This window comes from Rhinopithecus roxellana, chromosome 3, assembly GCF_007565055.1.
Source record: "Rhinopithecus roxellana isolate Shanxi Qingling chromosome 3, ASM756505v1, whole genome shotgun sequence".
Classification (NCBI taxonomy): domain Eukaryota; kingdom Metazoa; phylum Chordata; class Mammalia; order Primates; family Cercopithecidae; genus Rhinopithecus; species Rhinopithecus roxellana.
The window spans coordinates 115944453-116225260 of NC_044551.1; the positions used below are offsets into that span (position 1 = coordinate 115944453).

General features: G+C 39.2%; 2 protein-coding genes and 1 long non-coding RNA gene across 9 annotated transcripts in view; 2 read left to right on the forward strand and 1 right to left on the reverse strand.

Moving 5' to 3' along the window:
• The window catches only part of RAPGEF6 (Rap guanine nucleotide exchange factor 6), a 234450-nt gene extending 137464 nt beyond the window's left edge, over positions 1-96986 (forward strand). For 2 of the 3 annotated variants that reach the window (XM_030926750.1, XM_010381559.2), the window contains 19 exons: positions 709-867; positions 1455-1607; positions 7637-7801; positions 11793-11900; positions 14349-14552; positions 17508-17616; positions 33847-34087; positions 40892-41049; positions 55267-55507; positions 57764-58147; positions 64335-64546; positions 67211-67334; positions 73310-73530; positions 77296-77484; positions 80593-80727; positions 86651-86879; positions 88627-89117; positions 91680-91994; positions 93619-96986. In XM_030926750.1, the coding sequence (XP_030782610.1) occupies positions 709-867; positions 1455-1607; positions 7637-7801; positions 11793-11900; positions 14349-14552; positions 17508-17616; positions 33847-34087; positions 40892-41049; positions 55267-55507; positions 57764-58147; positions 64335-64546; positions 67211-67334; positions 73310-73530; positions 77296-77484; positions 80593-80727; positions 86651-86879; positions 88627-89117; positions 91680-91994; positions 93619-93644 (3864 nt within the window). In that variant the 3' untranslated portion in view covers positions 93645-96986. Of the gene's footprint in view, positions 1-708; positions 868-1454; positions 1608-7636; positions 7802-11792; positions 11901-14348; positions 14553-17507; positions 17617-33846; positions 34088-40891; positions 41050-55266; positions 55508-57763; positions 58148-64334; positions 64547-67210; positions 67335-73309; positions 73531-77295; positions 77485-80592; positions 80728-83923; positions 84474-86650; positions 86880-88626; positions 89118-91679; positions 91995-93618 lie in introns of those variants that run through there. The other variant, XM_010381558.2, reaches the window with a different exon arrangement.
• Positions 96987-103375: 6389 nt separating this feature from the next.
• Positions 103376-126308, forward strand: LOC115896411. Of its 2 annotated transcripts, XR_004056281.1 has the most exons (7): positions 103376-103506; positions 103679-103892; positions 105963-106046; positions 123626-123781; positions 123969-124656; positions 124763-125009; positions 125433-126308. It is a non-coding gene; the product is annotated as an uncharacterized LOC115896411 (long non-coding RNA). The 2 variants fall into 2 exon arrangements; XR_004056282.1 differs by lacking the exons at positions 103376-103506; positions 103679-103892; positions 105963-106046 and adding an exon at positions 112620-112757.
• A 125-nt stretch (positions 126309-126433) lies between these two features.
• On the reverse strand, positions 126434-243287 carry CDC42SE2 (CDC42 small effector 2). Of its 4 annotated transcripts, none has more exons than XM_030926866.1 (6): positions 243185-243287; positions 184410-184580; positions 158731-159071; positions 135785-135886; positions 129938-130053; positions 126434-129138 (listed from the first exon to the last, which is right to left on the reverse strand). In XM_030926866.1, exons 3-5 carry the CDS (start codon positions 158782-158784, stop codon positions 129955-129957), a joined length of 255 nt encoding a protein of 84 aa, XP_030782726.1. In that variant the 5' UTR covers positions 158785-159071; positions 184410-184580; positions 243185-243287; the 3' UTR covers positions 126434-129138; positions 129938-129954. The 4 variants fall into 4 exon arrangements, with proteins under 4 accessions (XP_030782726.1, XP_030782727.1, XP_010379863.1 ...); XM_030926867.1 differs by lacking the exon at positions 243185-243287 and adding an exon at positions 231168-231339 and having other exon boundaries at positions 126434-129096; XM_010381561.2 differs by lacking the exon at positions 243185-243287 and adding an exon at positions 231168-231339.
• Positions 243288-280808: the final 37521 nt, after the last annotated feature.

Below are 280808 nucleotides of genomic sequence, written 5' to 3' on the forward strand. Positions count from 1 at the left end.
CATACCACTGCACTCCAACCTGGACAACAGAGCAAGATCCCATCTCTAAAATAAATAAATAAATAAATAAATAAATAAATAAATAAATAAATAACTTCTTAGAGCATTAAATATTTCCATATAAATGAAGGCATTATTTTCTTAACAGCAGAAATTTTGAATCTTTTGTTAGATATGCCTTAAAATTCAGGCTTTTAACTAGTCTTCCTGAAATAATCATTAGCTATCTATTTTTTTTCTTAAATGTTTGCTTTTTGCCAGGCACTATTCTAAGCACAGTGGATGTATTAACTCATTTAACGTAATAGTTCTGTGATAATTTCCTTACGACCATTGTAGCAGTAGAGAAACTGAGGCCCAGAGAGGTTAAATAATTTACCCAAAGTCATTCAGCTAGTTAGTGGCATGGTATGGATTAATATCCCAAGAGTTTGTGCTTTTGAACATTATGCTATTTTGTCTCAGAGAATCTGGTCAATTATGACAGTTCTTGTTTGGTGACTAAAAGAAGAAAGAGTAAAAATAAACTTTTAGTAGTTTGCATAGACTCAAAGCATAGGGTGTTACAGAGTATTTAGTAATATAACCAGATCCTCGTTTTTCCTTTTTAAATTATTCAAGTTATATATATTGTTAGATTCTTTTTCAAAGTTAATATGTAACTACCTTTTTAAAAAAGATTCATAAAATCTTTGTTTTTCTCTATAGCTTGACTCATGGTATGTTATTTTAAATGGCACTGTGGAAATCAGTCATCCAGATGGAAAAGTTGAAAATTTGTTTATGGGAAATAGTTTTGGAATTACTCCCACTCTGGATAAGCAGTACATGCATGGAATTGTCAGGACTAAAGTAGATGATTGTCAGGTAAGATTGGGATCTCCTTGGTCAAGTCTTCTTGCTTGTCTGTTGGTTTAAAGTAGCTCAGCCTGTTTTGTCTTCCTCAAAAGAAAATAGCTTTATTTGAGAATTAGGAGTTTCAATAGCTCACAGTTAATAAAGGAAACTAGATTTTGTATCTGCCTCACATATTTGTGGCATTTAACAAGCTATAAATTTTCAAAAGAGATACACCAAATAAGTGCTGGTTTGTTACATTTCTATTTGATATTAGCCAGCTCAGAGTCCTTTATTTAAAAAAATAGAGGAAAGAAATAGGAACTTCTGAGTTGTTTGTTTCTAACTTACTCCTGCTTCATGTTTTCTTTACATAGTGTCAGTTTTAAGAGAAGTAGTTCACTTCTCCTTTTAAAGAGCAAAATTCAAACAGATTAGACTTCTTTAGTCTCTTCATATGTGAATTGTTTCACCTTGATTTTTGTTAAAGATTAAAGGAATTAAGTGAAAAAGAACTAATGCCCCTAGATTTCTTACCTTTATGCTCTGCTTTGGTACATAGTGATATATTTATGTACTGTAGGTTCATTAATTGTCCCCATGTTGTTCTTGGACAGTTTGTCTGCATAGCCCAACAAGATTATTGGAGAATTTTAAACCATGTGGAAAAAAATACCCATAAAGTTGAGGAAGAGGGAGAAATTGTTATGGTACATGAGCATCGAGAACTAGACCGGAGTGGAACCAGGAAAGGACACATTGTAATCAAGGTGGGTGTTTTTACTTATTATTCTAGTCACTGATAGAATAAAGCTTTCGTCTTGTTTTAAACTATTTTTTAAGTAGTGCAAGATAATTCATTAACACTTTGGAATCTAACTTAAATGTTGACTCTCTGTCTTTTTCTAAATTTTTTTTTTTTTTTTTTTTTGAGATGGAGTCTCGCTCTGTCACCCAGGCTGGAGTGCAGTGGCACAATCTCAGCTCACTACAACCTCCGCCTCCCAGGTTCAAGCGATTCTTCTGTCTCAGCCTCCTGAGTAGCTGAGATTACAGGCATGCACCACCACGCCTGGCTAATTTTAGTAGAATGGGGTTTCACCATCTTGGCCAGGCTGGTCTTGAACTCCTGACCCTGTGATCCTCCCACCTCGGCCTCCCAAAATGCTGGGATTACAGGTTTGAGCCACCATGCCTGACCTCTAAGATGGTTTTTACACATTTTAATGATGAAAGATGACTTATTACCATTTAATATCAGAGTAGGTAGGGTATTATTTTAGAATATAGTGGTCAGAGTTTTCCTTTTGAAACTTAATATTGTATGCCACTGCGAGTGGGAGTCAGTTTCATCAAAGCCCGCAATATTTAGAAACAAAACAGAAAATCTAAGGACCAGCTATAAAAGTGGAAGTAATCCTAGGTTAAGATGCAGAGTGCTTCTGGATCTCTGTGGCACTGAAATATGCATTAACTTCTCTGTACCTCACTTTTCTTATCTGAATATGGAGGTAATTCAAGACTTTATTAGGGCTAAATGAGGTAAATCAAAAGCCTTAGCACAATTGTAGAGTCTGAGTATTAACCCCCATACTGTTTTCTCCTCTGTAAGTTCTGCCCTCTCTTAATGTTTGCCTTCTCTCCTCCTTGTCTCTTTAAAGACTTGGATATAAACTGAACAATTATAGTTGAAAGAGGAGAAAGAAACACATAACTGTTTCTCTTTTCAAGCTAGTCTTGGCAAAATTACTGCCACTATTAATTGCAGATGAAGCAGTTTGCTTAATAATATGAGGGAGTTAAGTCAGAGAGATAATTTGAAATCTGATGTCATACTACTTCCCTTAGAGTCAGGCTGTTCCTCAGAGATCTTTCTTTTCCTAAACGGATGAGTGTAAGCTTTGTATGTAGAAATGATTAACATATTGGTGGAATGCCGTAGGCTTACACATACACTTTTTCATTTTAATTCATTTTTATCTTTTTGTAAGGACTCATGTGTTTCAGTAACTTGTTTCTAAACAATTTCAAACTTACAGAAAAGTTTCTAGAACAGTAGAGAGATCTGTCATTGATTCCTCAACTGTTAATATTTTCACCGCATTTGCTCCATTATCAGTCTTTTTCTGAACCATTTGAGAGCAGTCTGCAAATGTGATGCCTCATCACTCCTAAATATCTTGTTTATTTCCTAAAAACAAGGACACTTTCTGACATAAACACCATAGAATCCTTCAGTTAGGAAGTAAACATTGCTAAAATAAAACCATTCAGGGCCGGGCATGGTGGCTCACGCCTGTAATCCCAGCACTTTGGGAGGCCGAGGTAGACGGATCACTTGAGGTCAGGAATTCAAGATCAGCCTGGCCAACATGGTGAAACCCCATTTCTACTAAAAATAACAAAATTAGCCAGGCATGGTGGTGGCCGCTTGTAATCCCAGCTACTTGGGAGGCTGAAGCAGGAGAATTGCTTGGACCCAGGAGGCGGAGGTTGGAGTGAGCCGAGATCACACCATTGCACTCTAGCCTGGGTGACAGAGGGAAACTGTCTCAAAAACAAACAAACAAACAAACTAACTAACAAAAAACAGACTCAGTCCAGAAACCCTATTTAGATTTTCACCAACTATCCCAATAATAACTTATTTCTGGTCTGGAATGTTGTCCAAGAACACAGTTGCATTTAGTTGTCATGTCACTTCAGTCTATACAAGTTCCTCAATCCTTCACTGTTGTTAATATCCTTAGCAGTTTTAAAGAATACGGATCTTACATCCTGTAGTATTACCCTCCACCTGGATCTTTCCAGTATTTCCTCATGACCAGATAGATTCAAGTCGTGCTTTCCTGGCAGGAGTTCACAAAACTCAGAGGGCACACAATGTCAACCCGTTGTCCTACCAGTGGTGAAGTTAGCCATGATTACCTGATCAAGTTGGTGTCTGTCTGCCCGGTTTCTTCAGTGTGAAGTCATCATTTTACCCTTTGTAACTGATAAATATTTGGTGGAGAGATGTTCTGACAGTATCAAAATACTAACCTCAGACTTTTAGCTTATGTATAGTATGCACTGAGTACAAACTTCTGTTCACCACTTTTTACTTCCATTACTATTCTTGTCTGAAATGGTGATTTTAAAAATAATTTCTCGTGCATTAACTCATTTTATTGTAGGAATGAACTGTCTATTCTTCATTAATTTATTTGTATTGTTATAAACTTATGTTACCATTATTATTATTCTAATCCTCAAATTGTCCCAGATTTTAGGTAGTGGGACTCTTAAACCGACTCCTGTATTTTTTGACGTATCCCCATCATTTGAGCACGTCTGTATAATCTGGCAAATAATAAGGCTCATCGTTAACTTAACTGTACCAGCTCTGTAATTAGCCATGTCTCAAGAAGACCCTGGATCTTTCTAATCAAATGTAGTATTTATAAACCAGGATCTGGGCATTCACTGTATTAATTGCTACTGAGGTGTCATTGCTTTTATTAGAGTCTTTCATCAGAGCTAAAAAATATATGTATGTATTTGTTATAAACACATACACATCTATAATTTTATATATATATTAAACAACCATGAGTTACAATTCCACTACTACCTGTACTTCCAGTTCCAGTACCAGCACCACAGTTTTCTGTGGTCTTTTCCCTTCTATATTTGTAAATACCTTCTTCAACAGTGCCTCTTGTTATACCCTGTATATTATTTGCTCATTGTAAGCAGTTTCTACCATGCCAGTGTAACACCACCAGCCGTCTCTTCTGCTTGCTACCTCTGTGCACCCTGTCTCCCAGCATCCTACCTTCTAATATGTTTTACAATAGATTTTGAACACTGTGTTGATTTTTTTAAATGAAAGTTCAGAACATTGAAAATATTTGAACATAAATTTGCCATGAGTTTATACACACCTTAAAATAAATGTTTCCAGATTCTGATTGCATGATGATGGGTTGCTTTTGTGACAAAAATATTGAAAATGTATTATTTTTACTGTACCACAATCTTCACACTCAGATTTAATTGCAAATCATAACCATCTTTTGCTCATAGAAGGATTGATCATTTGGGGTTTTTTTTGTTTTTTTGTTTTTTGTTTTTTGAGACAAAGTCTCGCTCTATCACCCAGGCTGGAGTGCAGTGGCACGATCTTGGCTCACTGCAATCTTTGCCTCCCAGGTTCAGGCAACTCTTGTGCCTCAGTCTCCCAGGTAGCTGTGACCACAGGCGCATGCCATCACTCACAGCTGTTTTTGTTTGTTTGTTTGTTTTTGTATTTTTAGTAGAGGTGGGGTTTTGCCATTTTGGCCAGACTGATCTCTGACTCCTGACCTCCAGTGATCCTCAGGTCAAGGCCAGGCATGGTGCCTCAGACATGTAATCCCAGCACTTGGGGAGGCCAAGGTGGGCTCCCAAAGTGCTGGGATTACAGGTGTAAGCCACCGCACTTGGCCTTGACTTTCTGTTTACACATAATCACCCAGAAAGCAGTTATTACTTTTCATTTCATTCTTTTCTTCATTCAGTTCATTTCTTCATTCATTCAGCAACACTGACTTTATGGTACTCTATGCCAGGCCCTGTGTGAGATCTGGGAGATACTAATATATACTTAGATTCTGCCATCAGTGAACTCACAGTCTTTCGAGAAAGACAGGCGATAGTTTCAGCATAACTTGATAAATCTCAAGATGGAAGAGCAAGAGAGACATAAAAAGAGGGATCTAAATTATGCTAAAAGAAATAGCAAGGAGCAGGTATAGGGAGGAAGGGTGGCCCAGACAGAGAAATATGCATGTGCTATATAAAACTGCATAATATATTTAAGAAAAAGCAGGAAATTTGAATGGCTGGGATCAAGGGCATTTTGAGGTAAGATAGATTTTAGTCTAAAGAGATAAGGGCTCATCTTTAAATAAAATTTAGAATGTGTGACCTAGTCTCTATAGGGACCCTGCCTCTGTGATTTTGCCTTCAGAGTAATGGCCTCTTTAACATGTTGATCAGTTTCCATCCCTCACTCAGCTATTCTAGGAAATGGAATTAAGTGACCCTAAACCAGAATTGGCCTAAATAATAAAACAATTTGGTACTCTTAGGCTTAGGATGTTTTGGAGGATAGGAGAATAGGAATGACTTATGATTTTCTTATCACTTGAGGAGGTTGTTTCTGACTTCCTTCTAGAGAAACAATTTTCATACCTTATTTTTAATAAATAAAATAGGGGCAGGCACAGTGGCTCACGCCTGTAATCCCAGCACTTTGGGAGGCCATGGAGGGTGGATCACGAGGTCAGGAGTTCAAGACCAGCCTGACCAACATGGTGAAACCCTGTCTCTACTAAAAACACAAAAATTAGCCAGGCATGGTGGTGCACGCCTGTAATCACAGCTACTCAGGAGGCTGAGGCAGGAGAACTGCTTGAACCCAGAAGGCAGAGGTTGCAGTGAGCTGAGATCACGCAGCTGCACTCCAGCCTGGGCAACAGAGCCAGAGAATGTCTCAAAAATAAATAAATAAAAATAAACTACCTTTTAATAAATAAGGTACCTTTTTATTTTTAATAAATTCTTAAAGAACATTGTTAGTATTAATGTATGTTTACCATACAGTTATTCTAATGGATGAATGCAACAAATCGAAGGTTGGGTGTTATGGGTAATGGTTTTTATATCAGACTTAACATCTTGTTTGTTTCTGTATTTGTTCTTGTGCCAACCTTTGAAAAAACTACAAAGGGTAGTAAACATTGGTTCAGAAGCTCAAAGAAGAGCAGTATGGAAATGTTGGTTTATATTCTTTCTTTTTGAGACAAAGTCTCGCTCTTGTGGCCCAAGCTGGAGTGCAATGGCACGATCTCAGCTCGCTGCAACCTCCACCTCCCAGGTTCAAGCAATTCTCCTGCCTCACCCTCCTGAGTAGCTGGGATTACAGGTGCCCACCACCACACCCAGCCAATTTTTGTATTTTTAGTAGAGACGGGATTTCACCAGGTTGGCCAGGCTGGTCTTGAACTCTGGATCTCAGGTGATCCACCTGCCTCTGCCTCCCAAAGTGCTAGGATTACAGGCATCAGCCACACTGCACCTGACCTGTTTATATTCTTTTATAAGGTTGGAAATAAGCATTTAAAACTCCGAATTAATTTCAAAAGTGTCTGTAGAACTTCTGGTTCCTCTCAATATGGTGACCTAGCATGGAGAGGAAAGTGTATGAGAGGAACTGTAGAAAAGGAAACATTTATTCTGGGAAGTACCAATAATAATACAGGCTCTCTTGAACTGGTGTGTTCTTCCTACAGCCTGGTCAGAAAAGATTTTTGAGGTGGATTAAATTTGGAGAAAAGCTTTCTTTTTTCTTTCTTTCTTCCCTTTCATTCCTTTCTTTTTTCTTTCTTTCTTTAGTTTAACTTTCACCTCTTTTGTTGCCTTGAGACAGTAAGTGCATGCCCTGGTTGTAGGAGAAGTGGCAGTAACAGCCCACACCAGGGCTAAGTTAGTGAAGTTCAGAGGTCCTGCTATGATGAAATACCAGTGAAAATAGCTTCAGCTGAGTGAGTGATGTTGGCTATCTATTTCTCTGCCTTTTCTGTCTCTCAGCCTCTGGATGCTGGTGGATTACAATTAAGTTTGGATTCCAGTTCTCCCAGTGCTAAGGCTTTAAGGGCGAAACTCTACTTTGACGATTTGTCTAATGAAGTAGCTACAAAGGGGAGTAATCAATAGTAGTTCTTTGGTTCTTGGGTCATTTATTTTCTAATCCTTCCTATCCTTGGATTTTTAGGCAACACCTGAGCGTCTCATAATGCATTTAATAGAAGAACATTCTATCGTGGATCCAACTTATATAGAAGATTTTCTATTAACTTATAGGACATTTCTTGAAAGTCCTTTGGATGTTGGGATCAAACTATTGGAATGGTTTAAGATCGACAGCTTAAGAGATAAGGTTGGTTTTATAAAGGGAATGAAAGTGATTTTAACCTGAAATTTTATTCATGAAACTTTTATAGTTGATAGATTACGTTTATTATATTAAGATTCAGCACACCTAAAAAAATTAGTGAACCTGAAAGACATTCTCTGCTTACTTTTATGACAGAATAGCATGTTAAAAGTGGACGAGAGCCTTAAAAGGCAAAAAGTGAAATAAAGCTCTGGTATAGCTATAAGTTCGGGAAACATAATAGTTACATGAGAGTATTTTAGAATTTTACCGAAATATTTGATTGTTTCCGGAGATCAATAAAACAAGCGGATTTAATATTTTAAAAAGAATATTCATCAAATACATTTTTTCAAGAGGGCAGATTGCTTTTAAGTTTCAAAATGGGAATATATTTATTTTCTTGAGTTAATTTATAATTATTTGAAAACAATTTATCAAACCTTAATATATCTTGTGACTTATTTAAATCTACCTTTTGAATTTTTTATATTAAATATTGTTCATTATTTTAAATTATCTTCATGGGATATGTTTGTACATTTAATTAAAAGACTAGTGATACCTCCACAAATTGGTAAGAAATAAGTTATTTCAAGAAAATAAAAGTAGGATCATAATTGCCTGGTGTGTCTTTTTGAGTTATATTTTAAAGGAAGTAAACTGGTTGCAGGTAGACTGCAGAATTATGTAGGAGACTAATAGCTAAAACTACAGGCTTGCACACCTCTCACACTTTTTCTTAGAATTAAATATATTTACTTTGGTTGCCAAAAAAATAAAGGTGTGCTTTGGGAATGAACAAAAATATGATTTAGTAATAATTATCCATATGCAAAAGAGTGAAAATGGATTGTTACTTTATACTGTAAACAAAAATGTACTCAAAATGGATCAGAGACAGAAGAGCTAAAACTATAATGCCTTAAAAGAGAAGATACGGGTAGATTATCATGGTCTTGGATTTGGTGATCGTTTCTCAAATATGAAAACACGACACCCAAGCACAAGCAACAAAAGAAAAAATAGATAATTGGACTTTGTCAAAATTAAAATTATTTTTGCATCAAAGGACACTGTCAAGAAAGATAAGACATTGCACAGAATAAGAGAAAATTATATATCTGATAAAGGTTTAATATCCAAAATATTTTACAACTCAACAACGAAAAGACAGCACAGTTTAAACATGGAGCAAGGACTTGCACAGACATTTCTCCAAAGAAGATATGTAAATGGCCAATAGGCACATGTCAAAGATGTTCAATATCTTTTGTTTGTTTGTTTATGTTATCACTTACCAGAAACAAGTTTCACGCATTAATGTAGTCAAATCTGTTAGTCTTTTCCTTTTTGGTTTCTTCTTTTTTTTTTTTTTTGTTATACTATTAAGTTCTAGGGTACATGTGCACAACGTGCAGGTTTGTTACATATGTATACATGTGCCATGTTGGTGTGCTGCACCCATTAACTCGTCATTTACATTAGGTATATCTCCTAATGCTATCCCTCCCCACTCCCTCCACCCCAAAACAGGCCCCGGTGTGTGATGTTCCCGTTCCTGTGTCCAAGTGTTCTCATTGTTCAATTCCCACCAATGAGTGAGAACATGCGGCGTTTGGTTTTCTGTTCTTGCGATAGTTTGCTGAGAATGATGGTTTCCAGCTGCATCCATGTCCCTACAAAGGACATGAACTCATCCTTTTTTATGGCTGCATAGTATTCCATGGTGTATATGTGCCACATTTTCTTAATCCAGTCTGTCACAGATGGACATTTGGGTTGATTCCAAGTCTTTGCTATTGTGAATAATGCTGCAATAAATATACGTGTATATGTGTCTTTATAGCAGCATGATTTATAATCCTTTGGGTATATCCCCAGTAATGGGATGGCTGGGTCAAATGGTATTTCTAGTTCTAGATCCTTGAGGAATCGCCACACTGTCTTCCACAATGGTTGAACTAGTTTACAGTCCCACCAACAGTGTAAAAATGTTCCTATTTCTCCACATCCTCTCCAGCACCTGTTGCTTCCTGACTTTTTAATGATCGCCTTTCTAACTGGTGTGAGATGGTATCTCATTGTGGTTTTGATTTGCATTTCTCTATGGCTAGTGATGATGAGCATTTTTTCATATGTCTGTTGGCTGCATAAATGTCTTCTTTTGAGATGTGTCTGTTCATATCCTTTGCCCACTTTTTGATGGGGTTGTGTTTTTCTTGGAAATTTGTTTGAGTTCTTTGTAGGTTCTGGATATTAGCCCTTTGTCAGATGAGTAGATTGCAAAAATTTTCTCCCATTCTGTAGATTGCCTGTTCACTCTGATGATAGTTTGTTTTGCTATGCAGAAGCTCTTTAGTTTAATTAGATCCCATTTGTCAATTGTGGCTTTTGTTGCCATTGCTTTTGGTGTTTTAGACATGAAGTCCTTGCCCATGCCTGTGTCCTGAATGGTATTGCCTAGTTTTTCTTCTAGGGTTTTTATGGTTTTAGGTCTAACATTTAAGTCTTGAATCCATTTTGAATCAACATCATTAATCATAGAGAAATGCAGTCATAACCTCAATGAGATACTACTTTACACCCGCTAGGATGGCTTTTAAAAAGGGGGAAGAAAGAAAAAGTAACAGATGTTGCCTATGGTATGGAGACATTGAACCCGCCTCCCCACCCCCACCGTACACACATTGATGATAGGAATATAAAATGGTATTACCTCTGCGGAAAAACAGTTTGAGCAGTTCTTCAAAAAGTTAAACATAGAGTTACCATATAGCCCAGCAATTCTAATCCTAGGTATATACCCAAAGAATCAAAAACAGGTGTGCAAATGAAAACTTGTACATAAATATTTGTAGCAGCACTATTGACAATAGCCAAATGACCCAAATGCCCATCGTGGATAAACAAAATGTGGTATAGCCATACAATAAAATATTATTCAGCCATAAGAAGAAAAGAAGTACTAATACTTTACTATACCATGATGAACCTTGAAAACATTAAGCTAAGTAAAAGAAGCCAGTCACAAAAGACTAGGTATTGTATGATTCTATTTATGTGGAATAGCCAGAACAGACAAATAGACAGAAAAGCAGACTAATAGCTGCCAGGGGCTGGAGAGAGGGCAGAATGGTAAGCGAATGCTTAATGAGTTTGAGGTTTTCTTTTGGAGTGATGAAAATGTTCCAGAACTCAGAAGTAGATAGTGGTGATGATTACACAATATTGTTAAGGTACTAAATACTACTGGATTATGAACTCTAAAATCATTAAAATAGTGAATTTTATGTGGAATCTACCACAATTTAAAAAAATATGGCTCATTCCTTACATCGTTAGGCACATTATTCAAATCAGCTTAATTTTTAACTTTTCTTGAGCAAAGTAAACGATTCTGCAGTTTGAAAATTTACAGTGTTTATAATGAAAGAAGTTTCAGATTTGTAAGAGTTTTTGTTTTGTTTTTTAATTTTTATAGAGACAGGGTTTTGCTATGCCCAGGCTGGTCTCAAACTCCTGGACTCAAGGGATCCTCCTTGCTTCAGCCACCTAAGTTGCTGGGATGGCAGGTGTGAGCCACCGCACCAGACTCAGATTTGTTTTTGTTACAATTTTGGTTAAACATGTTCTTGACCATGGAAACGCTTTTGATATGGATTTTTGATTGATAGGATTGCCTGCTTTATGACATGAAGTTTGCATTTTAAGGTGCTACCTGAAATAGATATTCTATGTACTTCTTTTATCTTAACAAACAGCCTTGTGTCTTCTCACTGAGTGGAGAGAATCCTGACTCTGTTACTTCTGTACACAGGGAAGCAAAAGCTCAAACTAAGCCATGCCTTTCTATTAGAATGAGCCTTTTTTACACAAGGGAGGGATCAAGAGGGTTGTCAGTTCTTCATGAGTTTTAGACATGCTTTTAGAATCTAGTTTTGCAGAAGGAATGCCTCTTATAACCGTATGCTGCCTATTTATGTTTCCACAGGTGACACGGATTGTATTATTATGGGTAAATAATCATTTTAATGATTTTGAAGGTGACCCTGCTATGACTCGATTTCTAGAGGAATTTGAAAAAAATCTGGAAGATACAGTAAGGCTAAAAATAATTTATACTCTTCAGAGTGTCGTGGTTTCCCCACCCCCAACACCAGCAAACTCAGAACAGCAGTAGCTTTCATCTCCTTTGTCTTAAATGTCCATTCTTAGAACTTCCATATCTATATTTTAGACTTTTGTTCATTTATTCTTTGCCACCCCAATTAAAACAACATTTACACTCCTTCCTGACTCTTCCATTTCTTTTTTTTTTTTTTTTTTTTTTTTTGGAGACGGAGTCTCGCTCTGTTGCCCAGGCTGGAGTGCAGTGGCACAGTCTTGGCTCACTGCAACCTCCACCTTCTGGGTTCAAGCAATTCTCCTGCCTCAGCCTCCTGAGTAGATGGGACTTCAGGCGCGTGCCACCATGCCCAGCTAGTTTTTGTATTTTTAGCAGAGACAGGGTTTCACCATATGGCCCAGGCTGGTCTTGAACTCCTGACCTTGTGATCTGCCCGCCTCAGCCTTCCAGAGTGCTGAGATTATAGGCGTGAGCCACCGCACCCCGCCCAACTCTTCCATTTCTGTATTAAGACTAATGACATTCTTATCTCTTAGTCACTCAGGCTTATAAACCTGGTGTTATATGTGTACCCTCACTCTCTTGAATTCCCTGGCCAGGATTTCCAGTCAGTTGCTAAAGTCACCTAGGTCACTGATTTAGTCATATACCTGTATGTTCACGTATTTTCTTATGGTCTCTCTCAGCCATTTCTTTTTTACTGCCTAGTTTAGGACTTAATTATTTCATTATATCTGATCTGTTATAATAACCTGCTAACTGATCCTAGTTCTAGTTGCTCTTCTAGTTCATTCTGTGTGGCCAAAAGATTGCTTTTAAAACACACGTGTGATGACTGTTATTCTCTTTGTCGGTAAACTATTCTTCCTACCAAAGCAGTTCCTCCCCCATATATTCAGGTCCCTTGCCTACCTTTTTGCCCTTTTTCCTGTGTACCCTAGATTATAGCCAAATCAAACTATTTTATTTTATTTTCCAGTTCTGCATCCAGACCATGCTAGAATTTTCTTTTCCTCGCCTATTGAAACTCCGTTTCATTTTCCAGTGCATATCCTAAATATCAAATCTATATTAAGACTTTCTAGGTTTCTTTTCTACATGGGATTCACCTTTTCTAAATGTACAGCACCTAAGATAATTCCCTCAAAGTCCACAGTAGCTATTCATAAATTCATTTTATTCTCCCTGTCAGATGTAAAACTTTGAGCTGTGACTTGGTTACCTGCTCCAAGTAACTTGAAATTTTAGGAAGTAAATAGTAATGTAGCATAGTGTTTTAGGAGTACAGTTCAAGCTCCACCATTTGCTAGATTTGTAAACTCAGACAGATTGCCTGATCTTATGCCTGAGTTGTGTTATTTGTAAAGATAGTAGTTCCTAGTTCATTGAGATTGTTGTAAGGATTATAATGAGCTGATAAGCATAACAGTCTGTACACAAAACCTGTCACATAGCAAATGCTCAAGAGCTGTAATTATTAGTTACAGAGCATAAGTGGATTGAGTTGAATGAAGTGGGAAAAATTGACAAATCTGGTCCCTTTCGTTACCCCTTGGTTCCTGTTGACTTGTCAGCAGCATATGTGCTCTATACAAAATGGGGAGAGTGAACAACACTGGGAACTTGATTAAAGGGTTATAGAGTCACTCCACTATCATTTGACTCATCCTGTGTTGGCTGTGTAAATATTCAAGGGACATCAGAGTGTGGAAAAAAAAGTTATGGGATTTTTTTTCCACTAGTCAGTTAGCCATCAGGTATTCATTGCATTCTACTTTATACTCAAAGGCATTAATGTAGGATCAGAACAAATATTAAGACTTGGTGTCTGCTTTAAAAAAAAAAAAAAAACTTTAGCTTTTTGTTATCGACATAAGATTTGCACATATTAACACTATTTGAGATAATTGAAACTGGAATTAGAACTGGAAGTCAGACTCTTACTGAGTTTAAGGAAGAGCTAAAATAATACAAGAAGGAAGTCTTTTCTGGACGAGGTGAAAACTTGAATGTTTCTTTGAACATTGGACAGTATTTGAAAAGGTGGTTCAAGTCGTTCAAGGTTTTGAATAAAGGTTTTAAAGATTCTGGTTTTATATAACAGCTAGGAGATAAGCAAGGTGGGAGAAGAGTGTGTATTAGGAAAAGTTTAAGGAATGATAAGTAATTTTTTGTCATCTCTCTGTAATTGAGACATCACTTGGAAATCTTTTTTAACTTATGATAATTTAAAGGTCTTATAGTCATATTAAGAAATCTCGTTGAGAGTGCTTTGGAGTGGGAGTGCCCCCTTCTTCAGTTTTGTTTGCCTCAGCTTATACATGTATATTTATAACTCTAATTCTAATAATTTTAGGTGACTTTTTAAAAACCCGTAGGAATAGATACATTTATATACATGTACCCTTTTCTGCTTTACAGAAGATGAATGGTCATCTCCGGTTATTGAATATTGCCTGTGCTGCAAAGGCTAAGTGGAGACAGGTTGTGCTGCAGAAGGCTTCCCGCGAGTCCCCTCTACAATTCAGCCTTAATGGAGGAAGTGAGAAGGGATTTGGTATTTTTGTTGAAGTAGTAGAACCTGGTAGCAAAGCTGCCGATTCAGGACTGAAACGTGGTGATCAGGTAAGTAGATAACCAACCACTTATATTCAAGCCTTCTTAAAAGTATTGTGCCTGCTGCTTTTGTTCTCATCTTCCAGAAAGCATGATCAGTTTAAGGAAATATTTTTCTGAGCCTTTTTTTAGAGGTAGTATCTGCATATGGTTTATTTTTAAAATGTATTTGTCATATATTTATTACTTTTAATGGAAAATTTGGTGTAGTGTGACCAGAAATAACATGGTCTGCTGAGCTCTGTCAACATGACCTCCTTTGAATGGGCCTGCCTATCCTTCATGGATTAGGGAACTGTATAAGCTGGCAACTTGAGAATACTCCAGAACGATCAATATATGAATTAGCACCCTTGCAAGTTTTGAAGGAGACAGCACTTCTACCTCATAGCACTCTCAAATGTAAGTGGCTGCAGATTACTGAAGGTTATGGTAATCATTAAATTATGTTCATATGGTGACATAACTATATCCATAAGCAAAGTGAGCCAAATGGGGGACTAGGAAAAAAGACACTCCTAGGAATTTGTTGGTGATTTATTTTTTTAGTGTAGGCATTAGGAAAGTATAGAGCAGCCTATTCCAAATGTGACCTGCTGGCAACTTTGTTACATAAAAAATGCAATTCCCAGTCTTCTCTCAATCCTGTTAATTATATTGACCACATTCTTGAGCAGTGATGTCTGAACATCTGTATTTTTAACAAAACTCTCTAGATCAGTGGTCCCCAACCTTTTTGGCATCAGGGACCAGTTTTGTGGAAGACAGTTTTTCCATGGACCAGGGAGTTGGAGCTGGGGGGATGGAGATGGTTTTTGGATGAAACTGATCCACCTCAGGTCATCACGCAGTCAGACGTTAAATTTTCATAAGGAGTGCCCTAGATCCCTTGCATTTGCAGTTCTCATCAGGGTTCACACTCCTATGAGAATCTAATGTCACTGCTGATTTAACAGGAGGCGGAGCTCAGGCGGTAATGCTCACTGGCGCACTGGTCACCTCCTGCTGTGTGGCCCAGTTCCTAAAAGGCCATGGGGTTTGTGTCCTGGCGGTTGGGGACCTCTGCTCTAGATGATTCTCATGTACTTCAAAGGGTGGTCTCCCAAATCTGCCTGATCATCAGAATCATTTAGGAAACTTGCTTTTTCCCCATTTAAAATTTTGTTCTTTATTTTAGAATGTGGCTTTACTTTAACTGAACCATGCTATAATTTTTTTTAAATTATGAGCTCATTCATATTATGAAAGGTTCTACACTCGAGAACAGTGGTTCTCAACTAGTGGCAATGTCTGCAGATATTTTTTATTATTATGACTTGGGGATTACTACTGGCATGTTGGTGGACAGAGGCTGAGGATGCTGCTAAACAGCCTACAATTCCCAGGATAGCTTCCACAGTAGAGTTTTCTGGGCCTTACCCCAGACTACTCATTAGGAATGTCTAACAGCTAGGATCCTGGAGTCAGTATATTTATTGTTCAGTTATTTGTATCACAGACACATTTAATAATCTAATTCTTCACACACACACACACACACACACACGCACGCACTAGTGAAATCATCCCTGAGAATGAAATTTATCATGCTTTTACTTCTTCCTTCAATATTCACAACTACTGCTGAAATGATCTGAGATTTTAGATCTACATTATTATTGTTATTTTTTTAACATTATGTATCTTCTGTTTCAAGAAGGCTTTTGACATTTGCATTAAGTTTCATAAGCTTTTAAACAAGCATTTAGAAATTTACACCTGTTTAACTGATTTCATTGATCACTTCCATTTCATTTGCACTGTATATCCCCATTATTTCAATTCATTTATCTTTGGTACTTCTTCTAGTACTTTTTTAAGGAACAGATGGGTGATATAGTATTACATGTTCTAGCCTTCCTGAAGATACTTGTGTTCAATGGAGTATAACATCTTTTTCCAACAGTGACTTTTCCCTCAGAACGCTAAAGTCACAGAAAGTTATCACATCAACTTAACATTGCCCAAGAGAAGTCCAAACTCTTTGCAAGAGTTTTTTGTAGGTACCTTTGGGTTATCTTCCCACAATGATGTTTATAGATACTTTATTGTTTCTCCTTGGAACACAGAAATTTCATTGGGATATGTTTTTAAAAATAGATATCTTTTTATTATTTTTGCATGGTACTAGATAAGACATTTTAGTGCTTAGATGCAAGTCTTTTTTCAACTCTGGGAATTTTACTTCTATGGAATTTTTTTTTCCTTTCCCTAATATTTTTTTCACTCTTTTTCTTATCCTTTTGAAATTTTTATGTTGATCCCCTAGATCCGCTGTCTGTTCTGACTAGTTTTTGACTAGTTTTTGCTAATTTTTTTTATCCTTTTCCCTTAGAATCAGTACTTCTTAAAATAAACTGCTTCTGTGATTCTGAGGTATAGCCAAATTGGGGAAGCCGTGTTGTGAAGGGTCAGCAGTGTTTACCTGGAAGAAGAACCCATTTCAGTTGTGCTTCTTGCTATTTGGCTGCCTGATTCAATCTGTGGCAGAAAATCATATTAAATATATTTAAAGTACTCCTTTTAAAAGATTCACCTCTCTCTGAAATGCAGTAAATTTACATTGAGAATATTTGACAAATTTGTATGTACATTTGCAGGCAATAATTTTTATGAGCTGATCTGCCATGATTAAATTTTTTCCTTCATAAACCATCTGGTGTGTGTATTTTTAAAATTTCCTCAGTATGATCCCAGAGGCCATTAATTTTAAAAAATGTTTATAGTAAAGAATTTGGAAAATACAACAATGTAGAGAAAAAGAAATACAGTAGTCCAGCTTCTCACAGAGATAACTGTTGTTCACATAGGAGTACATTTTATTCAAGTTTCATTTTATTTATTCACTAACAAACTTTTAAGGTTGTAGGAGTAACTAATACTGTTCTGTACTAATTGGTATTTTTTAAATACTTTTCTCTTGAGATTATGGAAGTAAATGGACAAAACTTTGAGAATATTACATTTATGAAAGCCCTTGAAATTTTGAGGAATAATACTCATCTTGCACTTACTGTGAAGACCAACATTTTTGGTGAGTTTTGTTGTAAAAATTGCCTGAACTCTTTCTTCTTAATTTGGTAATAGAAAAGTCATTACAGTGGAAAAAAGATAGTAAAATGTATACATGTTTTTGTCTAAGGTCTTAATCTAGTTTCAGAATCTTTTGTGTTGAACTGTTGTGTATTCTAGAATTTTCATTTTTCATTATGTTTTTATTTTGATAAAAAGTAAGTTTTAAAATAGGTGTATAGCTACAGTTAGTCATTTATGAAATTCCTACTGAGCATGTATTATATACTCTGCTGGAGGGATACTGAATGAAACGTAGAATAACCTGAATAAAACTAAGAAGTTATAAGCAGGCATGTTTTCCCCCAGCTAGTGTGCAAATCAGTCTACTTCTAATCTTTAAGCTAGCTTTCTGAAGTAATATGAATGCCAGATTAGCTGTTTTATGGAAATAAACTGAGTAAAGCATTGACTTGAGTACTGAGTAAATTACAGATTTCTAATAAAAGCATATTCTACCTTTGTGTGGAAAAATGATTAAAGTGCCTCTGTTGTGTTTTTATCATGTTTATATTTAAATCAGTGACTAAGCTCATACTTTTAACCAAATCTACTGTTTGTTTTTTTTAACGTGTAGGAAAGATATACTGTCATTTGATTGCCTTAGACACTTTAGGATTTTTGCAGAAATTCTGAAAAGAGTAACAGTAAAATCATATAGCAATTGAAATATCAAAGAAAATTTAAGAGTTCTTATGAAGTAGGGAGGAAAACAATCTCTCTAGGTTGTTTAGGTTACAATTTGAGAAGTAAGAGTTGGCTTTAAAAGCTATGCCTATGGAAAGAAAGTGTGAGTTTTATTTTTTTCACTTTGGCTTTTTTATATTGTGCTTAGTCATAACGAAAAATGAAACGTGGGTTTTTTCCTCTTTTTGAGTCCCTTTGACTGAATTACATCATGTTAAATCTGGTATATAACTGTCAATTGGCCATTTAGTATTATGGTACTTTAGCATAGAATAAGTAAGTAAGCCTTCAGAATTTTTTGATTTCCTGGAGTTTGTACTAGTATCTAGAAATGCCAACTTTTAGGTTAAACGAAAGAGATTTCCAGTTTTGAAAAATATGAAAGCAGGACTTGCTGTCTTTGAGCAAATTATTTAGTCTTTCCAAGCTTCAGTTTCTCTAGCACTATTTCCTAGGTTTCTTCTAAGCATCTAATACCTTTAAACCTTTTGTACCAGTCACATAAAGATTACTAACTGGTATTAAATATTCAGAATAAAAATAATAAAAATACAGAGATAGTGTGAACCCCTATGAACTCTGGGATACAGAAAAAGTAGATCTAAAGGATGCAAAAGACAGAAGCCATACCCTCAGAACCCTTTGAGTAGCAGGAAAGCAGTTGGCCAACAGAACCCTGGGTTGGATATGGCAGAGGATAGAAGTTACATGGTGCCACAAAGGGGGAACATAGCAGTCAGCTCTTTCTTCCGTACCCTAGGTGGAAAGCAAAACACCAAGGAGAAAGCTAAACACCTCATGTTTAGATTTAGCAAATGCACCCAGAGAAGAAAACAGCTGGCAATCGCAGTTTACTCTCTTTCTATTCTGGAATTTTAATTTATCTATTAAATTGCAGCAGAATATTTGTAAAATATTTGTAGAAATGGAACATTTTACTCTAGATATGGGGATGCCCATAATAAATCCCTAATAACTCTGGCATTACCATGAAATAGAGTTGAGCAGTTAGGTCATCCTATATCAAACTTGCAGTCTGGATAGCTACAAAAAGGAAAGCTGTGACCAGAAGACATTTGTTCAGTGATACTGACAGGTGAAGCCAGCTGGACTTCCTGGGTCAAGTGGAGACTTGGAGAACTTTTCTGTCTAGCTACAGATTGTAAATGCACCAATCAGCACTCTGTAAAAACGCACCAGTCAGCGCTCTGTGTCTAGCTAAAGGATTGTAAATACACAACCAGCACTCTGTAAAAACGCACCAATCGGTACTTTGTGTCTAGCTAAAGGATTGTAAATGCACCAGTCAGCACTCTGTAAAATGGACCAATTGGCACTCTGTAAAATGGACCAATCAGCAGGATGTGGGCAGGGACAAATAAGGGAGTAAAAGCTGGCCACCCCAGCCTGCAGCGCCAACCTGTGGGTCCCCTTCCATGCTGTGGAAGCTTTGTTCTTTTGCTCTTCACAATAAATCTTGCTGCTGCTCACTCTTTGGGTCTATACCACCTTTAAGAGCTGTAGCACTGGCCACAAAGGTCCACGGCTTCATTCTTGAAGTCAGTGAGACCACGAACCCACCGGAAGGAAGAAACTCCAGACACATCTGAAGGAACAAACTTCAGACACACCATCTTTCAGAGCTGTAACACTCACCATGAAGGTCCACGACTTCATTCTTGGAAGTCAGCGAGACCAAGAACCCACCGGAAGGAACCAACTCCAGACACAATACCAGAGCAAACCATTCTCGGTCCTTTTATATTACTTAAAACCGATGTTCAGGGATCACCAAGCATAAGGAGAATCAGGATCATTGAGAGGGTGTGGTAGAGACCTAGTGAGTGATCTTACACATTCTGGAGAAAATATTTAAAGAAGAGAAGAAAAACATTTCTAGAACGCTGCACAGAGCAATTTAAAAATTTATCCCTTGAGAGGCAGAGCTTGCAGTGAGCTGAGATTGCGCCACTGCACTCCAGCCTGGGGGACAGAGCAAGACTCCGTCTCAAAACAAAAAAAAAAAAATTTATTCGTTGAAACAAGAACAGGATATTAGGAAAGAATAAACAACAATCATTGAGAAAGAAATAACTTACAGACAAAAACATTCATTTGAAAGAATAGATAATAAAGTTGAGAAAAATCTCCCAGACTGTGGAACAAAAAGACAAAGTAAAATTAAGCTCTATTCCAGGATATCCAAAAGAAAACGTGAGGAAGAAGATATGTAGGAAATAATAGCGGAGAATATCCCAGAGTAAAAGAAAGATGTGACTCATATTTCAAAGGCCTTACTATGAGCTGAGGAAAACGTATTAAACAAAACTTGTGTCAACTTTCTACTTCCAGTATTGACTGAAGACAACTTAAAAGAGCTAGACTAAATATGAAAAACTATAAACAAACATAACAATCCAAAAAGATAGTGAAAAACTCTGGATGTGTCAAAGCCTTTTCCCACTCCTGGGACCGTACCCCAAAGTGACGTCTTTTTTTCCAGGGCCATTTTCCCATCCATAGAATACAACTGAGAGGATCTCCTTGATAAACTTGCAGGTTTGTAGTTCAGTGCCCAAAACTATAGCATTACAACCCTCGCTAGGATTGAGACTTTGAAAAGCTCTGTCTGAGGTGGATGTGTGCTGTACCTAACTGACCATCTAGGTGACCCAGAGAAACTTACAGTTTTGGCCCTGGACTTAGATGACAGGTGCCTGACAAAAGAAAATAAATATCTTCTTTAGAGGATACCAACAGCAACTTGTTATTTCTAAAAATAGTTTTTTTTAAAAACAGAGTCAAGTAAAGATTATGAGGTACTCTTAAAAGTCAGTATGAGCCAGAACCAACAGAAACAGAAGCACAGGTGCTCCAGAATATCAGACACAGATTGTAAGTTTGCTATCTTATGTCCATGAAGATAAAAATCAAATTAAGTGTTCCATTTCCGGATAAGATGGAGTAAACACACACCACCCTTCATCTCCCACTGAGCTTAATAGTAAACCTGGACAGAATCATGACCCACTTATTTAAGAACTCTGAACAGCAAATAACAACAGGCAATTCACAAAAGAATACCGTAATTCAAAGTACCGCCACCAGCAATAAATTCACTATTATTTTAATTCTAGTATGCCCTAGGTTGGACTCAAGGCAACCTGAAACCTGGATGTGAGTACTGTGGTACAGTACTCGGGAGAGGCCTGGCTTGAGGAGTGAGACAAGGGAAGTCCTACTAATAGCAGTTGTCCTGTGGAGAAAAGTGACACTGCTTTTAGGCTTCATTGTATTCTAGTTTCCATGCAAGTGCTCACAGCCATCTGAAGTTCTCTTTCTCCTCCAAGAGTTCCTCTACCTGACCCACACCTCATGTTTAGATTAAGCAAATGCACCCAGAGAAGAAAACAGCTGGCAATCTCAGTTTACTCTCTTCCTATTCTGGAATTTTAATTAATCTGTTCCTCTTGGCTTCCACAGCTTTCTAACATCTTCAAAAATCCCACTTCTAGGCCAGGCGGGGTGGCTCATGCCTGTAATCCCAGCACTTTGGGAGGCCAAGGCGGGCGGATCACAAGGTCAGGAGATCAAGACCATCCTGGCTAACACGCTGAAACCCCATCTCTACTAAAAAATACAAAAAATTAGCCAGGCGTCGTGGTGGGCGCCTGTAGTCCCAGCTACTCAGGAGGCTGAGGCAGGAGAATGGTGTGAACCCGGGAGGCGGAGCATGCAGTGAGCCGAGATCGCGCCACTGCACTCCAGCCTGGTGACAGAGCAAGACTCCGTCTCAAAAAAAATAATAAAATAAAAATCCCACTTCTAGCCAAGCATGGTGGCTCATGCCTGTAATCCTAGCATTTTAGGAGGCTGAGGCGGGAGGATCGCTTGAGGCTAGGAGTTCCAGGACCAGCCTGGGCAACATAGTGAGACCTGGTCTCTGCATAACACTAAAATTTAGCTAGGCATGGTAGCGTGCACCTGTAGTCCCAGCTACTTGGGAGGCTGAGGCAGGAAGATTACTTGAGCCCAGGAATTCAAGACTATAATGAGCTGTGATTGTGTCCCTGCATTCCAGCCTGGGCAACAGAGCGCAAGACTCTGTCTCTAAATCTCAAAATCCCATTTCTCAGGTAACTTGTTTTTTTCAGTTTTAATAAAAGTAATACGTGCATGTATTTTGAAAACTAAAATACTAAAAATAGACATACAGTGGAACCATACTGTGTACAATATTCTGTGCCATTTCACATCAGTTCATACAGACCTACTTGTTACATAATTTTTATTATTACATAGAATTCTATTATCACCATAATCTGTTGAGTTAATGTCATATTGCTAGATATTTTAGATTGTTTATAGCTTTTGCTATTAACAGAGATACAATCAAAATTCTTTATACTTTTATGTTCATATAATCCATCTATATGATAAATTTCTCAAAGTGGAATTACTTTTGACAGACAGTACAAGGTTTTACTTTCTGAAAGTTTTATTGCAATCTATGCTTCATTCATCAGTGTATAAGAGTGTCTTGGCCGGGTATAGTGGCTCACGCCTGTAATCCCAGCACTTTGGGAGGCCCAGGCGGGCAGATCACGAGGTCAAGAGATCGAGACCATCCTGGCCAACCCTGTCTTTACTAAAAATACAAAAATTAGCTGGGTGTGGTGTGAGGCACCTGTAGTCCCAGCTGCTCGGGGGGCTGAGGCAGGAGAATTGCTTGAACCTGGGAGGCGGAGGTTGCAGTGAGCCGAGATCGCACCACTGCACTCCAGCCTGACAACAGAGCAAGACTCTGTGTCAAAAAAAAAGCCTCTGCCGTGGGTGTAATCAGCCTTTGAAATTTCAATATACGTTATTTAATAACAAGTAAGGTTGAGCACCTTTTTTGTGTGTTTTGGCATTTCTTTTCTATAAAGTCTTTTTTTTCTTTGAGATGGAGTCTCGCTCTGTCACCCAGGCTGGAGTGCAGTGGCACAATCTCCACTCACTGCAAGCTCCGCCTCCCAGGTTCACACCATTCTCCTGCCTCAGCATCCTGAGTAGCTGGGACTACAGGTGCCCACCACCACACCCTGCAAATTTTTTGTATTCTTTAATAGATACGGGGTTTCACCGTGATAGCCAGGATGATCTCAATGTCCTGACTTCGTGATCCACCCACCTTGGCCTCCCAAAGTGCTGGGATTACAGGCGTGAGCCACCACACCCGGCCTCTATAAAGTCTTTTAATTTCGTCTGCCCCTTTTTATAGTTACTCATCTTTTATTGACTTGTTTGAGCACTTTATAAATTAAAATAGTATCTTTCAACTCTTTTTAAAGAGTTGAAAAGTTGAAAGTATTTTCCGCAAGTGGTTTGTGTTTTGACTTTTGTTCCTTGTGTTTGTGAACTCAAATACATGTATGTAAGAAGAGAGACATTTTTAGTTTTTATGTAGTCAAATTTAAGCTTTTATAGATTGGCACTTTTACTTTTGGTTTATGTACAATGTCTGATATTGCTGTTTAATAGCATTGTAACTGTGTGTGCTCGTTATCCTTTCATTTTTGTCCCTATTTTTTTAAATTTACACAATCATTTCTCTTCTTTAAAACAAACTACAAGCTCCACACATTTTTACTTACAATTACATACTTAGGTCCAGTGGAGAAAATTAACAGTTTTTGTTTTGTTTTGTTTTGTTTGTTTTTTTTTTCTTTTATTATACTTTAAGTTCTAGGTTACATGTGCATAACGTGCAGGTTTGTTACATATGTATACTTGTGCCATGTTGGTGTGCTGCACCCATCAACTCTTCAGCACCCATCAATTCATCATTTATATCATGTATAACTCCCCGATGCAATCCCTCCCCCCTCCCCCCTCCCCATGATAGGCCCCAGTGTGTGATGTTCCCCTTCCCGAGTCCAAGTGATCTCATTATTCAGTTCCCACCTATGAGTGAGAACATGCAGTGTTTGCTTTTCTCTTCTTGTGATAGTTTGCTAAGAATGATGGTTTCCAGCTGCATCCATGTCCCTACAAAGGACGCAAACTCATCCTTTTTTATGGCTGCATAGTATTCCATGGTGTATATGTGCCACATTTTCTTAATCCAGTCTGTCACAGATGGACATTTGGGTTGATTCCAAGTCTTTGCTATTGTGAATAGTGCTGCAATAAACATACGTGTGCATGTGTCTTTGTAGTAGAATAATTTATAATCCTTTGGGTATATACCCAGTAGTGGGATGGCTGGGTCATATGGTACATCTAGTTCTAGATCCTTGAGGAATTGCCATACTGTTTTCCATAATGGTTGAACTAGTTTACAATCCCACCAACAGTGTAAAAGTGTTCCTATTTCTCCACATCCTCTCCAACAACTGTTGTTTCCTGATTTTTTAATGATTGCCATTCTAACTGGTGTGAGATGGTATCTCATTGTGGTTTTGATTTGCATTTCTCTGATGGCGAGTGATGATGAGCATTTTTTCATGTGTCTGTTGGCTGTATGAATGTCTTCTTTTGAGAAATGTCTGTTCATATCCTTTGCCCACTTTTTGATGGGGTTGTTTGTTTTTTTCTTGTATGTTTGAGTTCTTTGTAGATTCTGGATATTAGCCCTTTGTCAGATGAGTAGATTGCAAAAATGTTCTCCCATTCTGTAGGTTGCCTGTTCACTCTGATGGTAGTTTCTTTTGCTGTGCAGAAGCTCTTTAGTTTAATGAGATCCCATTTGTCAATTTTGGCTTTTGCTGCCGTTGCTTTTGGTGTTTTAGACATGAAGTCCTTGCCCATGCCTATGTCCTGAATGGTACTACCTAGATTTTCTTCTAGGGTTTTTATGGTATTAGGTCTAACATTTAAGTCTCTAATCCATCTTGAATTAATCTTCGTATAAGGAGTAAGGAAAGGATCCAGTTTCAGCTTTCTACTTATGGCTAGCCAATTTTCCCAGCACCATTTATTAAATAGGGAATCCTTTCCCCATTTCTTGTTTCTCTCAGGTTTGTCAAAGATCAGATGGCTGTAGATGTGTGGTATTATTTCTGAGGACTCTGTTCTGTTCCATTGGTCTATAGCTCTGTTTTGGTACCAGTACCATGCTGTTTTGGTTACTGTAGCCTTGTAGTATAGTTTGAAGTCAGGTAGCGTGACGCCTCCAGCTTTGTCCTTTTGACTTAGGATTGTCTTGGCAATGCAGGCTCTTTTTTGGTTCCATATGAACTTTAAAGCAGTCTTTTCCATTTCTGTGAAGAAACTCACTGGTAGCTTGATGGGGATGGCATTGAATCTATAAATAACCTTGGGCAGTATGGCCATTTTCACAATACTGATTCTTCCTATCCATGAGCATGGTATGTTCTTCCATTTCTTTAATGTGTCCTCTTTGATTTCACTGAGCAGTGGTTTGTAGTTCTCCTTGAAGAGGTCCTTGACATCCCTTGTAAGTTGGATTCCTAGGTATTTGATTCTCTTTGAAGCAAGTGTGAATGGAAGTTCATTCCTGATTTGGCTCTCTGCTTGTCTGTTACTGGTGTATAAGAATGCTTGTGATTTTTGCACATTAATTTTGTATCCTGAGACTTTGCTGAAGTTGCTTATCAGCTTAAGGAGATTTTGGGCTGAGACGATGGGGTTTTCTAAATATACAATCATGTCATCTGCAAACAGGGACAATTTGACTTTTTCTTTTCCTAACTGAATACCCTTGATTTCTTTCTCTTGCCTGATTGCCCTAGCCAGAACTTCCAACACTATGTTGAATAGGAATGGTGAGAGAGGGCATCCCTGTCTTGTACCAGTTTTCAAAGGGAATTTTTCCAGTTTTTGCCCATTCAGTGTGATATTAGCTGTGGGTTTGTCATAAATAGCTCTTATTATTTTGAGGTACGTTCCATCAATACCGAATTTATTGAGCGTTTTTAGCATGAAGGGGTGTTGAATTTTGTCAAAAGCCTTTTCTGCATCTATTGAGATAATCATGTGGTTCTTGACTTTGGTTCTGTCTATATGCTGGATTACGTTTATTGATTTGCGAATGTTCAACCAGCCTTGCATCCCAGGGATGAAGCCCGCTTGATCATGGTGGATAAGCTTTTTGATGTGCTGCTGAATCCGGTTTGCCAGTATTTTATTGAGGATTTTTGCATCGATGTTCATCAGGGATATTGGTCTAAAATTCTCTTTTTTTGTTGTGTCTCTGCCAGGCTTTGGTATCAGGATGATGTTGGCCTCATAAAATGAGTTAGGGAGGATTCCCTCTTTTTCAATTGATTGGAATAGTTTCAGAAGGAATGGTACCAGCTCCTCCTTGTACCTCTGGTAGAATTCAGCTGTGAATCCATCTGGTCCTGGACTTTTTTTGGTGGGTAGGCTATTAATTGTTGCCTCAATTTCAGAGCCTGCTATTGGTCTATTCAGGGATTCAACTTCTTCCTGGTTTAGTCTTGGGAGAGTGTAAGTGTCCAGGAAATTATCCATTTCTTCTAGATTTTCTAGTTGATTTGCGTAGAGGTGTTTATAGTATTCTCTGATGGTAGTTTGTATTTCTATGGGGTCGGTGGTGATATCCCCTTTATCATTTTTTATTGCATCTATTTGATTCCTCTCTCTTTTCTTCTTTATTAGTCTTGCTAGCGGTCTGTCAATTTTGTTGATCTTTTCAAAAAACCAACTCCTGGATTCATTGATTTTTTGGAGGGTTTTTTGTGTCTCTATCTCCTTCAGTTCTGCTCTGATCTTAGTTATTTCTTGCCTTCTGCTAGCTTTTGAATGTGTTTGCTCTTGCCTCTCTAGTTCTTTTAATTGTGATGTTAGAGTGTCAATTTTAGATCTTTCCTGCTTTCTCTTGTGGGCATTTAGTGCTATAAATTTCCCTCTACACACTGCTTTCAATGTGTCCCAGAGATTCTGGTATGTTGTATCTTTGTTCTCATTGGTTTCAAAGAACATCTTTATTTCTGCCTTCATTTCGTTATGTACCCAGTAGTCATTCAGGAGCAGGTTGTTCAGTTTCCATGTAGTTGAGCAGTTTTGATTGAGTTTCTTAGTCCTGAGTTCTAGTTAGATTGCACTGTGGTCTGAGAGACAGTTTGTTATAATTTCTGTTCTTTTACATTTGCTGAGGAGTGCTTTACTTCCAATTATGTGGTCAATTTTGGAATAAGTGCGATGTGGTGCTGAGAAGAATGTATATTCTGTTGATTTGGGGTGGAGAGTTCTATAGATGTCTATTAGGTCCGCTTGCTGCAGAGATGAGTTCAATTCCTGGATATCCTTGTTAACTTTCTGTCTCGTTGATCTGTCTAATGTTGACAGTGGAGTGTTGAAGTCTCCCATTATTACTGTATGGGAGTCTAAGTCTCTTTGTAAGTCTCTAAGGACTTGCTTTATGAATCTGGGTGTTCCTGTATTGGGTGCATATATATTTAGGAGAGTTAGCTCTTCCTGTTGAATTGATCCCTTTACCATTATGTAATGGCCTTCTTTGTCTCTTTTGATCTTTGATGGTTTAAAGTCTGTTTTATCAGAGACTAGGATTGCAACCCCTGCTTTTTTTTGTTCTCCATTTGCTTGGTAGATCTTCCTCCATCCCTTTATTTTGAGCCTATGTATGTCTCTGCATGTGAGATGGGTCTCCTGAATACAGCAGACTGATGGGTCTTGACTCTTTATCCAGTTTGCCAGTCTGTGTCTTTTAATTGGAGCATTTAGTCCATTTACATTTCAGGTTAATATTGTTATGTGTGAACTTGATCCTGCCATTATGATATTAACTGGTTATTTTGCTCATTAGTTGATGCAGTTTCTTCCTAGCCTCGATGGTCTTTACATTTGGCATGTTTTTGCAATGGCTGATACCGGTTGTTCCTTTCCATGTTTAGGGCTTCCTTCAGGGTCTCTTGTAAGGCAGGCCTGGTGGTGACAAAATCTCTAAGCATTTGCTTGTCTGTAAAGGATTTTATTTCTCCTTCACTTATGAAACTTAGTTTGGCTGGATATGAAATTCTGGGTTTAAAATTCTTTTCTTTAAGAACGTTGAATATTGGCCCCCACTCTCTTCTGGCTTGTAGAGTTTCTGCCGAGAGATCTGCCGTTAGTGTGATGGGCTTCCCTTTGTGGGTAACCCGACCTTTCTCTCTGGCTGCCCTTAAGATTTTTTCCTTCATTTCAACTTTGGTGAATCTGGCAATTATGTGTCTTGGAGTTGCTCTTCTCGAGGAGTATCTTTGTGGTGTTCTCTGTATTTCCTGAATTTGAATGTTGGCCTGCCCTACTAGGTTGGGGAAGTTCTCCTGGATGATATCCTGAAGAGTGTTTTCCAACTTGGTTCCATTTTCCCCCTCACTTTCAGGCACCCCAATCAGACGTAGATTTGGTCTTTTTACATAATCCCATACTTCTTGCAGGCTTTGTTCATTTCTTTTTCTTCTTTTTTCTTTTGGTTTCTCTTCTCGCTTCATTTCATTCATTTGATCCTCAATCGCTGATACTCTTTCTTCCAATTGATCGAGTCAGTTACTGAAGCTTGTGCATTTGTCACGTATTTCTCATGTCATGGTGTTCCTCTCTGTCATTTCGTTTATGACCTTCTCTGCATTAATTAGTCTAGCTGTCAATTCTTCCACTCTTTTTTCAAGATTTTTAGTTTCTTTGCGCTGGGTACGTAATTCCTCCTTTAACTCTGAGAAGTTTGATGGACTGAAGCTTTCTTCTCTCATCTCGTCAAAGTCATTCTCTGACCAGCTTCGATCCGTTGCTGGCGATGGGCTGCGCTCCTTTGCAGGGGGAGATGCGCTCTTATTTTTTGAATTTCCAGCTTTTCTGCCCTGCTTTTTCCCCATCTTTGTGGTTTTATCTGTCTCTGGTCTTTGATGATGGTGACGTACTGATGGAGTTTTGGTATAGGTGTCCTTCCTGTTTGATAGTTTTCCTTCTGACAGTCAGGACCCTCAGCTATAGGTCTGTTGGAGATTGCTTGAGGTCCACTCCAGACCCTGTTTGCCTGGGTATCAGCAGCAGAGGTTGCAGAAGATAGAATATTGCTGAACAGCGAGTGTACCTGTCTGATTCTTACTTTGGAAGCTTCCTCTCAGGGGTGTACTCCACCCTGTGAGGTGTGGGGTGTCAGACTGCCCCTAGTGGGGGATGTCTCCCAGTTAGGCTACTCAGGGGTCAGGGACCCACTTGAGCAGGCAGTCTGTCCGTTCTCAGATCTCAACCTCCGTGTTGGGAGATCCACTGCTCTCTTCAAAGCTGTCAGACAGAGTCGTTCGCGTCTGCTCAGGCCTCTGCTGCTTCCCCTGTTGTTTTTTAGCTGAGCCCTGCTCCCAGAGGTGGAGTCTATAGAGACAGGCAGGTTTCGTTGAGCTGCTGTGAGCTCCGCCCAGTTCGAGCTTCCCAGTGGCTTTGTTTACCTACTTAAGCCTCAGGAATGGCGGGCGCCCCTCCCCCAGCCTCGCTGCTGCCTTGGGGTTAGATCACCGCAGACTGCTGTGTTAACAATGAGGGAGGCTCCGTGGGCGTGGGACCCTCCCGGCCAGGTGAGGGATATATTCTTCTGGTGTGACCGTTTGCTTAAAGCGCAGTATTGGGGTGGGAGTTACCCAATTTTCCAGGTGTTGTGTGTCTCAGTTCCCCTGGCTAGGAAAAGGGATTCCCTTCCCCCTTGCGCTTCCCAGGTGAGGCGATGCCTCGCCCTACCTCAGCTCTCACTGGTCAGGCTGCAGCAGCTGACCAGCACCGATTGTCCGGCACTCCCTAGTGAGATGACCCCAGTACCTCAGTTGAAAATGCAGAAATCACCGGTCTTGTGTGTCGCTCACGCTGGGAGTTGGAGACTGGAGCTGTTCCTATTTGGCTGTCTTGCTCCGCCCCCCCAGTTTTTTTTTTTTTTTTTTTGAGGCAGAGTCTTGCTTTGTTGCCCAGGTTGGAGTGCAGTGGCTCTATCTCTGCTCACTGCAACCTCCGCCTCCCAGGTTCAAGCGATTCTCCTGTCTCAGCCTCTGGAGTAGCTGGGATTGCAGGCATTTGCCACCATGCCCAGCTAATTATTGTATTTTTAGTAGAGGTGGAGTTTCACCATGTTGACCAAGCTGGTCCCGAACTCCTGACCTCCGGTGATCCACCCTCCTCAGCCTCCCAAAGTGCTGGGATTACAGGCATGAGCCACCACACCCAGACAAATTTAACAATTTTTAAAAATGATTCGGTTACCTTATATACACAACTAAGGAAATCTGCCCCCTCAAAGTTTTCCTGTTACTCCAACAGAAAATTTGAATACTTTAGCATAGCATTATCTGGCCTCTACCTTGTTCTCTAGTCATTTTCATTTTCTTGAACTTTCCTTCTACCACACGGACTTTGAACTTGGGATTTTCTCTACCTAGGATTACTCATCCTCCTTCTTTGCCTAGTTAAAATCTCATCTTTTTTATTTCTTTTTCCAAGGTGACTGACTTGCTTAAGGAAGATTGCCCTTTCCTGCTGTTTTAAGTAGTTCCTCTGGTTATGTTTTATGTGTCTTAGACTGACTATAAGTTCCACAACAGGAGTATTATACAAACATCAAGTGAAGTACCTGACCTATATTTATAGGTTAATAAATTTTGAATGAGTGAATGTCTGAATTTTAAATTTAAAAAGTATTGGCTGGTCGTGGTGGCTCACCCCTATAATCCCATCACTTTGGGAGGGCGATGCAGAAGGATTTTTTGAGCCCAGGAGTTCAAGACTAGCCTAGGAAACATAGTGATACCGCATCTCTACAAAAATAGAAAAAATGAGCTGGGCGCAGTAGCACATGCCTATAGTCCCAGCTACCCAGGAGGCAAAAGTAGGAGGATCACATGAGTCCATAATGTCAAGGCTGCAGTGAGCTGTGATCTCCAGCCTGGACGACAGAGTGACACCTGACCCGGTTTCCAAAAAATACATATATAAATGTACATATATACATACTCACACATGCATACCACATGTGCGTGTGTGTGTGTGTGTGTGTATATATATTATTACCATATGGCTTAAAATAAAGTGAAATTTTAAAAATATTTTAATCATGCAGACTTTATGGAAGGTAACTTCTAAAAAGTCTCCATCATTTTGAAAGCAGAAAAATGTACTTTTCATAAACTTGCACTGTGCTTTGGTAATGTGGTATCGTCCTTCTGTTGAAACCTTCAAATCAGTCCAGATTTTACAAGTGAATACCAAGTTGTAAATGTTTTAATCCATTCTTAAGGCTTTATCCATTTCTGTCTTACTTGTAAGTTCTTTGATTTTGTGGGAAACTCTTGCTTTTCTTTTCTGTTGTTTTCCAGAAAAATTCTCTGTGATTGGATTTTTCAGTGGGCATGTTTACATAATTTATAGCTTAAAAAATAAAAAAGGTGCCGCATATACTGCTCAAAGCTATATCTAATGATAAGCTGAGTGTTTGCTTCCACAGCTCATGCAGCTGAAGACATTTAACTCTATTCTAAGAATACACAACCACTATTTCTCTGTAATTCAGACTTCCTCAGCGCCATGACTCATCGCTGCTAGATATTTACCTTATACAGATTTATCTTTGCTTTATCCCAAGGAGATGTAGCCATCCTCACAAGGCAAAAATTTGGTGTAGGCAAATAGATTGCTAAAAAAGTAATTTCCCAAATGTACCTGCACCCTCATTAAGGATGAAGTAATTCACCAGACTTAGTTAGACTTGATAGAAAGATATCAGAGGCCAGGCACAGTGGCTTATGCCTATAATCCCAGCACTTTGGAAGGCTGAAACAGGCAGATCTCTTGAGCCTAGAAGTTCGAGGTCATTCTTGGCAACATGTCAAAACCCCATCTCTACAAAAAAATACAGAAATTAACCTGGCATGGAGGCACACTCCTGCAATCCCCAGCTGCTCAAGAGGCTGAGGTGGGAGGATCACCTGAGCCCAGGAAGGCCAAGGATGCAGTGAGCTGTAATCATGCCACTGAACTCCAGCCTGGGCAACAGAGTGAGACCCTTTCTCAAAAAAAGAAAAAAAAAAGGGCCAGACATGGTGGCTCACGCCTGTAATCCCAGCACTTTGGGAGGCCGAGGCGGGCAGATCACCTGAGGTCAGGAGTTTGAGACCAGCCTGACCAACATGGAGGAACCCCATCTGTGCTAAAAATACAAAATTAGCCAGGTATGGTGGTGTCATGTCTGTAATCCCAGCTATTCGGGAGGCCAAGGCAGGAGAACCACTTGAACCCAGGAGGCAAAGGTTGTGGTGAGCCAAGATTGCACCATTGCACTCCAGCATGGACAACTAGAGCAAGACTCTGTCTCAAAAAAAAAAAACAAAAAACAAAAAAAAAGCAGTATCTAAGATATGATTGGTTGTTTACTTGTTTAGTTCAGACCACTGAAATGGATATTTTTTAGCAGCTTTACCGAATGACATAGCCTCATAAATGTGACTGTGAGGAATCGTTATATATTACCAAATTTAAATTACCAAAATTAGGCTGGGCATGGTGGCTCATGCCTGTAATCCCAGCACTTTGGGGGGCCGAAGTGGGTGAATCACCTGAGGTCAGGAGTTCGAGACCAGCCTGGCCAAGATGGGGAAACCCCACCTCTACTAAAATACAAAACTTAGCCGGGTGTGGTGATACATGCCTGTAATCCTAGCTACTCTGGAAGCTGAGGCAGTAGAATCGCTTGAACCCGGAAGGTGGAGGTTGCAGTGAGCTGCGATTGCGCCACTGTACTCCATCCTGGGCGACAGAGTGAGACTCCGTCTCAAAATCAATCAATCAATAAATAAACAAAGTTACTGTTTTTTGGTAAAAGTAAAAATAAAGACCAACAAAGCTTTTCTCATCTAAATTTTACATCTGAACCTGACTATAGTAGCGAGGTCTCATCTCAAGTGACATATGTAGTTATCCCTCGGTATATGCATAGGGTTGTTTACAGGACCTCCACCCCATGTATAACAAAATTTGTTCATATTCCAGACTCACAGTTGGTTCTTCAGAGCCATATGCAGGTTTTTGCATCCCAAGAATACTGTATTTTCAGTCCATGTTTGGTTGAAAAAAATCCAAGTATAAATGGACCCACCTGATGTTGCTCAAGGGTCAGCTGTATTATAAGGAATAACATACAATAGAACCTAAATATCTGTTTCTGTAAAATTAGTGGATTTGTGTTATATTACTTACTACCTCAATAGGAATCTGTTTTTTTTCAAACTTGCCTGTAGTCTGCCTTCTTCCTTTCCCTTTCCCCCCACTGACTTTCCTTGTATTAGTGTTGGGCAACATCAGAAGTATAATCAGGTATAAAAACTAAAGAAAGAAGTAGATATAGCTGCTAAAGGACGGGTAAATACTTGACAATGTTTAGTTGAATGAGACTGCGAAAGTTCAAATAATGGAAAATCACTGTGTTTATCCTTAAAATTTGTTGTTGGTATAAAAATTTTCTAAAGAGAAGAAAAGAAATGACACATTTGTTTTATTTCCACAGTGTTCAAAGAGTTACTTTTTAGGACTGAACAAGAGAAATCTGGTGTTCCTCATATTCCCAAAATTGCTGAAAAAAAAAGTAATCGCCATTCTATCCAGCATGTGCCAGGAGATACTGAACAGACATCACAGGAGAAAGGAAGTAAGAAAGTTAAAGCAAATACTGTTTCAGGTGGAAGAAACAAAATCAGGAAGATTTTGGATAAAACACGATTTAGTATCTTGCCTCCAAAGCTATTTAGGTAGGTAATGCCAATCTTAACCATGCAGGAATTTTCATCTTCACTATAAAGTTTTTATTTGGGGTGGGGGGAGACTTGGGTAAGTTTTGCTTTATTATATAACTAGTGTATCATAAAGTCTTCAAACAGTACTTAAATAAGAATACATTTGAACTTCTCCCTATCACTTTCATGAAGTTACAACTTTCAGATTATATAATAGCATTATTTTGAATTTTGGAAAAGACTGCTCATTTTATTTTGTGAAATCTATTTTTAAATATTTTTGGTCCAATTTTAGTCTCCTGATCTGTACAAATTGTACACCTTAAATCTTGGGACTCATTCACCAGTTTTTGTTTTTGTTTTTTTTTTAATCATTTTTCCTTTGCAGCAGCATTTATTCCTTCTTGAATTCTAAAGTTGAACTTTTTAATCAGACCTATTTCTATTTCCAAAATGGGATATCACCAAAACTTAGTAATACTTGAAGATTTTAAATGTAAATTAAGGTCTGTAAAATACTGATGGAATTAGACCACTAAATTGTCATGATTGGGGGATGACTCTGGTACATATTACATTAGCAACTTTCTGAAGCAGTTACCAAAGTTCTAATCAAGAGCAGTCGAATAACTTAGCACATACTGGGCACTCAGTTCCTATTTATTGAATAAGTTAAGACAGTGAATAATCAGTGAACGAAATAAAGCAAGTTCAAAAAAATACATTAAAAGAAAATACTTATTTGCCTCCTGAAAGTTCCTGGTAATTTGCCAGATGATAGTTACAGAAACAAAAAGAGATAGTCCTTACCTCTGAGAAATTCACATCAGGAACCCTTATCCTCCACACATTTATTATATACTAAGCCAGAGACAGGAAGATAAATAGACCAAGGTTCTTATCCTCCAAGAGTTGATAATCTAAGCAAATTGCAAAGTTCTCACATTACAGGTTGATAAGCGGAGGCAGGAACAAACTTGTTAGGTTTGAATAGATTGTGTTTCTGTGTATATAACTAGAGCCGGAGCAAGAGAAGTAGGCTATGAGGGACCTTGAATATTATGCTAAAGATAATAAACTTCATCATGTCATGACTGGGAGCCGTAAGAAGACGTGATTTGATAAAATTTGTTCTTTTAGGAAGACCTCTCTGATGGCCATGTTAGTGATTTGGGGTTGTGGATACAGCACAATATAGCAGTGATAGCAGAGTGAACAATTGGGAGGCAACTTGGAATTGTGTCAGCTCTCATCTTTAGTGATAGCTATTTTTAAATATTTTTTCAATAATTAAAAAATCTCAGAGATTTTCCAGTCAGAAATGCTCATCTTCCTGAGTTCTTATTTCCAGCCAGGGAAACACATTTGCTTCTCATTTAATTTGGAACTCAGAGGATTAAAATACCCTGAACTTTTTCTAAAAGTTCATTACTCATTCTATCCTTGAGGTTGAGTGGCTTATAGAAATCATTACTTTAAAATACCAAAATTTTTGAATGTTGAGTGTACTGTAGCGAACACTATAAAAAAATGCATGGTCTCACAAATGGGGATTGAGTAAGGAGAATGTTAGAGGGGCCAGCCTACACTGAAGAGGTCGGGGACAGTTGGGGATGACTGGAAGTCACTGTGGAAAAGGGACAAGACCGAGGATCCAGAAGGCAGAAAAGAATGCATGAGGAGAATTCCTCAGGGGGTAATGCCCTGAGTTCCACTTCTAGAAACCTTAATGGGTTTTGTCTGGAATACATCTTTCTCCCATTAACTGCATCTCATTTTGACCAGTGACACAGTTGTGACATGTATCATCTAAAGACAGACAACACTTAATTACAACTGTCTTCAACTTGTTACTATCACATTCTAACCAGCTGTACTCAAGTTTTAGGCAGCTAATCAGTATCTCAACTCCATATTATCCTTTGGTGAGAGGTGTGGGAATTAGTTACTATACCTGAATTCTGTCTTTGGTTGCAGCAAGAGGTGTAGAACTGAGGTCACCAGGAACAGTCAGTTGAATATTTTCAAGCATTATAACTTTATATTGGTACCCAAAAAAGAGGACTCTCTGGTAAAAAATAGTTTTACTTAAACTCAGAAGGGATTATTGGATCTCTTGCTTTGTGTCAACAAGAAAACGCTTGGTTATGAATATAAATATGAATAAAATGCTGCACTGCAGAAGTTTATATTAACCTGTCTGTCCCTTCCAAACATGTTTCCAAGGAGTAAAATGCAAAGTATTTCAGCCACATAAATACAGAAAAAATAAGTTATCTTGGAAGTCAAAGGTTTCTGGAGGCTGTTTTGTTGGGAGAGCTGTCTTACCTTTCAGACTAGCCATTTTGCATTTTTGAGAATGTATCTTATATTTCTTGACAGTCACTTGAAGTGAATTCAGACAATTCCTTCTGCTACACAAAAGTATACTATTCTTTATATATAAAGAGCTGTCAGAAATCAAATAGGAAAAAAAATCACTAAAACTTCAATGGAAAAATAGGCAGAAAACATGACTCAGATGTTCTCTATTGATACTGATCCAGGATATACAGTTTAATCCTTGATACCATTTGTTTCATCACAGACTGACAAAAAGAATGATCAGGGACAGAATTGATAATGTAATAAGTTTATAAAAGTTTAAACTGGTGTGCTAATATAAAGTGATGCCTTTTTATTAAAAGCTTTAAAAGTGGCAAAATTCTGGCTGGACTCGCTATCTCACACCTGTTATCCCAGCACTTTGGGAAGCCAACATGGAGGGATCACTTGAGGCCAGGAGATTGAGACCAGCCCAACCAACATTGTGAAAGTCCATCTCTTATCAAAAATACAAAAAACTAGCTGGACATAGTGGCGCACACTTGTAATCCCAGCTGCTTGGGAGGCTGAGGCAAGAGAACTACAAAAATTAGCTAGGCGTGGTATGGCACATGCCTGTAATCCCAGCTACTCAGGAGGCTGTGGCAGGGAAATCACTTGAACCCGGGGAGGCGGAGGTTGTGGCAAGCCAAGGTCATGCCACTGCACTTAAGCCTGGGCGACAGAGTGAAACTCCAACTGAAAAATAAAAATATAAATAAATAAATAAATACATACATAAATTTTAATTTTAGTAGAGACAGGGTTTCACCGTGTTGGCCAGGCTGGTCTGGAACTCCTGACCTCAAGTGATCCACCTGCCTTAGCCTCCCAGAGTGCTGGGATTACAGGTTTGAGCCACCGCGCCCGGCCAGTAAATATTTTAAAATGACAAAATTCTTTGATTCAGTAGTTCTGTTTCTAATAGTAATTAGATGAAGATTTATATATAGATGCTGTAAGTTGTTTTATCTATACTAAAACAAAATTGGAACACCCTAAATGTCCAACTGCAAGGATTGATTAAATAAATTGTACTATACATCAGAAAAATGACTAGAAGGAAAAATATCATAATGTTGATTGTGGTTTTTGGAAGGCATGGTTTCATAGGTAATTTTTCCCTTCTGTGCTTTCTTTTTGTGTTTTACAAGTTTTCTTCTTGAACATTTGTTATTTTTTAATTGAAAAAAATGTTTAATGAGTTCAGTTTCACAATTTCTGAGCATCTCCTGTGTGCCAGACCTCTTTGGAAGAGGCACCAAGAACAGAAACTTGTTCTCTGCGTTTAGCAGCACTCAATTCTGTAAGAGTAGAGGATGAGTTGTCACAGAAAAGGAAGAATGTAAGGAAAGAACAAATACTTGAGATAAGAATAGATAATTCCAAAATCCCAAAGAAATCATGATATAATTTTAAAAGAATGTTCCTAAAAATTAAAGTGAAAAATGTTACTAGTTTGAATTACATCTGTAAGTTAAGACAGAAGTATGGTTTTTATTGACCTAAGAATTCTTCACATTTCAGGAAATCTGTTTTTCTTTTTTAAAAATTATGCAGCTTTTATTTTGTTTTTAAAATCACAGTTGCCTAAGTAACATCTCTGTATTATTCATTGTAACAATCCCAGAAATAAACTGCCTTGCTTGCTTAACAGGAATTGTATTTTTCCTCCCCATTTCTTGTCAACATATTTTTTGTTTGCTTTTTAAATATTGGGATTCTTTTTTATTTACATATTGCTGATATTTGTGTGGCCTTTTTAGTTTCATAATATGAAACCAAATACTTTTATCCTAAGTAAATTTAATGTTGGGAAAGTATTGAGAAATTTTTTTAAACAATTTTGCTTCTGTTACTGCATCACCTTCTCAGGAGACTGTTTTGGTAAGAATGATACAATTACTTGCCAAATGGGCTTTATCAACTCAGCTTTCAAATAAGCATGGAAATTTTGCCAACTAAATACTGTTTCATTCATGGCATAGCATGAATTGTACATAGCAGTATAGTTTTCATTTATGCACCTCACACTTTACTACAATTTTGTAACCAGCTTTACATATTTATAGCTACACAATGTTATCTCTATTGAGCATTCAAAAGCAGAAGCGATGTTAAATAGCATCAGTAAGAGATACAAGGACTTTTTGTATTTTCTGTACGTCTTAATCTGTATAGTGATTCCAGCTTGCTGCAATCACTGATGCGATTAATTCCCTTTAATAGAAAATTGTAACTTTTTAATGTTGCTAAAGTTGCTTCTACTTTATTAGTAGTAGGACTGGACAGCCTCTTTAATGGTTTGCTTCCTTGGATTGTTATCACACCCTCTGTGTCCAAAAATTGATGTGTTTGTTTTCAAAAGTCAATTAAAGAAAGACTTTTAAAAAAAAATCTTTATTTTCTATATAATTTAAATACCTTTGAAAGTGCTTTTTCCTCTTATTTTCTCTTACCTAACCTTAGAACATTTAACTCTGATCTTTAGGAATGCAAACCAAATTATAAGCAGCCTATTTAGGGTAAATGCAAATTATTTATCAAATGAGATATCTCCTTAGCTTTATCTGTCAAATTCTCGCCACAGGAAAGCACTTCCTGTTTCTATAGTACCTTTACTCGGACCTACCTCTACTTTTTAATATAAATTGAATAAAATAAATAATTCTCCCTTCTGGGTTTGTACTATTCTTATTTTATTCTATTTTATTATTATTATTATTTTTTTTTTTTTTTTTTTGATATGGAGTCTTGCTCTGTCGCCCAGGCTGGAGTGGAATGGCGTGATCTCAGCTCTCTGCAACCTCTGCCTCCCGGGTTCAAGCAATTCTTCTGCCTCAGCCTCCCGAGTAGCTGGGATTACAGGCACGCGCCACCCCACTCCTGGCTAATTTTAGTATTTTTAGTAGAGATGGGGTTTTGCCATGTTGGCCAGGCTGGTCTTAAACTCCTGACTCAGGTGATTCACCCACTTCCGCCACCCAAAGTGCTGGGATTAAAGGTGTGAGCCAACGTGCCCAGCCCTGTTCTCATTTTAATTTTTGTAAAAGTAAGTACATTCTTAAAGTCCTGTTTTCCTTTGCACCAAAACATTCGCCTATATTACCTAATTTTTCAGTATTCCTGGGGGAGATAGTATTGCTCACATTAACGGATGAGAAAACCAAAGTTTAGAAAGAGAACGAAATTTGGCTGAGTCAGGCAGCTAGTAGCTCAGGTCTGCCTGACATCAAAACTTGCCCTTGAAACACTAATCTTTGCTTTCTTCCATGTCTCTTTGCTTTTCTCTGACTCTTCAGCTCTGTCATATCCTGGCCCTCTCTTTCATGTCTGACTATTAACAGTCCTTTAGCAGTTTAATAGTCTTAACTCTCCATCTTGCATAGTTTTCTAATCTACCTAAGATCCTATATTTTACATCTAACATAATTTAAATGTATTCCATAGTATTCATTTATAATACTCTACCTTAATCTTTTTCATGATAATAGGTAAGTATTCTGTGATACTTCTGTTTGTATGCAAGCAAGTACTAGGCAGAATGCTGCATTTGATAAAATATAGACAAGAATTAATAGTAACAGCATTGGTTTTAACATAAGTACAACCCTTAGAAGTAGTTTTTGGTTATTGATGTTGATGGAAATTTTTTTCACTGCTATCTTACGTTTTTGTAGGACTGTTTTGCTTAAAAGTAAGCTAAAATCTGGGGGTGTCTAAAACCTAAGTGACCGTGTTTGTTTCTTTGTTTTTATTTTTTCTCTTAGGTAGATTTAGAAGTTGTCTGTGTCACATTTCTAAAATATTTAAAAGGAAGAATATTTTGTTTGCTTAAATAATTAGACTTGAGAGATTAAATAAGAAATAATGTACCCTTAGAATGAACTTTAGAGACTGTAATTTTCATAATTCTTTTTTTTTTCTGGTCCAGTGTTTAAAGACCACTCTTACTTTGTCACTTGACCTTGGCCCCATTATTATCTACTACCTGCCATATTTTTTGGTTCGAATGTAGACTCCCTCTTTTTCCTAGAGGATCACGGAGATTTTCTGGACAAAGGGAAAGAGAAAGAGAACACCTTGCTATGGTGTGGCTGTGCATTTTTGGATACATATATTAGTGTCCACTGAAAGTGGCAAATTTGAAGGGTTGCCTAAATACTCAGGTTCCGTTTCTTCACCCAAACTGGGAGACACTAAATAAGACAATTTAATTAGGATGTAATAGAATTACTTAGATGTATAAGTTAGATTTTATTTTAATGTAATTGTTAAAAATATTAGTGCCATTTTTATCATTACAATTGTCTTTTAAAAATTGCTGTAGTATTTCAATTGTTTAAATCACCTCTTTGATTTGGTTCTGTGATGCCTTAGTGCACAGGGAACAGAAATGTTTACTACTTAAGTACTCTCAAATACTTTAAAGTGATATATGACATTCTTTTGAAGTGATGGAGGCCTAAGCCAATCACAAGATGACAGCATTGTGGGAACAAGGCACTGTAGGCATAGTCTGGCTATAATGCCCATCCCTGGAACACTCTCATCCAGCAGCCCTGATCTCCTGCAGCCTACCACCAGTATGTTGGATTTTTCCAATCCTTCAGGTAATTTTCATATGTGATTTTATATTGCCATATTGGTACCAAATGAACAAATAGATGGTTAAGCCTTGTACAGCAAATACTAGAGTTACTTGCAGCCCTCTTAACTCTAGATTATGACTTGATGCAAAAGCTAAAGGGAGATTGTCTTGTTCTATTAATTTGAATGGTACATCCTCTAAAATAGAACAGAAGTACATGAAAAAGAGACTGCCTCTGGCCAGGCGCGGTGGCTCACGCCTGTAATCCCAGCACTTTTAGGAGGCTGAGGCGGGCGGATCACGAGGTCAGTAGATTGAGACCATCCTGGCTAATACGGTGAAACACCATCTCTACTAGAAATTCAAAAAATTAGCCAGGCGTGGTGGCAGGTGACTGTAGTCCCAGCTACTCGGGAGGCTGAGGCAGGAGAATGGTGTGAATCTGGGATGCAGAGCTTGCAGTGAGCCGAGATCGCGCCACTGTACTCCAGCCTGGGTGACAGAGCGAGACTCCGTCTCAAAAAAAAAAAAAAAAAAGAGACTACCTCTAACCACAGAATTAGGTATCTTTTAGTAATCCTAATCTAAGCAGTAGAGTGAAAACAGAGACCCTTCTCAGCCAAGATATGTCTTACCCAGGGTGTGGGAAAGAATAAGGCAGATTATTTTAATCTAAGTGGCCTCACCTTTTTCTATCAGAAAAGTGTTCGTAATTTTCTAAGAGCAGATTTTTTCTCAAACACCTGAAGCTAAAGTTGTTGTATTTGTCATGTATTGTTATCAGAGCATTATAGCATAATTTTCATTGTTGTTTGTACTTTCAGTGTGGAATGTCAAGTTCTTATTTTTGCATCTATTCATGTCGTGAGGCAAAAATTGTCACAATTATATAATCTAAAATTTTGTTACAAAGAAGAAAACCTTCAACTTTGAATAATTATATATCCATCACTTAAAGGATTTGAGATGGTTTTCAATAGAAAGCACATACAATTAAGCACTGAAACATATAATTGAGTCCAAGGAAAGGTGGGAGAAAAAAATGCTTCTACCAAAAGAAGCATAGTTCTGATTCACCTTCAGTTCTGACTCTAAAGTTCCTAGCAACTAGTGTAAAAAGGGAGGAAACTCAGTTCCATCTTGGTATTAGATGGAAATATAAGTGCCGTAGTAAAATTCATGTTTTATTATAGCAACTTCAGTAAAAACCTCAGGACATAACATAGTAACAGTTTAGTGAAAGTCATTCTGCACATGGTTTCTTCCTTTATATTTCAGTTGCCACTTAACCACTAGAGAGATTATTAAACCCAATAACGTGTTCTGACACATCACACTCTCTTACATGGCTACCAGTGTTCTTTTTAGAACAAAGATTTAATGAGTCATTACATTCCTAAGACATTTGTAGTGATTTTTATATTAGGGAAGTGTCATTCATGAGACAGAAAATACTCCAGTTATTTGATCCGAAGTTACTGTGAAGATTGTTACCAAGGTATAAAGTTAATTAAACTATTTACCGGAAAGGGTAAAGCAAGCACTAAGTTATCACAGAGGTAAGAAAACTGCAAACTGGATTCAGTTCTTGGTACATAAAAGAAATGTCACCACCAGGGTGAAGAAGTGTTGCTGACCTGAACCCCCTTTCTAGCCTCCTGTTCTGTCATTCTCTCCCCAATATTACTTCATCCCTCCTGAGTATGGCATGAACTTTCAGAATGCCCTTTCTTTGCCCGTGTTTGCCACCCATGGCCCTCTCCTTGCATGTCCAGTGAACCTTTTTATTTGTCAGTGCTGAACTCAAGTGTTACTTCACCTGGGAAACCGACCTCCTTCTGCCACAGAGTCAGTCTCCTACTGTTTGCTATGTGGCAGGATGGGAATTTATTTCTATGTCTCTCTGTGTGTTCTACAGCAGTGCTTTTCACACGACATAGAATATCCAAAAATAAAGTGTTTTCACACTTCCAAAGCACAAATTAAATATATGCTTTCATAAAACAAGTATTAGGGATCTTACGATTTGTAGTTGTAATAGTTTATATGGCTGTATGTTTGCCATAGGTATATGTAGGATGTGGGGCTGAGGGAATAAGGGATAGGGTTGTAGAAAGAGGCGAGAGAGAAGTTAGAGATTTAGCTGGGGGAACAAAGAGAAGAGGTTGAAATTATTATGTTTTAGAAAGTAAGTCCCCATGGAGCTGAAATTCAGACCTCTAAAGAGAAGGTGTGTTACTCAACTTGATTTCAGGTTGATTACATAATTCTCTCCTTGAGAACATGTTAAAAGGACTAAAAATGAAGATGCCTTTTTAAAACCTGTTCAGAGAACATCTGATATGTCTCAGTCTGCAGCATGTGCTTGTACCAGTAATGTGAACACATATATGATAGGTATTTAACTTATATTTTTAAACCCCCAAATATGTAATTTTGTGAAAAGTTTTTTATCTAGTGATGGATATTATTTATATTTGGATTGAAGAAAACATCAATTCCCAGTTAATTCCAAATTCAGCTTCTTATGTAATTTGTACAACACAAAAATTTAAATGAGCCATGTACGTCACATATGTATATTATAAGACATATGTAACAGCCAAGTTTGATTAATGTTTATCAGTCTTGAACTTACCTATATTTATCCTGCATTTTCAAAGTTATTACTAGATCAGAATGAAAGTGGGGGCAAAGCTACAGAACTGTAAGTTTGTTTCTGATTGCTTACTTTGATTTTGCTTTATTTTTGCTGCATACAGCTGTTGGTTTTTATTGTAAGTATCTTAAAGACTATGGTATTCTGTTGCCCTTGTTTGTATGTATTATTTTGCTATTTTTTAAAAGTCCAATGATACAGAATTGAATGAAGTAGTAAGGAGAACTTTTCTTTCCACTTAGAAGATAGCCAGTATTAACTGGCATATGTCCTTTTAGTCATTTTTTTAAATATATGTATGTTTTTATGTTTGGATAGAATCGGTATACATGCTATTCTGTAACTTCTGAAATGTTCTTTGGGATTTCTGACTCAATACAAGATGAGTCGTAAAAAAAATTAGGAGTGTGTGGCTAAAAGGAATTCAAAAAGGAATTTTTTTTTCTAGATCTGCGTGTAGAACTTACAGCTTACTTCTTTTCACTTAATAGCATGAACCCTTATTTGATTTATTTCATATAGTAAACTTTTCTTCATTGAAAATTTCTTTTTTTCTTTTATTATAGTTTAAGTTCTAGGGTACATGTGCATAACGTGCAGGTTTGTTACATATGTATATTTGTGCCATGTTGGTGTGCTGCACCCATCAACTCGTCAGCACCCATCAATTCATCATTTATATCATGTATAACTCCCCAATGCAATCCCTCCCCCCTCCGACCTCCCCATGATAGGCCCCAGTGTGTGATGTTCCCCTTCCCGAGTCCAAGTGATCTCATTGTTCAGTTCCCACCTATGAGTGAGAACATGCGGGGTTTGTTTTTTTCTTCTTGTGATAGTTTGCTAAGAATGATGGTTTCCAGCTGCATCCATGTCCCTACAAAGGACGCAAACTCATCCTTTTTTATGGCTGCATAGTATTCCATGGTGTATATGTGCCACATTTTCTTAATCCAGTCTGTCACAGATGGACATTTGGGTTGATTCCAAGTCTTTGCTATTGTGAATAGTGCCACAATAAACATACGTGTACATGTGTCTTTGTAGTAGAATAATTTATAATCCTTTGGTTATATACCCAGTAGTGGGATGGCTGGGTCATATGGTACATCTAGTTCTAGATCCTTGAGGAATTGCCATACTGTTTTCCATAATGGTTGAACTAGTTTACAATCCCACCAACAGTGTAAAAGTGTTCCTATTTCTCCACATCCTCTCCAACAACTGTTGTTTCCTGATTTTTTAATGATTGCCATTCTAACTGGTGTGAGATGGTATCTCATTGTGGTTTTGATTTGCATTTCTCTGATGGCGAGTGATGATGAGCATTTTTTCATGTGTCTGTTGGCTGTATGAATGTCTTCTTTTGAGAAATGTCTGTTCATATCCTTTGCCCACTTTTTGATGGGGTTGTTTATTTTTTTCTTGTATATTTGTTTGAGTTCTTTGTAGATTCTGGATATTAGCCCTTTGTCAGATGAGTAGATTGCAAAAATGTTCTCCCATTCTGTAGGTTGCCTGTTCACTCTGATGGTAGTTTCTTTTGCTGTGCAGAAGCTCTTTAGTTTAATGAGATCCCATTTGTCAATTTTGGCTTTTGCTGCCGTTGCTTTTGGTGTTTTAGACATGAAGTCCTTGCCCATGCCTATGTCCTGAATGGTACTACCTAGATTTTCTTCTAGGGTTTTTATGGTATTAGGTCTAACATTTAAGTCTCTAATCCATCTTGAATTAATCTTCGTATAAGGAGTAAGGAAAGGATCCAGTTTCAGCTTTCTACTTATGGCTAGCCAATTTTCCCAGCACCATTTATTAAATAGGGAATCCTTTCCCCATTTCTTGTTTCTCTCAGGTTTGTCAAAGATCAGATGGCTGTAGATGTGTGGTATTATTTCTGAGGACTCTGTTCTGTTCCATTGGTCTATATCTCTGTTTTGGTACCAGTACCATGCTGTTTTGGTTACTGTAGCCTTGTAGTATAGTTTGAAGTCAGGTAGCGTGACGCCTCCAGCTTTGTCCTTTTGACTTAGGATTGTCTTGGCAATGCGGGCTCTTTTTTGGTTCCATATGAACTTTAAAGCAGTTTTTTCCAATTCTGTGAAGAATCTCATTGGTAGCTTGATGGGGATGGCATTGAATCTTATAAATTACCTTAGGCAGTATGGCCATTTTCACGATATTGATTCTTCCTATCCATGAGCATGGTATGTTCTTCCATTTCTTTAATGTGTCCTCTTTGATTTCACTGAGCAGTGGTTTGTAGTTCTCCTTGAAGAGGTCCTTGACATCCCTTGTAAGTTGGATTCCTAGGTATTTGATTCTCTTTGAAGCAAGTGTGAATGGAAGTTCATTCCTGATTTGGCTCTCTGCTTGTCTGTTACTGGTGTATAAGAATGCTTGTGATTTTTGCACATTAATTTTGTATCCTGAGACTTTGCTGAAGTTGCTTATCAGCTTAAGGAGATTTTGGGCTGAGACGATGGGGTTTTCTAAATATACAATCATGTCATCTGCAAACAGGGACAATTTGACTTCTTTTCCTAACTGAATACCCTTGATTTCTTTCTCTTGCCTGATTGCCCTAGCCAGAACTTCCAACACTATGTTGAATAGGAGTGGTGAGAGAGGGCATCCCTGTCTTGTACCAGTTTTCAAAGGGAATTTTTCCAGTTTTTGCCCATTCAGTATGATATTAGCTGTGGGTTTGTCATAAATAGCTCTTATTATTTTGAGGTACGTTCCATCAATACCGAATTTATTGAGCGTTTTTAGCATGAAGGGGTGTTGAATTTTGTCAAAAGCCTTTTCTGCATCTATTGAGATAATCATGTGGTTCTTGACTTTGGTTCTGTCTATATGCTGGATTACGTTTATTGATTTGCGAATGTTCAACCAGCCTTGCATCCCAGGGATGAAGCCCGCTTGATCATGGTGGATAAGCTTTTTGATGTGCTGCTGAATCCGGTTTGCCAGTATTTTATTGAGGATTTTTGCATCGATGTTCATCAGGGATATTGGTCTAAAATTCTCTTTTTTTGTTGTGTCTCTGCCAGGCTTTGGTATCAGGATGATGTTGGCCTCATAAAATGAGTTAGGGAGGATTCCCTCTTTTTCAATTGATTGGAATAGTTTCAGAAGGAATGGTACCAGCTCCTCCTTGTACCTCTGGTAGAATTCAGCTGTGAATCCATCTGGTCCTGGACTTTTTTTGGTGGGTAGGCTATTAATTGTTGCCTCAATTTCAGAGCCTGCTATTGGTCTATTCAGGGATTCAACTTCTTCCTGGTTTAGTCTTGGGAGAGTGTAAGTGTCCAGGAAATTATCCATTTCTTCTAGATTTTCTAGTTGATTTGCGTAGAGGTGTTTATAGTATTCTCTGATGGTAGTTTGTATTTCTATGGGGTCGGTGGTGATATCCCCTTTATCATTTTTTATTGCATCTATTTGATTCCTCTCTCTTTTCTTCTTTATTAGTCTTGCTAGCGGTCTGTCAATTTTGTTGATCTTTTCAAAAAACCAACTCCTGGATTCATTGATTTTTTGGAGGGTTTTTTGTGTCTCTATCTCCTTCAGTTCTGCTCTGATCTTAGTTATTTCTTGCCTTCTGCTAGCTTTTGAATGTGTTTGCTCTTGCCTCTCTAGTTCTTTTAATTGTGATGTTAGAGTGTCAGTTTTAGATCTTTCCTGCTTTCTCTTGTGGGCATTTAGTGCTATAAATTTCCCTCTACACACTGCTTTAAATGTGTCCCAGAGATTCTGGTATGTCGTATCTTTGTTCTCATTGGTTTCAAAGAACATCTTTATTTCTGCCTGCATTTCATTATGTACCCAGTAGTCATTCAGGAGCAGGTTGTTCAGTTTCCATGTAGTTGAGCAGTTTTGATTGAGTTTCTTAGTCCTGAGTTCTAGTTAGATTGCACTGTGGTCTGAGAGACAGTTTGTTATAATTTCTGTTCTTTTACATTTGCTGAGGAGTGCTTTACTTCCAATTATGTGGTCAATTTTGGAGTAAGTGCAATGTGGTGCTGAGAAGAATGTATATTCTGTTGATTTGGGGTGGAGAGTTCTATAGATGTCTATTAGGTCCGCTTGGTACAGAGATGAGTTCAATTCCTGGATATCCTTGTTAACTTTCTGTCTCGTTGATCTGTCTAATTTTGACAGTGGAGTGTTGGAAGTCTCCCATTATTATTGTATGGGTGTCTAAGTCTCTTTGTAAGTCTCTAAGGACTTGCTTTATGAATCTGGGTGTTCCTGTATTGGGTGCATATATATTTAGGAGAGTTAGCTCTTCCTGTTGAATTGATCCCTTTACCATTATGTAATGGCCTTCTTTGTCTCTTTTGATCTTTGATGGTTTAAAGTCTGTTTTATCAGAGACTAGGATTGCAACCCCTGCTTTTTTTTGTTCTCCATTTGCTTGGTAGATCTTCCTCCATCCCTTTATTTTGAGCCTATGTATGTCTCTGCATGTGAGATGGGTCTCCTGAATACAGCAGACTGATGGGTCTTGACTCTTTATCCAGTTTGCCAGTCTGTGTCTTTTAATTGGAGCATTTAGTCCATTTACATTTAAGGTTAATATTGTTATGTGTGAACTTGATCCTACCATTATGATATTGACTAGTTATTTTGCTCGTTAGTTGATGCAGTTTCTTCCTAGCCTCGATGGTCTTTACATTTGGCATGTTTTTGCAATGGCTGGTACCGGTTGTTCCTTTCCATGTTTAGGGCTTCCTTCAGGGTCTCTTGTAAGGCAGGCCTGGTGGTGACAAAATCTCTAAGCATTTGCTTATCTGTAAAGGATTTAATTTCTCCTTCACTGATGAAATTTAGTTTGGCTGGATATGAAATTCTGGGTTTAAAATTCTTTTCTTTAAGAACGTTGAATATTGGCCCCCACTGTCTTCTGGCTTGTAGAGTTTCTGCCGAGAGATCTGCTGTTAGTGTGATGGGCTTCCCTTTGTGGGTAACCCGACCTTTCTCTCTGGCTGCCCTTAAGATTTTTTCCTTCATTTCAACTTTGGTGAATCTGGCAATTATGTGTCTTGGAGTTGCTCTTCTCGAGGAGTATCTTTGTGGCGTTCTCTGTATTTCCTGAGTTTGAATGTTGGCCTGCCCTACTAGGTTGGGGAAGTTCTCCTGGATGATATCTTGAAGAGTGTTTTCCAACTTGGTTCCATTTTCCCCCTCACTTTCAGGCACCCCAATCAGACGTAGATTTGGTCTTTTTACATAATCCCATACTTCTTGTAGGCTTTGTTCATTTCTTTTTCTTCTTTTTTCTTTTGGTTTCTCTTCTCGCTTCATTTCATTCATTTGATCCTCAATCGCTGATACTCTTTCTTCCAATTGATCAAGTCAGTTACTGAAGCTTGTGCATTTGTCACGTATTTCTCGTGTCATGGTTTTCATCTCTGTCATTTCGTTTATGACCTTCTCTGCATTAATTAGTCTAGCTGTCAATTCTTCCACTCTTTTTTCAAGATTTTTAGTTTCTTTGCGCTGGGTACGTAATTCCTCCTTTAGCTCTGAGAAGTTTGATGGACTGAAGCCTTCTTCTCTCATCTCGTCAAAGTCATTCTCTGACCAGCTTCGATCCGTTGCTGGCGATGGGCTGCGCTCCTTTGCAGGGGGAGATGCGCTCTTATTTTTTGAATTTCCAGCTTTTCTGCCCTGCTTTTTCCCCATCTTTGTGGTTTTATCTGTCTCTGGTCTTTGATGATGGTGACGTACTGATGGAGTTTTGGTATAGGTGTCCTTCCTGTTTGATAGTTTTCCTTCTGACAATCAGGACCCTCAGCTATAGGTCTGTTGGAGATTGCTTGAGGTCCACTCGGTATAGGTGTCCTTCCTGTTTGATAGTTTTCCTTCTGACAATCAGGACCCTCAGCTATAGGTCTGTTGGAGATTGCTTGAGGTCCACTCCAGACTCTGTTTGCCTGGGTATCAGCAACAGAGGTTGCAGAAGATAGAATATTGCTGAACAGCGAGTGTACCTGTCTGATTCTTACTTTGTAAGCTTCCTCTCAGGGGTGTACTCCACCCTGTGAGATGTGGGGTGTCAGACTGCCCCTAGTGGGGGATGTCTCCCAGTTAGGCTACTCAGGGGTCAGGGACCCACTTGAGCAGGCAGTCTGTCCGTTCTCAGATCTCAACCTCCGTGTTGGGAGATCCACTGCTCTCTTCAAAGCTGTCAGACAGAGTCGTTCGCGTCTGCTCAGGCCTCTGCTGCTTCCCCTGTTGTTTTTTAGCTGAGCCCTGCTCCCAGAGGTGGAGTCTATAGAGACAGGCAGGTTTCGTTGAGCTGCTGTGAGCTCCGCCCAGTTCGAGCTTCCCAGTGGCTTTGTTTACCTACTTAAGCCTCAGGAATGGCGGGCGCCCCTCCCCCAGCCTCGCTGCTGCCTTGAGGTTAGATCACCGCAGACTGCTGTGTTAACAATGAGGGAGGCTCCGTGGGCGTGGGACCCTCCCGGCCAGGTGAGGGATATATTCTTCTGGTGTGCCCGTTTGCTTAAAGCGCAGTATTGGGGTGGGAGTTACCCAATTTTCCAGGTGTTGTGTGTCTCAGTTCCCCTGGCTAGGAAAAGGGATTCCCTTCCTCCTTGCGCTTTCTAGGTAAGGCGATGCCTCGCCCTGCTTCAGCTCTCGCTGGTCTGGTTGGGCTGCAGCAGCTGACCAGCACCGATTGTCCGGCACTCCCTAGTGAGATGACCCCAGTACCTCAGTTGAAAATGCAGAAATCACTGGTCTTCTGTGTCGCTCGTGCTGGGAGTTGCGAGACTGGAGCTGTTCCTATTCGGCCATCTTGCTCCGCCTGAAAATTTCTTATTTTTATTAGTTTTTTATTATAAAGGAACACAATCATAGCTTTTAAAAAATTAAACTGCCAGGATAAGATAGAATGTAAAAGTCACCACTCCCCCAGAATTTAGTTCTTAATTTACTTATATATCCTTCCAGAAATTTCATTGCACATAAAATGTGTGTGCCATTGCTTGCACCCCAAATGAGATGTTTTACTTTTCTTCCACTTAACTGTTTCACTTTAGCAATATGCCTTTGAACACTTTTCTGTTTCAAGATGTGTTATTCTACCACAAATTTTTAAACAGCTAACAGAATTTTTTTGACCAGTCCCTGTTAGTAGACACTTATAGTATTGCCTAATCTTTGTGTTCACGTATCTTTACCTGTTTTATGTATGCATTATTATATGTTGAGTTTTGAAAAACTAGTTTGTGGGCATGTGTTTTCTTTCTCATTAAATAAGTGCCTAAAAAATACGTGTTTTGCCCCTTGACCTGCAAAACTTAAAATGTTTACTATCTGGCTCCTTACAGAACAATTTTTTCAATCCTTAGTATACCACTACCCTTTGTTTTTCTGTGTGATGCTTTTCACTATATGAATTTTCTTCCTTACTTGATGTCTTGTCTGTCCTTGAGCTCATGTTTACTTACTTGAATGTAAGTAAATTCCCTGAGAGTAGAGGCTTTATGTGTCTCACTTACCACTGTATCTTCATCACCTGGAACCCTGTTGACACTTAACAGGCACTTCATAAATATTTATTCATCAATTAACAATTTAAAGCAGAATGAAAAGTCAGTCTTTTTTTTTTTTGAGATCATCTTAAATACCTAAAAGTTCTCCCATTTTTGGTGTAATCTCAGAGTCAGTACGTACATCCTTCAAGTATTCATTTTTTAATTTTACTGCTATAAGATTTATAAGTTAGCTCTCTAGAAAGTTCATCTATGGCTGAAAGTCTAGATATCTGAGGTTTCTATTAAATTTATTTACCTATTACATAAGATTTCTAAACATGAAATATGAATCTTGATCCTCCAGGATTTTTTTTTTTTTTTTTGACAGAGTCTCTCTCTGTCACCCAGGCTGGACTGCAGTAGTGTGATCTCGGCTCCCTGCAACCTCTACCTCCTGGGCTCAAGTGATCCTCCCACCTCAGACTCCCGAGTAGCTGGGCCTATAGGCACACACCACCACGCCCAGATAACATTTGTAATTTTTGTGGAGGCAGGGCTTCTCCATGTTCCCCAGGCTGGTTTTGATCTCCTGGGCTCAAGTGGTCTGCTCACCTCAGCCCCGCAAAGTGCTAGAATTATAAGCATGAACCACCGCCCCTGGCTTCCAAGATTCTTTTTAAATGTCTGTTTTGCTTTTAAAATTGTACTGTATTTTTGTGTGCATTTTAGCTTTGTGCCTAAAATTTGAAATGATTGGATCATTTTTTTCCCTTTTGATTCAACTTTATTGGAACATATTGACCATCTAAGCGATTAACATTTGAGTGCTGCATGCCAAGTACTGTACTTGGCATGTATGTTGTTTTCCAACTAACAAAAAACATGTTTGTAAAGTATATTATATAATATATATGTAACAATTCTAAAATACAGGTTTACACTGTCATTAATATTAACGCAGAGAAAGTTTTTCCTCTGATGGCTCTCCATCACTTTTCCAAGTTGATATTTGTTACCTTGGCAGTTTCATCAGAGTTTGGATTAAGGGATACCCTTTAAATAATCCCATTTATGAATCTGTTCTAAAGGTATCCATTTGTGATACCTGAATCACTCTTATGTGATCATACAACAATTTGTCCTTCACATGGACAAATCACTTTAACAAAGTATGACTTTTTAACACTATGCAGCAAGATACACAGTTGTGTGCTCCTTCCCAGAAGATGTCACAATGTATTAGCAGCAAGGGAAGAGAACATGAAATGTGTACAAATTCCCACCCTGTCTTTGTGAATAAGTTTCTCTGAAGAAAATAATAAAAGGTATCAGAACATCTCCCCATTCCCTCAAGGTCAGTCAGTACCACTGGCTAAGGCTCAGCCCCCAAAGATCTAGTAAAATGATTCAATTCTGGAGCCCAGGATGGCTGGGACCTACTTTTATGAAGAGGGTAGCAACAGTACCGGTAATAACACAGTATATTGTTTGTTCCTTTTTCATGGACTTAAAAAGATAGTGGAAACCCATTTGTTTAGTATATTTCTCTTGGCAAATTGAAATGTCCATTTGTTTGCAATAATCTTCTAGCACAGGGTAGAGAAGTTATTAGTCCGTTTTCACGCTGCTGATAAAGACCTACCCACGACGGGGCAATTTACAAAGGAAAGAGGTTTAATGCACTTAACGGTTCCACGTGGCTGGGGAAGCCTCACAATCCTGGCAGAAAGCAAGGAGGAGCAAGTCACATCTTGGATGACAGCAGGGAAAGACAGTTTGTGCAGGGGAACTCCTCTTTTTAAAACCATCAGATCTCATGAGACTTACTATTGTGAGAACAGCATGAGAAAGACTCGCCCCCATGATTCAGTTACCTCCCACTGGCTCCCTCCCATGACATGTGGGAATTGTGGGAGTTAACAATTCAAGATGAGATTTGGTTGGGGACACAGCCAAACCATTTCAAGAAGTATCTCTGATTTTGGTGAATCTTGAAACAGTCCCACCTTGTAGGTTTAAAAACCTGATGATGTCAGCAGCCTACTAAGGATTGGCTCATCAGAATGAAATCTGAACAAGGTGCATTTGATAACTCAGATTTCTTAATACATTGAGGAAAGAGAGTTTGATGCATCCTTGTTACACAAGGAACCTGAGTGGATGAAGTATTCTACTTTTAACTTGACAGGACCCAGAACATTCAACATATGTTGGCTAAGACCGCTTGTCCCTGGAATTATATTCATGTATATTCAGTTGAATCTTTCAGTCCTCAGAGCAAGTCTTTTTTTTTTTTTGGTCCTCAGTCTCAAGAGGACCAAAAAAATTATTTTATGAAAATATTTCCTGCCATATCTGTATCTGTTCTATTTCTCCCTTTTATACCAGGGATTATACCTCAGGACATTCTGAGATAAATTTGTAATTTTTTTTTTCCTCTAAAGGTTAACAGTGTCCATGATGCTAAGAAGGTGATGTTGGACAAACTGTATAATTACTTGAGCCCCCAAAATCTTCCACCCTGCCCCCACTGCAGTCATCACACACATACAAAAAAGCCACAGTAATATATATTCCCTAATTTTTTTTTCTCTTTTGAGACTGGGTCTTGCTCTGTTACTCAGAGTGGAGTGCAGTGGCATGATCTCAGTTCACTGCAGCTTCAACCTCCCAGGCTCAAGTGATTCTCCCACTTCCGCCTCCCGAGTAGCTGGAACTACAAGAATGTGCCACCACAGCCAGCTAATTTTTAAAAAGTTTTTATAGAGACAAAGTCTTGCTATATATCCAGGCTGGTCTCAAAATCCTGGGTTCAAGTGATCCTCCAGTCTCAGCTTCCCAAAGGCCTGGGATTATAGGTGTGAGTCATGCCCAGCCTGTATTCCTAATTTTTAAAAAAGGAAACTTTTGCAACAGTAATTTATTGTCATTGGGAAAATTTTTAGCATTTGTTCATGCTATAAAGTCACTTTTCACTTACATTTAATTATATTAAATATTAACTTATCATGTTGAACGTTGGTCCAGAGTTCTATAATGACAAAAAGAAATAAGATAGAACAAGGGGGGGTGGAATATTATTTTTTACATGTGCTTATCATATAAACATCGTCTCAAATTTTTCTACTAAGAGCAGAAGTTACAAGGGCAAAGACTAAGATTTCACCAGGTGAGCATTTAAAATTTTCCTGTGTTAAAAATAAATAAAATATAGAAACTAAGCATTTTCCACTTCATAGTTGACTAAGTGTTGTTATTTACTACAGTACATTAGGAAAAAAACATAAAGGATACCAAAAAGTATTTTTAAAAATAAATAATGGTTCATTAAACCATTATCAGTTACTGAGTCTTACCAGTAACCAAAGAAATGAAAAAATAACGATATTATTTTTAGAGGGAGGAAAAGAATAAGGTTTATGAAATGGGAAAGCAAAACAAAACATTAATACACAGTTTTTTTAAGGATGTGACCAAATTTGTTCCCTTACACTCTAGGATTATAAAATATTATAACCTCTGTGGAGAACAGTTTGGCAGTATATTTCAGAAACCTTAAAACTATGTATACCTTCTAACTCAGGAGTTCTGTTTTTGAGAATTTTCACTGAGGAAGTAATTAGATTGCCTGCAGAGGCTTACTTACTTTTGACAGGGGGTAACGGGCATATCATGTCATTTATAATAATAGAAAGTGGTAAGCAATCTAAATGTCATTAAGGATTTGGATAATTGAAATATATAAAATATATATTATGGAGTACTATGTCTTCATTAAAAATAGTTTTGTAGAAGAATATAATGACATTAAAATGTTTTATAAACTATTAAATGAAAAAAATTCTGGCTTCCAAATCATATATATAGTATGAGCCCAAGGTTTGTCTTTGGGTTTTTCTATCAATGATTTGTTATCTGAAAAAAAAAATAGATATATTTATCAATAAATGCAACAGTGACTTCTGTTAATATTGTGAAATAGAAATGTATATTTCAGTGTTCAGAGGGATCATTGTGATTCACATTGTTTTTTGAAGGGTTTAAAAGTAATTAAAAAAAAATAACAAGGCATATCTTTCTATTTATGTAGATATTCCTGATCAAGTTATAAGAGTTTTCAAAGTGGATCAGCAAAGTTGCTACATTATCATCAGTAAAGACACTACAGCTAAAGAAGTAGTTTGTCATGCCGTTCATGAATTTGGTTTGACCGGTGCATCCGACACATACTCTCTCTGTGAAGTTTCTGTTACTCCTGAGGGTGTCATAAAACAGAGAAGACTTCCAGATCAGTTCTCCAAATTAGCTGATAGAATTCAACTCAATGGAAGGTGAATAAGCTTATTAGTGGATGTGCTTATTTGTAGATGTGCTTTTGACGATTTCCTGTTAAAACAGATGTTGTAAGTAGAAACATCATCATGTTTTAGTGCTGCTAAATTCACTGTAGAAGACAGCTTGATAAAATATCTTATCACTCCTGCTAAAATAAACTCTTAGAACCACTGATATAATCTAGTTCCTGTTTTTTATAGAGGGAACTGAATGATACAGATCTTCATATATATCTGAATGAATGTATTTTTAATGTGGCCGGTATGTACTTTGGCGAAAGAAGCCATGGTTTTCACAGTTCTTTTTCTAAGTAGTTTTCCTTTTATGAATATGCAGGAAAATTTTAAAGTTTTTAAAATGTGTTCTGAAAATTATTTAATAAACTAGATTATTTCTGTAGTACATTTGTTCCTTACTCTGGTAATTTTCTCTGAGAATAATCTTTTTTTTTTTTTTTTGAGATGGAGTCTCCCTCTGTCGCCCAGGCTGGAGTGCAGTGGCATGATATCAGCTCACTGCAACCTCCACCTCCCAGGTTCAAGCGGTTCTCCTGCCTCAGCCTTCTGAGTACCTGGGACTACAGGCACATGCCACCATGCCTGGCTAATTTTGTGTTTTTAGTAGAGACGAGGTTTCACCATGTTGGCCAGGCTGGTCTCAACTTACCTCAAGTGATCTGCCTGCCTCGCCTCCCAAAGTGCTGGCATTACAAGCGTGATCCACTGCGCCCAACCACTCTGAGAATAATCTTTTTGGTAACCCAGTTTCATATGTAGAACAAGATCCTTAGAAAGCTCACAGTGACTGCATGCCATGGTTGCTGTGAAATGAGAATGAGTTAACTCTGTTTTGCTGGCTATACGTAGTGGTTAAGAACATAGACCCTGGATTCAGACTGCCCACATTCAAATCCCAGCTCTGGCTATGTGACCTTGAGCAAGTTATGTAGCTTCTCTGCCTGAATTTCCTCATCCATAAAATGAGGATAATAATAATAGTATATACCTCATGGGAATGTTGTAAGGATTAAGTGAGTTACTAAGTCTACCATACCTTATCAACATTATTACATATAGCATAATGAGTTTCAACACTATTTTTTATGGCATTATCTTAGGCGTTTGAACAGTCTAAAAGCAGAAAAAAGAGTTTCTTGACAGTAAAAAATAGATGGATAGATGGATACAAACTTAGGCTTAAATCAAGTTGGATTATTAGAAAAGAGTGAAGTAAAAGCATGTGATACATTACCTCTTTTCCTTAGTAACATCCCTTCACAAGATGTTTCCTGTCTCTTAGCTTTTAAGTGCTGTAGAATTGTTGATCTAAAGAGAAGAAAGGAAAATATAGGTCTTAGTGTATGGTTACTGATCAGTGCCACTTGCTGGAATGAGGTTTTGTATTTAACAAGGGAGAAACCATTAGTGGAAGTGTTTCCCCTCCTTTGTAGATTTCATTCTTCTTGCTTCACTTGGAAATTTATTTAAAAGGAAATGAATGCAGTAACTTCTGAATAGAGATTTTTAACCATCTTGATTCAGGAATTTATTTTGCCTTAATTAGAATTCATGCTGTTCATAAACAAATACTTACATAGTACCAACCATCTGTCAGATAAAACAGTAAAATAAAAGCTTTACGAGGTCAAGGCCAGTACCTAAAATAGTGTCTCATAGATAGTTTCTAAAATGATTAAGTTCATGACATAACATTATATTTACTCTTTAATAGATGCCGGTTGGTGGAATAAGAGACAGACTTCTCAAAAATTCTTCTCATTTAAAATGTTAATTTTTCATTTTATCTGTAAATGAATATTTTTGGCTAAAAGTTTTTTTTTTTTTTTTTTTTTTATTTTGAGACAAAGTCTGGCTCTGTCGCCCAGGCTGGAGTGCGGTGGCCGGATCTCAGCTCACTGCAAGCTCCGCCTCCCGGGTTTACGCCATTCTCCTGCCTCAGCCTCCCAAGTAGCTGGGACTACAGGCGCCCGCCTCGTCGCCCGGCTAGTTTTTTGTATTCTTTAGTAGAGACGGGGTTTCACCGTATTAGCCAGGGTGGTCTCGATCTCCTGACCTTGTGATCCGCCTGTCTCGGCCTCCCAAAGTGCTGGGATTACAGGCTTGAGCCACCGCTCCCGGCCGGCTAAAAGTTATTAACAATAAAATGATATTTACAACAACAAAAAAGAGGAAAAGTGCTCACTCTTAATCATATTTACGAATACATTTATTTTAAAAAATTTTTCCATTTAGGTATTATTTAAAAAATAACATGGAAACAGAAACCTTATGTTCAGATGAAGATGCTCAAGAACTGGTTAAAGAAAGCCAGCTATCCATGCTGCAGCTCAGTACCATTGAGGTGGCCACCCAGCTGTCAATGAGGGACTTTGATTTGTTTCGTAATATTGAGCCGACTGAGTACATCGATGACCTTTTTAAGTTAAATTCCAAAACAGGAAATACTCACTTGAAGAGGTTTGAGGACATTGTAAACCAAGAGACATTCTGGGTTGCCTCAGAAATTTTAACTGAAGCAAATCAGCTCAAACGAATGAAGATTATTAAGCATTTTATTAAAATTGCACTTCACTGTCGAGAATGTAAGAACTTCAATTCCATGTTTGCAATAATAAGGTAAGTTGGTACAAATAGGTACAAATGTCTGTATGGTTTTGTCATTACATGAAGCTGATTTTCTGCTTAGGTATTAAATGCCTATGAAAAGAAATGTTCAGTTAATATGCCTGTATTGAAGTGTTGTTAGATTTAATGTCTTTTCCATTCTGGTGGTATTGGCTTTTTCTATTTTTACTTTTTATTTATTTATTTATTTATTTATTTTTTGAGACAGAGTCTGGCTCTGTCGCCCAGGCTGGAGTGCAGTGGCTCGATCTTGGCTCACTGCAAGCTCCACCTGCCGGGTTCACGCCTTTCTCCTGCCTCAGCCTGCAGGGTAGCTGGAACTACAGGCACCCGCCACCACGCCCGGCTAATTTTTTTGTATTTTTAGTAGAGACAGGTTTTCACTGTGTTAGCCAGGATGGTCTCAATCTCCTGACCTCGTGATCTGCCCGCGTGGGCCTCCCAAAGTGCTGGGATTACAGGCGTGAGCCACCGCGCCCGGCCTCTATTTTTATTTCTTCCATCTTTCTCTTCTTTTTTGTAAATGAAAGTGGGTGATTGCCTTCTAATTTTTCTCTCTCCCCTAACCCCCAAGCCCCCGCCTTGAGTGATTATATCGTCTTCAGATATGTGCCCAGTGGCTGGTCTTTGTCATTAGACTTCTGTACTGTGGTTTTTTTAAGTACCTGCCTCACTATGATTTGATGCTGAAAAATCACAGTATGGTATCAGTACTTTGACCTAAAGTTGCTATTTTGAAACAACAACATCGATAATAGTAATAGCAACCATTTGGTAAGCTCTTCCTGTTTTCCAGGCACTACTTGAGGTATCACTGGATGTGGTATTCCTCAAGCAAGTTAGGCCATTAGAATAATAAACATATTTTGACATTCATAAGCCCAGGAAGTGTAGATAATTACGTGAGCTGTCCCACTCCTTCTCCCCACTTATTATGAGAAGTTAATTGTAGGTAATTTATTTTCTGACCTTTATTTAGCACACTGTAGATCGACAAAGGGATTCTTCTTAAAACAAGTTTAATTTTAAAAGGGAGAGGAGTTGTAGTTAGGTCTATGATGTACTTATAAATAGCAGCATAATTCCACTTGAACTAATCTTACCTATACACATCCCCCACAGAATTTATGATTATTTGTTTCTACTCCTCATGTAAGATTAAAAAGTAGAATCTTTATAGGGACTCTTTAGTCATGACTCTGTCATGGAAATAGGATGTGCCTTTATTAAGTTAACCAGTGGCTACAATTGAACTGAACACTCTAGGAGTATTGAATAGAGATTAACAGAGTGATCTTTAGAATCAGCTGCACCGGTATTTGAATCCTGCCTCTCCCGTATAGTAGCGGTGTGTCAGTGGAAAACTGAAGATAGGTTTTCTTATCTGTAAAATGCAAGGATTACGTCACCTATATCACAGTTTTTAAACAGCTAGGTCTAAAACAGGGGAATAAAGATGCCACTGATAAACACTTGGAAGGCTAGAAATTGAACCTGTTTGTAAAGGAAGCATCAAGTAAAGAATTTGAAAATTACGAACTGAGTTTTAGAGTCCACTATGAAGAAAATTGATTGACACTGAGAGAACAGATCTCTGTATAGAAGAGAGGATAGAAAGGAAGTGTTAGAGGTCTAAAAACCATACCTTAGTATGATGACTCAGTGTGAGGGTAAAGAAAAAGAGTCTAGCCAAAGAGATAGATAATCAATACAAGAAATAGGGTAGCACAGTTATGATAATGTCATCAAAGCCAACGAAATTGAGTGATTTGAGAGAAGATGTGATGAACAGTAGCCCAAAGAAGGGGGTGGATAGGAAAGGGCTGAGATTTAGTTAAGAGGCTTTGTTTGGTTAAGAGATTTGTTTTGTTACAAAGAATATTTGTTCTGCACATTTTCATAGCTCATGTAAAGATAATTGCTTTGTTTCTTTTGTATTCTTTTTAAGATAATTGCTTTGTATTCTTGTACTTCCTATTCAGGCAGATCAAAGAATATACTCTTTGCAGCAGAGATGGCAAAGGTGAATCATTCTGCTCTGGCTATAATTAATAACTTTTTATAATTATAATATAATTTTAACTTTTTGAATAGACATGACATGTACATGGGAAAAACTTTAAAGATACTAAAAGAGTACGCAGTGAAAGTAACTCTCTCACTCAGTCCCTAATCCACCCAAATTCCTCTCCCCAGAGATACTGTTACCTTTTTTCATTCAAGAAATACTCTATGCATATAGCAAGCATATAAATGTATATTTAGAACTACCTTGGCTTATTTTGTTTAATTTATCTTGGAGATTATTTTACATCAGTACTTATAAAGTTGTCTCATTTTTTTTTTTTTAAACAACTACAAAGTACTCCTTTGTATTGTGGAGTACACGTTATGGATATTTCTAAATTTCCAGCCTCTGGCTATTTAAAACAGTGTGTGGTGTTTACTTTTGCCATGTAGAAATTGTTTTATTTTTATGTAGATGTATTATTTTTTTTTTCCTCCTGGAGTTTCTGCTTTTTGTGGTTAGTGAAGAACACAGAATTGCCTAGGTCTGAATCCAGTGTTGGCACTTGTTGACTGTGTGAACTGAGTTTCCTCATTTGTCAGATGGGAAATCCTGGTAGTTCATACCTCATAGGATTAAGAATATTCAATGAGCTAATACATTGAGAGCTCTTAGAACACCCTAAATGACATTTTTTTATTAATCTTGAATTCATTTTTCTGTAAACAGTGAGATAAGGAAATATATCTTTGTTCCAAATGACTTCTTCACCCAACATCATTAATCTTTTTTTCTAAAATATACAATGCCATCTATTATGTATTGAAATCTAATACATATTTGGGTTTATGTCTCCACTCTTTGCTTCATTGATTTGTCTATTTATTTACTGTTTTGATTGCTGAAGTGGTAAAGTAGGTTTTAAGGTCTGGTAGGGCTAGTCAAACCTCTCATGACTCTCTTCCTACTTTTCTTTGGCTATTTCTGGCATGTTTATTTGTTTCATATCAACTTTAGAATCAATTTATGTAGTTCTTTTAAAAAGTTTTGTTGATGTCTGGGCGCAGTGGCTCACACCTGTAATCCCACTTTGGGCAGCCAACGCAGGCAGATCACAAGTTGAGGAGTTCTAGACCAGCCTGACCAACATGGTGAAACCTCGTCTCTACTAAAAATACAAAAAAATGAGCCGGGTGTGGTGGCACATGCCTGTAATCCCAGCTACTCAGGAGGCTGAGGCAGAAGAATCGCTTGAACCCAGGAGGTGGAGGTTGCAGTGAGCCAAGATCATGCCACTGCACTCCAGCCTGGGTGACAGAGCAAGACTCCGTCTCAAAAATAAATAAATAAAAATAAAAAATAAAAGTTTCGTTGATGTTTTCATTGAGATTACATTAAATACCTAGATTAATTTAGTGGACATTTGATAGCTTTGTACAATGGCTTTTGCCATCCAAGAACACTTATTCCACTTGTTTCAATTTTCTTTTATTTCCTCTGTGGAGTTGTTTTGTTAGTCTGTTTTCACACTGCTATATAGAAATACATGAGACTGGTAATTTATAAAGAAAAGAGGTTTAATTGACTCACAGTTCCCCATGTCTGGGGAGGCCTCAGGAAGCATACTACCATGGTGGAAGGCAAAGGGCAAACATGGCATGTCTTACGCAGCAGCAGAGAGAGCGAGCGAGGGGGAAAGTGCCACACTTTTAAACCATCGGATCTCTTGAGAACTCACTGATTATCATGAGAACAGTATAGGGGAAATCTGTCCCCATGACCCAGTCACCTCCCACTGTGTCCTTCCCCTGACATGTGGGGATTAAAATTCCACATGAAATTTGGGTGGGGACACAGAACCAAACCATATCAATTTTATAATGGTGTTCATGTAAATCTTGAACATTTGTTTGAATGTTTAATATCTTTTATTGCTGTTGTGAATGGGATCCTTATATTATGAATGGGATCCTTAAGTTTTCTAACTGTTTCTGCCTGAGTACTCTAATGCTTATAAATATCAATGTTGTACCTAGTACCTTACTGCATTCTTCATGCTTCTAATACTTTTCAGTTAATATTTTTGGAGTTTTGAGTTAAACAATTTAATTTTCTTTGACGAATGATAGCTTTACGTCTCTCATTCCATTTATTAATAGCTATTTCTCTATTTTGTCTATTTTCATCTGCTGGTGCTTCATATTAAATGATGCCATTGTCCCTCAGTGTCTGTGGGGCATTCATTCCATGGTTTCTCACAGATAGCACAATCCTCACATACTCAAGTCCTGCAGTTGACCCTGAGGAACTTGAGGATACAAAAAGTTAGCCCCCTGTATTATCAGGTTTCACATCCAAGGAAACTGTATGTTTGATCCACATTTGGTTGTGAATGTGGAACACTCAGATATGGAGGGGTGACTGAATTTACTGAAAAAAATCTGCATGTAAGTGGATCTGTGCAGCAGTATTCCACGGTAGCAGGAGTTAGCCTTGTATGTTAATTGTTTTATCCTTTACTTTTTCTTAGTAAATGGAGATTGTGGTAGCATTAGGGCTGCTTATAACTCAGAGTTTCTCTGCCTTCTCGCCTGTCTCAAACAGATTTGTACCAAAGTGTATCACTGTGTGCTATGCCAAATAAAGGATTGTTGGCTGGGCATGGTGGCTCATGCCTGTAATCTCAGCACTTTGGGAGGCCAAGGCAGGCAGATTACTTGAGCTCAGGAGTTCAAGACCAGCCTGGCCAACATGGTGAAACCCTGTCTGTACTAAAAATATAAAAAATTAGCCAGGCATTGTGGCGCACACCTGTAATTCCTGTAATTCCAGCTACTCAGGAGGCTGATGCGCAAGGATCACTTGAGCCTGGGAGGCAGAGGTAGCAGTGAGCTGAGATCGCACCACCGCACTCCAGCCTGGGCAACAGAGCAAGACTGTGTCTCAAATAAATAAATAAAATAAAGGATTGTTGTTTTTACCCTCGGGGCAGAAAGAGTTCTGCTCTGGAGAACTGTTTGTCAGCTTTCGTTGATATCTTCAGCTGCAGACGTTATTTTTCATCAGCTTTGCTTACTCCTGTTTGACCTCGACTATTTTTTGGCAACCTTTCTAGTGTGTTTAGGAGTTTGGTATCTCTTAGTTTTGTTGGATATGAAATTTGTCTTGATTGCTCAACGTTCTTATAGTGGTTTGGGGTGATTTCTGAGAAGCAAAAGGAAACAAAGATGCCTAACTCCGTGCCTTAAAGTCAGAAATCGGGAGAACATTTTAAACACAGTGGTGTGGGTAAAAGTCAGATGGGGAGAAGCAGGATTTGCTGATAAGAAAATTGAGGCACTGTATATACACTATTCATTTGGCAACCTACCTATGTGATGGTACTGTAGAGGTAAAGAATTCACAAAGACTTGCAGCCTAATTGGCATGAATTATGTTTTCAAGTTAGGGAATATCTGAGCTTATTTAAAATCCTATGGAAGGGAGACATTGAATATCTGGAGGCTTAGTGAACAGAATTAGAACCTAGGAATATGGATGTATTGGAACAAAATCACAGGGGAAAAAAAGGCTTCCTAAGGTGCAGAATTAGCCCCCATTATAATTTAACGGTTGCTCTCAGCATTACTTAAACTGCTTTAAAATAGTTAATGTCTCCATAAAGTTATTTCTAAGTAAAAGAAGCAACATTGGCCGGGCGCGGTGGCTCAAGCCTGTAATCCCAGCACTTTGGGAGGCCGAGACGGGCGGATCACGAGGTCAGGAGATCGAGACCATCCTGGCTAACACGGTGAAACCCCGTCTCTACTAAAAAAAATACAAAAAAAAAAAAAAAAAAAAAAGAAGCAACATTGTGTTGCTTGAAGTTTTTTTTTAAGTTGAATGTCTATTTTGTGGTATTATTCTGTCACTTAAATGAAACTGTAAAATAAATGCTATGTAGGTGTACAACTATAGGCAAACATTATAGTTCCTCCGAAAGAAGTTCTTGTTGTAAGATCAAGGAGTCTCTTATTTATTTTTTTCATAGTTTTTCTCTGTTTATTTCAATATATTAAAATATGTCCCTTGTTATTTTTAGTTTTATTAGAGAAAATGGTGTGTATACTGACCTGAGTCCACCTCTGCTCCCAAGTTTCTTTTTAATGTTTCTTTTCTCGTCTTTGGCAGTGGCTTGAACCTGGCATCTGTAGCACGACTCAGAGGCACTTGGGAAAAGTTACCAAGCAAATATGAGAAACATCTTCAAGATCTACAAGACATTTTTGATCCATCTAGAAACATGGCCAAGTATAGAAATATTCTTAGTAGTCAAAGTATGCAGCCTCCAATTATTCCACTCTTCCCTGTTGTCAAGAAAGATATGACATTTCTACATGAAGGTATGAAAACATTATTTATTGATGTTTTACCGTATGGTTTATCTAAAGTCTACCTGAATTGATTATTGTGTATGATATTTTTCCTCTTCTATTAACTTGGTAACTATACACTATTTTACCATTTTTCTAGTGTTGAATTAGATGTCATTCCATACATATGTGTTAATTAGTTTAATATTTATTAGTACTTTTTTCTGTATCAGATAATGCAAGGAACTTAGACCACTTAAATTCCATTTGCTCGGCCGGACACAGTGGCTTACACCTGTAATCCCAGCACTTTGAGAGACCAGAGCAGGTGGATCACGAGGTCAGGAGATCAAGACCATCCTGGCTAACACAGTGAAACCCTGTCTATACTAAAAATACAAAAAATTAGCTGGGCCTGGTGGAAGGTGCCTGTAGTCCCAGCTACTTGGGAGGCTGAGGCGGGAGAATGGCAGGAGCCTGGAAGGCAGAACTTGCAGTGAACTGAGGTGGCACCACTACCCTCCAGCCTGGGCAACAGAGCGAGACTCCATCTCCAAAAAAAAAAAAAACAGTTCCATTTGTTCATCTCCTGATGTTGTTGCAGTTGTTGCTGTGCTCTTAACTCTCAGAAGATATTGTTGCTTAATAAAGTATTTAACCTTGCCTGTATATTTACTTTTGTTGTTGTTACTATTATTTTTTATTCATTCTTGCATTTCAGAGCTTCCATATTGCTGGGCATAGTTTTTTGGCCTTATAGAACACTGTTTAGTATTCTTCTTAAGTGCTGGTTTGCTGGTGATGAATATCTCTTAATGTTTGTTTATCTGAAAATGCCTTTACTTCATTTTCAGAGAATTTTTGGTTGTCAGCTATCTTCTTTGAAGGCTTTGAAATGACATTCAATTGTTCTGTGCCTTCCACTATTAATGTTGAGAAGTTAGCTTGCAGTTTTATTTGCTGTTGGTTTAACTGGTATCTGCCTTTGTTTGATATTGGCTGTTATGATTTTGTTTTTTCTTAAGTTTTTCCTAGTTTTGCCTAATATGACTTAAGTGTGGGGTTTTGTTTTTGTTTCTTATTCTGATTGGTGTTTATAGGACAACTTGAAATCTATGGTTTTATATTTTCCATCAATTTTGGAAAATTCTCAGTAATTGTATATTTTATTCTCTCTTCAACTGTCTCATCTTCTGGTAAATTCATTACTGATGTCCTAATTCCAGTTATTATGTATTTTTTTGTTTTATTTTACAGCTTCCTTTTTCTTTTTTTAGTTTCATGTTCTTTTCCAAAGTTCTCATTCTTTTTTCATATCTTTGAACATATTCAGCATAGTTATTTTAAAGTCTGCCTCTAATAATTCCATAATCTGGATCCGCTTTGGGTCTTATTCTGTTTCCTCTTTTTTTCTTTTTCATTTCTGTCATGTTATGTTTTCTCCTAATGTATCTGGTTATTATTGAAAAGTGAGATTACAGAAATAATCTCTCTTTTTGAATGATGTTCCATATCTCCAGAGAGGATTAAAGCTTGCTTCTGGCAGGCAGTTAGGGGTGCTAGAATTCCAAAATCACTTTAATCCGTTTTGATGTAACTTAACAACAGACTTTTATCCCAGTCTACATTCAGTTTATCCTTGGTCTCAGTATATGGCTCCTCAGAGTTTCAACCAAGCATTGGAGGATTACATGGACTTAAGTTGCTTTTCCTTTTACCTCAAAAGGCAGGGTGTCTGTACTTGGTTTTTCAGCTCATTATCCCTTTCTGAAATCAGATATACCTAGGGGCAAGCACGGGGAAATGCAAAACTTGCTTCTCTGCATTTTTTTGTACTTTTGTCCAGCTTTTCTGATCTCACCAGAAGTGTTGTTCTAATTATGTAGTCTTACTGCCTCTTCTTTCATTATCACTCAGTTTTCATAAGGAAATGTTACGGGCTTCAAATATGTTTTTCTGACATGTTCCTTGAAATATGTTTATGTAACTTGAGAGTATTCGTCATGATTACTTTGTTTCCAGCTTGTGTTGAGACTCTGAACAATTCAAGTGTCCAGTGTATACGTGCTATTTACAATGTATATGTGTGTTCAATTTTTACCATATATTCCTCAGTCTTGCCTTCAGGGCCTTAGACTCTGACAGACCTCAGGGTCTACCTCAGGAGATAAATGGGGTCATGCTGTGTTATAGACAAGTGTGAAAAAACAGTGCTATAGACGTCTGGTTGCCGTCTGTTTGGGATTTTTGTTTTGTTTCGTTTTTTGTGGACTTTTTTGAGTTGAGATCTCACTCTGTTGCCCCGGCTGAAGTGTAGTGACACAGTCATGGCTCACTGCAGCCTCAAACTCCTGAGCTCAGGCGGTCCTCCTGCCTCAGCCTTCCAAAGTGCTGGGATTACTGGTGGGAGCCATTGTGCCCTCAGCCCATGAAACTGGTTTTAGAAGCCATGCACAGTTTATCACTTGACTTTATTCATAACCATCACTCCTATATGGAACACAGTATCTCCTAGTGGCTCATCCCCTAAGAGCAGGGTTGAACCATGTATGGGTATATCAGTTCTTAAAAGCAGAATTGGCACTGTGATAAAGAAGGTCCTTCTGTGTGCCCCTCAAGATTACCAGCTTGACTTTTGCTACTTTTATGTAGATAATTTAATTGTGAACTTAAACATTTATTTTCATTCTATAGGAAATGACTCCAAAGTGGATGGTTTAGTAAACTTTGAGAAGTTAAGAATGATTTCCAAGGAAATCCGCCAAGTTGTTCGAATGACTTCTGCTAACATGGACCCAGCTATGATGTTTCGACAGAGGTAGGACGTTGAAATATGTAGAAGTGTTAGAGTGGTGTCAAGGGCGATGTAATAATAATTAACATATTTATCATTTATTGATCATATTTATTCTACCTTGTGTTATATGCTGTACAAAGTGCTTTATATATGTCAGTTTCATGTAATCATTTATCATAATAACCATAACAGGTAGGTGGTATTAGCCTTCCTTTTACATATTAAGAAACTGAATGAGGCTCAGAGTAGTTTTTATATAATTTGCAAATATTTGTATGTGGATAGTTCTGTATTACTGTTCTTTAAAACATCAGCAAGCCGGGTGCAGTGGCTCACGCCTGTAATCCTAGCACTTTGGGAGGCCGAGGTGGGCAGATTACGAGATCAGGAGATCGAGACCATCCTGGCTAACAAGGCGAAACCCATCTCTACTAAAAATACAAAAAAAAAAAAAAAAAAAGATTAGCAAACAAATACAAGAAAATTGCTGGTATTCGTCTTGTTTTCATCTCGTTTCTAACCTAGTTTGTAAAGTATTAGTCTGACTGGGTCTTTTATTTTTACTGAATATTTTAAATATTCTGTTTCTGTTTAATTCATACTTCATTCCTGTAAACCATTTTTCTTTTTTTCTTTTCCTCAAATTACACTGTGTTTCATTTGTATATAAGTTTTTATTACATACAAATGAACAGAATGTAGAAAGTGGAAATTTAATCATCCTTTACTAAAAATGAAAAATTTTATTGTGTTCTGTATTGACCTGATATTTTAAGAATGCTTTTTAAGGTTCATTTTTAATGTAATAACAAAAGGCTTCCTCGACTTACATAAAATTGAAACAAAGTATGTTGTTAAAACTATTCCTAGTAATTTTTGTAATTTTCAGGGTGTAAATAAGACATTGTGGTTTTAATTTTTGATCTGATTTCCTTTGGGGCCTATAGCTTCAGTTCACAGGGACGTTAAAAATGAAATAATGTACAGAGGCCAACACAATTTCTGTGGCTTAAAAAAATATACTGTGCTAAGGAAACAAAAATACTTGATATTAGGTTGGTGCAAAAGTATTTGTGATTTTTGCCATTACTTTTAATGGCAAAAATTGCAGTTACTTTTACCCCAACACAATACTTTAAAAACCAGAGTTGAAATTTTCATAACCCAGTAGAACCAGTGATACACTGGGGTTTTTTTGTTGTTTGTTTTGTTTAAATTGTTGTTTAGGGGTCTTTGTTTGTTTTTGAGACAGGGTCTCTTACTCTGGTTGCCCAGGCTGAAGTACAGTGGCACTGTCTCGGCTCACTGCAGCCTCAACCTCCCGGGTTCAGATGATCCTCCCACCTCAGCCTCCCAAGTAGCTGGGGCTACAGGTGCATGCCACCATGTCCAGCTAATTTTTTTTTTTTTTTGGTAGAGACAGGGTTTCATCATGTTGCAAGTAATTTATCTGATGGTTTCTCTGATTTAGAGATCCACAAAGTATGGAAGGAAGGAGGGGGTGTGCCAGATCTCCTCTTTCCTACACATCCCACTTCTGCACCTTGAGAATCACTACATTTATTGAAAGATTTCATTGCTTAACAGTGTGGGGAAGCAGAAAACAGTAAGAACTAGGTACCAAAGCAAAGAAGGGTTTTTTTTTGTTGTTGTTGCATGTCCTTGTACAGTGACCCTAACACTCCCTGTTGTCTTATATGGACCTCTTTTTTACTCATGCATGTTAACATCCTGGTTCCTGAAGACATGATGAATTTGTGACCCTGCCAGACCAGTTTATAATGTACTAAGTACTAGCCATACTTCAGTAATGAGCCAAGGAGAAAAACTGATGAGGAAATTAATAAACATGGCTGTTTTCTTGGGAATGGCCTGGATTGAATAGAATAAGGTGTTGGGGGAATATAAAAAACATCTGTATTAAAGATTGGACTGAATTTTTCCTGAATCAGTTTTGTCAGCCAGTGCTAAAATGTAATACCTTTCTTTAAGCAAACAGTGTCCATTTTGGTGGTATATGAGTATCTAGTTTGGACGAAGTAACCCCTTTTAACAGTAATCAATTTGCAGACCCTAAAAAATAGAATCTTTAGTCAATCAAACAGGAATGTGAAGATATATAGTATTATGAAGATTTTAATGATGTATTTTTACCTACATTTTAAGTTGGATTTGCTGGTCAACATTTCTTACAAGACATCTTGTCAGAGAAATTTCTGCACTTAAAAGTGAAATGTTGTGTTTTTATGTCCCTTGTAATTTCATTCTGTCATTTAAATGAGTGGCCCAAAAATCTTGCCAGAAATATGTTCAAAAATTCTATTCCTTTAAGGTCTTTTCCCTTAAAAACTTTGAATTCAAAATTTATATTATAGTAAGCAAATATTTTTCCTTAAGCTTATTTATATAAGCTTCCTGATAAATTGGTAAATTAAAGCTTCCTGATAATTGGTCTAAAGCATATTTTTATAAAGTATTTTGGAGATTTTTTGACCTTCTGTATATATTCATATTACCCTCCTGCCTTCCATTAAAGTCATTTTACTGTTAAGCTATAATTTTTTCCTGATAAAATTTTTCTGTTCTTTTCTGTCTGCATAGTTCCTCTGACTCTCAACTGTTGTCTTTTTTCTGTGCTTTCCTATTCAAACACATGCTTCAATGTTTGTGGCTCTTGCTTACAGGAAGAAGAGGTGGCGGAGTCTGGGGTAAGTGTAGAGATGAACGCAACTGGAATGAAGGTTGTGCGACTCTTAACATATACTGCATCCTTTTCATTAATGCACGCACATAAAGTAGCATGAATTCTATTAACCCTGTCAGCCTACATTCCTGACAAATGCCTTCTGCTAACAAGGTGAAAGTAGTGATAGAACTAGCTATTTTTCATTTATTTTTCCACTGTTGATGTCCTGTAAGTCCTTTTTAGATTTTAATTTAGCTAGGTCATTTAGATGATGATAATGAATTTGTTGTGTGCTTGCTATGTGCCATACATTGTTCTAAGCACTCTAAACGAATTATCTTACTTAATTCTACTACTACCCTATAAGGAAATACTGTTCTTTCCATGGTATGAATGGGAAAGGTTGAGTTGCCCAAAGTTTTAGAGTTCATTAATGGTGGATCCAAACCTAGGTAGTCTAATTCTAGAGTTCACACCACTTTCTTTTATTCAAATGCCACATTTTATTAAAGTAAATATGTCATATGAATGTATAAAAATGAATGAAAGATGTGTTTATGAAGGTTGCATTTTCCATCCGTTTTCCAAAAAGAGGCAGCCCTTATCCAAGCTGTACTATAAAATTGAAGTAGAAGATGATTTTATTTCCTCAGACCCACTAATGCCACTTACTTGTAGCATTGATTGAATTTTACTTGAAATTTTTACCAGCTTTAATTGAAGACTCCCTTATCTTTAAAGTTGTGATAGAATCAGCAACTGCCACTGTTTGTTATAGATTTAGGTCTCTACTTCTACATAGCTAACATAGAATGTTAAAGATCTTATAAATCATCTATCTAGTCCTTTCATTTTTAGATGAAGAAAGAGATGACTTTTGTGGATGAAGGGATTGCATAAGAAGAATTTTGTTATTTTAAGACTTGTAGTGAACCATGAAGTTAGAAGCTTTTATTACATGTAAGAAGAATTTTTTTGTGAGCCACCTTCTTTACTCGAGTCTTGTCTCATTTGTGGTCTTGTTTTCTGTCAATGCTTGATGAACTTGACTTTCCTTCTATTTTCTTTCTCCCTTTTCTGTGTGTTTCCCACGTTTTTTCTTCTGGATCATAAATTTATGTCTTGGTCTCTTTTGGCTCTTCTCACTGAAAATAGAAATTGATACCTGGCATTACTATTATAAAGAAGAATACTTGGACAATATCTTTTAGTGGGCGTTGGGTGTGTTTGAATGACTTACGTTAACATGTTTCACTGTTCATTCAGCTTTAGGGTTGCACTGTGTGATGCTTGCAAACATTAGATATATTTATTTTATATCGGAGCATTTTCTGTTTTCAGAGTAGTTTAGAAAACATTTTACTGATATTTATCACAGTGTTTTTGTTAGAATTTTGTGTCTCTCCTAGATTTGTCAACACCTACTTTTTTTATATTAACTAAGATAAAATTATTAAATATTTGTGTTAAAATTTGCTCCTAAATAGCTGCAACTTGATTTTACTGCATTTCTTTGAATTCAAGACATCGTCAATTGTTGGGCATATTGTTCTTTTATCTACTACTAAGGAAAATCACTGCAGTGTCCTGTTACCACTGAGAATTTCTACTTTATGCTTATTGAAGGAGCTCTTACGGACTTGGCTATGGGTTTTTATCACAATGTCAACACTGAATTTTTAAAAATCAATATTTTCATTCACATAAAAAGGATATAAGCAAAGTAAATTGGTTTAGATTTTCCTAAAATTTCTTCATATTCAAAATATGAATCTTCTGAAGTGTTTTCTTTTAGAGTCATTAGCTTCTGAATTTTGTTTTCCAGAACCCTCCTCCCCCATACAGTATTGCCCTCTGTGCCATCCAATGTGTTGGTAATGCACCATTTCTTTGAAGAACCACAAAAGAACTGAAAGCTGCTAGTGCTGGGCTCTCAGGATAGCTTTGGAAATAATTAGAGTTAGTTTTCTCTTGTCACTTGCTTTGGGAATGTTCTTGAACTTGTCAGATTTATTACTTCCTTATAATCATTTGGTCCGTGGAGGTTAAAAGGCTAATTCACTAATGTCATTGGATTTTCTTTCAAGCCACTCTGCAAGTTTTGAGGTTCCTGCATGTGTAAATAATGTCTTGTCATAGTTTCTGCCAGGCCAATAGCAGTTGAAAGTTGCCACTGAGTGTAAGATATACCCCTATTTGAGAGATCTTAAAATGTGAAAGAAAAAAATGCCATAACACTTTTTCAACTATATTTCACTTAATTTACAATGAAAGCATTAGGATTTTAGTATCTTTTAAAGTAGATAGATGAGCACTATGGTCTTTGTATTTAGAATATTTTTATATAAAAACGAAGCTTAATTTAGAACCTGTAGATAACCATATTATTTTGGAATGGTGAAATAAAATACCATCTAAATAAAAATTATTTAAGAATTTTGTATTTGTTAGACTTGTTGGAAAGGACAAACATCATTGCAGTTGCTGTTTTCCATTGGTTCTAGGTGCAGTCATTGTAGGATGTTTGCCAAAAAGAGTAGAGTCAGGTGAAGCTGTAGCTTGTTTGAATTGTGGTTATTTCCACCAGCTTGCAATTCTGTCACATTCACAGGCATTACAAAAGTGATGTCCCAGATCCTCAGTTGTAGAACCCAAATATTGCCTAACCATTCCATATGTGAGTAGAAGCATTGAGTTTTTCCTGCATTCTGATTTCTGACTATATTGAATTGCGTATAAATGCTGTAAATTTTCAGCTAATATGTTATTGGTAGTTCTCTTTGAGTTTTGGCCAAAGTAATGGTTACTGGTAAAATTGGTTAACATGCTCAGAGTGGGCCTGCTATAATGGTAGCGGCAATAGCATGTCGAAAGCAGAACAACAAGCAAAACTACTTTAGAACCCTCATTGCTAAAGAACCCTGGTTCAGAGATTTGGCTGAGGACGGACTTGTCCTGGTCCAGACTCTTGCCATATCTTCAATGCGTGGGTGGCCTCCAGGACCAGAGGAATGATTTTTCTTGTTACTGTTGTGCCATGGGTTGCATAGGCACAAACACAGGCCTGTTGGAATATGCCACTCAAGGGGGCATTGTTATCCTATTCTTTTGAATTCTGTACTTTGCCAAATCCTGTTCTTAATTCAGAACATCACCATATGTGCCAAATTACTTTGCATTAATGCTCTTCATCTTTTAACAAATTTACATCAGCATGCAATAGCATTAACAGAACAAAATCTTTTAATCTTCAATCTATGCTTAGTTCTCATCTCTACAGCCCCTTATTGTGATTTTCATCTTCTTACAGGTCACTGAGTCAAGGAAGCACAAATTCAAACATGCTGGATGTTCAGGGAGGTGCTCACAAAAAAAGGGCACGCCGCAGCTCTCTACTTAATGCCAAGAAGCTGTATGAGGATGCCCAAATGGCAAGAAAGGTGAAGCAGTATCTTTCCAGTCTGGATGTAGAGACAGATGAGGAGAAGTTCCAGATGATGTCATTACAGTGGGAGCCTGCGTATGGTACTTGTGAGTATGAGTTTTCATTTATGTGACACTAAAGAGTACAACAAAATAAAAATTTACTTCTCTAGAATTATGCCTAAGTCCCAAGAAAATTAACTTTCACTCACAAAAGATTACTGGCATACCTTAGGCATCATGTGATCCAATTAATCACTTACTGAATCCCATCCATTCCTGATGCCTACGCTATCCAAAAAGAGGAATAAGTAGATCTTTAAGAAGCTTTGTAAGTATTTTAAAAACTGGATCATTATAAAGGAGGCTTTCTGTTGGAGAACACTTTTACATTCATCCCTAAAGAGTAAACATAAGGGGAATTTTTACCTCTTTTTATTTCATGGATAATATGTACCAGCTAGAAAATATAAGACATTTGATTAAAACACCAGTGATAATAGGTACCTTACAGGTGCCAGTAGTAAGGTAAAACAAAAAGAATCAGACACATTCTGATATTAGGTAGTCTCCAGAAAATATGAAAAAGATCATGTTCTCAATATGAATTTTTTTAATTAAATACAAGCAAGAGAATGCATATATCTTTGGATCAAGGAAATTATGAGTTCTAAGAGCAAAAATCGAAGATAATGAAATATATACTGTTATAACAAAATAATCGTAATTCTTAAGTTGTAGATTAAGGCCAGGCATGGTATGTCACACCTGGAAACCTAGGCAGGAGGATCGCTTGAGGCCAGCTTTCACAACTCAAAGAGACCCCATCTCTACAAAAAAAAAAAAATTAAAATTAGGCGAGTGGTAGTGCTAGCAACTTGGGAGGCTGAGGCAGGCAGGTCACTTGAGCCCAAGAGTTTGAGGCTGGAGTGAGCTAGGACTGTGCCACTGCTCTCCAGCCTGGGCAACAAAGTGAGACTCAGTCTCTAAAAAATAAATAAATATAAACACACACACACACACACACACAGTGGGTTAAATTTGCCCATAAAAATTGCAATAGAATTTTATTTCAAAATTCCTAATTGACAAGGGGTAGTAATTATCATGGATTGACCCTAAGATTGATAAACGATATGGTATTTGCATAGTAATTTTTAAAAGTATGTCAAAAGAAATAATAGAAAACAGGAAGTGGAAGTAGAACCAAATACTGATTTTTAAAATTTCAGTTTTGACAATTTTTAAATAAGGGTAAGGAGCCTTTTAATAAGTGCTATAATCAAAACAATATCATGAATGCTTCTACATAGAAGAAAAGATTTGGAGTATGATGGGAAGAATACCTATGAAAGGATAAAGGCAGAATTTGAGTTTCATTTATTACCATTTAAGTAAGATTTTCTTCATCTTTGGTCCCTGTTTTCTCGAATGTAAAACTTTGGCAAGGGTTGGGAGTAGATTTTATTTCTGTGATTCTTTCTACATCAAAGTTACTAAATTTGGAAAAAGAAATTTTTAAAAGCTAACAGTTACTGACAGCATTCTACATTCTGGCTGCTACATGTTAAATAGTACATGTTAAAGGTAAAAGCTGAAAGAGTATATAGAACCTTTAACATTTATTCATGTTTTAAAGTTAAAAGCCACATACATATTTATTAAAGCCTTCTGACCCTGCTTTGAGTCATCATCAAAGTTATTTTTTCCCAAGTAATTTGATATAGACTTAATCATCTTGTGGTTATGAAACGCAGTTTATATGCACTGTCATACCTTCCTCTTCTTACACCCACCCCAGACTTGTGTCTGTCTTTTCTCATAACACTAAATGATGTCCCATGCTACATATTTAATATCTGTTTGAAATGAGAAAATCTTTAGGCCTTTCTTTCTTAAACTGGATTTGAACATTTAGTTCAATGCATGTTCCTTTAATTTGGTTTGAGTATATTTATAATGCATAATTGATTTTTAAATGTTTAAATAGTCACTCTCCCAAGCCCAAACAATAGTGGATTTCTGAGCATTATAGAATTTGGTTCTTCCTAATTAATTAGAATATATGTGGTTTTTGTCATTCATCTGTGAACTCTTTTTATTTTTAAAGTAGGCTCAGATTTTTTTTCTTTCTACTGTAGCAATTATTAAAATAAGATGTCATTGATTAGTATTGACCAATCAATGAGAGAAGGATGAAAGTATTTCATGGCTCTAAACAAAGATGATAACCTCTTGGATTCAATTAGTTGGTGAGCCACTGCATATTTTCTCCTAGGGTCCATGCATTTTGACTTTCTAAGATATTCTGTGATTCTTATCACCCCACATATTGTCTAGCTGTCTTAATAAAAGCATAATAGCTATTATAGCTGTGTTGAGACAGTTTAGATACCTGTTTTTGCTTTTATCTTGATGTTTAAAACAAATACTTCATTAAGTACTGAGGCTGCACCTGCATGGAATATATCCACCCTGGGTAACGTAAGGATTAAAAGTACTCCCTGATGGAAGAATGTCTTCCCCTTGGACTGTAGTATTGGTTTTATGTGAAGGAGGCAGCTTTTATAAGTCAGGGTTCTCAGTTTTTTATTCTCACATTCATTTTCAAGAAACCTATGGATTTATAAAAACACTATCTCTGGTTTTCTTGTGTTAGAGCTGTTGAGATAAGTTCACTTATTTATTCAACAAATACCTATTAAGCATCTGTTTTCAGTCAGTAACTAGCACATAAGGATGTAGTAACAAACAAAATGCAGAGTCTTTACTCTCTAGTAGGTTAAAGCCTAATGACAGGATAAAGCCTGGTGAGAGTATAGGACTGATGAGAGGAAAGGTAAGCGAGTCAAGTCAAGAGGGCAGGCTGATGCCAAATCATGCAGGGTCACGTAGGCCTTGTTTTAGGGATTTGGGTCTTTATTCTAAAAGCAAGGGCAAGTTAAAGTTTGTGCAGAAGGAGAAGGAAAATGATATGATCAAATACTCATTTTGGAAGAGTTACTCTTCAATGAAGAATGCCTCGAAGGCATGCTAGAATTGATACAGTGAGAAAAATATTTCAGTAGTAAAGAGAGAACGTTAACTTGACCCTCAGCAGAGTGATGATGGAGCTAATTAACATGGATTCAAGAATTATTTAGGGCTGGGTGAGATAGCTCACATCTGTAATCCCAACACTTTGGGGAGGCTGAGGCATGTGGATCACCTGAGGTCAGGAGTTCGAGACCAGCCTGGGCAACGTGGTAAAACCCCCGTCTCTATTAAAAATACAAAAATAGGCCAGGTGCAGTGGCTCACACCTGTAATCCCAGCACTTTGGGAGGCTGAGGCAGGAGAATCACTTGAACCGTTGAACCCGGGAGGCAGAGGTTACAGTCCCGGGACCATTGCACTCCAGCCTTGGCAACAAAAGCGAAGCTCCATCTTAAAAAAAAAAAAAAAAAAAAAAAAAAAAAAAAAAGCCAGCTTTTGTGGCAGGTGCCTGTGATCCCAGCTACTCGGGAGGCTGAAGCAGGAGACTTATTTGAACCTGGGAGGTGGAGGCTGCAGTAAGCCAAGATTGCACCATTGCACTTCAGCCCTAGCGACAGAGAGAAACTTCATCTCAAAAAATTTTTTTAAAAAATTATTTAGGAGATAAAATTAACAACTTATTCTACCAAAATTTTAGAGATAACATTTTTTATCTGACTCACCAAGCAATAGAGATAACATTTTATAGTATTTAACTGAAATTCCTGCTAAGAAAATTAATCTATTTTATTTTTTGTACTAAAAACAGATGGTTTTAAAGTAACCATTTATTATTGCCAGTGGTGATAACCTTGCCTAAAAACATTCAGTTACTTATTTCTTACTCTCTCCTATTAGTGACCAAGAATTTAAGTGAGAAAAGATCAGCCAAATCATCTGAAATGTCCCCAGTGCCTGTGAGGTCAGCTGGCCAAACAACTAAAGCCCACTTGCATCAACCCCACAGAGTAAGCCAGGTGCTTCAGGTGCCAGCTGTTAATTTGCACCCCATCCGGAAGAAGGGACAAACAAAAGACCCTGCATTGAGTGAGTATTCACCGTTAATATTACATCCATTTAACTGAAATTTCCAGGGGAGTTAGAATGAAAAATAATTACAGATGTTCAGGAGATAAGCTGTTGTAGGTTGTGTAATATAATCATCACTTCATGAATCAAAAAGTATTTCATTTTGACTGTAGATGTTTGCTGACAGCATACATGTTTTAAATGCCAACATTGGATTTCCTATAATACTGAAATCTGTTGATCAATAGAAAATTTATAGCAAAGCATTTTGGGTACCAGGGGCTTACTGCATTCAAAGGTGTATTTAATGAAATATCTAATACAGACACAATCTACAAAAACTGTGGAAATGAAGTTGCTTATTCCAAAAATGACTATACGTTGTTTTTTGTCTGTAATGACCCCTTTTGAAAACCTAGGTAGGAAACAAGAGAATGTAACTTTTATAAAGTGTAGACCACACTTTTTTGTTTCTGTTAGGCCTTGTGGTCATTATTCATATTATTTTTATTTGTTGTTTTAACAGTATCACTATTTTAGCCTTTTAGATGAGAAGCTAGATTAGATTTGGTTCCTAGCATGATTACTTAGACCATGAATTGTATGTAGTATATGTTTAGTAGAACTTTGTTCATTTAATCTGTTGTTGTTTGAGATACAAAGTTGAATAAGAAATTCCCCCTTCTTTGCCAGATTTTCAGCCTGGTGATGTAGACACTCACACAGATAACTTCAGTGTAATGTGTCTTCTTCTTATGCCAGGGGTATATGCAGAACATATAAAGAACAAAACAAAACAGAGGTAACTTAGAGGTAAGATAGGGCTTCAGAAGAAGGCTTTTTGGAAATAACATCTAAGCAGCCTGAAAGGCTGGTGACAAAGAAGATGATTAGGCAAAAGTTCCAGAGAAGTTGCTTCAGACCGAGGAAACAGCTTGGTATGTGCAAGAAACTACAAGCACTTTGCTGACTCTGAGTGGAAATTGCATGCAGTGTTGACAGACAATAATAATTAAAGCTAACACGTGGAGAGCACTTACTGAGTGCCAGGCATGGTTCAAATTGTGCTTTATTAATTTTATATGTCAGTCTTCATAGTAATGCCACAAGATAAGTGGTATTTTACCCTCATTCTACAAAGGAAGCGTAGAGGCTAAAGGAAGGCTGACTGGCTTTAAATCTTTGCCTTTAACCACTGTGCTAAACAGCTTCCAAGATGCAGAGAATGAAGACAAGTATGCTGAAATTACAATGTGCCATGCCAAAGGAAAGTTATCAGTGAGAAGCCATTGAAGATATTTGAACAAGGGAAGGTTATGGTTCAAATTATGTTTGAGAAGGACTGTAGTAAGGATCACAGCAGGACTGGAGATAGAGAGCTCAGATGGAAAGCTGGTCTAACAGTTAAGTGGAAGTTGCCTGGGACCCGGACTCGTTTGGTGGCTATGGAAATGAAGAGAGAATTGGGTGCAGAATTGGTAAAGTTGATGAATTTGTTGGTAGGAGTGAGAGAGGGACAAAGTTAGCTCTGGTTTTTTTTTACTTGAATATCACCACTTGAGAGGCAACATTACTTGTACTATGTAGCTTTCTTTCTTTCTTTCTTTCTTTTTTGGAGACAGTCTCCCTCTGTCGCCCAGGCTGGAGTGCAGTGGCGCGATCTTGGCTCACTGAAACCTCCATTTCCCAGGTTCAAGCAATTCTTGTGCCAGCCTCCTGAGTAGCTGGGATTACAGATGCTTGCCAGCACACCTGGCTAGTTTTTGTGTCTTTAGTAGAGATGGGGTTTCACCATGCTGGCTAGGCTGGTCTCAAACTCCTGACTTCAGGTGATCCACCCACCTCAGCCTCCCAAAGTGCTCCGATTACAGGCGTGAGCCACCACACCTGGCCCCGTATAGGTTTCTTCATTTCTTACTGTAATATGGCTGTTTATATGATAAATATGTTTGCATTACATTTAATGAAGGGTAGTGTGAGTATACTATGATCTAAATTTTTTCATTGTCCAGTGGCTGCTTGTTACTATGTCAAAATCCTCATCAAAGTTTGCTTACTTTATGTTTTGGTTCTTTGGGGGGTTTTTTGTTTTGTTTTGTTTTGTTTTGAGTCAGAGTCTCACTCTGTCACCCAGGCTGGAGTGCAGTGGTGCAATCTCAGCTCACTGCAGCCTTCACCTCCCGGGTTCAAGCGATTCTCCTGCCTTAGCCTCCTGAGTAGATGGGATTACAGGTGTGCGCCACCACCCCTAGCTAATTTTTGTATTTTTAGTAGAGATGGGATTTCACCATGTTAGTCAGGCTGGTCTCGAACTCCTGACCTCATGATGTGCCCACCTTGGCTTCCCAGAGTGCCGGGATTACAGGTGTGAGCGACCGTACCCGGCCACTTACTTTATGTTTTAAGAACAATGTCTGTAGCTCTTTGACATTTCTTAGAGAAGATAAATGTGAAAACATCAATATATTGAAACCATTGCTAGGTTTGAGGTACACTAAACAGGACCAGACGTTGGACAAGGGTAATGAGAACTTTAAGGAATCTTTCCACTGTGCTGCATACTATTTTTCTATACATTCATGATTCTTTCTGTTGTTTACTTCTCTCCTGTAGTGTGAATTTAGTGCTCTTGAAAAGGGCTGGACTGGCAGCCCTGCAGCCTCTTCTGTATACCCACAGCACAGATGCACCACAGGTAGTGACAGTGCCAAAATCCCCACACTGCCCCTGCCACATGCCTCGCCCTGACTTGGAGAGGCCACCTCTAGAGGGGAGGGAAGAGTTTGAATCCATACCTTCTTTTTGAAGATTTCAAATCACTGTTGTCAGTTGTGGGAGGTGGGGCACAGCACTCAGACTGTTAAATTTATTTCCCTTATACCACAAAGCACAGACAAACTAATATAATCTGGTCCATGCTGACCAGCTGAATTTGAATGGATAACCTAGAGGTGAGAATCTCTGTGTGCCATTACCCAGTCATTTAGTCCCTGTTTGTCATTTACACATTTCAATCGACTACACTAGCCATTGTGTATCATAGCTTTAGTTACATAGTGATTTAGGCAACTATGGACATTTTAATTGTGAAATGATGCTTATTTGCATCTTTGGTTTTGTTTTTAGATATAAGTTTACCTCAGAAAGTTTTAGGAACAACTGAAGAAGTAAGTGGTAAGAAGCATACAGAAGACACTATTTCTGTGGCGTCATCTTTACATTCTAGTCCTCCTGCCTCTCCTCAAGGTTCCCCTCACAAAGGTAAGACAAGACATTTCAAACTAGTTCTTGTTAAACTAAACAATACTTTATAGCACATACTTTGCTTTTCAATCTATAGCAGTAATTGTAAATCATTAAGAAAAGCATAACTCCTAATGCTTTTTGAACTTGGATGTTTTGTATTGCATTATTCGAATGCTTTTTGGGTATTATGCGTCATGTAACTAGGACTCCAGTATTCAAAGTGTGATCCTAAACTTCAACAGACAGCAAGCGTGGATAAGAATGAAGGCAGAAGCCGTAGTTTTGGTGCAAATTCTTGGTGTCGTCATTCCAGTTTCCTATATTTGGACATTTCTATGAAGTGTTTGCAAATAAAAGTTTCTATAAGAGATTGTTTTTAGGCCAGGCACAGTGGCTTATGCTTATAATACCAGCATTTTGGGAAGCTGAGGCGGGTGGATCACTTGAGCCCAGGAGTTGGAGACCAGCCAGGGCAACGTGATGAGACCCCATCTCTGCAAACAATGTAAAAATTGGGCATGGTGATGTGCCTGTAGTCCCAGCTACCTGAGAGGCTGAGGTGAGAGGATCGCTTGAGCCTGGGAGGCAGAGGTTGCAGTGAACTGTGATTGTGCCATTGTACTCCAGCCTGGGCAACACAGCAAGACCCCGTCTCAAAAAAAAGAAAGAAATTGTTTTTAACCAACTATAAGATTTAGGAAAACAAATGTTTAGGTTGATGGTTTTCCTTTTTTTAGTAATAGAGTATTACCTTTTTTAAAATTGGGATTTAAAGTAACCTGTACTCTTGTGGTTTTTTTACTTACACAGAATCTCATGAGGTGAAAAACTGAAATTCTTCTTGTTCATTTACATGTTTTCATAATTCAGACTGGAGCATTTCTTTTCGCGGCCAGCCTGGGCAGTGTGCACGCAGTTGCCATTTCATGTTAGCTGCACATGTAGCATTCTAAATATAGTGTGTATTTCTTATATTGACCCTTCACATTCTGTGTGTACCCTGGAGAGAAAGGGGATTTAGTCCTGGCATCTTCTTCACAGATGTAAAAGAATTACATATTTAAATAATCACACCAGAGGATGGTACATGGTCAGAGGGAAGACAGACTTATTATAATAATTCTAACAGGAGAGAGAAGCTTCTAGAGCTTGCTTCAGCTTCCAGGCTCTAAGTTTATTCTCACTCTGCAGAGCTCTTTCTTATTTTTGCCCCCTGTGTGGCAATTATGTACAGTGATGTCAGACCTGAGTTTGAACCATGCACTATAGCTGTGTTACCACAAGTAATTTATTTATACGGTCAGGTTTTCTGTCTAAGATGGGAAAAAGACCATCTAGGCCGAAGCAGGTGGATCACCTGAAGTCAGGAGTTCAAGACTAGCCTGGCCAAGATGGTGAAACCCACCTATATTAAAAATACAAAAAACTTAGCCAGATGTAGTGGCACACGCCTATAGTCCCAGCTACTCAGGAGGCCGAGGCAGGAGAATTACTTGAACCCAGGAGGCGGAGGTTGTAGTGAGCCAAGATCATGCCATTGCATCCCAACTAGTTTGGTAGCTATGGAAATCAAGAGAGAACTGGATGTAGAATTGTTGCCCAACCTGGGTGACAGGAGCAAAACTCCATCTCAAAAAAAAAAAAAAAAAAAAGAAAAAGACCATTTATTTCATCTATTTTAAGAGCCTCTTATATGGTTTAAATGAAATAATATTTATAAAGCCTGATGTGTGGTAAGTGTTTAGTGAATTGGAATGTCTCTTTTCTTTCTCTGCTGCCACCTCAGGACACCATAGCTCCATTACTTACTTGCTTTTTTCATCCTCACATAGCTGAGACTGGTTAGGTTTTTTTCATTCAGATTTTACTAAAGAAGCTTAATAAAAATGAAACAGGAGATATAAACAGTGTATATTGTAGGTGTACTTATAAAACACAGATTTTGATACCGTTGTAGCTCATATATAATTTTGTGTGGCACGCAGACCTGTGTCATCACTTTCCTTGTCTGTATGGTCCTATCCAATGCACCCCTTGCCAGATCTTGCGGTGTAGGATAAGCTGCAGTGCCTCCAGTCAGACAGATGGTCCAAATGAACAGTGTCCATATGCTCCTAATGCTCTTTCAGGAACATCTTTACACTCCTTACCCCTTTTAGAGACTGCTCAGAGGTCCATCCCATTATGGATAATTCTAACTAGTAGGATCTGATTTGGTATTTTATGCCTGAATGTGACTTCTGGCAAGAGGTATTAGGAACAGGAATTCCTCCATTGCTCTTATTCCCAATAAAATCTACACTCAACACTCGAATAGAGAAGTCTTTTCTCCATTGTCTTTCATTGTGTAGCCAACAGTTGAACACCATGTTTGTAGATTTGTGAGCTTCTCTTAGTAATGTTTGGAATTCTTAGAAGCCTGAAGAAATTCTTCTCTTCAAAACTGTTTCAGCTTGTTCTTGCATGTGTACTGTCAAAACCCCAACCAAGTATGATCCTTCTATTTGTGTAGACAGGTTTTTGCCAGTAATCTGTGATTGAACAAAACTATCATTATGCTCAGAGTAAATTATTAGGATCTGTTCCTGGTTCTTATTAAACTTTGAGATCTCTTCTTTGTTTTCTTATGATTAAGAAAATAAACCTATCTTCATGTTTTGCATGAGGATAGTTTAAACAAGTACTTTAAAAAAGAAGTCAAGACCTTAAACATTATCTACCCTAGTGTTTAAGAAAAGCAGTCTCTCCACCTTGGATCTACAACAGGATCAGAAAATGAGCTTTATAAATATACCTATTGTATGTACTATTTGTATGTCTTATTTGGTTTTTACTAAGCTTTTTCATAGTAAAATCTACCTTACAATTCTAGACCTACATAGTTACTTTACAGAAATAATTCTAGTTACCTGATATTTTTCCTTATGATTTTACCAGCTTGGCTTCCTTTCAGCAGTTTTTTTGTTTTTGTTTTTGTTTTTGTCACCAGCTTGTGCTGATAAAGGTAATCTTTCTCCTGCATTCTGTCTTGCGATAACTGATGTGTATATGTTATATATAAGTAGATTTTTTCCATGCATTAAAAAATATGTTGCTAGATTTCAATTTTTCAGATATTATCAAGATGTTAGAATTTTTAAATAGTGAAATATTATGTAAACAAGGCTAATTGTGATTGACCATGTCAGGGTTTTTGCATCTCTCCCTCCAGTTGGCAGTATCATATCTGATCACAGCAGCAAGATCAGTGGCCAGAGCTGCCCCGGAATAGGTGGGGCTTACTTGCAAAAGAAAATCCTTCAGATTACCAGGAGCACAGCCAAAAGAACAGACAGTACTGAGAAGGCCACTGAGGAGAATAGAGACAGGACAAGTTGTGAGAACACAACCAGAAAAAGAATGACATCCCCGTTTAGAAGACTTAGGGAAAGAATGCTTTCAAGGGAGAGACTAGTCAACAGCCAAAAAGAGGACACAGATCACAATCAAGCTACAGAAAGCTGTGAGAAAGTGAAGGATGTTGGAAGCAACATCAAAGATGAGAAAGGGAGTGCCATCTTCAATTCAAATAGCCAAGGCAACAGTAACACTTTAAACTGCTTCTATACGCGATTCAAGTCTAAAAGGAGGAAGACACTCTGATGAAGTTCCTTATTTTATTTTAGTGTTAAGTTTGTTTTCAGTTATTAATGTGTACATGGCTTAAACTATTTGTCAAAACTTAGGCAGATAACTTAGTAAAATACTATTTATAAGCACTTTAAAATGCCTCATTTGTACATATGTTATTTTACTAATGTATTGAGTTAGTAAAGTTTATACTCTTGTTTTCTGTAGTTGACTTTATTTTCTACTGTTAGCTGAATCTGTGAGTGAAATATGTAGAGGAGGCTTTTTTATCCTCTACTTTTTACATATCTTTGGGGGAGAAGGGACTAGTCTAACATAGCAATTTCAGAATCATCTGGAAAACTTGTTAAAAAATGCAATTACTGTGTCCCACCCCAGACTTCATAAACCTGAATTGCCAGAAATGGGATCCAGAGTGTTTATTTTAATTGACTTGCCAGGTGGTTCTTAGTATTATTATATTTGAGAAATACTGATCAAACAGACATAAGAATGAAATTATTTTTAAAACAATGAAGCAAGACGATTATGTAGAGCAATGACTGTTTCTTTTGAGGAAGAAGGTATTTATTTATTTTTAATTTACTTATTACATCCACTTTCTTGGTCCTTTTGAAAATTAACTAATCAGCTCATGGACATTGACAAATAGCAATGATCCCAAGTTCAGAGATGTTTGATAGAAGTCAGAAGACTGGCTTGTCTTGGCTTACCCTGTTCCGGGCCACATAGGCCAAGTATAAATCACACATTTTCTGGGCCTTTTTCTCTTTGAAATAGTTAACAAAATGACTTAATAAGGTTACTGTGCAACAAATTAGTCCTTAAATGACTTGAGTTATATGTGAATAACTCCAAGATCCATAAACAGAGAAGGACCTTGGAATTAAGGATGTTGTCATCCTCTTTCTGCATGAAGATGAGGCCCTGAGAATTCCAGTAACATACCCAAAGCCTGTGAGTCTTCCTAATGACATTTCTAGGTATTGTCCAAAGGCCACATATCTACTAAACCCTACTCTCCTCTGTGAACAAGAAGATATTTTTCACTTCTTTGAGACCCATCCCTCGTTGGGATTACTAGGGCATTTTCTTTTTCTTTTATTTCTAAACAAAAGTTTAGTTTCTTCCAATTATCAAAAGAGATTATTATGTACATTAGCCATTCTGTTGAAGATTTGTTTTTGGGTCCTTCACCTCAATGCATCCCTAGAATCCAGAAGAACATCTCTCTAGTTGTCTGCTGTGCAATAAGTCACAGAACAACATAGAACATGTAGATGCTGTTTTTTTCTATAACACACTATTAAAAATGTATCCACTCAGCTGTTTAATATTCTGCAAGGTTGGTGAAGAAAAAGGAAACTAAGTCTGACACTCAGTTTAAACCTAAAACAATTTTAAAAACTAAAACAGGCTGGGCACAGTGGGTCACACCTGTAATTCCAGCAATTTGGGAGGCTGAGGCAGGAGGATCGCTTGAGGCCAGGAGTTGAAGACCAGCCTGGGGAACATAATGAGACCTCATTTCTGCAAAAAATTTAAAAATAACTGGGTGTAGTGGTGCAGACTTATAGTCCCAGCTACTTGGGGCTGAGGCAAGAGGACCACTTGAGCCCAGGAGTTCAAAGCTGCAGTGAACTATGATCATGCCACTGCACTGTAGCCTGGGCAACAGAGCAGGACCCTGTGTCTAAAAAATAAAAAATAATCTAAAACGGTGGCTCTCAACTCAAGACAAGACTTCTTAGGTGGGATATCCAGAATATCTGGGGTAAGTATATATAGTTTGATAAAGCAAAAATGTAATTCTTTCCCTTGAGTCCTGGACTCTCACCCCTATCCTTACTTCAAGATGGTATTTTGGATTCAGATCAGGTCATGAAATATTCATATTAATCAAAGGAAGGAGCATTGGGTTAAAAAGAAGTTGAGAAACCCTAAAGACATGTACTTTTTAAATATTTGTAATGTTCTTATTTTATTAAATGATTATTATAGCTGTGGGAGAGCCTGAGACAGATATACCTTTAAACTAGTTTTCTTAGTAACACTGGACTTTGACTGTCTTTTTCTTGAATGTAGTTGTATTGGTGTGGATGGGTAGGTGAATGGATATGTAGGGGAATATGTAGGGGAATGTGTGGAGATATAATTGACACCATTGTATCGACGTAGATGGAAACTAAAATTGCTTCTACTTTGTCTTCTGTTATTTTTGTGGGGTTTTTTTTTCATCCTTTCCCCTACTACCCCCACCCTATGTTCCCTTTTTTTGTAGTTTGATCAATGCTCTTTTCTTGTTCAGGTTACACACCTATTCCATCAGCTAAATCTGACAACTTGTCTGACTCCAGCCATAGTGAGATTTCTTCACGGTCCAGCATCGTGAGCAATTGTTCTATTGACTCCATGTCTGCAGCTCTACAGGATGAACGGTGTTCCTCTCAGGCCCTGGCAGTCCCCGAATCCACTGGGGCATTGGAAAAGACAGAGCCCCCCTCAGGGATAGGAGATCATAGTCAACATGGCCCTGGGTAAGCATCGTTGTCTGTGTTCATAACACAAAACCCAAGCCAAGTGGCCACTGCAAGCAGTGCTCCCCAACTTGACCTTGGACCTCCCATGGGGTAATTGCAGAGTTATCCATAAAAGAATATGTGGGCCAAGCACATATTCTGTATTCTGAATATGTAAATAAGCACTATTTTGAAAGATGTATGGGTGTTCATTTTTGAAGTGTTACTAAATTCAAGTAACTTTTTATCTTTATGTATCTTTCCAATCAGAACTCAAAGTGCATCTGCTATTTATATAGGGGAGATAATTTTTGAAATTCTGGCTGTTACAGGTTAATCAAAAAGGTTGTGTATTGGAAAGTGCCTCCAGTGCTGTGCACACTGTAGACAGGTTGGGAGAGTAGGACTAGCCCTTGATCCCTTTTCTCTGAAAGTGTAATTTGGGGAGTAAGAATAATCACCTAGCAAAGGTTAATTAAAAAAAAAAAAAAAAAAAGTAACTCTAAATTTCTATTTAGAATCAAGGAACATGGAAATCTTTGAGAAAATTTATTCTAACTGATAAATATTGTGAAATCTGGTCTACTTTAATATGAAAAATTTAAGATAAAGTATTACCACATTTATAAAGGTTTCTAAACTATGATCTCTACACCAGAGGTCAACAAATGTTTTCTATAAAAGTTACATAGTAAACACTTTAGACTTCTCAGGCCATAAGGCCTCTGTCACAACTACTCTGCTATTATACCAGAACAGCCATAGACAACACATAAACAAATGCCATGACTGTGTCCCATTAAAACTTTATTTGCAAAAATGAGCAAAGGGACCACCAGATTTGGCCCTGGGCTGTAGTTTGCTACCCACTGCCCTATACTGTAAATGAGGGGTTTACAAACTCTTTGTAAAGGGCCAGGTAGTAAAATATTTTCGCCTTTGCAGGCTACATATAGTATCTGTCACAAATTCTTCTGGTTTGGTTTTGTTTTAAACTTTTAAAAAGTTTTGCTGCAGACTATACAAAAACAGGCTGTTGGCTAAATTTGGCCCATGAGCTGTCGTTTGGGGACCCCTGCTATAAATGATTCATTTCATAGGTAATTGGGGAAGTTGCTGTTTACTTGTTTACTTGGCACTGTACTGGGCTAACCTCAGAGATACATTGAAAAATAAAACATGATTCTTCAAGTTGGGAACTCTTAATTCTGTATGCATGGACAGTAGTCTAATATTGTGATGACCAAGAATGAATATGTATACTTAATGTTATTCATTTCAGATCTCATCTTTGCATTTTCATTTAAAATCAGTTCAAGAAAAATACTTTCCAGGCATACCTCTGGTCCATACCAGCTGCTGGGGAGGCTGAGGTGGAGGATCACTTGAGCCCAGGAGTTAAAGGCTACAGTGCACCATGATCGTGCCTATAAATAGCCACTGCACTCCAGTCTGGGCAACAGAGTGACACCTGTCTCAAAAAAAAAAAAAAAACTAGCATTTTAAAATTAAAAAAAAAAATTCTAAGGAAACTTTGCTAAGCATTTGAGTTTCTTTACTGTGTCTTCTGAGTGTTAACTAAATACTTATAAGGAATTTAGTGATAAATAATGATAATATTGTTTTCTTCATGATGTTATTTTGGCGTGAACACTTATGGTACATGCTCTATCGTTTCTCGTAGGCAGTAATAACTTGAAACAGAAGATAGTTTTTCTAGCAAGCCTGTAAATTACTTCTAATTGTACATTATCTCCAATTTTAGGTGGACACTCTTGAAGCCATCTCTAATCAAGTGTTTAGCTGTCTCATCGTCTGTGAGCAGTGAAGAGATTTCTCATGAGCATGTCATTATAGAAGCAGCTGACAGTGGTCGTGGAAGTTGGACTTCGTGTTCAAGCAGCTCCCATGACAACTTCCAAAGCCTTCCCAACCCAAAAAGCTGGGATTTTTTGAACTCTTACAGACATACCCATTTGGATGACCCCATTGCTGAAGTTGAACCCACTGACTGTGAGCCCTATTCCTGTCCTAAAAGCTGCTCTAGAACTTGTGGGCAGTGCAAAGGAAGCCTAGAGAGAAAGAGTTGGGCCTCCTCCAGTTCTCTGTCTGACACATATGAACCAAACTATGGGACAGTTAAACGGAGAATATTGGAGAGCACTCCAGCTGAGTCATCTGAAGGCTTGGACCCCAAGGATGCCACTGACCCAGTTTATAAAACTGTCACTTCAAGTACAGAAAAGGGCTTGATTGGTAAGTTGTGTTTTTGTTGTCTGTGGCATTTAGAGATTAAGTAGTCAAAAAATGGCATTGGGATATCTTGGCCCTGGATTTTATCATTGCAAAAATTCATTCTCTAACAACCTTTCTTTCCTTCACAAACAAATTATTTCCCAAAAATTCATGGTTTCTCAGAGACCTTGGAGCAGCTATTCAACCCGTTAAAATGAAAAGTCTGATGTGAAGGTATTTAATTAGAGGGACAAGTTTGTTTGTCTTTCGTTTTTAAGTTCTTTTTGGTTTTATTGAGGAATATCATCGCATTAGTGTGCAATGGTAAATAAAGGGATTATTCTCTTTATCACCTCATAAATTGTTCGGACCACAATTGCTATGCATATGTGGTAGAAACATTGATTCTGCTGTTGATTTTAGGTAAGTGAGAGAAAACGCGATAAGGAAGTCCAGAACATTTTTCAGTATTCTCTTTTGGTGTACATCATGAGTAGGCCAACTTCTGTTTGTGAATTCCATTCCAAGCTTTCTTAGTAAACATTTTTAGTATTTAACCATCAAATACTTTTTACAAATTTCTTTCCTGGACTATATAAATACATAGATATAAAACTCCTGCTTTTCTACTTATATGGAATGGCTCTACTTTGAATTAATATCATAATCAACTATTAAATTTATAGAACAGTCATAGTGTCACATTTAACTACTAAAAATGTGAAGGTGAAACATGTTGATCTTATAGTTACTTTTCAAGTTGCGTTATAGGCTGGGTTTTTAGCTCATTCATTTTTTTCCAACTTTTTTTTTTTTTCTTGAGACGGAGTCTTGCTATATTGCCCAGGCTGGAGTGCAGTGACACGACCTCAGTTCACTGCAACCTCTGCCTCCCAGGTTCAAGCAATTCTCCTGTCTCAGCCTCCCAAGTAGCTGGGATTACAGGTGCCCGCCACCATGCACAGCTAATTTTTGTATTTTTAGTAGACATGGGGTTTCACCATGTTGGTCAGGCTGGTCTCGAACTCCTGAGCTCAAGTGATCCGCCTGCCTCGGCCTCCCAAAGTGCTGGGATTACCAACATGAGCCACTGCGCCTGGCCCAAGATTTTTTATTGAAGCCTTTCGGGTAACCACTTTATGAGCATATGTGTATACGGAGATACAAAAAATCTTTTTCTTATCCATTGAGGAATATAGATTTTTTAATCATTTATTTCTTATTGACTGTGAGCAAATCACTTGTCTGCTTTTTCTTGTTATTCTCTTGGCAACCTCTCCACCTCTATCACCTCACCCATCCCATCCTCAAATGGGAATGGAAAGCCTTTCTGACCTTGATAGTACATGCAAATTTTACTGGTAGAATTATAGAAAATTCAGTATGGACAAACCAAATTCTCTAATGGTAAAGTTAATATTAGAATTATTTGATGGTCTTTTAAAATTTATTCAGCTTGTATACAGACAGTTTTTGTGTTTTAAAAGTCACTTGCAAAATCAAGATATTCAGAGCCATTTTTCCTGTTGGTCTTATGAACTAGTCTTAATTTCTTGGAGCTTCCGCTTTAACCTATTTGTGATGATTTTTGAAGCTTTACCTTAGTCTCAGGACTTACAAATTTAAGTAAAAGGATTTAAAGTCATCATTGTTTTTAATGTCTGCTGAAAATCTGAGAAATTTAAGATGAAATTTCAAAAATTCTGTTTTTTTATTCTCAATTACAACACAGATGTTAGAAGTAAAGTTGTTTTTTTTTTTTTTTTTTTTTGAGACAGAGTCTCACTCTGTCACCCAGGCTGGAGTGCACTGGTGCGATATCGGCTCACTGCAACCTGCACCTCCCAAGTGCAGCAATTCTCCTGCCTCAGCCTCCCGAGTTGTTGGGATTACATGTACCCGCCTTCACACCCAGCTAATTTTTGTATTTTTAGTGGAGATGGGGCTTCACCATGTTGGCCAGGCTGGTCTCAAACTTTTGACCTCAGGTAATCCACCCACTTTGGCCTCCAAAGTGCTGGGATTACAGGTGTGAGCCACCACACCTGGCCAGAAGTAAAGTTCTTGAAGGAATTAGTTCCTTCATGCCAACAAAGTTAAAGTTTATATGCTGGGACCGAGAACTAATATGCACAGGAGTGCCAGAAAACAGTGGCTCATGCCTCAGGGAGAAGGTGAAACAGCCCTTAAACAGATGGCCTAAATGTCATTTCTATGTAAGCTCTCCCAGTTTACAGAGAATAGATGTTTAGGGTGAACTTTTAAATGTTTCTGACATCTTTAGGGCTGGTGTGACTTCAGAAGTTGTCATGTACTTCTGTGATATGGGGGCTGAATTGCAGAAGGAAGCTTGTCATCAGTGTCATCTCCTTCAACTCTCTCATTCTGTTTAATGTTTACAGGACTTAATATAGTTGTTTATGTATTTTAAAAAGAGGTTTGTTTATTCAACTTTTTAAAAATGTTTTTAATCTGCCATCATTCAAGTTTATTCATTTTGTCTGTTTTTAAGTTCTATTTTGTCATTGTAATAAGTTTGTTGGTTTTTTTTATTAACATCTTCATTGCTTATTTTCATGCCAGTGTACTGTGTCACCTCACCCAAGAAGGATGATAGGTACAGGGAGCCACCGCCCACTCCTCCAGGATATTTGGGGATTTCTTTAGCCGACCTAAAGGAAGGACCCCACCCACACCTAAAACCTCCAGATTATAGTGTGGCAGTGCAGAGATCAAAGATGATGCATAACAGCCTCTCTAGACTGCCACCAGCCTCTCTCAGTAGCAACTTCGTGGCCTGTGTTCCATCGAAGATTGTAACTCAGCCTCAGAGACATAATTTGCAGCCATTCCATCCTAAACTAGCAGATGTGACTGATGCAGATAGCGAAGCGGATGGTATGTTGACAAGCTCTCTTAACGGCTCTTAAATGAATTGCTGAACACATTAAATGGTCTTTACTCTGGTATTTTATGGTAATTAGTACTTGTTTCTTTAAATGCCTTAGAAATCTCTGTTAAAAAGTAAGATGTTCCTACAGGCAGAGTGCAGTGGCTCAGGCCTGTAATCCCAGCACTTTGGGAGGCTGAGGAGGGCGAATCACCTGAGGTCGGGAGTTCATGACCAGCCTGTCCAACATGGAGAACCCCCGTCTCTACTAAAAAAAAATACAAAATCAGCCAGGCATTATGGTGCATGCCTGTAATTCCAGCTACTTGGGAGGCTGAGGCAAGAGAATCACTTGAACCTGGGAGGCGGAGTTTGTGGTGAGCCACGATCACACCATTGCACTCCAGCCTGGGCAACAAGAGCAAAACTACGTCTCAAAAAAAATAAAGTTCCTAGATATAGTATGGGGGAGTGTTTTGGGTATGTTTTGTTTTTCAAGACAGGGTCTCACTCTGTTGCCCAGGCTTAGAGTGCAGTGGCACAATCATGACTCACTATAGCCTCAAACTCCTGGGCTCAAGCAGTCCCCCCAACTCAGCCTCCCAAGTCGCTGGGACTACAGGTGTACACCACCATGCCTGGCTCATTGTTAAATTTTTCCTTTGTAGAGACTGGGTCTCACTATGTTTACCAGGCTGGTTTTGAACTCCTGGCCTGAAGCAGTCCTCCCACCCTAGCCTCCCAAAGTGTTGGGATTACAGGCCTGAGCCTGAGCCACCACACCCAACCAATGGTGTGGGTTGGTTGGTTGTTGAGACAAGGTCTTGCTGTGTCATTCAGGCTGGAGTGCATGATCATGGCTCACTGCAGCCTCAACTTCCTGGTCTCAGGTAATTCTCCCTCCTCAGCCTCCCAAGTAGCTGGGACGACAGGCACACACCACCACACCTGGCCAATTTTTTTATATTTGAGACAGCATTTTACCATGTTGCCCAGGCTGGTCTTGAACTCCTGGACTCAAGCAATCTGCCAGCCTCAGTCTCCCACAAAGTTGGGGTTACAGGTGTGAGCCACTGTACCCCGCACTGATGGTATATTTTTTAAATGAAATGTGCGAGCTGCCTATTTCTGTGTGCCTAGTACCCTGTGGCTCAAGTGGAATATTCTTATCTTTGATAAAACAGTGGCTCAATCTAATGGGATAATTTTGAGAAAAAGCAGTTAACATTAATGGAATTGTATTTTACATTAATGCATGGAAACTTGAAACTGTGTTTCAAATGCCAAATTATCTGAAATGATTCTATTGATTTACTTCCTTTTATTAGCAAAAGTCTTGACTGAATTTGTAGGTGTGCCAATAGTTTCAGAAATGATTGTTTTATTGAAAATAAATGAAAATTTATGGTTTTAAACAAGAGTAATAAAGTGATTAATAACTATGAAATTCCAGTTTGTTGTCAACCTTCAATGTGATCAGAAATCCTAGGTGTTATTTTAATAAAATCTGGTCCTCGATGCAATATTTGAGAGGATTTCTTTGTTGACTTTGATTTTCTAAATAGATAACTAGATTGTTAGGATCTCATTAATATGCTGATCTGCCAGTTAATTATTTTTTTTTATTTTCAGAAAATGAACAAGTTTCAGCAGTCTAGCCTTTGGATGACCTATTTGAAAACCACTGAAAGTTATGGAGGAATGGGCAGAACCACCTCATGATTCTGCAGGCCATTGCTAACAAACAGCTCATTGCTGTCAAAACCAGTCCAGAGGTTTTATTCCCTCTACTCCGAGCAATGAAATAGACTTGAGTTATGCTTCCTTTCATTTAATTTCTGCAGATGAATAGTTTCCTGAGCAATGGATGCTATGCCTGGATACCAGTCTCCACTTTGCACGCCAGAACTGCCTTGGGACCACAGTTACAGAAAAAGTTTAAACTCAGAGTGATCCTTCTGTATATTGCTATAGATTTTTCTTTAATAAGCTATTTTAAAGATAGTGGCATTATTATTTCCAAGCCATAGCTTGGGCTGAAGGACAGATTGAAAGTATCTGCCAATACCAAGGATATTCTTGTATATTTGAAAAATAACTTATTATTTGCATTGTTGTGGTTTTGTTTGTATTTGAGAGCTCTTGTTAGCTGATGTTCATGTTTGAGGTCATAAAATTGTCTCTGATCTGACCAAACAGAAGTCATCTTTACAGAGGTGATATGCTTGATCTACACAGAGATGTGACTTGATCTGTAGCACCAATGCAATGTAGGTCTCAGTTTGAGAGAAATAGGAAGCCCTTTGCAGTTGAGGTGTTAGGAACCTGCTGGTCATGGTGTGGAAAGCCAGATGAAGCTGCCACAGGGTTTCTTGTCAGTCCTTTGGGAAATGGGAGGGAGTAGTTTGGGGAGGAGGGTGGGAACCCTAATTTCCAAAGAATGAAATTTTGATGTTAAATGACATGTATACAAATTCTTTCTTAAGTGAAAGTTACGCTGCATCGCATTGTAACTAAAAGTATAGATCCCACAAATAGAGAATGGGTTCTAGAGAGTCCTGGTCTATAGAAATCCAAAACTAAAATCTCTCATAACTCAAGTATGGAATACTTTTTTTAAAGAAATTCTTATCATGGGTGTTGTAATCATGAGGATGAATTTGACTTTATGCAGTGTTCTGCACCATGCCACCCCCACGTCTCATAGCACCAGATTGTGTCTGACCTGACATACCCAGCAGCTCTCAGCTGCCTGCAGTAAAATTTTGTGGGAGAAAGAGGAGCTGGAGTTATAGAAATGATTGTCTCTTGGTTCTCAGTTTTTAGCCCTTGAGAGGGCATTCTTTTCCAGCCTCATGGGCATGGCACTCTTAATTAAAATTTCAGTGACTGTTTACTGGATGAGGCAGATTTTTCACATTTTTGCAAATATAATATTTTATATATATTAAGTTTTTCAATTTTTTTAGTGTAAAAGCAAGTGGAATTTTAATAACCTTCTGTAATTACCAAAAAAAAAAAAAAAAAAAAGCCAAAGCCATTAACATGCACTACCCAGATCAACTTGGAGCCAAGATAGGTTTACTTCTGAATGGCTGTCCGTATGTGTCCCACATAGGATTTAGTTGGTTTGTGGCTTCCCTTAGAGAAATGTGTTGTCTTTCCCTAGCTGTCTTCGCTCTCTGTCTTCCTGCCTATCCCCCTTCATTTTAAAATCATGTATCAGTTTTAAGTGGTAAATGGTAGTAGTTCATCTTTCCCATCAAAATGATTGTCTCTTTATTTTAGGAATAATAGCATGTCTGAAAAATTCCTGTGGTAAAAAAACGTTAATCTGAAACTGAAGCCTTAGAAGTTAATCCCAGCTATGATAAAATGAGGCTTGGTGGTTCCATAGCTTTCTTGGTCCTTTGAAATGGGAAATAACCTGAACCAAAAATCCTAGTTTGAAAGTTACACTTCAGTGATTTGGCCTATAAACAGTGGTCCTCTGATTATACTTTTTTTCCTTCACTGATTTCCTTACTGATTTACGTAATCAGTTTTCATGGCCACAGCTAAACAATGTGAAATATATTTTTTGCTATACCCACTTTTTTATCAATTCAGATGTCTACTCTCATCATTTTATATTCATTTCTCCAGAAAAATGTGTGTTTTCATAATGTCTTTATTTATCAGGTCTTTCAAACCAAATGGAAGCCTTACCTGTCTTTGTCCTTAATGGTGTAAATATCTTGCACAGAGTGTTGAGGCCTATGGTTTTGGACTTGTACCTTACAGCTGCCTTTGTTTTATCTATCTAGCTTTAACTGTGAGTGTTCAGATCAGCTGATCACATTGATCAGGAGCCAAAGCCAAATGCTTTGTAGTTTGTTATGTATGTATCCCTTAAAAAATCATGAGGTTTTGATTTTTCTATTTTAACTAAGAGTACATTCCTGCCTTCTCTTAGTTTGTCATATGACTAGAACAAGAGAAGCCTTAACCTGCGTTTACTCCAATTCCAGATCTCCATTGTTTTTGTTTTATTAATTTATAATTTTAATGAAGAGACTAGTGCCCTCTCTTCCCACTACAACTCTCAATCTGCCAAGACTGTTGAAGCAGTTAACCCTCAGTGCAAACTTTTGCCAAATAGTAAGTTTCAACAAAATACCTTTATAGTGAAAGATTTTGAGAATTAGTAAATCCAGTACATGATTCCATAAAAGCTTATTAAAGTTAATAATTCTCATTTACTCCAAATGATTACTTTCAATATGATCTTTGGGGAGAAAAAGCCTTTGGTGAATTTTCTTGAGGGTGATAACTCACATCATTGCGATCTACATCACCTCCTTGAGAATCTCTCCCAGGCTGAAAATGTGATGGTAATCATGGGTGTTTTTAAGAACAAATCTAATTTTTATCAAGTGCTCTTTCCTCTACAAAAAAGGGAGAAGGAGAAGAAGCTTCCTTAAAACAATGATTATTTTGATTCAATTTTAAGTTTCTACAAAAGGTAATGTTAAAGTATATGTATGCCTTCAGCATTACCTTAAAGGCTAGAAAAACGGCATAAATCTTCAGAAAAGTGTCACAGTGCATGTTCAAATTTAAACTTAAATCCTGGTTCATCTTTGGCTTTTGTTGTGCATTTTTAATACTTCTTTATTTTTGATATACAGAATGCAATTGAACTTGATCTTTTAAAATTGAGACATGTAAGCTAATCAGCAAAAGACAAAAACAAACTGCACATCTGTAATAATCAGGTAGCAATTCTGCTGCACAATTCATTGATTGTAAGGTATCCTGTAACAAGCAATGTTTGTCTCCTATTTTTTGATACCTCTTAAACTTATGTCTTTTAGAAAGACAGTGCCTCTGTATGCTTTTTGTATTTTTACTGAGTGTAAATATTTGTTATATTTTTGGTTAAGAGAATGTAAAAATACCATTTATTATTATCAGATACTACTAATACATTGGTGGAATCAATAAAGAATCTACATTAATCTTCTCTGTACTTGATTATAAATGTATGGAACCTCTGAAATAATTACAAACTTAGTCATTCAAGAGTGCCAATCTAGGACCTGTGTTGGTGTGAAGGCCTTATTTTTTAAGTATCCAGAAAAATTGGAGTGGTCCATTTGTTGTTGGTCATGTCAAATCTGTGAAACACCATAGCTATTGTTTAGGTTTAAAAAATGGTGTTTGATGGCAAACCAAGTAACAGTGGCATAAACTCAATTGGGGCCTGTCTTTTTGTTATTATTGTCGTCTGTTTTTCTTCTTACAGTGCAAAAGTCTACAGGCCAACTGTCCAGGGCTGATACTGTAACTCCTCCACGATGCTGTCAAGGGTGGCAGAAGTGGGGGGTGTGAAAAGGATAGGCTTAGGGGAAAAGATGCAAATATGTGTCTCTTTCTATGCAAAGAGAACAAAACGGTAGTTTCCAGAAGCTCCACTTGAATGTTTGTATTTACATCCCATTAGTTAGACCTGTGTTGCATGACTAGTAGCTCCAAGGGTGCCTTGGAAATTATCTATTTTATCTGAGCAATTGATGTTCCTAACAAATTGAGGATTCTTTTCAGTGACGAAGGAAAAGAACAGATTCCAAATGGGCAGCTAGCTGAGTTCTACGAAAGCATGCCTATTGCCCCGTCTTTTGGGCAATATATGTAAATACAGCCACTTCTTTTGTGGGATTAGATCCCAGGACCCTGGCGAAGAAGAATGAAATTCTACTTTAGCTCCTTTTTAAAAATCTCCTCACAGTTTTCCTTTGGTACCCAGAGAATTTACTCCTATTATAGCTAAGACTTCTACCTTCTTCCAGTTCACCCCCTCTTCACACACCAGGTTTTCCCAGGCCATTCTGTCCCCCTGACCATCTCTCCACAGTCTCACTAGTTTATTTCTTTATTTAGAAAATATATTTCTCCACCGGGCATGGTGGCTCACGCCTGTTATCCCAGCACTTTGGGAGGCCAAGGTGGGCGGATCAGGAGGTCAGGAGTTCAGGACCGGCCTGGTCAACATGGTGAAACCCTGTCTCTACTAAAAATACAAAAATTACAAAAAACGTGGTGGCGGGGTCATGTAATCCCAGCTACTTTGGAGGCTGAGGTAGGAGAATTGCTTGAACCCGGGAGGCGGAGGTTGCAGTGAGCTGAGACCGCACCATTGCACTCCAGCCTGGGCAACGAGCGACACGCTATCTGAAAAAAAAAAATTATATATATATATATATACACACACACACACACACACCCCAAATATCAAGCCCTAATCCCTGGAGAACTTGTAAATATTGCTTTATTTGGAAAAACGGTCTCTGCAGATGTAATTAAGCATTTAGAGATGAGATTATGAGTGGGGCCTAAATGCCATCACAAGCGCCCCTTGTAAGAGAGAGAGGAAGATACCAGAAGAAGGCAACATGAAGATGGCAGAGAGAGATGTAGCCACAAGTCAAGTAATGTTGACAGCTACCAGGAGCTAGAAGAGACAAGGAAGGGTTTCTCACCTAGAGCCTCTAGAGGAAATGGTGCCCTGCCAACACCTTGATTTTGGATTTCTGTCCTCCAGAACGGTGAGATGATGAATTTCTGTTGTCTTAAGCCACCCAACTTGTTGTAATCTGTTATAGCAACTCGAGGAAACAAATGGAAGTTACTATATATGTCTGATGTCAGAGATCCAGTCCCTGTGGTTAACAATGTGGTAGTCCAGAAATACACTTCCTTTAACCCCTTCCACCCCCAAGAAGTGCTTGATAGATGAAGAGGAGAACTGGCTCTCCCAAAGGCTGCCTCTGGAGAAGCCTAGACAGCCTATTATTCTCATTTCAGACATTCTGGTAAGTATATACTGGTATGTTGTGGTTTAAATTTTAATAGTGACTAAAAATGCTAAGCATCTTTTCAAATACTTATTGACCATTTGGACCATTTTGTGAAGTCTGTTGAGGTCTGTAATTGTTTGCTGTTTGTTGCTACAGTATTGAAATACTTTTGATTTTTATAATGACCTTATATCTAGCACCCTTGCTCAGTTCATTTATTAATGCTCACAATTGATGGATTCTCTTGGAATTTTCTGCATACTCCTGTCATCTGTTCATAATAACTTACTTATTTCTAGTCATTTTGCATTTTCTTTCTTTTCTTGTCTTATTGCACTGGCCAAAATGCCCAGTATGGTGTTGAATAGAAGTGGTCAGAATGGGCCAGATGCAGTGGCTCACACCTGTAATCCCAGCACTTTGGGAGGCCGAGGTGAGAGGACTGTTTGAGCCCAGGAGTTCGAGACCATCCTGGACAATATGGTGAAACCCCATCTCTACAAAAAATTAGCTGGGCGTGCTGGTGTGCAGCTGTGGTCCCAGCTACTTGGAAGGCTGAGGTGGTAGAAGGATCACTTGAGCCTAGGAGGTTGAGCTGTGATCACACCACTGCACTGTAGCCTGGGTGATACAGTGAGACCCTGTTTCAAAAAGTGGTCAGTATGAAATTCCTTTCTTTGTTCCTGATCTCAGCAAGAACACATTCGGATGTCACCATCAAGCATGCTGATTGCTGTAGGATTTTGGTGGTATTTATTAGTTTAAGGAGTTTAAGGAAGTTTTATTTATACCTTGCTAAGAAAGTATATGGTGTTGAATTATGTCAAATGCTTTTCTTGAATCTGTTGAGATGATCAAATTATTTTTCTTTTACCTGTTAGTCTAGTGAATTAATAATGTATTTCATAGTGTTACTCCCTCCCTGTCTACCCCTACCCTCCTACCTCACCATTCATTTTATTAGAATGAACTTCCCACTTAGTCATGTTGTTATTTCTGTGTATCTCTGGATTTATTTTGCAATATTTCTTTTCTTTTTTTTTTTTTTTTTTGAGACGGAGTCTCGCTCTGTTGCCCAGGTTGAGTGCAGTGGCACGATCTCAGCTCACTGCAAGCTCCGCCTCCCGGGTTCACACCATTCTCCTGCCTCAGCCTCCTGTGTAGCTGGGACTACAGGCGCCTGCCACTACGCCCGGTGAATTTTTTGTATTTTTAGTAGAGACGGGGTTTCACTGTGTTAGCCAGGATGGTCTCCATCTCCTGACCTTGTGATCCACCTGCCTCGGCCTCCTAAAGTGCTGGGATTACAGGCTTGAGCCACCGCGCCCAGCCGCAATATTTCATTTAGAATTTTTGCATCTGTATTCAAGAGAGAGGTGGTGTATAATTTTCCTTTCTTTTCATACCCTTGTCAGATTTTGGTGTTAATGTAAAAATGTCCTCGTGGAAAGAGCTGGAAGTTGTTTCCTCTTTGTCTGTTCCTCGGAGAGTTTGTGAAAGATTGAACTGTAGCCACTTTAGCCTCCCTGACTCTCGCCTCTGTCTCTTAAAATCTGGAAAAATTGGTGGACTCTGGCCTGGGTTTCCCCTCCCTTGCATTATGGCCTAGAAATGTTCTTCAGGAAATAAATTCTCGGGCAGTGGCAGGGCTTACCTCTTTTTGTTTCATGTTCGGTCAGCAGTTACTGTTCTTCAGTGTCTGATGGCCCATGTCTTAAGTGACATAGTTTTAGGTATGTTCAGTTTTTTTTTAGTTGCTTCAGGCAGGATAGAGTGACAGGTATTCCATCTTGACCAAGAGTAGAAATCTATATGTAATATTTTAATACAACTGTCTCAGTAAATGATAGAAGCTCACACACACACACACACACCCCTTCCCACGAAATCAGTAAGGAGACAGGAGATTGGAACAACATAGTGAACAAACTTTATCTAATGGGCCTATGTAGAACGCTGTATCAATAACTGCAAAATATATATTATTTACAGATGAACATGGATCATTTATTAAAGTTGAATAAATGTTAGGCCATAAAGAAACTTAGTATTAAATTTCAGAGGGCTTAAATCATATAGAAAAGGCAGTCTGATTACAGCAGAACTACATATAAATTATGAAATTTGGAAGAAATGTACCTCCAAATCCAGTGGAAAACAAATTATTTTGAACTGAAATGAAATGAAAATATGAATATCAGAACCTTTTGGATATGACTAAGGCCATACTTAACGGGAAGTTTCTAGCCTTAAGTGTATATATTAGAAAAGAAGAAAGGTTAAAAATTAAACACTCTTAAGAAAGTAGAATAAGGGCCGGGCGCGGTGGCTCAAGCCTGTAATCCCGGCACTTTGGGAGGCCGAGACGGGTGGATCACGAGGTCAGGAGATCGAGACCATCCGGGTCTACACGGTGAAACCCCGTCTCTACTAAAAAATACAAAAAACTAGCAGGGCGAGATGGCGGGCGCCTGTAGTCCCAGCCACTCGGGAGGCTGAGGCAGGAGAACGGCGTAAACTCGGGAGGCGGAGCTTGCAGTGAGCTGAGATCCGGCCACTGCACTCCAGCCTGGGCGACAGAGCGAAACTCCGTCTCAAAAAAAAAAAAAAAAAAAAAAGTAGAATAAGAACGGCAAGTTAAATTAATGGAACAGTAGAAATTAATAAGAATATATAACTTAAAAATATTAAACAATAAGTAGGTTCTTTGGCCAGGCATGGTGGCTCACGCCTGTAATTCCAGCACTTTGGGAGGCCGAGGCGGGCAGATCACCTGAGATCAGGAGTTCCAGACCAGCCTAGGCAATATGGTGAAACCCCATCTCTACCAAAAACTTACCGAGGCATGGTGGTGAGTGCCTGTAGTCCCAGCTACTCGGGAGGCTGAGGCACGAGAATTGCTTTTTGAAAAAATAGTTGGTAAATCCTTGGTGAAAATGATCAAAGGAAAAAGTAGCAGAACTAACCAGTGTTGGAGATGGAAAAGAATTATTTGGTTGGGGGGTGGGAACAGGATCTTGTTCTGTTGCCCAGGCTGGGGTGCAGTGGTACAGTCGTAGCTCATTGCAGTCTCAACCTCAAGTGATCCTCCCACCTCAGTCTCCTAAGTAGCTGAGATTTCAGGTGTGCCCGGCTACTTTTTTCTTTTTTTAAGAGAAATGAGATATCACTATGTTCCCGGGCTGGTCTTGATTTCATGAGCTCGAGTAATCCTTCCACCTCTGCCTCCCCAAGTGCTAGCATTACAGGCTTGAGCCACTGCACCCAACCAAAGAATTATTATAATTTTATTTATTTTTTTTTTTTGAGATGGAGTCTCGCTGTCTTGCTCAGGCTAGAGTACAGTTGTGTGATCTTGGCTCACTGCAACCTCTGCCTACCGGGTTCAAGCGATTCTCCTGCCTCAGTCTCCTGAGTAACTGGGACTACAGGCACATGCTACCATGCCCAGCTAACTTTTTGTATTTTTAGTAGAGACAGAGTTTCACTGTGTTAGCCAGGATGGTCTCAATCTCTTGACCTTGTGACCCACCCACCTCAGCCAGAATTATTATAATTACAAAGTAATTAGAGAGATATTAAGACATTTGAATAAGTAAAATGTACATGAAATATACAAATTCATAGACAACACAGCTTACCAAAACTATAACAAGATAGAAAACTTCATAGTCATCTATTAAAGAAATTAAATCTTCTTTAAAAGCTTTTCCACAAAGAAAACTTCAGTCTTGGATGACTTTACTGGTAAGTTCTACCAAACACTTACAGAAGAAATAACGAAGTTACATAACAAAATCTCAGAAGTGATAGTTTTTTTTTTTTTTTTTTTTTTGAGTCAGAGTCTCACTCCGTCACCCAGGCTGGAGTGCAGTGGCACTATCTTGGCTCACTGCAACCTCCACCTTCCAGGTTCAAGCGATTCTCCTGCCTCAGCCTTCCAAGCAGCTGGGATTACAGGTGTGTGCCACTGCGCCTGGCTGATTTTTGTATGTATTTTTTTTAGTAGAGACAGGGTTTCACCACGTTGGCCAGGCTGTTCTTAAACTCCTGACCTCGGCCTCCCAAAGTGCTGGGATTATAGGGGGCCTGGCCAGGATTTCTTAAATAAGATAAAAGAAAATGTAACTCTAAAGGAAGTGATTGATATATTTGACTATACTAGAATACTTTCACCAAAAAAACACCATTTACAAGAATAAAAAGCCTGTAGAGTTGGAAAATATATTAATTCATATAACGTTCAAAAGACAGGTGTCCAGGTATATATACCAAAGAAAAGGAACACCCAATAGAAAAATGGGCAAAAACCTTAAAGAACCACTTCATAAAAGAGAAAATGGTCTAATAAACATATGGAGAAGTGCTTTATCTCATTCCGTAAAACTCTCCATAGGTTCGGAACTGGCCATGGGGAAGTGTTAACTGTGCTGCTGTCTAATGTGGAATGTAGTGGCAGATGAACCTGGGAAGAGGAGAAACAAGGAAAGGGCTTAAAGGGGGAGAGATGGTAGAAGAAAAAAATATAGTGGATACAGTGGAACCAGCAGGTGGCACCATGCTACAACATGACTCTTGGAAGTCTCCTTTTAAAGAGAGAGCAAGGTAATTTCTTAGTCGTCATTTCAGATGTTTCTGCAGCCAATAGTGAAATATTTGGAGAGAATCTTCCTTTATAGAGGTAACAAAATGGAAGCATTTCCAAACCAGGAAATGTCATAGAATTTTAGATTCTAGTTGGATAATCTCTGGACAATAGTGAATGAGTAGTATTAGCAATACTCTAATACGCATAGTGCTTGTAAATGTGGGCGGAGGATTTGCAATACTCAGTAAGCATTGGTTTTTTTCAGGGATCACAAGAGACACCTACCAGAAGATACGAATGGTCTGACTCTGAATGGGAATGAAAAACATACCTGCATAAAATATGCACTAAAAGAAAAGCAAAAGTCTCACGATATATATTGAACAACTGTATATTCCAAAGACTCCCTGGCAAGTTCTCATCTGTTCTGAGCAGTTGGTGTTTTCAGCGTTCTTCATTCAGTTTGGCCGTTTTGGTGGGTATGTAAATGGTATTATGGTTTCATTTTGCGTTTCCCTAGTTATTAGTGGGGTTGAGCACCTTTTCATATTACTATAGGCCATTTCCTCTTTTATGAAATGCCTTTGTAAGTATTCTTTTCTAATCAGTTCCTAGGTGTTCTTCATATATTCTGGATCTGGCTTGCTTTGTCCCACTCTGACTTGCTTTGTCATACACTTAGTGGTGTCTCTTGAGAAGTTCTTAATTTTAAACTAGAGAAATATATTATTCTTTTCCTTTATAGTTAGTGCTTTTTGTGTTGTAGGGTTTTTTAAAAATCATTTTCTACGGACTTTTTTTTTTTTTTTTAAATGGAGCCTTGCACTGTAGCCTAGGCTAGAGTGCAGTGGCACGATCTCAGCTCACTGCAGCTTCTGCCTCCCGGGTTCAAGTGATTCTTCTGCCTCAGCTTCCCGAGTAGCTGGATTTATAGATGTCCACCACCACTCAAAATAATAGAGACAGGGTTTCACCATGTTGGCCAGTCTAGTCTCAAACTCCTGACCTCAAGTAATCCACCCACCTCAGCCTCCCAGAGTGCTGGGATTACAGGTGTGAGCCACTGCAACCAGCCTTTGTGTTCTGTTTAAGAAGTCCATACTCCAAGTTCATGAATATATTCTGTGTTACATTTTAAATGTTTTGCCTTTTAAATTTAGCTCTAAAAGAGATCTGGAATAGATATTTATGTGTAGTGTGAGGTGGGAGTCAGGTTTCATTCCTCTACGTACAGATTGTTCCTGCACCATTTATTGAAAAGACATTTTGTGGCCGGGCGCGGTGGCTCAAGCCTGTAATCCCAGCACTTTGGGAGGCCGAGACGGGCGGATCATGAGGTCAGGAGATCGAGACCATCCTGGCTAACACGGTGAAACCCCGTCTCTACTAAAAAATACAAAAAACTAGCCGGGCGAGGTGGCGGGCGCCTGTAGTCCCAGCTACTCAGGAGGCTGAGGCAGGAGAATAGCATCAACCCGAAAGGCAGAGCTTGCAGTGAGCTGAGATCCGGCCTCTGCACTCCAGTTTGGGAGACAGAGCGAGACTCCGTCTCAAAAAAAAAAAAAAAAAGACATTTTGTCTAGTGCATTTCACTGCCATCTTTGCTGTAAATCAGGTGTCCGTGTATATAACTGAGTTTATTTCTGGGGTTTGTATTCTGTTTTATCAGCCTGTTTGTTTCTCCATTTTCCAATACCACACTCTTAATTACTCTAGTATTATCATATATATCAGTATCTTAATGAGAAAGTTCTCTAACCCTGTTCTCCTTTTTTGATATTCCTGTATCATTGCATTTCCAAAAAATTTGAGAACCAACTTACCAACTTACACACAAGTACACTTACACATATGCACACAATTCCAATTTCGATTGTGATTTTCTTGAATTTATGTGTCATTTTGAAGGAGAGTAACATCTTGAAATTTAGTCTTCTGATCTATGAATGTAGTATATTTCTCCATTTAGATTTTCTGTTGCTCTATTCTGTTGTTTTGGTTTAAGAGTTTCATACTTTTTATGTAATATTTATTTTTAAGCAGTATGTTTGATGCTATTATAAATAGTAGCTTCTAAATTTTCAGTTGTTAATTATTCTCTCTTTTAAGAGATGGTGTCTTGCTCTGTTGCCCAGGCTGGAGTGCAGTGGTGCAATCACAGCTGACTATAGCCTCGACCTCCTTCAAGGTAGCTGGGACTACAAGTGCACACCACATGGACCCAGCTAATTTTGTAATGTTTTTGTAGAAGACGGAGTCTACTATTTTGCCCAGGCTGGTCTTGAACTCCTAGGCTCAAGTGATTCTCCTGCCTTGGCTTTCCAAAGTGTTGGGATTACACTCATGAGCCACTGTGCCCAGACTTTGATTATCTTTTGTCAAGTAGAAATAAAATTGATTTTTTTAATGTTGCTCCAGTGTCCAACAGCCTTACCAAACTCACTGAATCCTAATAATAATAATCTCAGGTTTTCTTTATAGACATGTAATCTGCCACTAAAGGCAGTTCTATTTATTATTTCTAATTCTTATTCCTTTTATTTTTTCAGTTAGCCAGAAACTTTCAATATAATGAATAGAAGTGATGCTAGAGAAAAACTGTCAACACTTCACCAATTAATACACTGTGTGCAGTAAGTTTTATGTATTAACTCTTTGTCAGATTAACAAAGTTCCCTTCGATTTTTAATTTGCTGGAATTTTTAATCATTAATAAATGTCGGACTCTATCAAGTGCTTTTTCTGCATCTATTGAGATAATTGTGGGTTCTTTCTCCTTTATTCTATTAACATGTTGTCCCAATTACCATGGCTGTGTAACAAATCAACCCAAAATTTAGTGGCATGGAACAACCATTTATTATGCTTGTTTATTGGTCAGGAATTTGCACAGGGCTTAGAAAAGCTGGCTTTTCTGTGCTCCACAATGATTAAGGCCTTAGCTGAAAGATTCAGGCTCACGACAGGAATTATTTGAAAGCTCATGGCTGAGAGTTAATGCTGGCTGTTGTTTGAGGCCTCTATTCCTGACCACGTGAACCTCTCCATGTGATCTCTCCATAAGGGCTGTTTTGGCCTGTCTCAGATCATGGAGGTTGAGTTTTAAGGGCAAGTATCCCCAAAGACAGAGCCAGGCAGGCTGTATCACAGTGTGTCACCCAGGTTCAGTGACAGGGAAGCAGAGGAAATTGTTGATAAAAAGTAACAAGGTTCTAGAAGAGCATGTCAGAGAATATTGATGTGGCTGTTTTTGAAAAATACAATCTGCCACCCTGGTGACCTAGTAGTCATGCCCTTTGCCATTTTCTACTGTATCATCCCCTTGATTATGACTGGGACCTGTGAGCTGCTTCACAGCAATAGAAAATGGCAAAGGTGATGAAATGTAGCTGCATGATTATGTTACACTATATAAGACTCCATCTTGCTAGCAAACTAGCTCTAGGCTCTCCTTGGTTTAATGAAGTGCACATGTTGAGGAGAAACATGGGGACAGGAACTACAGGAGGCCTCTAGGAGCTAAGGGAGGACTGCAGCCAATAGTCAGCAAGAAGCCCGAGCCCTCAGCTCCCCAGCCACAGGAAATAGATTGTGTTAACCGTTTGGGTAAGATCGAAAGTGACTTCTTCCCTAGTTAAGCCTAGACAAAAACAGGCTACAGTTCAGTGATCTCTGAGGGTAGTATTGAAAACTTCAGTGTCCTATTGGATAAGGTGCTCATCTTTTCTAAATTTCAGTTTCCTAATTTATAATGGCAATATTGTTATCTCTGGGTGTTCAAATAAAATCCACTCCATTCTGATTGGGAGAGCACAGTGTTTATTTTATACTGGAATACTTGAAATGCATTTTATATAACATTTAAAATACATATTTCAAAAATATTTCTTTAAAATTATTAATATTAAAAGCAATATTATTTAAATTATTATCAAATAAGATCTCCCTGTCAACAACAGAAAACCCAATTTAAAATGGGCAGAAGGTCAGGCAATGCCCGTAATCTCAACACTTTGGGAGACCAAGGCAGGAGGATATCTTGAGTTCAGGAGTTTGAGACTAGCCTGGGCAACATAGAGAGACCCCACCTCTACAAAGCATTTTAAAAATTAGCCGGGCATGGAGGCACGTGCCTGCAGTCTCAGCTACTTTGGAGGCTATTCGGGAGCATCACTTGATCCTGGGAGGTTGAGGCTGCAGTGAGCCATAATCATGCCACTGCACTTCAGCCTGGGTGACAGAGGGATACTCTGCCAAGAAGGGGTTGGCAGCCGCAAAAATGGCCAAGCACTGTGGCTCACACTATAATCCCAGCACTTTGGTAGGCTGAGGCAGGAGGATTACTTGAGCCCAGGAGTTCATGACCAGCCTGGGCAACATGGTCAGACCCCATCTCTACAAAAAATTTAAAAATTAGCCAGGCATGGTAGTGGATACCTGTAATCCCAGCTACTCAGGAGGCTGAGATAGGAGGATCGCTTCAGCCCAAGGGGATGAGACTGCAGTGAGCCCACATTGTGCCACTGCACTCCAGCCTGGGTGACAGAATGATACCCTGTCTTTAAAAAAAAAAGAGAGAGAGAGATTTGAATAGGTATTTCTCCAAAGAAGATATAGTTGGCCAGTAAACACATGAAAAGCAGTTCAATGTCACTCATCATTAGGGAAATACAAGTCAAAATCACAACAAAATACCACCTCAAACCCATGAGGATGGTTACTGTCAAAAAGATTGAAAATAACAATTGTTGGCGAGCATGTGGAGATATTAGAGGTCACGTACACTGTTGGTGGGAGTGTAAGTAATGCAACTGCTGTGGAAAATAATATGTAAGTTCCTCAAAATATCAAACATGGTATTACCATATGTTCCAGCAGTTCCACTTCTGGGTACATATATATGTGTGTGTATGTGTGTGTGTGTATATATATGTACATATATACATATATATGCAAAAGAATTGAGAGTAGGGTCTCAAAGAGGTGTTTGTACACCCTTGCTCACAGCAGTGTTATCAGCAATAGCCAAGACAGAAGCAACCCAAGTGGTCGTCAGTGGATGAATGTGGTCGTCAGTGGATAAAATGTGGGATGCACACAATGAAACATTATTAACCTTGAAAAGGAAAGAAATTCTGACATACTACAAAATGGATGAATCATTTTACAATTGTTTCAATTTTTTTTTCTTTTTTTTCTTTTTTTTTTTGAGACGGAGTTTCGCTCTTGTTGCCCAGGCTGGAGTGCAGTGGCATGATCTTGGCTCACTACAACCTCCGCCTCCTGGGTTCAAGTGATTCTCCTGAGCCTCCCGAGTAGCTGGGATTACAGGCATGCACCACCATGACTGGCTAATTTTTTTATTTTTAGTAGAGACGGAGTTTCTCCATGTTGGCCAGGCTGGTCTTGAACTCCCAACCTCAGGTGATCCACCCACCTTGGCCTCCCAAAGTGCTGGGATTACAGGTGTGAGCCACCGTGCCCATCCAATCGTTTTAATTTTTAATTTTTTTTTGAGATGTAATCTCGTCCTGTCGCCCAGGCTGGAGTGCGGTGGCATGATCTCAGCTCACTGCAACCTCCACCTCCCGGGTTCAACTGATTCTTCTGCCTCAGTCTCCCTGAGTAGCTGTAATTACAGGCACATGCCACCATGCCCGGCTAATTTTTGCATTTTTAGTAGAGAAGGAGTTTCACCATGTTGGCCAGACTGGTCTCAAACTCCTGACTTCAGGTGATCTGCCCACCTCGGCCTCCCAGAGTGCTGGGATTATAGGTGTGAGCCACTGCACCCAGCCGATTTTTTTAACTTTTAACTTTTGTGGGTACATAGGGTATATATATTTATGGGGTACATGAGATGTTTTGATACAGGCATGCAACATGAAATAATCAGGGAGAATGGAGCATCCACCCCCTCAAACATTTGTTTATCTTTTGTATTACAAACAATCCAATTACACTCTTTTATTTAAAAATGTATACTATTGACTGTAGTTACCCTATTGTGCTGTCAAATAGTAAGTCTTACTCATTCTAACTATGTTTTTGTACCCATTAATCATCCCCACCTCCCCCTAACCCCCCACTACCCTTCCCAGCCTCTGGTAACCATGCTTTTACTCTCTATATCCATAAATTCAATTGTTTTTATTTTTAGATCACATAAATAAGTGAGAACATGCGATGTTTGTCTTTCTGTGCCTGGCTTATTTCACTTAACATAATGATCTCCAGTTCCATCCATGATTTTGCAAATGACACGCAAGATCCCATTCTTTTTTATAGCTGAATAGTATTCCATTGTGTATATGTACCACATTTGTTTGTTTGTTTGTTTGTTTGTTTGTTTGAGGCAGGGTCTCTGTCACCCAGGCTGGAGTGCAGTGGCACAGTCTCGGCTCACTGCAACTTCCACCTCCTGGGCTCAAGTGATCCTCCCACTTCAGTCCCCCAAGTAGCTGGGACCACAGGTGAGCGCCACCACGCCCAACTAATTTTTGTGTTTTTAGTAGAGATGGAGTTTTTGTCATGTTGCCCAGGGTAGTCTCAAACTCCTGAGCTCAAGCAATCTGCCTGCCTCAGCCTCCCGAAGTGCTGGGATTACAGGCGTGAGCCACTGTGCCTGGCCTGTACTACGTTTTCTTTATCCATTCATCTGTTGATGGACACTTAGGTTGCTTTCAAATCTTAGCTATTATGAGCAGTGGCTGCAACAAACATGGGAGTGCAGATATCTTTCCTTTCTTTTGGATATATATACCCAGCAGTGGGATTGTTGGATCATATGGTAGCTCTATTTTTAGTTTTTTGAGGAACCTCCAATAGTTCTCCCTAGTGGTTGCACTAATTTATATTCTCACCAACAGTGTACAAGGTTTCCCTTTCCTCCACATTCTTGGCATTTGTCATAGACTGTCTTTTGGATATAAACCTAACTGAGGGTGAGATGATTTCTCATCGTAGTTTTGATTGGTTGCTATTTGTATGTCTTCTTTTGAGAAATTTCTATTCAAACCTTTTGCCCATTTTTTGATTGTATTACTAGATTTTTTCCAATGCAGTCATTTGAGCTTCTTATATGTTCTGGTTATTAATCCCTTGTCAGATGGGTAGTTTGCAAATATTTTCTCCCATTTTGTGGGTTGCCTCTTCACTTTGTTGATCGTTTCCTTTGCAGTGCAGAAGACTTTTAACTTGATGTGATTCCATTTGTCCATTTTATTTATTTATTTATTTATTTATTTATTTATTTATTTAGACAGACTCTCGTTCAGTTGCCAGAATGGAGTGCAGTGGCGCGATCTCTGCTCACTGCAAGCTCCACCTCCTCGGTTCAAGTGATCCTCCTGCCTCAGCCTCCAGAGTAGCTGGAACTACAGGTGCCTGCCACCACGCCCAGCTAGTTTTTGTGTTTTTAGTAGAGACAGGGTTTCACCACGTTGGCCAGGATGGTTTCAATCTCTTGACCTCGTGATCCACCCGCCTCGGACTCCCAAAGTGTTGGGATTGCAGGCGTGAGCCACTGTGCCCGGCCCCATTTGTCCATTTTTGCTTTGGTTGCCTGTGCTTGTGGGGTGTTGCTCATGAAATTTTTGTCTAGACCAATGTCCTGGAGATCTTCCTCAATGTTTTCTTATAGTCGTTTTCATAGTTTGAAGTCTTAGTTTTAAATCCTTAATCCATTTTGATTTGTTTTTTTATATGATGAGAGATAGGTATCTAATTTCGTTCTTCCAAATATGGAAATCCAGTTTTCCCAGCACCATTTATTGAAGAGACTGTCTTCAGTGTATGTTCTTGGCACCTTTGCTGAAAATGAGTTCACTGTAGGTACATGGACTTCTTTCTGTGTTCTCTGTTCTATTCCATTGGTCTTTGTCTGTTTTTATGCCAGTACCATGCTGTTTTGGTTACTATACCTCCACAGTGTAATCTGAAGTCAGGTAATGTGATTCCTCCAGTTTTGTTCTTTTTGCTTAGGATAGCTTTGGCTATGCAGGGTCTTTTGTGGTTCCATATAAATTTTAGGATTTTTTTTTTCTATTTCTGTGAAGAATGTCATTGGTATTTTAATAAAGACAAAATAGATGAACCTTGAGAACAAACATGCCAAGGAAAATAAGCCAGTCACTGAAAGACAACTATTGTATGATTCCACATATATGTGGATACATGAGAGCATATATATGTATTTATGAGGTACTTAGAGTAGTCAAATTCATAGATAAAGTAGAATGGTGGTTGCCAGGGGTAGGGGGAAATGGGGAGTTATTTAATTAGGTATAGTTTTGCAAGATGAAAATGTTCAACAATGTGAATGTGGTTGTACAACAATGTGAAAGTACTTAACACTACTGATATGTACTCTTAAAAATGGTTAAGACTTCTGGGCATGGTGGCTCACACCTGTAATCCCAGTACTTTGGAAGGCCATGCAGGTGAATCACTTGAGGCCAAGACCAGCCTGTGCAACATGATGAAATCCTGTCCCTACTGAAAATACAAAACTTGGCTGGGTATGGTGGCGTGTGCCTATAGTCCCAGCTACTCAGGAGGCTGAGATACGAGAATTACTTGAACGTGGGAGGCGGAGGTTACAGTGAGCCAAGATCATGCTACTGTGCTGTAGCCTGGGTGACAGAGGGAGAATCTGTCACAAAAAAAAAAAAAAAAAGAAGTTAAGACAGACCAGGCATGATGGCTTATGCCTATAATCCCAGCACTTTGGGAGGCTGAGGCAAGAGAATTGCTTGAGCCCAGGAGTTGAAGACCTGCCTGGCAACAGAGCAAGACTCCTGTCTCTACGAATAAAAACTTTTTAAATTTAACTGAGCGTGTTGACGAGCACCTGTAGTCCCAGCTACTTGGGTGGCTGAAGTGAGAGAATCGCTTGAGCCCTGAAGTTAGAGGCTGCAGTGAGCTATGATCCCATCACTGCATGCCAGCCAGGGCAGCAGAGTCTCAGAAAGGAAAAAAAAAAAAGGTTAACATGGTAAATTTTATGTTGTGTATATTTTACTTCAGTTAAAAAAATAAAGATCTCCTGATGCTTTGGCTTTGGATCAAAAAGGTTTTCGATCTCTGTAAAATTCATGTTAGTATGTGACTTGATTCACAATGATGCAGAATCGATTAGACTCTTCTGTGTTTTTACTTTATCCCTTTTGATTATTGTAGCACCTCTTCGTCTGTTTTATCCGAATACATTGCTGCATGAGTTATTTTCTTTCTTCTCTATCAGTCTATCCACAAGATCTCTGAAGAGATCAGGTGTCCAAGCTTTGGCCCAGCAAACACGTTCTAGAAACTTCTTGCCAGGGAAGCAGCCATTCTCAGCTCAGGTAAGGTTGTTCAAAGCCAACAGCAGGTGGGGAAATAGAAGGAAACATTATGGAAATCAAGTGTACACTAAGAATTACCTTATAGTAAACTTGGACACACAGCTGAAAAATGAAAATCAGACTCAATTGCCCGATATACTTTTCTCTTTTCACATTTACATGCATACTTGGGATAACCAATAATTGAGACCACCTGTGCCCAACATGCTATGCCAGCAGAAATTGTTGCCTTCAGTGAGGTCTTGTTAAAAAAGCAGGTATGTGAGAACCTGACCATAATAAGAATTGGAGATGCTAAAAGAGACCATGTTAAAAGCTCAGGTTTTTCAGCAACTACTCAAGACCTCGAGACTGGGCCATGTTTGTTCCTCAGGCAGCAGGAATTCTGCACGGCTCTATAAACCGTAACACACGGGGGGTCTTTGTTTGCTTGAGGGCACTAAGATGATGCCTGGTGTTTTATAGAGAGCATACGTGCTGTGCATCGCATATAGCAGGGACTTAGTAGTGGATGAGCAGATCATGAATGGCTCCAGAAAAGCAATTTGATGTTTTCAGTTGAAACCTCAGACACAAATCTTGATGTAGCATCGCATGTGGAAAGCACCATGTGCCAAACACTGTGACATGGACATGGGACTTTCCTAGCCTTCCAGGCGCTAAGGAAGGGGGCAACCCAGTGCAGCCAAGTCGGGAAGTCAATGAGAGGCAAACACAGCCTAGGATTAAACAAACCTCTTAGTGATCTCCTTGGCTCAGAATCTGGAACGCAGGGCAATTCTTTGTCCTGCCTTACACTGGCACCCTCGTCTTTCTGCTTGGCAGTTTGTGAACTCAGTAGAGAGTTTTCTCTCTTGTCTCCCAGTCACCTCTTGCAGCTCTCAGACATAATGAATAACCTGAGGGCAGGCAAGCACTTCAGTCTAGCTCAAGGCTGTTCTTGCGAAAGTTACTCAGGCCCTTGGTTTTCATAAAAATGGGAGATTTGCAAGGACGAGTGACAGACACAATCAGCAGCATAGGCTTCTGATGGAACAGGTGCTACAAATGCTCACATAATTACAATCTCCATTTTCCTTAAAAAAAAAATACAAAGTAGAACTTCCAGAATAGGTTCAATTATTGGTTTATTCAGTAGCCTTTTTTTATTTTTATTATTATTATTTTTTTTTTGAGAAGGAGTCTCTCACTGCCGCCCAGGCTGGAGTGCAGTGGGGCAGTCTCGGCTCACTGCAAACTCCACCTCCCGGGTTCAAGCGATTCTCCCGCCTCAGCCTCCTGACCAGCTGGGAGTACAGGCGCCGCCACCATACCTGGCTAATTTTTGTATTTTTAGTAGAGACGGGGTTTCACCATGTTGGCCAGGATGGTCCTGATCTCCTGACCTCGTGATCCACCCACCTCGGCCTCCCAAAGTGCTGGGATTACAGGTGTGAGCCCTCACACCTGACCATTAGACTTTTATTAGTTCCAGATTTCTACTTTATAGCCCCAAACTAACAGGGGAGGAGGGAAGGGAGCTCAGCAAGTTCCGGCACAGGAGGAGCTGAGTAAATGCAAGTCCTGCGATGGGCATGGGCTTTGCTTGTGTGATCTCATGCTCACAACCATCCTAGAAGAGAGCTTTTAGTCTCCCAGTTTCATAGATTATGGAACAGATGGTTGGAGAGGATAAATATCTTGCTCAAAGCCAAAGAGCTAATAACTGGGTTATTCCCTGGAACACCTAAGGGTCAGGATGCAACACCTCCAGGGCACTTGAGCTCTCCTTCCTGCTCTCCACTTGTCATTTCAGCTGTCTGTCGGCTTCATCCTTCCCCACTGCCAACAGATTTTCTTCACGTGCTGGGCTATAGTTATGTGGAATGTCTGGGGTTATACAGGAACTGACCCCGCCCTGGAAATTCCAGGGAAGACCTCACCCTGGCCTGCTCTCATGTACACACCTGTGGGGAGGAGAGAAATGGTTACTGTGACTTGCAGGCCCACCAAAACCCCACAGATTGGGGAAGCAATAGTTGCCCAAAGAAATGGATTTGGGGAGTTGTTATAAGACAGGAAAACATGGGAACTCTTGTAGGACAAAATGGTGAACTGGGATTAAGTCTGGAAGGTCACCTGCTGCCAGTGCTTATCTCTGTTGTCTCAAAGGGGACAGTCATTTACATAGGTCTCAGAGAGGCAGATGCAGAAAAGAGGCCTGGCTGGAGGGAAAAATGCCTGCAGCCTCAAATCTTTTGCTCATCAGGAACCCAGACCCCTGATTCTGTGCCCTGGAAACTTAGGAGGATGTTGTATTATTTAAACCAACGAGTGTAGGCTGGACAGGGTTCAGAATGAAAGGCTTCAAATATTTTTTAATTTGAAAATAAGTAGGCCGGGCGCGGTGGCTCAAGCCTGTAATCCCAGCACTTTGGGAGGCCGAGACGGGCGGATCACGAGGTCAGGAGATCGAGACCATCCTGGCTAACAGGGTGAAACCCCGTCTCTACTAAAAAATAACAAAAAAACTAGCCGGGTGAGGTGGCAGCGCCTGTAGTCCCAGCTACTCGGGAGGCTGAGGCAGGAGAATGGCGTAAACCCGGGAGGCGGAGCTTGCAGTGAGCTGAGATCCGGCCACTGCACTCCAGCCTGGGCGACAGAGCGAGACTCCGTCTAAAAAAAAAAAAAAAAAAAAAAAGAAAAGAAAATAAGTACTAAAAATAGGCAGTTACCAAATGCCAGTAACAATCTATCAGCACTACCTACCCCAAGGTCCAGGCCACAGCAGACACCTTGTGGGCTTTGGGGAGGTCAAGGCCAGAAAGCACGTTCAGTGTCTGCTGCAAGTAGTGAGTGAGTCCCCTCAGGCCCAGGCAGGACCACAACCCTACCTTCCCCGTCCTGTGCTTCCTGGAACAGAAAGAGCTCTTTGGCCTCATCTTGTCTGTTTGATCCTCAAGGAAGCCATGAACTCAAATAGAATTTAAAGGCAAATTGTCTATTTTTGGTAATGATAGAAAAATAACTACTTTTAAAGCTTGTTAGCTCTTCAGCATGTTATAGCTCTAGGGTTTCAGAGAAATGAACTTGACAAGCAGGAGTTCAAGCGCAAAGTCAAGTTTCTCCTTACGTTTTGCACTTGTACAATCTCAGTGCTGACTAGCAACTTGATCTTTAGTGTCCTACGAGATTTTATGGATTACACGTGAGAGATCATTTGGCATTTGGCTTTATTTGATGTGTATAAATGCCTCGAACATGCTTCTCTCATGGGAGTTGCAACCCTCCATCACTGCCCACTGGTTTTCACCACCCTCTCTGGCTGCAATCCACCACAAACGGTACATGTGTTAGTCTTTCTTGGTTTGTTTTTTGAGCTTGAGGGGTTTTTTTTTGGCATTAAAATAAATTGCTGTAAAATGCACATAACAAAATGTACTTGTCTTAACCATTTTTAAGTATACAGTTCAGTAGCATTAAGGAAATTCACGTTTTGCAACCAATCTCCAAAACATTTTTACCTTGCAAAACTGAAACTCTATACCCGTTAAACAACTCCACAACCCCACTGCCCCTCTCCCTTGGCAACCATCATTCTACTTTCTGTGTCTATGAACATGACTACTCTAAATACCTCATATAAAGGGAATCATATTTGTCTTTTTGTGGCTTATTTCACTTGAAATACTGTCCTCAAGGTTTATCCATGTTGTAGCATGTGTCAAAATTTCCTTTCTTTTTAAGGCTGAATATTTCATTGAATGTATGAACCACATTTTGTTTATTCATTCAAGAACACTGGGTTGCTTCCACTTCTTAGTTATTGAGAATAATGCTGCTGTGAACATGGGTGTACCAATATCTCTTTGAGACCCTGTGCTCAATTCTTTTGGTTATATGCCCAGAAGTGAGATTGCTAGATCATATGGTGGTACTAGCTTTCATTCTTTGAGGAAACTCCTTATTGTTTTCCATAGCAGTTACATTATTTTGCATTCCCACCAATAGTGCAAAAGGGTCCCAATTTCTCCACACCTCAACACCACTTATAATTTTATTTTGTTTGCACAGTAACCATCCTCATGGGTGTAAGGTGGTATCTCATGATTTTGATTTGCATTTTCCGAATGATTAATGATGTTGAGCCTCTTTTCATGTGCTTATTTGTCAAATATATATCTTCAAAGAAATGTCTATTCCAGTCCTTTTCCCATTTTTAAATCAGATTGTTTTTTGTTGTTGACTTATAGGAATTCCTTATGTATTCAGGATATTAACTCCTCATCAGACATATGATTTGCAAATATATTTTCACATTCCATAGGTTGCCTTTTGACTCTATTAATTGTGTTCTTTGATGCACATAAGTTTTAAATTTTGAGGTAGTCCAACTTGTGTATTTTTACTTTAGTTTCCAGTGTTTTTGGTATCATATCCAAGAAATCATTGCTACATCCAATGTCAAGAAATTGTTCCCTCTATGTTTTCTTCTAGGAGTTCTATAGTTTTCAGTCTAATCCATGGTCTTTAATCCATTTAATTTTTACATACGGTATAAAGTAAAGATTAGACTTCATTCTTTTGCATGTGGATATCTAATTCCAGCACCATTTGTTGGGGTAAAAAAACAAAACTGTCCTTTCTCCATGGAGTGGTCCTTGCACCCTTGACAAACATCATTTGACCACACATGGGAGAATTTATATCTGAACTCTCTATTTTGTGTATTAGTTTATGTTTGTCTTTATGCCAGTACCACACTGTTTTGATTACTATAGATTTGTAATAAGTTTTAAAATTAGAAAGGATGAAACTTACAACCTTTTTTCTTCCAACATTCTTCTTTAGCAAGATTATTTTCACTCTTCAGGGTCCCTTGAGATTCCATATGAATTTTAGGATGGGTTGGATTTTTCCTGCAAAAAATGCCATTAAGATTTTTAAAATATATTTTATTTTTATTTGTAGAGATGAGATCTCTATTTATTGCTGAGGCTGGTCTCAAACTGCTGATCTCATGCAATCCTCCCACCTTGGCCTCCCAAAATTCTGAAATTACAGGCATGGGCTGCTACACCCAGCCACCATTAGGATTTTGATAGCAATTGCATTAAGTCTGTAGATTGCTTTGTGCAGTATGAACAGTTTAACAATGTAAGTCTTCCAATCCAATAACACGGTATGTCTTTTCATGTACTGATGTCATCTTTAGTTTCTTTCAGTAACATTCTATAGTTTTCAGTATACATGTCTTTTGCCTCCTTGGTTAAATGTACTCCTAGGTATTTTGTTTTAATTTCTGATGCTAATGCAAACAGCTGTTTTCTTAATTTCCTTTTCAGGTTTTTTTATTGTTGTAACACAACTGATTTTTTGCCTGTTGATTTTTATACCTTACAACCTTGCTGAATTTGTTTATTAGTTCTAACAGGCTTTTGGTGTTGTCAGAACTAATGGAATAATTAGGATTTTTCTACATATAACATTGCGTTGCCTGTGAAGAGAGATCGTTTACAACTTCTTTTCTAGTCTGGATGCCTTTTATTTATTTTTTTATTTTTATTATTTTTTTATATTGCCTGATTGCTCTGGCTAAGACTTCCAGTATTTTGTTCAGTAGAAATCATGAAAGTAGACAATCATGTCTTGTTCCTGATCATAGAGGAAAAGGTCACAGTCTTTCACCATTGAGTATGATATCTGCTGTGGGTTTTTCATATATGGCATTTATTACATTGAGGTAATTTTCTTCTCCTAGTTCGTTGAGTGTTTTTATTGTGAAAGGGTGTTGAACTTTGTCAGATTTTTTTTTTTTTTTTTTTTGCATCACTGAAATGATTATGTGGGTTTTTCTGTCATTCTGCAAATATTGAATGATTTTCCTATATTGAACCATTCTTGTATTCCAGGAATAAATCCCACTTGGTCGTGCTGTATAATTCTTCTAATGTGCTGTTGAAATTGATTTGCTAGCATTTTGTTGAGGATTTCGCATTGCTTTTTACTTGCTGCTTTCAAGATTTCTTCTTTGTCTTTGCTTTTTGATTATAATGTTTCTCAGTGTAGGTCTCCTACTTGTTAATTGAGCCTCTCATATTTATATTTCAATTTCATTCCTCAAAGCTGGGAAATTTACAGACATTATATTTTTCACATAAGCTCTTTGCCACTTTCTTTCTTTCTTTTGTTTGAGAACCTCATAATGTATATATTGGTTGGCTTGATAGGAACTGTTCACTTTTCTTCATTCTTTTTGTTCCTGACTCAGTACCTTCAAATATCATGTCTTCAAGTTTGCTGATTTCTTCTGCTTCATCAAGTCTGTTGTTTCATCTTTCTAGAGAATTTTTCAATTCAGCAATTTCATTTTTCAGCTCCAGAATCTGGCTTTTAAAAAACTTTCTCAGCTGGGCGCGGTGGCTTACGCCTATAATCCCAGCACTTTGGGAGGCCAAGGTAGGGATCATGAGGTCAAGAGATCGAGACCATCCTGGGCAACATGGTGAAACCCCATCTCTACTAACAATACAAAAAAAAAAAATTAGCTGGGCATGGTGGTGCGTGCCTGTAGTCCCAGCTACTCGGGAGGCTGGGGCAGGAGAATTGATTGAACCTGGGAGGTGGAGGCCGCAGTAAACAGATCACACCACTGCACTCTAGCCTGGGCAACAGAGTGAGACTCCATCTCAGAAAAAAAACAAAAAAATTATCTGTTGATAGTTTCATTTTGTTCATACATTGTTTTCCTAATTTTATTTGGTTGTTTGGCATATTTAAGATACTTGTGGTGTTTTTGTTTTGTTTTGGGACAGAGTCTCATTCTGTCACCCAGGCCAGAGTGCAGTGGTGCAATCTTGGCTTACTGCAACCTCCACCTCCCAGGTTCAAGCGATTCTTGTGCCTCAGCCTCCTGAGTAGCTGGGACTACAGGCACGTGCCACCATGTCCAACTAATTTTTGTGTTTTTAGTAGAGACAGGATTTCACCATGTTGGCCAGGCTAGCCTTGAACTCCTGGCCTCAACTGATACACCAGCCTCGGCCTCCCAAAGTGCTGAGTTCATAGGCATGAACCACCACACCCAGCCTGACAGTTGTTTACATACTTTGTCAAGTAAGTCAGAAGTCTGTGTTCTAATTAGGATTGATTTCTGGAGATTTATTTTATACGTTTGAATAGACTATGTTTCATTGTTTCTGTGTACACCTTGTGATCTCTTTTTGAGGTGTGGTTATTTGAAGAAACATCCACCTCTCCCAGTCTTTACCAGCTGGCTTTGTGCAGGGGAATACCTTCACTAATCAGTCCAGCTTAAAGGCTCAGCGTCTTCTCAAACCGTTTCTGGGGCTGTGTCTCCCTGGAACCTTGTGTGTGTTATTTTTGTATTACTTGTGTTTACTTGTGTTGTACTTAGGTGTCACGTGCATTCCTCTTCCTGTTATCTATTGCCCCAAAGCACCGTGGATCTGAGAGCTGCCTGCTATTCTAGTGCACCAGAGCACTTCCCCTCTGCTTTACAGCCTCTAACCATGTGTCCAAAGTGTGTCACTGTTCCTCAGTGCTCTGAGTCAGGAACAACAGAAACTAGTCCCTTAAGCAGCCCTCAGACATCTAACTAGTAAGTTACAAGGCAAGCTCCACCTTTTTCCTTTAGTCCCAAGGGATAAACTGGGATTGAGGCAGTTTCCTTTGATAATGCCATGCTGCACCAGGGAAGAGGTGGAACAAAGGTGACCAAAATTTCATGAAATTTCCTATAACTTTGAGTGTGACTTGTTCTTGTTTAGACATTCACTTGGTTGCCGTGGCTTCTTAGCTGATTTCCAGAGTTTTCTAAGATACTTTGGTCTGAATAGTGTCTGTATGGTGTTTCCCTGGGGAAATGAGCTGGCGCTTCCTAATCTGCCATCTTGCTGAATGTCATCCCGCTCATCTCTCTAGTTTAAAACAGAATGTTATTTTGTCTTATATTACTGAATAAAATTAGTAGGATAAACAGAATGAAATCCAAATAGCATAGTATGGCATGAAATTAAAAATAAAAATCTCCTTATCCAGTTCCCAAACCCCATTCCCGCTTCCTAAGGATAACCACTTGTAGCCATTTGTCCTTTGAAGTCTTCTGAGGGTTACTTCATTTTAAATAACGTATACCTTCATTTCTTGATTCATCAACTTTGAATTGTACAAATGATTTTATGCACCAAAAGATGAGGCTTGTAACAGAATCCTGTCTTCCTTCCAGTTTTTGTCATATTTTTATATCTAAATATCTCATCTGTTAGACTTCAAATGATAATTTTAAACATGCACATATAGAGTTCATGAGTTCTGAATATGTATATAAAGGAGATTGACACTTATTCCCCTCCACTTCTTTAACCTCACACCATCTTCTGAATTTTGTTTTCTAAAACTTACGTTTTGTTCTGTGACTATAGTATTTTATGCTTTCACTTAAAAAGGTATTTAAATATATTTATAATTCACTGTACAAACAAGATATGTGATGAGCACTAAATGAAATGCAATATTTGTCTCTAAAGTCATCCCTGTCAGATAACATGTCCTTTCTTAAATTTTACAGAACATATTTACTGAGTGCCTCCTGCATGGCCCATCTGTTCTAGACACTTGGAGTACGCTCATTAATTGCTCAAAATCATATTGTATCTTTGGACCTGTTTTTTGGTTTAAACAAACATATGTAAAATTGCCTTTCCTTTTTGTTTGTTGATGGTAAAATGTGTGACACAGTTTGGATATTTGTCCCCACCCAAATCTCTTGAATTGTAATCCCCAGTGATGAGGTGGGGCTTGGTGGGAGGTGTTTGGGTCATAGGGGCAGATCCCTCATGGCTTAGTGCTGTCTTTGCAATAGTGAGTTCTTGTGAGATCTGGTCATTTAAAAGTGTGTGTCCAACCAGGTGCTGTGGCTCTTGCCTGTAATCCCAGCACTTTAGGAGGCCAAGGCGGGTAGATCACCTGAGGTCAGGAGTTGGAGACCAGCCTGGCCAACATGGTGAAACCCCGTCTCTACTAAAAATACAAAAGTTAGCCAGTTGTGGTGGCATGTGCCTGTAGTCGCAGCTACTCAGGTGCTGAGGCAGGAGAGTCATTTGAACTCGGGAAGCGGAGGTTGCAGTGGGCTGAGATCGCACCACTGCACTCCAGCCTGGGCAACAGAGCAAGACTCCATCTCAAAAAAGAAAGTGTGTGCCCCTCCCCTACTACTCTCTCTCTTGCTCATGCTCTGGCCGTGTGATGCCCCAGAAGCTGCGCAGGTGCTAACACCATGCTTCCTATAAAGCCTGCAGAATCGGGAGGAAATTAAACCTCTTTTCTTTATAAATTACCCAGCCTTGGGTATTTCTTTATAGCAATGCAAGAAGGCCTAATACAATGTGTTAACTGTATTACTAAAATCTCAGCTTCAATGTCGCTGTCTCAGCACGGTGATATTTTAAACTACAGTTCCTCTCCTACACCCCCAGTTGTTTATCCAGAGCACTTACCATTTTCTAATCTGTTACATAATTCACTTATTTATTTGGCTTAATATCTTTCTGCATCCCCCCAACTAGGACAAAAACTCTTGGAGGCTTAAGAAATTTGTTCACTGCTGTATCCTCAGTGTCTAAACAGTACCTGGGCACATAATGCTCAATAAAAATGTTTTGATTGCATGTTATCTTCCTGCTATTGAATGGTATCCGTTTAATCATGCTTCTTGTAAACAGTTGTTCTAAAATCTCTCATTGTTTGTTCTAATTTGGATAGAATGCCTTCTTGGTTGGCTTCAGACCTAGAAATCCTGAGATTTATTTTATTACTAGATTTGTTCTCTATCTTGCAGTGTTTTCAGGATGGGTGTGTGAAAAGTAAAGCCGTTCATTGCTAGTGTAATCATCTTTATTCTGCCATCTTACTTCATTGAGAGTATGGTTGTAGACATACTAGTTCAAAATAATGTCTTCTCCAAAGTCTAGTTCAAAATAATGTCTTCTCCAAAGTCTGAGGGGAGTGCCCCATTATATTCCAGATGACAGTATTGCTGTTGAGAAATCTGGTAATCTTCAAAAGTTGAAGGAATAATCAGAGAAATAATATTTCCCATAGCTGAATATATGAGTCTTCAGAACAAAAAGTCCTTGAGGGCTGTGAAGTGAGAAAGTATAATTGTAAAAACAATTTTTTTTGAAATTTCAAGAGACTTTTTTTTTAAATCTTTTTCCTCTGAAAAGCGTTTTCCTTGCTTTCTTTTTGTAAAACTCCCATTAATCACAGATTGGACTGCCTAACCCTCTACTGTGTCCTTCACAGTAGAATGAGTATTTCCTAGATTCTTTTGTTGTTGTTGTTGAGACGGAGTGTCACTCTGTCGCCCAGACTGGAGTGCAGTAGCGCGATCTCGGCTCATTGCAACCTCCGCCTCGTGGGTTCAAGCGATTCTCCTGCTTCAGCCTCCTGAGTACCTGGAATTACAGATGTGTGCCACCACGCCTGGCTAATCTTTGTATTTTTAGTAGAGATGGGGTTTCACCATGTTGGCCAGGCTGGTCTTGAACTCTTGATCTTGTGATCCGCCCACCATGGCCTCCCAACGTGCTGGGATGACAGGCGTAAGCCACTGTGTCTGTCCCTTAGATTCTTTTTGTAAAAGAGACAGGGTCTTGCTATGTTGCCCAGGATGGACCCAACTCCTGGGCTCAAGTGATCCCTCTGCCTCACCCTCCAAAGTAGCTGAGACTACAGACATGCATCACCATGCCCAGCTGGTATTTTTCTAAAATGTCTATTTGATCATACTAGTTTCCTATAGGAATATCAGATTGAAAAGAGGGAAGAAGGGAGAAAGGACTGCTTGTTTCTGTTTCTGGTTTTAGGAGTATCTTGAGCAGATCCTTTTATGCTATTGGCCTAGATGGTCTGTGGTCTTAATTCCATTGTGCACCGATTGGATGTGGCTGCATTTACAGAGGGACAGTCCAGTCACTTACTAGGTACACTTACTCTGTACCTATCCAAGCAACGAGAATCAGGTGAGCAAAACCTACATACACTTGTGAAAAATTATAATAGGACACAATGGACATTATGGACATTGGAAAGAGATTGAACTTAAAATGATCCCATTTGGAATCTGGGTGGTTTTGCCAAAAGACAGAAGCAGAGTGGTTTTTACCTCCTTTGCAGTATTTCTGAAAAGTCAAACGCTGTTTTTTGCAGAAACCCGGAAACAGCAGCTGAAATGATTTATATACTCCCTAAGGAGGCAGCGCCCAGTGGATGAAGCCCTACGGGAGAGCACGCCAGCAGCGGAGGCTCTAGGGGGAAAGCGTGTTGTCTAAGGCAAAGGACCTCTGCCAGCTTACACATTTATTTGAAAGACACAGACATAAAAAGGATTAATATGTTTATGTAACTAAAAGCAGTAGTAAGAAATAGGTAACTAGGTGAGGCTCCTGAAGATTTTGAAAGAAGTGTGTTACTTGCTTGCTGCTCCTTTAAGGGATAAAAACAAAACAAAACACATACCCCTAAGCCTAAGAATTCTTTCTGGGCCCCCAAGGCAGGTTCTCAGCTCGTTTAACTGTCTAAAGCTACTGAACCCATGAGTTCTAGTGAGCAGTAAAAGCTCTAATGAACTCCGTAGTCTGGATTTACAAAATAGAAAATGTGGAGGTTAGAATGAAGCACTGTCTTCACTTTTCTACTTCTAATGTGATGAAAATCAGTTTTCTTCAAAACCAAGATCACCATTCTTTGAGCATATCCTTGTAAGGTACAAGATCAAACACTTGATCTTATTCAGGGAGTTAACTGTTTTCTTTAGTAAAGACGAAGTTTTTTTTTCTTCTAGGCATCAAAGGCAAACCAGATAGAACATTAAGACGACAGGCAATAAAAAGATGAGGTAGGGGTCAAAATGAGAGGTTGCATATATCTACAAGAAAGTTTTTTTTTTTCTTCCTGCATAGATGGAGCAGAGCTCACTGAAAAACACTTTTATTTTTTCAAAGATTCAGGCTCTTGCTGTCACCCAGGCTGAAGTGCAGAGGCACCATCATAGCTCAAGCTCACGGTAACCTTCAACTCCTGGGCTCAAGGGATCCTGGGACAAAGTATCAAAGGCAAACCCTCATAGGCTGAGAAACATTATGAAAACTGAAAGTTAAAGGTGCCAGAACATAAAAAGTCAGATGAAGATGAGTCATTTAATGGTTTCATTCTTACTGGACCATTCTGGATGGAGACAATAAGTAGAAGGTAAAATTTCTATGACTTCTTTTACGTTTGCAAATAGTGTACTTTAAGCGGAGGGCACAGAATTTCCTTCGTCTTTATCAATTTTGTAGATTTTTGCATCTTCATAAACATTAGCAATTTCCAGACTCTCTGGCGCTGTATTTTATAGATTTGTCTTTTTGTGGTTATGTGCCCCTCCTTTAATGTTTTATGCATATCCTTTAAAAACATAAGCTCACAATGTAATTGCTCTTGGTCTACCAACATCAGTTTCTTCAGATACTTTTTCATAGTTGGGATGTCACTAGATTGTCAGAATTTTATTTTGCAAAGCACTTCATTTTAAGCCAATTTCTTTTTAGGATCTTTGGATATGGGATGGGGACAAAAGTTACCCTAAGTTTTGAAATACTCTTTTCTGATATTTGTCTTTTCTGTTTTTAGAATGTTTTGTGGCAATTCTCATAAAACGAAACCTAACACCTATTCTCAATATTCAACCAGCAAAACACCTCACTTACCTGTGCACATGATCTCATGCAACAAAGCGTCCCTACAGGTTGTATCTGGTGAGTATGCAGACATACGGATCTTCGTCTTAAAACAGGTTTTAGCTGTGGCACTATGACATTTTGGATCAAATCAGTCTTTGTTGTAGGGGCTGTCCTGTACATCACAGGATATTTAGCAGCATCCCTACTTTCCACTCCCCAGGATCCTGTACCAACCACCCCTTCCTCAAGCTGTGATAACCAAAACTGTCTCCTGACATTGCTTTAATGTCTCCATGGGGAGCAAAATCACTCCCTATGGGAACCAGTGTTGTAAACTATTTTAGAGGCAAACCATAAACTAAGTCCCCAAACTGTGATAGGGGAAATAGTCTATAACTTCCTAATACAGTAGCTGATCACTACATGATGCTACTAAGCACTTCAAAAGTGGCTAAGTATGAAGAGAATTCTTAATTTCATTTCATTTTAATTAAGTCCTACATGTACTATAAGGACAAGATACTTCATCATGGAAAACTGTGTAGATATCTTGATACCTTTGTTAAAAATCATGTGGTTGATAGGCAATAAAAACTTACAGAAAGGGTTTCACCATGTTGTCCTGACTGGTCTCAAACTATCCACCCACCTCCACCTCCAGAAGAGCTGGGATTACAGGTGTGAGTCACTGCACCAGGCATAAATGTTTTATTCGTCCTATTTCTATCCATTTAATTTTCATTCTAAGTATTTATTTGTTAAATTAAAAGGTGAACTGTGAAGAAGTTAAAGACTACAATGATAGAAATTTAAATTCTCTTTAAATCAGAACGTTTTAAGTTGTTTTTTGCATGATAGGAGTCATGACTGAAAATATACGTATGCATTCTGGTAAATAATTCCTTCCTTGAAAGAAAAGAAAAACGAAACAAATTTAAAGGAAAGGCCAACCAGGATTGAAAGAAAACATTTATTGAATCAAAATCAATACTTTCTTTTTAATATCTACAAGCCAACACAGAACTCATTTTATTCAAGAATGAACACAATGTACAAAAAAAGTATGCTTATATTATAAAAATATGTCAATTTTATCTTCTGGGTGCTTAGCAGAAGTCATTTTAAACAAAATCAAGGCATACTTGTTCTCTATAATGAGTCTGCTATAACTTAACAACAAAGTGAAAGCTAATGTACTCACAAAGTATTTTTAAAGGCCCACTGATAATGCTGCACTGGAAATGCTAAACCCAATGTGAACTAAAGTCAACATTTCCGCTCTATGCTTATTGGCACCACTTCATGCCTCCATCATGGGAAAGTACCTCTTTTTACAGAAAGCAGAACACTGCTAACAGAATCCATGTGATTCAATCTTCAGTTTCCCTTGCTTAACATTTGTTAGCATGTATTTCAGCAAAGATTAACAGTATAATGAATGTTGAGTAGTAAAATCCTATTTAATTAGCTTCAATTTAAAAATGAGATATGCTGCTATGGGGAACAGATGACCTCTTGAGATTTACAACCCCATTTATAAATGTGGGAAAGCTGCCTCCCTAAAAAAAAAATAATAATAATTATGTCCAAGGTTAATACCGTATCTATCTTTTTTTGTAATTTTCCTGATGTTATTGGTACCTCCCAGGCACTTTGGCATGTGCTCCTATATAAAGTGTAGTTACTGTGCCTGTAGAGTTATGGCAGCTGCAGAGTAGTTATAGGCTGACAAGTCCACTTTTGGCTTACCATGGTGATCCGATCCAACACACGCTGGTCGTTGGAGCAGCAAAAAAACAAAACAAAACAAAACAGCGATTTGGAAAAAGAATAAAATCATGAGTCGGGGAAAAGGATCACAGCTTCCTGTATTGTTGTTCCAGGAGTTATATGACAAGTAGAAAAACTGTACTAATTTAAAGAGTCAAAATAGAAGTAGACTAAATAGCATGAGTGCTGATAATGCCAAGAAAACCCAATCTCCCTTCTAAAGAGCTTGCACACAGCAATGTCCCTGGCCAAGGAACTGATTGTGCCTGGCTGAGCAGAATGACAACGGTACTCAGGAAAATTCCACAATGTGACATCCACTTGGTGAATCAGTGACAATGGATAAATTCAACTTTAGAAGTTACTAAACAAACTGCAAAATGTCTACTCTGAAGATGCAAATTTTTTCCTTGGCAGATCCTCTCTGTGCCTGGGATTGACACAAAGGCTCAAAACTGCAAAATACAAAGATCAAGTAGTCTGGTGCCCCACTGTACTGGGTAAATTAAATTTTAGATAGTGGAGGAGAAATGCTTTCACGTTTTACCTACATTAACCTAATGTTTGTTCAGTTGCCTGTTTTGCAAGAATCTGGGACGAAGGAAAATGAAGGCAGAAGATAAAGTGATCCCTGTTCCTTTATTCAAAGTTATCTGAAGTTTTTAATTAAGCCCCATTTGTTATATGAAACGTTAATCCTATCAAATGTAGTTAGGCAGGCTTGAATTGGAGATAGGATTAAAACATTTTAATGAGAACACAGACCACTGACTCTAGCTTAACACCACACTCTAACAAACAGAAAAGAAGAAACTTTTACAGAAATATCTGAAACATACAAAATTTGTGCAAGGACAAACGTATTTTAGAACCTGAGCAAAGGCTTCATACAGGTTGTTTTCACTGGCAATAATTCAGCCAGGTCAGTATGTATGTTGCTCTTAGCAACTGACGTGGCCCCTAAAATATGCAGAGCACAGAAAGGCCAGTGACTCTGGAGATCTGCAGTTAGTAGTACGGGCCAGAAGTTCAAGAAACTGCTACTGGAAACAACTGGATACCATAACATTAAAAAGAAGTAAAAATAAAAGAATGAGTGCAGAAAGAAACGAACAGCTAATAAGATGAAGATGCTCAGGATCGGACTGGATGAGAGTATGACCACAACACTCAGATACGTAACCACACCTGTTTACAACCACAGGTCCTTGCTCTCAAAATAAATATATTGAACATTTACAACAGAATGAATGCCTTATGAATGCAAGCTTTTCTTTTATTGCAATTCTAATCAAACAGACCAAAAGGTCATACTTCTAAAGCTACAAGTGATCTTTTTCTATGAAAATGATGTGACTTGGTGCCACAGCTAAACTTTATCTAATAGCAGCATCATCAGCCCATGGCAGCAAAGAAATGTTCATTTCTGGCATCCCATGAGCTCTCACCGAAGCAACTTCATAAAGCATGCAGATACCTATTCTGCTGAAGTCTCAAACAAATAAAAATGATCATTGTGCTTGTGGGTCTCATACCTTCCAAAATATACATAAATGATGGCAAATTAACAAATAATAGCAGGTCCTTGCTTTCTAATAAAATCATAAGGCAGGGGCTCAGCAGTGAAAAGAAAAATGTTTAAAATAGAAAAAAAAAACCTGCAAAATGGTGTTAGCATTCACAAAAAAGATCATGCGAAGATCAGATCCATACTGATTAAACATTGAAAATTCAGTGACAATCCAAAGAACTCTGTCCATGAGTCCAAAGGCATGCAGGCCAGCTGAAGGAAATGCAGGATTCGTCTGACAGTATCTTCTTCAGAGCAGAACAGTAACATCTCACTGGAATAATCACGACAGGGTAGACAAGGTGCCATCACACTTCTTTTTTGTAATTCAAAATAAAAGAAACGCAATCACAGGACAAAAAAAATTACAGAATAGTGGAAAGAGAAAATACAGAAATTCACAATAACCCTATAAAACAAAAAAAACTTCACATTATTTCTATATTTTCAGGGTTTATCCTTTTTCAAAGTAGTCTTTTTAATTAATCTGAAAAGTTTATAAACAATGAAGTGTTAACTATAAAATTGTTTATTACCCATGAGATTATCTTTAGTCTAATCAATACTTTTCTGAGACAGGGTCTTGCTCTGTCACCCAGGCTGGAGTGCAGTGGCACACTGTCAGCTGACTGCAACCCCCACTTCCCGGGTTCAAGCAATTCTCATGCCTCAGCCTCCCAAGTAGCTGGGATTACAGGCGTGCGCCACCACCCCCAGCTAATTTTTGTATTTTTACTAGAGATGGGGTTTCACCATGTGGGCCAGGGTAGTCTCCAATTCCTGGCCTCAGGTGATCCGCCCACTTAGGCTTCCCAAAGTGCTGGGATTACAGGAGTGAGCCACCAGGCTCAGCCTCAATACTCAAAATAATAATTTCACTCTTGTTTAAAGAACACATAAGAAGCATCTTGTCATCAGAATCCTCCCCAACCAGATGTTTTAAAGTAAGGAAAAGAACCTAAAACTTACATTCAAAGTTCAGAAACGACACTTAGCTGAGTAATGTTGCCTTTCCCAGTAAGGTCACAATTTAAAAATAAAATATATATATATTTACTATTATCGGCCTGGCCATGTCTGGCCTTCAGGTCCAGACCCCAGCTCTGAGTACTCACTGGAGAAAGGACCAGGGCTATCCTGCCTTCGTATCCACGAGCTGCATCTGCACACTGGCAGGCATTCCACCTCCATAGCCTCCCTTGGACTGCATTTGGTTCTGAATGGAGCTAACCTAAAACAAGACAAAAATAGAACAAAATAAAATGGAAGTCAGGAACTAGGTCCGGTGCAACTAAGTAATTCTTTTCCCAGATTTTTATTTGAGCTGCTTTTTTCAGAAGGGTATTTTATAGAAAAAAAAAAAATTTTATAGACAAACATTTTCTGGTTATAAGGACAAACAGGCTAGCAATTGAAACTTTTTGCAAAAACCTCTATTTTCTCTATTTCCAAATTACAAAAGTCAGTTTGTAATTCACAAGGCACTTGGTAACATCTGAAAAATAGTCAAAAATATATAGATCAACTCCACTTTTTTTTTTTTTTAAGACAGTCTTGCTCTGGTGCCCAGGCTGGAGTGCAGTGGCATCATCTCAGCTCACTGCAACCTCCACCTCCCCGGTTCAAGTGATTCTCCTGCCTCAGCCTCCCTAGTAGCTGAGATTACAGGCACACATCACCACGCTCAGCTAATTTTTCTATTTTTAGGTTTCACCATGTTGGCCAGGCTGGTCTTGAACTCCTGACCTCAGGTGATCCGACTGCCTCAGCCTCTCGAAGTGCTGGGATTATAGGCGTGAGCCACCGCGCCCGGCCAATCAACTCCACTTTGTTTCTCAACCTCAAGTATCTTAATTTACAGATATCTCACATATATAATCACCTCAATCACCTAGTAAAGAATCAAAACCAAGAAAATAAGCGTGAATAAAATTGGACCAACCAAAGATAAATCTTAAAAGTCTGTGTCATAAAATGTACCATGTTAACATAGCCTGATAAAGTAAAAAAGAATCAAAGAATCCAAAGACAGATAGTCCCAGTTTATTTATTAATATTGTAACTGGGTAAACTATCCTCTCTGAGTATCAGGCTTCTTATTTGTAAAAGGGTTAAAATGGTAATCTGTTCCGACCACATTACAGGGCTGTTTCCTGATAAGACTGCAAGATGTACGAAAGCCGGGATATTTTCTTTTTGCTGAAAGAAAGGCACATAAAGTCATTTGCAAACTGTGAAGTACTTTTAGCATATCATTATTATTCCAATCTTAGTTCATATAAATTAGAAGCAGTCTGGCAGCAGAGAACTGGAGAGTCAGGCTAAACTGCTAGAAGAAGGAACACAAGCAATACGATTTTGGAGATGACGGCCTAACAGTGGAGAGGGAGCAGTGGCAATGTGGCTGAGTATTTCATGGAATCAGCTCAAAGGGCCCTGCACACTTCCACGATTTGGAGGGAACCAGGGCATCATTCATTTATCAGTCATCCGCTTATCAAATACTTACTGAGCACCTACTGTAATATAAGGCATGAAGGGTGAGGTGCTTTCCACTGGTGATTCTGAGTCAATATATTTAAAGAAAGACTTGTCTAACTCATTTTTGGAGTAAGTCAGGTTTCAATATATACTATAATAGAAGATATTGGCAAAACAGAAAATGCATAGCTTATTTAGATCAAAAGAGTTTAAATGAGAATATGTGTTTGGCTCTTAAATGGGGACATTTTTACTAACCTGGAAATTTACTTACATGGAACATCTTATTTCTATGACATCACATTATAAGGTATTGCTGTAATAGTCACATTAACAAAATGACTACTTCAGGTAAGATTTTAAGAAGAAATCTGTATTTATTTTTGTCTGTTTTTTAAACATAAACTTCCTCAGTTAATGCAGTGTGAAGAGGCTAGGGCCTGTCATACGACACTAGTTCAAATTCATCATCTGCCCCTTTATGGTAACTAACATTAAGTTATGTGGCACAAACCTGATACCAAATAATTTTCCACCTAACATGGCATGTTAGCTTTTATAGATATTTTAGGTCTGTCTTAAAAAACATCTTTATGACCAGGTGCAGTGGCTCACAGCTGTAATCCCAACACTTTGGGAGTTCGAAGTAGGCAGATAACTTGAGCCCACGAGTTTGAGGCCAGCCTGGACAACATAGTGAAACCCCATCTCTACAAAAAAAATACAAAACCATCCTGGCCAACATGGAGAAACCCCATCTCTACTTAAAAAAATACAAAAAATTAGCCGGGCGTGGTGGCAGGCACCTGTAGTCCCAGCTACTCGGGAGGCTGAGGCAGGAGAATGGCGTGAACCTGGGAGGCGGAGCTTGCAGTGAGCTGAGATCCAGCCACTGCACTCCAGCCTGGGTGACAGAGCAAGACTCCGTCTCAAAAAAGAAAAAAGAAAAAAAAACAAAACAAAATACAAAAACTAGCTGGGCATGGTGGTGCAGGCCTGTAGTCCCAGCTACTGGGGGAGGCTGAGGCAGGAGGATCGATTGAGCCTAGGAGGTCAAAGCTGCAGTGAGCACTCCAGCCTGAAAACAGAAAGAGACTCTGCATTAAAAAAAAACCCCAAACCAACCAAACAAAAAATCTTTGTTTTTACACTATGCATTCAATAATGCCATGCAGATTCTAATAAAGAAAAAAAGTATTTTTTCTCCAAAACTCAGTTCTTCAATTTAAAAGGTTTGGTTGATCTTAAGTAACCTTTATTAAGTAACTTTAATAAGTAATCTTTCAGTGCTGAGATTGAATGTATTATTGTGACTGTGAATATACAATTTTTTTTTTTTTTTTTTAGTAGAGACGGGGTTTCACCATGTTAGCCAGGATGGTCTCGATCTCCTGACCTCGTGATCCGCCCGTCTCGGCCTCCCAAAGTGCTGGGATTACAGCCTTGAGCCACTGTGGCCGGCCAAATATACGATATTTTAACACAGGATATTAATGAACGGGTAACAGAAATCTTTTCTGGAAAAAAGGTAGTAGAAAAGAAAGTATTTGACACTAAGTAAAGGTAGAAGAAGAATATATTTAGAGGAAAAAAGAAATTACAAGTCATCTAACCATTCAATAACACAGTTCATGCAAGCTTGTTGCATATGCGTCAAGCCATGTTCCTAATACTAGCTGCTCAGTTCTTTTCTTTGAATAAACAGCATGTCTATTTATGTTTTCTTATTTATTATTGCACTGTATAGGAGAACATAATTTTTCTAAGAGTCAGGCTCATCAAATCAGAACTATCCACGATACTTTCAAGAAAAGTTACTTGGCCAGGCGCAGTGGCTCACACCTGTAATCCCAACACTTTGGGAGGCCGAGGTGGGTGGATCACTGGAGGTCAGGAGTTTGAGACCAGCCTGGCCAACATGGTGAAACCCCGCTCTACTGAAAATACAAAAAATTAGCCAGGCATGGTGGTGCATGCCTGTAATCCCAGCTACTCGGGAGGCTGAGACAGGAGAATCGCTTGAACCTAGGAGGCAGAGGTTGCAGAGAGCTGAGATTGCGCCACTGCACTCCAGCCTGGGTGACAGAGCGAGACTCCATCTCAAAAAAAAGTTACTAACTGAACAACACCGTTCCGAGCAGCCAGAACACAGTGCTCTGTGATGGTGGGATGGATGCTGAATATTGCTTTAGAGATAGCAAACTCAAATATGAATTAACTACAGAACACATTTGGGAAACACATTTAGCTCTAAAGGGCTGAAATACTTCATAAAAAGTCCACTTCAGTAGCAGAGAAGGCTGCCTGGAGACAAGGTAGAAACTCTACCACAGATAAAGTCCCATCTCGATCCTGCATCTAAGATTAAGAGGCAGGTGTGCAAGCCCTGCAAAGTACAGTCCTAAAGTTCTACCTAAACTATGAGAAGCAAAAAAGATAATATGCCAATGATAGGTTTTTCATTCAGGGAGGAATCTTAAAGGAAATCTGGAAATGTACATAAGATTTTAAATGCTATGAACTAAAATTTAATTCCTCCTATACAGTTGGATTTATTTCTTTGAGATGGGGTCTCACTCAGTCACCCAGGCTGGAGTTCAGAGGCATGATCTCAGCTCACTGCAACCTCCCGCTCCCAAGTTCAAGCAATCCTCCCCCCCTCAGCCTCCCAAACAGCTGGAATCACAGGTGCATATTACTTCACTCAGCTAATTTTTTTGTATTTTTGGTAGAGACAGGGTTTCACTACATTGCTCAGGCTGGTCTTGAACTCCTGAGCTCAGGTGATCCACCTGCCTCAACCTCCCAAAGTAATGGGATTACAGGAGAGAGCCACGATGTCTGGCCTTATAGCTGGATTTTTAAAAAATCTGAGGCAGCAGAGACAACATCTGTTGATGAGAGAGAAATTAAAATTCATTATATATAATAAATTTGAAACTACCCATTCTCTTTATTATAGTAACCATATTAATAAAAGTAATAAGGCCCTAGTTAGTCTTTTTACACTATGTTGATGCAGGAAACAAAGCTACTGGCTATTTTGACAGCAACATGATATCTCTTGCATTTCCAAAAAGCACTCAAGTGAAACAAAGCACTTTTCCTAGGGATTTAAAACAAACAAGCTGTTTCCTTTCCAGGAAGGTTCAAATGTCACTCCTTTGCTTACCTAGTAACTGCAATGACAAACGTCGTTGCCGTATCCAGGATACCCATCTACCTATTTTTAAAGTCTCTGTTAAGTCTTTTGTTAATGCTGTCTAGTATGTTGGTATACAGTGGATCATAATTTTGTTTATAAAACCCTTATTGACTTTCTGGTTCTGAACACTTTAGGGATCATTTAGATACTTGCTTACTTTAGGAATGGGGAAAAGAGTCAGTCTGTTGATACTCAGTGGCTTGCTTTAAGGCAAATGTGAGGAACAACTCTGACAAGAACCTGCATTTGGTGCTGCTTCTATTATAATGCATTCTGGTTTTCTCTTCAACAAAAATTAAAGACTAAAAGATCAGCTGAGTAGATCTAAAGCCTATTCTGAAACTCACTGAAACGTCTATTAAAAGATAGCGAATAAATCTTATTTCTGATTCTTCACATCCTGCTGGCAAATGTGACAAAATTTTTACTGCCTTGACCTAAAGGGATATGTGAAAATTCTAATCCTATGCTTACTGCATAAGAACTTAGAGTAAATAAATCACCAACATTCTAATATTATGAGGTAAAGATGAAGAGTTTATAACAGGGGGCCCAAAACCGCAAGTGGCCTGTTAGGAACCAGGCTGCACAACAGGAGGTGAGCAGCTGCAAGTGAGCATCACTGTGTGAGCTCTGCCTCCTGTCATATCCGTGATGGCAAGAGATTCTCATAGGAGCACGAACCCTATCGTGAACTGCATGTGTGAGGATCTAGGTTGCGGATACCTTATGAGAATCTAATGCCTGATGAACTGAAGTGGAACAGTTTCACCCCAAAACCATTTCCCCCATGGAAAAACTGTCTTCTACGAAACCGGTCCCTGGTGCCAAAAATGTTGGAGACCACTGGTTTATAAAGTAAAGCAATAAAAATGTGTGCAAAAGGCAACTAACTGAACTTAAAAGAACAAAAAGAGATTATTATTTAAAAGGCTGATATCCAAGTCTCTTTGGTGGGAGCAAGAGAATCAATAGGATATTAACCTCTACTCTGAACTCAAATCCTTTCAAGTTTCAAAGTATTTATTTGGGACAAAGGCAGCTATGAAGAATTGCGTACAAGAAACAGAAACAAATACATAACCCAGCAAATTCGAAGAGATTAATTTTTCATCATTAGTTTGCTTCTCCCTCTTCTATGCTCATATTATGTATTTACATTCACTATATACAAATTCATTTAGCATAATGCTATTAAAAATATTTGTGCCTATCACACAGGTTTCACATGACTATGCCCCAATGCCCTACCTGCATGTCCCACCAACATACTTACTGAATTCATTCCACTGAACAGGTCTCCTGATCCAACATGAGCCGTGTGCACAAAGTTTGTGGGCTCTCCAATCATACTTCTGTCAATCCGTCGTCGCCTTTTCTAAAATATGGGGGAACAATGTGTTGAGAAAGTGATCTTATGAACAACTTATTCTGATGGATTTTTATACTATGACTGTTTAATAAATTTGCCAAGAACACAAAAATGCCTAGCTCTTAGCCTGCCACAATTACTTCTTATGATGAAATCCCCAAGAGAAACATATGCACAAAAATGATTAGTAAAGCAAAATAACAGGTTATTATTTAGAACTTAATAGATTATTTGGTCTAGTTCTGGTCATCCACATATTTGTATAATAACCGCTTAAGTTTTGTTCTTTTTAAATAATGAGACATGTAAAATTACCCTCAGTCACTATTATTGTTGGCAAAGAACACAGTGTGGTTTGAATAGAATGTCTGATTTTAAACATTATTTTCTGGCTTTCATCATTAACAGATGTATTATATTTTGATGGTTATTATTCAGATTATACCCAATTACCTTTCTATGCTAAAATGAATCTGTCATTTCAGCTGGTGTGGGTGGGGGTTGGAGGGTGAGAGGGTGACAGATTTGGTCCTAGTCCATTCACTCTTCTCTGGTCTGTTGTAGCTGGGAACTAAACCTGTTGACTAACTAGGCTGGGTCTTACTGACTCTTCCTAATTTTTTTTTTTTTTTTTTTTTTTTTTTGAGATGGAGTCTTGCTATGTTACCCAGGCTGGTCTTTAACTGGGCTCAAGCAATCCTCACACCTCAGCTCCCAAGTAGCCAGGATTACGGGCATGCACCACTACGCCTGGCTGACTCTTCCTAATTTTTGACAACCACTTCTCATGGGGTGCTGAGCCCCATTCTCCAGTAACTTTAGCCACCAGCTGGTATCCCTGTTCTGACCAATATGCTCATCTACACCTTAGAGATTATTTCCTTACCATACTGCTATGTTTCACTGATTATCTAAGAGTTTTCCAGCTTTGAAGATTATCTTAGATCTGTTTTCCATGACCCCTTAGATATGATAATCTTATTGGGAGAGATCACTGGCCACGTTGGGTTAGTGTCCTACTATGGGGCTCTGCTTATCCCAGTTTACTGTCAATAGTGTACTTCTCCTGAAATTGCAGCTTCCCTCAAAACCAAGCAGAGTTATAAACTTGTTGGATTAGCTGCCTTTGAACATAACACTTTTATGTCCTTATCTACTGAAATGCTGGCATGATCCTGATAAACCTTAAAATTTTATCAAGACAGTCCCATATGACAGCTCTTCAGGGTGAGAACATGACTTTCTATAAAACTACAAAAGTGGCGAGCCCATGCGTATATTTTAGAAGTCAATATACATTGTTTTACTGTCCTCTCATTTCTATTGTCATAGATAGAAACAAACAAAAAAACAAAAACAAACCCTGACGCTTTTCCTTTGAAATATTTATGTTCTTCATCCTTAGAATTCAGCAATGACATTAGACCATCTCCACGTTTGTTGGATTTTCCTTCCAGTAATTCTGCATGGCACATGGTTATCTAAACACAGGTTTTCTGTATCTTAGGAAAGTTTTATTCTATTAGTTCCTTGATAATTGCTCCATGTGTTCATTTTGCTATTTCTGGAGTTCCTGCTATGTGGACATTTGAACATGTGTGTGTCTGTAATCTTCCAAGTTTCTTATATTTTCATAACTTATTTTATTTATCTTTATAATTTCACTGCATTGGAAAATAACTCCACTTTATCCTCTTCAGAGGTCCACACTAGATAGTAAATATTATAACCTTGCAGGCCAACACACAGTCTCCACTGTAGCTCTGACTCAACTCTGCTATTGTAGTATGAAAGCAGCTGTAGAGCACATGAAATTAAATGTGTAGCTATGTTTTGGTAAAAATTTATTTACAAAAACAGGTGACAGGCTAGATTTGGCCTGTAAAAGCAGTAGTCTGCTGACCCCAGCTCTAGGTTTTTTCAGTAGTAGGCACATAATTTTTTTCCATTATGGTTATTTTTCAGAAGCTCTTTGTTATGACATGTTATTGCAATATTTTTTAATCTTGGAAAAAGTTGTATTATAGTTTTTCACTCTTTTCCCTAAAAACAATTATATAAATTATAAGTCTATAACACTAAGGAACAAAGTACTCTCATTGCTTTATTTGAACAAGTTTAGTTTTACTTTGAGCCCTTTTTTGGAAGTTGGTAAGAAACTGTCTTTTGGGGCCCTGTTGGGAAATTGAATGGAAAATTGAATATTTTAAGAAAAAAAATTAGCTGGGCATGGTGGCAGGCACCTGTTATCCCAGCTACTCGAGAGGCTGAGGCAGGAGAACTGCTTGAACCCGGGGCTGGGGGGTGGGAGGGAGAGGTTGCAGTGAGCCGAGATCACACCACTGCACTCCAGCCTGGGTGACAGAGTGAGACTCTATTTCAAAAGAAAAAAAAGAATAGTCATGGGCAAACAAGGGGAATTCCAGAGTCGGACCTCCACAAAGAAAAACAGGAAATGGTGCACTCTGCTCTGATACGTATTAACAGTTGTCGTTAGCAGAGTCACCATGTTTCCTGGAAACAAATTCTGTGTAGGGAACTTTGTTAAGAACGTCAACCATCTGAATAATCCTTGCATCCTTAAAATACTAACTTTTATTCTGCCTAAGGTGAAGGACTAGAGACCCACATGAATCACTATGTTAGTGTGGAGGGGACATTAGGCAAAATGTCTCTTCCCGTGACTTTTCACATTATTACATCAGAATTATTAAAGATAATGAACTAAACAATTTGGAGTATATGCAAGGAGGCGAGAAGCAGGTTAATTTCAAAGTATGTGCTACTGTATGAACCATATTTGCATCCTTATCTAAACAAGTATGTATATAACCATACTTATCTACCTCCGTCACATTTCTGGCATATGGATCAACTGTAGCTGCTAGAAAACAGTAATTACATAATCACTTAAAAGGTAAAACTTCCCCAAAGACTATTCTCTGGGCAGCTTAGTGTGCAAACACAGGTCACTGAGAAGCAAATGAAGGCCAGGTCCCATCAGGTTAGCAGAAGGCCTACAGTAAGAGTAAAAGATGTACAGCCTGAGGTAGTTCTAGAAGCAGATACAGAGTGAATAAAGAAAATTAAAATACCTGCCATCTGGGACAGTGAAAAAAGCTGGAACTTTCAGGGTATAAAACAGCAATCATTTATGCAAATGTGGCCAAAGTAAATGAAAGGCTGAAAACTACGCTACTGACTCAACTTTATGACCTAGAGAAAGTCAGTTGAGCTGTATAACTGAATCCCTAAATCTATGAATTAAATCTAACAAGCCCACTATTTCCAAATTGTGTCTTGGGGCATCCCAGCAAAACCCAGGGGTGCCAGGGTTTTCTATTTGAGGGAAACACAGTGAGACTCAATGTGTTTGACACTGAGTGAGCTACCAACTTCAGATAATTTGTAACTTCAACATTAGAACAAACATTCTTTTTAACAGCATATCCTTATGAAGCTGAGTTTTCTGTGGTTACTGTGAAAAAACCCAAAAATAAGCTACATTCGTTTTTTGAAATAGTGACAGTATAATTAGGAACCAGGCATTTCTAAAACAAGTGGGTATTTTTTTCTATGATGCAAGTGACTGATTCCCTGGGTGTGTGAGCTGCTTCCGAGTTAATCAATCTAGTTCACAGTACAGAAAAAAAGACTAACAAAAGTTGTAATAATATAAAAAATGGACTTGACATTTTTTGATGAAAATGATGTTCCTAGTGGATATTCATTGACACAAAAAACGAAAATACCTTTTATGGTAGTAATGTCAACAAACTATATGAAACACCCTTGCCCCAAGTCTCTCCCTACTCATTCTTTGAGACCCAACTCAAACATAACATTCTTACTTGAGGCTGTTGGCTATTTCCTGTTCTGAACATTCAGAGCACATGGCTCATATTTCAATTATAGTACTTAAAACATTGTATTGTAACTTACTTGCTTACAGTTTGATTTTCCTACACTACTACAAGTTCTGTAACAGTAGCTGTGCCTGACACACAGTAGACAATAAATGACTGTTGAATGAATAAAAGGCTTTTTTAAAGAAACAATGTCAGCTCAGTTCTCTAAAAATTGTTTGTCTTATCTAATATTATCGCCAAATATTTCTCAAGAACCTATTATATTTGGAGGATGTAAACCATGTAATGCCAATTCTAATGGAGTTTACATTTCTGCATAAAAAATACTTATCTGCTGATTTAATTTTCTGTTTCATAGAAATGCTGTGTGCTCTAGAGAGGTTTTAACTGGTAACAAACACTGTTTTAGTTTTTATATTGGGTAGAACCTCTGAAGCAGTGGTTCTCAAGATACAGTATACATCAGAATCCCTGGAAGGTTTGTTAAAACACAGGTTTCTGAGTTCTAGTCACAGAAGAATTTCAGATTGAGCAAGTTTGGAGTGGGGCTTTAATCTGCATATCTAACAAGATTCCAAGTGATACTGACGGCTTAATAGTTTAGAAACACTGGCTCTGAAGATTAACAGCTGAATGACTATTATTAAAACGTCAGGCCAAGCATGGTGGCTCACGCCTGTAAGCCTAGCACTTTGGGAGGCTGAGGGCGGATTTCTTGAGCTCAGGAGTTCGAGACCAGCCTGGGCAACATGGTAACACATCATCTCTACAAAAATACAAAAAATTAGCCAGGTGTGTTGGCACACCCCTGTAGTCCCAACTACTCGAGAGGCTGAGACACAAGAATCGTTGGAAGCCGGGAGGCAGAGGTTGCAGTGAGTCAAGATCACACCACTCTAGTCTGGGCAACAGAGCGAGACTCTGTCTCAAAAAAAAAAAATTACATATAGTCAAATAACAATAGATGCTGGTGAGGCTGCAGAGAAAAGGGAACACTTATATGCTGCTGGTGGGAATGTAGATTAGTTTAGTCATTGTGGAAAGCAGTATGGCAATTTCTCAAAGAAGTGAAAACAGAAGTATCACTTGACCCAGGACCCCCTTACTGAGTATATACCCAAAGGAATATAAATCATTCTACCATAAAGACACATGTACACGTATGTTCATCGCAGCACTATTCACAATCACAAAGTCATGGCATCAACCTAAATGCCCATCAGTGGTAGACTGGATAAAGAAAACGTGGTACATGTATGCCATGGAATACCTCACAGCCATAAAAAAGAACCAGACCATGTCCTTTGGAACAACACAGATGGAGCTGGAGGCCATAACATAATACCACATGTTCTCACTTATAAGTGGGAGCTGAACATTGAGTACACATAGACACAAAGAAGGCAACAACGGATATCAGGACCCATCTGAGAGTAGAGGGTGGGAGGAAGGAGAGGATCAAGAAACTACCTAATGGTTACTATGCCTATTACCTGGGTGATGAAATTGTCTGTACACCAGGTAATCTGTGACTCAGTTTACCTATATAATAAACCTACACATGTACCCCCTGAACCTCAAAGGTAAATTAAAAAATAAAGGTTAACAGCTGAATATTTAAGAAGTAAAAATGGGTAATAAAGAGTACTTATAAGATACCGGGCACAGTTCCAAGAACTTTAAAGCCATGAACTCATTTGCTAGCACCTTCTATAGCAGTATATGACCTTTTACCTTCCCTTCAAATCTGGGATCCTCTGGCAAACTCTCACTTCTTGTCTCAGCCATTGCTCAGAAGTCCTCCTTTGTTCACCTTTGTACTCTCTACTGAATAAAGTTTTTTTTTTTTTTTTGAGACAAGAGTCTCACTCGTCAACCAGGCTGGAGTGCGATGGTGCAATCTCAGTTCAATGCAACCTCCGCCTCCTGGGTTCAAGCGATTCTCATGCCTCAGCCTCCCGAGCAGCTGGAATTACAGGTGTGCACCACTATGCCCAGCTAATTTTTTGTATTTTTAGTAGAGATGGGGTTTCACCATGTTGGTCAGGCTGGTCTTGAACTCCTAACCTCAACTAATCCACCCACCTTGGCCTCCTAAAGTGCTGAGATTACAGGTATGAGCCACCATGCCTGGTCAAGATGGGAGTATTAACAGTGTCCAGGTCCTGGATACTCATGTTCAAGAAGCTGAATCCACCGTTCCCATGGGTGGTAATCTGAGTTGATAAAACTGCTTGTGGAAGTCTGGTTTCTAAGAATATAACAAAAAATTTCTAATTTGTTAAGGGACAAATGAAAGAGAAACAAGGTTTTAGATACTGCAGAGACTGGAAAAAAAAATCCGCTCTTCAATAACTGAGTAGCCTACTTTGGATTCCAAATTCTCATACTTAGGTCAACACTTGAGAAAATAATAAACTTCTTCTATACACAAACTTGTACTGTATCTTCTATGGTGAGAAAAATAAAAAATTCTACTTGTCTGGCTTCTAGGGCTTAGCTCACTCACTGGAATGCCAGCAGTGGCCCTCAAGTGACAGAGTTTATATAAGGAGCTGTCTCTAAAGGAGTTGAGAGTCACACCATAGATCACCACAGAGAAACCAAAACCAGCTAGTATTATAAGCAGAGAATTATCTAAGTCAAAGTACAGAAAGGAAAGATATTTTGTGCTGGAAATATTCATAAATAAATAGGTGAGCTGCTGGTAATGCATTTACAATCTAATCTTAAGTGTGGTGCTGTCGGTATCTGTCCGACAACTAACCTTTTCTTACTCGGTATGTATTTTGCAGCTTGTGACAGATGAGAACTTTGCAAGAGACCCCAAAATTTGTTTTTAAAAGGAATCTCTAAAGCAAATCTATCGTGACCTTTTCAAGGGCCAAATTGCTAAAAGCAAAACTGAAGAAACTAGTTGTTCTCATCTCTCAGTGAGAAACCTGAAGTGAAAACAGTTTTTTTCTCCTTCTATTTAAAATTAGTATCTGGTTTAAGTCACATATTCCAAGGATGAAAACTGAAGCACAAAATAGGTCAGAAAAAAAAAAAAAAAAACAAGGAAGGGAGAAACTAATTTGAACTAGCTCTTTCAAGTATTAATGATGTATTTGTCAATGGTGTTAAAAACCTTTCACTAGAAATTTCTGCCATTATGGGTCCATCTGGGATTGTTCCTATCCACTCTATATATACAGTATACAATGTACCTAGGAAGCTATTACTTGCCAAAGTCCCACAGCTAACTAAAATCAGATCTGGGAGTCTTCCTTGTCCACTGTTCTTTCCTTCACATCACTGTGCGAACAACTGTGTTTCAAAGCAAGTCATATAGTTCCCTCCAAACATTTACTATATAAAATTGAGATACAGATATCAAGTGTTTATATTAACTCTATGTGAAAAGTGTTTACAATTGAGTCAAGTACTGTACTATAATTAATTTTTCTTATACCACACTTTGCACTGGAATTGCTTCTGGCTTGCTTAGTTTAAAACAAAAATTCTGTCACAAATTTCACACACAATGTCTGCTTAACCTTTATTTTATTTTATTTTATTTTTTTTGGAGACGGAGTCTCACTCTGTTGCCCAGGCTGGAGTGCAGTGGCACAATCTTGGCTCACTGCAACCTCTGCCGCCCGGGTTCAGTTGATTCTCCTGCCTCAGCCTCCCAAGTAGCTGGGATTACAGGCACCTGCGACCGCACCCAGCTAATTTTTGTAGCTTTTAGTAGAGATGGGGTTTCACCATCTTGGCCAGGCTGGTCTTGAACTCACCTCATGATCCACCTGCCTCGGCCTCCCAAAGTTGTTTGCTTAACTTTTAATGAAACTATCATTAATTGTTCTAATACCCTCCATAAGTATCTCGTGGTAAAACTGATAAGACGCTGCAAGAACAAATAAAACCAAAACCAAACCAAAACAGTGATAGGGGATAAGGGGGGGAAAATGAAGAAATTAAAATGACAGGCATGTTTCTCACGAAGTTAATATATATGAAAGCATTTGAACTAAGTCTGCAAAAACGGCAGATAATAATTAACACTTGGTAGCAAAAAAATGCTTTCTGAAATACTGAAACACTGCTTGTTTCACTGTAACTTATCACCTAGTGCTGTGTATCTACATAGTCTCATAACTCAACTTTATATCCAACCTGGATGTTCGTTTCTATTTGGGTAAAATTTACTGAAATATACTAGAAAGAAAACTGGTCTTAAAATGCAAAAGGCTCTGCCACTAATTCGCTGATCTTAGTTTACTAATTAACTTCTTAGTATAGTTTCCAAATCTGCATGCACGCGTGCCCACATGTATTTGACTACATTTGCCTATGATGTCTCTAAGATCTAAAATTTTAAGACTGTATGAAAATTATTTTCATTTCACAAAACAAAATCACATATAAAACAAACAATATACCATCTGCTAAAACAAGAATGTAAGCATAACACCTTTTCAAGAAACTGTAAGAAAGCTCAATCGACAAAAGTAGATGGAACATAAATACCAGAAATATCTAAGAACCAGAAGAATTTTTACTATGTGCAAGGGTGATAAGAGATCCGACCAAACTTTAGGGTACTGAGTACTTTAAAAAGAGAACTGAGATCTGACCTAGAATTTGTCTTACATGAGAGCTGCTAATAAAATGTATCTGTAATATTTCCTACTCAATATGAACAAGTTTGAGAGAAGGATGAAAAACTGAATGATTTATACCATCTGTTTACATCACAGATGAACAGGTTCTTAAAAAGTGCTTCTAAAAATGTTCAATATATTATAAACATTATAAATACCAGCCCCAGATAGTTACTAAAATACCACTATTAAATCCCAGATTACTTAAGTTCTAACTTCCCTTTAGTCACAGATACATATCAGCAAAAACATTTTATTTTTCTAGAACAATGCACTACCTAGTCTTAACTCACTACTGATTTGAAAAATAATGCAATTTTGAGTTCCTCACCAGTATTCCTTTTTTTCCTATTTGTATACATCAAGGCCATGTTAGAATCAGAACCCAATCCTCACCAACTCTAGAAAGACAAAGGCTTAATCCTCTTCATTCTTGTTGTGTCTAGGCTTATAAAACCCCAAGAGTCAGTTTTAAAAAAATTTCATGCTATTGGTGTTTTAGAAGCAACTTTTTTTTTTGAGACAGAGTCTCGCTGTCTCGCAGGCTGGAGTGCAGTGGCCCGATCTCAGCTCACGGCAAGCTCCACCTCCCAGGTTCACGCTATTCTCCAGCCTCAGCCTCCCGAGTAGCTGGCACTACAGGCGCCCACCAGCACGCCCAGCTAGATTTTTGTATTTTTAGTAGAGACAGGGTTTCACCGTGTTAGCCAGGATGGTCTTGATATCCTGACTTCGTGATTCACCCGCTTCGGCCTCCCAAAGTGCTGGGAGGATTACAGGCGTGAGCCACCATGCCCGGTCTAGAAGCAACTCTTTAGCCATTTTAATAATTAGCCACCTCATGAAAACATGGAGATTTGCACATCATTTACACAATAACAGAATTGGCAATTAAAGGCTATGTTTTCTAAATAAACATAATTTCCCAGATATGGTCAGATGACTTTCAAACAACTAAAGAAATGTTTGACCAGGCTAGGTCACTCATGCCTGTAATCCCAGCACTTTGGGAGGCTGGGCAGGAGGATCACTTGAGGCCAGGAGCCTGATACCAGCCTGGGCAACAAAGCAAGACCCTGTCTCTGCTGGGGGAAAAAAAAAAAAAGGTAAAATAAATGCTTCAGTATTCATACCAAAAGAAAGAAATCTTCCAGTTAAGAGGAACACATAGTGACTCCACTTAACATTGCCTGTTAGATGAAGCAAGACGATATTTTCCAATGGGCATACAGAAAAAAAAATTGATGCTTATTTGCCATATGTATTTTAAAAATGATTTAACCATAAGTTTCTTTTCTCTTTTGTTCATAAATTTTTTCCCTGAGTTTTTCTTTTTCTTTACATGGTAATTATTTTTGTCATAACAACAATAATAAAATACTTTTTCTGAACTCCAGAGCTCCATGCTCTGACTACTATAATCAATGGTCTACAACATGGAATGTGCTCACCCAAAGGCGGCACATAAAATGAACTGTTGGAATGTGGGAGGAAAATACTAGACCTTCTCTTTATTTCTCATCTCTTTTAAAAAATTAAGCTCTACTAATAAGTCATATATAGGCTGACATGGATGTCTGTTGGCTACTGACTACACTTGTTTCTGTAAGAGTTACTAGAAGCAGAATAACTAGAAAGCACTGAATTAAATTAGTGCTTAACCATACTTGAAATTAAACATAAAAACAAAGATGTTGTCTTATAAAGTCACTTGAATCTGCTTCAGTTCATCTAAATGTGTCTTTTTCTGTACTCTGAAATAACTAGTCTTACACTGTAACACAAATGGGATATGCTGATGACAAAGGGTGTGCAAGTGTGGAACTGTGGTTACTTCAACAAATCTCTTATTTGTGCATAATCCTGAAGCTCACAACCTATTAATAAGTCAGCGTTACTGTTCATTCTCATATTAAAATGCAAAACAATACAAGGCTAACCTTCAAAGAACTGTTACTACATTCTTCCCCCATTGATAAAAATTTTAAAGTCTGAAAATACCATGTGTTGATGAGGATATGGCACAATGGAACACTCAAACAGCTGGTGGGAATGTAAGATGGTAACATCAAGTCTAAAAGAATTTCCTTTTGCTCGGTAAAGGTAACTTCCTTAGCTGTTAGACCCAGTAATGTCACTCCTAGGTATATACCCTAGAAAAACTTGTGTACATGTTACCAGGCTACACATACACAAATGCACAAAAGAGCATTGTGCATAATAGTCCCGTACTAGGTTTATCAAAAGAACTGAAATGGAAAAATCTATTATGGTACAGCCAAACAAGAAAATGTTAAAGAAAAATGAACATAAAATTTAGCTGTCTGCATCAATATGAATCAATCTTATAAATATACCACTGGATTAAAGAAGAAAACACAAAAGATTACAACCAGTAATGACTCCATTTAAAGTTAAAACAGGCAAACTAAATTATATTGTTTAGGGATACATATATAGACGGTAAAATCATAAAACACAAGGAAGTGATTACCATAAAAATCAGGACAGCAGTTCCTCCAGGTGTTGGAAAAGGGATGTGTGTAATTGGAAAGGACACAAGGAGCCTTCTGGGGTGCTGGCAATGTCCTATTTCTTAACGAGTAATATATGCTTCATAATATGTTTCATAACTTTTATACTGTACATTTATATGTAAAATCCTTTCAAATTACTTTTGGTATTATAATGGTATTGTGGTTACATTAAATAAGAGTTCTTATCTTTTAGGGATACTGAAATATTTATGGACAAAATGATATAATGTCTCAGATTTGGCTTCAAAATAATAGAGGAAAGGATAAAGTAGATGGAATGAGGTGAAGATCAGACAAGAATTAAAGTTGTTGAAGCTGAGAGATGGGTACATGGGGCTCATTATACTATTGTCTACTTCTGAATATGTTTAAAAATATAAGTTTTAAAAGAGTATTTATGGAAATAGCTTAAAAATGAAGACACACCAGTTTCACAAAAGGGAATTATATAGAGATTCAATACAGGTCTAATCCAAATCCCAACAGGCCTTATGGAAAATCTGACAAACTAATTTTAAAACTGATACGTAATAGTCAAGGACTAAGACTGGCCAAAACATAACAAAAGGTGAAGACAAAGGGATCTGCCCTCCCAGATATCAAAACAATATTAATGCAAACTCTAGAAGACACTGTGTATCATCATCTATTGGCACCAGGGTGAACAAATGGTGAAACAGAATCTAGAGTCTGACTCATGCATGTACGGAAGCCTGATCGTGTACACCGCATACCAGTGGGGGAAGGGAAAGACTTTTTTTTTTTTTTTTTTTTTTTTTTTTTTTTTTTTTTTTTTTTTTTTTTTTTTAGGCGCCCATCACCACACCCAGCTGTTTTTTTGTATTTTTAGTAGACACAAGGTTTCACCGTGTTAGCCAGGACTGTCTCGATCTCCTGACCTTGTGATCTGCCTGCCTCGGCCTCCCAAAGTGCTGGGATTACAGGCGTGAGCCACCGTGTCTGTCCGGGAAAGACTTTTTTGAAGTCGTTGTGGGACAGAGGGTTCCCCATATGGAAAATAAATATAATTAAATCCCTTCTTCAAAAATCAACTCCAGGCTTCTATGTAAAAGGCAAAATTATTCCACTTTTATAGGGAAATTTGAGTGAATTATCCTTATGAATGAGAGGTAAGAAAAAATTCTTAAGCACAAAAATATAAGCCAAAAAAGGTACTTTGTTAAATCACACATAACCAACAAAGAATTTGTATTCAGAAGAGGGAAGGATATGAATAAATAAGAAATTTTAAAAATGTACAAAAGACATGAGCAGGTATGTCTTTCACACAAGAGGAAACCGTACTGAGCAACAAGCACAAGAAGAAGTGCTTCACTTAACCTCACTAGCAACCAGAAAAGAACAATACCATGAAATCCCACCTTACCCATCAGACTGACAAAAATCAAAACGTGAAAAAACAAGCATTAATGAAGACGTTGTGAAAGCAGAACTGTAACACATTAATGTGGGAGCAGTTATCCCTTTGCAAAATAATTTGGCACTATCTTGTGAAACTGATCATGCCCACACCCCACAATTCAGTATTTCCACTTTTAGATATCTATGCTACAGAAACAAGTATACTCAAAGTCATGTATATACTGAGACATGTACAAGAATTTATAGCATAGTTTGTAACAGAAAAAAACTTAATACTAGAAACTACTCAAATGTCCACCAACAGACCATTTGTATTAGGCAGGAGTTTATATCTGTTTGTTGTTGTGCATCATTACATTTTTTATATATATACACACATATATATTACACATACACACATACACCATACACACATATACATATATATATTTGATATATTTTAACCTGTAATATATATATAAAAAATAAAATTATATAGATCTATAATTTGTTTTTTGAGACAGGGTTTCACTCTGTTGCCCAGGCTAGAGTGCGGTGGTGCGATCCTGGCTCACTACAGCTTCAACCTCCCAGCTCAAGCAATCCTCCTAACTCAGCCTCCTGAGTAGCTGGGACTACAGGCACACACTACCACACACGACTAATTTTTAAAATTTTTTGTAGAGACAAGGTCTTACTATGTTGCCCAGGCTGGTCTTGAACTCCTAGGCTCAAGCAATGCTCCCACCTCAGCCTCCCAAAGTGTTGGGATTACAGGTGCAAGTCACTGCACCTGGCCTGTTTCACATTTTTTGTACCAAATATATTACAGTTTGAAAGAAGTTTAATTTTTCTTTTAAAGACTGATTATTATTTGTTACTTTTGCTGACGTCACATTTTAAGTAACTAAAAATTGCAACAACCACATGGTTTACAAAGAAATTGCTTGCTTCAACTTGAGATATGTAGTTTAAAAAAAAACAAAAACAAAAAACTCCAATCTGAACTGAATAAAGATCAACTACATTCTGAACCGAAAAACATCAAAGCAAAATTTCTTCTCTGACATTTACAAACTTATAAAAGCATTATCCTTTCAAAACATAAAGAGCTTTCTACTGCCTTCTTATCCCTTTTCCCCATCTTGAACTCACACTGAATGCTACGGACACTAGCTTACCAATAGTTCCTAATTGGTTAAGGGCACAGACAACGGTACTGGAACACCAGAACCTGTCTGTTCCAGTTTTGAAAACAGCCTTTCTAGTTCGTTTTCAAGTACATATAGACCAATTTGAACTTTTTCCACAGTTATATTAAAGGAGCTGAAGAGGTACAATATACAGTGAATTCCATCCACTACATTCCAAAGTGACTATCTACAAGAAAATAGAATAGTCAGCCCTAAGGCAGGGGAGGTAGTTCCAGTATACTAGTCTTTAGTATTTCTAGGTTTGGTAGTACAGTTAAAACATTTGAATGAGTCTTCTATGATGTTTTTCTAAAAAGTAGAGTTATTTTTCATTTCTCAACTGACAAGGCTAATTTTCTTCTGTTTATTTTTTAGATAGTCTCGCTCTTTCTCCATGCTGGAGTGCAGTGGCGCGATCTCCGCTCACTGAAAGCTCCACCTCCCGGGTTCATGCCATTCTCCTGCCTCAGCCTCCCGAGTAGCTGGGACTACAGGCGCCCGCCACCATGCCCGGCTAATTTTCTGTATTTTTAGTAGAGACGGGGTTTCACCATGTTAGCCAGGATGGTCTCCATCTCCTGACCTCGTGATCCACCCGCCTTGGCCTCCCAAAGTGCTCGAATTACAGGCATAAGTCACCACGTCCAGCCCTGATAAGGCTAATTTTCTTCTTTTATTAAGTAAATTCATTTAGTTTAAGCATTTTGAAATGACTATGGTTTTATAATGTGATTGTGTGAAACTAAATCAGGAACATGCACATTTGTGTTTTCAGAAACAGGAAAAAAGATGACACTTTTACTATACTCATACCTAATTTAGGGTATAAAATGTGGTTCCTGAAAATGGAAGTTCTATACAAATCTGTGCCATATGAGGTTATTATAGCATAGAAGCTATGGAGATCCATCATATTTGAGCAATCACTTTTCTGTTTTACATAAATCCCCTCATGGAGTGCCCTCAGCTAGTTTCCTCCAGCCACCTTTCATGGAATTGTTGGTTCATCCTCTGAGGCTGCAGTAGTTAACTTTGATGTTTTCTTTTTTCTCTTATTTTTTTTCTTCTTCTTTTTTTTTTTGAGACAAAGTCTCGCTCTGTGGGCCAGGCCAGGCTGGAGTGCAGTGGCACAATGTTAGCTCACTGCAACTCTCTGCCTCCCGGTCTCAAACAATTCTCCTGCCTCAGCCTCCCGAGTAGCTGGGATTATAGGCATGGGACACCATGCCCGGCTATTTTTTGTATCTTTAGTAGAGACAGGGTTTCACCATGTTGGCCAGGCTGGTCTTGAACTCCTGACCTCAGGTAATCAGTCCACCTCGGCCTTCCAAAGTGCTGGGATTACAGGCGTGAGCCACTGCACCTGGCCTAACTTTGATGTTTTCTAAAACGTCTAAGGTCTTAAGCAATCCTTAGCTGTCTAACTGATCTATCCCCACTCTGTTTCCTCAACCACTTCCCTTGAAGTAACCTAAACCATCTAAACACTGAGCACACTGCACTTCCTTTGTTTCACTGTGGGCAAGTCCAGCACCATCACTTGCACATATCCTCATGCCCCCACTCTATTATAGGTTAAAACTATACATCAGAACAGCAAACGGCAGAAAGAAAAGCCACAAAGGGAATAATTGCAACCTTATTGCAGAGCATATTCCATACTCTAGACAGCTGAGGAGGCTAAGTGTGCATGAAGGAGTGAGGTGTCTCACTGGGCTACAGTGTGCAGTATGGTTTGTCAGTGCTCTCTGAGCATACAGTAAGTCAAACCACTAGAAAAAATAGGTATGTTCTTCCACATACTTTGGCTCTTTGCTCTAAACCATTCAATGATTTCCTATTTCACAAAGAATAAAAACCAGTCTTTTCATGACCTGGAAGGCCAAACATGAACAGGCCCTTGGTTAACTCTTAGATCTCATTCCCACCACTGGCCCCACGCCTCACAGTCATTCTGCCTTCTCTGATGTTCCACTCACACACCCAACCTTGCACTTACTACTCACTCGCAGTGCTTTGCCCTAGGTATCTGTGTACTTTACTCCCTTAAACTCGTGCCTATATAGCACTTAATCTGAGAGGCCTTACCTGAACACACTATTTAAATTAATATCCCCATTTCTCCTACGTCATTCTCTTTTTTCTTGCTTTCTTTTTCCACAGTGCACTTATCACCACCTGATATCATACATACTTATTTGTACAGTAAATATGTCGTCCACTAAAGTGAGAGAGATGATGATAGAGATGACATCTGTTGTACTCACTGTTATCTCACAACTACCTGGCTCACTGTAGAAATACCAGAGTGTTATTGTTACAAATGTACTATAACTGTGTACATGTCCACAATAACACATTCCAAGGCCAGGTGTGTTGGCTCATGCCTGCAATTCCCAGCACTTTGGAAGGCTGAGGCAGGAGGATCACTTGATCAGGAGTTCGAGATCTGCCTGGCCAACACGGTGAAACTCCATCTCTACCAAAATACAAACATTAACCGGGTGTGGTGGTGCATGCCTGTAGTCCCAGCTACTCAGGAGGCTGAGGGAGGAGAATTGTCTGAACCTAGGAGGCAGAGGTTGCAGTGAGCCGAGATCACACCACTACATTCCAGCTTGGGAGACAGAGCGAGACACCTCAAGAGAAAAAGAGAGAGAGAGAGAGAAAAAGGCTGGGAGCGGTGGCTCATGCCTGTAAAACCAGCACTCTGGGAGGTCGAGGCGGGTGGATCACCTGAGGTCAGGAGTTCGAGACCAGCCTGGTTAACATGGCGAAACCCCATCTCTACTAAAACTACAAAAATTAGCTGGGCATGGTGGAGGGTGCCTGTAATACCAGCTACTCAGGATGCTGAGGCAGCAGAATTGCTTACACCCGGGAGGAGAGCTTGCAGTGAGCCGAGATCGCACCAGTGCACTCCAGCCTAGGCAACAAGAGCAAAACTCTGTCTCAAAACAAAACAAAACAAACAACAAACAAAAACAAAATAACACTCTAGAGACAAACAGCATTACAAAAAAATCAGTGCTATGTGGGAAACCACTAGACGGGAAGGCAAATAATATGAAAAGTGGCTTTTTTTTTCCCTGTAAATCAGGGTTCTTTGTTTTTTAAAGCTACCTTAGAAGTTGATCAGTATTCTGATGCTCAATAAGTTGGTGAAGAATTCACTATAGTTCTGTCAAGAGCTGACAACCTTTTTTTTTTTTTTTTTTTTTTTTTTTTTGAGATAGAGTCTCGTCCTGTTGCCAGGCTGGAGTACAGCTGTGCGATCTCAGCTCATTGTAATCTCCACCTTGCGGGTTCAAACAATTCTCCTGCCTCAGCCTGCTAAGTAGCTAGGACTTTAGGCACATAACGCCACGCTGGCTAATTTTTTTTTTTTTTTTTTTTTTTAAGTACAGACGGGGTTTCACCATGTTGCCCAGGCTGGTCTCAAACTCCTGAGCTCAGGCAATCCACCCGCCTCGGCCTCCCAAAGTGCTAGGATTACAGGTGTGAGCCACTGTGCCCAGTCCTAACAAAGCTTTTTAAAAAATTAAATTGCAGGAGAGCAACCACCCAATTAAAAATCTACAACCTTAGCTATATCTAGCAACAGCAACTACAGCATTTACAGTTAGTTAATAAGTTTTGGATTATCACAGCTCAAAACATTGGGGCTCTATTATACTCTGCATTGTACTATATTAAAATGAAGGAGTAGGAAGAGAAAAATGACTATTCTACTATACTCAGAAAAATGCATTCTATTTTCTTCCCAATATTGGGTTGTTCCTTTTCACACATGGAATGTGCAAGAGCAGGGGGTGATAGGGAACAAGTGGGAGAGTTGGCATGCAGCACTTTATTTCAGTAAATATTTTAGAAAACTTTAGCAGATGACCAAGCAGCTTTAAGATAAGGCAGTCTTGATACTGTTTAGAATGCCAAAGATATGTCTTTGTACAATGTAAAGAAACAAAAATTATTAGTGACTCTTTACATCTGTTTCCTGATGCCAACAAGCAAGCTATTCCTCCATTATGGTAACCACAAAGCCCCATTAAGTTTTATGTAATTTTTCTCAGGAATCAAAAAGGTAAGAAATCAGGTGTTCGTGGAATTTTTGTGGAATATTTCATATTAAGTATGTATTCATTAAACAATAACAAACAACAAACATATTAAATGTACTGATACAGGAGTGCTGGGAAGGGAAGAGTGTGGTTCCTTTAGATGATATAGGAGCGGGGACAGGAAGTGCTGGGTAGAGAAAGGCAGGTCCCTGGCTAGGGCTCCACCCCCACGGAGAGACATAGGTGAGGACAGGCACTCCTGTTTTCAGGCCCAAATGTTGCATTTTCCAAGACCACCCTGGCCCGCCATGCCCCCATCCTGGGCCTATAAAAACCCAAGACCCTAGCAGGCAGACACACAGCAGCCAAACATTGAGAGGAGCACACAAGCGACTAGAAGGTGAAAAGACGTCGAGGGAGCACACCTGCAGAAGAGCATACCAACAGACACCAGCATGCCAGCAGGCCATCAACTGGCTGGACGTGGCAGAGTTTGGCTGGGGCAGTTAGAAGACAGCTGGGGCCACCGAGCAGCCCAACTCCAGGGGAAAAACCATCTCTTTTCTGGATCCCTCATCAACAGAGAGCTACTTCCACTCAAGAAAACTTTGCACTCATTCTCCAAGCCCACGTGTGATCCGATTCTTCCAGTATACCAAAGCAAGAACCCAGGATACAGAAAGCCTTCTGCCCTTATGACATCGTAGAGAGTCTGAGTTGGTTAACACAAGGCAAACTAAAAAAGCACCCTGTAACACACGCCCTCTGGCGCTTCAGCTATAAAGATTCATCCCTAGACATTGCGGTGGGGTCGGAGCCCCACAGCTCCCCGTCTGTATGCTCCCCTAGAGGTTTGAGCAGCAGGGCACTGAAGAAGTGAGCCACACCCCCGTCGCACACCTTCTAGGGGCACAAGGGAACTTTTCCTGTTTCAGTATGAGAGAAACTCAAATTGCAAATCCTCTGTGTAGCAGAAAATGTATTTCTGATGTCTCATAACTCCAGAGCCTTATGGTCCTGCCATTTAAATACGTAATCTGTGTCTTCCTATTTCAGCTATTGGTGACTATACATTTATCATATATTGAAGAGAATTCACTTTATTATATACCCTGTGAATACTGGCAGTAAGTAAATCTTTTAAAATATGGCAACTTGACTTCTGGTTTCTGATCTGGCACATAAGGAGCTTAGAAGTCATCACTCCCATCCACGTGACAAGAAAAAAGCCGATCAAACTTAAACAGTATCTCTTCTTAGATCCATCAGAGAAGTGAGGTCACAGAGAAAACTGTTTCCCCCAAAACTCGAGAGACAGACAGGTGGACACAGAAATCAACAAGCAGAAACCTTCACAGGATCTAGTACCAGTGCAGGAAAACCTAAACTGTAATTGATGAATAGCTGGATGCTCAGTGTGAATAACTTTAAGACGCCAGGGGGACCTAGTCTTAGGGATCCCCTACACTTTTGTGGGTTTTTACCTCAGGGAACCTTACCAGGTTCTCAAGTGAAGATCAGAGAAAAATCTGTGTTTCTGCAAAAAGAAGGGAAGGGCAGCCACAATGAAATGCACCAAAGTATTCTGTTATTAACAAGGTTTGCTCTCAAGAGAAACTATTTTACCAGAGCCTAATCAACTAGGTTTTTCCAGAAACTAACCAACTTGGGGAGAAGGGAAATATCCAACTCCAGTCTCCTCTACCCCTTTTTGCCTCACCTAACGGGTAAAAAAACAAAACTGAGAAGCACTTTGTGTAGGTCACAGACCAGGTGCATGGGCTCACTGAAAGACTGAGACATAATCATAGCAATACATAATGTCTCCCTTCCCCACACCTTACCAACACATCTACAGGGCTCCTGTACAACAGGGGATTACACATGAAGCAACAGTATGTCTCAGCTCTTATTTAAGAAGAAGTCTCTAGAGAAACCCAAAGACAACAAGGGGACAAAAACAAGGACACCAGATGAAATTTTAGCCTCCAACACCTACAGCTACAGCAAATAGTAAAATGGCCTAGGCCCTAACCAGATAAACATAAAACATCACACTACGGGCCTATTTACCTTGGTTCCTTTTACCCACTACACCACGTTCAACAAAAAATTACAGGGCATCCTTAAAACAATATGGCAATAGGACTCAAGTGTTCCTATTGAGAATCCTTGACTACCGAAAATGTCATCTCTAATAATATCACAGATCATAAAAACTCAGGATAAGAAGGATGTTCAGCCATCACTGGCAATACTGATCATTATACTAGAGGTCTTAGTCAATTCAGCTAAAATCCCAAAAGGATAAATGATTTAAATATCAGAAAATGATTTAAAAAGTCACTATTTGGAGATACCTATAAGAGATAAGCATTTCAGCTAACTATTAAACTAATTCGGCCTGGTGTAGTGGCTCACACCTGTAATCCCAGCACTTTGGGAGGCTGAGGCCGATCATCTGAGGCCAGGAGTTCGAGACCAGCCTGGCCAACATGGCGAAACCCTGTCTGTAATAAAAACACAAAAAAATCAGCCAGGCATGGTGGCACGCACCTGTAATCCCAGCTACTGAGGAGGCTGAGTTAAGAAAGAGAATCGCTTGAACCTGGGAGGCAGAGGTTGCAGTGAGCTGAGATCGTGCCTCTAGCCTGGGCAACAGAGTGGGACTCTGTCTCAAGAAAAACAAAAACAAAAAATAAATAAATAAATAAGTAAATAAATAAATTCAAGTGTTCACAAGTGTTCAGTGAGATATCTGGATAAAAAAGTAGCATATAAGAATTACTAGGTTCCTATACACTAGTAATAACTAGCTAGGAAATACAGTAAAAGCCATATCTAGAACAAGCCTAACATGAAACGTGCAAGCTTATGTAATGAAGCTTTAGAGCTTTACAAAAAGAATATTAAAAGATCTACATAAATGAAGACATATGCCATGCTTCTAACCGGATTACTCAAAATTCTTTTTTTTTTTTTTTTTGAGATGGAGTTTCGCTCTTGTTGCCCAGGCTGGAGTGCAATGACGCAATCTCGGCTCACTGCAACCTCCACCTCCTGGGTTCAAGTGATTCTCCTGCCCCAGCCTCCTGAGTAGCTGGGATTACAGGTGCCTGCCACCATGCCCAGCTAATTTTTTGTATTTTTAGTAGAGACAGGGTTTCAACATGTTGGCCAGGCTGGTCTTCAACTCCTGACCTCAGGTGATCTGCTAGTCTCAGCCTCCCAAAGTGCTGGGATTACAAGAGTAAATCACTGCACCCAGCCTGGATCACTCAAAATTCTAAAGATGTCAATTCTCACCCAATTAGCCTCTAAGTTCAATGCAATCCTAGCCAGGTGCAGTGGCTCACGCCTGTAATCCCCAACACTTTGGGAGGTTGAAGTGGGCAGATAACCTGAAGTCAGGAGTTCAAAACTAGCCTGGCCAATGTGGTAAAACCCTCTCTCTATGAAAAATACAAAAATCAGTTGGGCGTGGTGACAGGTGCCTGTAATCCCAGCTACTTGGGAGGCTGAGGCAGGAGAATCGCTTGAACCCAGGAGGCAGAGGTTACAGTGAGCCGAGATCACGTCACTGTACTCCAGCCTGGGCAACAGAGTGAGACACCGCCTCAAAAAATAAATAAATAAATAAATAAAATTCAATGCAATCCTAAAAAAAAAAACCTCTAAGATTTAAATATGCATTATGAAATATCTCAAACAAGAAAAAAAATAAAACTATAGTAAGAAAACATGGAACCACAATCCAGCTTTAAAAAAAGACATCACCAAGAGTTAGAAAAGAAGAGCTAAGAAAAAATTTCCCCTACAACACAGCAAAATATACTAAGTAGAGCAATTAAAACAATATGGTAGGGCACAGTGGCTCATGCCTGTAATCTCAGCACTTTGGGAGGCCGAAGCAGGTGAATCACCTGAGATTGGGAGTTATGTGTACAATTCTAGTTTTAAAATTTAACCCTTATTTTTCCTCTTATGTTGTTACATATATAAATAAAACAAAATATCAATTCACTCGTTCAGCCAGACAACCATCAATCATGTATACCTACACTCTCCAAGATATTATATTTGATCCTGAAGATACAAAGTTAACATGGTGAAGACCCATAAATAATTCAAAATGTGGTGGGAGAGACCATAGAACAGTTATTTACTATGCAAAAGGTTCCATGCTATAACAGAACAACGAACTAAAGAGCTGTGGGAATACAGATGAGTATTATCTCATTCAGGGGAAAGCTGGGGAATTTTTTATATAGGTAACATTTGATTTAGGTACCTTAACAAATGAAAAGGAGGCCAGGCACAGTGGCTCACGCCTGTAATCCCAGCACTTTGGGAGGCAGAGGCGGGTGGATCACCTGAGGTCAGGAGTTCGAGACCAGCCTGACCAACATGGTGAAACCCCGTCTCTATTAAAAGTACAAAATTAGCCAGGCGTGGTGGCACATGCCTGTAATCCCAGCTACTCAAGAGGCTGAGGCAGAAGAATCACTTGAACCCAGGAGGCGGAAGTTGCAGTGAGCTGAGATCACGGCATTGCACTCCAGCCTGGGCAACAAGAGTGAAACTCTGTCTTAATAAAACAAAAAGAATTTGGAGGCTGAAGGGCAGGATTTTGGTAGAGGTAACAATATGTGCATATATTAGAGGACAAAAACAAGGCATATACCAAGAAGTCAGTCAAGACCACTTACAAGCTATACGACTTTGGGCAATAAACTGAACCTGTTTCAACTGAAAAATAAGGACAATGATATCTTCCTCAGAGGGTTGCCCTGAGGAAAATGAGATGGTAAGCTGAGAAGAATATGATGGCAATGGCTGCCACATCTTCCACCTACTGACTTCCAAGGCTGATTTACCTGTTTTACCTCAGGTTATTGTCTCCTTTCTCTCTCACTATTCCTCCAGGAGCTATTTGACAGAAGAACAAATCCTTTCAGTCATGTACGATGAATGGTCTAGCAGAGTTCTTGACATACAGCATTTACTTTAAAAACATTATTTCTTTTTAAACGTATGTTCAGAGTTCCACTGAACTATTCTCTATGGTATTCTCTAGAACTGCTTTGCAATTACTGCTAGGATCCCAATTCTCAGTTTGAGAATGAGTGGTACGTTTAATAAGCACCCCACCTGATGTGTCCACATACTTCATACTTACAGGCTGAGGCTGTTCTGCAATACAGCAGTTGAAACACAACCAGAATTCACTCATGCTTACAGTCCACAGTAAATGAGCACCAATGAAGGTTCCAAATCTCAACTCAGGAAGTTCCACAAAATACGCTCCTCAATATGATGAATGTCCAGTGATGCCAAGATGAAATTTTATTATTTCACTGTGTTTTTGTTCCTGGAAGTCAAGTATCTTACACAGTCAATTTAATAAAGAAAAATTCGGATTGTTTCCTTTCTTTGCTTCTGGTTCTACAGAGACTCCTTTCTGAACCACGACGAAGGTATAAAAATTGTTGTCTTGACCCAGGGACTATAACAGAGAGTCTAGGGAAAAAAAAGAAAAAAGAAAAAAAAGTTAAACTTTATTTATCCTTGAAAGCTTTTATTGTTAAAATAAGTATTACCCAAAAAAGTAAACACTGAAAAAAAAATCAAGATTTTAACAAACTGATATTCATTCACCAAATTATTTTTTGAGCAACTTTTTTAGTGTCAAGTTCTAGGTGTAGTAGTGAAAGTAGACAGAAATCTCTGTCTTCGTAGGGCATCCTATTTTATGATTATAAAAGTATGAATTATTTTAATGAGTTAATTTTTAAAAATCACTCATTATGAGTGCTTTAAAAATCACAATTATGACTGCCACATACAAGTTTCTAATTCCAAGAAGAAATAATGATCACCACTTTCATACAGGTTTCTTCAGTTGAGTCCTTTATTCTCACAGACAACTCAGACAGTAATTGACATAGCAATGAATTCTAAGGAGATAAGCAGGTGCAGTTCATCAAAAACCATAAACAAAATTATCACCTTATCCACTGGAATTAGAGCTGTACATGAAAAATGGGTAGAGGTTAAGTTAGGCTTTCTTCTGTGAATCAAGCTATTAGATCCCTACCACTCCCACCATCATTACTAGAACACAAGTTAGTCAAAATACTTTATATCCCACCATGGCAAACCAAGCTGAGTCTATTAGAATCCTTGTCAGGCAATTTTCTATCTGCAGTTGGACAAAGAGTTAAACCTATTTTTTCCTTCTGACTGCCAAGCTGTTGACTTTAAGGATGTCCTTAGTCAATAATATCCTATACCCTCATGTGGAAGACGGTTTTGAGATAATAATGCTGACAGGCAGAGGCAAAAGAAAGTGGGAAGTCAAGATGACATGAATCTCTGATTCTAGGCATCCCTAAGATCAGTTTCACCTGTGCACCAGACATTTGGTTTTGTAAGGCAACATATCTCCCTCTTTAGCCTGAAGTTATGATGAAGTGGGTTTGTATCACTTGCAGACTACAACAATCGTCAAGTGAAGATGTCCAATAGACAGTCTGATACACAGATCTGAAGCCAAGGAGAAGTTTTACAATCATCAGATTATGACTAAAGCAATGAATGATCTCTAGGGAAAACAGTGTCATGACCAAGTGTGCTCAACAGAGTCCTCTGAGTAAGAACAGCATTTAAATCATAGGTAGAAAAAGAGAGGTCTACAAAGGAGGTTTGGGTGTTATCAGAATTAGAAGAGGAAAATCCGTTAAATGTGGTGTCACTGGAGCCTGTTTCAAGGAAAAAGTGGGTGGCAGTATTCACTGCCACTGAGATAGTAAAGATTGAGGACTATTCCTTAGCCTGTGCAGCAAACACAGTGTGGCCCTGGCAACAGGAGTTTCAGTAAAGTGGTGTGGGAAGAAATCAGATTACAGGAGGTTAAGTGAGTGAAAGGAAAGCAGCAGAGTCAACAAGTGTACACAATGTTTGCAAGAAAATAGATATAAAGTTTAAAAAGTAGAGTATAGAATGAAGAAAAAGAGCCTTCCTTGAAATGAAAAGATCAAAGACTAAAGATGTATCAATTTGACTGTGTTCAAAGAGATGTTAACATTTTTGTCCCAAATGGCAAAATATAAATCACTTATTTGTAAATTCTGGAAAGAGACCCCATACATGTTACAAGCTTTGCCAACTACAGATCAGTAACAACCACATTATAGGATCACAGAGTCCTGAACATCAAGTAAAATTAAATTCCTCCCTTTTGCTTTTTCCAAAGCCATGACTCTAAACCTGGAAAGACAGAAGTGACAGTAATTTTTGTAGCTGTAGAGATGAAGATGTAATGTGAAGTTAATGCACACATCCTCGGTGTCACAAATCTGGGTAGTATAACAAGGCATGAATTCAGGACCCTGATTCTACAGTCCAGAGAACAAGTCCTCTAACATACAGGAAAATGACATGATAAGATTTAAGCATGTGTCCAACGAATATCAAAAGAAAGAAAAGTTTACATTTTTGCCATTAATTAAAATCCAGAACCTGGAATGTTTATTTAAGCAGAGATGAACATTCCTTATCTCACCCAAACTCTAAACCAAGGAAGTGGCAGTCTTTGGCCAATGAATCAGGTAAATACTGTGAAGTTTTATCAGCTCAAAGAATAGTATCACTTATTTCCTCCATCCAGTCTTCTTAGCAGGAATACAAGAGAAAAGTCTTAAATACACAGTCTCATGAACATTATTTCAGTGCTGCTATTTAACAAGTTTAATTTCACCCTGGATCAAAAATCTTGCCCATTAAGAAGGCTTTATAAGTTTTTTAAAAAAATATTTTTTGAGAAAGGGTCTCACCGTGTTGCCCAGGCTGAGCTCAAACTGCTGAGCTCACACCTCAGCCTCCCAAAGTGCTGGATTATAGACATGAGCCACCTCACCTGGCCTAAAGTACAATAACTTCTGCTGCTACGTATTTCCACTTAGATGACAGATCTGCTAAAATATATTTTCAAACCAAGAAGATGTTTGCAATTCCATGGATTTTTATTTAAGTAAATATATGGATCTTAAAATGTTTCAGACATGCTTTGGAATGTGATATCAATACATCTTCTTGCTTTTCTAAACAAATTTCCTTTTTAGAACTTTTTTTTTTTTTGAGACAGAGTCTCGCTGTGTCGCCCATGCTGGAGTGCAGTGGCGCGATCTCAGCTCACTGCAAGCTCCGCCTCCCGGGTTCACGCCATTCTCCTGCCTCAACCTCCTGAGTAGCTGGGTATACAGGCGCCCGCCACCATGCCCGGCTAATTTTTTTGTATTTTTAGTAGAGACAGGGTTTCACCATGTTAGCCAGGATGGTCTCGATGTCCTGACCTCGTGATCCACCCGCCTCGGCCTCCCAAAGTGCTGGGATTACAGGCGTGAGCCACCGCGCCTGGCCTAGAATGGTTTTCTAAAGTATATATACTTAAAACATATTTACATATAAACACCTTCAAGGAAGTATTGAATTCTTCACAAAAAACTTCAACACACTGCCACTAATAATAACTATACTAATAGTTACTTTCACTTCTTGAGCTGAAAGCTGCTTAAAACATGACCATTTTAAAAACCTATACTTTTTGAAATCTTTAGATAACAAAAGGAGAGTCACTGTACAATAACATCAACATATAAACTTGGCTTTAAATACAGCTCAGCACATTCCACACGTAACTAAGGGGTCAGACTGGTCTACAGCACAAGAGGGTATTTTAATCACCTCACAGATTCATAAGACACACAATTTTAGAAAGGGAAGGGACTTTTAAAGAGAACATCATGGAACTTGGTCATTAAACAGCTTATCCAAGGCCACTTAGCTAGTGAGCTTCCCTGAATTTGCTTACAAATGAGACTGACATGAGGAGAAAAGTGCAATAGTATTCTGTACTCAAAATATTATCCACTATCAGTTCCCCTCCTCCTCCTTTTTACCACCTAAATCAAACGCTGCAGATACCAGCTTCCTACCTGCATGAAGTTTTGCTGCTGACAACTTAATGAAGTTATATTCCAACATCCTACCCGCAATGTAATAAAAATGCTTTCTAGATCAACTTCCAAAGAAAAACAATAATATTTTGATGTGAAAAACCTGGCAGTGGGGCATGTCAGGTAACTAAGTTGTTTTTGTTTTTTTTTAATCTAAAATATTCTAACTCAGTTCAGGAATTAAGAATGCTCAGTTGTGTGAAACTGAATCAAAAATTCAGAATTTGGACTTTGAAATAAAAGATCTGTGACAATTATAGCACTTCATTAAGTTTTTAGAATTGTTAGGCAAGTGACAAACTATATCACTCTGTTCCCTCCCTCCTTCTTTCCCTCTCTCCCTCTCTTCTCTTTCTCTCTTTCTTTCTTTTTTTGAGACAGAGTTTCAGCTCTGTTGCACACGCTGCAGTGCAGTGGAGCAATCCTGGCTCACTGCAGTCTAACCTCTCAGGTTCAAATGATCCTCCCACCTCAGCCTCCCAAGTAGCTGGGACTACAGGTACATGCCACCACATTTGGCTAACTTTTTAATTTTTTGTAGAAACAGGGTCTCACTATGTTGCCCAGGCTTACCCTCAGTTTTCTTAGTAATAAAATGAAATACTGCATTGCCATTTCACAGGTCTGATATGAGGATTAAATTTGCTAATATACATGAACATACTGTATATATTATAAAGAGCATACAGGTTGAATATCCCTTTTCCTAAATGCTTGGGACGAGAAGTAATACAGATTTCAGATTTTCTTGTAGTTTGAAATATTTGCATTACACTTAACCTGCTGAACACTCTAAATCTGAAAATCTGAAATCCAAAATGCTCCAGTGAACATTTCCTTAGTCCATGTCAGCACTCAAAAAATTCTGGCTGGGCACGTGGCTCACACCTGTAGTCCCAACATTTGGGGCAACTGAAGCACGAGGATCGTGTGAAGCCAAGAGTTCGAGACTAGCCTAGGCAACATAGCAAGGCCTCATCTCTACAAAACAATTTAATTTAATTTAATTTAATTTTTAAAACTTTTTTTAAGTTGTGGACTTTGCAGCATTTCAGATTTCTGGATTTGGATGCCCAACCTGTATTGATATAAGATGCTTTTTTGTTACCAGAATTAAAATGGCAAAATTGCACTATTCTGCTATAGCAAAAACAGGTAATTTGCTGCAAACTTTGAAGAAACAGCCTAAAAATCTATCTAGAAAAAAAAAGAGAATGAAAAAAGGTGAATTATGGTTTTATACAAAACAATAATGAATGACAGCTTCAGGCAACACAGATGATTCTCATATGGCGAGAGAAGAAGCATGACACAATACACATGGAATGATACCATTTCTGTGAATTTCAAAAACAATTTAAACTATTTTGTTTAGAGATGCATACACAGGTATAAAAGTAAAGCAAGGAAAGTTATAATTAAAGTCAGGAGAATGGTTACCTCTAGGACTGAGGGCAGGGATTACAAATAGGAAGAGGTGCTTATGGGCTCCTGGAATGCTGACAATGTTCCACTTCTTGACCTGGGTGGTAGCCACACAGGTATTTGCTTTATAATTATTTGTTAAATAATACATGTATGCACTATGCAATTTAATTTAATTTTATTTTATTTTTTGAGACAGGGTCTTGCTTTGCTACCCAGGCTAGAGTGCAGTGTCGCAATCTCAGCTCACTGCAACCTCTGCCTCCCAGACCCAAACCATCCTCCCACCTTAACCTTCCAAGTAGCTGGCACTACGGGTATGCGCCACCATGCCCAGCTAATTTTTAAATTTTTTGTAGAGACAAGGTCTCACTATGTTGCCTGGGCTGGTCTCAAACTCCTGGGCTCAAACAGTCTGCCTGCCTCCTCCTCCCAAAATGCTGGGATTATAGGCATGAGCCACCATGCCTGGCCACTATGCAATTTATATGTATTTTTAAATGACAACTTTTTTTTTTTTTTTTAAAGACAGAGTTTTGCTCTGTCACCAAGGCTGGAGTGCAGTGGCACGATCTCAGCTCACTGAAACTTCAGCCTCCCTGGTTCAAACAATTCTCATGCCTCAGCCTCCTAAGTAACTGTGATTACAGGCGCCCACCACCACGCCCAGCTAATTTTTGTATTTTTTTTTAGTAGAGATGGGGTTTCACTATGTTGGCTAGGCTGGTCTCAAACGCCTGACCTCAAGTGATCCGCTGGCCTCGGCCTCCCTAAATGCTGGGATTACAGGCATGAGCCACCACGCCCAGTCTTAAATGATAAAAACTTAAATGAAATGTGAATGTAAAAAGTAGACCCGGCACGATGGCTCAGACCTGTAATCCCAGCACTTTGGGAGGCTAAAGTGGGAGGATTACATGAGGCCAGGAGTTCAAGACCAACATGGCCAATGCAGCGAAACCCTGTCTCTACTAAAAACACAAAAATGAGCTGGGTGTGGTGGCACATGCACCTGTAATCCCAGCTACTCAGGTGGCTGAAGCACAAGACTTGCTTGAACTTAGGAGGCGGAGGTTGCAGTGAGCCGAGATCGTGCCACTGCACCCCAGCCTGGACAACAGAACAACACTGTCTCAAAAAAAAAAAAAAAAAAGTATTAATCAATACTGGACCAGGCTTGGTGATTCACACCTGTAATCCTAGCATTCTGGGATGCTGAGGCAGAAGGATTGCTTGAGACCAGGAGTTCGAGACTAATCCAGGCAACATGGCAAAATTCCGTAACTACAAAAATTTTAAAAATTGGCCGGGCGCGGTGGCTCAAGCCTGTAATCCTAGCACTTTGGGAGGCCGAGACGGGTGGATCCCGAGGTCAGGAGATCGAGACCATCCTGGCTAACACGGTGAAACCCTGTCTCTACTAAAAAATACAAAAAAAAAAAAAAAAAAAAAAAAAAAACTAGCCGGGCGCGGTGGCGGGCGCCTGTAGTCCCAGCTACTGGGGAGGCTGAGGCAGGAGAATGGTGTAAACCCGGGAGGCGGAGCTTGCAGTGAGTTGAGATCTGGCCACTGTACTCCAGCCTGGGCAACACAGCGAGACTCCATCTCAAAAAAAAAAAAAAAATTTTAACAATTACCCGGGTGTGGTGGCAAGTACTTCTGTTGTCAGCTACTTGGAAGGCTCAGTTTGGAGGATCACTTGAGCCCAGGAAGTCGAGGCTGCAGTACACCAAGATGCGCCATTGCACTAAAGTCTGGGCAACAGAGTGAGACCATCTCAAAAACATAAATAAATAAAATAAAAACTAACAATGAGCAGTTGACAATACTGAATTGAGGAAGATCAGAGGTGGAAATGCAAAACACAGAATCAAGTACGAGTGAACATCCTTGCTAGAGACTTTCGAAGAACTGGTAAAATTATTGGGGAAGGGGGTCTGAAATTCCATCAGATGCCAAAGAGGTTTCTGCCAGAAATGCAAAAATTAATCAATGACCAAATATAAATTATCAATAAAGCTTATTCATAGCTGTAGCAGCACTAAATCTGTCTCAAACTAGCTGAAACAGCTGATACTCATATGTGTTACAAGGCCCTTCTGAAAAAAATTAACTTATTTTAAGATGATCTTTCAAACTATGTATTTATCACACAGCTACTTCTCTGTGGTTAATCAAAGTCCAAACCATTGTTCCCTGAACTAGGTTATAAAAGGCTGAGGTATGGATGCACATGTAATTATCAAAACAGGAGGGTGAATTTTTTCCTTATATTTAAAATGACTGATTATAGATTAGACTTTCTTATAGTTCCATGTAAGTATAATTATACAGCATGCACTCTTTTTCACATCTGATTCTTTCATTCAGCATGTTTTTAAGATTTATCTATGTTGTCTCTATTAGTAAATTATTTTTTATTCCTAAGCAGATTTCCATTATATGGATATTATACAATCTGTTTATCCACCCATCTGTTGATGGACATTAATGTTCTTGGCTATTAAAAATAAAGCTGTTATGATTATGAACATCTGTATAATACAATGGTTTTTGTGAGAAGGGGTGAAGGTGGTAAATTAAAAACACACACACACACACACAAAAGAGGTGTTTGTGTGAAAAGTTTTTCTCTCTCCTGGGTAAATACCTAGGAGTGGAAATACTGGTTAATACAGTAAGTATGATTTTAACTTTATTAAGAAACTACCCACCAGTTTTCTAAATCAGTTTTACCATTTTGCATTCCTGCCAGCAATGTATAAGAGTTCCAGTTATTCCTTATCCTACCAACTCTTTGTACTATCAATCTTTTAAATTCTAGTCATCCTAGCTGGTGTACAGTAGTATCTTGCTGTGGTTTAAATTTGCACTCTTCTGATAACTGGTGATATTAAGTCTTTTCATGTGCTTCTTGGCCATTCATGTATTTTCTTTGGGTAAATATGTTCCAACCTTTTGCCCATTTTAAAATTCCATCATCTCACTAAGCTATGTTCACATATTCTAGGTCAATCCTTTCTCCAATATATGCAGAGTGAATATTTTATCCTGGTCTTTGTCTTCCTAACAACATCTTTCAAAGAGTTTAAGTTTTTAACTTTGATAATGTCTTATGCACAAGTTTTATCTCTTATGATTTGTGCTTTTTGGGTTCTAAAAATTTTTTCACATATTCCAAAGTTGCAAAGATAATCTGTTTCTTTTTCTAGACCTTTCGGCTTTTATTTTTATATCTATAACTTGTTTTTACTTAAATTTTATTTTCTGACAGTATAAAGGCCAATTTTTAAAAAAGTATGGATATCTAGTTGTTCTAGTTCATTTGCTGAAGATATCCTTTGCTTATCAGATTAATTTAGCACCTTTACTGAAAATCAGGACTGAGGTCGGACACGGAGGCTCACGCCTGTAATCCCAGCACTTTGGGAGGCCAAGGCGGGCAGATCACGAGGTCAGGAGATCGAGGCCATCCTGGCTAACACGGTGAAACCCTGTCTCTACTAAAAATACAAAAAAGTTAGCCGGGTGTGGTGGTGGGCGCCTGTAGTTCCAGCTACTCGGGAGGCTGAGGCAGGAGAATGGCGTGAACCCGGGAGGTGGAGCTTGCAGTGAGCTGAGATCCAGCCACTGCACTCCAGACTGGGCAACAGAGCGAGACTCTGTCTCAAAAAAAAAATAAAAAAAAAAAAAAATCAATGAATACTACACGTTAGAAGGCTGAAGTGGGTGGATCACCTGAGGTCAGGAGTTTAAGACCAGCCTGGTCAACACAATGAAAACCCATGCCTACAAAAAATACAACAATTAGCCGGGTGTGGCGGTGTATGCCTGTAGTCCCAGCTACTTGGGAAGCTGAGGCACAAGAATCACTTGAACCCAGAAGGCAGAGGCTGCAGTGAGCCAAGATCGTGCCACTGCACTGCAGCCTGAGTAACAGAGTGAGAATCTGTCTCAAAAAAAAAAAAGAATCAATGAAAAATAAAAGACTATTAGCTGGGTACAGTGGCTCACACCTGCAATCCCAGCACTTTGGGAGGCTGAGACAGACAAATCACGAGGTCAGGAGTTCAAGACTAGCCTAGCCAATATGGTGAAATCTCATCTCTACTAAAAATACAAAAAATTAGCTGGGCGTAGTGGCGGGCACCTGTAATCCCAGCTACTCGGGAGGCAGAGGCAGGAGAATCACTTGAACCTGGGAGGCAGAGGTTGCAGTGAGCTGAGATCGGTACCACTGCACTCCAGCCTGGTGACAAAGAGTGAGACTTTGCCTTAAAAAAAAAAAAAAAAAAAAAAAAAAAGACTATTAAAAATGGCAAATCTTTGCCCTGTGCCTCTCCATCTCTTAGTGAGAACTGTTTTTAACTTACCAAGCTGTTTCTTCTGGTATTTACTTTTTTTTTTTTTTGAGACAGTTTCACTCTGTCACCAGGCTGGAGTGCAGTGGCACAATCTCGACTCACTGCAACCTCCCAGTTCAAGTGTTTCTCCAGCCTCAGCCTCCAGAGTAGCTGGAATTACACACCTGCACCACCACACCCAGCTAATTTTTGTATTTTTAGTAGAGATGGGGTATCGCCATGTTGGCCAGGATGGTCTTGATCTCCTGACCTCGTGATCTGCCCACCTCAGCCTCCCAAAGGGCTGGGATTACGGGCATGAGCCACCGTGCCCAGAGTAAAGTATTAACTCTTATAATTGTAAGTAAGATGCCCATTTCTACTTCTCAAATTATCAATTTTTAGACTACTTGGTATAATTAGCTAATTTTTTTTTTTTTTTTTGAGACAAGGGTCTTGCTCTGTTGCCCATGCTGGAGTGCAATGGAACAATCTCGGCTCACTGCAACCTCCACCTTCTGGGTTCAAGCGATTCTCCTACCTCAGCCTCCCTATGTTTTCTTAAATAATCTTTTGTTTTCTCTGAATAACTGCTGAGCTTTTTAAATTGCTTAGTTTTTTTATGTGCCTATATCAGATCTGTGAAACACCCGTAATTTCCAAATACCTGAACATATTAATAGATGTACTGATTCAAATATTCTTTTGGTTTCTTCCTAGTCTCTTGCTTCAATCCTAACTGCTCTAAGTTGGTATGTTCTGTTTCTGTGAATCACGTCTTCCTCTTCTCATTCTTCTCACTTACGTTGTCAAATCACATACATACTCCCCTGGCTTCCTAAGAAGTGGCACACAGAATGAAAATATTTTAATTCCTTACATTTGATACTTGATCATTTAGTTGAATATAGAATACCAAGATAAAAATCTTTCCCTCAGGAGTTTAAAGGCACTATTTCAGTATCTGGTAACTTACAGAGTTGTGAGAAGTCTGATGACATTCCAATTTTCCTTCCTTTGTGTGTGATGTATTTCCCTTCTAGAAGAGTTAAACATTTTTTTCTTTAACTCTTGGAATTCTCAAATGCCACAGAGATGTGACTTAGTTTGGTCCTTTTTCATCATTGTACTGGGGTCTGAATGAGCTCTTTCAAACTGGAAAATGCTGTCCAGGAAAATAATAGTACCTATACCATGGGGCTATAGTGAAAATTAAACAAAATACTTAGTTCACAGAGTAGCTGGGACTACAGGCATGCACCACCACACCCAGCTACTTAATTTTTTTTTTTTTTTTTTTTAATTTGTAGAGGCAGGGTCTATATGTTGCCCAGGCTAGTCTCGAACTCCTGGACTCAATTGATCCTCTTGCTTTGGCTTCCCAAAGTGCTGGGATTACTGGAATTACAGGAATGAGCCACGGCACCCAGCCCAGATAGTACTTTCTTGCAGGCATTGTCCTGTGCACTGTGGGATATTTAGCAACATCCTTGGCCTCTATCCATTAGACACAAACAGTACCCCTTTTCTACCAGTTGTGACAACCAAAAATGTCTCCAGACACTGCCAAATGTCCCTGGGGAGTGATTCCCCCAGTTGGGAACCACTGTTATGGGGAAAAATATTATTATAAAAGTGAACTGAAAAAGAAGTACATGATATCCCTCTACTACAGAGAATCCCCTTCAGATGAGACGGATAAGGAAAAGGTTCCCTAAGCCAAGAACTAATGACATTCTCCTAAAAGCAACAATCATGAACAAAAAAAACTCTAATAACCTTGTGTGGTATTAAGTTATTCTTGGTTATTCCTCCAAATTCCTCTACATTAAATTCAGGTGACCTTAGTAAGACTTGTTCGACTACAGAACAAGGCTTGGATCTTAGAACATCATAAAAAGCGCTTCTGCACAGATTCCAGCTACCCTAAAACCATCATGCTGGAAAGACCATGCGTACACATAGGCCCAATTGAGCTCAGCCTTCCAGCCTTCCTAGTCAAAGCACCAGACGTGTAAATAAAGCTGCTTAGAATCCTCCAGTTCTGCCCACCTATTAGTTGAATACCATTAGTTGATGATGCTACATTTAAGAGAAGAATTGCCAAGACTTGCCCAAATTCCTGACCTTCAAGATTGAGAGATATAATAGAGTAATTGCTGGTTAAGCCACTGAATTTTAAGGTAGTTTGTTATACAGTGATAGATAACTGGAGCTCTTTTTTTTTTTTTTTTTTTTTTTCTTTGAGATGGAGTTTCGCTCTTATTGCCCAGGCTGGAGAGCAAAGGCACAATCTCGGCTCACTACAACCTAAGCTCCCAAGTTCAAGCGATTCTCCTGCCTCAGCCTCCCAAGTAGCTGGGATTACAGGTGCCCGATACCATGCCCAGCTGATTTTTATATTTTTGGTAGAGACGGGGTTTCACCATGTTGGCCAGGTTGGTCTTGAACTCCTGACCTCAGGAGATCCCCCCACCTAGGCCTCCCACAATGCTGGGATTATAGGTGTGAGCCACCATGCCCGGTCTGGAACTCTTAATTTTTATGATTATTTTCATATAATTTGTGTATATTTTGTATGCCTCTACTCTTCAATTAAAGATTTTTATGTGCTTCGAGGAAATCTTGTATAACTAATCTTTCTTGGATCAAATGAAGTCATCCAATACTTATCAAGATGAACGACTGTCATGGGCTTCTGGTGCCTTCCAACAAAATCAACCAGAAGGAAGAAAAAAACAGAAGTAAATTTGGATTCCAAGAACAATAATGGCAGCAACAACAAAAAGGAATAAAAACTGCTGGTAATACTAAAAGCTGTACTTAACTTTTCTGAAAGGAAACTGGTAACCTGGAGCCAGAAGCAAAGGGAAGCAGAGGTAGGACTAGCAGAGAGATATGCTAAAAGCCCTTTAAGATTCTGCCTTTCCCTTCCCCTTGATTGCCCCTTAGCCACAGAAATTGGCAGCAACAGCCTAGATGTCTTTGTCAGCAGGATAAAATCAGGGTGGCACAAAAGCCTTAGGGAGGGAAGCTCAGGAAAACAGATACCAGCTAATAAGCCATCCTCTTGGCATTCACTCTTCCTGCCCCTCTGTGCCCCCACCACAAGGGGCAGAGGAGCTACAGGGCTGGTAGTGAGTTATAATCTAAGGACATAACCTCTTTCCAGTATCCAATATTATTTATTTATAAGAGTTTAAAAACAAATCCCAATCAGAATTTGCCTGATGCAGTAGCAACCAACAGAAGAACTTGACAGCACTTCAGTGGTGCCAAGTGGCTAAGTGACCTGGGTCCCAAGTCCTTCCTCTCCTTAAACTCACCTGGACATAAATTCCCTAACAGATATCATTAGATTAAGTGACTAATACACCCCAAGGGACACAGAAAAATAGACACATCTAGAACATAAAACTATTGTGAAAGAAAGATGACTCACTAAACAACTTACGCCATCTGAAGCAGCATTACTGGAATGAATGATCCAGCAATGTGTCCCTAAGAAGTCAATGGAAGACATAAGTATATGAAGCCAAAACAAGAAACCATGAAAAAGAATCAAGTAGAAATACTAAATATGAAAAACAGACAATATCCAGATAACAGAGTTCCAGAAAGAGGGAAGGAAATGAAACATTTCTAGGGAAGAATAAACATTTCAAGAAATAATAACTTCCCAGAATTAAAGATAAAAGAAGTCAAGAGTGTAAAGCCTCAAACAGCCAAATAACAGAAGAGCCCATTCCTAGAAAATTTAAGATTATCAAAGAAAAAAATCTCAAAGGCTGGAAAAAAAGAACAGAGTAATGTCAAAAGCAAAAGAATAAGATTAATATTAGATATCACAAAAAGTGACACTGGACACAGAATGGGGTAGTGTAAATCCACAATCCTTTATCCATAATCCTTGCAGCAGGGGTTTTTTCAGAATTCAGAATTGCTATGGTTTGAATGTATCCCCCAAAAAAACATGCACTGGAAACGAAAACCCCCAAAAGATTAATGCTGTCATCATATTTAAGACTATGTGCCCCATTTTGATGGGTTCATTATAAAAGGGCGAGTTCTATCTCCTCACTCATGCTCTCTCTCTCCCTTCTGCCTTCTGCCGCAGCAACACGTTGTCCCCTTGATCTTGGACTTTCCAGCCCGCCAAACCATGAGCCAATACATTTCTGGTTCATTATAAATTACCCAGTCCGTGGTATCTTGTTATAGCAGCACAAAACAGACTAAAACAATGATTTTTCAGATTATATAAAGATAATATGATGTGTGTATGTATATCACATATTATATAACATCCACAACAGCATCTAAGGAACTAACCCGTAATTTAACTCATTACTATCTTGAAGCAAAATCTATAAACATTAACACTAAATGAGATGAATAAAATCTGTAAGTAGCCTCATATCAGTTTGGTTTGGGTGTTGTAGTCAAATAAATTATGAAAAACCATTTGGTTCTTTGATTTTAAAATACCAGGAAAGGGACTCTTGACCTGTATTTTAAAAGTCTTGAATTAAAATAACTTTAAACTTAGAATTTTACATCCAAAACATCCTTCCAATATGATGTGAAGACAAAAATATTTTCAACATATGAAGAATCAGAGGGTCACATAAAGCCCACTAACTACACATTTGGAAGAATACTCAAAAGAAAAAGAAATATAGACGGTACTCCAAGAGATAAAGAAAGTACTCCAAAAGACAAAGAAAGGCCGGGCATGGTGGCTCATGCCTGTAATCCCAGCACTTTGGGAGGCTTAAGCAGGCAGATCAAAAGGTCAGGAGATCGAGACCATCCTGGCTAACACGGTGAAACCCCGTGTCCACTAAAAATACAAAAAATTAGCCAGGCGTGGTGGCGGGCACCTGTAGTCCCAGCTACTTGGGAGGCTGAGGCAGGAGAATGGCATGAACCCAGGAGGCGGAGCTTGTAGTGAGCCAAGATTGCACCACTGCACTCCAGCCTGGGCGACAGAACGAGACTCCATCTCTAAAAAAAAAGAGACAAAGAAAGTAAAAGTAGTCAAATGTCTTAGTAGCCATAAAAAGTGATCTAAAACACCAGCAATATACTCACTGGCGATGGGGAGTTAGGAGATACCTTAAAAGAAGGTATGAGAATGCTGGAGTATCTGTCATATTTAGGGGAAGAAAAAGTCATTTTAAAAGTAAGAAATATACAGAAGTAAACTGAGGAATGGGTCTAAAAGGTAATCATCATAAGAACAAAAACAGAAAAAATTTCAACTTACCCAATGAAAAGCAGGAATGGAGTTAGGCAAAAGGGAAAGGTATGAAAATTAAACCCAATTAGAACAGTAATTACAATAATGTAAATGAGTTGAACTTGCCAATTTAAAGACAAATTGGTATAAAAAAAATTTTATGCTGGGTTAAAAAAATGACACAGCAATATGAGAAATATTTAAGAAAGGATAAACCAAACAAATATGAGCCACAATAAAGCTAACATAGCAATCTTAACAAAATTTAAGGCAGGCCAACCATGGTGTCTTATGCCTGTAAAGCACTTTGGGAGGCCAAGGCAGAATGATTGAGTCCAGGAGTTTAAGACCAGCCTAGCCAACATAGGCAGACTCTGTCTCCCTAAAAAAATAAACATAATAAATAAAAAATAAATGTAACAAAATTTAAGGCAAAAAAAATCAAGAAGGACAAAGTGAGATACTACATATTTATAAAAATAGTAGAACAAAACCACATAATCATCATGAACACATCCACATCAAACAAAGTCTCAATATAGGTCAGAAACAACTGTAGAAAATGCAGGGAGAAAAAGCTAAAATCAACTGCAGTTGGAAATATTAACACTCAACTGATCAAAAACAGTATAAGCAGATACGTTGAAGATCCAAGCAATAAAATCAGAGAATACATATTATTTGCATAAGCACACAGCATATACACAGACAGGTCATATAACAGCCCAAAAAGCATGGCCCAAAACACAAGATCAATACCATACACACTGCATTATCTTACAACAATGGGATAAAGCTAGAAATTAATGACAAAAAGATGGTTTTAAAAATCTCGTTTGGAAACTAAATATATTACTAACTCAGATTAAAAAGTAAAAACATTAAGAAAACTTTAAAATACTCAGATGTTAACAGTAATGAAAATTCAAGACTACACTCTAACTGGATCAATTTTGCTGACTTGGTCACTCCTGAACCGATTACTGGTATGAGCCAACAGGTCCCCTGAACCAAAACTAGGATTAGGCTGATTTGCTTAGGCCAACGGGAATCTACAAATACAATGGAAGAAGCAGGGGGTAGTGAGAGGGAAATCTGATTATCATATTAGGAAGAGGAAAGAAGAGATATATGCAACAGCAGGGAGACAACAATGCTGATAGAATTTTAACTCCAGTTCAGCCACCATTCTCAAAGGTTAATTACTGATCATATAAAATGAGATGGGATCCCAGTTTCCTCGGGTAAAAAATGAACACGATATTTAAGAGTCCCTTTAGTTCTAGGAGTTTGCAACTATATCAGTTGTTTCGTTCAGACTAAAATAGAGCCTGGCACATACTATACCATTTGGTATGAGTATAAAGAATGACTAGGAAGTTTACCACACTCAATTTTGAGAGATTCTTAGGACTACTACTTAAAAAAAAAAAAAAAAAACACCTAATGGATGTCCAATAGATAAATGGGAAAAGGACACAAATTTTAAAATCCACAAAGGGGAAGCTGGTAAGCTGCTTTTAAAATATTCCAAGTTTCTAATTTAAAAAGTGAAAATTAAAACACAAAATTCAACTACCATTTCTTATCTATTCAAATATTCAATGTTGATAAAGAAGCAGAGAAACTGGCAACTGCATACACACTATAATAGCTGTGTAGATTGGTAGTGCTCTTAGAAAGTATTCAAAATTTTCACATTTAATGCATCAGTATCACTTCTGGAAATCCAGAAGCAATCCTGACTAGTCCAAAAGAAACCTGACTAGTCCAAAAGAAAGCAAAATACCTATACACACAAAAATGTTTTCTTGCAATATTTCTTATTATAAGACAGAAAACTCCGACACAACCTAAACACGTAACAATGAGGTAATAATTAAATTATGGTTAAATAACAGATTATGTAGGCATTGTCACAGTATTCAGAGAATATATTTAACAAATTTTATTATTTAAGGGCATCTAAAGAGTCCAGTAACTATGAGAAATTTACATTAAAACTGATATGAGCATTTGATTTTTTAAGTTTAAAACCTAACACCTTGTTTCTAAACTTTATCTGACAAATTTTGTACCCCATGTTTTGAAAACATCTGGACTTCATCAAGAATGGGCCAAAAACAATTACATTTTGGGTATAATTCACAGAAATATTAACTTCCAAGAGTATCTGGGGTTTTTTATCCTAAAGGAGAAGATAATATAGCTACTCTTATTGAGCATGCAGCTTATGAGCTTTTGGGTTTTTTTAAAAATATGTGTGGAAAAATTTCAGTATCTACTATGCCAAAGAAAGTATTGGTCTTATTTTTACTACATGGTTTATATTTTTATCTGTTTCATTAGCTCAGCTCCACATGAGACCAGTGCCTGCCCCGATTTCTGGAATGCTGCCCCAATTCTTTTCTCCTAGGCCTTGTTGCCAGGGTTGCAGCTGCACAACCAATTCTTATTAAAATGTAAGTCTTTGAAATGCAGGTCTATGGAAAGGGATATAAAGGATTTCATTATCTTTTCTCAAAACTCACAATGAGGATTTAACTCCCACCCTTCCCAAGCCATACCACTACTTGTGCCCTTCTCTACCAAGTCACACACCAAATACAATGAAGACAGCAGCTCAGCCTTAAATATCCAAATAAAAACAGCCATGAAGGAGACAGCTGCACAGTAATGAACCTTAAGGTCTGGCAAAAGTTATTTAAAAATGACTTCTAATACTCACGATGTAGTCATAGGCTACAGCTGGATATTCATACAGTGACGTGATTTTAGAAATAATACTTCTAAAGAATACTTGCAAGAAAAAACAGATACTCCACAATAACAATTTCAGAATAATGTCAGCAACTTCAAGTCAGAAAAACAAGAGCTGCAAGTAATTTACTCAAAATGTAAAATACTTTATAAGCTATTAATTTTGTTGTAGAACACCCACTCACATCCCTAAAATTTTCTTGAAAAAGCAGGAAAAAATTTAAGGACAATTTACATTCCTTTCCATTTTTTACTAGAATCTCATGTATTTTTGTCTCTGGATAAAATTCTTAACAACTGATCTTGCTCTTGAACAATTTATGATTAAATTCATCTTGTGAGAAAAGTTAACATACAACTGTCAAAACCATACAGATAAAACTATTTTCAATTAAAAGTAAACAAATAGATCAAATCCTCTCATGTAAAGTAAAATGACACAGAGTTTTTTATTAAAACACATTATTTTGAATGTTCGTACACCACTGGAATCCTAACATGCAGAACCTTAGAATTTTAACTGTGTTAGGGAAAAGAATTAAGGTTAGAAAAGTTACCTGGGGTTAAGTATACATATCCTAGTCTGCTCCCTAGGTGACTCGTAGTTAAATACAAAAAGAGAAGAAAGAAAAAAAAAGAGATAGAGGTACAATCCCTTGAGGATCTTATTATAAAACATGCACTTCAAGTTACAGAAACAAAGCACATTGAGATACAATTCTAAAAAGTGGCTACTAGTTGTATTTTTTAGTAATAAAACTGAAATCATTAACTTAAATGTACTTCATAACTTCATAAGCTTTTTAAATATAGAAGAAATACACGATTAAAATACTTTAACATTAAAAATATAGATTGGGGGCCGGGCACAGTGGCTCATGCCTGTAATCCCAACACCTGAATGCCAAGGTGGAAGGATTGCTTGAGCCCAGGAGTTAGAGATGAGACTGGGCAACATAGGGAGACCCTGTCTCTATAAAAAAAAAAAAAAAAAAAAAAAATAGCCAGGTGTGGTGGCACATGCCTGTGGTCCCAGCTACCTGGAGGGCTAATACGGGAGGATTGCTTCAGCCCAGGAGGTTGAGGGTGCAGTGAGTCATGATTGTCCAATATACTCCAGCCTGAGCAACAGAGTGAAAGCCTGTCTCAAAAAGAACAAAGAAAAAAAAATTGGGGATCACCTTACACCCCTTTGGATGGCTACTATGAAAGAAAACAAAACAGAACAAAACAAAAAACCACACACAGAAAATAAATGCTGGCAAAGATGTGAGGAAATTGGAATCTTTGTGCACTGTTGGTGAGACCATAAAATGGTGCAACTGCTATAGAAAACATTATGACAGGTCCTCAAAAAATTAAAAATAGAAATCCTATCTACTTCTGGGATATATTTGGAAAAACTGAAGGCAGAGCCCTGAAGACATATTTGCCCACCCACATTCATACTAGCACTATTCACAATAGCCAAGAGGTAGAAGCAACCCAAATGTCCACCAACAGAAGAACAGATAAACGAACATACAATGGAATATTATTGAGCCTTAAAAAGGAAGGGCAGTGGCACATGCCTGTACTTCCAGCTACTTAGAAGACTGATGCCAGAGTACTGCTTGAGCCCATGACTTCAAGCCAGCCTGGGCAATAAAGCAAGACCTCATCTCTTTTAAAAATAAAAAATAAAAATAAAAAGGAAGGAAATCCTGTCATGCTATAAAATGGATGAGCCTTATGAACACTATACTAAGTGAAATAAGCCAGTTACAAAAACATAAATACTGTATGATTCCACTTACATGAGGAATCTAAAGTAGTCAAATTCATAGAAACATAAAGTAGGTGGGTACTAGGGGATGGCAATAGGGAGAAATGAAAATCTGTTGTCTAATGAGCACAGAGTTTCAGTTTTGCAAAGTGAAAAAGTTCTAGAGACTGGTTGCCCAACAATGTGAACATACTTAACACTACTAAACTGTACACTCAGAAATGGATAAGATGATAAATTTTATGTGTCTTTTACCACTACCATAAAACACTTTTTTTTCTTCCAGCATGGTGGCTCACGCCTATAATCCCAGCACTTTGGGAGGCCGAGGAGGGTGGATCACGAGGTTAGGAGATCGAGACCATCCTGGTTAACATGGTGAAACTCTGTCTCTACCAAAAACACAAAAAAATTAGCCAGGCATGGTGGTGAGCACCTGTAGTCCCAGCTAGTCAGGAGCCTGAGGCAGGAGAATGGCAGGAACCCGGGATGCAGAGCTTGTAGTAAGCCGAGATCACACCACTGCACTCCAGCCTGGGCGACACAGCAAGACTGTCTCAAAAAAAAAAAAAAAATTTCTAATGTGGACTGGGGGTGACCTCACCCCTGGAGATTCTAACAAATTGAAAAAGATGAAAATTAGGTGAATCCTTTTCTTCCTTTTACCCAGTACGACACTTGATGATTTGGTGGGGAGGGGATGATAGAATTAAGTTTCCCACCATTATCCTACCCACGCAGTTGTCTTCCCTCAATACAGCCCCTAATATTAGCTTCTTGCACAGCCTTTCACAGATACTTTATGAATATACCAGCATATATGTATATTCTTTTTTAAAAATATTTTTATGTAGCATCATACATCACTGGCACCTTTTTCACTTAACACTTTATCTTAGAAATCAGGCAAGATCAGTAACATTTTAAAGAGATGAGATCCATGTTACCCAGGCTTGATTTGAACTCCTGAGTTCAAACAATCCTTCCCTATCAGCCTCCCAAATAACTAGGACTATCAGCATGTGCCACTACACCCAGCTAATATCAGTAACTTTAAAAAACTGCCTCTTTTAAGTTTTAAGGGCTGCATTTTTATCATACTGATATAGGTCATCTTTCACAGATGGAAGTTGAGTTGTTTCTAATATTTTACTATTACAGTACTACAAAGACTAACCCTGTATATTCACATAAGTGAGAATATGATGAACTAAACCCAAAAGCTACAGAATTTAACCATAAGATAAATTCCAAGAAGTGAAATTGATGTATTAAAGAGCATGTACATTTAAATGTTCAGTAGGCATTTTAAATTTTGGCAGATATTTTCCAATCTCCTAAAGGAATGTGCCAACTTATACTCCCTCTAATAAGGCATTAGAATACCTACATTTCTTTCAAAAAACATTTTCTAAGAAGGCTTCCCTAACTCCAGGAATATAAAGAGGAAAAAATCCATTTTCTTCCTCTGAAGATAAGGATCTGATTGTTCCTGATGGCTACCCAGCTATCATATTGCCAGAAAGAAAAAAAATAATTTTCTCCACTGATCTGATATGTGCTTTCATTATATTCTAAATTTCCATATGAATTTGGGACTTTTTAAATTCTGTACCACTGATCTGTCTACCAGAATCATAATGTCTTAATTACTATAATTTTAGAATACATTTTTTCTTTTTTTTGAGACAGACTCTTGCTCTGTCGCCCAGGCTGGAGTGCAGTGCCGTGATCTCAGCTCACTGCAACATCCACCTCCCAGGTTCAAGTGATTCTCCTGCCTCAGCCTCCCAAGTAGCTGGGATTACAAGCATGCACCACCATGCCTGGCTAATTTTTGTATTTTTAGTAGAGATGGGGTTTTCACCATGTTGGCCAGGCTGGTCTCTAACTCCTGACCTCAAATGATCCACCCGCCTCGGCCTCCCAAAGTGCTGGGATTACAGGTATAAGCCACTGCCGCCCAGCCAGAATACATTTTTAATATCTGGAAGAACTAGTTCTTTTGTTTTTTATCTTATTTATTCACTTATTTTTTGAGACACAGTCTCGCTCTGTCGCCCAGGCTGGAGTGCAGTGGCACAATCTCAGCTCTATGCAACCTCCACCTTCCAGATTCAAGTTATTCTCCCGCCTCAGCCTCCTGAGTAGCTGGGATTACAGGCATGCGCCACCACTCCTGGCTTAATTTTTTTTTCTATTTTTAGTAGAGACAGGGTTTCATTATGTTGGCCAGGATGGTCTCAAACCCCTGACCTCAAGTGATCCGCCCACCTCGGCCTCCCAAAGTGTTGGGGTTACAGGTGTTAGCCACCACGCCCAGTCTCGTTCCTTTTTTAAATGTTCATTCTTTTAAATAATTTTTCTGGATAATCTTCCTTATTGTTGTCCTTATAAATTTTAGATTCAACTAATCTTTAAAAATCATTTTTAAAATGTTATTGGAATGCTATAGACTGGAAGAGAACAATATTTTTCAGATACTGAATTACGATGGTGAGTTTCTAACTATTCTTTTGGGTCTTGGGTGATTCTGCTATCTATAAGAGATCCATTTTTTGAGCAATACTGCATGTCAAAGTAAAGAGTAGTGGGCCGGGCGCGGTGGCTCAAGCCTGTAATCCCAGCACTTTCGGAGGCCGAGACGGGCAGATCACGAGGTCAGGAGATTGAGACCATCCTGGCTAACACGGTGAAACCCCGTCTCTACTAAAAATACAAAAAATTAGCCGGGCGAGGTGGCGGGCGCCTGTAGTCCCAGCTACTCGGGAGGCTGAGGCAGGAGAATGGCGTGAACCCGGGAGGCAGAGGTTGCAGTGAGCTGAGATCCTGCCACTGCACTCCAGCCTGGGCGACAGAGCAAGACTCCGTCTCAAAAAAAAAAAAAAAAAAAAGAGTAGTGGTGCTTGGTAAGGGGCAAAGGAAGCCATTATACAGAGTGAGAGCTGTGTCTACAAGGGGACAACAGCCTAACCATATTAGGTATCAATACAAATTTATCCTTGTTGAGAAGACCAAGAAAATCTCTTCACAGAGGTAGAAACTATACTCCAAACCACTTTCTATGGCCCTAGGGTAAGAAAACAACTGCAGCTGAAATAAGTGGTTTAGAATTCCATTCCATACAAGAACTCAAAATTAGTGGTGTACTATAGGTTTGGAAAACCAGAATGAAGTGAGGCGCTGAGGGTAGGGGTAAAAGTCACATTGACCTTTCTCCTACTTTCCACTCCCAACTCACTCCAGCACTTTGGGAGGCTGAGGCAGGTGGATCACTTGAGGTTAGGAGTTCGAAACCAGCCTGGTCAACATGGTGAAACCCTGTTTCTACTAAAAACACACAAAAAAACTTGGCCAGGCGTGGTGGTGGGCACCTGTAATCTCAGCTACTCAGGAGGCTGAGGCAGGAGAATTGCTTGAACCCGGCAGACAGAGTTTGCAATCAGCCGAGATTGCACCACTGCACTCCAGTCTGGGCAACAGAGCAAGACTGTCTCAAAAAAAAAAAAAAAGAAAGAAAGAAAGAAAAAGAATGCATTATCTGCCAACCTGCACCATCTGTGTCAGAGGTCTTGCCTAACTCACAATTCAAGTTTTAATAAGTCCCCTTGAGTTCTTATTATACAAGTGTACAAATGAGGGTTGAGAAGGATGTATCAGCTAGGATGTTTTCACAAAAATATAAGAGAAAATCCAAAGCCAGTTGAATTAAACATGAAATTTACTAGCTCATGCAACTGTAAGTTTACAGGTACAGCAGCTTCAGGGAAGAGTTGATCTGGCAGCTCAAATGGAGTAACTAGGGCATGGCTTTTCTCTGCTCTACTCATTCTGTGTTGGCTTCTTAATCAATTAACTTTCCTTTCATGGTCAAAAGATAGCTGCCAGGAATTCAATAACTATGTTTTCAGGTTAAAATTCACAAAAACGTAAGTGACTTCATCTCAGCATTCCTAGCAAATATCCTCAGCATTCATAGCAAATATCCTAAGATTCACTCTGCTTGATCTAGCTTAGGGTGCATGCCTGCCATGACTGCCTTAGATAGGAAACATGTTCCATTCCAACAAAATATACATGAAATACAGCACATTAAAGCTGACCTTAATGATTTAAATTTCCTGTATTACTAAATAATGGTACTACTCCATTTAAACTGATGGGTAAAGCACATCATACAACTTTCTCTATCTTCTTAAAAAGTTATTCTCCTGGCTGGGCATGGTGGCTCACACCTTCAATTCCCATACTTTGGGAGGTCAAGGCAGGTAGATCTCCTGAGCCCAGGAGTTCAAGACCAGCCTGGACAACATGGTGAAACCCTGTCTCTACAAAAAATATAAATTGGCTGGGCAATGGTGGTGCACAACTGTAGTCCCAGTTACTTGGGAGGCTGAGACAGGAGGATCGCTTGAGCCCAGGAGGCAGAGGTTCCTAGCATCTTGGGCTCAAATACACAGGCAAAGAGCCAAGATCACACTCCAGCCTGGGCAATAGAGTGGGACCCTGTCTCAAAAAAAGAAGAAGGAAAAAAAAAGGTATTCTCCCAGATTTTCATCAGAATTCAACAAGAGGGAAAAAAAAAAAAGTGACTTCTTCCCTGAATGTAAATTTCTTTTTGAAGGATTCAAAATATACTACCAGATTACCTGGTAAAATCATAACACAGGTTTTTTATCTTTTTCCTTTTACCATAACTGAAAGTAACACCATAGATTTTCAAGAAGAAAAAGAGGTTCTTATTCCATACTTTTTCAAGATCATAATAACAAGATGTAAAAGAAAAGATAGAAGAAAACATTTATATCTAGAGCCAAGCCAAAAAAAAAGTGATTTGTTTCACAGAGCTTTAAAACATAAGCAACTAGATCATCTATCCTATGGCCCAAGATCCCTCTTACTACATCACTGCCAAACTTCCCCCCACCTCCCCCAAACACAGAGTCTTAAGAACAGAGTGGGGATGCACACTTTAGGGAATCTTTCTGTGAATATGCATTCCAAAGCCAAATACAAATTATTCCTGAATTATGCTTCTTACTACTGATGTCCCCCATTCCTATAATTATCACAGAAAATAGAAGGCAAACTATTCTGTTTTTATAATAAAGAAGAAAGTGAAATTTCATTTATTAGATTGAAAGCTAATACTCAAACATGAAGGAGAGAACCTGGTTCGGATGGTAAAGTTGGACAAAAACAAAAGGCAATATTGTCTGGAGTAGAACTAACCACTTAAACATGTGTTACATACTGGAAGTCTTAAAGAAAAAACAAATTTCACTCATAATCCTAGAAGGAAGCAGTGTGGTTAAAGAAAAGAATGTGAATTAAAAAAAAAAAAAAATCTCTGTAATTATTAGATTCTATGGATTGGTTTTTCAAACACTTATCAAGTAATTCAGTTAAGCAAACATGTATTGATGACATCATTAAGAAGTATTAGAGTCAGATACAATAGTAATATAAACATACCCCTTGACTTCATAAAGCTTGTAAGGGGTTACAAAGAACATGATCAAGTAGAAATGTGTGTGACACTAAAAAACATGGCTTTGGGTAATCAAAAAAGGAAGAAATCAAATCTAAATAATTTCTATAGCAAATAACAGGAAATCTCAAGGCAAAACTGCTTAAACAATAAGAAAATTCAGGTAAAGTGGCTATAGGCATGGTAAATGGAACTCTAGTTCTACTTTTCTCCAGTTCCCTTGGTTCTCCCTCCTTCACATAAGGCATCACCTTCAGGCTACTAAAAAGATGGCTCCAGCACTTCCACACATCACATCCAGATAATATCAGCTCTGTGGAGAAGAGGGACCATCTGTTTTCTTCCTTTTCTCAAAAGCAAGAAAGATTTCCCCAAAAGCCTCTTGCAGATGTCCCTTTTGTCTCTCATTGGACAAAACTGTTTCTCATGTCCATTCCTAAAACAATCACTCCCAAAGAGAATGAGACCTACCACAACTAAGATTAGAATGGATGCTGGTAACTATCATGACCATCATTTCAGCGCTGGCTGAGTATTTCAAATACAATATTTCAGGCCTTGGACTGAAGAAGAAATAATAGAGAAAAATGCCTAGGCAAAGGAAAGGATGTGCCTAACTGGAAGAAGAAAGCCAAACTCTGAAATCAGACATTAAACATGGTGTTAGGGATAAAGAATTCCCTTAAACTGCACTGCTGTCCTCCCCTGTAATATAAAAATTAATGTCAGCAAATGCTAAGAATGTAGAAGAAATCATCCTCTTTTTATGGAAGGGTTTACATTATTTAATTATCAGTGGAGATAATCAGACTTACCAATCCTCATCAATGGAGTAACACATTCAGCTACTTCTGGGTTAAGAACATTCCATATTATGCATACAGATGACTCAGCAGATTCACTGTCAGTAGTTATTCCTTGCAGATTTCTTCTCATTTGGGTTCCAGGTTTCACTCAAAAATTCACACACTCAAAACTGGCCCTATCTGCAAAAGAAAGTATGCAATTAGGAGGCAAAAAGCTACAGAGAGCAATTCCCCCTCCCCCATCTATAATTAACCGATCCATATAAAGACTGAACTCAAACACTAGACTCACTAAGCACCATGTTTAACCTAAGCAACGTGCATTTCAACACCATAATGTGCTTATTATACATAGTCACCACACTTTTCCCACCATATAAATTTATTGTTGCTTCCACAGTATATCTACCCACTGGGCAGAATCCAGCAGACAGACACCTTTGGTGGACCCACACTAGGTTGGTCTGCATGGTTAAAGGATAACTGCCTATATTTATAAATCAGGACTTTACATGAAAATCCAGATTTCAGACCTATCTTGAAAAATCAGAATATCTAGCAATACTGGCCCCACATTCCCATATGGAAACAATCTTCTGGAGCTGATTAGCACCTAACTAACCCTGAGGATGGGACTTTGCAGTTCTCCACAGAAGTCGCCACTCTCCTTTACGTTACAACCTGGCTCACAGTTACTTGTCTGTACCCTGCAGGCATCTGAGCTTGCAAACTCTGCTATGTATTTCTAACAGCTCCCAGGGAACATTTTATTTTTGTCATAGCCAAGCATGTTTTTCTGCCTTGAGGATATAATATACCATAAGGCGATAACAAACATGGACTAAGAGTCAGAAGCTGGAGTTCAAATTCTGCAAATGACTAGTTGTGTGACCTCAGGCCTGTTTTTAACCTAAGATATAGTTTATTTAAAAGCGTCCAAATAAACCTATAAGCCTTATCACAGTAGACAAAACACGCCTAAAATCTAACATGTCCAACCTGAACTGACAATATTAAATCCATTGCTTCCTCAGTCTTCGTCATCTCAATAAATCACACCATAATCCACACAACTTTCGCTCAAGCCACAAACATAAAGTCCTTACCATATACTACTCTCCCTTGTCTCCCAGAGCCATCACCAAGGCAATTGGTTCTCCCTCCAAAATACATAATTTGAACAGATTCTTAGAATTCCAGCCATAAAAACAAACAGCAATTCATCCTTCAGAATCAATTACTTTGCTGAAATTGCCTATACATTTAACACCTTAAATAATGGTAGCTTGAAGTGTCAAGGTTTCATATTATGAGGAATACCAGTACTTCATTAAAGGAAAAATGAATTTCATTAAAGGTAAAATGAAAAACATTAGGGATGCTGCATCTCACTCCTTGCAAGACATTGATATTACGTTTTATAAACTTACACATTTCTTCAACTCTAAACTGACAGTGAACCAAAAGGCTACGCTAACTCTGATAACGAAATTAGGAAAACCAAAAGACTACTATCAATAGAATAAATAAGTTTAGGAAGATTGCAGGATCAATACTCAAAAATCAAGATTAATACTCAAAAATCAATTCTATTTCTATAGAACAACTGTACAAAGAATAATCAGAAGCCAGGCACGGTGGCTCGTATCTACAATCCCAGCACTTTGGGAGGCCAGAATGGGAGGACTGCTTGTGGCCAGGATTTTAAGAAATACATAGGGAGACCCTGTCTCAACAACAACAACAAAAAAATGTTTTAAGTTAACCAGGCATGGTGGAGCATGCCTGTAGTCATAGCTACTCAGGAGGCTGCGGTGGGAGGATTACTTGAGCCCAGGAGTTCGAGGTTACAGTGAGTTATGATTGTGCCACTGAGCTCCAACCTCGAGAACACAGCTAGATCCTGTCTCCAAAAAAAAAGAAAGAAAGAAAAAAGGACAATCATTTAAAAAATAATTTCATTCGTAGTATAAAAATATGAATTATGAAATTATCAAATTATGTGCAAAAACAGAGTAATATTATGTTCCTAGATCAGTGAAGTCAATGATGTTAACATGTCAATTCTCCCCAATTTGATCAATACAGTCAACACAATTCTAATAAAAATCCCAGCTGACCTTTTTGTAGAAGAAACTGGCATGTTTATTCTAAAATCCTAAGTTTAGTCGGGCGTGGTGGTGCACACCTGTAATCCCAGCTACTCGAAAGGCTGAGGCAGGAGGATCACTTAAACCCAGGAGACAGAGGTTGCAGTGAGCCAAGATCATGTCACTGCACTACAGCCAGGGTAATAGAGTGAGACTCTGCCTCAAAATAAATAAAATAAATTAATTAAATAAAATCATATGGAAATGTCAAAGAGTTAGATCTATCAAAATGGCTTTTAAAAAGGGCAAAAATTTTGGAAGCCTTATACAACCAGAATACAAGGTTCATTATAAAGCTACAAAAACATTGTACTAGCATGTGGAGAGACTTAACAGGTTAATATAACAAGAGTGGGAGTCCAGAAATACAACTACACACATGTGGTCAACTTATTTTCCGTAAGGGTACAAAGGCAATCCAGTAAAGAAAGGATAGCTTTCTCAGCAAATGAAGCTGGAACAACTGAATATTCATACTGCATGCCAAAATTAACTCAAAATTAATCACAGACCTAAAGGTAAAACCATTAAACTTCCATAAAATCTTTGTGGCCTTATCTTAGGCAAAGATTAGTAAACTAAAACACAAAAGCATAATCCACTTAAAAAAGACAAAGTAATAATTTCATTCAAATACTAATTTCTGCTATCTGTAAGACACTATTAACAGAATGAAAGATAAGCCTCAGAAATAAAAGGCATCCAAATAGAAAAGGAAGAAGAGAGGGGCCAGGCACGGTGGCTCACACCTGTAATCCCAGCACTTTGGGAGGCCGAGGTGGGCAGATCATGATGTCAGGAGATCGAGACCATCCTAGCTAACATGGTGAAACCCCCTCTCCACTAAAAATACAAAAAATCAGCCAGGCGTAGTGGCGGGCACCTATAGTCCCAGCTACTCGGGAGGCTGAGGCAGAAGAATGGTGTGAACTCGGGAGGCAGAGCTTGCAGTGGGCCAAGATCTGCACCACTGCACTCAGCCTGGGTGACAGAGCAAGGCTCCATCTTAAAAAAAAAAAAGAAAAGAAAAGAAAAGGAAGAAGAGAAATTGTATGTTTGCTGACGACATTATCTTATATGTAGAAAACCCTAAAGCTTCCACCAAAAAACTGTTAGAACTGATAAACGAAGTAAAGTTGCAGGGTACAAAATCAACAGACAAAAATCAGTAGCATTTCTTTACACTAACAACTAATAATCTTGAAAAAAAATTAAGAAATCAATTCTATTCACTATTAATAGCCTCCAAAAAGTATACATATTTAGGAGTCAAGTTAACCAAGGAGGTGAAAGATCTGTATGCTGAAAACTGTAAAACACTGATAAAAGAAACTGTAGACAATATAAACAAATGTAATGGTATCCCATGTTCAGGGATTGGAATCATTAATATTGTTAAAACGTCTACAACACCCAAAGCAGTTTACAGATTCAATGCACTCTCTATCAAAATTCCAAGGTTGTTTTCCACGTAAATAGAAAAAAGAATCCTAAAATTCATATAAAACCACAAAAGACGTCAAACAGACAAAGCAATCTTGAGCAAAACAAAGCTGGAGGCATCACACTACCTAGCTTCAAAATCTACTACAAAGCTATAGTAATCAATACAGAATGTACTGGCATAAAAACAGAAACACTGACCAATAAAACAGGATAGAAAGCCCAGAAATAAACCTACAAATTATGGTCAACTGGCTTTCAACAAAGTAACCAAAAACACACAACAGAGAAAGGACAGTCTCTTCAATACAGTAGTCTCCCCTTACCTGTGAGGGATACATTCTAAGACCCCCTGCGGACAGGAACCCTAGATATACTATGTTTATTCAATCTGATAAACTAGACAGGTACTAAGTGACTAATGAGCAGGTAGCATATACAGCATGGATATGCTGGACAAGTGATGATTCACTTCCCAGGCAGAACAAGGCAGGACGGCACAAGATTTCATCACACTACTCACGATGGCACACAACTTAAAACTTAAGAATTGTTTGTTTTCTGGAATTTTCCATACACTATTTTCAGATCATGGTTGACCACGGTTAACTCAAACTGCAGAATGCAAAACCACAGATAAGGTGAGACTACTGTAAATCGTGCTGGGAAAACTGGATATCCACAAGCAAAATAATAAAATTGGACCATTATCTCACAACATATACAAAAATCAACTCAAAATGGATTAAAAACTTAAATGTAAGACCTGAAACTGTTGAACTACTAGAAGAAAACATAGGCAAATAGTTACATGACATTGGTCTGAGCAATTTTAGATTTTTTTTAGATCTAACCCCAAATATAACAGGCAACAAAGGCAAAAATAAACAGGACTGCATCAACTAAAAAGCTTCTGCACAGCAAAGGAAACAATTAATAGATTGAAGAGACAATCCACACATTGAGAGAAAATGTTTAAAAATCATATATCTGATAAAGGGCTAATATCCAAATCCAAAATATATAAGGAACTCAAACTGAATAGCAAGAAAACAACTTAATCAAAAAATGGGCAAAGGACCCAACAGACACTTCTCAAAAGAAGAAAATAAACAGCTGAATCTCAGCAAACCACAAGCAGCCAAGCTTCAGCCAATCACAGGCTGCCAACTGATCACACCATGTTCAAATAAGGCAAAAGAGGAGCTGTTAACTAATCAATCTATATACGTACTTGCTTCTCTTTTCTGTCTACACTTACTGCCCAGGTTGCACAGCAGAGCTCTCTGAACCTTTTCTGGTTTTGAGTGCTGCCCAATTAATGTACCATTCTTTGCTCAAATAAATTCTGCTACATTTACATTGTCTAAAGTTTTTTTTTTTTTTTTTTTGAGACGGAGTCTCGCTCTGTCGCCCGGGCTGGAGTGCAGTGGCCGGATCTCAGCTCACTGCAAGCTCCGCCTCCCGGGTTTACGCCATTCTCCTGCCTCAGCCTCCCGAGTAGCTGGGACTACAGGCGCCCGCCACCTCGCCCGGCTAGGTTTTGTATTTTTTAGTAGAGACAGGGTTTCACCGTGTTAGCCAGGATGGTCTCGATCTCCTGACCTCGTGATCCGTAAAGTTTTTCTTTTAACAAAGAGACAAAAACTGAAAGAATTCATCAACTGGTGAATGGATAAACCTGTAGTATACAATATTCTGAAAAAAAAAGAACGACTGTATACACCCATCAACATGGATAAATCTCAAAATAATTATGCTGAGTCAAAGAAGCCACAAAGAGTATATACTATATAATACATTTATACAAAGTTCTAGAAAAAAGAAACTAATCTCTAGTGATAGAAAAGAGATCAGCTAACTTCCTAGGAATGTGGGTAGGTGGGCAAAAGGAGGGCCTACAAACAGCTGAGAAGAAACTTGGGGTATCAGGTATTTCCAATATCTTCAGTGTGGTTATGATTTCACAGGAATATACATATGCCAAAATTTATCACGCTGAACACTTTAAATATATGCATTCAATTTTATGTTTAAAACAATGTGATTACATATTAATAACCGGTAGCAAGCCTGCTTAAAATGAAAAGCAAGATCCTTTTAATGCATTAAATTTGAAAATTATGGCCACAATCTTTCTCTTCAGAAAATAGCTCTTCCAAAAGTGTAATATCTCAATGCTAAGGATCAGAAACACAATTGCTAACCACAAAGAAAGCATATGCCAAAAACAGTACTCTAACTAACCTAGCATAATATAATTTGGCATGGAAAAAAGGAAATTTGGTGGATTTCAACATTGTTAATTCAATTATAGTCCAGAGTACCTCAGTCCTCCATTACATTTGGTAGAAATTAGATTTAAAATACTGTCATTTCATTGTTGACCAAAAACATATTTTAATATAATCATTCAATGAGTGTCATCTGGATACCACTACTAAAATGGACTTCATATTCTGCTTAGAATTCATGAAAAAGTCATGAGAACAGACTCAGTTTAACTGCTAAGTGCTGGTATCCCTTGGTGCTTTTTGTATCATATTAAATGCCACCTCTACCCCCATCTGCCTGTCATTTATACTGAAGAGACAGAGAAAAAATGAATTATTTCCTTAGCTGAATTTAACCATTAAGTTTTATTTTAGGCCAGGTGCAGTGTCTCATGCCTGAAATGCCAGCACTTTGGGAGGCCAAGGCGGGAGGATTATTTGGGCCCGGGAGTTCAAGACAAGCCTGGGCAATGTAGAGAGACCCCATCTCTACAAAAAATACAAAATTTAAAAATTAAAAAAAAAATAAATTATCCTGGCATGGTGGTGAATGCCTGTGGTCCCAGCTACTTGGGAGGCCGAGGTGCAAGGATTGCTTGGGCTGGGAAGGTCCAGATTGCAGTGAGCTGTGATCATGCCACTGCACTCCAGCCTGGGCAACAGAGCAAGACTGTCCCCCCAAAAAAGAAAATTATTTTAGACAAAAGCCAAAGTGTACACTCCATCTCTACACAGAGATTTCAAGTCTCTAAGTTAATCAGTCTCAGTTCCATCATATCATTATGAAGACAAGACTGCATTTTTAAAGAAATTAAGTTATCCATGCTACATCTAAATACTTTTAGGGCCGTCACAAAGAAAAATTATGCTAGTTTTGCATCATCCCAAATGGCACAACTCCAATGAATGAGTACAGGCTGTATGTTCTACCTATTAGGACATCTTTCTGTTGTCACCGCTGCCTAAAAATGGAATGTCCTGCCTTAGGGTATCTTTTATCAGAGGTCAGGATGTTAGGATGATGATTCAAAAGTCCTACTGACAGACGATTTAGACAAACTTTATTTAAGATTCCTTCCAACCCTCAGATCTTCTTATAAATTAAAAATAAAATCGATTTTTAAGTGCCCAATCCACTACAATTCAAAAGTCTTAAATTTCAGCTGATAAACTACAAGAAGCCAAAGTCATAAGTCTTCCAGTTACATTTTTAGTACTTTCCACTTTTCCTCAAGAAACAGTGGCTTAAATTATCAGGCCTTGACCCTATTAAATCACTCTGATGTTGAATGAAAAATAAGTACTTAAATACATGACACATTTCTATGCATGATTCTTTAATGTCAAATACCAATTCCTTTTTTCTTCTCAAAGAAATACAGATCTGTCAGGGACAAATATAGACATGTAAGAAATCTAGTTCAATTTCCTCACTTTACAGGCCCAGAAAGGTAAAGAAACTTGACTTAAAATCACATAATTAGTACAATGTCTATTAGCACTGCAATAAATCACTGTAATTTATTTCCTCTGTAAATACACTGTAAAGAAATGCGGGTAATCATTGACTTAAACAGTTTAAGTGAAGTCATCTGGGCAATAATGTAGCCAGTGGCAACACTAAGACTCAAGACCTTTTTGTTTGATTCTTGCTGTTATTTGCTGGTGCTGTTAACATTCCAAGACCCTAAAAGTCTAAGATGTATTGAGTTACAGAAGTGGGTACAGGTGAGGTTAGCTGTGAATGAGGCAAAAATGTTAAAGGGGAAATAAGCTGTTTCTAATTGCTGGAGTTTCAGAATCTGCTTGTCTTAATTAAAAAAAGAGAAAAAAGTCATGAGGCAATAAAAATGGACTACTCATGGTAAGTCATAATGATACAACCACTTCGTAAACAATTTCACAACTTTCTTATAAAGGTATATATACATTTACCATGCTCCCTAACAAACCCACTCCTAAGAGAAATGAGAACATGTCCAGACAAAGAATATGGCTAAAGGAGGCAGTACAGGATAGCAGTTAAGAAAACAGGTGATGGTCAGGCACGGTGGCTCAGGCCTGTAATCCCAGAACTTTGGGAGGCTGAGGTGGGTGGATCACTTGAGGTCAGGAGTTCGAGACCAGCCTGGCCAACATGGTGAAACCCCCATCTCTACTAAAAACACAAAATTTAGGCTGGGCGCTATGGCTCACACCTATAATCCCAGCACTTTGGGAGGCTGAGGTAGGCAGATCACCTGAGGTCGGGAGTTTGAGACCAGCCTCAACAACATGGAGAAACCCCATTTCTACTAAAAACACAAAATTAGCCAGGCGTGTGGTGGTGCATGCCTGTAATCCCAGCTACTCGGGAGGCTGCGGCAGAAGAATCTCTCGAACCTGGAAGGCGGAGGTTGCAGTGAGCCGAGATCGTGCCATTGCACTCCAGCCTGGGCAACAAGAGCAAAATTCCGTCTAAAAAAAACAAAAAACAAACAAACAAACAAAAAAATTAGCCAGGCAGGAGTGGCGCATGCCTATAATCCTAGCTACTTGGGAGGCTAAGGCAGGAGAACCACTTGAGCCGGGGAGGCAGAGGCTGCAGTGAGCCAAGATCTCGCCACTGCACTGCAGTCTGGGCAAGAGAGTGAGACCCTGTCTCAAAAAAAATAAATAAATAAGATAAAGAAAAAGGAGGTGCTGCTGTCAAACTGTCTTCAGGGTTTGAAATCTGGCTCTGCCACTTACTAAGTGTACTGATTTCAGACCGGTTATTCCCCCCTCTCCATGCCTCAAAAAATAGGGGTATCAGAATGCGAAGGGGGCTTAATATTATGATGATACATTATGCTAATAATTAGCAAGTCAGAGTTGTTTTTAAGTCAGAGGACTTTTAACTTTTTTAACTTTTTTTTTTTGAGATGGAGTCTTGCTCTGTCACCCAAAATGGAGTGCAGTGGCGTGATCTTGGCTCACTGCAACATCCGCCTCCCGGGTTCAAGTGATTCTTCTCCAGCCTCAGCCTCCTGAGTAGCTGGAATTATAGGCGCACGTCAACACACCTGGCTAATTTTTGTATTTTTAGTAGAGACGGGGTTTCATCATGTTGGTCAGGCTGGTCTTGAACTCCTGACCTCATGATCTGCCCTCCTCACCTTCCCAAAGTGCTGGGATTACAGGCATGAGTCACCGCATCCAGCCCTTTTAAAACTTTTTAATTGAAATATAATTGTACATATTTATGGGGTACACAGTGATATTTCAATAAAATATATACTGGTCAAGATAATTCGCATATTCACCATTTAAAACATTTATCGCTTCTTTGGGTTGGGAACATTCAATATCCTCCTTTTAGCTATTTGAGGCTGTATGTTATTAACTATAGTCATCCTCCAGGGCCACAGAACACTAAAACATACTCCTCCTATCTAGTTGTAATTTTGTATCCTTTAACCCCATCTCTCCTCTCTCCCTCTTCTCCCTAACCTTGCCAGTCTCAGAGGGCATTTTAAAATATATACACACACCCACAGCAACTGTGGTGAACAATACAGTATTTAAGAGTTTATGTGTATTTTGTGTACGGTCAAATAAATACAGTTTCCAATTTTAACTGCCATAGAGAATCACTGGGAAGTTACCTCCCTGAGATTTGGTTTCACTATAAAAGGAAGACAATGCCACCTCAGAGAATTATTGTAAGAATGTAATAAGATGTATAAAGTGTTTACTTATTACAATGCTTGACATATGGTAGTTAAAAATGGAAACAATTTTATTATACAATTAATAAGTACATTATAACTAGAGTGACCATCCTTCTTTACTTGTGATAGTCACAATTTATGCCAATTTTTAAACATAATTTTTTTTTTTTTTTTCAAGACGGAGTCTCGCTCTGTTGCCCAGGCTGGAGTACAGTGGCGTGGTCTCAGCTCACTGCAAGCTCCACCTCCCAGATTCATGCCATTCTCCTGCCTCAGCCTCCCAAGTAGCTGGGACCACAGGTGCCCACCACCACGACTGGCTAATTTTTTATATTTTTAGTAGAGATGGGTTTCATTGTGTTAGCCAGGATGGTCTCAATCTCCTGACCTCGTGATCCACCCGCCTCGGCTTCCCAAAGTGCTGGGATTACAGGCATGAGCCACCACGCCTGGCCTACAACATAATTATTATATAGTCACCCTAATTTATAATTAAAATACTGTCCAGATTTTTCCTTTATTTAGTTCTTTGTTCTCTTATCCCCTTTTTAGTGACACTTTATGCTATCCAACTCACTATCCCCCTTTTCCAACTTCTCTCTTGCTCTCACTTGTTCTCACTCCCCTTATCCAGGTGCTTGGCAACCTCAATGCTGCAAGTCCAGGTTCTTTTGTGGTCCTAAACTCCTCAGTAACGTCATGTTTTTCAAATCTTATGTTTCTCAGATTCCCATCCATCCTTTCACTGAATTCCAGAACAAAAGCTGGTGACCCTAAAAACACTACCACCATCACCAACAATGGGATTAATATTTTAATTCTCTAAGGATAACAACATTTTAACAGGGAACTCCTAAAGAGACAACACCTTAAGTAGTTGCTACCAAAAGAGTACTTAAGTAGTTCTCTACCAAAGTAGAGAAACTAGCAACATAAATATCAGATACTGTGACAGGCTGGGTAGACCACTTGAGAACAACTTTACTCTTTGAATCAAACAATTTAGGTAGGTTTCTACTACATACCTGTATCACGACAGCCCTGATTCCCTCTTTTTTGCTGGTTCTCAGATAATCCAGTCAAAACACCAAAGGCTCTTAGCTCAAAAACTAACATTACATTAACAGTTCTTAAGGGTTTTGTCCTACGCCCTCATCTTTCACTCTACAACTGCTCCCCTAGGTTATTTCAATCACTCCCCTGAGTTCAATTACCATCAATGCTGACGGCCAAATCTACATTTCCAGCCCACAGCTGTCTCCAGCCCAAAGTTCTCCAGCCTAGGTGTCTTTTAGTTTAGCCTCACACCCAGCTGCATGTAGTACCGCTCCACAGGATGTGCTACCTCTGCTTCAAACTTTACTGAACCCTGCTTCTTAACTGAACTCTGCTTCTTCCTTACCACTACCCCACCCCAATCCTACTCCATTTATTTTCATTAAATTCCCTCTCATCTACCCAGTTTACAATGCCAGAAACAAGCGTGTTATCCTTAACTCTTGCCTTTCCATCTCATGCCCCACAGCCAAATGACCATGTTCCATTTGTCCAATCTGTTTCTCCCCAACGCTAAGTCACCAGTAGAGTTCTAGGCACCACCATTATCTTTAAACAAACGCCATAATAGCTGCTAACTGACCCCTGGTAACCACTCTTAGTCCCTCCAATTTGTTCCCGTTTTGGCTCGAATGATACTTCTAAAATGAATGTCTGATCATGTTACTCCTGACATAAAACCCCCTTTAACGGCTATTATCCTCAGGAAAGTTTCCTCGTATGACTTCTCAGGGCCTTTACAATTTGGTTCCCACATTTCTCTTCAACCTCATTTACTACCTCTTCCATTTGATGCCCGATGACTGTGCCACCCAACCATTCTCAGTTTCTTTCTGTTGCCTACAGGACACACACACTTACTGTTCACTTCTTTCTGTCTGGCATACTCTTCAGAACTTGATATGGCTATCATTTCCTTCAGGAATCATTCCCCAATCCCCAAGTCTATTCAGGCCCTCTTCCAATGTATGTTGTACCTTCCTTTCAGGGCATTTATATTACAGAGGTTATTAACCCTGGCTGCACCTCCAAGTAACGGGAGAAACTTAGTCCCAGAATTTCAGATTCAGAAATGTGGGAAAACGGCATTCAATTCTGGGTGTCAGATTTAGCTTAGCAAATAGCACAAGGGGAAGATATGACAGCCCTCAAAGGTTTGTAGGTCTTAGCATAGCATGGGAAAGAGGAAGCCAACTTGTTATGGGGTACCAAAGACGGTGGTACCAAAGCCACTATGCAGAAGTTTCAGGAAGGCAATTTTTGGTTTAAAAAAAAAAAGAACTATCTACAAGTCTAACTGCCCCCAAAAAGATACTGGGATGCCTAGAAAGTGGTGAATTCATGGTCACTAGAGGTTTTTAAGTACCAGCGACACTAAAAGAATTACTATATTTGCGACGTCATACTAAATAATATCCACAGTTTAAATCAATTCTAAGATTCTATGACACCTGAACTCATAAAATATTTTAAAGATCCCAGGCGTGGTGGTTCACGCCTGTAATCCCAGCACTTTGGGAGGCCAAGGCGGGTACATCACCTGAGTTTGGATCACCTGAGTTCGGGAGTTCAAGACCAGCCTCACCAACATGGAGAAACCCCATCTCTACTTAAAAAAAAAAAAAAAAAAAAAACTTAGCCAGGCTTGGTGATGCACGCCTGTAATCCCAACTACTCAGAAGGCTGAGGCAGGAGAATCACTTGAACCCAGGAGGCAGAGGTTGCGCCGAGCCGAGGTTGCGCCGTTGCACTCCAGCCTGGGCAACAAGAGTGAAACTCGGTCTCAAAAAAAAAAAAAAAAAAAAATTTAAAGATGACTAGACAGCAGCTGAATGAAAGCACATTAGTCTAACTCACCCTAACAGGAAGCATAACTTCCTAAGAAATTAGATTTAACTGCCTTTTACAAATAACTCAGTGAAATAACTCATAAAAATCGCTAAATACGTTTTCATGTATTAATAAACTTTTTAAAGAAAAAAAATGAAAAACTGTCATTAAGATTGGAAATAGGGAGAGTCTCCTAGTTTTTATTCGACCCCGTGTGAAAAACCAAAAGAAACCAAGATGCCAGTTTGTCGATCTATTACTTCTCAAAGGGTAAAATGGCATCAAAAAGGCTTTTATAGGATGCGGTAACTTTTATAATCTTTATATTATTTATTTATTTATTTATTTATTTATTTAGATGGAGTCTCGCTCTGTTGCCCAGGCTGGAGTGCAGTGGTACAATCTCCACTAACTGCAAGCTCCGCCTCCCGGGTTCACACCATTCTCCTGCCTCAGCCTCCCAAGTACCTGGGACTACAGGCGCCCGCCACCATGCCCAGCTAGTTTTTTTGTATTTTTAGTAGAGACGGGTTTTCACCGTGTTAGCCAGGATGGTCTCGATCTCTGACCTCGTGATCCACCCACCTCAGCCTCCCAAAGTGCTGGGATTACAGGGTCACGGCGCCCGGCCAGGGGTAACTTTTTTGAGGTAACTTTCAAAAACACTTTGTACACTACAAACATTTGTCTTCCCGTGTATACATGAGAAAGAGGGAAAGATGAGAAAGAGTTAAAGGTTTCTTAATGCTTTATGTAATTATAATGACTATGGGTACAAGAAAAACCATGGAGAAGAATGGAACTAAATAACAGCCTCATTCTCTCTGCTGTTATATTTTATTGTATCTTCAGGTCGAAGTGATCTGGAAAGAAGCCACTTTTGCATGAGAAAGAACAAAAATGCAAAAAAAAGAATATAAGGTATTTAATCTGACGTCATCCTTTTCCTGTGACTTTTATAAAAAACACAAAAAATGTCTAAATTAGTTACTGTCATCTTTAACTCGCTACTATTTGTATCTCCATACTTTTATTTTACAACTTAGAGAAAACATGCTACTTTCATCAAAATGTTAGTTTTAATAAATATGCTGCAACCTTAGGTTGGATTTATTAAGAGAGGTGGGGTGGTCTTTTCTTCCCATAAGGAGATCTTTTATAATAATCTTAAAAAAAAAAAAAAAAGAAAGAAAGAAAGAAAAAGAACTTGTAAAACATTATCTTTCCATACAACTTTGCAAAACACATTTTCATATATGAAAGACTACTATAGAGAAGCAACATAATCAAACTGGAAAGCCTCTGTTATGGGTTGAATTTGCCCGCTCCTCTCCCAAAAAGATATGTTGAAATCCTAAGCCCCCAGTACCTCTGAACGTGACCTTATGTTGCAGATGTTACTAGTTAAGATGAGATGTCATACTGGAGGAGAGTGGGCCCCTAATCCAGTACGATCATTGTCCTTTTAAGAAGCCAACTGTATGAAAACAGAGACACACAGGGAGAAGGCCATGTGATGACAAAGGCAAGAGATCGGAGTTAAGCAGCTGCAAGCCAAAGACTGCCAGCAAACCATCTGAAGCCAAGGTAAAGCAAGAAAGGTTTCCCCTCCAGGTTTCATGAGGAACATAGTCCTGTTGACACCCTGATTTTGGACTTCAAACCTTCAGAACTGTGAGACAACACATTTCTGTTGTCTTAAGTCACCTAGTTTGTGGTATCTTGTTGAGGCAAAACCAGGAAACGAATACAGCCTCCATTTGATGAGGAGAGTAAAAAAAGTCACACAAATCTAAGTGTTATAATCATGTTCACTATAATTCATTACCCAATCAAAACAGGATTTTGGCCTTGCTTCAGCATGGTCACTGTCAACATGGTCTCCAGCTCATCAAAACGGAATCCATGACTCTATTAAATATCCCATTTATTCAGTATCTAGGCTAGACAGTTATCTAGGCCACCAAGTTTAATAAAAGTGTGTCTGTTTCCCCATATGTTACAGGACAGTCATGTTCATAGTTTATATTGTACGTATTTTGACCAGATAGTACATACCCATAGTAAAACTGGATAAAAAGAAATGTGTTGACCAGGCGCGGTGGCTCACCCCTGTAATCCCAGCACTTTGGGAGGCCGAGGTGAGCAGATCACGAGGTCAAGAGATCGAGATCATCCTGGCTAACACGGTGAAACCCCATCTCTACTAACCAAAATACAAAAAGTTAGCCAGGTGCAGTGGGGTGCGCCTGTAGTCCCAGCTACTCAGAAGGCTGAGGCAGGAGAATGGCATGAACCTGGGAGGTGGAGATTGCAGTGAGCCGAGATCGCACCAGTACTCTCCATTCTGGGCAACAGAGTGAGACTCCATCTCAAAAAAAACAAAAGAAATGTGTTTCACCCTCACTCTCCTGTGCACAAATCACCCTGTTCCCTGCTCCAGAGACAAACATTATTACTAGTTTCTTCTATGTCTTTCCAGTAAGATTCCATGCATTTATAAAAATACTATATATATTACGTATGTGACACATTTAGATGGTAGCATACTCTACATATTCTGAACCTTCTGTTAACCACTTCACATGTGTCTTGGAGACCATTCTGTGCATGCAGAACTTATTTTTCATTTGCAGTACAATATTCCATTATATGGATGCACCACAATATATTTAACCAATCCTCCACAGACAGACATTCAGGTTACTGCCAATACTTATCTTTATCACAATGATGCTGTAATAGCTATCTTGGGGAATTTTCTTTTTGTTTTTTGTTTTGTTTTCAGAGTCTCAATCTGTCACCCAGGCTGGAGTGCAACGGCGTGAACTCAGCTCACCGCAACCTCCACTTCCTGGGTTCAAGTGATTCTCATGCCTCAGTCTCCCAAGTAGCTAGGATTACAGGTGCCCTCCCCCATGCCTGGCTAATGTTTTTTTTTTTTTTTTTTTTTTGAGACGGAGTCTCACTCTTGTCACCCAGAATGGAGTGCAGTGGCGTGATCTCGGCTCACTGCAACCTCAGCCTCCCGGGTTCAAGCGATTCTCCTGCTTCAGCCTCCCAAGTAGCTAGGATAAAGGTGCATGCCACCATGCCTGGCTAATTTCTTGTATTTCTAGTACAGACAAGGTTTCACCATGTTAGCCAGGATGGTCTTGATCTCCTGACCTCGTGACCCGCCCACCTCAGCCTCCCAAAAACTGCTGGAATTACAGGCGTGAGCCACCACGCCCAGCCATGTACTGGCTTTTTACTATCCTTTTCCCTGAACTCTTTCTTTGCCATCCTCTTTATAACTGCAATCTCCTGTTCCCTACCCTAGAAGTCACCATCTCCCTCCCATGCTTTATTTTTCCTCACAGCACTTAAATTTAAGTTATCTGGCATTCTATATATTTTACTCATTTGTTGCTTGTCTACATCAACTAGAATGTAGGGCTCCATAAATGAAAGGACTTTTGTCTCTTTCATTTGAAGCTAAATCCCTAGTACCTGAGTGTCTGGCAAATAGCTAGTGCTCAGCAAGTATTTATTCAATAATTGAACGTTTTTATTTAATCCCAGAAAAGGGACATCATACATTTCCTTCAAGGCAAAGCAAGTCACGGTTCCCAAACTGATGAGTAATTTGTCCTCTTTGTCTTGTATTAATTTTATATTATGTCAAATAACATTATCACATTTTTGTGTGATCCAGATTTGGAACACTCAAGAGTATATCAGATTGGATATACTCTGTGAAGCCAGGAATTCCCAATTTAATTCAGCCTATCTGCTTAAAGATAACGTTTTCTAGTCTTTCTCAATATTGTGTGTACTTTTCAAACAATGTATACTTGACCCTCTGCATCCTTGTATGTAGTGGCCCTCCTGCATTAACAGTATCATTAACAATTTATTCTACCAGCTGTACATTTTCACCAGAAGAGTGGCTCAGTGTGACATTACTTCTAGTAAACACAGGGGGTGCTGAAATGCCAACTAGCTTATCTTAAGGTAGCCAATAATACACTATTGAATTTGCCCCAGTTGCCTTCGTAAGGAGTTAAGACACGCAGTAAGTTGCATCAGTAAGTTGCATCACTCTACAGCAGAGCGATCAGTCTGCATTTCAGTCAGGACCTGACACACCAGGGCCTAAAAGTAAAATGATTGTTGACAAACTGTTCATTAGGAAGGGGAGAAGGTAATACTTTACAGAAAAATAAAGAACGTAAGAAAAGTAAGTTCTTACTTGCCTTAGCCCGTTCAGGCTGCTATAACAAAATACCACAAACTAGGTAGCCTATACACAACGAAAATTTGTTTCTCATAGTTGTGGAAGTGGGAAGTCCAAGATCAAGGCACTGGCAGATTCACAGTCTGTTGAGGGTCCACATTTTTTTTTTTTTTTTTTTTTTTGAGACGGAGTTTTGCTCTTGTCACCCAGGCTGGAGTGCAATGGCATGATCTCCACTCACTGCAACCTCCTCCTCCTGGGTTCAAGCAATTCTCCTGCCTTAGCCTTCCCACTAGCTGGGATTACAGGCACCCGCCACCACGTCTGGCTAATTTTTGTATTTTTAGTAGAAACAGGGTTTCACCATGTTGACCAAGCTAGTCCTTAACTCCTGACCTCAGGCAATCTGCCCACCTTGGCCTCACAAAGTGCTGGGATTACAGGCAAGAGCCACCCTGCCCGCGTGAGGACCCACGTTCTCTTAGATGGTACCTTCTCACTGTATCTTCATATGGTAGAAGGGTAGAGCTAACTCTCTGGGGTCTCTTTTACAAGGGCACTAATCCCATTCATGAGGGCCGAATCATCTCTCAAAGGCCTCACCTCCTATTACCATCACATTGGGGGTTAGAATTTCAACATATGAATTTGGGGGTGGGGAAAAGAGACACAAATATTCAGATCAGAGCATTATTCATTTTTAGATTATTAAAAATCTGACAAATGTGCAAGTAGTATTATCAAAATATCTCTATATGTTCAATCATTCAACATTCAAATGAACAACTATGTTCTTTTGCTATATTATAGGTGGTTTTTTTTTTTTTTTGAGACAGCATCTCGCATTGTCATCCAGGGTGAGTGGGTGCAATCTCAGCTCACTGCAGCCTCAACCTCCCAGGCTCAAGCGATCTCCCCACCTCAGGTTCCCAAGGAGCTGGGACTACAGGTGTATGCTACCATGCCAGGCTTATTTTTTTTTTTTTATTATTATAATAATTTTTTTTTTGGTAGAGATGGGGATTTGCCATATTTCTCAGACTGGTCTTGAACTCCTGGGCTCAAGTGATCTGCCAACCTCAGCCTCCCAAAGTGCTGGGATTACAGGCACAAGCCACCACTCCCAGCTGTAACTGTGTACCTTTTAAATTACGAAGTTTTTTTTTTTTTTTTTTTTTTTTGAGATGGAGTCTCACTCTGTCACCCAGGCTGGAGTGCAGTCTCGGCCCACTGCAACCTCTGCTTCCTGGGTTCAAGCGATTCTCCTGCCTCAGCCTCCCAGGTGGCTGGGATTACAGGCATGTGCCACCATACCAGGCTAATTTTTGTATTTTTAGTAGAGGCGAGTTTTCACCATGTTGGCCAGGCTAGTCTCGAACTCCTGACCTCAGGTGATCCACCCACCTCGGCCTCCCAAAGTGCTGGGATTACAGGTGTGAGCCACTGTGTCCATCTGGGAAGATATTATTATTACTTTTTTTTTCTTTTTTTTTTTTTTTTTGAGACGGAGTCTCACTCTGTCACCAGGCTGGAGTGCAGTGGTGCAATCTCAGCTCACTGCAACCTCCGCCTCCCAGGTTCAAGCAATTCTCCTGCCTCAGTCTCCTGAGTAGCTGGGACAACAGACATATGCCACCATGCCCAGCTAATTTTTTTATTTTTAGTAGAGACGGGGTTTCACCATGTTAGCCAGGATGGTTTCAACCGCTTGACCTCGTGATCCGCCCGCCTCGGCCTCTCAATGTGCTGGGATTATAGGCGTGAGCCACCACACCGGCCGAAGATATTCATTTTTAAGATGCTTAATAATCAAGAGTTAATTCCAAGAGAACATAACAGACTGATTTCCTAATTTCTCCCCACTTCTACATATGTACAACCTTGTCTATTACCAAGTGCCGAACAACCCCTTAACTTACCAAAGAAATCATCAGAAAGGCTGATAAGTCCTGGGTGGTGTTTGTTATATTAGTATTTTTGAAGGGTTATTTGTATTTGAAGAGCAGAGGGAAAAGGTAATATAAAACTTGCAAGATTACTTAGACGTAAATGGCAGTCTTGATCTTACATGTATTCTAAAAACTATTTCTAAGGAAGAATTCATATTTTTTAAAAAGTTATGGCTATAAAACAATAATTTGAAGATTTACTTCTTTAATGAGAAAAAGGAGCATGTTGGACTCTATAATGTTACAGTCTTTTAATGTACCAAACTGAGTTCAAGGAAGGAGAAAGAAAAGAGTAACAAACAAAACAAAAGAAGGATCAAAGTGAAAACAAATCCTTCAAAAACGTAAGTTTTCTGTTCCGGGTGGATAGTAAAATAAACTGGTGAGCTTTTAAAGCAATATTAATGACAAAGCCTCACATCAGACAAATTAACCAATTCCCAGGAGTAGTTCCCAGGAACCTATGCTTTGTTAAGGGTACCTCCAGACTATTTTAATGTACTGTCAGGGTAGGGAACCACCATTCTAAATAAATCTTTAAAAAACAAAATCATGTACATAAATTCATGGACCATAATATTTACCTTCATTATATAAACATTTTATGAGCGATTAAGATATGACAATTTGACATGGCTAACCAAATAGCATTAAGAAATAATAATAATTAAAAAACAACTACAGTCCACAGAACAATCTTACTTATAAATCAGGCACACTTATAAATAATTCTCTATATGACTTCTTGCCATACCCAAGAGTTTTTTATATTGACCTATGTTTTCTCCTAGTATTTTTAAGGTTTCCCTTTTTTATACTGAACTCTGGGAAAAATCAAGAATTTACCTTGGTATGGAGCAAAAGACAAAGATCGAGTTTTCTTTTTTTTCTAATTTTTATATTTTGGTAATCACTTCCATGAGGTTCCAATTACTATGTTTGCTGGCCTGTAAAGTACTGTAAAAACTATGCTGGTTTCATCATAAAAGTCAGTTATGGCCACGCACGGTGGCTCATGCCTATAATCCCAGCACTCTGGGAGGACGAGGTGGGTGGATCCCTTGAGCCCAGGAGTTTGAGATCAGCCTGGGCAACATGTCCAAACCCCGTCTCCACCAAAAATACAAAAAATAACCAACCAACCTGGTGCCAGCCTGTAGTCTCTGCTACTCAGGAGTCTGAGATGGGAGGATCATTTGAGCCTGGGAGGTGGAGGCTGCAATGACCCAAGGTCGCACCACTGCACTCCAGCCTGGGTGACAGAGTCACACCCTGTCTCAAAAGAAGAGGAAAAAAAAAGAAGCAGCAGCCAGTTATACAGTTTCTCAAAACAAAACTTTCAAGGTAAAATTAAACAGTGAAATAATTTACTTCAAAAGATAAATACAGGATACCAATTAAGGCAGAAGATAAGCTGTTCCCTTAACTTGAGTCACCAACCCAGTATAAGATTTGACATTTTCCGGGGGTATACAAGTCTAGACAATTTTAAGGAGATCAATTTTCAGATCACCAACTGCCTTTCGTGCTCTTCTAAAATTGACGTATCCAAGCACAATTCCTTGTCTCTTCCATCTTTCCTTTCACAATAGCTCTTTCACGTTATAAAAGGAAGTCAAGGCCAGGCACAGTGGCTCACACCTGTAATCCTAGCACTTTGGGAGGTGGAGGCAGGAGGATCGCTTTAGGCCAGGAGGTGAAGACCAGCCTGGGCAACATGGGGAGAACCCATCTCTACAAAAACAAAATAAAATAATTAGCCAAGAATGGTGGCATGCACCTTTGATCCTAGCTACTCAAAAGGCTGAGGCAAAAGGACTACTTGAGCCCAGGAGTTTGAGGCTGCAGCAGTGAGTGAGCTATGACTGTGCCACTCTACTACAGCTTAGGTGAGCAAGTCCCTGTTTCTAAGAAGAAAAAAAAAAGTCATTTCTCTTATTCATCTCAAGCTTAAACATGTTCCTCACCTCAAGAAATCTCCAGTGTACCAAAAGGACAAATATTGGGAGAGACTTAGGAAAAGTCTCATGTGAGCAAAACAAGAAATATTGAAAGAAACGATGCCTTATGCTACAAACTCTTGACATGAATCCTTGCTTTATCAATCTGTCTTAGAAGTAGAAAGTGAAAGTTACTGAGTGCAGGTACCGAGGTGTTTATTAGAATTAAAAATAAAACCATTTCTGACGAGAAAACATACCCCATTTGGCTGATTTGATTATGAGGACTACCTATTAGATTTTATAGCAATATTTCCCATTAAAGTGAATAACCAAAATCCACAAGGTCAAGATCTTGGTCAATACATTATGTAAAAACATATACAACATACAATACACCAGAAATTACATCTTTTACAACTTTTCAAACTTAACGATGAAAAATCTTAATGTCAGTTCTAAAATGTATTAAGTAGTTTTTCCAAAAAACATGTATAGAATACATGAACCAAAACGTTTAACAATTACCCTAACTTGCTGACACAGAATACTATTAATAAATAATACTGATCAAAGAAATCAACTTGAAAAGTGATGGGGGTAGGAGGAACAAGAATAACTCTTCAATTTCAGTGCTTGAAAATGTCTATACCAAAGCTTCATTCCTTGCTCCTCCAAAGTAGGCAACAGGCATCTGTAAAGCAGTTAAGTTTCCAGGTCAACCTAACTTCCTGTTGCAAGCAACAAATGGTACCAGAAGCTAAAATCCCTAATTTGCTCTCAAATACTTAGTGAAGAATCTACCAGGCCCAGTGGATCACACCTATAATCCCAGCTATCTCAGATACTGAGGCAGAAGGATCATCTGAAGCCAGGGGTTCGGGGCTGTAGTGAGGTATGACTGCACCACTGCACTTCAGCCTGGACCATAGAGTGAGGCTCTCTCTAAAACAAAAAAAAAGAATTGAAATTACAGTATTTGGAAGTTATGTAGCATATGGCTTTTTAATTAGACACTCACCATACTGAAACTACTCAATAAGCTGGTATTTCATGAAACTTGGGAGGTAGAAATATCTTCTGATGAAAAAGCACACTAAGGCCGGGTGCGGTGGCTCAAGCCTGTAATCCCAGCACTTTGGGAGGTCGAGACGGGTGGATCATGAGGTCAGGAAATAGAAACCATCCTGGCTAACACGGTGAAACCCCGTCTCTACTAAAAAAAATTAAAAAAAAAACACTAGCCGGGCGTGGTGGCAGGCGCCTATAGTCCCAGCTACTTGGGAGGCTGAGGCAGGAGAATGGTGTGAACCCGGGAGGTGGAGCTTGCAGTGAGCTGAGATCCGGCCACTGCACTCCAGCCTGGGCGACAGAGCGAGACTCCGTCTCAAAAAAAAAAAAAAAAAAGAAAGAAAAAGCATACTAAAGTATCTTTTAGCATTCTCAAAACTTTATGAGGAACTAAAAAGCGTAACATCTTGATTCCACGTTTTAAGAGGAAAAGTTGCATTTACTAGTTTACATATTCTTTTTAAACATTACCACAACTTCTTCCTTTTTTTTGAGGCAGGGTCTCCCTCTGTCACTCAGGCTGGAGTGCAGTGGGATGATCATGACTCACTGTAGCCTCAACCTCCTGGGCTCAAACAATCCTCCTAAGTAGCTGGGACCACCAAGCCAAGCTAATTTATTTATTTACTTTTTTGATAGAGACAGAGTCTCACTATTTTGCCCAAGCTGGTCTCAAACTCCTGGGCTCATGCGATCCACCTGCCTCTGTCTCTCAAAGTGCTGGGATTACAGGTGTGAGCCAACACACCAGGCCACTTCTCCCATTTTGACAAAATAATAAATGGAGGCAAAATAATCAAATAACAAAAGAAAAAAAAGTACGTATTGATTCAATTCTATAAAAGCCCAACTATTAGGGAAAAAAGTATGGAGACTTTTAAATCTATTGGCAACATTTTACCTATTCAATCCAAAGAGAAACACACTACAAAGAAAATTTCAGCAGGATATGGTGCTTCACACCTGTAATTCCAACACTTTGGGAGGCCGAAGAGGGGGGATCACTTGAACCCAGTAGTTCGAGACCAGCCTGGGCAACATGGCAGAACGTTGTCTCTACAAAAAATGTCAAAAAAAAAAAAAAAGCTGGGCATGGTGGAGCACACCTATAGTCCCAGCTACTTGGGAGGCTGAGGTGGGAAAATCACCTGACCGCAGGAAGCTGAGGCTGCAGTGAGACATGATCGCACCACTGTACTCGCCTGGGCATCAGAGAGAGACCCTGTCTCAAAAAAAAAGAAAAAGCAAAAAAAGTCTATAAACATCCATTTATTTCTAATGAAACACTACAACTGACACATTATGAAAATAGAACATCAATGGTTCAGACTAAAAGAAAAGAACAATTTCTGAACAAATCAAATCTATGTTGAATACTGTTAAATCTCACCACCTTTAAAATACAGCTGACCCAACGGCGGGCAAGGTGACTCATATCTGTAATCCTAGCACTTTGGGAGGCCAAGGCAGGTGGATCACCTGAGGTCAGGAGTTTCAGACCAGCCTGGCCAACATGGTGAAACGCTGTCTCTACTAAAAATACAAAAATTAGCTGGGTGTGGTGGTGGGCACCTGTAATCCCAGCTACTTGGGAGGCTGTGGCACAAGAATCGCTTGAACCCAGGAGGTGGAGGTTGCAGTGAGCCAAGATTGTGCCACTGCACTCTGGCCTGGGCGACACAGTAAAACTCCATCAAAAAAATAAAATAGAATAAAATAGTAAATACAATACAGTTGACCCATGAAGTACACAGGGATTACGGTGATTACAAATAAATACAGTTGACCCATGAAGTACACAGGGATTCCTGGCAACCTGTCAGCCCCTCACTTCATCAAAAATCTGCATATAACTTTTGACTCCCAAAAGTTAATAGCCTACTGTTGACCAGGAGTCTTACCTTAACAGAAATAGTCCATTAACATATATAAGATATATAACATATATCTTATATACTGTATTATTACAACAAAGTAAGCTCGAGAAAAGAAAATCTTAAGGAAGAGACAATATATTTACCATTCATTAAGTGGAGTAGATTATCATAAATGTCTTCATCCTCACCATCTTCAAGTTGAGTAGACTGAAGAGGAGGAGGAAAAGGAGGGGTTGATCTCGCTATCTCAGGGGTGGCAGAGGATAAAGAAAGCCTACATGTAAGTGGAATTGTGCGGTTCAAACCCATGTTGTTCAAGGGTCAACTGTACGCTGAGTATAAAGCCTTATTACCTAGTAAACAGAAGCTTCTGAAGGCTAGTCATGAAATACTTGGCATTCATTCCCTCTCACCACTCCCTATACAAGCCTTCCTGTACCTCAGGGGCAGGAATGCTTTATAAAAAAAAAAAAAAAAAAACTGACCAGGTGCATTCGCTTATGCCTATAATCCCAGCATTTTGAGAGGCCAAGGCAGGAGGATCACTTAAGCCCAGGAGTTCAAGACCAGACTGAGCAACACAGTGAGAGTCCATCTCCACAAAAAATTTTTTTTTTAATTAGCTGGGTATGGTGATGAGCACCTATAGTCCCAGCTACTTAGGAGGACCGCTTGAGCTGGGGAGGACTGCTTGGGCCCAGGAGGACTGCTTGAGCCCAGGAGGCTGAGGCTGCAGTGAGCCAAGATCATGTCACTGCACTCCAGCATGGGTGACACAGTGAGACCCTGTCTCCCCAACCAAAAAAAAAAAAAAAAAGCTACATTTCCCAGACTTTCCTTTACAATTAGTATGGGAAATGCAAACAAGGTCCTGCTAGTTAGAAGGTCTCTTATGAGATTTGTAAAGCAGAAGTGATATGGAAGCTATCTTTCTGCTGCTGATTTAAGTGGTGAGCAATGACACAAAGAAGGTTTAGAAACAACTGCGATAGCCAAACTGGATATAAAGGCAGCTAGAAGCAGTTATGGTACCAGATTCAGTGTTCCTATGACCACTCATCAGTTTGTTTCCTGACCTCTGAATCACAACCATGGTCTTATGTTCTTGAATGTATTCATCTAGTAATAACCCTCTGATTCCAGCTCTTCCAGACCATGCAATGATTTTATAAGTACCAAACTGCCTACCATAAAATATCTTTCTGCCTAAAAATCCTAGAATAGAGTTTGTTTCTTGCAAGGAACTCAGAAAGATACAATACTGTTCATTATGTTTAAAATATGCATTGCCTATATTTTTCCTCTCCCTCATTTCAGAAGTCAAATACACGAGATTTATTCTACACTGCTATTATAAATTGAAATGTTTAGGTCAATGTGAAGAATTAAAAGTTCTCTTAGCCATAGTCAGAAATTATTTTATTTATAATATATGCTAATCATGAATCAACATAGAATATTAACACTCCTTACACCGAATGATCCCGCTTTTCTTGGCTGAATAAATTTATATCAGTAACATACAAAGACACAGCTACTGTTGGTTTTTCGGTTTGGGGTTTTATTTTTTGGGGGGGGGTGCGGCGGCCAACAGGGTCTCACTCTGTCACCCAGGCTGGAGCACAGCCCCAGCTCACTACAGCCTCAACCTTCCAGGCTCAACAGATCTTCCTGTCTCAGCTTCCTGAGTTGCTGGGACAAAGGTGTGTAGTACCACCTCGCCAGGAAACGTTTTTTCTGTTTGTTTTTTTGTGTGTTTTTTTCAGAAACAGGGTTTCTTTACGTTGCCCAAGCTGGTCTCAAACTCCAGGGCTCAAGCGATCCTCCCACCTTGTCCTCCCAAAGTGCAGGGATTACAGGCATGAGCCACTGTGCCTGACCTGGGTTTTTTGAGAGATAGTGTCTCATTATGTTGTCCAGGCTAGACTCAAGTCCTTGGGCTCAAGCAATCCTCTCACCTCAGCCTCCCATGTAGCTGGGACTAAAGGGCACATCACCACAGGCAACCTCTATTGTCATTTAAAAAAACTATTATTTTACTTTGATTATAAAAGAAGTATATGATCATTGTAAAAAGTGTGGAAAATACAGAAACATTTTTAAACTGGGGGCTGGGCCCAGTAGTTCACATCTGTAATCACAGTGCTTTAGGAGGCTAAGGCACAGGATTGCTTGAGCTCAGGAGTTCACAACCAATCTGGGCAGCAGAGCAAGACCCCATCTCTACCAAAAAAAAGTTTAAAAATTAGCTGGGCATGAGGACATGTGCCTGTAGTCCTAGCTACTCAGGAGGCTGAGGTGCAAGGCTCACTTGAGGCCTGGAATTTGAGGTTACACCAAGTATGATCACGCTACTGCACTCCACCCTGGGCAACAAATGAAACTGTCTCCAAGAAAATCAAAAATAAAGAAATCAATAACAACCATTCCCCAAAGTCAGGTATATTTAACAGTTGTACACGTACAATTTCGTATCCTACTTTAGCACTCTGACAATTGTTTCCCCTTGAAATCCTTCATAATGAATTACTAATAAAAGGTACATGCAGATGTGCCTAATTTAACCATTCTTCTTTGTTAAAAATTAAGATAACTTTCAATTTTTTAAAATTATAAATAATGCTTCACTGAATACTTTTGGATAAAAAGCTTTTTGAAGGATAAATGTGTTTTATCCATGAAATGGGATACTATTCAGCCATTAAAAGGAATGAAGTACTGATACATACTACAACATGGATAAACCTTGCACATATTATGCTAAGGGAAAGAAGCCAATTACAAAAGGCCACATATTTCCTACACTGCTCATAGAAATGTAAAATTGTGCAGCCACTTTAGAAAACAGACTAGCAGTTCTGCAAAATATTAAACACGGAGTTACCATACAACCCAGCAATTCTACTCCTAGGTATATATACCCAAGATAAATTAAAACAAATCCATGCAAAAACTTGAACATGAATGTTCATATTTATAGCAGCATTATTCATAACTGAAATGTGGAAACAACCCAACGTCCATTCACTGATAAATGGACAAATAAAACACTATATAAGCATTCAATGGAATAATACTCAGCCATAAAAGAGAACGAAGGGCCTGGCGCAGTGGCTCACGCCTGTAATCCCAGCACTTTGGGAGGCCGAGACGGGCAGATCATCTGACATCGGGAGTTCAAGACCAGCTTGACCAACATGGAGAAACCCCGTCTCTACTAAAAATACAAAATTAGCCAGGCATGGTGGCACATGCCTGTAATCCCAGCTACTCGGGAGGCTGAGGCAGGAGAATCATTTGAACCCGGGAGGCAGAGGTTGTAGTGAGCCAAGATCACACCACTGCACTCCAGCCTGGGCAACAAGAGCAAAACTCCATCTCAAAAAAAAAAAAAAAAAAAAAAAAAAAAATGATGTACTGATACATGCTATGTGAATAAATCTTGAAACATTATGCTAAATGAAAAAAGCCAGACACAAAAGGTCACATATTGCATGATTCCACTTATATTAAATGTTCAAAGAGGCAAATCTAGAAAGAGAAAATATGTAAGTGGCTATCAGAGGATGTGGAGAGGGAAGAATAGCAATGATTACTCATTTTATTTTGGGGTGATAAAAATATAAAATTAGTAGCAATGGTTGTACAACACTGACTTATGTAAGAAAGGTGATTTTGGCCAGGCACGGTGGCTGACGCCTGTAATCCAGCACTCTGGGAGGTCAAGACGGGCGGATCACCTGAGGTCAGGGGTTCAAGACCAGCCTGACCAACATGGAAAAACACTGGTTCTACTGAACATATAAAATTAGCCCGGGCGTGATGGCGCATACCTGTAATCCCATGTACTCGGGAGGCTGAGGCAGGAGAATCACTTGAACCCGGGAGGCGGAGCCTGTGGTAAGCCGAGATGATACCATTGCACTCCAGCCTGGGCAACAAGAGGGAAATTCCATCTTATGGACGCAGTGGCTCACACCTGCCACGCAAAGTCCCAGCACTTTGGGAGGCCAAGGTGGGCGGATCACAAGGTCAGGAGATCGAGATCATCCTGGCTAACACGGTGAAACCCCGTCTCGACTAAAAATACAAAAAAATTAGCCAGGCATGGTGGCGAGTGCCCGTAGTCCCAGCTACTAGGGAGGCTAAGGCAGGAGAACGGCGTGAACCCAAAAGACAAAGCTTGCAGTGAACACAGATCACGCCACTGCACTCCAGCTTGAGCGACAGAGCAAGATTCCATATCTCAATGATAATAATAATAATAAAAGGTGATTTTTTTAATGTGAATTATCTCGATTAGGGTGTCATTAATGAAAGAAAATAACCTCCTCTTCCCCCAAAAAAGAAACAAAAAAAAGGTTACTTCCTTAGAATAACCTCTCAGAAGTGGAAATACTAGGTTTTACTCTTTGACATATGCCAAAGCACTTTTGAGACAGGTTCCAGATTTATACTACCTCCAACAGCATATTTAGTATCTGTGTCATCACTGTGCTCAGGTCTGAACCAGCACCATTCTTTAAATCTTAAATCTGATAAGAGAAACTTGTTATTGTTTATTACTTTAAAAATGAACACTTTCTCCCCATATCTTAATCATAAACTTTCCAAATGGTCAGTTCTTAGCCTTTAAAATTGACTTCTCTATGTATGTAACACAAATGTTTCAATTTCTCAGGAAATGTAGAAATGTACTTTCTTACAATTTTGGTTGGCAATAATTAACTCATCCCAACTCAGTTCTATTTCAGCTTTTAACATTAAAACTTTCCTTAAAGTCAAATATTTTTAAAACAGTCCAAAGATCTACTTTCCTCCTTAGACAGGGAAATTAAAATTTCCCTAAAAGATCACTACCTGGGTTACACATGTTTCTAGTTTCCTGACTGCACTTAACTTTCAAGTGAAATGTCCAAGTGGCTCCCAAGACATTTTAAAACGATATGGTATTGTTGAAAGAAAATTAAACATTTATCAACATCTTATTCTACAAGCCAAATGCTTTATGTGCATTACTTCATTTAATCCTAACAAATGTATTGCTCTCACTTAACTGAAAAGGAAAATGAAAATCACCAATGGTAAGAACTTGCCACGCAGCAAATATGTAGCAAAGTTAGAGATCAAATTGAGGTGTGTCTACATTTCAAAGTCCATATTCTTTCTGCCACTTTACAGTGCTTTCCAAGCTAAATGACTATGGAAAATCAAGCAAGACTTTGAATACTTGTTCTGCCACTTACTGTGTGACTAATTTCTAAACTTCTTCAGAGCACAGTTTACAAAAACAAGGTCACTGTTCACAAAATAAATATTAAAAGGGGAGGCTAAAAATGAACTGTAAGATGAAACTTTTTTAAATACTATTTTTTCAACAGCAAAATGTATGAAATAATTCTAAACACTTTTCTTGAACTTGTCTCAAGATTCACTTTACCTTCCAACAGAGGCACTTGCATATCCACTCACAAACACGTAATGTAGATAAAAAACAATTCTTTAGGGGCTGTCAGTCTCTTCTGTAGACCACAAATGCATCATTTCTCAATAGAAAAAGCCACATCAACTACATTGCTCTTTACTCTTCTTTACCACATGAGAAATGTTTTCAGCAACATATGCACCATTCAGGAAGCAGCACAAGGGGGTAAGAGGAATAAAAGACTGGAGGAGCTTGTGAGCAAGCAGTGATACAACACAGAAGGACAAGGTTAAGAAAAATAAAAATGAAGGCAAGACATCAGCGGTCTACCCTACCCCAGGTAATGGATATCACTGTGATCATGGAAAAATCCTTAAAGGATCTTTGATTCGCTTTTAAAATTGCTATTTAACGACCCAAACAAGCACTTGCCAAGTTTGGAATTGGTAATTTCCAAAGAATACAATATACCAATATATAAGAGCAATTCTTCCACGGATTTTTCACATTCCTAAAACAAAAATCAAAGGAAACATTAACATAAGAATTCTTACATGCTAAAATTTTTCCAAGAACTATTTCACTCCTCATTCTGACACATAAAAAGGGTAGCAATATCTAATAAAATTGTCATATGACAGATAGATGAAGGCCTTCAACAAAACAGTTTTCTTCCAAAATTATTTTATTATTAAAGGATCAGTAGGACTTGGACAGACGAAAAAATATAAACTTATCTACAGGCTCACATTTTACCCTACAGCTATTATTAAAATAATTCTGCTGTACACAGAATCCTGTACGGTTTTCATCAGCTAGTATAAAACAATCAGGCTATTGTGCAATGGTAAGAGGGCTCTTAAGACAAAAATTACTGCTGAAGTAATTCTTTTCTCCAGTTGACTTACCACATTCTACTCTCTATAAACACCATTGTTTTTAATCACAACTTTACTTACAGCTTTATCCTTGTCAAACAAAATTTTCACTTTCCAATAAGACCCTTTCAAACTGAAGTTATAAAAAGTAATACTTTTATGATAATACTCATTAAAGTGAAATGTTATAGAATAGTCTATGTAAGAGTTTGTGAAACAACATATATATCCATATTGAGGCATCTGGAAGGATACTCAACAAAACATGATCACCGACTAGTTATTAAATCTTAGCGTGGTAGGATTAAAACTTTTTCTTTAGCTTGTATATACTTTCTGATGTTCTACATTAAACACAGTTTGTGTGTGTGCATAAAAGAGAACAATTTCAGTTAAAGGATAAGAAACGTAGGCACCATATTTTAATTCAATAGCACCAGTTCAAATCCAGTTATTCAGAATTAACAAAGCAACTGTTGCTCAAAAAGTGCCAATAAACTCCCCCGAGCCAACAAAGTTCAATTTTTCTTTCTTTCTTTTTTTTTTTTTTTGAGACAGGGTCTTGCTCTGTCACCCAGGATGGAGTGCAGTGGTGCGAGCTCAGTTCACTGCAGCCTTAACATCCTGGGCTCAAGCGATCTCCCACCTCAGCCCCCAAGTAGCTGGGGTCATAAGCGCACTCATGCCCAGCTAATTTTTGTATTTTTTATAGAGATAGGGTTTCACCATGCTGCCCAGGCTAATCTCAAACTCCCGTACTCAAGCAATCTGCCCACCTCAGCCTCCTAAAGTGCTGGGATTACAAGCGTGAGCCAACCATTGTGCCCAGTCTCAGAGTTCAATTTTTAAACAATAAATTTTCTCCAATCAGAAAATGGTGTCTGTAACTTTGTGTCTCTTTAAAGAACTGGGGGAGAAGGTGGAGGGAGAGTGTGGAAAATGGGTTGAAATGTCCAGGTGACCATAGGAAAGGTAACAGGAAAAAACCTGAGAAAACAAGACAAACCATTTCATTGATTCGTAAAAGAAATCACAGAGTAGCAGAAAGTAAATCATTAGAGAAAGTAAGCAAGCACTTAAAGCATAGTAAGTAAAAGCAGAAAAAAACTTTAAAAAAATTGAACTCAGTATTATTTATGTAAATCATTCTGAAAAGTTGGGGAGGAGGGCTGAGAAAACGCTATATAACAAACTGAATCAGTTCTGCTTTCTTGACCAGAAAAGGAACGCCTTTCAATAGGCTTATTTAGCATCAGCAGCAAAACCAAGAACACTCTCAGAGGAATCTGAAGATCTTTTGTGCCTGCTTTGGAATGAACTAACTATTATATATACACTTAAACAATATACAAACATATAAATAGCACATTTTATGCATTAAATGAATCTAGAAGTAATTATCAGATGTAAAGAGAACATAACTTTGAAAAAGAAGGTGAAAGCACTGACATAACTCCACTGACTGCCATGAAGAAATTTCTTTAAACCAAAACAAGCAATTCTACTAGAGTAAACCATAAGAAATTGCCAATATTCACCAGGTGTGGTGGCTTACGCCTGCCTGTAATCTCAGCGCTTTGAGATCGAGGCATGTGGATCATTTGAGGTCGGGAGTTCAAGACCAGCCTGGCCAACATGATGAAACCATGTTTCTACTAAAAATACAAAAATTAGTTGGGCATGGTGGTGCACACCTGTAGTCCCAACTACTCAGGAGGCTGAGCAGGAGAATTACTTGAACCTAGGAGGCAGAGGTTGTAGTGAGCCAAAACAGAGCCACTACACTCCAGGCTGGGCGACAGACCAAGACTCTGTCGAAAGAAAGAAAGGAAAGAAAGGTAGTGGAAGGAAGGAAGGAAGGGAGGGAGGGAGGGAGGGAGGGAGGGAGGGAGGGAGGGAAGGAAGGAAGGAAGGAAGGAAGGAAGGAAGGAAGGAAGGAAGGAAGGAAGGAAGGAAGGAAGGAAGGAAGGAAGGAAGGAAGGAAGGAAGGAAGGAAGGAGAAAGAGAAAGAGAAAAGAGAGGAAAGAAGAAAGGAAAGGAAAGGAAAGGAAAGGAAAGGAAAGGAAAGGAAAGGAAAGGAAAGGGAAAAGGAAAAGGAAAAGGAAGGAAAGGAAAGGAAAGGAAGAAAAGAAACTGCCAATTTTCAAGCATTTTTCTGTCTATAAAAACAACAATTTCATATGATCCCCCTCCCAGTGGTCTGTTGATAAATATTTAACCACCTCTTTGAGAAAAGGGCCCCTGATTTGTAGCTTCTGCAGTCCACCATGCTGTAAATGTCCCACCATGGCCAGTTTCAAGCTACTAACATGATGTCACTGAACATGGAGCTGGAGAGAGAGGCACAATCAGCTAACCAGCTCCAGCACAACACTGGCTCCATTTACCACTCTGATCTAAGGATCATCACAACGGTTCCTAAATTTTCTCATCCTTTTCTAAAACAGGCTTTTATCGGAATAATCCAGTTTCTTTTCTAGGTTAGGAGAAATATGCTTTCAACATTTTAAATTATGAATACACTAAAATCACTCACAAGAAAGAATAGGCAGGGTGCAGTGGCACACACCTGTAATCCTAGCACTTTGGGAGGCCCAGGCAGGTAGATCACATTCTCAACTAGCCTAGTCAACAAGAAGAAACCCCATCTCCACTAAAAATAAAAAATTGGCTAGCGTGGAATCCCAGCTACATGGGTGGCTGAGGCACAAGAACTGATAGGACCCGGGAAGCAGAGGCTGCAGTGAGCCTGGATTGTGCCACTGAACTCCAGCCTGGGCGACAGAGCAAGACTCCATTTCAAAAAAAAAAGTGGGGGGAATAGATGAGATTGGTACCTGGCTTTATCCTATCAACACTTTTTTTTTTGCTGAACACCTTTTGGTGCCAGTATTGTTTCAGGCATTGTAGACAGCAAGAAATAAGACAAAGGAAGTCTCTACTGTCATAAAAATAAATTTTAAAAAACACATAATTTCAAGGACCGACAAATGACGTAAAGAAATTAAAACAGTGATGGGAGGAGCTATTTTTAACTGAGTGGTGAGGAAGCAGGAGGTGACATTTAGGCTGAAATTGGAAAGGTAAAGGGCCAGGCTAAAAAACATCTGGGAAAATACCACTTCAAACAAAGGAAACAACCAGTGTAAAAGCTCTAAGCCAAGGCCAAGAATGGCATGTTTGAGAAACTGAACAGACTAACTTAGCTAGAGTGTAGTGAGCAAAGGTGAGATAAGAGGCTGTCAGGGCCAAATTATTAGACTGTTGAGTTTGTATTTTCTGGGTGAGTACAGTTTATATCTTATTCTGAATGGGTTGGGAAACAACTTCACATAGTAGTTTGATAAATGTACTGAATAGAATAAATGAAGGCATAATGTCATGTATTATTTTAATGACCCCTTATAAGACTGGGGTCACACCGATGAATTATATTCAGTTTTCTCAATATGACCATTTCGATTTCTTAATAATCTATACAGAACATTATGAAGTTAAAGTAGGATGGCAGGCATCAAACTACGAATACAGCTGAAATAAACTGAGTGGCAGGACTGCACACCAGCTCAGAAATAAGGATCTTCTTAATCCAAGATGGTTATGTGTGAAATGCTAACACATTCAACTAGGTCAATGTCAAATTCTAATGAAAATGACCTAGTCTACAAAATAGATTATTTCAAAATTGTAAAGAAACATTTCTAGTGTGTCATCCAACATGATGATTTTATTTGGTATGTAAACAGACTTTTTACAAATTATAATGGTTGCCAGGTGTGGTGGCTCACGCCTGTAATCCCAGCACTTTGGGAGGCCGAGGTGGGCAGATCATCTGAGGTCAGGAGTTCGAGACCAGCCTGGCCCACCTCTACTAAAATAAAAAAATAAAAATAAATAAAAAAATAAAATAAAATAAAAAACCTTAGCTGGGCATGATGATGCACGCCTGTAATCCCAGCTACCAGGGAGGCTGAAGTAGGAGAATTGCTTGAAGCCAGGAGGCAGAGGTCAAAGTGAACCAAGACTGTGCCACTACATTCCAGCCTGGGTGACAGAGCAAGACTCCATCTCAAAAAAAAAAAAAAATTATAATGGTCATGTTTATACGACAGTCTAAATTGTATCTGTATATTACAAAAACTGTAAAGATATATATACACACCCACACACATTGTAGCTACATAAAAGTTCTACAAGTCAATAAAGACATAAATTATTGCATATTATACAAAAATGGGAAAATGTTTACATTGGTTTATAGAGAATAATTTATACTTGCACACAAACATTATCTCTTAATTCACCAACTTCTAAGCCACCTATTTTAACAATTTACCTAAAAGATTTTTTTTTTAAACAGGATCTCACTCTGTCACCCAGAGTAGACTGCAGTGGTGAGATCTCGGCTCACTGCAGCCTCGACCTTCCAGGCTCAAGCAATCCACCCACCTCAGTCTCCTGAGTAGCTGGGACTATGGGTGTACAGGCCTGGCTAATTTTTCTATTTTTTTTTTTTTTTTTTTTTTGTAGACGGGGTTTCACCTCATTGCCCAGACTGGTCTCGAACTCCTGAGCTCAAGCAATCCACTCACCTCAGCCTCACAAAGTGCTGGGACTACAGACTTGGGCTATTGCACCTGGCCAATATATTTTTTTTAATCAACCAACAGGAAATGAGATCTACAGCTCAGAGAAAAAAAAAAAAAAAACCTTGTCTTGACACAATGAAATACCAAAACTTCACAAATCATTAATTTCTTTTGCACTTTCATTTCCCAACTATCAGTAAAACTGCAGTTTTAGTATGTATAAGCATTTTTAGGAGCACAAATATGTATATGCATTTAATAAATACTACTCAATAAAGTTGTATACGTTATTGTAGCTGCTAGTTTACCATGGAAATATAATAAATATACGTATATGTTCTTTTTTTTTTTTGAAAGGAGAGTAACTAGGCAGTACAGTACTAAGAGGACAGGCATACAAATAAATTTTTGCAGACTAAAAAATAATCACTCCCTAAAACTGTGAGACTTCTATTTGAGCTTTCAAAAAAAAAAACACACAGGATACCATCGAGCTAGCTCAGTAAAAGTAACTGCTTTTCCTTCACAAAAGTAGTTTAGCAAAAACTAGCGCAAAAAAAAAAAGAAAAAAGAAAGAAAAGAAAAGAAAAACAATGAAGTTTTGGCACCCAATCTCATTTGAGCCTGTATCCCTGATAAAAAGAAAGTTATAAGGCCAGGCGCAGTGGCTCACACCTGTAATCCCAGCACTTTGGGAGGCCCAGGTGGGCAGATCACTTGAGGTCAGGAGTTTGAGACCAGTCTGGCCAACGTGGCGAAACCTCGTCCCTACTAAAAATACAAAATTAGCCAGGCCTGGTGGTGGACTCCTGAAAACCCAGCTACTTGGGAGGCTGAGGCACAAGAATTGCTTGAACCTGGGAGACGGAGTTTGCAGTGAGCCGAGATCACACCACTGCACTCTAGCCTGGGTGACAGAGCAAGACTCAGCCTCAAAAAAAAAAAAAAGGTTATAATATAGTCCAAATTGAAGAGTCTAAGTCCATGTAACTCACCAACACTCAGAATTGAAGAAACACCACTTTAAAAAAATATAGGGCAAGCCCAAAATAGGTTTTTTTAAGGTGTTGTCACCCTACTACCAAATCAGGTTTTCCTTTTCTTTATTCCATTGGTTTATCTCTCTTCCTTCCTTTCCTACCTCCTCTGTCCCTTACCATTTTACCGTGTATTTTCACTTTACATACACAAAAATTGATTTGAAACTTACTTCATCCTCTTGTATCTAAATTTGTTTCTACTTAATTCTTACAGGACTACATGGTTTTAGGTGAAGTTCAAATACTTTTAGTTATAGAAACATTCATATAAGCTGTTACCAAAGATACAGCGACAAGATTAGCAGCCATTCATTCAGGAAATGTGAGTCTCCATTATGTGCCATCCACTGTTCTGAATACTGGGGATTCTGCAGTGAATAAAACAAAGCTCTATTCCTACGGGCACTAAAGCAACACTATGCTTGGCAAGTTCAAGAAACCTCAGGGAGGTCTATATGTGGCCGGAGTGGAAGAAGCCAAGGAGAAACTGGTAAGACATCAAATCAGACAGGCAGGACGTACAGACGATGAAGGGTCAAGATTTCTTGAATACTTAGGCATTAAGTCAAAGGATCGCCCTTGTAGCTGGTTTGTGAACAGAAAACAGCAGAAGCAGCAGATAGAGACTACTAAAATAATACAGGAAGGAGATGATGGTTGCTTACAGAGGTGGCAACAGATGAGAGGAAATTGCGGTTACATTTATTCTTATGGCACTTTTTAAGATAGATAAGGGACATGTTTTCATGCTAATTATTTGAATCAGATGTGGGAGTATGAGAAAGAAGAGAGTCAAGAATGTCTACCAGGTTTTTGGCCAGAGAAACTACAAGATGGAGTTGGCATTTAATAGGATGAGGAAGACTGGAATGGGGACAATTATTGAGGAGGGAGGATGATGGAGAAGAGGGAGGACAAGGAGTTCAGTTGTGATGTTAAATTTGGGATGCCTATTAGAAATCTACTTTAAAATGCTGAGTAGGCAAATATATATATAGAAGTCTGGAGGTTAGGAAATAGATCCAGACTAAAGATAACATTCGTAGTTTGAAATATATAATTCTAGGCTGGGCACAGTAGCTCATGCTGTAGTCCCAGCACTTAGCCGGGGGCCAGGCAGGTGGATCACTTGAGCCTAAGACCAGCCTGGGCAACATGATGAAAACCCATCTCTACAAAAAAAGACAAAAATTAGCCGGATGTGGTGGTGCATACCTGTGGTCCCAGCTACTTGGAAGGCTAAGGTAGGAGGATCATCTGTGCCCGGGAGGTCAAGCCTGCAGTGAGCTAAGATCACATCACTGCACTCCAGCCTGGAGGACGAGGAAGGCCCTCAGAAAAAAAAATCTTTTTTTTTTTTTTTTTTTGAGACAGAGTCTCTGTCGCCCAGGCTGGAGTGCAGTGGTGCGATCTCGGCTCACTGTAAGCTCCGCCTCCTGGGATTACGCCATTCTCCTGCCTCAGCTTCCCTAGTAGCTGGGACTAGAAGCACCCGCTGCCATGCCTGCTAATTTTTTTTTGTATTTTTAGTAGAGACACGGTTTCACCATGTTAGCCAGGATAGTCTCGATCTCCTGACCTCATGATCCGCCCACCTGAGCCTCCCAAAGTGCTGGGATTACAGGCATGAGCCACTGTACCAGGCTAAGAAAAGCTTTTTTAATTTAAAAAAAAAAAAAAAAAAAAGGCTGGGCACAGTAGCTCACGCCTATAATCCCAGCACTTTGGGAGGCCGAGTTGGGCAGATCACTTGAGGTCAGGAGTTCGAGATCAGCCTGGCCAACATGGTGAAACCCCCGTCTCTACTAAAAATACAAAAATAAGCCGGGCGTGATGGCCCGCACCTGTAGTCCCAGCTACTTGGGAGGCTGAGGCAGGAGAATCACTTGAACCCAGGAGGCAGAGGTTGCAGTGGGCCAAGATCACGCCATTGCACTCCACCCTGGGAAACAGAGCAAGACTCTGTCTCAAAAAAAAAAAATGACAAAAAATTTAAAAAAATATATATATATATGTATATAATTCTAGCTAGACAGAATGAGATCGCAGGGGACTAAAACTAAATATATAGAAGAGGTCTAAACATGTGTCCCTGAAACACTGTCTCATTTTTCAGAAGTTGGGGCAATGAAAAGGAACCAACAAAAGAAACTGAAAATAGGCAATAATATGCCAGAAACAAAGGGAAGAAAGATTTCAAACACGATGTTATCAACCACATCAAATGCTCTATTGCTTCTACATCCACTGAGATTAGGCTTGAGAACTAGGGAATTTACCACCAACAAAGTCACTTAATAGTCTCAAAAAGAGCTGCTATGGTAGAACGAATGAGAAAAAAAGCTGATTGTAGTGGATCCAAACAAGACAGGGAGCACTGATGACAACAAATATTTACCTTTTTGGAGAGGAGTAACTAAAGGAAGATGTGGCATCTGGAAATGTTTCTTTTTTTAAGATATGAGATATTTCAGTATATCTATATGCTGATAGGGATAATCCAGTAGAAATGGGGAAATGACACAGCTCATTAGTATGCAGGAGAATGAGATGAATACTGAAGCAGTGCAATGTCCTTAAGAGGAGAAAGGGGCACAAGTGGAGACTATGATGACAGAATAGTAGGAAAGGCAAAGTATGGGTAAAGATACAAGGAGACATGTAAAAGTTTTCTTCTGACTGCTTTCATTTTTGATATACAGGAAACAAGGTCATGAGCTGAAAATGAAGAGGAAAAAAGGGATGCTAGAGGTTTGACGAGAGGCGTTAAAAGTCATCTGTGGTGATTCAATCAGGAAACGTACTAGGATTATAGAAGGATTAGGCCAGGTGCAGTACCTCACGGCTGTAATCTCAGCATTTTGGGAGGCTGAGGCAAGTGGATCACTTGGGGTCAGGAGTTAGAGTTCAAGACCAGCCTGTCCAACGTGGTGAAACCCTACCTCCACTTAAAAAAAAAAAAAAAAAAAAAAAAAAAAAAAACACAGCCGGGCGTGGTGATGGGCGCCTGTAATCCCAGCTACTCGGGAGGCTGAGGCAGGAGAATCACTTGAACCTGGGAGGCAGAAGTTGCAGTGAGCCGAAATCGCGCCACTGCACTCCAGCCTGAGTGACACGGTGAGACTCCATCTCAAAAAACAAAACAAAAAAAAACAAAAACAAAAAACAACCAGCAGCACAAAGGGCCCTCCTTAGGTCAGTGGTCATGAATTTAAAGGGAGAGCTGGGTCAGCTTGGGTGTGTTTTCCTCAAAGCATGCTCAACTTCCCAGGTGCAGGCTAGAACAGATGGAGAACTGGATACGAAGGGTGTGGGGGTGGGGGTTTGGCCAGGTGAATTACAATGGAAGAATGCTGCAAGGTAGCTGAATGTGTATGAAAAGGAGAAATTATAATAGTGGACCACGAATTTAAGGCATGGTAAAGACTCACGTGAGGATGTGGAAGGAGGTGGTCTTGGGACAGCATAGAGGCGGTCGCAGCGATGGATTACAGATAGCAGACATACAGAAGTACTATTGAAGAAACGTTTACAGCCATCCCTTGGTATCCATGGGTGACTGGTTCCAGGAACCCCGCCCCACCCTGGCCCAAATCCCCGGATGCTGAAGTCCCTTACATACATAAAATGGCACGCTATTTGCATATAACCTAGGCACATCCACCCATATACTTTGAATCATCTCTAGACTATGTATACCTAATCAAATATAAATGCCATGTATAATTGTTATACTGTAGCTTTTTACCTTGTTGTTCTTACTGTTTTTTCTTTTTAAATGCTTTTTATCCTTGGCTGGCTAAATCCTCAGATGTGAAATCTGATGATTCAGAGGGTCTATACTGTATATTATGGAAGGAGCTGGAAAGACAGGATGCTGAGACCCCAGTGGAATTACTGAAATTGTGTCTATGAAATATCCTCCTCAATAAAGCATAGGCAGTTCTGGTTAAAATGTTATTACAGAATTATCTTCAAGACTAAAGAAAATCTCACCCTGGGCAAAATGAACCTGCAAGATAAAGGAAACTGGAAGGCTAAATTGAAGCTGGAGAACTGTATCTCAGGAATTACAGCTGGAGCTTCCTAGACATAAGACTCCTCAACCATTTCCAGCACTCCTGAAGAAAGAGTCAGCTTTGCACTACTTGGCCAACTCAGAAGGCAAAAATGCCAGATCACAATCAGATGAGCCACAATAAAACTATACCTTCCCAACTTCCCCCCTGTATCTTTTCTCCACTGAGCTGCATCCTGAAGTGGTAGGAATACCATACTGAAGAAGACCTGGCAAAGTAAAAAGAGAAGCCAACTAACTAGGACTCTTCCTTTCCAAAACAAGCTTCTAGGTTCAAAGCAGTTTTGAGCCAAAGAGAAGTTCTGAAATGTACAAGGGTTTGAATACTACTATACTGTACCTTCTAATGACTAAAATAAGACTGACAAGTGGCCAGAAGACTTTTTGTTACCTAAAAGTGACTTAAAAGGCTATCTGATCATGCTAAAAGCTCATCTAGAAGCAGAGAAAGACACATCTACAGGGAGGGTTTTGAAGGCACAGTGAAAGTTGTTTTTTGCTTAAACGTTACCAAGGTCCACGCATTAAACCTTTCAGTTCTACAGATACCCATAAATTCCCACTATATACACGGTGTAAAACATACACAATGTTGAATGTACTCAAAATTCATTTTTGCTTTACTAAACAAAAAGTGAACGTTTTATTAAGTCAAATGAAACAAAAAAAAAATTTTATACTGTTGTTTCTATTTTTTTTTTTTTTTTTTTTTTGAGATGGAGTCTCGCTCTGTCGCCCAGGCTGGAGTGCAGTGGCCGGATCTCAGCTCACTGCAAGCTCCGCCTCCCAGGTTTACGCCATTCTCCTGCCTCAGCCTCCCGAGTAGCTGGGACTACAGGCGCCCGCCACCTCGCCCGCCTAGTTTTTTGTATTTTTTAGTAGAGACGGGGTTTCACCGTGTTAGCCAGGATGGTCTCGATCTCCTGACCTTGTGATCCGCCCGTCTCGGCCTCCCAAAGTGCTAGGATTACAGGCTTGAGCCACCACGCCCGGCCGTTTCTATTTTTTTATTTTTATTTTTCTTTGAGATGGAGTCTCACTCTTTTGCCCAGACTGGAGTGCAATGGCACCATCTCGGCTCACTGCAAGCTCCGACTCCCGGGTTCACGCATTCTCCTGCCTCAGCCTCCCTAATAGCTGGGAATACAGGCGCCCGCCACCACGCCCGGCTAATTTTTTGTATTTTTTAGTAGAGACAGGGTTTCACCGTGTTAGTCAGGATGGTCTCGATCTCCTGACCTTGTGATCGACCCGCCTAGGCCTCCCAAAGTGCTGGGGTTACAGGCATGAGCCACCGAGCCCTGCCAGCTGTTTTTGTTTTTTTTTTTTTTTTTTGAGATAGTCTCACTCCGTCGCCCAGGCTGGAGTACAGTAGCGCCATCTCAGCTCACTGCAACCTCCACCTCCTGGGTTCAAGCAATTCTCCTGCCTCAGCCTCCCGAGTGCCTGGGATTACAGGCATAAGTCACTGCGCCCGGCTAACTTTTGTATTTTTAGTAGAGATGGGGTTTCACCATATTGGCCAGGTGGGTATCAAATTCCCGAACTCAGCTGATCCGCCTGCCTCAACCTCCCAAAGTGCTAGGATTACAGGTGTGAGCCACCGCGCTCAGCTTGTTTTGTTTTTTTGAGATGGACTCTCGCTCTGTTGCCCAGGCAGGAGTGCAGTGATGCCATCTCGGCTCACTGCAGCCTCTGCCTCCCGGGTTCCCATGATTCTCCTGCCTCAGTCTCCCAAGTAGCTGGGATTACAGGCATGCTCCACCATGCTCAGCTAATTTTTGTATTTTTAGTAGAGACAAGGTTTCACAGGCCAGGCTGGTCTCAAACTCCTGACCTTAGGTGATCCGCCCACCTCAGCCTCCCAAAGTGCTCTGGGATTACAGGCATGAGCCACCATGCCCGGTCAATAATTTTATGTTTTAGTACAAGATACAAAAATTTGATCATACAGATTTCATATGAAATCACAGCATGAGTTTCTAAGTGGGTAAAGCAAGAAAACAGATACATCAGGGCTCATCATTTAGTTACTTTCAAAGGTACCTAGATTTAATATGATCTTAACCTAATACTTTCTAGGAAAAAGAGGGAGTATGTTTTACCATAATCTATTTGACTAAAATACATTAACAGGTATTTTACAGCGTCAGGATTAAGACAACTTATTACCAAGTCTTTTTGGCATTGCAATTCAGGAACTCCCTTTGGATGGGGGCCCAAAGCAGTCTCAGCTAAATCCTGCACTACTCATTTTTTGTTAGTATTATAGAAAGATTCAAGTATACTTAAGCTTTGAACTAAGGTGGCAGGATGCATAAAACTAATAATTTAAAAGCTTAAATTCCTGACCTGGCACGGTGGCTCACGCCTGTAATCCCAGCACTCTGGAAGGCCAAGGTGGGTGGATCACAAGGTCAAGAGATGGAGACCATCCTGGCCAAATGGTGAAACCCCATCTCTACTAAAAATACAAAAATTAGCCAGGCATGTTGGCACACACCTGTAGTCCCAGCTACTCGAGAGGCTGAGGGAGGATAGTTGCTTGAACCCAGGAGGCGGAGGTTGCAGTAAGCCGAGATCGCAGCACTGCACTCCAGCCTCGCAACGGACTCTGTTTCCTTAAAAAAAAAAAAAAAAGCAACCTGGGCGTGGTGGCTCACACCTCTAATCCCAGCACTCTGGGAGGCTGAGGCAGGTAGATCACCTGAGGTCGGGAGTTCGAGACCCGCCTCACCAACATGGAGAAACGCCATCTCTACCAAAAATACAAAATTAGCTGGGCATGATGGTGCATGCCTGTAATCCCAGCTACTCAGGAGGCTGAGGTAGGAAAATCGTTTGAACCAGGGAGGCAGAGGTTTCAGTGAGCCAAGATGGTGCCTTTGCACTCCACCCTGGGCAACAACAGTGAAACTCTGTCTCGAAAAATAAAAATAAAAAGTCAAATTCCACGTTTTTCCAGGTAGTATGAAAAATATCAGAAAAAAAATGCCCTCACCTAACTAGCAAGTATTAAGAATAAGCTTGACTGGGCGCAGTGGCTCACGCCTGTAATCCTAGCACTTTGGGAGGCTGAGGTGGGTGAATCACCTGAGGTCAAGAGATCGAGATCAGCCTTACGAACATAGAGAAACCCCGTCTTTACGAAAAATATGAAAATTAGTCAGGCATGGTGGCAGATGCCTGTAATCCCAGCTACTCAGGAGGCTGAGGCAGGAGAATCACTTAAACCCAGGAGACAGAGGTTGTGGTAAGCCGAGATTGCGCCACTGCACTCCAGTCTGAGGGACAGAGCAAGACTCTGTCTCAAAAAAAAAAAAAAAAAAGAAAAAAGAAAAAAGAAAAAAAGCAAGCACGTGCATATGCTTCTCTCAAGTTCTCAAGTTCCTCTCAAGAAGGCACAGGAAAACTATAATGTCTCCCTCTGAGACTGACTAAAACATTACTAACATTCAATGTTCAATAAAATGTTAAAATATTTCTTTCATGAAAATTGAGAATAAGAACAATGCAGCAGATCAAAACCAATTTGCATTTTTAATTTTGAAAAAACTCTTATGAAACCTTAACAAAATATCCCAGATTCATCTTAAAGCAGATGAGGAATCTAAATAAACGCTTTCATAATTTTAAAAAAGACAACTGGAACTTGAAAACATAACAGCAACTCATCTCAGAAAATAATGTGAGAAATTAGTTATGAAGTATTTAAATAACCTTTTTTAAATTAAAACTCTCACTATCTACACAGGCAAATATGAGCACAGCTGCAATATGCCATGTTAGTATCATTATAAATCACTTTATTAATTACATCTGAGGAAAAAGAAATGCTTTCTAAATCACTCTAAAAAGTCTTACAAAAAAATGAACTACCCTCTCCCCAACAGACACATACACCCTGATGAAGAAAACACCAACATTTCAAATATTCCAGCAATTATAACACAAGATAATCCTGAAATTTATTTAGCCTCAAAACATTACGAACTACACCAAGGAAGGAACAATACTTTGAAAACACTAGTATTTTTAAGGTTCAAAAAAAAAATTATGGCCAGGGGTGGTCGCTCACTCCTGTAATCCCAGCACTTTGGGAGGCCGAGGCAGGCAGATCATGAGGTCAATCGATCGAGACTATCATGGCCAACATGGTGAAACCCCATCTCTACCAAAACTACAAAAATTAGCCAGGCATAGTGGCGCACACCTGTAGTCCCAGCTACTTGAGAGGCTGAAGCAGGAGAATTGCTTGAACCACGGAGGCGGACGTTGCAGTGAGCCGAGATTGCACCACTGCACTCCAGCCTGGCAACAGGGCGAGACTCCGCCTCAAATAAATAAATAAATAAATAAATAAATAAATAAATAAATAAATAAATAAATAATGAGTGCTGATTTCTTGGAAAAATATATTTTAACGCAGCTGCTGATTGTCAAGAATTCTGATAATGTGCTTATCCAGAAAAAAAAAAAAAAGCCAAACACTTTTCACTTAACACATCACACCTTACTTACTTGTTCTTTATCATCACTATCACCCTTTACAATTAGGTATGTCATCAACACCAGACTATCAGTGGTACATTGTCAGGTAACTCTTCCTCCGAGAAATATACATTTAAAGAGAAAGTATTACAATTCTCTATCATTCAATTTTAAGGATTACTTTCCTTATTATTTCTAGAAACAACAATAAAAAGCTAACACAGCACATTCTGGGAGGCTGAGGCGGGCAGATCACTTGAGACCAGGAGTTCGAGACCAGCCTGGACAACAGAGAGAAACCCTGTCTCTACTGAAAATACAAAAAATCGGGCGTGGTGGCGCACCTCTGTAATCCTAGCTACATGGGAGGCTGAGGCACGAGAACAGCTCGAGCCCTAAAGGCGGAGGTTGCAGTAAGCTGAGATCGCACCGCTGCACTCTAGCCTGGGTGACGGAGCCAGACTTCATCTCAAAAAAAAAAAAAAAAAAAACAGCTAATAGCCTGTAAGTCCAGTAAACATTATCTTTAACAACGTAATAAATATTATAAGCATTAACAGTCAAAAGAGCCCACTTAAATACAAAAGCTACCTATAAAAAAATTAACATCTACATTATTTCATAATGATCAAGACTGGATCACATTAGTCTGGATTCCTGAAATAAATACAATTATTACTGCTTTTTACACATATATAGATTAAAACAGGCAATGCAATCTTATGTTCAGAATAAATGCGAAACTACAAATCTCATCCTTTTTAATTAGTAGTTTTATCACAGTTGAAATACTAAAAGATAAGTCCACATATGGAATCACAAATTACTACTAATAATCCTTCCCTTTTCAGCACTATCAAGTTTATAAATTGCATTTATTTGTAAATGGTGAACACAAAGACAAAATAAAATCCCTGAAATAAAGCTTTATTTTAAAGTATTTCTTACAGAAAAGGAATCCACTGTTTATCTTTGGGGGTTTTTTAAAATAGAAGATGTTACTACAAAGATTATTTACAGAAAACAGGACCAGAAGTACATTGCCCTTCAATAAATACACTGTACCAAAGTCTCTTAATAGGGATGAGGGAGAGAATTAAAACACTAGTTTATTAAATGTCTTCCTCTTCGTTTTAAAATGTAGATAGATTCTATTAAACTGACAATATAAAAGCTTAACCCAATAATTTTAGCTGTACAAAGTTACTTATTAACCTTTAAAGGCTGTTATGAATTTACACTTCCTGCAGTTCACCTGACATCTTTCCCAACTTAAATAGCCACTAGGGGTTTAAGACAGTCACCACTTGCGACATCAATAATAAGTAAAGAACTTTACATTCAAGTTTAAGAAAAGGATAATTGTGGATTTTGCCTGTGCCCAGAAACAGTGTGCAACACAGGTCTCGGCCCATAAACAGGTGCTTCATGAATATCTGTTGAGTAAATGGTGACATTTTATTATATTACTGCAACATTAGTTCCCCCCCAAATTTAGAGTTCTCCCTTGCTCAAAAAGCAGCAAGACCATACCACAGTCCCTTTCAAAAACACATAAACTTCTTTATTCATAATGAAATAGAAAGCTGGTTGTCAAAATACAGTCCCACTCCCTCTGTATCTTCTCCATTATTTTTAAAGGTTAGAAATAAGGCCTGTTTTTAAGAAACAGAAAATGTATACCAACCTCTCTAAAACCAAAACAGAAAATCCACACTTGATATATATTTTCTGTATTCATAGCACTGAGAGTAAGAACTGACTCACAACAGTATGTTATGTGGGATAAAAACTAAAAACAAACGTATATCAAAAATACATGTTGTTTGCCGACATTATTTCCTTAATCATAATCAAGAGGATACGTGCCTGAATTTTACTAGATGTGAGATAAGCTTTGTCTGATATTTCAAGATTCATTCATTCAACAAATACTTTACTGAGCACATACTATAAGCCAGGTCCTTCAACGAAACATTCAAATTTTGTAAACTGCACATCACCCCTCAGAATTCCCCTAAAAAAGCTTATAATTTAAAGTAATTGCAAGCTAAAGAGAAATCCCCAGTGTTGTTTCTTACACAGAGTGAAGTCAGCGGATCGGGGTTTTTTTCAGCTGTGAATGCGGCATCAAGGAGCCGCTACCTACCACACCCGTTGCCTAAAATCGCAACTTAAAGCAGCAAGCACTGGGTAAAACAACCTGTAAGAGTAGCTGAGCTCCCGCGACGAGGTGGCCAAGGGCTTTCATGCCCGGGGCCCGGGGCGAACCGCGGCAGGACCCGCGGACAGAACGCGTCCGGCGCCTCCGGCGAAGAGTCGGGGCTCCGCAGCCAGGTGTCTTGGCTCCCCGAAACCCTCACCTAGAGACCCCGGGCCCTCCCCGCCCGCCCCTCGCACCACCCTCCCGACTTCCAGACCTGAAAAGTTGGGGGGAGGGGGTCTGCCTTTCCATTTTACATCAGGCGGTCAGTTGGCTGCCTCAGCCGTCCGCCTGCCGTGAATTATGAACTGAGCGTGTAACCATTCCTCAGAGGGAACAGAAAAAAAACCTAAGGCAGGGTCCTAGGGCATGAGGACCTCGCCCAAACCTGAAATGGAGACGCAAGCTCAGCCCACAGCCCGCAGCGCGCTTCTGGCAGGGCCGGGCCGCGCTCACCCCAGAGCCCTCAGGGACGAGGGTTCGGGGCTTCGGGACCCCGCCCAAGGGGCCGAGAGGGCGAGGCTTGGGGGCCGACGCGCGACTGGGGCTGGCACTACACTCACCGTCGCCTTTGTCTCTGCCGCCCGCTCCGGCCACAGCCCCTCTCAGCGCCGGCTCCGCGGCTCCTGCCGCCCCCACGCCTGCAGCTGCGCTCCCCGGCGCGCTCGCAGCTTCCTTGCTCCCCCTCCCCGCCTAGGCTCGCGCGCGGGTTGGGCGGAGCGAGAGGCGGCGCGCGCCCCTGGAGGGGCTGGGGGGGCGGGCGCCGTTGCGCAGCTGCAGCGGCCGCAATGTTGGCCCCGCCCCCGATTGGGCCCCGCCCCCGCCGTACCTCCGGGATGGGAGGGTCGGCCGGCAGGCGGCGGGACCTCAGGGATTTGAGCCGCGGGGGTTAGGAATTGGCCTCTGTAACTAACGGACGCCTGAGATCCGGGGCTGCAGCACTCGCGGGAAAGGACGCTCCGAAAGATGGCGACCAAACCCGGGCGGGAGCTTGCGGGAGCCCTTTCCCACCCCAGCCCGGGCCGCGGACAGCCTTGCGGAGGAGCGACGTCTGCGCACGTTGTGGGGCGGTGGACGCGCCCAGGCGAGGGTGGGTGGGTGCTGAGCGGTTGTGGGACGAGGGGTCTCTCAGTGGCAATTGAGATCCCATCCTCTGACCACTGCTTTTTCATGTAAAAGTCAGAATTGTTCAATCCATCGTTAACTGGGTTAAAGCCGAGATCATCCACCTGGCATTTGAAATGCGTGAAAATTACACATGTACTGGACTTCTGTGATTCCTTTGGGTGTGTGTTTTACATATCTCAAAAATCAGAAACATGAGTGCCCTATCTAGCAGCCAGCAGTCCACCAAAATACCTACAAAACTTTATCGTGAGGTCAAAAGGATAGAGAAAGAGCGTAATGCCACTGAAGTAAGCTCTCAAACCTGTACTACTTTGAATACAATAAGTAATGTATGGTCTTCCCCATTCTAGGTTGATGGCGAGGATTTCTGGTTGCTCAGGTCAAAAACTTTATATCATCCATAACTCCTCTCATACTCTCATTTTCACTTTCAATCTGTGAAGAAAGCTTGTTGGTTGTACCTTCAAAATAGAACAGACTGGGCAACATAGCGACACCCTGTCTCTACACACACACACACAAAAATAGCCTGGTGTAGTGGCGTATGCCTATAGTCCCAAGTACTCTGGAGGCTGAGGCCAGGAGTTAGGTTACAGTGAGCCATCATCAGGTCACTGCACTCCAGCTTGGGCTGGACGGAGTGACACCTGTTTCCAAAAGAAAAAAAAAATTATCAATCTTTCCTGCCTTGCTATTTTTCCTTTCTTCCCATGACACTTTCCACCTTGTAACAATCTTTGTCATTCACAGTCAGCCCTCCCTATCCATGGGTTCTGCGTTCCTGGATTCAACCAACCACAGATGGAAAATATTTGGGGAAAAAATACAACAATTTAAAAATACAAAAAAAACCCAATACAATATAACAGCTATTTACATAGTACTTACATTGTATTATAAGTAATCTGGAGATAAAGTATACAGGAGGATATATGTGGGTTATGTGCAAATACCATATCATTTTATATTATAGACCTGAGAGGATTTTGATATTGGATGGGGTCCTAGAACCAGTCCCCCTCGGATACTGAGGTATGACTGTATTTATTTGATATGTTTAGCTTTTAGTGTCTGCCTTCTCTAGTAGAAGCTGGGATTTTTGTCTGTTCTGTTCAACTGATGTATCCCAAGTGCCTAGAATAAATGAAAAATTTTAAAATTCTCTGAGATTAAAAAAACTAAAGCAACAAAAAATGACCAATTTTTTTAATTTTAAATTTTCTCTTGGTTTCTGTTTCAGTTAACCATGAGATCTTTATCTACATCATACCATAAGCATTTTGATTTTCCAGTTACTCTGAGTACAGTGATAACCATTTACTTGACATTTAATGCAGTTTTTTGACCAATGATACACTACAATCCTATTTCATTGAATGAGAATAACATGATAGCGTATAGGGAGGTTTCATAAAGATGATTCTAAAAATTTCCTAGAACAAAAAAAAACAAAAAATTCCTGAACTTGATATATGTGCTTATAAGCCTCCCTTTGAATTACAAATGTAGTAACCTTGTGTGAATGCCTTCCTCAGCCATGAAAAATAGCAAATTTTCTATCATTTACCTATAAAGGGTAGTATTCATTATGTAAACATTTATTTTCAGATTTTTCATATTTTGTAACAGAACATTATGTGATTGAATAGCACGATATAATTTCAGTTGCTATAGCTATTCATACACCCTTCTTATCAGTTAAAAAATAAGAAGTCAAGTACACAATGCCATTCAGTTGAATTGACACTTTTTTTGGGGGGGGGGACAGGGTCTCACTCTGTCACCCAGGCTGGAGTGCAGTGGCCTAATCTGTGCGATCTCAGCTCTCTACGATCTCTGTCTTCAGGGCTCAAGTGATCCTCCCACCTCAGCCTCCCAAGGAGCTAGGACTACAAACGCACACTACCACACCTGGCTAATTTTTGTATTTTTGGTAGACAGGGTCTCACTATGTTGCCCAGGTTGGTCTGAAACTCCCAGGCTCACACAATCCGCCCTCCTCGCCTCACAAAGTGCTGGGATTACAGGCGTGAGCCACGGCGTCTGCCCTGGATGATACTTTTTGTAGCGTATGTGTGCATAATTATTTGCTCAATGTTATATTCATAGCAGTCTCTTTATACATTTAATTTATCCTTTATGATTTAAAACAATTTAAAGCTACAGATTACATAACAATTTGATTTTTTTATAAAATTAAATAGACTTTTGTTTATAAAAACACTGACAATGTATTTCATCAATGTTAATCTGTAGTTTGTAATTACAATAATACCAAATAAAATTTTTCTTTTTCTTTCTTTTTTCTTTTTTTTTTGAGACAGAGTCTTGCTCTGTCGCCCAGGCTGGAGTGCAGTGGTGCGATCTGGGCTCACTGCAAGCTCCACCTCCTGGGTTCACGCCAGTCTCCTGCCTCAGCCTCCCGAGTAGCTGGGACTACAGGTGCCCGAAACCATGCCCGGCTAATTTTTTGTATTTTTAGTAGAGGCAGGGTTTCACTGTGTTGGCCAGGATCCTGACCTCGTGTTCCGCCCTCCTCGGCCTCCAAAGTGCTGGGATTACAGGCGTGAGCCACCGCACCGGCCATAAAATTTTTCTAGAGTCATTATGATGTATCTGCACACTGTCCTTAAAATTGTTACTGAGTAAAATCTTATTCCAAAAGAAAGACAAGGGTAAAAAATAGACACTGTTCATAATTTACTCACATAATACACAGTGAAAATACTGATAAAAGTAAATGCAACTATTATAGTCCAGAAGAAACTGTTTTGCATTCCTATTAGTCCATAACAAGTGGAAACATTACACCAAAGACAACAGGAAGGAACACATTGTTCTAACCAACTGCTAAATAGCCTTGAGCTCATGTAACAGCCACATTGGCCTGATTCTGCAATCTTTTACTTAAATAAGTTTTCCTTAAAATTTTTCAAGAAAATAGATTTTCCCTAAAAGTATGCTATTAATTTTTGGTTGTTTTGTTTTGTTTTGCTTTTGAGATGGAGTCTTGCTCTTGTTTTCCAGGCTAGAGTACAATAGCACAATCTTGGCTCACTGCAACCTTCACCTACCAGGTTCAAATGATTCTCCTGCCTCAGCTTCCCGAGTAGCTGGGATTACAGGCACCTGCCACCACGCTCGGCTAATATTTGTATTTTTAGTTGACACAGGGTTTCGCCATGTTGGCCAGGCTGGTCTCGAACTCCTGACCTCAGGTGATCCGCCTGCCTCGGCCTCCCAAAGTACTGGGGTTACAGGCGTGAGCCACTGCACCTGGCCTGTTAATTTTTTTTTCTTCTTCTTCTTCTTTTTTGTTTGTTTGTTTTTTTTTTTTTTTTTTTTTTTTTTTTGAGACGGAGTCTCACTGTGTCGCACAGCCTGGATTGCAGTGGTGCAAGCTTGGCTCACTGCAACCTCCCTGTCCTGGATTCAAGTGATTCTCCTGCCTCAGCCTCCTGAGTAGCTGGGATTACAGGCACCCATTATCACGCCTGGCTAATTTTTGTATTTTTAGTGGAGACAGGGTTTCACCATATTGGCCAGGCTGGTCTTGAACTCCCGACCTCAGGTGATCCGCCCACCCCAGCCTCCCAAAGTGCTGGGATTACAGGCATGAGCCACCATGTCCGGCCACTATTAATGTTTTTTAAATCTGCTTTCCAAAATTTGATAGCAGTTCTTTCTAACATTAAGGAGACATGGTATATGGAGTCAGAGTCCGGAGTTCAAATCCAAATTCTGCTGCGTCATTAGTTAGGTGACACTGAACAAAGTTCTTTCTAAACCTATCTTTTCTTCTAGTTTAATGAGACCAATAGTATTACCTACCTGTGAGGTCTGTTTTGAGAAATATATAAGAGAACTCAAGTAAAATTGTTAGCCCAAGGCCTGGCACAGGCTGTGCTGGTAAAAGCTAGCTATTATCATGACACAAGCATATAATTAAGCTCATTGTTCTACATTTGTAATATTGAGAAAATGGCTCATAAAAGGCCCCAAATGGGATGGTATGAGTTCTACATTAATATAGTATAATGTTTAAGTAAATGAACATTTTTAAAGGAGCACTAACTTTTCTTCTACAACCACAACGTGCCAGACACAATTCCAGGCAACAAAAGAAGCTAAGAGAAATAAGGCCCAAACTTAACACAGCTTTACAGTTGAATGACAAGAGACATACATTTAATAGATAACTACATTCAAAGTAGTATGACCATATTTCCTGATTTATCAGGAATCTCTTGTCCTGGCTTAATAGTTATTTGTGTCTTCTTTCATTCTCAGTTGTGTCTAGGTCTGCTGATAAATTAGATGATCATTCCTAACTAGACGTATATACCAATTGCTTGGGATACAAGAGAAGAAACCACCAGTTCTGTGTAAAGCTATAGAGACTGAAATTGCTCCTTTATAGGAACATCTGAATGGGTCAAGTGAATCAAAAGAAAGAGGAAAGGCAGAGGGAAGATTTAATTATTATTATTCTTAGTCAGAACTACAAAGCTTTCTATACTTGTGCTGTGAACATTAACTAATAGCAAACTTAGTAAATCCGCTTGACCAATGTTGTATAAATTAGTTTTGGAATGTAGTATTTTTTTCCTAAAGATATAACAGGCATACTCCAAGAAACAAATTATTCAACATGTATTTGTTTATGTATACAACATACAGTATATCTATTGAGTGTATGTTAGGTATACATAGTCTGTTTTTAGTGTGATAGAAAATACAAAAAAAATATAAGGCACAGGCAAGCATCATAAAATCTAATGGCAAACCTCAGATATCTTAGCTAATTAGTCAATAAGGTAATGAGACATATGGCACATAAATTGTGATTTGGGAAGATGGAGAAAAATCAGGAATCGTGCAATGTGTTGAGAAAGGAGAAAATAACCAACTGTCAGAAGAACCATAGACAGTGGTCCTTTCTGTGACTGAAGCAGCCAAATATAGGAAGGAAAGCTAAGTCAAATTTTGCTTTACACTCTTACCTGTGGCTGACCCTTGCTGCTCATCAAACCACAAATATTCATTGAATGCCTGCTGTTTGCCAGGTAGCATACCGAGTGCTGTGGAAAAGTTCAGTATAAAGCATGGCCTTTGTCTTTAATGAAATGTCACACATCAACATTTGAATAAATAGACACAGTAGCTTTATGAATGTGGTTGAGGGGATCACTGAGGGTCTGAATTAGTTAGAAAAGTTTTTTCAAAGGGAAAGGAATTCGAGGTGGGTCTCTGTGAAGAAGGTAGTCAGATCAGTGTTTCCCAAACTGTGTATTGCACACCTCTGGTGGTGTGGGAGATGATTTTAGGTGATACACTTCACTGGGGTTCGGGAGTGGAAGGATGGAGAGAGGTAGATTAGGGTACGTGCAGCTTGTCTAGCTTCAACACATAGCCTGTGATCCAATTGCATTGCAGCCCCTCAGCCCAAAAAAAAAAGTTAGGAATTATAACAAAATGCCTCTGGGGACAACCAGAGAAGAGGAAGGGAGCCTTTTGAGGTCACTCTGCTAAGTCAAGTTACAGACTAAGTAAGAACTCCTTTGTCTTTTGTTTAACAGCTAACATCTATATATGGCAAGTAATAACAGTTTTACATATATGGTAGCAATACAAGTTTCCTTTACATGTTTGTTAAAGTTAAAAATATGAGTCAGCTAAAAGAGACTTAACAAGTAAACAATAAAGGCAATAAAGCTTCTGGTAGATTTCACACAGAAAAAAAAAAACAATAAAGAGAAAGGGGATATGGCACTAATTTAGGAAGCACAAAGCTTAGTGAGCAAAAGTTCAGAAATTGGCATCTTAAAGGTGTGTTCTTCTTCCCAGGGAGAGCAAGAACCACAATGGATCTTGAGTTGAGTATTGGCAGGCTGGCATACAAGAGTGCGGAAAGATGAAGTGCAAAAGGCAGGTAACAAGAGGGAGTGGAGTCTCCACTCCACTCCATTCCACTCCATTGTCAAGCCATAATCGTCTTGCTGGCGATTAAGACTCAGCAACAGGACTGCAGAGAGGATACGTCTCCCTGTATCTTGAGGAAGCCCATTAGCCCAGAAGAACCAGCAGAACTAGCACCAGTGTGTGTTAGGAAGCGACTCAGCAAGCACCAGGGGGTCTCCCACCTCTGTGGTTCACCAGGAATCCAGGAAGAGGAGAAATGGAGTATCTTGTTAGATACTCTCAAAGCACCTGGAGATTTGGTGCCCTTAAATTTAACAGGTGGGGCCGGGCACAGTGGCTCACCCCTGTAATCCTAGAACACTGGGAGACCAAGGCAAGTGGATTGCCTGAGCTCAGGAGTTTGAGACCAGCCTGGGCAACATGGCGAAACCTCATCTCTACTAAAATACAAAAAATTAGCCAGGCATGGTGGCGCACACCTGTAGTCCTGGCTACTTGGGAAGCTGAGGCAGGAGAATCGCTTGAACCTGGGAGGCAAAGGTTGCAGTGAGTCGAGATCGTGCCACTGCACTCCAGCCTGGGTGACAGAGCGAGACTCTGTCTCAAAAAAAAAATTAGCAAGTGGAACAGAAATCTTGCCACTTCCTCCTAGCGCAAAGATACACATTGCTTTCATAAAAAAAGTTCATGATGAGTCCAGGCACAGTGGCTCATACCTCTAATCCTAGCACTTTGGGAGGCCGAGGCAGGCAGATCACTTGAGGTTAGGAGTTTGAGACCAGCATGGCCAACATGGTGAAAACCCGTCTCTACTAAAATAATAATAATTAAAAAAAAAAAAAAAAGTTCATGGTGAGTAAAAATTGGAAGTAAGGTTGGAAGATGGCAAACCAGGATTCTTCACACCCATCTACACGCCTCTCGCAGAAGGTGTTACTGCCTCATAGTGATTCAGCTCTTGCTTTTGACCCCACCACTAGCTGGTCTGGGTAGTTGGGAGTGTTCTGATGGCTTTGTTCCCTGCCACTGTCACTGTGGTGGTGTATATGCCCTACCTAATCCCCAGGACTGTGATGGGCAGATTGTAAAAATGCACCACCCCTTTCCCCCAATACTCGGGGTCCTAATCTCCAGAACCTATGAATAGGATAAGATAGCATTCCTATGATTATATTAGGTTGTGTGTCATAGTTGACCTTAATGGAAGGAGATTATCTGAGTGGGCCTGGTCTAATTACATGAGCCTTTGAAAGTGAAGAGTTTTCTGGGCCGGGCGCGGTGGCTCAAGCCTGTAATCCCAGCACTTTGGGAGGCCGAGACGGGCGGATCACGAGGTCAGGAGATCGAGACCATCCTGGCTAACACCGTGAAACCCCGTCTCTACTAAAAAATACAAAAAACTAGCCGGGCGAGGTGGCGGGCGCCTGTAGTCCCAGCTACTCGGGAGGCTGAGGCAGGAGAATGGCATAAACCCGGGAGGCGGAGCTTGCAGTGAGCTGAGATCTGGCCACTGCACTCCAGCCTGGGTGACAGAGCAAGACTCCGTCTCAAAAAAAAAAAAAAAAAAAAAAAAAGAGTTTTCTCTGGCTGGTGGCAGATAGAGAAGTCAGAAGGATTCAAAGCATGAAAAGAACGTGATGCTTCGTTGCTGACTTGAAGATGGGGTGGGGCCATATGGCAAAGAATGCAAGTAGCCTCTAGGAGCAGAAAGTGGCCCTTGGCCGACAGCTAGTAAGGAAACAGGACCTCCGTCCTATACCCTCAAGGAACTGAATTCTACCAACAACAGAAAGAGCTTGGGAGCACATTTTCCCCCAGGCCTCCAGATGAGAACTCAGGCTTGCAAACACCTTGATTTCAGCCTGATACTGTGAGCAGAGAACCTGGCCATGCTGTGCTGAACTTCTGACCTACAGAGAGTATGAACTAATAAACAGATGTTGTTTCAGCCCACTAAGTTTGTATTAATTTGTCACACAGCAATAGAAAACACAGCCACTCTCACAGACCCAACTCTTCTCTAGACTAGCTTTGAGGTGACCCTCCAGCCTCAAGAGTGTATCTGAGTTTCCACTCCATTGTCAAGCCATAAAGACAAAGGCATCACTTCTCAGGCACTAGTAAACAAGCCTGGGTTTTTCTTTATGATTATATAGGGGAGGGAAACCATGGGAAAAGAATGGAATTCCTGATAATTTGGCAAATGGGGACTTATTATGTTATTTTCACTTGGGCAAAAAAGCAAATGTGACATTATTTTGGAGTAACAAGCTGGTAGTCCTCTCATTTGTGGGTGGTAATAGAATTTCTGGTAGCATATGGTGCCAGTCTCTGAAGACGAAAGACAGAGGAAAGACAAAATCACTTAATAAAAAGGGAATGGTCTCTAGTGTCAGGTGGATATGGGTTTGTTTTGCAGACTATCTGATCTTGGGCTTGTAGGCAATTTTCTTAACATCTTTGAGTCCCAGTCTACTCATCATAAAATATAATAATGCCTACATAATTACCTAATAAGATGTGGCAATAATTAAATTTAATAATTCATATAAAATCTCAATGCCTGCAGCACAGTACACTATCAATAAATTGCCTCTATTATTACAGTGGAATTTTTTTCACAACTTCCTTACAATCTTTTTTTTTTTTTTCTGAGACGGAGTCTTGCGCTGTCACCCAGGCTGGAGTGCAGTGGCATGACCTCAGCTCACTGCAGCCTCCGCCTCCTGGGTTCAAGCAATTCTCCTGCCTCAGCCTCCTGAGTAGCTGGGATTACAGGCACACGCCACCATGCCCTGCTAATTTTTGTATTCTTAGTAGAGACAGGGTCTTAGCATGTTGGCTAGGCTGCTCTTGAATTCTTAACCTCGTGAACCCGCCTTGGCCTCCCAAAGTACTGGGATTACAGGCATGAGCCACTGCACCCGGCTCTCTTGCAATCTTTTAATAGTAAAAGTAAATTATGGCATACAATAGACCAATGCTATCCTACAGAAATATAATTCAAGGCACATATGTAATTTTAAATTTTCAAGTAGCTACATGAAAAAAAGTAAAGGTAATTTTAAATAATATATTTTATTTAAAATATTGTCATTTCGACACGCAATTAATCTAATATGTATTAATGATATATTTTACATTTTTAAAAGTAAGATTTCAAATTCAGAATTTTTTATACTTATAGCACATCTCAATTCAGAATAGCCATGTTTCAGGTGCTCAATAGGAATGTGTAGCTAGTGACTATGGTACCCGACAGCTTAGTACTAGACTTTAAATAAGTATTTCAGCAAATTCTCCTTTACTCTTTGTTAATTATAAAATAAACATAAATAAATGATCAGTGATATTATAGATATATGAGCACACACATACACGTATTTCCCACTCTGGCACATAGCAAACTTACAGGATTTTTTTTTTCAACCATTAGTTCTTAGTTATAATAAGTCACACTTCAATCAGAGGATCAGGGTATAAGTGGTACACAGATTTCTAATTTCATTTCCAAAACATACCACAAATCGAAGCTACATAGTTAAAGTAATACTTGGCAATCATGATAACTAGGTTAAAACAAAAATCTATCTTGCACTGTAGAAAGCATGTTGGCTTCATTGCTTTTTAAAGTAACTTCAGTAGATGATTATATATTCATGTCATTTGCTTTTCCTTTAAAAACATTGGACTAGACTTTTGGTTCTACATAAGCTTGTTTTTTCTTTCTAAGTTAACCTACCCATTATGTAAGAATGAAGACTAAAGCAAATCAGAAATGGTGGGTAATAGGAGCAATGCACAGCAGTCACCTAAACACTTATTATTTCTTTTCTTTTCTTTTCTTTCTTTCTTTCTCTCTCTCTTTTTTTTTTTTTTTTTCTTTTTTTTTTTTTTTTTTTTTTTTTTGAGATGGAGTCTCACTCTGTTGCCTAGGCTGGAGTGCAGTGGCACCATCTCAGCTCACTGCAACCTCTGCCTCCTGGGATCATGCAATTCTCCTGCCTCAGCCTCCCGAGTGGCTGGGATTACAGGCACCGGTCACCAGGGCCAGCTAATTTTTTTATTTTTAGTAGAGATAGAGTTTCGCCATGTTGGCCAGGCTGGTCTCAAACTCCTGACCTCAAGTGATCGACCCGCCTCGGGCTCCCAAAGTGCTGGGATTACAGGAGTGAGCCACTGTGCCCAGCCAAGACTTATTATTTCTATACACATGTGAAAAAGAATCTGTAAAATCTGTGGTGTGTCCTGGGGCCTGTCGAGGTGGTGTGGGGCTGGGGAAGGGATAGCATTAGGAGAAATACCTAATGTAAATGACGAGTTGATGGATGCAGCAAACCAACGTGGCACATGTAAACCTATGTAACAAACCTGCACGTTGTGCACATGTACCCTAGAACTTAAAGTACAATAAAACTTTTAAAAAAAGAAAAAAAAATCTGTGGTGTGTCCACTGGATAGAAAACCCTGTGGAATCTTCAGAGATGATTCAGACAGTGGTCTTTCTCCTAAAGTGGACTCAGAAAATATAGGACACATCCAAACATGCATAATGCAAGATAGAACACTGAAAGTGACTATGAGAGATTTCCAAAAAAACATAATGCAAGTATTTGTCAAAAGACAATCCTTCATAGTGAGGATGAGAGGTTTCCTAGAAAAGTATCCTTTGTAAGAAGTTCTTTTTTTTTAATTTTTAGACAGAGTTTCGCTCTTGTTGCCCAGGCTGGAGTGAAATGGTGCAATCTCAGCTCACTACAGCCTCCACCTCCTGGGTTCAAGTGATTCTCCTGCCTCAGCCTCCTGAGTAGCTGGGATTACAGGCATGTGCAAGCACACCCAGCTAAGTTTTGTATTTTTTTTTTTTTTTTTTTTTTTTTTGAGACGGAGTCTCGCTGTGTCGCCCAGGCTGGAGTGCAGTGGCCGGATCTCAGCTCACTGCAAGCTCCGCCTCCCGGGTTTACGCCATTCTCCTGCCTCAGCCTCCCGAGTAGCTGGGACTACAGGTGCCCGCCACCACGCCCGGCTAGTTTTTTTTTTGTATTTTTTAGTAGAGACGGGGTTTCACTGTGTTAGCTAGGATGGTCTCGATCTCCTGACCTCGTGATCCACCCGTCTCGGCCTCCCAAAGTGCTGGGATTACAGGCATCAGCCACTGCGCCAGGCCTGTAAGAAGTTCTAAAGAATGGTCTTTAAGGGAGAGTTAATAGGATCAATTCAATGCAACAGATTTTTGCTGACTACCTATTGTGTGGCCATGGTAGGTAGTAGGGAGTTCGTGATGGAAATCTCTATCCTTAAGCTGTTGGGATGGTGATGAAGAGTGGTGGAAGACAATCCAGCAATTCAGCACTGTTACATATTCCAACAGCTCTTTTCACCTCATACTACCTCTGACATCCCTTCACTGCTGAGGTATTCCCAAGCTCATCTCCCATACACCCAAACAGCTTTATGCTGCTTCTCTTTTTTTCACCCTCTATTTAGGATATGGCTTTCAATCTTGACCTTGCTTTCATACCAGCCTTACCATGAGATGAGTGCTTCATTCTCTGACAGAGGTCCTGCAGTCACATGCAGACTCTGCCCATCCCCTGCTCTGGCTCTTTCTCTAGGCAGGAAGCTGCTGAATCAAAAAACTGTCACCACAGCTTCCGGCTCCAGCATTACCCTTGTGCGAAGAGGAAGTTGGACAGTTGAGAAGTATTATCATAGAGGTAGATCTAGTGGAGGACATTTGACTTAACCTGTGGGGGTCCAGAAAGGATTCCTAAAAGAGCAGATGCTTGAGAGGAATTACCCAAGAATGAAGGGAAAGGTGAAATTCTCTGTGTGTAGAAGAACAACATGTATAAAATCAGGAAGATATGAGAGTTTGATGCCTTTAGGGAACTAGAGAATGAGTTCAGGGCTAGAGGAAGGGTGCATGTGGGCCCAGATGATGCTAGACCTGCAGAAAGAGGCACGAGATCATGATAAGGAGTTTTGTTGTTGTTGTTGTTGTTGTTTTTGAGACGAAGTCTCGCTCTGTCACCCAGGCTGGAGTGCAGTGGTGCCATCCCAGCTCACTGCAACCTCCACCTCCCTGATTCAAGCAATTCCCCTGCCTCAGCCTCCTGAGTAGCTGGGATTATAGGTGCACGCCACGACACCCGGCTAATTTTTTTTGTATTTTTAGTAGAGACAGGGGTTTCACCATGTTGGCAAGCCTGGTCTCGAACTCCTGACCTCAGGCAATCCACTCGCCTCGGCCTCCCAAAGTGCTGGGATTAGAGACGTGAGCCACGGCAACTGGCTGATAAGGAGTTTGACCTTATTTAGAATATGATAATGAGTCAGGCAGGAGGACAAAATGTACTAATGATGTTGCTTTAAGAGTAAAGTTCAGGCCGGGCGCGGTGGCTCAAGCCTGTAATCCCAGCACTTTGGGAGGCCGAGACGGGCGGATCACGAGGTCAGGAGATCGAGACCATCCTGGCTAACACGGTGAAACCCCATCTCTACCAAAAATACAAAAACTAGCCGGGCAAGGTGGCGGGCGCCTGTAGTCCCAGCTACTCAGGAGGCTGAGGCAGGAGAATGGCGTAAACCCAGGAGGCGGAGCTTGCAGTGAGCTGAGATCTGGCCACTGCACTCCAGTCCGGGCGACAGAGCGAGACTCCGCCTCAAAAAAAAAAAAAAAAAAAAAAGAGTAAAGTTCAAATATATGAACATATGCTTAATATATCATACAAAACCTTTGAACTTTAAAATAATCTTGCTTTAATTACTTTAATTAATTATCCTCGATCAGCTGCTTGTAACCTTCATTCATAAAAGATAGTATGTGAGAACTTGAAATGAAATTATAGTACTTGTGTGATTCTTTCCTTACTTCCCTCCATTCCTCCCCCGCCCTCCCTCCCTCCCTCCCTCCCTCCCTTCCTTCCTTTCATTCTCTCTCTCTTTGTTTTTTACTTCTTACTTTTTTGAGACAGGGTCTTGCTCTGTTGCCCAGGCTGTAGTATAGTGGCACAATCATGGCTCACTTCAGCCTTGATCTCCTAGGCTCAAGTGATCCTCCTTCCAACTCAGCCTCCCAAGTAGCTAGGACCAGAGGCATGTGCCACCATGCCCAGTTAATTTTTATTTTTTTGTAGAGTCAAGGTCTCACTGTGCATCTAGGCTGGTCTTGAATTCCTGGGCTCAAGTGATCCACCCTCCTCAGAATTCCAAAATGCTGGAATTACAGGCACAAGCCACCACACCCAGCCCCTGGTTTATTTTTTATTAACTGGAACAGTTTTATATTACCTGGAGTTATCTCCTTAGAAGAGTAATTGCACACATATGGGATTCAACCTGGGCAATGTTATTACCATGTGGTAGTCTGCTATTCATGTACTGTCTCCCAGACAATTTTTTTTTCTTTTTTTAGTTTTGCTTTCTCTCACAATATAAAATTGCATATTCTATCCTACTAAAGAGCATGTTAAATGCAAAGATAAAAATATAAGAACCTGTTAGAAGAGGCTGATGGCTTAAAAGAGAAAGGAAATTAACTTACTTGATGTTAACATTTTGGCTGTTTGACAAGCTGATGGAAATTTTCTAAATGGGGAAAAGATGAAAGTTTTCTTGAAAATGATTACCTTTAGTAAGAAGAATGATCTCCACAGTGATTTCTTGGTGTAGAAAAGAAGGAACTCCAAGAGGCCTTCTACTCCAGTCAAGACTCCAGTTATGGCCTTCTACTCTAGTCAAGACCTGCCCAACATATTCTTTTGCACAGTATAAAAGAATTTCAGTTCAAGTTTCACATTCTGTTAACAGATATATTGTAATTGAACAAAACCGATACACAAAATGTTAAAAATAAGTCATTTATTTGTTAAGAATTCTGATAAGTAGCTATGTTATTGCTCATCATTTCTTAGCTTTGTTTTTATATAGTTTTATTGTATATATTCTTTAAAAATGCATTTAACAATTTTAAAATTAATGAAATTTTTAAAAGCAGTTTTAGGTTGACAGAGTGGAAAGTACAGAGGGTTCTCATATAACCCTACTTCCCTCTCTGTCCCTCCCTCCAGTTCCCCCTTTTGTTGACATCCTGGAGTCATGTGGTATCTTTATTGTAACTGCTGAGCCAATATTACCATAGGATTTCTTAAGAGACCCTGAGGTCTTGCTATGCTTACCAGGCTGGTTTCTAACTCCTGAGCTCAAGCAATCCTCCTACCTCAACCTCCCAAGGTGCTGGGATTACAGATCAATATAATAGTGTCAATATAAGTTCATATTGTTGCTGTCATTGTAAATTACTTATTTTGATTGTTGTGTAACACTTTCTGTTGAAATATACCACAGATTATTTACCCACATTTCTGTAGATGGGCATGCGTATGGGTTGTTTCCAAGTTTTTGCTTTTGTAAAAAGTGGAGTTTTGATTGTTCTTATACCTGGTGCCTGCTGTATATGTGCAAGAGTTTCTCTTGATGTATACCTAACAGTAGAATTGTTGGCTCATAGGGTATAGGAATATTCAATTTGGAGTGATAATGACACAATTTGCCAATTTGCATTTTCTTTTTTTGTTGTTGTTTAGTACCCGTTATGCCCCAGAACCAACTTTCGTTGGATCCACAGCCTTCCCAATACTTAGCACAGACTCCTTAAGTTGTTGTCTTTTGAATAAACGTAAAATGATGTCTCCCTATGCTCTTTTTTTAGAGACAGCATCTCACTCTGTTGCCCAGACTGGTGTGCAGTGGTGCAATCACAGCTCACTGCAACCTCGAACTCCTGGGCTCAAGTGATCCTCCCACCTCAGCCTCCTGAGTACCTAGGGATACAGGCATGCACCACCATACCCAGCTAATCTCTGTAGTCCTTATTTGCATTTTTCTGATCAATAAAGCTGTTGAACAAAAGTTCTCAATTTTAATATTGCTTAGTAGATGTTAATTACAAAGAGTTTTTAATTTTTGTTTTTGACAGTAAAGTCATCAAATCAAATGGAGGAGATTTTTTTATATAGTGGCAGGTAGGAATCCAGTTTCTTCCTGCTATATTTATTAAACAGATTCTCCTTTCCTCACTTTTCTGACATGGCATCTTTGTCATATATCAAACATTTATGTGTGGGTCTGTTTCTAAGATAGCCATTCTATTTCATTGGTTAATTTTAATGCTGCACCAATCACACACCATCTTATTAATTATAGTTTCATAATCAATATTGATAGTTACTAGGACAAATCCTCTCTCTCTGATACTTCTTTAGAAATAACCTGGTCGGTTGTGGTGGCTCATGCCTGTAATCCCAACACTTGGGAAGGCCAAGGTGGGCAGATTACCTGAGGTCAGGAGTTTGTGACCATCCTAGCTAACATGTTGAAACCCCATCTCTACTAAAAATACAAAAAATAGCCGGGCGTGGTGGTATATGCCTGTAGTCCCAGCTACTCAGGAGACTGAGGCAGGAGAATCACTTGAACCCAGGAGGTGAAGGTTGCAGTGAGCCGAGATTGCGCCATTGCACTCCAGCCTGGGCGACACAGCAAGACTCTGTCTCAAAAAAAAAAAAAAAAGTAACCTGGTTATTCATGGACACTTATTATTCTTCAATATATATTTTAGAGAAATCTTATCAAGTTCCATTAAAGCTCTTGTAGGAATTTTAATTGGAATTACATTGGATATTTTGATAAATTTGGGGACAATTGACACATTCATAATAATACGTCTTCCTACACATTAACACAGGTATAACTCTCCATTTATTCAGAACTTTTTCGTATTTCTTAACAATGTTTTATAATAATTTCCCCTAAAGAGGTCTTGGCTAACTTCTGTTAGCTTTATTCCTAGATAGTTGATATTCTGTGATATTACTGTAAACAGTTTATTCTCTTTATGTTTTCTAGTTGTTTGCTGCTAGTATGTAGTAATGCAATTGACTTTTGTTTTACATCAGACATCTTGTTAATTTGAAAATTATTTGGGATTTTCTATGTAAACAATCATATCGACCACAAATACAGTTTTATTTCCTCATTGACAATCCTTATGCCTCTGCACTGGTTAGGACCACCAATGAAGATTAAATAGAAAAAATGATAGGGGAATCTTCATCTCATTCCTGTTTTAAAGGGGAATGCTTCTGCCAGGCGTGGCAGCTCATGCCTGTAATCCCAGCACTTTGGGAGGCCAGATGGGCAGATCACAAGGTCAGGAGTTTGAGATCAGCCTGACCAACACGGTGAAACCCTGTCTCTATTAAAAATACAAAAATTAGCCAAGCGTGGTGGCATGCGCCTGTAGTCCCAGCTCCTCAGGAGGCTGAGGCAGGAGAATGGCTTGAACCTGGGAGGCAGAGGTTGTAGTGAACAAGGATCGCACCACTGTATTCCAGCCTGGGCAACAGAGTGAGACTCCATGTCAAAAAAAAAAAAAAAAAGGAATGCTTTTAATATTTTCCCATTTAGAATGATGTTTCTTTAGATTTTCTAGTATAGATACTCTAATCAAGTTAAGGAAGTTTCCATCTACTACTAATGTACCAAAATGTTTAAATTATTTTTAAAAATTGTAAGTAATTTTTAAAAGTATGAATGGCTGTGAAATTTTGTAAAATACTTGTTTTATGGCTGGGCATGGTGGCTCATGGCTATAATCCCCAGACTTTGGGAGGTCAAGGCAGGAGGATCACTTGGAGCCTGGATTTCATGACCAGGCTGGGAAACAAAGCAAGGACCTGTCTCTATAAAAAGAAAATTAAAAATTAGCTGGGCTTGGTGTGCTTATAATCCCAGCTACTTATGAGGCTGAGGCGAGAGTATTGCTTGAGCCCAGGAGTTCCAGGTTACAATGAGTTATGATCCCACCACTGCACTCCAGCCTGAGTGAGAGTGAAACTCTATCTATACAAATAAATAAATAAATAAATAAATAATTGTTTTACTTTTTTTTTTTTCCCCAGACAGAGACTCACTGTGTCGCCCAGGGTGGAGTGCAGTGGCACATTCTCAGCTCACTGCAACTTCCATCTCCCGGGTTCAAGTGATTCTCCTGCCTCAGCCTCCTGAGGAGCTGGGACCACAGGCATCTGCCACCATGCGCAGCTAAGTTTTTTGTATTTTTAGCAGAGACAGGGTTTCCCCATGTTGGCCAGACTGGTCTTGAACTCCTGACCTCGTGATCCACTCGTCTCGTCCTCCCAAAGTGCTAGGATTACAAGCATGAGTCACCTCACCTGGCTGTTTTACATTTTTAATATGATCATACAGCATTTCTATTTTAATCTGTTGATGTGACAAACTATATACATAGATTTTCTAATATTAAACCATTGGTTTTACATTTACCTTTCTAAATACATTGTTGGATTTGATTTGCTAATATTTTGTTCAGTATTTTTGCAAAAATACTAAATATTATTTGTCTCAATAAAAGGTATTACTAAAAACCTAGCAAGAGACATAGAGCAAAATATTGAGGAAAATCTACAAAATAAAATGGAATTAAAGCAAGCATTTAAAAGGATTGGAGTGCTGGGCTCAGGGGCGCATGCCTGTAATCCCAGCACTTTGGTAGACTGAGGTGGGCAGATCACCTGAGGTTGGGAGTTTGAGACCAGCCTGACCAACATGGAGAAACCCTATTTCTAGTAAAAACACAAAAATTAGCAGGGCATGGTGGCACATGCCTATAGTCCCAGCTACTCAGGAGGCTGAGATAGGAGAATCTCTTGAACCCAGGAGGCAGAGGTTGCAGTGAGCTGAGGTTACATCATTGCACTCCAAACTCCGTCTCAAAAAAAAAAAAAAGGACTTGAGTGAAAAATATAGGTAAGGAAGATAAGAAAAGAGATCCAACATATGCATAATTGGTGTCCTCACAAACATGGACCCTCACCCACCCTGAAAAAGAACCATCATGTGTATTTAAAGACATAAATCAACAAAAATTATTTCTACAGATAAAATGTAACTTAACTCTATTATGGACCAACCTACATGAAACATATCCTAGCAAAAAAGTTACTGAATGTCAAAAACCATAAAAACTCAGCAAAACATTTCACTCTTGTCACCCAAGCTAGAGTGCAATGGTGATCTCGGCTCACTGCAACCCCTGCCTTCTGGGTTCAAGCAATTATTTTGCCTCAGCCTCCCGAGTAGCTGGGATTATAGGCGCCCACCACCACTCCCAGCTAATTTTTATATTTTTAGTAGAGACAGGGTTTCACAATGTTGGCCAAGCTGGTCTTGAACTCCTGACCTCAGGTAATCTGCCTGCCGCAGCCTCCCAAAGTGCTGGGATTGCAGGCATGAACCACCACACCCAGCCTGATTTTTTCATAGCCCTGACTAGAAGTCAGTAAAATAATGTCCTCAAGGAACCCAAAGTCCTCAGGGAAGGGAAGCATGACTCAACAATTTTATGTCCAGTTAAATTGCTTTTCAGTTATAAAAGTAATAGAAGTACAATTCTGAATATAACCGCTGTGAGTTCTTCTTGAACAAACTACTTGATGATTTACTTTGAGCCAGGTGAGAGATGGAGAAACTGCAGCAAAAAGACAAAACGTGAAGTACTGAATTCATTTAGCTGACATAGACTGTAAAATAGACTATATAGACTAAAACAATAGACTAAAATAAAAGTCAAGTTTATGGTTAAAGATAAAACATAAATGTCATAAATTCTGATGTTCAACAAATGTTACTTTTAATAAAGTTACTTTGTTATTAATGAAGTTACTTTTAACAAAGTAGAAACAGGAAGAAAAAAGAAGGTAAAGGCTCAAGTAACCTCAAGTAATATGATTAAGAAAAACCATCTGACATTGGGATTTTTTAAAAAGTTCGCCAGGTGATTCTAATACACAGGAAACTTTAGGCACCATTACATTATGAGAATAACATTAATTACTCACCTGTTTAAGTCCCAATGGACCATGGTAAGCCACCAAACACTGTTAACTTCTATCAGCCTTCAGAACCCTTTAACTAGACCAGGGAACAGCAGTGTGTAATAACTGGTATGTTAGACATTATGTGAGAAGACTAAGTACGTTTTTTTTTCTTCTTGGTATGACACATTGTTTCAATGTACAATCTTGGTAAGAACAGATTGTTCTTGACTATGAATCTGGTCAATTGTTATAGAAATCACCAATAAGGGTTACATTGAATAAATCCAATCAGTATGTCAATACCCAGAACAGTATCAATTATGGTGACTGACGAAAGAACAGTAGGCACAGTACAGATCAAAAATAAATAAATTAGAAAGCAAACACACCAAAACGCAAAAATAACCCCTTATAAGATCTGGTGTCTAGAAAATTCAATAATGTTTGCTGCCTCCTCCTTGGGAGAAGTTGGGGACCAGCTCCCAGACGTTATCTTTGTCTTTTCTTTCCTGTTTTCATAATTATTTTCTGATTCCATTCTGGGTTTTCCCACCAGTCTATTGGTTGGTTTGGATTTGCTCCCATAAGGCTAGCTGCAATTCTGAGCAGCCACTGGTAACCACTATCTTAGCTTTGCCATTACATTTTCTTTGTATACTTTAGGAACAGCTCCTGCTGTCCCTTATCATGGTTCCCCCCAGTAATTCTGAGTCCCCCAACTTTAGCTATAAAATTACACATTTTCATGTTTGTTTGTTTTTGCCGTGAATCCACCTCCCTTCAGAGTGATCTGCATATTTTTAATTTTTGAGGGCTGGTAGGCCTTGTTGCTGTGACCTAACCCAACAGGGCTTGGAGCATATTACTCAGCAGCCCCTCTTTTTTTATTTTGAGATAGGGTCTCACTCTGTTGCCCAGGCTGCAGTACTGTGGCACGATCTCAGCTCACTGCAACCTCTGCCTCCCGGTTCAAGCGATTCTCTCGCCTCAACCTCCCGAGTTGCTGGGAGTACAGGCGTGTGCCACCACACCCAGCTAATTTTTCTATGTATCGTACAGACAGGGTTTCACCCTGTTGTCTAGGCTGGTCTCGAACTCCTGGCCTCAAGTGATCCACCTGCCTTGGCTTCCCAAAGCGCTGGGATTACAGGTGTGAGCCACTGAGCCCGGCCCGAAGATGTTTTTTGTATGCTTAAAATTGAACGTGTTTTCTGCAGTTGAGGTTACAGTGTTCTCTATATGTCCATTAAGTCAAGTTTGCTAATCATATTGTTCAACTCTTCTGTATCTTTTCTGATATTTTGGGTCTTCTTATTCTATCAGTATTGAAAAAGGTAGATTCATATTACCCACTATGATTATAATTTTGTCTAATCGTATTTGTAGTCACGTTAATTTTTGCTTTTTAGATGTTGGGGCCACTTTATGAAGTTCATACAAATTTAGAATTATTCTGTCTTCCTGGTGAATTGGACCTGGATATTTTATCATTGTGGAATGGTTTTCTATCTCTAGTACTACTTTTTGTTTTAACGCCTGATATTATTAAAGCTACATCAGCTTTCTTTTTTTTTTTTTTTTTTTTTGAGACAGAGTCTCGCTCTGTCACTCAGGCTGGAGTGCAGTGGCCAGATCTCAGCTCACTGCAAGCTCCGCCTCCCGGGTTCAAGCCATTCTCCTGCCTCAGCCTCCCGAGTAGCTGGGACTACAGGCGCCGCCACCTCGCCCGGCTAGTTTTTTGTATTTTTAGTAGAGACGGGGTTTCACCGTGTTAGCCAGGATGGTCTCGATCTCCTGACCTCGTGATCCGCCCGTCTCAGCCTCCCAAAGTTCTGGGGATTACAGACTTGAGCCACCGCGCCCGGCCCATCAGCTTTCTTATGGTTAGTATTTGCGTGGTCAAAATTTTTCCATTCTTTTGCTTTCAACTTCAGGATCTGTACCGAAAAAAGTGAGAGTTTATTGAATTCTAGTTTGACAGCTACTTTCTTTCAGCACATTGAAGCTACCATTCTATTGTCTTCTGCATTCCATTGTTGTTGTTGGGATCTAACTATGGCTCCCTTAAAGGTATAAACTGCAGATATGAGCCTGGGCAGCAGGAACTTCAGCTCAGACAATTCATCTGCTTTCTAATGGACTGAGATTATGAGCCTGCTGGCCTAAATCAGAAGCTAAATTTACAAGAAACTTTAAATTTGTATTGATATCAGAACTTCTCTATTTTCACCAAGAATCATTGTTTTAGGAATGACCAAATTCTGAGACCAGGATTGGCTACATAATTTGTAGGGCCCTGTGCAAAATGAAAGATGCAGGGCTGATGTTTAAAAATTATTGAGAACATTAACTTGGCAATAGCAAAACATGAAGCCTAGTGCAGGGTCCTTCTGATCATGGAGCCCTGTGCAATTGCACATATTACACACCCATGAGGCTGCCTGTGTGACAGGGGCTATGCTTGCAGAACTCATCTGCACAAATGGACTTATTTGTTCCATTAGGACTGCAGTGAAATTCAAAGGGCAAGAAAGATGCTCACAAAAAATGAGTCATAAGATCATTCAAAGATTTCATTTTAGAAGTGCACAGTCTCTAAAAGGACTAAGGAGCAATAAGTGCTTATTGCTCCAGGAAGTTCTCAACAGTTCTGGGATCCTTTACTAGTAATTTGCATGATTGTAAGAACTAGGCTTAGATAACTTTCTAACCAAAAATCAGTGCCCTGTGCCCTGTGTTCATAATGTTGACATGACCAGTATGACTGATACACCGCCTCCCTCGAACCTACTGGGAGGCTTTTCTCGGTGAATAGTTCAGGCACCATTTACCCTAGAAAAATGAAAACTACTACCACTAGAAAGAATCTTGGTGTGTTGGCCAGCATCCAGTAAGAGGTTCTTAGACCAACATAACCACCTAACCTTTGAATCCTGGCTGCCTGAAATTTTTGGTTACATTAAAAAATGGTCAAACAAGAGCATACATATAAACTAGCTCCTGTTGTATACGCGGCGCCTGCCAGAACTTGTGGACAGATGCGATAGAAATGAATTGTTAATTATATAATTATGACACCAGACCCATTTGATGAATAAAAGGAGTCATAAAATTTTAGAAAGAATTGGATAACCTTGCAAACACAACAACTTGTTCTAGAGAGAATATATAAACAAATTACTTTTTATAATTCTCGGCTATTGACTTCAGAAGGCCACTTATTCTGATTATAATAAGCAAGCAGAATGTCAAAGAGGTGAAAGGACTCGCTTTCATTCAATTTACTACAAATGTCACCACTTATAAGAAGGTAGTACTGAAGCAGAAGGAAAAAAGAATTCAGAGTTCAGTTCTGCTTTCTGAACATTTTCCCATGTTTTGGTTTTGTAAAGGACAACTACTACCCGTCCTTTAGACTTCACTGTGGAAATAATAACTTAGATGAAACAAATGCATACCAGCAAGTAAATAATAGTTGTGTGTGATATGTGCCTGGAAGAGTATCAGGCCAAATTAAAATTCAGATATCTGATAAGATACCAGGCTTTCATTAGGTGGGGCAAATGAAAAACAATACTATTATTCATTCATTCAACAAATGCTTATTGAATGTTTACCATATGTCAAGTGGCAAGATAGTGAAAAATAAAAGATTTTTATATATATATAATCTTGCATATATGTAATCTATTATATATAAGATTATATAATATATATAGTACCAGAGATTAATATAAAGAGGAAAAAGGCAGGCAAAAGGACTAGGAAGTGGAGAGGAGTTAAAATTTTACATAAAGTGGTGGTCAAGGTAGACTTCACTGAGAAGATAACATTTGAAGAAACACTTGAAGAAGATGCAGGAATTATGAGAGTTTGAGTGTTTGTGGATATGAAGAGATTGAAGATAAAAGAGAAGAAATCAATAATGGAAGAAAGTCTGGGAGGTGAGAAGGGGGTGAATCAAGAGGTGTAGGCAAAGAGGGTGGGCTCAGTAAAGGGGAAAGACAATTCATTTTCAGAGATCAGAGAAAATGACCTAAATATGAGTTAAGAGTAAAAGGGCAATTGTAACTTGTTGACTTTTATACAAAGTTAAGGTCATATTAGCAATCTTAAATCCTGTGAGATGTGATGACATCTAAAGAAATAGTGACGATAATTAGTAGAAAAAAGAAAGGTAAAAATATATAACTTTGAGGCCTGAGGTATAGCATAAGGAAAAACAAGCTTATTTTAGAATAATGCATAGATAGGTTCAGTGTTTAATAAATTATTATGACAGCTTATAAAGAAAGCACCAAACAAAATAAGGCCATGACTTTACAACCATGAAAAAAACATAAAACTGCCGGGCGCGGTGGCTTATGCCTGTAATCCCAGCACTTTGGGAGGCCAAGGTCAGGAGATCAAGATCGTCCTGGCCAACACAGTGAAACCCCATCTCTACTAAAAATATGAAAACAAAAAATTAGCCGGGCGTGGTGGCGGGCGCCTGTAGTCCTAGCTACTCAGGAGGCTGAGGCAGGAGAATGGTGAACCTGGGAGGCGGAGCTTGCAGTGAGCAGATTGCGTCACTGCACTCCAGCCTGGGTGACAGAGCGAGACTCCATCTCAAAAAAAAAAAAAACAAAAATAAAAAATATATAAATAAAACCATCTGAAGGAAATTCAGGAAACTAAAGTTATCCAGCATACACCAGAAATGTATCATCGATAAACACTGGTTTGGATTCCATGGTCCCCAGCAATGAAAGTAAAAATCAATTCAATTCTGGCATATATTTTTCATTTTCTGACAAAAGAGTGTTGCCAAAATCACTGATATAACCACACTTTTTTCCAGAACTAAGTTTTAGGACAAATTCACCATAAGCCCTTTTATGTTTAAAAGGAATTAGAAATATAACAGATATTTTACCGTGATTTTATTAAAACTGGGGAATTGCTACTCAAAATTTCATAAAACAGAGGCTGCACCATCCAATTACGGTGAACAAAGGTGTAGGTCACTTATTCTGTGATGATCTCACAATACAAGGATGTTTACTCTTTCAGAAACTTGCTTAACCGACACCTTTGTGTTTTGTTTGTTTGTTTGTTTTTTAACAAAGAAACTTGCTTAAGTTCTGAATAAAATCTGCCTGAAGTTCATAGCACAAAGCTAAGAGTTATGTTTGGTTGCACCTTAATATTATAAGTGCACTTTTCTGATATATTTTATAAGGTTCTAAAATAAATGGACAGTAGATATTAGATGTAGTTTGACAGGTAACCAAACAAAAATAAACATACAAAGAAATGTTAGGAAAGAAACCCATTACTGTTATATTTATGAATGAATGACTAGAATGGAAAAGTAGTTTAGATTCTGAGCGAAGACAAAGCATAACAAAAATTCATGAATTTTTAAATTTAGAAAACTGCTGCATAAAACATGAAGAAATATTTAAAGTCTGTAACTGAGCCTACAAGAAAAAGAGAAAATTCCCTGGTGCCAAAAATTGCAGATAACTCATTTCTAGAGTGGAAAGTGTATTAACTGATACTAAGATAGATTACTGGATACAAATGTTGACCCCAATAGCCAGAGGGTGGGTTTTAACAAGGAAGGAGAACATAAAATATAGTCTTTACCCTTCTAAAGCAGGGATATAAAACTGATACTTCCTTAAGAAAGCAATGATCTAATGAAGGAGTTCCCCTGTGGGTAAGACGAATAGAAAAACTGTCAAATCAGAGTCAAGGAAGCTTGCTCTGCGCTGGACTCTGTTTGGGATAGAGATCCCCTTCCCCAAATTAGAAACCAAAACTTAAAGTTAAGCTTCTTCCAGATGAGGAATCTGAATTTATTCTACCCCTATGGTGAGGGAAATCCAAGCTGAGACATTAATATTAAAACTGATACAGGACCCCAGTGAAAAATACCTAAGGTGCCTGGCGGAAGCAAACACAAAACTGCTCTGTAAGGTTGTTCTTTCATCAATGGTCATGAATTTTACACCCTAGCTAGGTTCACAATAAAAAATGGCAAAGTCACTCAAAATACACAGTAAGGAAAAACAACAAAACATATGAAATTAGATTACAGTCCCTCCAAACACAATAAACAGGAGAATAAGCAACCTCAAGGCCTTGAGTTATAGAAAAATATTTCTGCCCTGCGCGGTGGCTCAAGCCTGTAGTCCCAGCACTTTGGGAGGCCGAGATGGGCGGATCACGAGGTCAGAAGATCGAGACCATCCTGGTCAATGTAGAGACGGTGAAACCCCGTCTCTACTAAAAAATACAAAAAACTAGCCAGGCGAGGTGGCGGACGCCTGTAGTCCCAGCTACTCGGGAGGCTGAGGCAGGAGAATGGCGTAAACCCGGGAGGCGGAGCTTGCAGTGAGCTGAGATCCGGCCACGGCACCCAGCGAGACTCCCTCTCAAAAAAAAAAAAAAAAGAAAAAAATTTTTTTTTTTCTTTTTTGAGACAGGGTCTCGTTCTGTTGCCCAGGCTGGAGTACAAGTGGTGCGATCACTCCTGGGCTCAAGTGATTCTCCCATCTTAGCCTCCTGAATAGTCGGGATTACATGTTTCTGAAAAATAATTATCTTTCAAGTTACTAAAAAGATTTAAAAAACTAATTTTGAAAAAAATTATATATATACATATATATATATGTATATATATAATTTTTTTTTTTTGAGACGGACTCTTACTCTGTCACCCAGGCTAGTGCAGTGGCGCGTTCTCGGCTCACTTCAACCTCCCGGGTGGAAGCGGTTCTCCGGCCTCAGCCTCCTGAGTAGTTGGGATTACAGGCGAGTGCCACCATGCCCAGCTAGTTTTTGCATTTTTAGTAGAGACGGGGTTTCACCATGTTGGTCAGGCTGGTCTCAAACTCCTGACCTCATGATCCGCCCACCTGGGCCTCCCAAAGTGCTGGGATTACAGGTGTGAGCCACCGCGCCCGGTGTAATAATAATTTTTAAAGATAAAAAGATTAGAGAAAAGACAAGAATCAAAATTACAGGATAATGCATATGAAAGAAAACAGGCAATTTTGATTTTGAAAAACATAAAATTTCTAGAAATTAAAAAGTTATTCGAATTGAAAAATTCAATGAGCTAGTTATTAGAGTACAAATTATATGCACTGGAAGAAAAAAAATAGTAAAATGGAAGACAGAGATGAAAAAACATTTTTTAAGGTTTTCTTTCTTTTTTTCTTTTTTTTTAACTTTAAGTTCCAGGACACATGTGCAGAACGTGCAGGTTTGTTACATATGTATATATGTGCCATGTATGTGCCAGGTATGTGCCATGTATGTGCCATGGTGGTTTGCTGCATCTAACAACCCGTCATCTAGGTGTTTTGTTTGTTTGTTTGTTTGTTTGTTTGTTTGAGACGGAGTCTGGCTCTGTCAGCCAGGCTGGAGTGCAGTGGCACGATCTTGGCTCACTGCAAGCTCCGCCTCCTGGATTCACGCCATTCTCCTGAGTAGCTGGGACTACAGGCGTCCGCCACCACCCCCGGCTAATTTTTTGTTTTCGTATTTTTAGTAGAGACGGAGTTTCACCGTGTTAGCCAGGATGGTCTCAATTCCTGACCTCGCGATCCGCCCGCCTCGGTCTCCCAAAGTGCTGGGATTACAGGTGTGAGCCACAGCGCCCTGCCCCCGTCATCTAGGTTTTAAGCCCCACATGGATTAGGTATTTGTCCTAATGCTCTCCCTCCCCTTGCCCCCTACCCCCCAGAAAATTATTTAGAATGCATCATGCAGTGGTAAAAGGATGAAAAATACGATTGAGAGGTTCTGAGACATGAAGAATAAACTGATAGGCCTAATATATGTCTGATGGTGGGTTCAAAAAGAATAGTAAGAATGCAAGAGAGCCTATATATAAAACATAATGGCTGATAATTTTCCAAAGATTATGAAAGAAGTAAATTCCCAAATAGAGGAGCACACTGAGAATGGAAAGGAATAAATACAAATAAAATAAGGCAATGTGCAATGGCTCACACCTGTAATTCCAGTGCTTTGGGAGGCCAAGGCAGGAGGATCATTGCTTGAGACCAGGAGTTTGGACAAAGCTTGGGCAATACAGTGAGACTCTGTCTACAAAAAAGAAAAATATTAGCTGGGCCATGGTGGTGTGCACCTATAGACCTATGTAGTCCTCGCTATTCAGCAGGCTGAGCAGGAGGATTGCCTGAGCCCACGAATTTGAGGCTGTAGTAAGCTATGCTCGTGCCACTGCACTCCAACCTGGTGACAGAGTGAGATCCTGTCTCAAAAATAAATAAATAAAAATAAAATGAAAGCAAAATAAATGTGATGTCTCTATGTCCAAACACATCACAGTGATACTACAAAATTCCTAAAAAAGAAAGAAACTCTTAAGGAAACCCTGAGAAAATGTAGACATTGCAAAATACCTCAGACATAAAGAAAAATCAGAAAGGCAACCCAGAAGGACCATTTCATGGACAACAGATACATCAGTAGCAACTATAGAAATCAGAAGACAAAGAGTAATTATTTCGAGGTGCTGAGGAGGAAAAAAAAAATCAGCATAGAATTCTATATCAGGTGAATCTATTGTTTAAGAGTGAAAGAGAAGTAAAAACTTTCAGACAAGCTGATTGAGGCAGTCTGCATCTTAGACTTTTTTGGAAAGAACTTTCTTAATAGAAAGAAATGAATTAGGGAAGAGTGGGATGCAAGAAACAATGATGATCAAAGGATTTTTAAAATATTGACCTAATAAAACAACAATAAAATGACTAAATTTGGTTTAAAATGAGGTGATCCCTGCTGTCTCCCACAAACAATTTTATTTTTTGAGAATTTGATGAGCTTATTTTAAAGTTTATGTGGAAAAATAAGCCAGAATAGTTGGGAAAAAATAAGAAATAGAGTAATGAATGGGAACTCTGTCTATAAGCTATTAAATCATTTTATAAAGATAATTAGGGTAATGTGGTATGGGCAGGTAGAAAAACAGACAAGTGAAATAATAGCACAGAAATTGTTGTAACATATATTGAAATTTAGTGTATAATAAAGGTCAGACTTAAGTCTTGAAAAAGACAGATTAAGCAATTAGTACATTAGAACAACTGGTAGCTATTAGGGAAAGAAGCAAATGTAATCAGCTGGGTGTGGTGGCTCAGCACTTTGTAATATCAGCACTTTGAGAGGCCGAGGTGGGCAGATCACTTGAGGTCAGGAGTTCAAGACCAGCCTGGCTAACATGGTGAAACCCCATTTCTACTAAAAATACAAACTTAGCTGGCCGTGGTGGTGCACACCTGTAGTCCCAGCTACTCGGGAGGCTGAGATATGAGAACCGCTTGAATCCAGGAGGTGGAGACTGCAGTGAGCCAAGATCATGCCACTGCACTCCAGCCTGGGCGACACAGTGAGACTCTGTTACAAAATAATAATAATAATAATAATAATAATAATAATAATAATAAATCCTGGAAGTGTCTGTGAGAGTATTATTTTGGAAGAGATTAACATTTGAATCAGTAAACTGAGTAAAGAATATTTGCCCCCACCAGCCGGGCGCGGTGGCTCACGCCTGTAATCCCAGCACTTTGGGAGGCTGAAGCGGGTGGATCACGAGGTCAGGAGTTCAAGAACAGCGTGACCAACAAGGTGAAACCTCTACTAAAACTACAAACAATTTAGCCGGGCGCGGTGGGAGGCGTCTGTAATCCCAGCTACTAGGGAGGCTGAGGCAGGAGAATCACTTGAATCCGGGCAGCAGAGGTTGCAGTGAGCCGAGATCGTGCTGCTGCACTACAGCCTGGGTGACAGAGTGAGACTCCGTCTCAAAAATAGTAATAGTAATAATAATAATAATAATAATTTGCCCTCACCAAGCATGCAGTCTGCTGAGGACCCTATTGGAATGAAAAAGTAGAGGAAAGACAAATTATTTCTTCTGAACTAGAATATCCATCTTCTGCTGACCACCAACTTTTCTGCTTCTTTAGCTTCCAGATGGCAAGAACTTCTTGGCCTCCATAATTATTGCATGAGCCAATTCCCATAACAAATCTTCAAATCTTCTCTTCATCTATCTAGCTATCTTTTTTTTTTTTGAGACAGAGTCTCACTCTGTCACCCAGGCTGGAGTGCAGTGGCGTGATCTTGGCTCACTGCAACCTCTGCCGCCCAGGTTCAAGCAATTCTCCTCCCTCAGCCTCCTGAGTAGCTGGGATTACAGACGCCTGCCACTGCACCCGGCTAATTTTTGTATTTTTAGTAGAGATGGGGTTTCACCATCTTGGCCAGGCTGATCTTGAACTCCTGACCTCTTGATCCCCCTGCCTCAGCCTCCCAAAGTGCTGGGATTACAGGCATGAGCCACGGTGCCCGGCCTATCTATCTATCTATCTATCTATCTATCTATCTATCTATCTATCTCCTACTGATTCTGTTTATCCAGAAAACCCTAACACGATAAGAGAAATGCAACTTAAAACTTCAATAAGATGAATTCTTTGCAAACAACAAATGTTTCTAATCATTGGCAAGGATATAGAGAAATCTTTTTTAAAGCAATTTCTTGCAAAAATGTATTCAGTGAGTTTGTAGGGTGACTAGATAGGGAAATGCTAGTTGCTGTGTCAAATAAACTTCATCATTTCATTCACTTAATACAACAGAATTTTTTTTTCTTGCACATATAATAATCCAGTGCAGGATTTCCTAGTGGTTAGAGCAGATAAGGAAAGAGGAAAAGGTAGGGATGGAGGTCTGATCCATGAAGTCATTTAGGGACCTGTAGGTTGATGGTGACTCTGTCCTCTTCAACATGTGGCTTTCAAGGTTGCCCTGAGTATCAACATCCACCAATAAAAGCAGAAAAAGTATGGAGAGGGGTACATGGTAAGTTTGAATGAGGCAGACTATAAGAAGATAATGAAATAAATTTGGAGAATTGATTGAAATTAAAACATACATGCCCTTTGATGAAGGCCCTTTAAGGAATTTATACTACACATATACATGTAATGTGCAGAATGAGGTCTATACAAATGTATTCACTAAAATACTGTTTTTAGGCTGAGCACGGTGGCTCACACTTGTAATCCCAGCACTTTGGGAAGCCAGGGGCAGGGGGGATCCCCTGAGGTCAGGAGTTCGAGGCCAGCCTGGCCAACATGGTGAAACCCTGTCTCTACTAAAAATATAAAAATTAGCTGGATGTGGTGGCACATGCCTATAATCACAGTTACTTGGGAGGCTGAGGCGGGAGAATTGCTTGTACCCAGGAGGTGGAGGTTGCGGTGAGCCGAGATCAGGTCACTGCACTCCAGACTGGGTGACAGAGTGAGACTCTGTCCCCAAAAAAAAGAATTGTTTTTAGTAGCAAAGACATTAAACAACATAAATATCCGTAGTAGGTGATTGATTAAATATATTATGCTACATGCATACAATGGCCATTTTAAGAATTTTAAAACCATTGTATTATGATAAATATTTATATAAATTATAAAGAATTATAGCTATATATGTACTGATAGGAAATAATCTCCAAGAAATATTTTTAGATGAAAAAGCATGTAGAACAGTGTGGGTCTTACGCTATACCTTATATGAGAAAGGAAAAAATATATACAGACCTGTATGTGTTTGTATATGCATATATTACCTTTGGTGGGATATTCAAGAAGCTGGTACTAACGGTTGCCTCTGAGAAGGTGATCTTGGAAACAAGGGACAGAGATGGGAAGAAGCCTTTCCACTGTATACCTTTTTGTAGCTTTCAAAAATGTTTTTCTTTCTTTCTTTCTTTCTTTCCTTCTTTCCTTCTTTCTTTCTTTCTTTCTTTCTTTCTTTCTTTCTTTCTTTCTTTCTTTCTTTCTTTCTTTCTTTCTTTCTTTTTTTTACTGTGTGCAGCCTAGTCAAAACATAAAATATTTAAAAATCAATTAAAATATCAGAGAACAATAATATGGAAGATGATGGGAATTAGGCAGAAAAAGCATGATGAGAATTAGTCAAAAAGAGGGTAAATACATTTTAAACTTGAGCTATTTTAAAGACAGGATAACATTTTACGATTTTATTTTATTTTATTTTATTTTGAGACTGAGTTTTGCTTTTGTTTCCCAGCCTGGAGTACAGTGGCATGATCTCAGCTCACTGCAACCTCTGCCTCCTGTGTTCAAGCAATTCTCCTGCCTAAGCCTCCCAAGTATCTGGGATTACAGGTGCCCACCACCACACCCAGCTAATGTTTGGTATTTTTAGCAGAGACAGAGTTTCTTCATGTTGGTCAGGCTGGTCTCAAATCCCTGACCTTTAGGTGATCCAACCGCCTCGGCTTCCCAAAGTGCTGAGATTACAGGCATGAGTCACTGCGCCCAGGACAACATTTTAAGGTAATCACTAAAAGAATAGGTATAGGCAGGGTGTGGTGGTTCAAGCCTGTAATCCTAGCACTTTGGGGAGGCCGACACGGGCAGATCACTTGAGCTCAGGAGTTCAAGACCAACCTGGGCAACATGGCAAAACCTCATCTCCACAAAAAATACAAAAATTAGCAGGACACGGTGGTGAATGCCTGTAGTCCCAGCTACTAGGGAGGTTGAGGTGGGGGGATCACCTGAGCTTGGGAAGTCAAGGCTGCAGTAAGCCGAGATCAAGCCACTGCACTCCAGCCTGGGCTACTGGAGTGAGACCCTGTCTCAAAAGAAAAACAAAATAGGTAACAAACGTATAGTAATTTTAGGGTGGGTGCGGTGGCTCACGCCTGCAATCCCAGCACTTTGGGAGGCCAAGGCAGGCAGAATCACTTGAGATCAGGAGTTTGAGACCAGCCTAGCCAACATGGTGAAACCTCGTCTCTACTAAAAATACAAAAGTTAGCCAGGGGTCATGGTGCGCACCTGTAATCCCAGCTGCTTGGGAGGCTGAGACTGGAGAAGCACTTGAACCTGGGAGGTGGAGGTTGCAGTGAGTGGAGATCATGCCACTGCACTCCAGCCTGGGTGAGAGAGCGAGACTTCATCTCCAAAAAAAAAAGTATAAAAATTCTAAAATAGAGGAAGGGTAAAGAAAAGTCAATGATTTCAACAGAAGGTAAAAAGGAAAAAACAAAAAGCAAAGGTAAGACTGGTAGTAATAAATTCAAATACATCAGAAATCACAAAAATGTGAACTGATTAAACTCACAAGTAAAAGACAGGATAATTTCAGATAGGCCTCTTTAGATTAACCAGCCAGCCAACCACCAAAGATATGAGAAAGATCATGTTAGATTAGACCATTCCGTCCCAACCAAACTGGCCCGGAAGAAACCATTTGGCCAACTCACAGAATCATAACAAATAATACATGGGTTTTGTTGTTGTTGTTGTTTGTGCATGGTTTGTTATGCAACAAAAATGAACTGATAGAGTTGGGAAATTAAAAATTATTTTAAAATACTTTTAATAGTTTTATGCCACTAAATTTGAAAATCTTTTAAAAAAAGATAATGTTCTAGAAAAATATTAATTCCAGAAACAGATTCAAAAAGAAAAATATGAATGAAAATACAATTATTAATCTAAAACAAATCCTCATTTAAAGCACTAGGTTTAGTGTTTTATAGGAGATTTTTAAAAAGCCAAACTTCAAATAACAATCTTCCAGAGAGTTAAAAAGGAGGGAGAAGACACAAACTGGTGTAACTGGTATAACTTTGATACAAAATTACACAAAGACAACACGGAGAAAGAAAAACTAAAGGTCAATACTGCTGATAAACATTTATGTAAAATCTGCAAACAAAATGTTAGGAAATAAAATGAAGCAGGTAAATACATATATAGAAAACATACATACGTGTGTGTGTATATATATGTTTATAGCTGTATCGTGATCAAGTAGGCTTTATAGTAGAAATGCAAAACAGGTTTAACAATGAGAAAATCCTTAATATAATTCATTATTCTCTTTAAGAGATTTAAAAAGCAAAGCTATATTAATGTCTCAATCGGTGCAGAAAACGTAAACAGACGATAAACCCCTTGGAAGACTACAAATAGACAGAAACTCCCTAATGTGAAGGAGAATATTGTGAAATTTATTTGATTTTTAGCTTTCGGTTTCCTTCCTGCATTTGCATTTTCTCTTCTCTATCACTGGAGGGCTAGAAGGCTGACAACCACATTTCCCATGTTTTCTTGCTGTGGTTTGGTTCAATTCTGCCAGTAGGAGACAATGGTGGGGATTTAAAAGGTGGCAAAGGGAGAGAACCCATTTGTTTTCTTCTGCAGCAGCCTCCAGCAGCAGAAATAGCTGTACTGCAGCTGCTCAGAAGCACAGCCTTCCTGGGTTTGGAGTAACACCATTTTTCACTTTTTTGCCCCTCTGCCTTTTCAATAATTTTGTAATTAGTTCCCTGAGCTAACTTTCCTGTTTGAAATACTTAAGTGGTTTCCATTTTCAAAAATTGGTTAATAATTGAAATAGGTATCCAGTAAACTGCAACAAACATCATCATGAGTGGTGAAACAGTAGAAAAATTTCCCTTGAAGACAAGCACAGAACAAAGATGGCTGCCCTTAATGCTTTCCAGTGAATATTGTACTGGAAGCCTTAGATTCGGCAATAGGATAAGTCCAAAGGAAATTACACGAAATTAAAAGGAGGCGACAGAATTGTCATTAGAACAAATAGGATGTTCAGCAACTTTCTAGTGCTTCTGGGTACTAGATCATTAAATAAAATCAATAGCATGCTTATAAATGATATTGGAAAGGTTTTATTTCTTAAATGAAAAGAAAGGATGGATATTCAAAGAAAACATGGTAAAATGATAGTGTTAAACCTTGGCTCTGTGTACATAGATAGATATCTGTTACAGTTTTCCTTCTTCTTTTTTTGAGGCAAGGTCTTGCTCTGTCACCCAGGCTGGAGTGCAGTGGCGTGATCTTTTTTTTTTTTTTTTTTTTTTTTATTGAGACTGAGTCTCGCTCTGCCGCCCAGGCTGGAGTGCTGTGGCCGGATCTCAGCTCACTGCAAGCTCCGCCTCCCGGGTTTACGCCATTCTCCTGCCTCAGCCTCCCGAATAGCTGGGACTACAGGCGCCCCCTCGCCCGGCTAATTTTTTGTATTTTTTAGTAGAGACGGGGTTTCACCGTGTTAGCCAGGATGGTCTCGATCTCCTGACCTCGTGATCCCCCCGTCTCAGCCTCCCGAAGAGCTGGGATTACAGGCTTGAGCCACCGCGCCTGTCCAGTGGCCTGATCTTGACTCACTGCAACCTCTATCTCCCAGCCTCAAGTGATCTTCCTACCTCAGCTACCTGAGTAGCTAGGGCTACAGGCTGGTGCCACCATGCCTGGCTAAATTTTGTATTCTTTAATAGAGATGGAGTTTCCCCATGTTGCCTAGGCTGGTCTCAAACTCCGAGGCTCAAGAGATCCACCCACCTTGGCCTCCCAAAGTGCTGAGATTATAGGCATGAACCACCATGCCCGGACTTTCTCTCTTCTTTATTTAAAAACAAAGAAACAAACGACTTTAGGTCACAGCTCCAAGTTTTCTTAGATTGCTAAAAAAACAATTACAGAGTGAATTAGCCAGGTGCAGTGGCATGTGCCCATAGTCTCAACTACTTAGGAGACAGGAGAATTGCTCCAGCCCAAGAGTTCAAGACCATCTCAGGCAACACAGTGAGACTCTCCTCTCAATTAAAATAATAATAATAATAACAACAAAAATAAAATTACATAGTAAATTAAATTACAGGCTACAGGAAGAAATTGTATAGGGTTAATTAATGTTCAGTTTATATTAAATAAAAGAAAAATAGGCTGGGTACAGCAGCCTATAATCCTAGGACTTTGGGAGGCCAGGGTGGGAGGATCGCTCAAGTCTATGAGTTTGAGACCAGTCTGGACAACATAGCAAGAACCCTGTCTCTACAAACACACACACACACACCCCAAAAGGTAATTATAATTCTATGTAGTTTTTTACATTTCTAGGAATGAGAGCCTGGTTCTCTCCATGAGAATGAGTTGATTTTGCTCCACATAGACAGTAGCATTCTGGGACTTCAGAAACTCCAGGATATACTTCTGAAAGAACTTCAGGATTGTATTAGTCTGCTCCAGCTGCCACAACAAAATACCACATACTGGATGGCTTAAATAGCACAAATTAATTTTCTCAGAGCTCTAGAAGCTAGAAGTCCAAGATCAAGGTACTAGCCAATGTAGTTTCTGGTGAGAGCTGTCTTCCTGGCTCGTAGACTGCTGCCTTCCTGCTGTGTCCTCACATGGCCTTCCTTGGTGCATGTGCTCAAGCGAGCAAGTTAGCAAACTCTCTGATGTCTCTTCTTATAAAGTCATCCTTATGGTCACATACCCTCAATCACTTCCTCAGCAGCCCCTTACCAAATACAGCCACACTGGGAATTAGAGCCTCAACGTGTGAATTTGAGGGGGACACAAACATTCTGTCCATGATGAGGATATACATCCTAAAAGAGGGTAAGGAGCTAAGGCTGCTGGTATTTGCACTATAGGAAAAATTGATGTATTCTTAACTACTTTTAGAGTCGTGTGTCTTTTATTGCAGGGAACAGAGCCTTGAGTAACTCACATAAAGGATATAAATCTCACAGAAGTCAAAGACTGAAGCCAGTATTCCAATGGACTTCACAGGAAATGGAAAACTATCAGGACCAGAGTTCCTCTGTGTTTAATCTTCATTCTCTCTCTCACTCTGTCTCTCTTTCTTTCTTGAGACAAGGTCTCGCTCTGTTGTTCAGGCTGGAGCGCAGTGGCACAATCACAGCTTACTGTAGCCCTGACTTCCTGGGCTCAAGCTAACCTCCCACTACAGCCTCCTGTGTAGCTGGGACTACAGGTACCTGCCACCACTCCCGGATAATTTTTTTTTTTTTTTTTGAAACAAGGTCTTGCTCTGTCTCCCAGGCTGGAGTGCAGTGGTACAATCTCAGCTTACTGCAACCTGCACCTCCCAGGTTCAAGTGATTCTCATGTCTCAGCCTCCCAAGTAGCTGGGATTACAGGTGCGCACCACCACACCTGGCAATTTTTTGTATTTTTAGTAGAGACAGAGTTTTGCCATGGTCACTACTAACCATAGACACTGTTCTCTAACTCCTGACCTCAAGTGATCCACCTGCCTTGGCCTCCCAAAGTGCTGGAATTACAGGCATGAGCCATTACGCCCAGTCCTCGGATGATTTTTGTATTTTTTTTGCAGATATAGGATTTTGCCATGTTGCCCGGGCAGTCTCAAACTCCTGAACTCAAGTGTTCTGCCCACGTTGGCCTCCCAAAGTGCTCAGATTACAGGCGTGAGCCACTGCAGCCAGCCAAATTTCCTTTTTCAAACTTCTTTATATCACCTCCAATTCTAGAATTCTGGAAATTATTTAACTATCCCATATTTGAAAGCGACTGGATTTCAGTAACGCAAATAAACAGAACTTTTCACTTTTATACTTGGTAAGAAATGTTGTCCAAGGATACTTAAATAAAAGTCAAAAATAAAATAAAATTCTATAAATTAATGTACAATTTTAGTTTTATAAAACAAATCCACTCAATCTGACATTGAATCATGATCTACCAAATGCAGAATTTATTTATTTATTAGTTTGTATTTTAGTAGAGATGGGGTTTCACCATGTTGGCCAGGGTGGTCTAGAACTCCTGACCTCAAGTGATCCACCCGCCTCAGCCTCCCAAAGTGCTGAGATTACAAGCGTGAGCCACTGCACGCGGCCAACAAAATACATAATTTAGATTTAAGAGATGTAAAGTCTTTCTTCTTTATAAGACTGCATCTTGTAATTATTATTATTATTATTTTAGAGACAGGGCTTTACTCTGTCTCCCAGGCTGCTGGCATGCATGGGCATGATCATGGCTCACTGTAAACTTGAACTCCTGGGTTCAAGCGATCCTCCCACTTTGGCCTCCCAAAGTGCTAAGATTACAGGCGTGAGTCATCACCCAGCCTTGTAATTTCTTTTAAAATGTCATGAATATTAACGATGCGATGGTGTTCCCTCTGGACTGGCCAGCTGCTAAACTGAGCAGGTCGTCAGTCTTCTTTATTTTATATTTATGCCTAACTATATATAGCTAGAATCATGTTAGTAACTCAGATAAGCTCTAAAATAGTCTTACTTAGTAATTGCATGAGTTAGGGTTTGATCAGGGAAGCAAACCAGTAAGAGCATTTATTTGGTAAGTAGAGGCAGTTGTGGTAGCTTTCATTTGGCCTTTCTACTATACTAACCTTCACTCCGAGAGTAAGGAAACCAGTGCAGGGGTACTGCTAGCTTCTGAGTAAGTATATTCCCACTACACATGCCAGAATTGGAAAAATCACCACAGGGTGAGTTCAACAACCTACTCAACTTGCTGTGAAGCCGATCATAGCCAAAACTTCAATAATCACCTGACCTTCATTCATATGCCCCTATTCTGGCTGGTGGACCATAGCAGTGATTTGGCCCTCTAGGAATTAGTGCCAGTTTAAAGCCAGTGTTCTGTAATCTCTACAGTTTGGCTATTCCACCTTCCCCAGTGCATATCACCCTGGTAAATGAATGACTGCAGGCCCCTTTAGGGAAGGTGAGGAGGGAGATTTATGACATAAACTTTTGGCTGTGTATCAGGATTGTTCGTTCAGGAACTTGGCCTCCTCTTTATTCAAGGGTCTCCAAATTTGTGAATTGGTTCAAGTGTAGAAATTGGTTAAAGGGCCAAGACTATTGTGTAATTAAAGTCAGACTTCTGCTTATCAAACCTAGAGCTTTCCTGCTTATTCAAATCATACTACATACAAATGATACTAAATTGCTATACTAAAGTGAGATTTCAGTAGACTGTCCACCTAATTCAGACTTGAGACAACCATGAGCAATTAGCTAACACCAAAGATCTCTGCAAGTCAATCCTTTCTGGTTACTACTTTGCTTCGCCACCAATTGTGTCAACCATACCCATCTTGTCTTTGGCAATTAAACAGGGCCAGTTGATCCTTGCTACCCCAGGACCTATTATCCTTTGGTTCCAGGTTTCAGTGAACAGTCATGGAAACGGTTAAAGCCACTTTCAGTTTCTTGAGCTAACACATCAAATCAAGAATCTCTGCTTCATGTACCCATATCAATAAATTTGGCCTGATCCTATTTTAAATTCCTTCCACCCTGATCCAACACTCTTGGGAGACCAAACATGCTCCACACATTTTTATCAATCACAGTTGGTAAGATCTTACTTTTTTTTTTTTTTTTTTTTTTTTTTGGTGTATTTAGTTCCTTCTCATAGGTCACACTTGGTAACTGACTTCCTGAGGCCTGCTGGGATTTAAATCTGGTTGTAGGTCTAGAAACAATGAGAGATGGCAGGGATAGGTCCCGAGGAGGATTTGTCTCTTACAAAGTCACTCTCTCAGGTTCTTCATCCAAGGGTAGACTGACTTTCTCAGGCAGGGAAGATGGGCAAGCAAAGGAGCCTTGGCAGAACATAGAGGTCAATGACCAAGTGTCATTCAAATCTTTCTATAGACTCCTCATACCACTTTCCAAAGTCCCACTTCTTCCCAATGAATGTTGTACTTGAACAAAAGTGATCCTGTGGGGTTGTAAATTCAAATTGCCTTGTAATTCAGTCACCCACAAGATTAGCCTGTGTTTGTTTTTCAGAAACCTTGACCTTGCTACTGCATGAGACAGTTTCTTTTAGGACAGTCATAAACAAATATGTAGTTCTGAATGTCCCTATAACTCGCTGGCTTGTGGGTACCCATAAAGTCACCTTAATATTTAGGCCTGAAATTCTATTAGTTTGAAAGCTCTCACACAAATATCTGTAAAACTCTAGACCTCTTTCAAGGTTCTCTCCTATGCACACCCTTCAGGGTTTTTAGAGGTTGTTACATAGTGTCATCAATCAAGAGAAGCCACAGTGTGTGATATTCCTTTGCTTTGCTCGGGGCTTCCCCTGGCTCTGTGCCACCACTTCGATTTCAACCAGGCTGCTGCTCTCCTCTGAGCTTGGCTCAGGGCTCCACCTAAGCCAGTGTTCACACGGCAGCCACTGCTTACCCTCTCTGCCTGCCATGCCTGCCATAGCTACTTCATGTGGTCCCCCATTCCCTGTCCTCCAGTCTGCTGCTTCTGCCCCTAGGTCCCCTGCTGGGCACCCCCACATGGGCTGCTGCTGGCCCGATGCCCTCATTCTACCCAGATCTGGTTCTGCTTGTCCTGCTCCCTTGTCCTACTCCCTTGCCTGACCTTCCACTTTCGCTCCTGCATCTGCTGCAGTCACCCTTTTCTTTGGGGTCATTCAGCACACTTCAGTCTTTAAAGAGGCAATGTTGAGCCTCTTGTAAGAATTTCGGCTTTCGTTCTGAGTAAAATGGGAAGTTATTGCAGGACTTTGAACAGACGAATGATAGCAGCTGGCTCACATTTATAAAGCTCACTGGCTGCTGTTTTGAGAATGGACTATGGAGTTTAAGTTAGAGGAAGAGAGATAGGGAGGAAGTTATTGGGTTAGGTCAGGTGAGAGAGGATGGTGGTTCAAAACAGGGCAGTAACCATGGAAGTGGTGGGTGGTCAGATACTGCATATATTTGAAGGGAGAACCCAATAGGAACTCCTGGCAGACTGGATGTGAGATGTGTGTGTGTGTGTGTGTGTGTGTGTGTGTGTGTGTGTGTGAGAGAGAGAGAGAGAGAGAGAGAGAGAGAGGATTCATAGCTAACTCTAAGACTTTTGACCTGAGCAGATGAAAGGATGCAGTTGCCATGAAGGTTGCAGATGAGGTAGGTTAGAAAAGTAAGATCTGGAATTCTGTATGAGATCTATTCAGTTTGAGACATCCAGTAGATATTCGAGTGGAGATGTTGACTAGATAGTTAGATATGTGAGTCAGGAGTTCAAGAGAGAGGCTTGAGTTGGAGAAACACATTTATGAGTTGTCAGATTAGAGGTGGCATTTACAGCCCAGGAAACAGATGAGATTTTTAAGAAAGTGAGTGTGGAGAGAGAAGAAAAAAAGGCTCAAGACAGAGCCTGGGCATTCCAACACTGAGAGGTTAGACAGTAAAGGCCAAATCAGCCAGATACTGAGAAGAAACAGAAGAAAACCAAGAGGGTGTGCTATCCTGGCAGCCAAGTGTAGAGGGTGCAACAAGGAGGAGGGAATGATCAGTGTCATAAAATGCTTCTGGTCAGGTAAGATGAGGACTCAGGATTGACCATTGGAATGATCAACATGGAGGACACTTGGTGTGACTTTGAGAATAGTTTTGGTGGAGTCATGTGGGCAAAAGCCTTATTGGGGTCAGTTCAAGACAGAGTGTAAGGGAAAAGTTGAGGACAGAATTTACAGATGGCTATTAAGAAGTGCAGCTATCAAAAATTGGGCAGTAGATAGAGGGGAAAGTAGTAAAAAAAAGAGTTTTTTGTTCATTTTATTGAAGATGCTACAAATAATGGCATTGTAGTAGGCTGATGGAAATGATTTAGTGAAGGGTGAAAAATTGGGCTAGGAAGCAGGAACTATTGGAGCAATGTCCTTTACTGGGTGAGAGGAATTAGGATCTAGTACATAAACAGAACATAAATAGGCTTTAAAACAGAACAGAAATAGTTCATATATGGTAACAAGCAATTTGGGGAGAGTTTTTATTTATGTAGAAAATTGCATTTTTTGATCTGAGTTGTGATATTGATCACAAGAATGCAACAGTGTTTGTTGAATCAGTGAAAAGACAGCTTCAAAGTTGGCAGTTGTCCCCACCCAAGACATCTTCCCAGTACTCATCCTGCAGAAACATGCCTTATCCCAAAAGCAAAGGTCAAGGACCAGATGACCGAAAACATGCTTCAGGTATTTTTAGGGGAAAGCCAGAGAAGGGGCATTCCTGATGGCCTGAAGATGCTCCATATTAGATTAAAATGTCTGGTGGGACTAGAGGAAAGAAAGAAACAATTATGTTTTATAATCACTTGAGTTCATATAGGATTGGAAAGGAAGTGAAAAAAGGGTAGAAAACAATTTTCTATTTTTAAGTAAATGGATAGGATGATGACGAGTCAAATTAGCTAAGAAACAGTGCTTGGAAGTAGGAGAGAAAGTAATCTACTATTTTAAGAAAATGGATGGGGTGCCAATGATTTAATTACATTAGCTAAGAAGCCAGTCAGCATTTATTACACCTTTCAGGGTTAGAGGGCTGGAGTCCTGAATCTAGGACAAAGCTGAAAACTTGGCAGCAGGAACAGAGTCAGAAGCAAAGGCTGGAGTAAGTGGCAGGATGAAGGTAGAAAATGATATTGTCATTGTCTCTGTCTTTCTGAGGGAATCACTGGGAATGGTATTGAGAAGTGAAGGGTGCCATGCCCCCCACTCTCATCCTCTTCTGTGTCCACACCAATGCATATCTCACTGTTAAAGAAGATGCCGAGATAAAACAACTGGACAAGGAGCAGATAGTGTGCCATATGAGGCCAAAATAAGATTGCAGGGTACTCAGCTGACAGCATACATGCAGTAGAAATACAAAAGCAAGTGCAGCAACATGGGTGAGTCTCTACCTCCATTCATTTTATGTTTGTTTAAAATTTCATTTACCAAAGTCTTAGTTTCTTTGGTTCAATGTCATTCTCAAATAATGCAAAGAATAGCTAACATGTTCAGTGCTTATAATGTGCCGGTACTGTTCTAACTAGTTCAAATATATTAATTAATTTCAGGTAGGACTATTATTCATTCTGCCTTTACAGATGAGGAAACTGAGGGACCGAGGAAGCCGGGGGCCAGCCCAGGCCATCTTGTAGCAAAAGCCTATGCTTTTAACCAGTATATAAAAATCTGTCTCAGGACTTAGAGACTTTTGGATGGCCAAGAACTCCTTACTGACTTCCTGTGTGCTTGCGAAAAATCCATTTCATCTTTGTATTATGAGATTCCATCCCAAATTAGTAAAATTTGATTGAGTGAAAATTTCTTGTCATCACAGACATATTAAAGTAGAAACACTTAGCTACTCTTTCTTATAATTTCAAACAATTTCTCAAACACTCACCCATGTGAGCATTATGTAATGATGAGTCAGAGCTGTCTGAAAGGTTTGGGAGTGATTTCTTATTCACACTGCTAATTGTTTAATCATGCTAAAATTATATTGACTAAATATTCTGCATATATTATTTAAATGATTTCTGACTTCAGGTATACATATGAATCAATGATAACTTGCTATATTCTTCTCATTACTGACATTTAACAATTAATAAAATATTAAATTTATGGAATTCACCTATGGAAAAGAGCTAATGGGAAGTGGGAAAAGGGAGAGGAAAAACTGCTGTAAATGAAGGTGAAAAAATGAGAAAGAAGAATTCAATTTTGTAAGTAAGTGTTAGAAATTGTTTGTTGAGGAGAAAAAATGAAACAAATAAGTCAGATGCTCTGTTAGGCATGAAGCTTCTCTATCCTGAAACAGAAGTAATGTGAGAAGCTTAACTTTTTGGGAAAAAATGGGTGTTCCAGAGCCACTTTTTTTTTTTTTTTTTCACTAATAATGTGCTCACACAAGAGAATATTACATTGTGAATTCTGAGAGTGCAGTCACATCTCTCACTTTTTTTGGTATTTTGTATAATAGCTAATGCTGTGCTTTGCATACAGAAGGGCGTTGATGAATATTGATTTGACTGGAAGACAGAATAGATGAGCAGAACATTTAAAGCAGGGGTGCCCAACCTTTTGGCTTCCCTGGGCCACATTGGAAGAATAAGAATTGTCTTGGGCCACATGTAAAATACACTAACACTAATGAAAGATGATGAGCTAAAAAAATAAAATAAAACTAAAAAAAAAAAATCTCATAATGTTTTATGAAAGTTTATGAATTTGTGTTGGGTGGTATTCAAAGTCATCCTGTGCTCCATGTGGCTGTGGGCTGTGGTTGGACAAGCTTGATTTAAAGTCTCTGGTGAGGCTAGGCATCTGTAATCTCAGCACTCTGGGAGGCCAAGACGGGTGGGTCACGTGAGGTCAGGAGTTTGAGACCAGCCTGGTCAACATGGTGAAACCCCATCTCTATTAATAATACAAAATATTAGCCGGGTGTGGTGGCGGGCGCCTGTAGTCCCAAGCTACTCAAGAGGCTGAGGCAGGAGAATCGCTTGAACCCAGGAGGTGGAGGCTGCAGTGAGCCAAGATTGCGCCACCGCACTTCAGCCTAGGCGGCAGAGTGAAACTCCGAAAAAAAAAAGTTTCTGGGAGGTACTCCTATAGACATTTTGGTTTGGCAGATACACAGATGAGTATGTAGGACTTGGAAATGTGGTCAAATGTGCATAGAGACATGCACGTTCTACTGAATTGTGCTCTAGTAATCAGGCCATAGCATCATTGCATACATGTCAGGAAAATAATAACTGGTGAATGGCTCATCCTGAGTACAATTCCAGTAACTGTTCTGCCTTGATTTATTTTGTGATCGCAAATAATGTATTATCTTCTGTCATTCTAGCTTGTTTTCTACGTCTACAATGGAATATTGTATCAAGGTACCCTAAAGTCACTTAGCTAACTATGATGCTACAGATGAAAATAAATGTTATTTGCTGCTTGCTTAGAAATATTTTCTGGCCGGGCCCGGTGGCTCACGCCTGTAATCCTAGCACTTTGGGAAGCTGAGGTGGACGGATCACGAGGTCAGGAGATCCAGACCATCCTGGCTAATACGGTGAAACCCTGTCTCTACTAAAAATACAAAAAACTAGCCAGGCATGGTGGAGGATGCCTGTAGTCCCAGCTACTCAGGAGGCTGAGGCAGGAGAATTGCTTGAACCAGGAGGAGGAGGTTGCAGTGAGTGGAGATTGTGCCACTGCACTCTAGCCTGGGTGACAGAGCCTCTGTCTCAAAAAAAAAAAAAAAAAAATTCTGAGATAAAGGTCAAAAGTATTTTTAAAACAGGGTTATTTTAAAACAATGGCATAATTAAATGTAAGCATATGACCACAACATTATGCGCTGACAACTTACATGTATAACAATTCAATATTTCTCAGTAATCCCTGATCAAACATATTGGCATGAAATAGAGAGGAATTAGAGTGATTACAAGCAGAAGTAATCAAAATCTTATTCCATATTACAGTTGCTGTGGCAACCCACAACTTTTTTTGTTTGTTTGAGACAGTTTCTTGCTCTGTTGCCCAGGTTGGAGTGCAGTGGTGCAATCACAGCTCACTGCAACCTCTGCCCCCCGGGCTCAAGTGATTCTCCCACCTCAGTCTCCTAAGTAGCCAGGACTATAGGCACGTTCCACCATACCCAGCTAATTGTTAAATTTGTAGTAAAGATGGGGTTTTGCCATGTTTCCCAGGCTGGTCTTGAACTCCTGAGCTCAAGCGATTTGGCTGCCTCTTCCTCCCAAAGTGTTAGGATTATAGGAGTCGGCCACCATGCCTTGCCTCTTTTTCTGCATTGTGTATCAAAGCCACAACATGATGTTTTTTAAGTGATGTTATAGCAGCCCAGGTTCTGAGTACAATAGTTAATGGCTCATCTCATTGAACTGTGTTAATCTGACTTGTTCACTGTCATGGAGGGAAGTGTTAAAGCCTTACAGTACCTAGAATAAATGGCCAGACTTTATCTTGAGTTTAAAGCGTCAGAATTTTATTCTTCTGAAAAGGATATTGAGATACATTGAGAATAAGTAACAAATGTGGGCTTATATATGAGCTGCCATGAGGTGACTTCCCAGTGCCAGACTTATATGGTTACTGATGACTTTTAAATCTTGAAATATTACAGGATTATAGGCTTATCACTTACTTGTGTAGTCTATACCATTATCAATAACAAAAATGCTTTTTCCCCAACTATGTAACATGTTGAAGTCACTATGTCAAGATCACAAGCTATAACAACCTAACATAAATTACATTTTATTTTAAAATAAACATTTTTCTCATAGCATAACATTTTTAGTACAACATTTTCTTATAACAAATAAAAGCAGATAAATCACAAGTGTATGAGCTCAATGAATTCTCACAATTGCATAACCTCCACTTAGATCAAAATATAGAATATTGCTAGCATCCTAGTAGTTCCTTGTTCTTTTTCTTAATCATTATCCGTCTTTTTTCAAAAGTTATCCACTATCTTGACTTCTAAGACATAGATTGGCTTTAGCCTTTTATAAATATAAACATTTTAATTAAAGTATAACAAATATACAAAATCACACAAATCATAAGCACACAACCAACAAATTTTCATAACTGAACATCTATATCTAACCAGCACCCAGATGAAAAACCAGAACATTGTCAGCATCCCAGAAGGGGATCCCCCTCCTGTCCCCATCAGGTGATTTCCTCCCCCACAACAAGGATAACCATTATCTTGATTTATAACATTATATATCAATTTTACCTGTTTTCAAACTTTCATTCTCATTGCTGTATAATATCTCATGGTATGAATATACCATTTACTCTTTCTACTGTATTAGTGATGTGAGTTGTTTCGTTTGGGCTAATACAAATAGTAATGTTGTGAACATTTTTATGCATGTCTTTCAGTGGACATTGTTCCATACCTCAGAGTGCAAGTGCTGAGTCATAGGATATGTGTATGTCCAGCTTTAGTATATACTACCAAGCATAGTTCCAAAGTTGTACCAATTTGCATTCCTATCAGCAGCATGTGAAAATTCCAAATGCTCCATATTCTTGCTAACCCTTGGTATTATTTGTTATTTTAGTCATTTTGGGGGGCATGTAGTGATACTGCACTGTAGTTTTATTTTCCATTCTCATGATGATTAATATCATTGAACACCTCCTCATGGGTTTATTGGCCAATTAGAGATCCGCTTCTGTGAGGTGTCTATTCAAGTCTTATGCTCATTTTTCTTTTTCTTTTCTTCTTCTTCTTCTTCTTCTTCTTTTTTTTTTTTTTTTTTTTTGGAGACAGAGTCTTTCTCTCACCCAGCCTGGAGTACAGTGGTGTGATTCATGTCTCATTGTAGCCTCCCAGACTCAAGTGATCCTCCTGCCTCAGCCTCCCAAGTAGCTGGGACTACAGGCATGCACCACCCTGCCTTGGCTAATTTTTGAAATTCTTGTAGGCACAGGGTTTCGCCATGTTGCCCAGGCTGGTCTCCAACTCCTTAGCTTAAGCAATCCACCCGCCTCAGCCTCTCAAAGTGCTGGGATTACAGGCGTGAGCCATTGTGCCCAGCCTCATTTTCTAATGTATGTTTTTGTAAGTATTTATATATTCTGGATATGAATCAGATATATGTATCACAAATATCTTTTTCTATTCTAGAGCTTGCCTATGCATTTTCTTATTGGTGTCTTTGGCAAACAGAGGTTATTAAGTTTAATGTAGTTCAACTGATCAATTTTTTCCCCTACAGTTAATGCTTTTTTGTGTCATAGATGGGAACTCTTTGCCTACCCCAAAGTCATGAAGATATTTTCCTACATTTTCCTTTAAAAGTTTTATTGTTTTCTTCTTCATGTTTAGATCTATATACATCTATATACAAAATGGATTTTTGTGAGACACTGTTCAATAGTTTTTTCCCATGTTGATGTCCTATTCACTCAGTACTGTTTGTTGAAGACATCTTTTCTAAATCATGCTTTTGAGACAAGCCTATATGAGAGGCACTTTCAGAAAACATAAGCCTTTAAAAGCAGAATTATGTATAATTATGTGCCAAATTTGGAATGCTCTAAATTGCCAATACAGATAGCATAAGAAAATTAATTTCTTTGTTTCTAGACCAGGAATCATCAGACTTTTTATGCAAAGAATTAGATAGTAAATAATTTAGGCTTTGTGGGCCATATAGTCTCTGTCACAACTACTCAACTATGTTGCTGTAGCAAGAAAGTAGCCATAGACAATATGAAAATAGTGGGCATACTTATATTCAAAGCAAACTTTATTTACAAAAACAGGTGGAAGACTAGATTTGGTCAAAGTACTGCTGTAGTCTGCCACCAAAATTATCAAATAATTATGCATTTGTCTATTTCCTTGCATCAGCGAAAATCTGGTACAAGAATAGATCTCAGGCAGCTCCCTGGCCTGATCCTGCCTGATGATTATTCAGTAGAGTTGATATTAATTCACCCAGTCTAAACTACCTTAGCTCTTTTTTAAGTATCTATGGTAAGACTGAGTGAATCAGTATCAACTTCTCCAGTGAACCCTTCCTCAGGTAGTCATGTGGTGAGAGTCTTCAGGATGGTCTGGAAGGATTAATGTGATATAAACTTCCCTTCATGGATGGAAGGGAATAGACTTCTTCAAGGAGTTGACTGGACAATCCCTCACACCCAGGTCATTTTATTGGCAGCTTGACATCTTTGTGGGGACCTGAAGGTTAGGGATGTTTGCACCCAGGATTGGAAACACTGCAACGTCCATTGCTCTGTGTGTAGATGAGTTGTGTCCTCTAGCTAAATTAAAGCAGACTGTGTCCCTGTATCCTCACCGTGTGTCAATGGCCTCTTTCTGTCAATTTTTTCACAAACGCTTTTGACAGCTACACTTTAAAATGGTTATAGACTATAATGTTTTTTGTTTTGTTTTTGTTTTTTTGAGACAGGTTCTCATTCTGTTGTCCAGGCTAGAGTTCAGTGGTGTGACCACAGCTCGTGGCAGCCTTGACCTCCTGAGTTCAGACAATCCTTCCATCTTAGCCTCCCAAGTAGCTGGTACTACAGGCACACACCACCATGCCTGGCTAATATTTTTTGTATTTTGTTTTGTAGAGACGCGATCTCTCTATATTGCCCAGGCTGGTCTCAAACTCCTGAGCTCAAGTGATCCACTCACCTTGGCCTCCCAAAGTGCTGGGATTATAGGCGTGAGCTACTGTGCTTGGCCTAGACTATGACTTTTATTTAAAGGGAATGTCAGAAATTGGCCTAAGCCATAAACCAATCAGGAGTCAGGAAAAACTACAAAGTTGTTTAAACACTGAGCATTTTCCTCCTCTGAAAATGTTCTTTGTGTACTGCTTGATGTGTTATTACCAGGTGAACACTATCAGTTTTGTTACGGGTCTGAACAGAAAAGTGAATTTATAAATGAATTTTGCTGAGAGTTTTCTGCTTCAGCTTCCCTCATTTATTGTCACATTTCCAATAGCAATTTATATATTTTAAGTAACCATCATAATTTTTAAAAGACAGTTTAAAGCATCACTTAAGGAGCAGTGAGAAAGTAATTAAATCTTATTACTTAAATAGTTAATTCTTTAATAAAATAGAGGATTGTACAGATAACACAGTGAACATCTTGGTTGCCAAACATTCCTCTAAATCTTTTCTGGAAACTTCTCCACTGAGTTCCTTTTCTAGACACAGGTTTTTGAATGAGAGGTTGTTCTCTTGTTTTAAACAAGGCCAATGAACTCTGTTCTCAGACAACATAGAATTCAGATAAAGAGATTTTAGCTTGAGTGTGGGTGCTCTACTGAGTAGAGGAGTTGAAAACTCAGGACCGACTGTCAGTAGCTGTTTTCATCATGTAAACTAAAAAACAGAGTAAGATGGACTGCAGCAATAGTGAAAAATGACAAAAGAGCAGAGTTAGGGGGTGCAGGGCATCCCTAGGCTGCCCATAGCATTCCAGATGGTTCTGTAAGCCCAGCTCCAACACATAGGTCTACAAGACACAAATTAATTCTTTAAACCAATTCCTCCATTCTTTTCTCTCTCTCCTTTCTTTTTAAGGCTAGCTAAAACGAGTATCTGTTACTTTCAACTAAAATAATTCTAACTAATGCATCATCTCGTCCAGACTTCTCATTGTACAGGAAAAGAAACAGAAGCCCAGGAACGATCAGTGCTTTGCTCAGAGACCCTATTTTCAGCGACACAGCTGTGACTAGAACTCAGTCTCTCCTTCTTCCTCTTCGGTGGGCTTTTCTCTGGGTGATGCTAGACTGATATTTATTTAATGAACTCACCTTGAATCTCAGCTTGGAATTAGTTCTTTTTGAATGGATTTGTCATTTTTCTTTTGGTTTGAGTAGGCAACAGACTGTCCCTGAGGTCCTTACTGACCAGAAGAGAAACACTCAGCTTTACAGTTTTGCTTCTCCTGCTTCAGCAATTTGAGCTAATTATGGAAAAGCCTTATTTGGTGTAGTGAATTCTGTGCACCATCCAGATGTCCCCTTCAGAAACAGGC

What these genes read in the sequence shown, in the direction of transcription:
- CDC42SE2 (XM_030926866.1), bottom strand. Translation starts at nt 158,784, where the DNA reads ATGAGTGAATTCTGGTTGTGTTTCAACTGCTGTATTGCAGAACAGCCT. An exon ending in TTGCAGAACAGCCTCAGCCT is followed by an intron (nt 135,887 to 158,730) that starts GTAAGTATGAAG and finishes CCCATATTTTAG; the next exon opens with AAAAGGCGACGACGGATTGA. An exon ending in TGTTCAGTGGAATGAATTCA is followed by an intron (nt 130,054 to 135,784) that starts GTAAGTATGTTG and finishes GTCTTGTTTTAG; the next exon opens with GTTAGCTCCATTCAGAACCA.